Source organism: Ixodes scapularis, unplaced genomic scaffold (assembly GCF_016920785.2).
Source record: "Ixodes scapularis isolate PalLabHiFi unplaced genomic scaffold, ASM1692078v2 PGA_scaffold5__190_contigs__length_132052651, whole genome shotgun sequence".
NCBI lineage: Eukaryota > Metazoa > Arthropoda > Arachnida > Ixodida > Ixodidae > Ixodes > Ixodes scapularis.
The window spans coordinates 79714751-80003108 of record NW_024609880.1 but is presented as its reverse complement, the minus strand read 5'-3'; the positions used below and the strand labels follow the sequence as shown (position 1 = coordinate 80003108).

General features: G+C 43.1%; 1 protein-coding gene and 2 pseudogenes across 1 annotated transcript; all 3 read left to right on the top strand.

Moving 5' to 3' along the window:
• Nucleotides 1–68383: 68383 nt before the first annotated feature.
• LOC121838091 lies at nucleotides 68384–69155 on the top strand (annotated as a pseudogene).
• A 2540-nt stretch (nucleotides 69156–71695) lies between these two features.
• LOC8050819 lies at nucleotides 71696–248990 on the top strand (annotated as a pseudogene).
• Nucleotides 248991–252773: 3783 nt separating this feature from the next.
• LOC121838176 lies at nucleotides 252774–254245 on the top strand. The gene is made up of 2 exons (XM_042294263.1): nucleotides 252774–253505; nucleotides 253625–254245. The coding sequence occupies exons 1-2, from the start codon at nucleotides 252774–252776 to the stop codon at nucleotides 254243–254245; spliced, it is 1353 nt and encodes a 450-aa protein (XP_042150197.1).
• Nucleotides 254246–288358: the final 34113 nt, after the last annotated feature.

Sequence of the window (288358 nt, the reverse complement as noted above, 5' to 3'; positions counted from 1 at the left end):
CCTGTGCTACGCCATCATTTTTTTTTATTGCGAGGGCAAGCACATTATTTCTTCAATTAAGGGACTTTACGTGACAAAAATATTTTTTTGAGGATATAGAAAAAGTGTCAAACATTCTTAGCGCTAAAGAGGTCAAAATGCGGTTGCATCTTCATACTCTCAACGTCTAGGAAGTTTTACTTATCCAAAGCTTGAGTTATTGTAGGTTTACATTTTGTATATGTATACATTAAAACGTAAAAACAAAACAAAAAGAAACCTTGTATAAAATTTAAACAACTTTCTTTGAAATGAGATAAATAATGCGCATCATATTTGTCAGCATAACGGCTCTCGCCAATAAATAAAGCACTACCGTAGCTGAAAACGATTATTTCCTAATCAGTGCAAACAACGTCGTCGCATTATATTGTATCCTCTGTTGTGACGCAAACAGCGAGAAGGAAAGTCGCCCCTTATGTTACTATGACGGAAAAAAGAATCGTTTAAGATTCATTACATTTTCTATAGCATTTGACCCTGCCTTACAGCTAAGTGAGCGCTGCTAGCTTTACAACAACCTCGTCCAAAACAGCGCACAGTCGGCGCCTCTTGCGAAAACGGGCAAGCCGGGTAGTTAACTTCTATCATGATTTATAACAAAACTTCGTTCAAAGCCGTTTTCTGCCTCTGAGGACGGAGTGAAACAAGAGAGGCAGGTGCGCGTGAAAGTACAGGACCGTATACGCTCGTTAGTTTCCCGGAAATTCTGCGAGGTTCGTCAGATTAAAGGTGAGCAGTTTTAACAGTTTTACAAGGAGCCGGGATGGAAGAAAGAGCGCGTTATATTTAGTGCTGCTCTGAAATTCATAAAACGGCTTAACGTTGGCATACGTCACGCTAATCCCGCATAAACCTATAGGTACGCGCGCCGCAGGCTTTCAAGCCTGGCTGCGTAGAAATGCGGGCGAGTGCGTAGGGAGGTGCTCGGGGGAGAAGACGGGTTAGCGATGTCTTTTTGCGAAGGAGGGATTTAGACAAGGCTTAACTTTTTACGCGGGACAAGTTGTAATGTGGCGACGCTGAGCGCCCAGTGGTTAGGACGCCGGGCTGATTGGGGAGAAACGCATTCGCTCGTAGCAAGGGAGGATTACCTTGTTCCTAAATAAGTGAGAAAGACGGAGAAAAAAATAGAGAGGTCTAGAGGAAAAAAATATGCTGGATAGTTCGGTAGCGTCAAAGGCGACGTAAACCTCCCGCCAACACGTCCTTGTCTTGGTCATTTCCCAAATACGTCTGATAATGGTGAATTCTCTTTTGGGTCTATATTACGAGCCTGATGTTACTGGTGGGCGAGAGAATGTTCGCTTCCGTTTTTCTGCTGAAGAGGTTAACCTGGCCTTTTCTCTTTTTTTGAGCAAACTTACCTTTAAGCGCGATCCAAACCAACGCTTCTTTTTTGCGCCTGTAGGTCGAGCGGCTGCGGATGTGACGCATTTGGTGGCGTTTTTGCTGTTTCCGGGCGCGCTTTCTGAGTCAGAACCGTGCGCTTTGGTTTGGACGGGCGAAACTTCGGGCGAGCGCGCACGCGCGCACGCAGGCACGAGCGCACAAGCAAGGTGCAACTGCGACAGACTGGCCGGCCAGACGGCGAGAGAAGGAGAGAGAGAGAGATCGCGTTCAGTGTTGCCAGATGGTCCAAACAAAAAACCGCCAAACGGCTGGGAGGTATAGCCCAAATACAGCCAAAGCCATAAAATAAATATAGCCCAAAATAGCCAAGACTAAAAACAACGATTTTTAAGCCTCTTATTGACAATTTTTCATACGCGCAAAAAACAACACGTTAAATTCTCTTTTTCAACCCTCAGATGCGCCACTTTTTGTGTACTAGGTCCCCTGACATATATATAAAAGAAAGCTTCAGAAGGATGAAAATTTGTGAAACAATTACCCATCCTTCGTAGGTTTTCAAAAATAGAAAACATACGTGGACAGCTGTATTGTGAAGCCCGGGAGATATAATCATACAGTAACAGAACAGAATGTAGAAGCAGAACAGGCAGAACTGGGAGTTTTAAACTAGCACCCCCTATATCTAAGGTTCTTACAAATAACCCACCCGTCTATTTTTCTTTGTGTAGAATATGAGCGTCCCCCGTTCCGGTTCAAGCTATTTTTGATTGTGTTTCTTTTCTTAAAGTTGGCGATGCCTAAGAATTTTTGCAATGGGCACCAAAGCTGCGTTTGGAGAGTTCAGTCTACGTCCGGGTAGAAGACGCGCTACCGGACCTGTAAAAACAGTGCAACTTGTTTGTTTGATTTGCTTCACTGCGCTGTGGGTAGACCGCTTGAACTCTGCTAGCCCTGCTTCTCTGCGCATTGTGAAAACCCCGAAGTTTGTAGAAGTTTGAAGCCATTCTCCTTCCCCTCTCTCCTCTCGACTAGCCAAAAGAGAAACAATTTTTTTTCGAAACAGACTAGAAGTTCGAAATTAACTAGTCGAACCTCAAAGTTCGACATCGAACCTGAGATTCGACAAGAGTTCGCCGCACCCTTAGAAATAGCCCAAAAATAGCCACATAGCCAAAGGCGAAATTTTGACGCCAACTAGAAAAAAATGTAGCCCAATTTGGCTATATATAGCCCACTCTGGCAACACTGAATTCGCGTTGTCATGTTGGAAAAGAATAAAAGGGAGGGAGGAGAGGGCAGCCAGACGGCGAGAAACGCGGAGCCGGAACTAGTTTGCCCTCCACCGATTGGCCGGGACACAGGAGCGCCCTACTACGTTACCGCGCGTTTTTGTGCGCGTTGAGAAGAAGTTGAAATTATCCAACTTTCTTGTGCGCGCCCGGAAGGAGCGAAGAAGTGGCGCGACGTCACAAAAATACGTCACATCCGCAGCCGCACGACCTACAGGCGCAAAAAGAAGCGTTGGTTTGGATCGCGCTTTACAAGGTCTGCGTGCCCTTTCTTCAGAAAAAAATTACGCAGGGTGATAAGCGAGTTTTGACAGATGGAAGCTGGTATGTTCAGGTTACAGTTTCCTACTGCTCAAAACCAAACAGAAGGAATAAAGCGTCATTATGATAATATTTTTGAATGCGAGACCTTCCGAAAACCTACATTAACCACAAACTGAGAGAACATGAAAGTTTCCAGCGATGACATTAAAAGGATAAGGAATTCAGCCCAAATAAATTGGAAGACCCCACATTCTCTAAGACAGGATTAGCCTCTAGTGGATTATACGTCCACGGTTCGCAAAGAATTGAGTAAAATTATTTATTACATGATATATATATATATATATATATATATATATATAGACTGTGCATCTATTTTTTTATTATTTTGCTTGTAGAGTCAAACGCTGGGATCTGCTTCATCCATAAGATCACAGTAACTGATTCTCCGACTTTCCACATACTTACTATAGTAAAATATATATGCGGAAAAACAACAACAACAACGTTATTGCATAAAAAAATACCATTTCTGATATGGCACTATCCATAACTTGGCGTGTGAAACCGGAGACTCAATACACCATCGCGGACCTTCGTGGCACAAAAATAAATCATTGCGAGAAGTTGCTTTGTCGTATCATCACCAACAGCGTTTCCCCCGAACGCTCCTTGTTGCCAAAAACTGAAATTGTCGTTATTATTATAATTAATATTATTATTATTTTTAGTAGTTATAACATATGTTATTGTAGATGGGTCTAAGTACATGCCATAGAGTTATTACAATGAACGCTAGAGGCTCAGCTGGCGCTAGTGTCTAAGGGACTTCCGGTTGCAAATTGAAGCAGACAGCATGCAGTCTACTTTTCCAGTCTTCCTGTGTATTCCTATGGGAAAAAGCGTGAATTTTGTCTCGTCGCCGAAAAATAACATGAATAACTTTTGTTATTTCGATTGTACCGGGTAGTATATACCTTTATTAATATTGTGAAAGTGTAATTGCTTTAGTTACAGTATTTTTCCTTCATCACTGAACGGTGCTGAACTTTGCTATATTTCAGGCCCAAGCCTCTGTTCCATGGCAGGTATGTAGAAACGATCAACGAATCTAAGCAAAATAAGAGTCGAAAGGAATGTAGAGTGTGTTCAAAGTTCGCCAGCATTCCGTTGGTGCTTATATATTGTAATATGCCTGTCCTCTCACTATATGCAAATGACCCCGTCGTGCATCTTTACGAGTGGTTGAAAGAAAAATTCAAAACGTAAAGAATAAAGTACGTGGGCTACCAAAGGTGTGTTTTCTCATTATTTCCTGTTGGGCAGTTTTTATCGCGCACCTGTCCTCTGGCTTCCCCTATTTGCAAAGATTTGGAGCGTGAGGGTGATGATTCGAACAAAGAACAAGCATCTTCGCACATATGCATGAGCAGAAAGAATAAAGCAATACTTATTTATTACAAATCGGAGTATATTACGTGACTTTCAATTTATTTTGATCGTCTGCAAGCACAAGGAGTTACTTACCTAGTGTTAGTGCGTAGTTCTTGCCGTCTCTCTTGGTTTTCCACATGTCCTTCGTTCGTTTGGCACGTATATCCCCCATGCTGGATAGCGTCGACGCCGTGTTTGCGCTAACAGTGTCCGACAATGCACGTAAGTACAGGTACGAAGCGGTTTTAACCCCGTATTAAATCCGCGAATTTCAAATAAAAATGCTGTAACTGACCAATTATTTCGTCTGTGTGACTGAGAAATGTTCTAATATGCCTAGTACGTAGAAATTATTCGTGATATTTGCTCTAATAATCGAACGCAGAGAGAAAATGCACTCGCTTTTTCCCATAGAAATGCATTACCGGAAGTCAATTTCTGGCTGCTTGCTGTCTGCTTCAAAATGCAACAGCACACTAGCGCCAGCTGAGCTTCTAGCGTTTATTGTAATAACTCTATGGTACCTGCTACACTGTCGTTTTTAAGGATAATGTTTTTATTTTGCGTGCAGTGATTGCTTTTGGTGGTAAATTAAAAAGCAGGTGCGAGACTTGAGTGTTCACGTGTTCAAAACTACTGTGACTCTCGTATCATGCGTTACCAGGGGAAGTAGCGTTCTTTTTTACTTAGCCCTTATGTCGTTGCCTATCCAAAGTGCTTCCTTCTGACATTAGCTTTCATTCTCTCGTTGTGCCTTTTGTCGGCTCTTTGTTCGGTGATGATTACTTTTACCAGCCGCTTTCTCGGTTATGCTTACCAATTATAGATGCCGAGAGAGCCAAGTACTATCATGATGAGAAACAGCGCAATTAGGGCAGGACAAGGACGAAAGACACATAGAACACACTAGCGGCGACTAGCAACTGATCTTTATGAGAGGAAATGGAAAACTACATTCCTACAATATAAAAAAAAGACGAAGCACAACATGTTCACACCATGAATATGTAAAATATATATATATATACATATATATATATATATATATATATAGGTGAGGCAGAGTAGCTTGAGAACAATGGACCGGGAAAATGTAATAAGTCAGAGATCCATACTTGCGGATTTGCTATGCTAGGAGTTTATTGCATGTATTTCGACAGTTTCGCCGAGAGGCTCGGCTTCGTCAGGAGATGGCATATGTATGCCATCTCCTGACGAAGCCGAGCCTCTCGGCGAAACTGTCAAAATACATGCAATAAACTCCTAGCATAGCAATGACACTACTTTCTTAAAGACCTCTATAAATTATGTTTGCCACAGAACACAAGATAAAAAATAAAACGCGGCAATTCAGTCGCCACCAGCGTCTGAAATTGCGCCTACGCAAGCTGCCAGAGCCCATTGACGAGAAACTCCGCAGCTCAGGGCAGTCGGGCAACACTGACGTACACTCTCAGAACCAGGGACACGCGCTGGAAATCGCTTCGTTCGAGAGTGCCGCTGGAAAGGTCTATACTCAGCATGTCCTTGAAAGGAACGTGCGGAAATATGAAACGGTGCATTTTTACGCAAGCACGAGTACTTCTTTTTTTCTATACTAATGCATTCGTTGATGCAGAAACGTGAATTATTTTCCCATATAGCTCGTTAGCGAGGTGCATATAATAAAGTAAATAAAGTATCCACAATAACGGCCCGTTTCAAGTCGACGCAAGTGTCGCTCCAGCAGGGAGAAGCAACCGCCGTTGCACATTATTCCGCGCCATTTAGGGGCTCGTCCTGGAGGCTTAATTTCCCGCATGTTCTCTGCCTGTTGTGTTTTGTGCTTTCTACTCTCATACGTGATCTGTCTTAAATTGTCAACTTAAAACTTTTTGGCGAGATTTTTACTTTCTTTTTCTAGTTTACTCGTATACACAACGAGTAAAAATAAAACAAAGAACAATTGTTGATTGTAGCCGTGAAGGGTTTGAGTGTTAGAATCCACTTGACAGGCACGCCGTCGAATTTTAAGATACCAATATCCTTTCCCATTCTGATGTTAGCCTGAGACTGAGGCAGGAAAAGAGGAAGTTTCGAAGTAGAAGAATAAGGAACAGTCGAGGATTCGTCTCTAACACAGCTAAAGACAAGTTTATTCGGTCACCCTCTTATATACACTCCACAATCTTCACCACAGAACTTTCGCGACCTCCAAAGCCAAAAGATAACAAAGAACTCATCTCTTTCCACCACAATAATCAAACGACCTTGACAATCCTACAAAGCCCCCCCCCCCCCCCTCACCAACACAACCTAGCTCCTCTCTCCCGGAAGACGATCGACCTTCGCGTACATAGCACACCCTCCTCCTCTCCTCCCCGGCCCACAATCCCGAAACAACCCGGCAACAAAAGATACCAATCCACCTGCTCCAAACCGAAGACACAAAGGAGGAAACCACTTACACCCTTTCACAATCAACAACCACTTAACAAAACTCTCAAATCCGCAAGAAGGTTTTTGCACTGCTGCTAAGCTGTAACGACACTTGACTGCCTGCGCACTCAATACAATATCACCAATATCCTGTACTTTGTAATACCCTGTATGTATCTCAATGGAGACTTAGCTCACACCGAAAAAAATGGAGTCGCAATTATATAGCTATCACGCTTTCCAGATTGTTCAAATTTCACGAAAGAATTTGAACAAACCTAAAATGCCACAAAACTTCAAAATAAATGTTTTTTTTTTATTTTTTGTTTATAGTCAACCATACTGCTGAACTCAAACCAGTATTCCTATATACTCGAAAGTGAATCCCGGACAGAAGCTCACCGGACAAAAGCTCACCGGACAGAAGCTCACCGGACAAAAGCTCACCGGACAAAAGCTCACCCATTTTTTCACAGACCCGGACAAAAGCTCACCCATATTTTCACAGACCCGGACAAAAGCTCACCACGAGAAAATTTCATGTTGGTCTTAACACGAGTGCGGACAACTTAGGTGCATGCGTGCGACACAAAAAGGCAACGATAAATTAAATCTGACAGGCGCATCGTTTGTTGATTTTAGTAGAAACAAGTTTATTTATCGATTGGTTAGAGGCGAATGCAGCCCCCACTAGCTCCAGCAGTCTTGGTAGGTCTCGATGTACATGCAAGCCCTCGTAAATATTTCTAAGACGATTCTGCAGGTGCAGAGTAATTTTTCGCACCCGCTTTACGGTGGGCTCACCTCTCCGGGCTTTTGCCAATGCCGTGGCAACGAGCGCCTGATTTTGCTGTAGGCATTCAATCAGCCTCAAGACGCTTGGATGGGCGTGGCCGACGAGCTTCTGGAACCCGGTACTCTATCTTTCGCAGGTGTTGCTCATCCGGTCCTTATCTTGAAGAGTGGTGTCGTACATATTCCACGCTACCGGGGGAAACTCCGGTCGCCGTCGGCGCAGAGTCAGGCGAAGGGAAGAATTCGCTCTGGGTGCCGCCGCAGATGGAACAGAAGCATAACGGAAGCGGCCGTTGAAATACGTGCAATCAAAATAGTCCAGCAGGTAGCGATGTCACCGGTAGACTTTTCCCTGGTGGTTAGTTCTTGTGGAACAAGCTGTGGTGGAAGGAACCCGAACCTATCTAAAATCCCGCACAATTTTTTTTAAATTGGTCATCTGTCTTTTACTTTACCAAAAGGCCGAACTCCCGTTCTTTCAAAGTATTTTTAAAAAATTCGCAACTCAATGGTGGATGAGGTACAAGTTCTCCTAAAAATGGTCCAATATCCATTGCGTCCGCACTTTATTTCAGCCCGTGTTTCGCCCGGGTAGGAAAAAAAAAAGAAATCAAGGTGAGCTTTTGCCCGGGTCTGTCAAAAAACGGGTGAGCTTTTGTCCGGGTCTGTCAAAAAACGGGTGAGCTTTTGTCCGGTGAGCTTCTGTCCGGTGAGCTTTTGTCCGGTTACCCTCGAAAGTAGGCTCTAGACTTGCAATGATTTATTTCACGAAGCAAGCATGAGTTTTGTTTTATGCACCACGCACATCGATCATTCAAAAACAAATAAAAAACATTGCGATTGTTTGTTTTGCCTTAGATTACCATCTTAACTGCGGCACCGTTGAACAGGTGTCTAGTTTACAGCCTGATTAATTCATTATTAAGCGCGTTCCAAGCTCCTGGCAAGGATAAAAAAGAAAACGAAAAGCCGCGATACCGGATAACCTTTTTTAGGTTCCAAAACACTTCACACGCAGCGCACCCTGATCTCTGGTTATATAATTACATTAACGAGTACATTTTTGATTGAAGAGGCGGCGCCTGTGCTAGAGAGGAAATGACCCTTAACCGACCATTTTTAATGGAGAACATTTTAATCGTTGCATATTGTACTTTTCTTTCTTTGAGATTCAAAATAATTTATGGCTTTTAACGTAGGTCCTCGTGAAATTTTAACTCCCGTCAATTGATACCATAAAGTAGCTCGACGAGAAGTTGGTTGTTTTTTTCATTCTTTAGCCGAGATTTAACATGCTATTCTCTCGAAAAGAGGGCTTAACCTTGCCGGTGGTTCGTCATCGGGGTTTTGTCTCCATATTGAAGACGATGCAGTAGAAAGCACGATTGATTAAATACAGAAAGAAACAAAAGCGCTGGGGCATAAATATGACAAATATACAATAGAATCTTTTTTTTTCCTCGGTTGCTTGTAATAAAAACTTTGCTAAAAAAACAACAAAAAAATTGGATATTTAAACGTTTCGGTTCCTTTACGTTTCTTTTTTTTACGTTAATGAATCAGCCTTTTAAATTGGCATCGCTTCTTTAAATGTTTGAGACCACACTTTTGACCATAGTTTAGTGTGCGATATGCCTAACTTACTTTTTAACACAACGACGAGATTTAATCACATCATAAATATTGGTTTTTTTACATTTAGATACACATAAAAGAAGATATATTTTTGTAGTTACAAGTTTATTATCAGCCACATTATCGCATGCGAAGGCTCAGCGTTGACTGAGTCATGAGACCATCGTTGATTTTACCGAGGTAAAACTTCCATGTCATAATGTGTTTTACTTAAACTCACCATGAATGTCATGTCATGATACGTAGTAAAATCGTCTGGCGAACCTCCCATAGTCGGGTGTAAACAACTCAGGTCCAGTGGGACCAGTAAAACATTCGTAGAACCGGGAAATCTTCTTTGATACCTGAATGCCTATATTTCCACAGAAGGGCTTAAAATGGAAGTCTAGCTCTGTAAACGCGAAATACATCACAGTTTCGGGCAAATATCGAGCTTTATTGTTTTTCTTTCTTTGCTTCAAATTGTTTTCTTAATGCTTTTTATTTTCTTCTAATGTGTGCAGAAGAATAAAGCAGACCGCTTTTACTTCCAAGTGTTGAAATTGTGAAATTTTTCTAAGCCCAACAATTCCAATGGGGAAAGAAAAAAAAAGCTCGTAAAAACGCCAGCAGCTTTGGTCAATTCTCGTTTCAGTGGGTACCGTTGACACTGAGAGTCAGCGAAGCACCCGATTGGCGATAACGACATTTAAGACTTCAAATCCATCCAACCTTTCAAATGGGCGAAAATCACCGCTAATTGTGCAATCTGGCGAACAGCTGTCTTCCGCTGTTCCAAAATAAAGCAATTTCTCAAATGACTGCTCTGCGCTTTTACGTTTTCCGTCCGCACTGCAGTTTTCTTTTTCCCTGCAATGCTCTCGCACTAAACCCTGGAGCTTTCTTCGGTGCATTTGTCAGTCTTTCTTTTCCCTCTCTTTCACCGTCATTTTTCTTTCTCTTTCTCGCGTCCTCGCTTTTAGTTTACTCCACAAGATCTGAAGGCGTTCCGAGTGTAATTAGGAATGAAGAGAGGTTCTGCGCCAGTGCAAATCGATGGAGGGATCAATGTGAGAACGAGTTGTTTCAGTCATGGAATGGAGGAAGCTCGAACGAGATGTAGGCTGAGGAGAAATGCGTGCATGCTAGAAAGTAAAGAAAAATTTGAGCACCAAAAAGAAAAAGAAGAGGAAGAAGGGGAAAAAATGAATAAAGAAAGAGAGAGAAAAAAAGGAATTAAAATCAGAGAGGAACTACGTTGTTCGTCCATGACTTACCCTACTCTGGATGCTCTAGCGCCGAACCACAAAAATGCAGGAAACGTTCTTGGGGACTTTCTCGGGTTTCTTTGGCCGGGTGAAAAAATGAATAACGCACTTAAATTTCAGACAATATAATTTCCCGGCGCTGTAATATCGTTGGATTACATTTTGCTGAGTGTTACAGCTCTTGTTAAAATGCTATTCTTGAAAAGGAAAAAGAAAGAAAAGGTGAAAGCCGTTTACAACTCCCTGTAACACCGAATTCGAGCGCAGCTCTTGAGGAGGAGTAAGGAAGGGTACTGAGGGGGGGGGGAGGGGGGTTACGTGACCTTGGGGGGTCATGTGACCTTGTGGGGTGGGGGTGTCACCTGACCTGGGGGGTCACGTGACCCCCGGAAAAGTTCTTCCGCTACATTTAGCGGGTAAAATTTTCCGCTAGATTTAGCTGGAAACGTTTCCGCTAGATTTAGCGGGAAAAATTTTCCGCTAGATTTAGCGGGGTAATTTTTCCGATAGATTTAGCGGAAAAATTTGTCCACTAGATTTAGCGGGGAAATTTACCCATAATGCACCGCGCGGTTACGCCGACGGGCGCATAAAAGCTGCACCTTAAAAACAAAAACAAACACGTTCCGTGCAGATAATGAGCGATAGAAGTCTTCCTCTACGATTAGTCAGGTCATGAATAACAATAAAATATCGCGTCCATGATCACAGTATTCCGGTCAAAAACAAAGCTTTTTAGAGCGCAGCTCTTAGGCGCCCATTTCCGGCTTGAGCGGCGTCGACGTCGCCGTCGCCGTCGGCGCAACCGCGCGGTGCATTTTGGGACGTTTCCCGTGATGACGTCACACGTGACGTCGCATGTGACGTCATAGATGACGTCACCGCGCGTTGCTTTATAGGCAAATATCCCCGCTAAATTTAGTGCAGCAATTTCCCCGCTAAATTTAGCGGAAAATTTTCCCCACTAAAGTTAGCAGAAAAAACTCCCCGCTAAATTTAGCGCCAAATCTTACCGGCTGAAGTAAAAAATGTCGCCACTAAATTTAGCGGCAAAAAATATTTACCAAATTGAGCGGAAAATTTCCCCCTAAATGGAAGGCTAGCAGAAGAGGAGGAGAGCATAGCCCCTTTTCCGTACCCTCCGTTCGCCCTCCTCCTCAAGAGCTGCGTTCTAATTAGGTGTTAAGCGCAAGACACATGCGCGTCAAAACTGTCCGATCCAACGTGCGAACCGCCGGACCGACGTTCGGAGGCGAGGGTTTTCGTCGCACCGGAGCGTCGTATGGGGGCTCCGTCCGGCGCCGGCATGCGACAAATTGCTGGATATCGCCGCACTGCTTTCCGATTTTCGGACGGCCGCAGCCAATGGCATCACGGATGACGCGAAGGTCATGTTGTGACGTGACTTCCGGACCGATCGGGCGAGGAGGCGCTCCGTGGCTCGGGGAAGCGGATGTGGCGGTGCGCGGTGCGTCACACGACGCGAGTCGTCGTAGTGAAGGAAACGAACGCCATCGGAGTTTTCCCGCGCGCACAAAACGAGCAACTAATTTCGCGCGCCAGAGCAAGCCGGCCTTCTGGGACCGATCAAGGCCGTCGAAACCCGAATATACTCCGTTTCACCTTAAAGGGGCACTGACACATCAAAATCATATTTTTTTTTATTATCCGAAACGATTGAAAACGATGCCGGGACATTACCCTCAAAATTTGAGATTTGGGAATTCAGTATTCGTGAAGTAAAAAAACAATTTCCAAGTGCCGAAGTCGAAGTTCCCGCGCGATCGGCGCCGGTGCCTTGACGTCAAAAATTGAGGAGACCTGAGAGTCCACTTTCCTGTCACCACTCCCTGCTGTTGCCATGGCGACCCAAAGCGAGGAGGATAGGAGCGAGCGCCGGCTAGCGCCGGCGTTGCGGCGGACCGGTTTTGAGCGGTGTCGCCTGTTTTCCGTTGGAGGATACAAATCCAGGAGACGGCACCACAACGAACTCCCGATTTTTGGGATTTCAAAAAGAAGGGCCGTAGTGCGTTCGCAATTGCGTTAAAAAACATGTTTTAAGATTGCCGTAATTAAATGTTATGGAGATGTCGCCTACAAAGCTTCTAAATTTCCTGATTTTTGACGTCACCGATCAAAAGAAGCGAGGAGGCGAGAGGCGGGAAAAATCAAACGCCAAAAATAAAAAGGCGCGCGCGCGCGCGGGAAAATTTTTTTTCGCGATGCGGTTTTTTTTGCGTGTCTATGACTACAACTTGCATCGTTTTAGACAATAAAAATAAATACGACCTTTGGGGTGTCAGTGCCCCTTTAAAGGGACACTGACACCCCCCCAAAAAATTTTTTTTTATTTTTTGCCAGGCGCTTCATTATGGTGTCGGAGGACTACCCAATAAATATTTTGCAACAGAGTAGCGTATTTTTTTTAATAAAGCCAAAAGACGCAACTCCTCGAAACCGAAACCGAAACCCGACGGAGGTCGGAGAAGTGGAGAGAAGAGAGTGAGTGGCGGAAGTCACGTGGCAACACCCTACCGTGCGTTTTTTTTTTTTTTTTTTTCTTTCCGGTAGCAGACGACAGGACATGCGGCGTGTGATGGGGCGTGCGGGAACTGCTCGCCGTGCGATTTTTTTGCAGTTATGTTTGTTCCGCTCGTTGTTCTGTACTCCAAGATGAGTTGTTTTGTACATTGAGGAGTTGGAGATGAGTAGTGAGTGCCCGTGGTGAATTTGCATGATCGGCTCCGAAAAGAATACACCGAAGATGTTGCGTGAAGAGCTGGCTCACATTTCCTGAATCCGAAAAAAAGTGGCATTGTGCGACAGAGTTTCCGAAAGATCAACGGGATCGGGACCAACGGCTGGCTGCAATTCCTGTAGAACATATACGGGCACCTCGGAAAGCGGACGTTACCTGATTTATATGCTCCTTGCATTTTGTGGAAAGTGATTACATTGAGCTCGCAGGTGTCAAAACGGAAATCCCATACCATTTAAATCAGCGAAGTATCGTCCACAACATTAGTTTGTTATTTTTTTTGTTTGTTTCTTCAGTGATGATTGTAAAAAAAAAAATTATATGTAAACATCGGAAAATGTTTGAAGAAAAAAAAAATAAAGGTTCACGGGGGATCGAACCCGGTCCTACCGCGTGTGAACCGGACGTCTTCCCCACTGAGCTACTGGAGCATCGCTTTTCTCTTGGATCTCTTTCCTTAGTAACAATTCAGCCGGTAAACTGTAAGTTGGAAAGTTTGCTGTCGATTTTTCTCCAGCAAAAGCACTCCTGGGTCGAAGTCGAGAAGCACCACGCTTTGGGGACATTCGCACCTAGTAAAGAAATCGTACGCGTGCATATTGAACTCGAAGTAGATACGTCGTGCTTGACGTTTGCGCGAGCGATGTCTTCAGCCACGAGAAGGGAGCGACGGCTCGGCGACGTCTTCGTGCAAATCGGCTTGGTAGCCGGGCGTGTCGTACGGGATGAATACCAATTCTTTTGATCAGTCCCAAATTTCTCTTTTAACGGTAGACAGAATTCGCCGGTACCGCGAACGACAGTTCTGAAATAGAGGTCCCACGCCCGTCGTCCGCTGCTATCGCCGTCCCCGCGAGTCCCACGATACGCGAAACGACGAACGCACAGAATGCTTCCGGTTGTCTGTGGAACTTTTTTTTTCAATCAACGTATTTACAGCTTTTTAGAAGCCACAAAAAATGGGTTTCATATTTTTTTCTATTTTTAATAATGAGTGTGTTCCTTCAGTGACCCACGACTTTGATTAAATTTGGTGGTCGCATCGATACCTTAGAAAACGGCCCGTGACCGCGAAAAAGAGAGTGAGCGAGACTCGAACAGGCCAGTTCTTGATCGGCAGTTTTCGGGCGGAAAGAAACCGAATTTCGAGCCGCAAATTCTGTTCTGGGTAGTTGAGCTCTCATATGTCACGTACAACTAAAAACCTCAGCGAGCATAAATACCCTGTCAGTGTCCCTTTAAGGCCCGTTCACACTCTTGCAACCGAGTGCGACCGAGAGAGACCAAACCGGTTTTTAAGCCTCTTGCGATCTCTTAGGACCAGCTCCGCTCAGTGCATCCGGTCCCAAGAAGTCTTTCTCGGTCGTACTCGGTTGCAAGAGTGTGAACGCGCCTTTACGGTGGACAGCAGCAGAAGGTACGAGCCACTCCAAGGTCGTGTGAGCGTCAAATGAACATCGGAAGAGACGCAGCAATGCGCGCGGTACGTAGTCACGTGATTTGTACGCAGTGCCCGCTTCGCTGGGATGGCTACTAAGATCCGCTGCGGTCCATCGCGATTAAGGGTTGTTTAGCGGAAAAGTAACCTCACAGAAAATGTTCACACACGCATACTTTAATAGAATGTAATAAAAATACTGTGTTTGCTTTCAAGGAAGAAAAACCAAATAGAGCGAAGGGAGTGTCTTACATATCTAGGCTAGGTGGCCCGAGCTACCGTCCATTATAAATACAGCCCTTAGCACCCATCCATCCATTCGGTAAAGGGATACCCGAAACTGGGCGGAGCTGAATGGAGCGACGCCACGACACGTCGGAAGCCATGTGTCTCGAGACGTCTTGCACGGCGATTCGGAGCAGCCATCTTTCCGAAAGTTCGCACGCCGGATCGGACAGTTTTGAGGCGCACATGTTTCGCGCTTTACAAGGGATTGTAGACGTCTAATTTTTTGTAATAGTTATTTCTTTATTTATTTTTTTCCATCACGAAAGTGATATTTTTTTTTTCTTGGCGGAGTTAGTTTATTGAATAAACGGGACTCATGTACCCGCTAAGACTGGCTACATTCGGCAGGCTCTGCTAGCGTCATGGCGTGCTTTCGCACGTTCTTTTAAAAGGGACCATATACAGCAAGTGTGTTCGAATTTCGTTACACGCGTGCCTTGTAGTATGATAAAAAAAAATCTTTTGTCACTGGACACTTAAAGAAACGCAGGGTCGTGGCCTATCACGTTTGCGCTCCTTGCTTCGTCATCCCTCTTTCGGCATCGTTATCGGCTAATTTCGCAGTGTCATTGGCAGCATAAGACATTTAAAACTCGCCACTCCAAACTGCGTTTTTTTTAAATGTCAGAGTACACGGGGCGACGAGCAAAAACAAAAAGGCTTCGGCTGCCAATCTTTTTAAACAAAAAGGTGTGATTTTTGTCTCCTTCTAACCCCTGCAAGACCTCCCCCATTTTCGCTCGTTAATCGGGAAACAAGAAAATTGTTTCGTGTGCGAGCCAGCAATTAATAGTTCTGCGGTGTGTTTCGTGCGTTTGTCGTATGCAAATTCAGGCGCGTACTTCAGCCCAAGAGTTGCACATGGTTCAACGAAGATCGTGATGCACTCAAAGGTCTACACATCATTCCAATATTTACGAGTCCTCAGCCCAGCGTGTGATTTCCTCAGCCTAGCATGTTCGTCGTTTCGCAAAGCGACCAAAACACGCGCCATACGCACGAACACTGAAAATGGAACCAGCCAGGAGCCCCTTTTTGGAAAGATCTATAGTGGGACGTAGGTGATCAGAACGGCGGGGACAGATGCAGTGTACGGCGCCGAAAAGGACAGACTGGGCATTTATTCAAACTACGGTTTTGTTCTCCGGTGCCGTTTTATAAAGAACTTGGTTCGAACATCGGGTGAATGTACATCCGAACTTGGGAGCACTTTAATTAACTTTGTTTTCTTCTAATTAACGCAGCTGGAATTGCTTCTGAGTGCAGTCTTTCTCTTCGCGCTCTTTTGTTCCAATGTTATTATTCTGCGCGGGTTCTGTTGAATGCTCGTTTTACGATAGCTCGGCGAATGCCTTAAATCAAGGAGGAAGAGGGAGAAGGAGGGGAGGAATCCGACGCTTTCTTCGTCTTTCATCGAGAGGTGTCGTTAATTTAAAGCCGGCTTTGGAAAACTCCCGGGAGGCTCTCACTAATCACGGCAAGTGTGAGGGGCTACGTAATTGACGCGTTCTAAACACGAGCGCAATAAGCTGTTTTTGTTTTTATTTTCAAAAATGGAAAATCATTTCATTCGAAGTAACGAGCAGGATCGTACATAAAACGCCGGACGGCAGCTTGCTCGTCTTTGTTTCGTGCAAATGGAACAGGGAAGACACGGATTTTCTAGAATAAGCGCAGAAAGGTAGTACCTGGGAGTGTTCGCAAATTTTTCTCTTTTTTGAATTCTGACAATTATGTTTAATATCGTGTTGCAACTGCACCTTTATAGGAGACACATCACAAAGGTTTGTGCTCGTAAGAACGCCTCTGTTTTTTTTTTTCCCGCGACCGTGTCACGGCGCTCCAGTCGCGCAGCGATTCTCACTGACAGCCAACGAAAGTCGGGGCGTGTCAGATCCTGAGCATCCGATCATCACTTCGAAGACAATGCGATGGCCACCATAGCTGAGAAGAAAAGCCAAGCCGCGTCAGGTGACACTGAATGAGTAGCTGAAAGATTAAACGTGCTTAGTTTTTCATACTTCTCCAATCGTTTTTCGTTTTTGGAGCTTTTAAAATTATCTTTGCAACCCCTGTTAACTATCGTCAGTGTTCCTTGTCAAAAAAGTTAGCCCGAATAGTTGAAAGATGGTCAGACATTTGTGCTACGTGTTTGTTACCGCTATCCTCCTGAACAATTCTCGTAGAGTCCGTATTTAGTCAAGTACGATCAATAACAACCAGCCGATGCGTTCATTTGTTTATATCCTGGAAATGTCTCTTTTCTAGAATCAAGCTGCTCAATACAAAACACCACGAAAGTAGAGTAAGAAAAGCAAAGCTATTCATTCGGATCCACTGGGAAACTTCAGTGCACATCCACCACTAAAGCCAAGGTCACACTGATTATACATCATACGGAAGACAGTGCGCAAACAGATTCGAACGCATGCCATCGCGAGATTTGTGCTTCGAATGTCGCGTGGCAACGAGCTCAAAGAGAAAACTTTACATGCGGCATTCGAACCACGGAAATGCAAAAGGAAGGACGATTGGAGCTTCTGTCTACCGGTCTCACCTCGTCAGTGGCTACAACGAGAGTTACACGTGAAAACAACCCTTGCTACGCTTAAATTTGTTCATTTTTAGCAAAACGTGAATTTAACCCTAACTCGAGCGCAGCCTGCCCATAAACAAATAAGTCAGCGTTGGGCTAGTTAGCAAGGGACAACACTGTCCAACCTAATTTTTTTTTTATGTACACGTTCGTGCACGCACTTGAAGCTTCTGCGAACGTGCTTGCCTTGGCTCGCTTTAGATATACAGGGTGTTTCAGAGAACGGATTAAACACAGTATTAAAAAAAGTTAATTATACGAAAATAATTAACAACTTAATTATTCAGGACTTTAGTAATTTTCCTAAATGGGCCCCTGGCCCAGGACCAAAACGCCACAAGCCTTTTTTAGTTGCGATGACTAGTTTTCGCAGGAGCGATTTGGCCTGCGTTCTCTGAAACACCCTGTATAGCGACAGCAGGAGCGCTCACTCGCGCGAGGAAGGGGGCTAGTTCGTGTCACGTGGAAAGGACATCGCTTGGTCCTCATGGAGGGAGGAGAAAAGGGCTATTAATGTCTCCTATGCATATGGAATAAACCGTTAGCATCCCACTGCTCAATCATAGTCTTCTGATGCCTAAGGCATGGGCATTGTTTGCCTTACTTTCTCCGTGTCATGTATAAATTATGTTATTTTTTTTTTTTTTTTCTTATTCAATTTCTGCCACTACCACCCTCGCGGAAGTGCTTGCGGGGGTGGAGCTCGATAAAAGTATTGTTCGGATTTGATACGGCTCTCGGCGCTGCTTTCGCGGCGCGGCTGTTCGAACAGGTTTTCCCACCCCCGTTTTCCATCGTCTACTCAAGGGAAAGCTCCTATTTTTAATATACTGCTGCCGTTGCAGTGCCCATTTTCTATTCAGCCTCGCAGAAAAATCTAGGATGCGTGTGCTCCTGAGCGGGACGTACTCCCGGTTACAATTTGTTATTTTGCCGTATATTGTTAGCAACCGTACCATACCCCTCTCGTTTCTTTGTTGCCGGGATGTTTCGCTGGTTCACGTTTCCATCAACATTTGGTTTATATAAACCCTTGTATTTAAGGTAAAACCAGCTTGTTTGCCCTAGAGCACAATGTAACACGTTAATTGCTAATCATTTTTCAACGGCGCAGTTAGGTTAGCCAGTTAACAATCTCATCGGCGTGCTGAAGCACCCATTCTTTTTAATCTCCTTTTTTTATATTTTTTGTCATGTTAGTTATTTTTGGTTATTTGATTTTTTCCCCTGAGCACCATCCCTTGACGGCATTATAGTAGCGTGCGAAATGCTTTGAAACTATTAATTTCGTGGTAACGTTCCTGGTTTAGCTGATACTTTTTTTTTATAAGAAGAAGAAAGGATCTCATATACTTTTGAACGTGAATATTTCATGTTTTTAAATCATTCACGAAAAAAAATGACTGGAACGATTTACTTTGTGTTTTTTTTTAAATTGCGTAAGTCAAAGATGACAAAAATCAGAATCGGTGAAACGCGAATCGGAACACTTTCCTATTTTGCCCGAAGTGATATCAGCATCAGCTAGGTGGCGTAAGCTACAGCTTTTTATTAACGGTACAGCCATTAGCATTCGACCTTCCATCCATCCGTCCATTCATCCATCCAAATAAGAGACCCAGTGATATTAGAAGGGTGAACGTAAGCAAGTTTGATAGGGCTAAAAAAAGATCTCAGTCATGAGTTTCAAACGTAGCGTGCATCAAAAGTTCAACGTCTTACATTTTTTTGTCTAAGTGAATGCTCTAAAAAATAATTCCTCGCCATTTAAACTAAAAGAAAGCTTGTTTCTGAGTTCGTCAGAAACCTGACTCAAGTTACGGAGACGCGAATAGCCCAGAAGTCCCCCGTTATTATTTTTTAGCCTCAGATAGTCCATGGAATACACTGTAAAATAGCTAAGTAAGTCGCACTGCAATGTAATTTTTCAGAAGTTATATATTGATAGTGTATTTATCACTAGCACCGCAACCCCCTGGGGTTGGTTCGTAATGTTTCTAAAGATAATTAAACTCCAAGATAAAACTTTCACAGTATTTAAGGTTTTGTAACACCTCTCACATTATTTGATCTCTCGTTTATAGTTTTTGGTTATTGCTGCTGAGCTAAAATCTTGCTGAATTAAAAATGCGCAGCCATGACAACTGAGGCGAGAAGAATCAATGTCATTTTAGATTAATCATAACTTCCCGAGAAGCTCCAGTTTCTGTAGCTTCATCCAAGCTTAAGCAACGCTTTGCATTTTATTGCCATGTCGCAACACAGACTGACTACTAAGATGAAGGACGCCACATTAAATGGTCTAATAAAGTCACGTGGTTTTATATTGTTTTCGCCTAGTCATATTACATACCGCCTCTAAACATTAGACGCACTGAGTTTCAAAGTGGTCAGCGCACGATGGAAACACCCTAGTGTGCTGATTTCTAGGAGGCGTGCCCTGCCTTCTAGACATTCTTGTTGCCGAAAAGTTTGCTTCAACTCGAGAATGTCCCGCGGTTTACAGAGTACACTTTTAGTATTGCCCTTGTATTGCTCAAGTTTTCCGAAGCATTCTTTGCCATGCGCCGGGACATGTTTATGTTTACGCAACGTCAGGAATGCCCTAGCAACGAACGAAGCCACAAGAACAGAAAATATTTAGTGAGAAAACATAAAGAACAATAAATTTAAAAATGGGCTGCATACAGCAATCTTCCAAGTATCGCTGCAAATGTTACGCATTGCGAAGTCTGTCGTGAACGCTGTCCTGTGCGTCTTGGATCTTTCCGTTTAATCCGTTTTGGACTAAATATTTGCGCATATTTTGTGTCGGCAGTATTTTGTGCTGTGCTTTCAAAGGAGGAAGGCGACTTGATTTGTTTTTATTTTATTGTGTAAGTTGATCTTCGGTTCATGTGCTAATATGCGTTTTATGAAATTCACGTTTTTGCGGGGCCTGCCAAGACAGCGAGTCGGCTATACCTGCATAAAAATTAAATTGCATTTCTGCTTTCTATTTTTAGTTGATAAAGTGACGATATTAAAGGTTTTTTTTTAATATAAGAAGAGTGAAAGTAGCAAGAAATTTATTTTATATTTAAGACTGAAGGAAAGTATTCTAAACATATAAAAGGTGGTTGCGCGAGAAAAACAAAGTTAGGGAAAGACATCGCGGGTAGGTATATCCTTCAACAGAGTGGGCTTTTTGCCCGGCGTGCATGGATGCTTTTTTTTCTTCTAATTGTGTAGAATTACACAAAAATCCCCAAGTGCACTTCAACTTAACCTGACGTTAATAATCAGTCAGAAAGCGCATAACGTGTTCACTTGATTTCAATTTAAAGGAAATATGAAATCCCTTAACATGCATGTTTTCGGCTTTTATGTTCCCGGCGATTGCATGCACCATTTCTTGGTATTATATATATATATATATATATATATATATATATATATATATATATATGCGAGAATAGGTGCCAAACAATCGGCTAACAGTTAAAATAAAATCTTGGCTGAAATATATTATATTCCAATTATATTAGCTAACAAAAATGTAAACGTTTTTAAAAGCAAAAAAAAACAACATATATATATACAATGGTACTAAAGCAAGTAATTCCATAAGAATCCATAACATACCAAATCACTTTCCGCACAACGTAGCAACCTCACTCTCACCATTCGCATCTGTTCTCTTCATTTCATCCCTTCTAGGCTGAATATAATCCATCCCCACACGCACGTCAATTTATTTCGGAGAGGGTCATCAATAAAAAGGTAAAAATAAGCCGGCCTCGATTTCGGAAGACAAACAAAAAAGTGGAGAAACTAAACAAAACTTTGGGAAGCTCATTTTTGTTTAGTACCCCCACCACGTTGTACGAAACAATCGTGCGCCCAAAGCGAATCGCAACGTCCCTTCTTCCGTTTTCCATAACCCCAAAAAACAAACAAACAAGAAACGAGCAAAGTGTTTATAAGAGGAGAACGTGACACTGATCATTACAAAAGCGACACTTTCTTTTTCAGTCGCCCGTGTTCCCATTCCCATACCAGGAAGATTGAACGCTTTTCTGCCGGCTGCTCTTTTGTGCTCAAAGATTCAACTTTAAAACGGTTTTTATCTAGAATTTCCTCGGACGCGCATCACGTAGATCAGGCGCAACATGCACCACAACCCTTCAAAAAATCTGCATTCACGGCTGTTGTTTATTTTGTTTTTGTTTTCTACCGAAAAAGGTTGACTCGGTGAATCTGGCAGAAACACAAATATAATGACGCACGCCACGCAGACTTCGCAAACAACATTCTGAACAATGAGCCGTCGAAAACGAAACAGATTAGGTAGGCAAAGGCGGAGAGGCATATATATCACGTTCTGCGAAGATAAGAAGATACATGAACGTCTTTTACGTTGTCCTCAACCATAAAACGCCGAGGTTCGTCCGTGCGTGAAGGGTGCGTGTGCCGTTCCAGACTGCGACAGTACAGGCAGTCGGTTTTGGGCCTCTTCCACACCCAAGGAACACACTTCCTCTTTCTGTATCACATGTAACCACATTCGTTATATGTCTTGCTAGATTTTATGTCTGATATTATTTTAGGCTATCAGTAAGCTTGTTTGTGCATGGCTAGTCACATGTTCAATGATGATCAAGAAAAATTGCATTTAAGGTTTTGTCACGCACGTAGTTAATTACCATGCAACACACCCGCGTTGATGTTTCATTACCGGAAAATTTGAAAATAAAGTAGAAGTCTTTCGCGTTGTTTTCTTGAGCTTCGTATTGGTCACAGTAATCTAACATGCAAAACGAAAGCAGAACAGATAGCAAAGTATATGTATATCCGTATTAAATTTTTTTCTTATTTTAACAGAATGCCTAATTTACTAGGGTTTTTGCGCCTTCGCAGTTTATCTTAAAGTTCTGGGATAAAGTTTGCTGAGTGAATATTACGCTATATTGCGCCCCACATGCGCATACTTTCCCCAATGCGCGAACCTCTAAAAAAAAAAATATATAAAATAAAAGAAACTTAGAACGGAGTGAAGTATCAAACATTCTTCTCTCGACATTTTAATTGTTTCTTTCCAGGTATCAAATTTAAAAGCAAAATTTGAACGAGGTATTGGAGAGCCATTATAATGTTACCAAGCCGTATTCTGAAGAATCATTACATTCCTAAAATGTAAGTTTCCAAGCGGCTCTGGATTTATTGCATATACTCTCCATGAACATTGTTGACATTTGCTTGAAGAGATTTTAGCTTACTACAAAGCAACGCAAAACATTAGATTGCTTATGTGTAACTTTCAGTGTCAAAGATATCGAATGCCTGTAATTATTCACTGTATTATTGGAGTTCCGTTTGTTCTATAGAAGGTGATGAGTAAGTGTTTAACTCATTCTCGACTGTGTAAGTGATTTATAACAAGAGCTTGGTTGACACTTTGGTGTCATTTCAAACAACTTTAGGTAGTCAAATACAATAAATTAGCCGTTTTGATTTTTTTTTAATCACGCCATGTCTTCTAAAACCTTCGAAGTGCTGCTTTCGAACAATATTTGGACACATAGAAAGTGGTAGACATTTTATCACAATACAAAGATCGACTCTTCAATATTAGCAGGGGAATAAAATCGGTATTCTCAGAAAACTGTTGCTGCAACTTCATTCCGCTATCCACGATACTGAATAACAAAATAAGCGGAAAAAAAAGTAAAAAAAAAAACAAAAACAGAAAGATATAAAACAAGTTTTTGTGTAACTCGACCGACACGTGTCTCTATTGTGGCATTCCCTTTCAAAATTACGAATCACGGTGGAACAATGCCATATCCCGATGAGTGCTAAAGCCTATCGAGGTCTTTCCCCTTTACCTTAACCCTTTCGTCACTTCTGCTCTCTTTCTCTCGAATTTCAAACTGTTTCACTGTAGACGCCAAGCAGGCTCGAAAAAGGGAAGGTGCAGGGTGACGGTGCATGCACTGAGCGTGTGTGGTTTTCCCAGTGATAGCGAACAGAGAAAAAAGAGTTTTAGGGAACCGTTTTTGCACATCCGATTCTGTGCGATAGGCCCTCCGGTTCCAACTGCGCATGCCCTAGCACAGAAGACTCGCGCATGCGCACTTCGTACCGGAGGACACATCGTATCGTATCGGATGAGCCAAAAACAGTTCCCTAAGACTCTTTAAAGACGACCAGTGCTATGACAATACCTGCTTAGGCGCTGCCCGATTGACCCCCATCATGTCGTACCTTTGGCAGCGTTCGGACTTAATGTGAAACGGAGTATAGCCGACTAGCTGCTGGTATGATGAAAACTGCAGGATACCCTAGAAATTTCAGTCTATAGTAAAATGTGTTTTTTTCTTATTTCTTTTTGTATGTCCAATGTAGCTTCAGGTGAAAGCGATATTGATTGGGCTGTTTCTTTCAGTGGCCAGATTGCTCGGCATTTCGGGAGGGTGGCAGTGTCCCAATGGTCATCGGTTTGACGAGACACTCTCTCTCTGCCTTTCCCTCTTTTTGTCAAAATGTCTTATTTTTTTTTCTTTCTATTTATACCACCCCTCCTTTTCCTCCTTGTCCTGTCGTGCTCTTTCCGTTTTTTTTTGTTTTTTGTGTGTGTCTGGTTGCGGAGCTGTCAGCGCTGGCACCACCCGGTTTTTTGTCACTTGCCGCCTGGTGACACCGGCTAAATTGTCTTTTACGATTGCGACCAGGTGTCACCCCGGGCCGCCAGTCAGCCGCACTTTGTCTCGTGGAAACAACCCTTTGATGTTGTTTTTTGTAACAAAGAAGTTAAAGAAAGGAACTTCACAGATTAAGCTAGTCGGGTGATGGACGAAGTTATGTTTAATAAAACCACGAGGCTAGAGGCGATGAAGCAGATAGTATCACCTGCCATAAGAGGCACCTCGAATTACGTACGGAATGTTACATTTGTAGCATGCGGTGTTCCCTAGAGCGCCAATTCGTCACTCAAAATAGAGAAAAAAATGGCGCAGGCATTGACGATGTGTGGTTTTACTTTAGAACAAAACAAAACATATAGAGGGCTTTCAAATCCATTTTTGTATTTTTAAATTGGAAATAAATATGTTAGCGGATGAGGTGCCCGACAATCGGAACCTCCCGGCCCTCATCGTCGGTATGCTGGTCTCTGGATGAACGGATACGGTTGAACTCTCAAAACCAGACGTCTTTCATCACCGAACCCTATCGAGAACTAGGCATCGCTTATCACCCGGACGAAAAATGCTGAGCCACTGACCTGGACGCATGCGCAGCGTCCAATATACCGCACAGCAAAGCAAGTCCGCATGCTCAGGAGGCGTTTCACAGCTCAGGAGACGAAGATGGCGGCTTGCAGAGGGCGATTTTCGCAAAGGTCTATACTCTGTTTCACAATAAGTCAAACCAGAGCCAACACTACCAGTTGATGGAGTCCGTCAAGCGGCTCCGAAATTGCACCGTCACGGCGCTCGTCTTTTCGGTGGTCGCTGTCCCCGGCTAAATCAATCACGCACAAAATAAGATAAGCGCAGTATCACGCCTCATTTACTGTGAGTGATAGGTTTTGCCGCTGAAAGCTAAGGCACAAAGGCGAAAGCAACCTCACAAAGCGACAAAGGGAATTAGGAAAGAAAACTTTTAATAACCAGTGAGGTCATACGAGTTTGGGTATATTTCTCTTCTCGGTCATGTCACTATATCTTTCTTGAAGTCTCCTAAACTACAAATTCAAGTTTAGTTTTCTTGCTTTTTGCCTTCATGTCGGGAAAGTTTGTCTGGGCGGAGTCTCTTTGAATGGAAGGACAACCGTTTTTCAGGCCCGCTTCAGACGGGGCAACTTTTCCAGCAATTTTGAGGTTGCTGGCGGGTTGTTCCCTAGCTTTCCCTAGATCGACGCGAATTGCTGAGATCGGGTCCGGCTCGAACAAGCGAGCAACTCGTAGCAATTCGAAGACGGCTGAAGCGGCTGCAGCCAATCAAAGACGCGATATTTTCACGTGACACCCCTGTGGTGGTGATGATGACAGCTAAAGACTTAGTTCTGGTTTGAAAGGGATCGTTTTCGGAAATAAACAGTTTCAGAAAAAATAGTTAGTATTCTCAACGCCGTTCAAAGATATAAGAACGCGTTTTTAGCGCGTAGCTGGGCGTCTAAATAGTGAAAGAAAAACCAAATTTAATGATGATGATGGCAAGTCGGAGCAATTCGGTTGCTGCGTGTGAACGCGGGCGGCCCGTGTTGCTGGTGTTGCGACGTCAAGTTGCTGGGTGAAATTGCTCTGTCTGGAGCGGGCCTCAGAAATCATTTTCTTAATTTTTTTTTCGCCGCCCATTTAATTCTTAAATGTTGTTAGGACCGGATTTACTGAAACAAAAGTTCCTCGCAATCTCATCTATTCGCTTTTAAAGGCTATGCAGCGTGTACTCGGTGGCGTGATCGGGTGCGTCGTTGACAGGGCGTGGAAAGCTTCGGCGAATCGTTCGAGGCATGAAACCTCCGGCGAAGTGTCCATTACTCGGTGGGAACGTACGTCGTTCGCATCAATTAAATGGGCGAAGGACGAGTTCCAACGTACACGTTTTCTCTTTCCAATCGTCACGGAGTGTCGCTGCACCTCCATTAGACACGTACCGCCCCGCCTATGCGCGCTACGTCGAAATAATAAAAAGTAACTACTTATTTTATTTCTATCTAAGATCGAGAGCGTTTCATATCCGACAAGATCAATGGGTGGTTTGCGTAGTGTATTCCTTTTTTGACGCACAGTACATAGCAAAGGAAGAAATTGTTACTTTCATATGAACCACACGAGTGGTGTCAAAGTCCTAGTTTCGAACCAGTCTAAATGAGGTTTCGTCGTAAACCCTTGAGCCAATTTGCCCGCTTTAGGCCGAAAAAAAAATGCTGTCCGTTAGTGCACTGCTAGTGTTACTAAGGCGTGGGTAGCACGTCTTCGGCTGGTGTGTTAAGCGTCCTATGCTGCTTATACATCAGAAGTACTCCCGAAGTGACAACAAATGACGTCACTGAAGCCGAAGTGTCATGCGGTTTTGTGTCGCGATCGTTGCGGTTGGCCGCAGAAATGCCAATTAGAAGGCTGCAAGTAGCACAACCGAACGCGAGTGTCGCTGTCGACACGGCGTCCCAACTTTTCGCTGCCGAGTCTTCCGTGGACTATCAGAGTGGAGAGCGACCTGCAGGAAAACAGGCGTCTGCCACGTACACCCCACCTGTTGGGACGCCGCCAGGATTGTCACTGGCGGCAGCATGACACTTATATGATATCATCAAGGGGAAATTGATAGACCACTTTTTTGGACGGAGTAAACACGCCAGTTGGAGACGGGTTCCAAGCACCATAGTGTTACTCTACACAAAACTTTAAGATCGTCCAAGTTACAGCAAAGTTCATTTGTTTCTTCCCGTTCTCAATCAGAACAAAATTATACAATTTATTGAGCAAAAGAGCGTTACAATCGTTTACAAAAATGTTCTGTAAGCATTCAGGTAATACACACACACACACACACACACACACACACATATATATATATATATATATATATATATATATATATATATATATATATATATATATATATATAAATTGTTAGAATGGAACCTTTACTGTCCGTCCTTAATCCCCAGAACCAAACTGCACGTTCCCCCGGTCCGTCCTCGTCGTCTTTCCAATTCCGTGTCGCGGCACGTGCGCGGCACGGGCGCCTGGCATAGTCCTTCGCCAGACACTCCTCACAGGTCTCCCCCTCTTGAGACGTGAACCAGATGGGAGTAGATCTGGAACTGGTTCGTGGTACGGTGTCAGCTGGTCCGCGTTAGCCACGTGTCGGTTTCGCCCAGTAAATGGGTCCTTAAGCACAAAGTCGTTAGCACCCAGGCACTGGACCACACGGAAGGGCCCCGTGCGGCGTGAAGCAAGCTTCGCAGTAATGCCTTTGTCCGCATCGCTCAATGTGTGGGCATCAAGGAGGACAAGGTCACCTTGACGTATTGTTGCAGGCTTCTGGTGCCGGTCGTAATAAGTTCTCTGGGCCTGCCTTGCTTTCTCCTGGTGATCCCGAGCGAAATCGAGTGCGTCGTGCAGGCGCAGAGTGACTTCCGCCGCAAAAGCATGACATTCTGAAGCGGGTGGCTCGCTGTCATCCTTGAGTCCCGCCACTTCCCACGGGGTGCGAAGCTCTCGGCCGTAGCAAAGAAAGGCTGGGGTAAATCCGGTGACGACGCTTTCTGCCGTGCGCATCGCGAAAGCGATTTCAGGAATGTGCTCGTCCCAGTCTCTGTGGGTAGAACAATATGCTCTAAGGCTCTCCTTCACCGTGCCATTGTGCCTCTCTACCATTTGTCTTGATGGCCTGTATGGCACAGTGTGGCGGTCGGCGATCGCCCAGTGGCTTAGGAGACCTCGCCGCAGTTTACTGACGAACGGCTTGCCGTTGTCACTGGAGATGGAAACAGGTGTGCCGTGTCGGCAGAAAACTTGCACCATGCACTCTATAATGGTTTTGCTGGTTGCTGTTCGTAAAGGAAAAAGTTCGATAAACTTTGTGAATTTGTCGATTATCACCAAAAGGTGTTTGTTGCGTCTAGGTGTGGTGGGCAGAGGTCCAACAATGTCCACACTTAGCTCCTCCATCGGTGCAGTGGCCCACTGGCTGCTCATAAGCCCTTGTTGCTTCTGGCGGCGGGCTTTAGTGTGTTGGCACACTTGACAGCAACGAACGTGCCTGGCGACGTCAGCTCTCATTCCCAACCAGACAAAGCGGGAAGAGACGCGTTTTAGAGTTTTGAAAAAACCTGCGTGAGCGCTTGTGGGATGGTCATGTGACATCTTAAGTGCCAATTGGCGAAGATGGGTAGGGAGCCAGGGCACCTTCTTTCCCCGCGTAGTTGAACAAGGAGGCCGTTGGCTTCTACTTCGGTTGTTTCCGCCAAGTCCGCCAGTAGGCGCCGGTCGGGGTCATCATCAGGAAGCTTCATGCCTTTTTTAACACTCAGGAGCCTCGACAAAAGAGTGTCCTGCTTTTGCTTGTCAATTAATCTTGCTCTGTCGCTCAAGCAGGTGACATCGTGGATCGGGGACACTGCTACAGCTGCCTCAAAGGTGATCTGAGGCTCCGACCCTGGTGCATAGATGGGAAACAGCGTTTCAGGCAGGCTATGATCAGGTATGTCTACCTGCTGGAGAGGTGCCCTACTGAGGGCATCTGCTGGGATATTCGCAAGCCCTCTCCGGTGCCTGATTTTGCAGTTGAAGCCCTGGGGTCGAAGCACCCAACGCTTGACTCCTGGGGAGGCCTGGTCGGTGCTGAACATCCAGGATAGTGAGGAGTGGTCGCAGTGGATTTCAAACTCGGTAAACTCGAATTAAGGTCTGAACTTGTCTACTGCCCAGACCACTGCGAGACACTCCCACTCCTGGACGGTGTAACGTCGCTCAGATTCAGTAAGCACCCTGCTGATGAAGGACACCGGTTGCAGTTGGTCGGGGTCTTGCTGTAGAAGCACTGCAGCTATGCCAACTCCGCTGGCATCTGTTTCGACGACGAAGGGCCGATTCAGGTCTGGCAAACTCATCACCGCATCGTGAGCCAGTGCATCCTTGAGCAGGGTGAAGGCATGCTCCTGCTGGTGATTCCAGATCCACTTTAGGTCATTTCTCAAGAGATCGGTGACGGGGCGGGCAATAATGGAGAACTGTTTGATAACGTTCCGGTAATAGCCAACCTAACCCAGAAAGGCTTGCAGCTGCTTGACTGTGGAAGGTGGGGGGTAGTCGAGCACCGCCAACACCTTCCTTTTGTCCAGCCTACATTGTCCAGGGCTTATTACATGGCACAAAAACTTCTGCGACTGGCAGCACACCTGAACCTTGTCGGGGTTCATGGTGAGTCCTGCTGATCTGATGCGCTCCAGGACTTCCCGGACATGTGCAACATGGCTGTCCAGCGTCTCTGAATACACAAGTACATCGTTCATAAATGCCATAGCAAATTGGTGGTTGATTCCATTCAGGACTCTGTCCATCAGCGTTTGAAAGGAGGCTGGACCATCTGCAACACCAAACGGCATCCTTGTAAACTCGAAGGTGCCCTGGTGGCATATGAACGCCATCTTCGGAATGTCGTCCTCGCGCATAGGAATTTGGAAAAAACCCTGCGAAAGGTCAAAGCTTGAGAACCACTCCGCTCTCCCGAGTTGTGCCAGCAGCCAGTCGGTTCGGGGCATTGGATACACTGGCACCCTGGTGCGTGCGTTGAGCGGCCGGTAGTCTATGGCCAGGCGAAAGCCTCCGGACTTTTTGGCTACCAGAACAGGTGCACTGGTCCACTCACTGGTGCTCCGACGCACAAGTTCCTGTTCCCGCAAGTCTTGAAGGCAACTGTCAATGGATCTTTTGTTTCTTGGAATTGACGGGGCGCAACTTGCAACGAACGGGTGGACTGTCTCCTGTGTCAATTCGGTGCTCGGCAAGGGAAGTGCAGCCGGGCGTTTTGGTGAAGATTGGCAGAAAGATCTCCAACAATTTCTTTATAGGAGCATACACTCCCGGTGTCTTTGCAGAGTCTCCATCGCCTTCGGTGACACTATGGCTGGATGTGGTGGCGCAAGTTGACTCCTCTTTGAAGAGGTTCTCCAGGGAGTACGAATATTCTTCTGCCCCAAGCTCGCTGCTTGCTTGCTTTATGGCCTTCACAAATGAAACAATGCGCTGGGGCTCTGTTCCAATTGTCCATCCCCCAAGCGCCACATGCAAGGAGATATCTGTCACTGTAAGGAAATCCCTTCCTAAAACAATGTATCTGCGGAGGTCGGGCATACACAGAAAACGTTGTCTCCGGGAACCGGCCGCCCACCGGATCTTGCACCGAAGAGATGCAGTGGACTGGGACCATCCTGTTGCCAGTCGCAGCGTGCGCACTTCCCTTTTTTGACTGGCACCTATGGCTTGAGCAGCTGCGATGGCCGGCCGACCCAAGAGACTGACGCTGGAGCCTGTGTCGAACAGCGCCTTGAACGTGGATGACCCAATGGTAACGTCAAGGAGAGGCTCTTTTCCCCAGGCAGTAGTCGCCACTTGCAGCGCTCTGTCGTAGATGCTCACCGGGACAGCATCTACCAGTATCCGTTTCCCGGACACTGTGATTGAAAATGGCCAGACTGTCGGCACCTGAAGCAGAGGCCTGGACCCAAACGCCGACCCGTGGCACAGGTGCGAGCGGAGTGACCGATTCCTCCACATCTCCGGCAACGGTCGACTCCTTGTTGGCGCTGATGCCACTGAGACATCGGCCGAACTGAATCTGCAACTCCCCCTGACGTTGTGGGCCCTGAAAGCTGGTTCCTGTAGTAGGCTGGTTCGATTGCCGCAAGGTGGAGTGGCCAGTCATACATCGACGGCATAGCGACTGTTGCAGATGACACAGCCGCTGCTAGAGCCGGTGCGAAAGTAGCGGGAATTACAGTTTCCGTCCCGGGGAAGTCGCTGCTACCTTGTGCCCGGAAAGCTAGGTCAAGGGCCACCTGGTTGCTTCTTGTGGGGGGCGGCTTGTACTGAAGACGCCGCCAGGTACGCTCCATGAGGCCGTCCGCTGCCTTCGCAAGCTCGCTCAAATTCGCGTACTGCGTCCCTTCCGCCAAATCCTGGAGCTGGGGATGCATTTGGCGTAGCACGCGGTCGACCTTTTCTGAGTCGGGCACCTCTTCCCCGATTCTTTCGTAAAATTCGGCGATGGTGTAAATGAATTTCTTGAGGTTCTCCTCGGGGTGTTGAGTGCGGTGTCTCAACTCGTCCTTTAGACGTCGCTTGGCGTCGATTGAGGCAAACTCGGCACGAAACGCCGTCTTGAAATCATCCCAACTGCCGAAGTTACCGATAAAACGCCACCATAATTTGGCGCTCCCATCCAGTGCAGCCGGAACGACCTGGCTGAGACGGTTTTCAGTGGTGACTCCAGTAATCAAGCAAAAGTTTTCTAGCCTCTCGATAAATTCTTCGGGCGACTGTCGATCACTGGAGCCTGTAAACTTCGGCAACTGCGCCGCAATTCTCGGCAGAGGGCCGCCAGATGGGTGGACTGCAGACGCGTTCACCTCGGGTTGTTGGCTGGGGGCGCTGCAGCAGTCAGTAGTAGTTGGCGCACTTGAACAGAAGCTCGCTCCCGCTGCATCACGAATCCGTCGGTTTGTCTCAAAAGGCGGGCTATCAGTTCATCTGGCACATCCAGGTTGTCCATCTTCGATCCCGGACGACCCCCACTTGTTAGGATGGAACCTTTACTGTCCGTCCTTAATCCCCAGAACATAACTGCACGTTCCCCGGGTTCATCCTCGTCGTCTTTCCCATTCCGTGTCGCGGCACGTGCGCGGCACGTGCGCCTGGCATAGTCCTTCGCAGACACTCTTCACAATATATATGCAGTTATATTCTAGCACTTCGAAACTAGGATGTACTACTTCGATGTAAATAAGGTCGATTTAGCTACTAAATTTTGTCTTGTTTAGAGTCAAAACATTGTCGCATCACACTGTATCGGATACAATTGAACTATCTTTTTTTCGTGTATCCCTTTTACGCCGAGAAGTTTAATCTTTTTTTAAGAAGAAAAATGCCGTGGTGAATCAGGTTTTGCGTATCCACCCTAAACGTAGCTCCTTTCATTCAAAAACGTTTGTCGCGATGAAAACAAAAATCGTAGTGTGTGCTAAGGGGCGAGAAACGTCTTCCTTGCGCAGTCTTCGCAACCCACGGGTCTGCGCCGCAGGTGATGTCAGCAGTACGACGCAAGCGCAGTGCGGAAATATCGACCACAAGGGAGCTCTTATTTCGCTTGGTTTTTGTTTTAAAACCGTAAAATGTCTACATGGAGTATATTTGTCACCCCGTAGCGCCTATTATGACTTCTTTAATCAAAGTTTCACGTGGCGGCTTTACCATACTGAGATCGAACCCTAATTTTCTAACTTCATTAAGCCTCCAAAAGAGAAATAAAAATAAATAAAACGTTATTTGAAGCCTTTCGAAAAAAAGGTAACAAATTAACCAAATTTGACTCTTTCTAGTGTCCTTCGACACTTCCACTTCAACCCAGTACAAAAAAAGCACCAATGCAAGTTAAATTATTTTCGTGAGTTTTTGAACCACCAAAAAACACCCCGGTTAAAAAAAAATGTTTTCTATTTTACTGTTAAAATGTATGTTGTAGAAAGAACTGCGCAGCAAACGAAAAAGCAAAACAATTCAATAATACAAAGCAAGCTCAGCAAGCACTGTAAACTTGCAGGGCACATTTTCGCGGACTTGTCTGGCCCGTCGACTGAAAATTTTATCACTTGAAAGCTTGCTGTGCACGCGTAATGTGTTAAAGCATTTCTGAAGAGTGTGTTCAGCGTTTTATATCACCGAATCAACCAATCACGCACAATATGTGCGCCGTCTTCCTGCACTTCTTTTTATGCGTGTATAGTTCACAAGTAATGGCAAGCCCTCAACGACTACAAGTGCGTGACGATGTACTGTCGGCGCTACCTGAGCTCTATCGGGTCGCAGTATTGGCTGTGGTCTTAGTTAAGAATAAACGAAGTATAAAGATCCCTGAATCCTAAATCGTTCAATATCTATTTTTGTAGAAATTGTAATTGGGCCAGCTCGTGAACGTTAGGAAGCATGGTGTCAGGCATGGTGTTCGTTGTTTTTCGCACCTTAGATTAGGCTATCTAAAGTATTACTGGGTGATTTCAGATAAGATCGACCAAAGGGTGGCTGGTCGACATTTTTAAATCAACTGATGTTTTTATATGACATTGTCTAGTGTCTGGTATAAACGAATCCACACTTAGTTTTGACCAGAAAAAAAATTTGGAGACAAGAAAAATCGTAAGGCAGGGAGAGGTGGACAGTTGCAATAACGCGCCCTGATGGAGGGGGCAAGTTTGAAAGTGAATAATTAAAACAATAAAATTAGGAGAATTTTAAAACTTTTTACAAACAAACTATGGGTACAACTTCCTTGTAATATAAAGTAATAATATTTATTAAAAATTCATTTAGTTTTCTAAAAATTGCCAAACATGCCTGCTCGAACGACAAATGGCAAACTTTGGAAATCTGTATCTCATGAAATAATTTAATAATTATTACATAACTTGCAGACATTATTTTACTACTATATGGCTATTATTGAAAAAATAAATAAGGTATCTGAGTGACACAATAGTTACAATATATTTAGGCAAACATGGGAAAAAAATCAAACAAAGAAAAATTCCAATGCGAATAAAAAAAAAACACCACCTTCGATTTTTTTTAAATTTGGGTACCCTGTTATACTCTATTTCGGCATTCATTTCTATTATGAAGATGTTGCATCATTGCACTGTGAAAGAAGAAACAACTCCCCAAATTAGGGTCCTTTTTCAAAGCCTACACTTAGCAGTGTCCTATACAAGAAGTGACTCTGAGTTCCAGTTTCATGAAACTTGCACAAATCTTTTATATAGATTTATTCAGATGAGGTCATTGATAAAAAGAGCGATCGGTCACATAGTAAAAGGGAGGAGAAACTATATACAGCATTTTACATAAGCGTACAAAGTGGTGTCATATTAGAGACTAATGATTTGAGAAAAGATGATGCAGTGTGAAGTTGTACCTTCCGGTATATTTTACATCCAGAGTAAAATAAATAACTTTACTTCCACACACAAAAACAAAGATATAATAGTAAGATATTTAGGTTGGCTGTGTATTTACGATTACAAACAATTTCAGGTGACGGATGCCATAGTGCCTAACTGGAGCAGCTTCGATGCTCTCGGTGTATGAATGAATCATGGCAAGCCGATATATTTTATCCTGCTCGAGGATAACATTTGGGGATTTTTTTTTTTATAGTGATCAGATAAAAATTATTAATAACCACCAACAAAAACAGTAGGTTAAATACCCCATGAAGAAAAATGTGATAAATAAGATGTCCCTGCATTCAAAATGAGCAGTCCTTGGGAAATCAAATTCGGCACTTTACGCTAAGGTTTTCCTCGCTGTACCCATTTAATAAAGTTGCTTCCAAGCAGATCCGACTGTCCGTGCTACATATACGTCACAGGTCCCTTCTGTTGATGACTTGCTGAGCCGCCACGCGTGCCAAGACTGAATGCCAGGGAAGGCGCGCACCGTCAGCCACTCTTCTTTTTTTTGTTCACGATACCGAACAACCTCATTTTCGTCCAGATATACAAGATGCACGCCTTTCAGTTTCTTTGATAGAACGCTCACCATTGTCCTGGCCGTCTGAATTGCGCTTACTGAACGTTCTCTCAGGTTGTTCAGCGTGGCCTGGTGCTTTACGAGTCCGCCACATGCATTTTTCCCATGTCCAGATGCAGAAAATAACCACTGGGCTTGTGGGCAATCGTCCTTTGAAAATTGATGAAGCTGGTAGCAATTCTTGAAATGACTGGCGGCGCCGTCACTATCGTACGTCACGTACGAGTATACCGCAACGTTGTCTTCAACCCACTCCTTCACTTTTTCTAGAGCCAAGCAAGCGTGAGCGGCGTCGTGACACAGGTCCTCACTGATGATGGCAAAGCTGTTTGTAGATTTTCTCGTCGTCACTACACATGTAAATATCGAAACTTGTTTTTTTTTTTCCAGTGATATGCTTGCACTTCTTCTGGAAGCACGATGGTCCAGTTTTCAGCAAAGTGAAAATGAAAGACAATGCTCCCGTGTTGCATGCACTGTTTTCCATCGTAGATCGCTTTACCTTGCGTTTGCCGGATATGGTTGTGAAGTACCCAACTTCCAACCGTCACTTGGATGACTTTTAGGAAAGTCTCTGGTTCCAAAGGTTTTTTCACAAGGTCGCCGGACTCCCATTTTGCAAGCACAATCTCTTCATCCTCCGGGATATCAAGTTCCTGAAGTGTAAGAAACTGGCCTTTTTGGCAGTGATCACAGTCTCCTTGAAGGCACAGTTCTGTTGCTGGGTCGCACAGAAATGCCGAGTTCATTTCAGCAGTGTTGAATGTTGAGCCTGTAACGTTCTCTAGAGCGGCAATACAAAAATAATAATTGGCGCAGCGCAAACAAACGCACACTTCCTGGTGTGGAATACATTGGACCCATCTAGGGCGCAACGAATAAAATTTCGTTAGCCCAACGCCGGAATCGGGATGCTTGTCTTTGTATATACGGAAGGCCTCTCGTATTGAGCGTGTCATGAAGCGCTTTGGCACGAACATTTTCTCTCCGTTGAGCATGACAGAGATGACGTCCTTCTGGTTGGGACTTTGGCGCGAACATTGTAGCTCGTCTTTCGTGAAGTACTCTAGGGCAGCAGACAGGTTCTCAGGGCTCACCTAGCACCTCGTGTAAGGATCGGGCTCATACCACACGCCATGCTTTTCCTTGAGTTTTCGGGATTGACTGATGAGGTACATTGAGGCCTGTGGAATCATCTTTCGAACCTCATTCTTCGTCAGTGTTGACGGCAGGAGTGTAAGCAGTTGACAACGTTCCCGGAGAGAGGTGGCGGTTTCAAAGGCCTGCAGAAAGTTGTCCACTCACTCAGTGCATGTGGAACATGTTGGTTCGGACGACCCCGATTGTGCGTCCCTGTCGTACGCAATACGTAGCCTTGAGCGTATATTCTTGACAGCAACCTGCTCCAGTTCTGTCTGCTTTCTCTTGACATAGGCAGGCCTGTCCCGACTTCTTACGACGCTTGGTTGTCTCAAGGCGACACATCTGTAGGTAGTATGCTGCGATTTAGATCTTCAATTGCTTCTTCAGCTGGCACAAATTTGTCAGGGCACTGCTCTGAGCTTCGCATCGAGATCTCCTTAGTGATGTGCATGAAGCAATGGTAGCACAGGTAGTCCGTCGCACTTACTTTGGTGGAACAGTCAAGCGGAAGAATTTGCTTCAACGAGTTTAGGTCCAACTCGCCAACACTTCGAAAATTCCGCTGCTTTGGTATAGCCTTTTTGTGTTTGCAAAAGTAATCTGCACAAAACACTCGTTCGGAGCTCCAGGACGTCTTCATAATGTATACCTAAATAATAGGAATTAAACCCCAACTGATGGCATATAATTGCCAAGTGAAAGAACTACTGGGTGCACAAGTGACAAGTCCGAGGCTGAGGAGCTCACTCACTGCAAACGTACATTTGAAAAGAGAGGTCACAACTGAGGCTGTCGGCAAAGCTTGATCCACGTCAAAGGAAGAAAGAGGGAAAGTCTCCAGACAAAAAATTGTGGTCAGCGGCCTTCGAAAAACACTTTCCGGAATCGCACTGTCGTCCCTCCACGCGCTGATATGAAAGCACCCGAGCTTCTACCACGTGGTTCATGACACAGCCTGAGCCATGTCGGCGACCGGTTCGCGAGGGGTTGGCGGTGGGGTTACGTTGATGGTCACTCGGATTAGCCCTTGCTGTACTGAGCTACCGCCTGCAGTGCCTTATCGCCGGCTGGTGTCAACAACGAGAACACACACACCCTGTCTACACCAAAACTACAAGCGTTCACCGCACACGCGTCGCCGCCGCTTTTAAGCTTTTGTGAAATCGCTTTCTTTTGCCGCGGAGAACCGCCTTATCTTAACTACGCGCCTGAAATCCTTCCAGGCGGGCGTACACAATATCAAGCGTTTCGAGAAATGCCCGTGGAGTAGAACTATGGGAAAATTCGGAGCCCGCGATGTCGATATCGTCGCCGTTGTGTTAGTACGCCGTCGCGTACTGCAGTCCCCCGATGGGGGAGGGGGGGAGGGGGCGGTCTTACTACGATAACATGGCGACAGCGTTTACACTCTATGTATTTACGCGACGCTCGAGTATTTGGGGATAATGCTGCCGGTTGGTGTGCCCCTTTGTGCCTGATATTATCGCCCGTGACGCCAGCGAGTGAGATGGCGACAGGCATGACTGCTCAGTAAACAGGCGTCGGCGGCCATGTTTTGCTGGTTGAAGCGAACCCCCTTGTCCTTGACAGCGAGCGGGGAAATGCGAAAAAAAGATTGTATCGGCCGTTTTGCCAGGACCAGCGACGAGTGCCGTCTGCGGTTTCCGGCAACTATTTTGCCATAATCGTGAGCTTAGCGAGGAAATGATTTTTGCTAGCCACAGAACACTACCACGCAGAAAGGGAATGCTTGAACATGTTTTTGTTCTGGATATATATCAGGGATATATATGAGAGAGAGAGAGAGAGAGAGAGAGATGAAGGTAGAGCGGAAAAGGGAATAGCATATAGTGTCGCAGGAGAATAAAGTAAACAAAGTTCCTAGTGGCCAATTGCTGCATGATCTTTTCTCGGATTACAAGTCCGTAATATGATACCTCTTTGTACACAGTGGTTTCTCCTTAATTTAAGTGTGTGAACCATTTTTTTAGTTATCATTGGCCTCATCTGAATAAAAATATATAAAAGATGTGTGTTGGTTTCATGAAACTGGAACTCAGAGTCAGTTCTTGTATAAAACACTGCTAAGTGTAGGCTTTGAAAAAGGACCCTACTTTGGGGAGTTGTATCTTCTTTCTCAATAAAATGATGCAACATGTTTTTAATGGAAATGAATGCCGAAATAGAGTATAACAGGGTACCCAAATTTAAAAAATCGAGGGTGGTGTTTTTTTTTTTTTTTATTCGCATCGGAATTTTTTTTTGTTTGATTTTTTTTCCATGTTTGCCTAAATATATCCTAACTATTGTATCACACAGATACCTTAGTTATTTTTTAAATATTAGCTATATATTAGTAGAATAATATCTGCAAATCATATCATAATGATTAAATTATTTCATGAGATACAGACCTCCAAATTTTGCCATTTGTCGTTCGAGCGGGCATGTTTGTCAATTTTATATTACAAGCAAGCTATACCCATAGTTTGCGCCTAAAACGTGTTAGAGTTCTCCTAATGTTATCGCTTTAGTTATTCACTCTCAAACGGGCCCCCTCCATCAGTGCGCGTTAATGCAACTGTCCACCACCTCATGCCTTACGATTTTCCCTGTCCCCAAGTATTTTTTCTAGTCAAAACTAAGTTTGGATTCGTTCATACCAGACACTATACAATAACATATAAAAACATCAGTTGATTTGAAAATGTCGACTAGTCATCCTTTGGTCGATCTTATCTGAAATCACCCTACTGCCTTGTTGCTCACTTCATTGCTTAATTAAAGTGAGACCACAACGAAAAATAACCTTTGTCTCACAGTTAGTTTTTCGGAGAGAACAGAGGCCAGGATAAAGCGACGCCCATAAAGTGCATCAACCGAAACCAAATAACCAAACAAATAAACTCCGTGCTCCAAAAAAGAAAAAAAGAAAGAAAAGAAACCATGACTGAAAATGCCAAAAAGGTGCTGAAATAAAAAATAATCCTGTTTTAGTTTCTTTAGAACACCTGAAACAGTCAAATTTTCGCGTAAAGACGATGCGCCCTCTTAAACAGTTTCAAATAAAACTAAACGATTCTTTTCTTTTTTTGCTTCAACAAAATGTTTGTTTTGAATCCTAGATATTTCGAAAATAATAGGCCGTAAAAGGTTTCTTTGGCCCAATCGAAAGATAATCTGATGACCACATGAAAAGAAAAATGGTCGAAGCTAAGGACTCCCGAAGGAATTTTCTCTCAGCAACGAAGAAACCCGTCGTCTAGAGCAAGTTCAGCGCCCTTATAGAAACGCCGTTTTTCAGCCATCTGCCGCAGCGCAGGGGCCAGACGCGCTGGGGGGAGGGGGGGGGGGGGTAAGCCATTTTTAACTGGCAGCGAGCTTCTGAGCCCGTCGTCGTCTCAGCCGTTCCTTTCCATTTGACGCCGACGAACAAAAGAAGCAGGCTTTAAAGTCGTACTTTTCAGGGTGAAAGAAACAGCGAGTGCGGCGGGGAAGGAGGTATACAACAGATTCGACTTAGGCTGCCAACGGTCGGCGCTCGGAAAATGCTTCGCTTGCGTGTGCAAGGCAAGCTTCAGTCCCTGGCAAGGGACGCTTTCACTTTGGTCGGATCGTCGGCGTTTTAGGGCAGCACTCGTCAAAGATGGGGAAATGAAATAGAAATGCTTTCCGAACTTTGGGAGCTGGCTATGTCGATTAGGAAAGAAACGAACTGTGTAACTTGCCTTTCAGAAGCAAGAACTTAAGAACAAAAAAAAGAGCGAAGAGACATAATGTTAGAACACAATAATCGCTAAGATAAACGCGAAAAACATTAGTGATGAAAGTTCGCGCCGGTAGCCGCGTGACAATTTTGGGGTCATGTAGCGCGCTTGGCTTGTTTATTTTATTTCGAAGAAGAGAAAGAATATGCAAACAAGGAATTTGATTATGAACAAATATTTTCATGGGAAATTGTACGGTGGCGTTTGAAAGTGTCAGCAGGGGGAAAGTGTGGGTGGGTGGTGGACGGGAAGGTGGGAAGGAAACTTGAAACAAAAACTGAAATGAAAAAACAAGTTCTGGGTCTAGCACCTGTCATGAATTCGAGGATTCATTTTTGGTACCGACAACATTTAATATACCTACACGTATAGTTTATTGATCTATAGACCGACACGCTGTTTACAAACAAGCCCGCGTTTGCCCACACCAGGTGTGGGCACTGCGCGTGCGCTGAAACCAAATTCATGTGGAGTGATTCGTCTGCGCATGCGCAGTGCCGTCGACTGCGCCACCGCAGCTGCGTGACGTCAGGGCCGCGTGTTGGTCTATAATCACAAATGAGTATGTTTAAAGATGGTGCTTTCTGCATCTATCGATATCTGGAATTCCTGTGTTGGAAGCAATCGGAGGCAGGATCTTCAAACTATGTTCAAATATTCATAAGTTAAAGACGAACAATGGATTTGCATTTCCGGTAAACGTGCAACATCGTGCCGAAAACAGTTCAAGGCTACTCATTCGCACAAAATATGTTTGTGTACCAGATAATCTTGCTCTGTTCCTTAAGGTAAAATCTTAAGATTCACAGAAAAATGCTTAAAATATTTTGATTCGGGGGTTTGCAGGTTTGCGTAAGAGCAGAACCACCTCATCCATGTCTGTATTTATTCATTAGGATTTTTCGACTAATATATTAGGTACTAAGAAGCTAAGAAGTGTATTGTGCTCTTCATAGTTTTCAACCTGGTTTGTTATGAAAACAGCTGAAGCACGTTCATTTTTACTGGTATGTGAAGTATTTTAGAAACGATGAAACACACACATACACACGCACACACATTTACACACGCCTTACATACAGTCGCATGCGCTTACACACATCGACGTTTGAATACGGTCAAGCAGCGAACTTTGATTGAAACTTTTTCAGACTGTTTTATTCCAAAAAATCTTGGATCTCTATGTATGCCATATCCCTTAAGCTGCGTCGGTAACCTTTATTTAGTTTATGTTCATTGTTTCGTGGTTTCCTGCCTTATCATCTTTAATGTCTCCTCAGTTTCGATTTTGCCCATCAAGCAAAAATTCTCTTTCAGCGGGACAAGTGATGCTTTACGCGCACAAAGTGGTGGTTCTTGCGTAACTGTCGACTGAGCATGAGAAGGGGGTCTTTAGTTATGCAAGAGGCCGCGCAATACAAGACGTAACTCATGTCACCGATGGATCGTTCGGAGGCTTCTTTAAAAGATTCCGAGTGAACAACCTCCAACGACGAGCGTTCGATGGCTTCGCTTTCTTCACGGGAGAGACAAGACGCTGTTACAAGCACGTTTCTCTTATCTTGGCTACAACACCGTGTGACGCAAGCATCTCGTACAAAACTCAGTTGCCTTCCCGCCTTTTTCTTTCTTCACTGAGCCGTGAATGACGGTAAATTCTTCGAAAACAAAATAACCAGTAAAAAAAGAAAAAAAGAAGAAAAGAAGCAAGTTTTTTTCGCACAGAGGTTCTTGAAAACGAATTAATATACCCCTTATCTGAACAGGGACGTTGCACCGGGCGTCTTCTTTCGATGTTGTTTCCACTCGCTTGAACAACGACCAAGACATTCCCGATAGCGTGCTTCCCTGCTGCTGTTTTACGACATGGTTCATTTTCTAGCTCTTTGCCACAGTTTACCGGTCTCGTCTTTTGAGCTTCCCGTGATGAAGCGTGGACAAAAATCGTTCCGCAAGACGCTTCATTGTTCGTAATCTCGGCAGGCTGTAGAGAAAGCGTGGTTTGCAGGACATTCACTCGCAGAAGTAGGCTCGGTGTAACGTGAAGCTCCGATAGAAGTCTCGGAGAAGGCTGCAGTTTTTTCTTACTATGTTTCTTACAAAAGGCGGGACAACCACGGGAAAAAGCTAAAGAGCTTCACAGGCCGTTTTTTTTTTTTTTGTTCTTTTTTTTTTGCCAGACATTGCGGGTGTTTAGAGATACAGAAGTTCATCCAACACCCAACATTTGTACCGGTGCTGTACTGGAGGCGCAAGATAAGTTAGTCGTTTGAACTTAAGGTTCTTGTTCGAGGTACGTTATGATAACGGGGTCAACAGTGTAGGGGGATATAAAGCTTTCGAATGATGTCACCCCTTAAAAAATTGACAAAGCCACGGGGTTGTTTCCGGTATAATTATTACCCTACTCATTAGGGCCGATGTGCTCAGCTGCCGTCACATGCGCAGTTTTTGTTTTGGAAGGTAAACTACTTTCAAGGTTGTGGCTAATAGTGCGCGAAGTTGTCGTTCGAGAGTTATTTATATCACATATCCCATGCTTTAAGTGTGTCAACGTAAAACTTTTTAAGAACATCGTCAAAACAATTAAACTCGAAAGTAAACCGGTCAGTTTCTTAGTTTTGTCGATAGGACAAGATCAAAGTGCATCTAAACGTCTAAACTAACCTAAAAAAAAAAGAAAAAGAAACTGGCATTGGTGCACGCAGCCAAAGGCTCAATAATGTGTCAGTGAGTCTCCACTGACACAGTCAGTGGAGACACTCACTGACACGGTCAGTGAAAAACATACTCCACTCACTGACACAGTGAGTGAAAAACATACTCCACTCACTGACACAGTCAGTGAGTGGAGTATGTTTTTGTTTCGGGTTAGGGAAAAATCGAGTATGCGCAATCTACAATGAAGCTTATATGGGGAGGTGGGGGCGAATTTATTAGTCAGGCTTGTGGGAAAGGGCTGGGAAGGGGCAGGTAGAAAACTGGCTATGAGATGGAAAGGAGGGGGGGGGTACTCCGCAAAAAGATGTAACGTCGCGGAAGGATATGGCGTCACCAAGTACGAGGCTTTTTTATATAAAGCGAAAAAACAAGTACATTTATACTTTTTTTTAGCGCTTTGGTGATAATGTTAGATGTTAAAGACAATACAAAAGATGTGTTGTTTTGCCCGTCCTTCATGCTTTATTGTCTAGTAATGAAAAACACATTCACTTTTTTATTAAGAGAAATCGCCACTGGAAACCAAAAAAAAAATCAACCCTCTTTCTCCCCCTTTCCTGCTCTCCGCCCCCCGCCCTCGACAACTTAATTCTGCAAGTGTGTGAAGGTTACAATGTAGCAGTGGTAGCAGATACCAAACAATCTCGATCAGTTAATCGTGTCAGGTGGGAATTTCGCATTTGCCATGGCTTCTCCACATAAATGGTCAGTTGGCAGGAAAGCAAGCTTTACAGAACATCATGGTTTGTAAAGGGGGGTAAACCTATTAGACGCGGTAGCCTAATGACCTAATCCAGGGGTGGCCAGGCTGACCCGGGCTAAGAGCCGCAAACAAAACCACAAAACTTCCAAGATCAGCAGGGGGAAAAACATTTTTGTCCAGAACAATAAACGATAATCTATCCAAGTCAAAAGCAGTCCATCTGTACGTAAGGTACCAGTACCACGATACTACCAAACCGCAACCTCTCTTTCGATTTAAAACGCGTTCGATTTCTGTTTTCGGGGAAGTGCTCCTGTGGCCGGGAAGGAGGGTGGAGAGTGTGTCTGTGTGTATGTGGGGGGGGGGGGGTAGGGGAGGGGGGAGGGGTGGAACCACGAGCTGCACTGTAAGACGCGAAGAGCCGCATGCGGCTCGCGAGCCGCAGCTTGGGCACCCCTGACCTATTCGGTTCACCTGCCGGCGCTTCCGCAGAGAACGAGATACCTAATATTGGTAAAATCGAAAATAAGACAAAAAGCACAAAAAGAGATTGCATTTAGGATGAAATTACTAGATAATGGGAATTTGGAATCGAGCTATACTAGATGTTTCAACCACTCTACAAAAAGGTGTTGTTGAGAGTATATATATATATATATATCTTTTCAACCACACCTGATATATATATACAAATAAGGTGCTCCTCCCCATAGGGACAGGCTGGACAGTATATATAATGTCCTTATGGAGAGGCGTAGTTCCCTAGATATCTTGGAAGACGTGCCTTTTCCGACATTTGCATGCTGAGATGACGTGCCACGTCACTGCCGCATGTCGGAAATGGCGCGGGCCTTAAATCAGCAACGGTGTTCATCTACCCAGTTAAGCGAATTCGAAACTAAACAGTGCACAGAGAGCTGGTCAGAAATTGAGTCCGCCGAAACCATTGGCCGGGATGGTCTCACCGGTTAAGGCGTCGCCCCGGACAGGCGAAGGCTGCGGGTTCAATCCCCGCTCCTGGACCAATTTTTCGCCAGGTCTCTTCCCCTTTCCCTATCTTTAATGCGATAAATTCAATATTCACCTTCTCCCCTCTTCGTTCACAATATTACTACGGCTGCACTTGTCAATCTTCACTCATTCCCAATATATATATGGTGCAGCCTGTCCCTATGGGGAGGAGTGGTTCCCTAGATATCTTGGAAGACGGGCCCTTTCCGACATTTGCAAGCTGAGATGACGGGCCACGTCACTGCCTCATGTCGGAAATAGCGCGGGCCTTAAATCATCGACGGCTGTCGCCTACCCAGTTAAGTGAATTCGAAACTAAACAGTACACAAAGAGCTGGTCAGAAATTGAGTCCGCCGAAACCAGTGGCCGGGATGGTCTCACCGGTTAAGGCGTCGCCCCGGACAGGCGAAGGCTGCGGGTTCAATCCCCGCTCCTGGACCAATTTTTCGCCAGGTCTCTTCCCCTTTCCCTATCTTTAATGCAATAAATTCGATATTCACCTTCTCCCCTCTTCTTTCACAATACTACTACGGCTGCACTTGTCAATCTTCACTCATTACCATTATATATACGGTGCAGCCTGTCCCTATGGGGAGGAGTGGTTCCCTAGATATCTTGGAAGACGGGCCCTTTCCGACATTTGCATGCAGAGATGACGTGCCACGTCACTGCCGCATGTCGGAAATAGCGCGGGCCTTAAATCAGCAACGGTTTTCGTCTACCCAGTTAAGCGAATTCGAAACTAAACAGTACACAGAGAGCTGGTCAGAAATTGAGTCCGCCGAAACCAGTGGCCGGGATGGTCTCACCGGTTAAGGCGTCGCCCCGGACAGGCGAAGGCTGCGGGTTCAATCCCCGCTCCTGGACCAATTTTTCGCCAGGTCTCTTCCCCTTTCCTTATCTTTAATGCAATAAATTCAATATTCACCTTGTCCCCTCTTCGTTCACAATATTACTACGGCTGCACGTGTCAATCTTCCCTCATTCCCATTATATATACGGTGCAGCCTGTCCCTATGGGGAGGAGTGGTTCCCTAGATATCTTGGAAGACGGGCCCTTTCCGACATTTGCAAGCTGAGATGACGTGCCACGTCACTGCCTCATGTCGGAAATAGCGCGGGCCTTAAATCAGCAACGGCTGTCGCCTACCCAGTTAGGCCAATTCGAAACTAAGCAGTACACAAAGAGCTGGTAATCGGTTAAGGCGTCGCCCCGGACAGGCGAAGGCTACGGGTTCAATCCCCGCTCCTGGACCAATTATTTGCCAGGTCTCTTTCCCTTTCCTTATCTTTAATGCAATAAATTCAATATTCACCTTCTCCTCTCTCCGTTCACAATATTGCTACGGCTTCACTTGTCAATCTTCACTCATTCCCCTTATATATACGGTGCAGCCTGTCCCTATGGGGAGGAGTGGTTCCCTAGATATCTTGGAAGACGGGCCCTTTCCGACATTTGCATGCAGAGATGACGTGCCACGTCACTGCCGCATGTCCGAAATAGCGTGGGCCTTAAATCAGCAATGGTTTTCGTCTACCCAGTTAAGCGAATTCGAAACTAAACAGTACACAGGGAGCTGGTAATAGATTAAGGCGTCGCCCCGGACAGGCGAAGGTTGCGGGTTCAATCCCCGCTCCTGGCTCAATTTTTCGCCAGCTCTCTTCGCTTTACCTTTCCCTAACTTTAATGCAATAAATTCAATATTCACCTCCTCCCCTCTTCGCTATATATATTAGATCCTTATATATACATATCCTACACGAGGGCAGAATAACTGCTAACGAAGATAAATTAATGAAACCGGTATAGCGTTCCCCGTACCGCTTCTACATGCTCCCTAGGATTCACAAACCTGCTAACCACGGGCGCCCAATCATATTCGGAATAAGTACAGTAACCGAACCAATATCAGGATATGTAGACAGTTTAATTAAACATATACCTACAAGTCTCGATTCGTACATTAAAGACAGAACTCAATTTTACAGTGAAATATCAAATTTATGCATACCAATAAAATCACTTCTGGTTACACTCGATGTGCAATCGCTGTATCCAAATATCCCTCACGATGATGGAATAATCTCTTTAATTGACATGTACACACTCCACAAAGAACCGGACACCCCAGATGGACACGTAGTCGCTACTCTAGCGAGGTCTGTCTTAGAACTAAACGCGTTCGAATTTAACTATACTTTAGGCAGGTTAGCGGAACCGCGATGGGCACCAAAATGACCCTGAACTATGCCAAAGTATTCATGGGAAAATTAGAATCTCAGTTTCTTTCTGAATGTCCCACAAAGCTGCTAATATACAAAAGGTTTATAGATTATATATTTATTGTCTGGTCGCACACTGAGGAGGAGCTGGTGGACTTCATAGATCGATACAATGCTGCTCATCCGAGCATCCGATTTACACATTCGTACTCTCAAACCGAAATGAACTTCTTAGACGTCAACGTTAAAGCATACGAAGGTAAACTCGCCACGAGCCTGTACCGTGAGCCAACAGATCGACAGAAATACCTGCATTATCAAAGCGACCACCCACACCATTGCAAGAGCAGCATTCCCTATAGTCAAACTCAGCGTTTCAAATGAATTCGTTGCAAAGAGACAGATTTTGATGCGAGCGGTCAAAATTTAAAGTAAGTGCTAGAGAAACAAAACTATGTATGATTGACGATGCAATCAGAAAAACCAAGAAATTGAACCGAGCAGACATCAGCCCGCGCACCATGCAAAGCGACACACAACGCACAAACCTATATATAACCTATAGCATAAACCATCCTAATGTAAATAATATTTTAAGACGACATTACAACATTCTAGAACAAAGCAAGCGCCTTAAACGCGCGTTTCCATCCGCCCCTAGACGATCGCGTAACCTCAATGACGTGCTAGTAAACTCTCGAATAAATTCATCGCCACCACCAAACCAATGTAAGCCTTGCATGCACACAGGATGTGTGATCTGGAAACAGATGCAGCACACAAACACGGCAAGCAGCACGCACTCGCAGTTTTTGATCAAGATTAAAGGGAACTTAACATGTGCCTCGTCGAATGTTGTGTACTTATTCGACTGTACGGTATGTAAAATGCAATATATAGGGCAGACTAGAACGGCATTTAGGCTGCGCTTTAATAATCAGAAATCTCCCGCCGGAAATCTTCGCACTTCGCCTCTATCCAAGCATTTCGCTCTCCCAGGACACTCGTTTGATAAATTGTCAGTGACGCTCCTAGAATATGAATTTAAATTAAAGTGCGAACGTGAACAGCGTGAATCTTACCGATTCAACACAATTAAACGAAGAATAAATGAAAACCCCTGTACTCTGGCATCGATTAAAATGTTAACAGACGAATAAACCCCTTTCAAAACAGTGACAACTCTGTGCGCCTCGGGCAACAGTGTGCGCGCTCTCTATCGTGAGGGAATGTTTTTTTCTTCGGGCCTCTGGCTCTGCGTTAAAAAGCGGTATGGCAAATGAAGAAACGCGTCTCTGTTTCTCCCCACCGGCTGGGAAAATAACCTTGCAAGCTAGCTTGCTATGTACCATCCTGAAAACAAAGATCCCTCATCATGATCTGTCTGAAACTCCCCACTCAACTTGCATAAAAATGATGTCCTCAAGACAAACTTAATGCGGTGTTGTCCCAATACTGCATGGAATAATAACATGGTGTTAGTGGATGTCTCAGTAATATAAAAAGATTTTCAAAAAACGCGTCTGCAGGCCAATTTTTTTTACGCTTATTTTGTTAAAGCGTAGAAAACGTTCGCAGGATTGATACGGGAATTCGACTGCTCGTTTACCCACGCCAATGGTATCTGTCTACCGAACAATTCCAAAGAAACGTGCGATGAAATAACAACCTAGTGTATGAAGCAATTAACTGCATGCAAAATCGTGAGGCCGGCCGAAAGGCAACGGATGCGACGGGTAAAACCGACGCTCGTTTATCCGCATCAAACGTATACGCCTCGCAAGTGGGCTCATTTTCGTCTTCTGCGCATGAGAAAAGAAGTAGCGGTGACGTCAGAACGCCGAGCCCTGATTGGTTGATCGCGACCCCTTATCTGAGCGTCGTCTGCTCCTTTGCAACGTCGTCTGCTCGCAACATCGTCTGGTGTGTCTTACCTTTCGTGCGACTTTCGGAGCGAACTCGACTTCGCCTTTAAGAGAGGGCAGACGAAATAACTCGAGCGGTACGTTGTTTTTGTGTAACAACTAGCCGGCGCGCATCAAGTAGGGAAGTCAAGGACTCACTGGCGAGGAGTCCCGGGGCGCCGAGGTTTGTTTGCTTAGAACCGGGAGTGAGCGTGTTAGTGTCCGCAAGTTCCCCCCCAAATACTTCTTTCCCTCCATTCGTGTGCGGCGAGACCCCTCACTCTTTAAGTTCGTCGGCGGGTTGGCGCAGTTAACGTCGTCTGCTTTACGTCTGCTAGTCAAAGCGATGGCTGCTTTACCTTTCCTGCGTCTGTCGGAGATTCACCGCTTTTTCACCGGCGAGAGTCACCGTTGCCTCGGGAAGCAAGGAGATAACAATAGGAAGAAATTGACCTCTTAATCTAAACTTGAGGTTAGCGATCAAAGTATAATACGGGAAGGGTTCACAAGGGTCGCGCGGGCATATTCCATTCAGCACGCCAGCCGGTCGTGGGCAGACAGACGGTCGCCGAGTCATGGAGTGCCTGCTAGGCCTAACTGCCCAGCTCGTTTGGTCGCGTTCGGTGGAATCGTGACCGTTGGAGCTTTTCCCTGGTGTATGTGGATCCAGGGTTCTTGTTCGTCGTGGTCTGTTTTAAGTACTTCTTAATTTTTTCTTGCTTTCTGAAGTCGGGACGCGTCAGAAGCGCAGGTAGAAAAATAAACGTCCGTGGGTCGTCGCGACCGCGACGCTGTCGGCCATGCTGATTTCATCGTAAGAAGTGCGTAAGACAGCTTCGGAGCTGCCGTAGGATTTCGTCGTAACCTGCGCAAAACTTACGAAAATTTAGATTCGTGATTAAGAATTTGTTCTTAAGTTTTGTCTTACGCACACTTTTGGCGTAAGATCGTTTCGTGAATCTTGCTTCTGCGCTTCCGAAAGTCGCAGGAAAGCTAAGACAGAGGCAGACGACGTTGCGAGCAGACGACGTTGCAAAGGAGCGGACGACGCTCAGACAGGGGGTGGCGATCAGCCAATCAAGGCTCGGTGTTCTGACGTCACCGCTACCCCCTTCGCAAGAAGCAGACGAACTTGCCCTCCGCATACTGTCTAACAGCAATACTAAAGAAAATGCAAAGCGGTATAATGCAGAACCAATATTTTAGCGTCGTTAAGCAAATGCATTTGAAATCGTGAGGTCAGCCAAACGATCGTGGCAGCGGAGGGTCCTATAGGTATATATAAGTACAACCTTCCGTCCGAATTTGTCAGTGTACCCATATTACATGCAAACCGGGACACAGCACTGTGTTGGCATCTTCACTGATACTCTGGAGCGCGTAAACTGTCCTTAAAACAACAGATAAAGCGCCTAAAGCTCGGTTGGCGCACAGCGAGGTTGCGACCTGCTTTCCTTCACCATGTCACGCAGCTCCTGACCGCCTCGCGGTTGCCATGGTTACAATGCCGATACACACCGTTACCGGGTTTTCTGCAAGGGGTCTAAAGCAACGGCGATCAAGGGACATGTTTTCAGGTCCCAGACCTTATTGTTAGCAGTGGTACTCTGTTTGTGGCCGGAACTGGATCATCAACTTTTCTCTTTCATTTCCAGTTTTTGGCATTCATTTTCTTTCCCTTTATTTCTAGGTTTAACATTATCTTCTTCCAGATCTGACACATGCGGGTGGCGTAGAAAAGCTCACCAGAGAAAAGCTCACCGGAGAAAAGCTCACGGGAGATAAGCTCACCGGAGAAAAGCCCACTGCAAAACTGGCAGATGCGGAGAAAAACTCATCGATATATTTTTTAGCTTAGCTTGATTCTGCTTCAAACTTGGCAATTTAACACAATTCGCATTCGTCACTTCATTAAAAATATGTCCTCGTTTTTGTAATATTCTTGAGGTTTCATTGCGCATATTTGCTATTTCCTCAGAAATTAGTAATCACCCATTCTGTAAATTATTGAAGCCGCAAGTATAAATTTATTGACAGCTGAGGGTGCGCCGTCGGTAGCTCTGTCAGATAAAGAGGTTTGTTTTTTGCGAGATAATATGAATAGTGATGTGAGTGAATCGTTTGAGGTCCAAATATTGTGTAGTGCCTAATAGATAAGTAGATGTTTGTTGATGTCATCAGTGTCGGCTACGGTGTTTTCTTTCTGTTAATTTCACTCACAAAACTTTAGTTGCGAGAACAGCTTCGTCGTGTCGTGTTTGTTGTCTTCACTCCGTCGTCGTATTTTGAACGGTATTCATCATGTATAACGTTTACCAACTCGCCCAATTCGCTACCTAACTTACAAAAGACTAGTTCTTATATAGCTCACGAGTAACAACGGTGACAGTGCGCAGCGCTGAGGGTCATGGGTGGCTCACCGTAGAAGGCACTATCACACAAAGGCAACGTGTGGAAACACCGTGCAGCACGAACGGCTAGAAAGCGTGCATGTCCGTGGAAAAAAAGAAGCCTCGATATCCTATTGACTGCTTTATCCTGTTTTCAAATGTTAACCAAAGCTTCAAAGAGAATTTCAGGCACCGCGTTGTTGCGCATGCACTTTTGGATTTTCGGCATTTACACCTTTGATTTTTAGGTTTTAGGCAGTCATCATTACGTTTTTTTGTTTGTTTTTTTAACTTTTTTTTGTTTTTAGGTTTATAAAGATTTTAGTTAGGCTTTCGTTGCATAGAAAGCCACAAAAAACACACTCCCGCAATTATTAATTCGGGAGCAATATACCCAATAAGCTTAACAAATAATACAAAAGAGGACATTTTATTTTTTACAAAGCTGACGAGTCTTATTGATAATAAATTGATATATGTTATGTTCGACCCAACAGCCTCCAAATAAAAAGAAGAAAAAATATCGGTGAGCAAATTTTCTCCGCATACGCTCAATGGCCGGTGAGCTTTTCTCAGCATCCGCCGGGTTTGCGGTGAGCTTTTCTCCGGTGAGCTTTTCTCCGGTGAGCTTTTCTCCGCGATTCGACACATGCACGCCCCACGAAACAACCCAAATTACCGTGATGATTGAAAACCTGAGACTGTGGTTTCAAAAACAGAATATCGTGAAGTAGAAAGAAAAAAGGACAGACAACGTCTGTCCTTTTTTCTTTCTATTTCACGATTTTTTTCTTTTTCAAACCACAGTCTCAGGTTTTCAATCATTACGTATAATTTACAGCAGCTCGCTTGCACTTTCAGCGTTTTTTTTTTTTTTTTTCAAACTATCATGCCGGTTTTTTTGTTTTTTTTTTTTGGAGACAGTACTTTAGTTGGCGCGTGTAACTTTTGTCTATTGTACGCTATCGTCCAGGTCAATCCTGCCTGCCCGGACACAAAGTCACTCCGCGCCCTCTCTCAAGAAGCTACAACCGCCACCCCACCGTCCTTGAAACTTGGCCCCGACCGTGAAGCTTCTTCACCCGGATACGAACTGCCCCACGCTTCCCTCTCACGAAAGCTCCAACCGTCACCCCGCCGGAATTTGTACCCGACCGTAGCATTGTATAAACTTTTGTCCATCCAGAACTCTACCTACGGTTCTTTTGAAACTCCAAGCGTCATCCCGCTGTTTTTGAAACTTGGACTTGACCGTGGCATTGTATAAATACTACCCGCGTTCATCTGTAAAAGTTCTTCCTGACGAAGGCCGGACTCCCACCGAAACGTCAAAGAATAAACCGTCCGTTTTTGCTGTTTTCACCAAAGGTTATTTTCTACCCAGTTATATATATATATATATATATATATATATATATATATATATATATATATATATATATATATTTGTTACTATTTGCGGCTAAGAATATCATCCGAGTTTGCATTACCAGCCTTGTGCAAGCCGAACGAGTGGTAATTTTAGTGCACTCCCTAGTTCACGTGTGCATTAAGTCCTTTTAAAATTAACTTTTTAGAAAACTATGACGACGCTCAGCAAGTTCCTAATCAGAGCGATGTGTTTATATTAACCAACTAATAAGTTATTTCGTAAAATTAGTGATACTTACCTAATTAGTATGCTTTATGCCATCTCGAATATCTGCCGTCACTGGTAGTGTATTCCCAGAAATGTTTTTTTCCTTACCCAGCTCCCAATGGTAGTAATTAAAAAACAAAAATCTTCGCTGAAACACTCCGCATATGAATGGATATATAAACTTAATTATAAGAAAGTGACGAGTAGTTGTTCCCCCGAGTGGGGCGCCTCGTCCGGTGCCCCATTGTTGGCGGTACCGCCTCGGCACTGTACCCGAGACATTGCTTTCCGGTGGCCCACAAAATAAACTCAATATAAACACCGCCATCACCCCTACCAGGAGGTGGCGCTGATGTTTGGAACGGAGTTACATATTTGTTCAAGGTAAAGCGAGATACTATATTTTCCCATGCCTTATTTCTTACCAATATATTATCAATCCTTATATAATTCGTGGTTGTAGTTATATACATCTAACCGACGACATAAAATTATGCGCGTTGCTCTGGCTGAGAATTCCGGTTCAGGAGTTTTGAATAAACTTGTGGCAAAACATTTATGTTGTAAAACGTTTTACTAAAAAAATGCTTCAGATTTTTTTTATTTTTTTTAACCAGTCACTCAGTGGGTACATACGCACGGTACTTTGTCAACATAAAGTATTACTTGTGTCTCTATCCCAACCACACCATACCATTCCCCCGAACCCCACGAATCCCCCAGATGAAACCCATGACAACCGACCTTACTCAACTAAAATTAAGAAGCAAAAAAAAAAACAAAAACACACGGAGTGTCGTAACCACGCTGACCCTGCTAATCATCTTAACATTTTTCTGACCCGAGTCAGCTGTTTTGTCTCGTTACCAGCGTTCGCTTAGCGTGGCTAGCCTGTCAGCCGTCGTCCGGGGAAAAAGAGCAGAACAGTGACGCGTCCTCTCCCGAGAATAAGGTGGGGGTCCTTTTTCTTTGCCTAATCCATCTGTACGAGGCCCCCTGTCAATCTAGCGTCAACAGCCTCGAATGTTTGACTCGTATTATTTTATCCTCCCAGAACGACGATGTTAACGATCGGCGCCTGCCACCGCCGTGAAAAATGCAACCAAGAAAACCAGGAGAAAAGCAGCCGAAAAAATTAAAGTTCCTCCCCTCCTAGAATGGTACCGGTATGTGAGTTCTCCCTACAATGGCAGTCTTATGTGCATACACCGCACATTCGACCCAACTTGCTTATATAAGTGCTTTGCGTAAGGTGTCTTGCGCAAGCCCCATGACGAAGCATGCCAGCCAGAAGTGTTACGCCGCTGCTTTTAGTGCGCGGGGACGGTAAAGAACATAGACGGAAAGCCAGCTGGTAAAAGGGTCGCGTTTGCGGGTAAGCAGCGATGGCAACTTTGAAAGAGTCTTTGCTATTGGCTCCGAAAACGACGGCTATATACTATAATGCAAATAAGCAGAGCGCATAGAAATACGCCGCGCACACGGTTGCTTTGAAAGCTGACCTTTTTTTTTTTTTTTTTGATGCCGCTGCGTTTTTTGTGTTTCATCACGGTGCTTTGCTCAATCGTATGTGCTCGTCGCATTTGTTTTTGGTGGCGTATATGATTCGTGGGTATATGTAAGCGTCAGCGTAAACACTAACTGACATTCAACTTCAATCTGTAAACTCATACCGTTCTCTCGGTGTTACTATATTGTCGACATTACCCTAGAAACCTCATGTCGATATAATAATCACCAACGCTAACCGCATGTTAGGATACCTACGACGAAACTTCACAACGGCCCGAGCTAGCTTAAAACTTCTTATTTCTAACACTCCTGTACGGTCAAAATTGGAATACGCAGCCTCTATTTGGGATCCTAACCACGCCTTTCCACATAAAGCTCTCGAACTAGTTCAAAATAACGCCTTTCGTTTCATTCTGTCTAATTATGATCGAACAGCAAGCATATCATCAATAAGTCCAGTTGGTTGTTACCCTCTTTGTCATTGCGTAGAAAGATTTTTCGACTTTGACAGTTTCATAAAGCGTATCATGATCAGTCGCTGCGAGACCATTTCTTTACGTTGCCAAACTATTACTCTTCCAGTGTGGGCCATCTGAATAAAAGTGGATTTACACGTTGCCCAACAAACACTTCTTTTTATTCATTTATCCCGCATATATCAAACGACTGAAGCCACCTTCCAGCAGATATCGCAACTATTCCTGATTAGTTTCTTTTTTTGCCAATCTTTGTTTACATTTCTCTTTGATGAGCCAACATGAGTCATTTTATTTTGTTTATTTTGTTCGTAACAGATATTGCTTACAGCCTTTACCAATCGCAGTGTATTTTTGAGATTTGAATTTCTTGCCGCATGTTTTCTTTTGGTTATTGTCAGTTTGTTTTATTTTTGTTTGCTTTGCCCCTCCGCTCTAGAATGCTTCGGCGCTTGAGGGTATGTACAATAAATGTAGGCATGAGTATTTCTTATCTATTATTTTTAACGTTATCCGGACCTGGTGAGATCATTTGATTGTCCCAATGATTAAACATTCAGTTGTAGGACAGTCGAGCTTTTCTTACTTGACGACGGAGGCTGAGGTGCAGTGTCCAAGGGGTCTTGGGGCCAACACATTCATTGTGCCATTACATCCATCGAGTAATTACATCCAATGTCATGCCATTACATCATCGTGCCCATACACATATATCGACAGAACATCTATCGTGCCAATACATCCATTTCTGGTCAGTTGATCCAATGTGCCATTACATCCATTATGCCGTTACATCCATCGTGCCATTGCAATCCCCGCGCCATCACATCTATTGAGTGAATTCATCCAAAAGCGTGTCATTGCATTCATCGTGTCTTCACAATCATCGCGTCATCACATCCATCGAGCAGCATTGTCCAAAAAGGTGCCAATACATCCATCAATCACGCAAGTTTATTTCTTCGTTTAACTATGCTGTATATTATTTCACATTAATCTGATGAGTTATACACTAAATAAGTGTACAAAAGCGAATAAGAGAACCCTTTGTGCGTCATGCACTTTCTGCGTCCCTCGGCGTCTCTAAAGTCGAAAACGCATCGTCGGCTCGTTGTTTGTTGTTTCCACAGTGATCAAACTTTAGTTACTGCTTTTTTCATCATCGAAAATTACTAAATATAAACTTTATTATAGAGCTACGTCTCTTCACAAAATCACAGCTTTTATTTTGCTTTGAAAAAAAAATCTGAATGTGTGATAGGATTTAATTCTAATACACTAGCGTTCTGGGATTTACCGTTTGTTTTCTGTGGCTGCCAAACCAATGCGTAAAGCAAGTCGTCTGCTTCTTGCGCAGGGGTTGCGGTGACGTCACAAAGACGCCGAGTTTTGATTGGTTCTGAATGAAGAACAGTGGGTAGACCTCAAAGCAAGCTGCCTTGAGGTCTACCCGCCATCCTTCGTTCAGTACCAGTCAGAGCTCGGTGTTCTGACGTCACCACAATCCCCACAAAAGAAGCAGACATATTTGCTATCCCTGTAAGAATGTGCATGACGCAAAATGCCCAATGGCGCCCATCTTGGCTTCTATGGATGCGCCAGCACGATTTATGTAATGGCACACTAGGCATCGCAAGAGGAAGGATGAGAAACTACATCCATCGAACAACTACATACATCGAGGAATTACATCCAACGAGTAACTTCATCCATCGAGCAGCTAGACCATACACATGTCAACACATCCGACGAGCTAGTATATCCACCGCGCAATTACATCCATCGATGGATGTAATGGCTGGGTGGATGTACTGGCTCAATAGACGTATTAACACGTAATCTGTTCAAGGTGGGCTCGTCAGGACCCCTATTTTAGAGCAGCTCTTAGGCGCCCGTTTCCGGGTCAAGAGGCGTCACCGTCGGCTGCCGGCGTAACCCCCCGCGTTGCATTCAAAGGCGTTTCCCCACTAAATTTAGCGGGGAAACTGACGTCACGTGACGTCAACACCAATTCAGTTTCCCCGTTAAATTTTGCAAGAAAAATGATGTCGCAGCTTTGTGTTACGTCTTCCATGAACAAATTCAGCGGCAGGAGTAGAGGAGGAGAAAAAGACGAGAGGAGGGAAGCAGGAGGAGGGGAGGGTACGGAGAAGGAGGAGGGGCATACCCTCCCCTCCTTTTCTTCAAGAGCTGCGCTCTAGTTTCGCATTAGAGAAATTTGTAAACGCCTTTCTTTTTTAATGTTATCTCTCATTCGGACAGTGAGCTTGCATGCAATTTTCTATTACGGCGTCAAATTTTTTATTGTGGTGGACAGCTTGGTTAATGAATGTGACATTCTTGTGGAAGTAAGGCTTGTCAAGCCTTACTGATATATTAGTTTGGTGAATGAACGAATCTGAATTTTTAAAAAATATTCAAACTGAAATTGTTTCTACAGACAATATTAGTTATTGGTAAATCGTACCCTACATATAAATATTAAACGAAATACTTTTCATGTTCGAAATGCATATGCAACAAGACTTACGGGTTAGGTAGCTTTGTTTATTATGACTTTCGTTATTTTAATTTTATAATCAGAATCAAAATTATAACAGGCAAACTCCTAAACCAAGATAAGATAAACAATTTAAGCGTTTCGAGTTTCATTATAGTGGACAGTGAAATAGGTGTCTTAATCACGCGAAAGGAGTGCCGATAAGGTCCAAATCCAGTCTTTTCAACCCATCTTCATTCTTTTGAGCCCAAGATAACCTTTGGCGCACCATTTATTTTTCAGTTTCATCTAAACCTTCTTTGGGATCTGAGGACAACACGCTCTACCGGGAATAATTCAAAACGGCTGTTAAATTGCTCTCCAATCAAACTTGTGTTTTTCTCATCCGTCTCTTCCTGGTATTTCATTTCCCTTATTGATTCCGCTTAAAGAATGTTTTCGCAACTTTTTCGTTTAGGCAGCGAGTCATGTTCCCTAGGGGAATAAAGTTCCTATATATTTCACCTGTTTATTAAAGGCTGTGCTTTACCGGCACGGGGTCGCTACGTTAGTTCTTTGTTGTCCCTGGATCCCAGTACTTTTGCCCCGCAATAGAAACAAAGGAACACGCGGGGAGCGCTTCCGCCAGACGGCTCTCTTTTCTTCAAAACCGTCGCTCCGTTTCACCTTTTTTTGCCTGCTGGTAGTGGACAGAGTGAGTGTATGGAAACCTTTTTCGGCAATATGAGAATATATATCTGGGCGGGCGTGAAAAGGAGGTAGTAGGGAAGGAAGATTCTTTTGATCACCCATAATTCCGTGTTCTTTTTTATTTTTTGTCCAAGTCTTTTGTGCTCCTCTTTTGATGCGCCAGCCATATTCCCTTTTCGGGAGCGTGTCTCTGTGTTCCTGGATTGGGCAGAATGCGCGGGGCCGCGGTACAAGTCGGGCTTTCAAGGCTGGAGAAAGCAGCGGCATGAGAGACAATAGTGTTAAAATTTAGTAATCCGCGTTTTCTTTCTTTTTTTTTTTTTTTTGTTGATACGTTTGTTGTTGCGCGGCTATATTTTCGGGAGTGAACGTTCTTGACGATGTCTTTGTTTGACCTTGCCTTCTTTGCTTCGAAATAAATCTTCAGTTTTCTTAGCCTTGATTTTGTCGCTTCAGGAATTTTGGCTTTTACGGGTCTTTTTTAATCGTCATAGCTCCAGCGGGTTTTGTTTGAGGTGCTACCCAGACTTATTGAGCTGATGCTGAAAGGTTTCTGACGCCCGTGGACACGCTGCAAACCCTTTTCGTTTCTTTTTTTTTTTTTGATATCTTGTTCAAGATTTTGCTTTTTGTTTTGTGTTTGTGCTTTCGGGATAGCCGCGCGGTTTTATTTCCTTTATTCCGCCGGCACTCCCGAACAAAAATCTATGTTTGTTGACGAGCGGAGGTCACTTTAGGCTTGCGTTTATTGTGCTTTCCATTCCTTCGAGCATTATTCGATTCAGTCAACTGTCATGGGCTATATCGTAAACTACACTTCGTTCAGTACAAATCATATGTACATCTCGGCACCGAAGTTACGGTCAGGGTCATGGTGTCCCATGTTGGTGTGCGTGATTTTTAACGCGTGCATTTTTAAAATGACAAATGCACACTCTCGCCGCCCACCAGTATATATTGGCATGAACATTGTTTGTTTATTGTGTGAATATGTGGCCAACTGAGTGAAAGTGTTTGCTCCTATGTTTTAGCTTATGTAGGTATGTTTCCTCTTTGGTTTCTTCTCTCTCCATCTGTAAACCGTTATTCGTGTTGACGGTATGCAATATCTGCTTTTTCTTCCGCTAGTATATTACGTTAAAAGGCTCACGTTCATGGCAGCGACCGATTCACTCCTCCATGGACAAAGAAACCCCGTGTCCTGTGATACCCCGATTAGAGTAGCACCGTGACCTGGAACATTCCTGGCGGCTATAAATGCTATGTACTAGATTTGTGTTGAACCCCGACTCTATATCTCCGCTACTGCTTGCTGACACGTCATGTACCAGTTCCCAGCATCCCGTTTATTTGATTAATGAAGCCCTTTACAACCGGGAAACCGAAAACACTTCTGGCGATTTTGTTCTGGGGGAATTGATTTTCGCTTTTGCTGTGCACCAAACTTCCCGCATCAGTAATGTAGAATTGGTTCTCTCCTGGTTGGCTTTCTTTCTTTACTTCGAAGCATGTTAATGTAATCATTATTTTGTTTTTATCAACATCGGTTATTTTTTGCATCACACGTCCGGTGTGCTTGTTATTTTAGTTGTAAGCCTTCGGGTATTGATCCAAATATTTTTGTTTTCTAGACTGAATCGATCGGAGAAAGACTAGACAAAGTATTGGCTACTTTCACCACGTGTTTTTGCACCTGCTTTCGAGCATTTATCTTCAAGCCGCCAGGCGCTGCGAATATTTGATTCGTTCAAGAAGGCTGGCGAGGGAACCTGCCGCCAAAGCTTTGTGTTCTAGCCACTAGGTGCCGTTGATTTCACTGGAGTCGCCAATAGGACGCGAGTTTGAACGCCGTGAAGATAACAAGAGAGGTAATGACCTTACACGGGGATCGAATGCGACAAGCTAATACTATAGAATCTAAACCAATCAACAATGAATAATGCGTAAATAAGGTACCAACTAAACATACAAAAAAACAAATAAAACAAGTAGGGTGTTTTAAATGTGAGCCGGTTTGGAAAACACACGTTAAGAGTAAGTTAACTTTAAACAAAAGAATATGCTTGAGAGGAAGCAAAGCGTGATAACAGGGGCTGTCTCGGATTAAGAAACTCCGACACTCCGACCCGCCCTGCCTGATCTTTTAATTCTTATTTATTGCAGTACCATTTTCTGGCAGCTAAAAATGTAGTCGTTGTTTACAAATACGCGCAGTACAACTACGTCCTCACAAGACGTAGCTGTACTGGTACGAATTGGTACACGACGGCACGTACACGTAGAAAACCGGAACACGTAAAGAAAAACAAATGAAATGTGAGGGATAATAAAAGTAATTACTTTATATTTCCTAGAAAAACGGAGCAGTAAAATGTTTACAAGCATCCGTTGGGTACTTTACTCAAGCTCCACTCCGGTATAACAGCAGTTATTTTTTGTGTGTGTTTATCGCTTTAGCGCACTAATATGTTTTTGCGAGAATTTCGTGCCCGATCGATATTTGTGAAATTAGGGCAGGGCTTCGGAAAAAACAACGGACCGGGTTGTTTGAAAGGAGTCGTAGAAAACACTCAAAAACAAAAATAAAAATAGGGTTTAGCATTTTATTGCGCTGGGGTTGCCGTACAAGTTGAACGCCATGTCTGCACATTGGCCAACACCTGACTTCAAATGCGCTTCGGCGGGCAATTTTCTCTTGCTTCGAAAATTTCTTTGCTTATTTTTAAGATAGAGTATATAAAAAAAGAAAGTCCAAAACAATACCACTGAACCTGCGGGACGGTTTTATTAAACAATTAATTAATTAATTAATTAATTGAATCGGTAGATAAATAGACAGATAGATTATTTCTTATTTATATTCTGGTAATTCACTGATTCATAAATTATTTCGTATCTATTCACTTATTCAATAATAATTATTAAGCTTTTTAAGATGCATCAGATACTAATGCAGGCTGCAGAAGAAAATTTCAAAATTCTTGATTTGAGAAGGCTTCTGCAGCTTTTAGACATCAACTAGGAAGCAACATTCAAGGCATGAAAGAACAAAAACGTGCATATTACCACATATAAAACAAAAATCACCACATTAAGCAACCACATTAGTACGGACAGCAAAGGCAAAGTATTTTTAGGTACACAATAGGGAGTACAAGAATAATATATTTTCATCACAAAAACAAACAAACAAATAGGAAGTAAAACAATAAAATACCTATTAACACTTTACTCCAATAGCAAATAAATACAACAATACAGACAGAGGTGCCTAAGCGTAAAATAACCGTATCAACTGAATTAAATAAGTACTTAAGTTTAATTGTGTATTTTATGGGGATGAGGCTGCGATGCCGATACCTGGCGTCTGCAGCTTAAGCCACGTTCGTGCACCCTTCAGCGTCGGGATTAGGATCATATGACGCGACAGGTACGGCTTCGTAAATTTGATTACAAGATTTAGTGTGAATAATTTCAGTCCCGCTACCTATAATACAGCGTCTTCTCTGCGTAGAATTTGTTGCATCTCCTGACGATTCACGATCATGTGAATTGTAAACCAAAATCAAGACAGAATAATATTTTTCTTTTTATGTAAACGACAATTTAATGATTTAAAAGGATCCTAAATCAACCGCCATCTATATTTTGAAGGTTGGTCGCGATCTTGTTGAGCCGCTGCTGTATTACTTGCTTCAACGAGCACCTGTCTCTTACAACCCCCGGCTGCAACCATCTGACGAGTTCACGGCAATTCCTGTAAAGTATACTTGGAACTTTTAAGTCGTCCGAATTAACTCCAGCACACGGTTGTGAAACCCTCCCAGTGGCGTCAACAACTGCTTTCGAGTTCGGAAGACATGACCAGTGCTCTCACACGTACGGGTCAACGTCGAGTCCAGACGTTCGCGAGAGGCGGACCTACCACGCTCGAAGTTGGATCGAACCAAATATGCAGGCTGGTATTATTTCACTCCCGCGCTGATCCTCGTGTGGACAAATCGGTAACGACGCTTTACGGCCAAATGAATATATAATCCTATTTTGATTCGGTAATAAAATCGTTAGAATCACCTCGCCTCGTGCTTTAAGTGCTATAACAAGGTCTAACGACCAATCTTCTGGAAATGAAATTGTGGTTGCATCCATGAAATATACAGCGCTGAGGTGTTTACTTCTGCCTCTATTTAGATATCCCAGGTTTCTCTCACATTCTGGATAAAAGAACGTTTCCGCGACGCCATGAATCACAAAGTTACATTTTGTAAGAAAGGGGAGGGGGACCTTTCTGTAATAGTCCCGAGGTGCGATTTTAATGGGATAGGTAATGAATCCACGAACCCGTTCTCTTTTATGTACGTGTTTCGTTTTCCCGCGTACGATTTAGATACACCCGTTGAAGTTTTAATAGGAAGATACATTTTTCGGGTTTTTTACCGCTTCTTCTTCGTTATAGCCATTAGTAGCGAAGCCTAATGAGAAACCGGCGTAATGTTCCTGCCCTCAATTTATTCAGATGACGATGTCATTTTTTTCTGCCTCCTCCGTGTCTTGGTTCTGCCCGGAAGCCCTTTGGAACGCGAATCTTGCTCTGCAATTATTGCGACATGAAAGGGAACCAGAACATTCGAATATATCATACCTTTCTGCTGAATATCGTTCGCAATTTTATCTAATTACGTGTCTTTGTGTGTGTCTTTTTCTCTCTTTGAGGTGGGGGGAAGCAAGAAATGCAATCTCAAAGACGCTGTGCGACTGTAGTTGTAACTGAGCCCCGCGCGTTTTTGACGTAATGATCATAATATCTTATTTCGTGATTTATTTCAAAACGGGGAACAGAATATCCATTTACAACGCACCACCGACGAGGTAGAATTCAGGACTGCCGATAAGATATGTATGTACACATTAATCATGTTTTAATGCACTTTATATTTGATTTATCTGAAGATTAGTGGAGCGGATACTCTTAGCAACGAAGGTTTACCAATTGCAACATAAAATTAATCATCTGTAACTTAACCGGGAGCTAAAGACACGTCGAAACATCAGCTCCACGTTAAGTTATTGTGCTAAGTATTTGTTTCTTTAGGCGCTACATTTTTATTGCAATAAATTGTTTTGTAATAAACTACCTTTAATTTGAGGAAGCCCGCAATTGCAGCTAATCTTACTAAAGGGCTGCGACAGCGTGTATTCACGTTGAACAAATGTATGAATAGGCTATAAGAAAATTACAATGATAGTGCTGGTAGTATATGCTAGAATAAATTCGTTGAAAATATAATAAATTAGTTCGGTTGGCGGGTTTTTCGAAATCACTACGACAGAATCGAGGAACAAAAATTCATGAAAAAGCAGTTAGGGCGCAGGCGAGCTGGTGTAAGTTTACCATTTTTTTAGACCACCTGAGACTGGGTGGAAGAAACACGACGCTGTGCAACTGTAGTCGTAACTGAGCCCTGCGCGAGGTTCTTCCACCCAGTCTCAGGTGGTCTAAAGAAACGGTAAACAAAATTTGTTTTAAATTTCTGAATTGAGCCAGCCGTTTTCTTAAACTATTTCAATGTTACAGGGATACTCCAACGTTTTTGTTATGGTCGCTGATTGCCTGAAAATTGGATCTACACAGCGATAGACACGGCTGTTCCAGTCACCCAAGTTTGTGTATAAGAAACAAATTTCGCGAAGTTATTGAGTTTTCGAATTTAGTTCTCATCGTGTTTCTCAAACCGGGAGTCCCTGGTGGCAACATTAAAGTGTGACGACAGAAATGGTACAAAGTGGACAGTAAACCCCGTTTCCAACTGATTAAAAGGCGTTTCAAAGTGGGAAAAGAAAGCTTGGAAACCCATTCACTGAGAAGCACGAAAAAGCGAAACAACAGAGCTCAACATACTCTCTTTTAGATTTAATTCGGGATCCGAATGTCTGTGCCATTTGGGACGTCACACCACTGTAGAGTGCGCGAAAATTTGAATAAAGGCTTAAAGTCTGTGTATTCAAAAATTACAATTTGACTTGAATAGCTAAACAATAAACAAATAAACGGCAAGTGTACTTTTTCTAACATTTTAGTGGCGCGTTCAGAACAATGAGATTGTTCAGCTGTCTTGCACCCAACGATATATTGGTTTTACAAAAAAAAAAATTGTATACACAAGACTTTACGCCTGAAGGATAGCTTCTTTCTTACCCTATGCAAACGGCAGTTACTGCAATACTGAAATAAGAGAGCAAATCTTATACTCCGTTTCAGTCTGGGTCTGATGGTGTCAATCAAACGGCGGCAAAAGTGCGTTGCCGCGGCGCTCGTTGCCCTGGTGAGCTCGCAATCAAGGGCTATATCGATCAAGTAAAAAACAAAGCGTAGGATCGCGGCGTATTCACTTCGCTTGATTGGTTTTAGGTTGGTGATAGAAGACGCACAAAACGACAAAGCGTCGTAACGGGGCACTTTTGGTTCCGCTTGACTGATTCCATCCGATTGCATAGCGTAAAGTACGGTCCAACTTTAAAGTGAAGCGGAGTATATATATAAAAAGAAAACTATAGCGTACGCTAAAGACACTTAAGTCAGCTTACGAGTATGAATACGAGAGAAATCCTACACGCAGCGAATTCCTCCAAGCATGGTGGCTCGTCTTCGTTTTTCACACAGCGCTGCGGTGGTGACATCACGCCTACCCCCTGGACAGGCGCGGCGAACCCCGCCGGCTTCACGACGGCTTCCGCGACTAAGCATCTGCGTTGCTGTGCTTTTGGCCAATGTCAATTTAGCTGCCGTTTCGCTGCTACAGACGGTTACAAACAAGAACAGCTTTGCTTTATGAGAAAGTTAATGCTTTCACATAAAACGAAAAAGATAGAATACAAAGTAGTCAACCTTCAGGGACAAGTTAGGTAACTAATTAGACTTGCCTCAATTTACGTAGAATGGAACAAATAAAAAAAGTAATTAAACCCATCATTTGGCAAATCGCTACACCGAGGACCTACCGGGCGTTTGTAAGAAAAGAGAACCGTGTTTTTCGGTCCACATAAATTAACTATACGCATCGCAGAAAACTCCAACTCGGCGGGACTGTGACGCTAGGGGTTGGAAAAAGGAGGCAAAATGTTTGGGAACATGAAGTTACCTGCATCAAAAAGATCAATGTTGAAAAAGACATTGGTTCTCTATGAGTCGAAGTCCACGGAGGCCTAATATCGTAAAATGAACTGGAATTGTGGACGTATGTGGCGTTTATATTGGCGAAAAACGGTTCTCAGCTAGAAATAATATTGCTTGCTTTCTTGCAGACAAGATATTTTTTTCCTGGGATAGATGTTACAAATGCTCATATTGTCATTTCATGTTTTCACAATATTAGCGTTTGGTCATCGGCTCCTCGAGAAATCTTAACTCACCATTTTATCTTTCGTTTCGGGTAATGTCGTGCTCTCAAACTTTCACGTTCCATAACTATAAGCTAGTGTCCCATTCTCTCGAAGTTTGAGCTTTATGCAACGCGTGTAGTTCATTTATTGGGGCCAAAAAACACGGCTCCCTTTTCTCACGAACGCCCGGTGTAACCACGCATCGTATCATGAGCATGGCACCGGCTTTGGGAAACAAATGCCTCGACCGCGCGAACTCTCGGAAGTGGGCGATAGCCGGAGGCTCCTTTCCAAAGGCCGCTCTTCGACGCTGCGTCCACGGCGATGACCGTGTCTCATTAGGAAGCCCTGGGTCGCAAAAGGGTCGTAATTACAAGCTCTGCGCCTCGGGGACAAACATTCGTCATTGCTTCCTCTCGTCTCACGTACGGGTCCCCATAGTCCAGGCGGAACAGCGACGTTCCAGCGCAGAAGACGGGGAAAGGAGAAGCTCCCTCCAAACCCAGGACTACACACTTGAAGTCGGGAGAGAAGAAGGAGTACCAAGATGGCGGTAGCGAAGGGGGAGAGGAAGAGGGCGTGTCTAGTTTCAAATTGCTCACTCGGAACGGCGTGCGTTCAGTCGGATCCTAATGGTCGGGTGAACTGGAAACCTTTCCTTTTCCGTCGGATTTTTTACGGGTTCCTGTTCGCGTTCCGCGGCGCTGGAAGTCCTTGATTACAACCGGTCTGCCGGCGGTGTCTGAAAGACTGAACTCTAAAACTGTGGAGAAGAGGGTATAATTTGTGACTCTGATGTTCTTCCTGGTTTCGCGAAATAATGACCTGGGGGGATTTGAGCGTTGCCAAGCTAGGATTTTTTTTTTCTTTTAAAGCCGTACGTGTGATTGCGTGAATTCAAAATGATCCAGAAATCGCTCGCTCAATGAATCTAGAAAATTCCTCGTTCGTGGACTAAGCTTAAAGCACAAAGCTCGCGCGTACGCGGGCACGTAAGATTCCATACTCAGAATAAACAAATAAATGCACCAATCAAAAAGTAGGGGGTGCAATTCTATTTTACTGTAGCACGCAAGAAAAAAAATTGTGTTGCTTGTATGCGTATACAGCTTTCATAGTAGTACCCCTTTACGCGTGACTTGTGTCTTATCCATACATTAGAAATTTAACCAGTGCAGTACAACCCTAAACTGTATTTTTTTACGTATACCACGCAGTATGGATTACACGAACGCGTGCCGATACAAAAATCCTCCAGATTGAACCCAAGAGGTTCTGCAGCGCAAGCTTTCGCCCCACGTTCCGAGCTCAGACGCCTTAGCCCACTTGGCCAAGGATAGCCCGCACGCAAGAATTTTGATATTGGAACTTGATGTGTGGCTCATGTAGCGTTGAACACAATGCCGCAGTATTCGAATCATCGTAAAATTTGTTTTTGAACCACTTGGTAAATTTCTTTTTTGCGGGATTGAAATATTTTACAAACAGTGATCATTATATCTGCAGACCTTTAAAAGTTTCACTTTAAGTTAAACCCCCGTCAAAGAGAAATCTCCGTTTGCATAAACAAATTGAGATTATGTCTTGCAGACATAAAAAACATACATATATATATATATATATATATATATATATATATATATATATATATATATTGTTAGGAAAGACGACGACGTGGCGCGAGTGGCGCGCTCAAGTGTCGGCCGCGGAGTTCCCGCCTGATTCGATTCAGACTGACTTCGCCTGGCTGCGCTGCGGCTCTGACCGTCATCTACAATGCTCCGATCATCTGATTAAACCTGCACATCATTGCCTCACAGGTTGGTGGAGGTGCTATCGTTCTTCCGCCTCTCGTCTAACCGTTAATTATCAATTCTGGAGCTACGCAGCAGACGACCTGAGCAAGTCAATATGCCAGAAGAAGCGGGCAACGCTAACCGTCCCACGAACAGTACAGCGCCCGTGGTCAAACATCGACAGCGCGACCCCCAGATCTTCGACGGATCTCCGGACGCCGACGTCGACGATTGGTTAAAGAACTATGAACGGGTCAGCCACTACAACCGCTGAGACGACAGCTTTAAGCTCGCGAATGTTTTTTTTTTCTTCTAAAAGACACGGCACTTCGCTGGTTCGACAATCACGAAGAAACCATCAATTCCTGGGAAGGCTTCAAAACAGCATTCGCCGATGTGTTTGGCAAACCCCAGCACCGGAAGCAGCAAGCGCGCGACCAACTATTGTGCCGCTATCAAAGACCCACAGAAACATCAACAGCGTACATTGAGGACGTCCTCCGTTTGCGCCGCCGAGTTGATGCTGAAATGGCCGAAGACGAGAAAATTCGCCACCTCTTCAAGGGCATTTCGCAAGAGCTTTTCTTCGTCGTGGCTCCGAAAGCACCTGCTACAACAGAGCGCTTGATAGCGGAATGCCGACAGTACGAAGAGCTCGATAGCGCACGGATCTCCAAAGAAACATTCGAGCGACTCCCTGAAGTGTCCCAGGTAACAACTCCCGACACAAACCTTGCTTCGCTCATCCGCACCATAATATGCGAAGAACTTCGTACCTTCGTCGCACAGCTACAACCATCTAGTGACCAACACCAAACAAATGCTGACGTGCATGGCATAAAGGACGCAATTCAAAGCGAACTGCGCGCTGCTCTGGGGCACGTCACGCCAGCAGCCTCTCCTTACGCACCAGCAGCACCCGTCCCAACTTCGATCTGCGCTTATCAGTCCATCCCTGCCACGTATGCCGCACCAACCCCTCCATGGACACAACCACAACCAAGGACAAACATCTGGCGAACGCCAGATCAGCGACCTGTGTGTTATTATTGTCACACACCAGGACACATCCTCCGATATTGTCGCCGTCGACTTAGCAACACGGCTCGCACCTCGCCGACCAGCCGTGTATACTCCACAGACTATACTGACTACCATGCTACTCATCGCACTCCGCCCATCGACGAATTTTCTTCACGTTCCCACACGTCCACTCCCCCCGGTCACGAACAATTTCCAGACAGTCGCCGTCCCTCTCACAGCCCCGAACGTTCCCCACCACCACGACGTGGCCGCCCACCATCGCCGTACCCGCCACGACGCCGTTCTGTATCACCCTTCACCACCGACGCTCCCGGACCTTCCCAACAGTCAAACTAGATAAAGCGGTCTGCAGCTACGTTGGAGGTCAGGCTGCACACTCACCACTATCCGCAAATCCTCCTTATTTAGGATCAACATCAATTGTACTCAAAATTAGAAATCACAACTTCACCGCCCTAGTCGATACAGGAGCCGCGAAGTCTTGCATTTCTGAACACATCCGCCGTCGTCTGCGCGCAGTACTTACTCCGCCGTTGCAAGGACACTTGATGCGCATGGGCAATGGCGATTTGGTTCCCCCCCTCGGATACTGCACCCTTACAATCCGGATTGGTAACAACCGTTACGTTGTTATGTTCATAGTGCTTCCTACCTGCATCGCCGAGATCATCCTGGGATGGGACTTTCTGTCTTCAACAGAAGCATTCATTGACTGTGCCAGCCGTGAATTGCATCTCAACTCTCCTGATACTGCCGAGGTTGCTGCTGATGGTTCGCTCGTCACCCTGGTAGCCGACACTGACATACTGCTGCCTCCGTACTCTGCCGTTGTCGCCACACTCGTACCGACCCTACCCACCGCAGCAAATCCTGGTCTCATTGAACCCATCTCTACGCAGCTCGTGACCAAGGGCATAATCATTGCCTATTTGCTTGCTACACTCACGAGTGGAAAACTTCAGTTATGGGTAACCAACTGTTCTTCCGAACCCCAAATCGTTCCTTCCGGAAGTCGTGTCGCTACAATGCACCGAACAGTGCATCACCAATTTGCCAGTCTCCTCCCCGCCACTTCAGACGCGCCCCCTACACCACCTGATTTCAGCAAGCACCTGGAAAAAAATGATCGACCCCCGCCTACCACTGACCCAACGACATATATTAGCCCGTCTTCTTGCAGACTACGAAACCCTTTTTGACATTAACCCCGGAAAGTTGCCGCAAACTTCGCTTATAGAGCACCGAATTGATACTGGCGATTCATCACCCGTTCGAAGCCGACCGTACAGAGTTTCCCCAGCCGAAAGCCGAGTAATTCAGACACATATAGATGATATGCTCCAAAAGAAAGTAATCGAACCATCTTCTAGTCCATGGTCTTCACCCGTTGTTCTTGTTAAGAAGAAAGACAGCTCTTGGCGTTTCTGCATTGATTACCGCGAACTAAACAAAGTCACAAAAAAGGATGTTTATCCACTGCCCAGAATTGACGACACTCTTGATACGCTCCAAGGGTCGTCATATTTCTCTTCCATGGACCTCCGAAGTGGTTACTGGCAAATTCCTGTCGCCAGTCACGACAAGCCCAAAACCGCATTCACTACTTCAACTGGCCTGTATCACTTTAATGTGATGCCATTTGGACTTTGCAACGCTCCAGCCACCTCTGAGCGTATGATGGACTCTCTACTACGCGGCCTTACGAGGAACATCTGTCTGTGCTGCCTCGACGACGTCGTCGTGTTCGCCCCGACTTTCGACGAGCACCAACACCGGCTGCGTATGGTCCTGCAGTGTTTCCGAGCCGCCGGTCTACAACTTGATTCCAAGAAATGTACGTTTGCCGCTCCACAAATCAAAGTACTGGGTCATCTCGTCAGTGCTTCCGGCGTCAGCCCAGACCCCGACAAACTCCGAGCTGTGGCTGAATTTCCTGTACCACTGAAAGTGAAAGATGTCCGGGTCTTCCTAGGATTATGCACTTATTTTCAAAAAATTATTTGTGGTTTCTCTGACATCGCGGAGCCTCTCAATAATTTACTAAGGAATCGTGCACGCTTTCAGTGGACCAAGGTACAGCAGGACTCGTTCGAGTCCTTAAAAATAGCGGTGACCTCTACCCCCATCCTTGGACATTTCGTCGAAGGCGCAGATACAGAAATAAGAACAGACGCCAGCGGTAACGGTGTTGGAGCAGTTTTGGCCCAGACCATTCGAAATGAGCAGCGAGTAATAGCATATGCCAGTAGAACTTTGACTACCTCTGAACGAAATTTCTCAACGACTGAAAAAGAATGTATAGCGGCTATATGGGCAATTACAAAGTTCCGCCCCTACCTATGTGGTTCACCATTCCGCATTGTGACTGACCACCACACCCTCTGCTGGCTAGCAAGCCTCAAAGATCCAATGGGCCGTCTTGGACGGTGGTCATTAAAGCTTCAACACTATACACTTTCACGGTTGTCTACAAATCAGGTAAACGCCATGTCGACGCTGACGGTTTGTCCCGATGTCCACTTCCCACCGATCCTATGCTCCCATCACGCATCGGCACAGCAGACCCAGCAGCAGTCCTCGACAATATATATATATATATATATATATATATATATATATATATATATATATATATATATATATATAAACGAATATGTGCAGATGAATGAACCGTACTTAATCCAATTAATCAAAGAATCAAAGTTTTCAGGAACCCGCCGAAAACCAAAAAACGGCGGAGCCAGGATTTGAACTCTGGGCCTCCCAATGTCCGGTCGGGTTAGGTTATATATATATATATATATATATATATATATATATATATATATATATAATCGAAACTCGTCTTTCTATGGATTTTGAACATTATTGGGTGGCATCATGATTTTAAATTGAGCTGAGTTCAAGTGGCCCACTCCTCATATGTACTCAATCTATTTCCAGACCCCTGCAGAATTCGCGTTCGGAAGCCGCCGGCTGCGTACTCAAATTCGACGATTGTCATGTGACACAAGCTCCGCCCCCGCGCGACGCGCCGCGTTCCGGCAGGAAGACGTTACACCAGTTGTACTCTGTTACCTCCATGGCGATGCGCTACTCTCTCCATTGTCGTTGCCTAGGCAAACCACTTGATCCTGACGACGATCACACAGCACCGATCGGCTGGCATTACAGGTCGGAAACGGCTAACTCCCGAAGAGAAATATAAGCCGATGCAACACTTATTTTTACAAGGGTAGTTCAACAACTTTATTGTACTACCGACTACTATTTATTTCAATTGACGAAAAAAAAATCGTTCGAGCTGGATGCTGGAAAAATACAATGAGTCTAGAGGTTTAATTCCTAGATCACGGTTAGGTATATTACGCAGAAACAAGTAGAACACTAATTTGTGCCTTTTATTTATTCGGCCTATGTCTGTTTACCGCCAAAGAAAACATAATTAACTGGAATAACCGCCGACATGTAAATTGCATTAAAGGCCCACTCGAAGAAATCTGCCTCCCTTGTCTTGCACTAAAAGGGCTGTTCCGGCTCCTCCTTCGGTAACAACACAGCGCAAAAAGAAAAAAAGCCTTTGTACTGCGCTTTGTTTTTTTTCGTACTTTTGTATTTTTTACTGTATCTGTCCTCGCGTCTTGGTCCGCTCTCCTTAGCCCACGTACGATGTCAACGCGTGCTTTCTTTTGCCGGAAACCGAGCGCTTCACATCTTTCTCCCACCACGCTGGGAGAGACAGATAATCGATGCGAGCGCTGTCGCCTCCGTGCCCACCACGAAAACAGACCTCGAATGGCCCGGAAGAAGCAAAATCGTCGGCGCGTCTTATTATTCCCTTACTGGTCTTCAGGTGACAGCCGTCTTTCTCGTTTTCGCCTATTTTTGGAAGCCCGAAGTTTTCCCAAAATATAAAGATATCCACCATGGCGAAAGGGTAGAATATGAACGGAAACCGCTGTCTCGTCCTCACGTTCTACGTCGGAGGAGCAATGCAACGTCTGTGGAAAGAAAATCTACACGCGTATCAAAAGTCAGGCAAAGCGTGGACGTAGAAGACCCCTCCCCCCTTTCCCTCACCGCTTCCCATGTTCTCTATCCCTTCCCGGTTGCTGTCAATTTGGGAAGACGAGCTCCGCTCGATAGTCGACTGGGTTTATTATAGCCTCTTGCTATATTCGAGTTTATATCTCTCGGCAATCTACAACAATACAACTAAAGGCTTGCTTCTTTTTTTTCTACGCTTGCATGTAGTTTTAGGAGAATTTGTAATAACCGAAACTCCGAAGAGATAAAAAATAAGCTTGAAACGGAAGAAAATGAGCACTTGTGTTCATGCTTCCGTTGCGCACGAACAACTCTACATTCCAGTGAATTATGTGTCTATTAAAGCTTTCCCATAAACACAATTTTGTTCGTGTTTTTTTTTTTTTTTTTTTTGAGAGTGTACAATACCACAAATTTCAGATAAATTCCCAGTGCAGTTATGAGATGCAAGGACCCGAGACGCTTTGGAAACAAAAACGGGAGTGCAGCAAGATCTCTGTGGGTCCGCAGTTTGATTCTTACTGAGATGTAGCACAAGTACTGCTTTCTATTCAGTTTTCAGGACTTGACTGATTTAATTGAGAGACCATAAATCAGTCATTTGGGGCGTTCAAGCTTCGCGAACTGCTTATATGGCGAGAAACAAATTTGTAGAAGCATTGCAGGGATAACTGGGATGGAAAGATGGGTTGTACATTTCTATTTATTTAGAAAAAAGTCTTTGCCCATCACCAAAAGAAATGGGCCAACTGCGGGTTAAGCTCGCCTGTGACCCTCTGCTCATGCAAAATACATTGTTTTGTCTTATACAAGGCAAGGTTATCGTGTAGAACTAGCTAGACTGCAGGGGTTGCATAGACTATTGCGAATCACACTCTCAATTGAATCTATTTTCTTCTTAAAAATATTATTTTTTTATGTTTAACATTTCTAGTCAGGCCATAAAAAAAGAACCTTACCAAGCAAAGCGTTGTTATACCCCCAAATATTTGACATTGCATTTAACCTTTGTAGTGTGCTTTTATTTGGAAATGAATAATTCTCTATAGCGTTGTCTGATGAACAAGATCTGTAAGCAGTGAGAGGGTGCAGGCGAGCTGGTAATTAATCGACATCTTGTAAACCTTGAGACGGGGAACGATAAAAAAAAACGGACGAACATAACGAAATCTCATCAGATTTTGTTGTGTTCGTCCGTTTTTTTTTTTTTTTTATCGTTCCCCATCTCAGGGTTTACAAGATGTCGAACAAGATCTGGCTAAGTTTTTAAGATAACGACAATAACAATTTCCTACAAAGAAACCCTTCGACAGAAATCATATTACCCACAAAGGGTACCTACACTTTTTATTTCTACATTCAGTAAGCTACGGAAGAACACGGAATATAATTCACCGACGGAAAAAAAAAAACAACCTGAGTGTGACGATTTTTAGGAATCTTATTATAGCTCCGCACCCAATGAGGTTGCAGCATTAGTCTATAAAAATAGACTAAAGCGCGAATCACGGAGCACGAAGCATGAACATGATGTGCCAGTATACGTCCGGCGTTCCTTAGTAAGTGATTATATATGCACCAACGCGCGGCTATGACGTCACGCAATTTGCGGTGGCGCTGTTGTTGGCAAAGCACATGCCCGTACGCTTTACCTCACTCGAAAATGGTTTCTCTGCACGCCCAGTGATCACACCCAGTGTGAGCAAACGCGGACAGGTTTGTAAACAAAAGCCCTTTGGTCTAGAGCTGCCTCATCTTACTAACATTTTAATTTTTTGTTTTTTTGTTTTTCTTTAAATTACACAGGGACGTCAAAGCGGCTCATCGTTCGCAAGGGTCACCAGACGGAACCGCCCTGCGACCTCCGCAGCGCCTCTTCCAAAGACTTCCTGGCGGTGTCCACTGGTACCACCAGCCGGAAAAAGACTACCACGCAGCCACCGGGAGCGGCGTCCCACACCCTCAGGCCTCCGCCCTAGAGCCCATCTACACGATGGACTTCGGTCCGGACCTGAGCCTGAGCAAGGAAGCAGCGGGTGGTTCCGGAGTGGTACGCGGCAACAACCTGCTCCAGGTGAACCGGTAGGTGGGCACGGGCTGGGTCGGCCGAGCCTACTTCTTCATCATCGGGCACCCGGCGTCGCTGAAGATGAACAGCGCCCGCTTCGGAGACGCCGGGGTCTACACCTACACGGCCGTGTTCAGAGACGGAGCGAGGAGGAACTCCACGATTCGACTCCACGTCGTCGGTTAGTACCAGCAATAGCGCCTAAAAGCCTGCTGCTTGAACGGAGTCAGTGCTATATGGTATGCTATATGCACTACGTAGTGCACTTCGGACGGAAATTGCTATATGCACTACGCTGAGAGCTCATGCCGCTCGGGCCACCCTTTTTCGAACTGCGCGTGTATCACTGGGGAGCTTGTTAACCCAGCCACCCGCCTGCGTTCACGCCGCTTCGCGGCGACAGTATGCGGCTGCTAATTAGAAAAGTTAACCAGTACACGCCGCTTCGCGGCGTCCAGCCGGCAACCCAAGCCCCGCTGTCCCCGATCTGCGAAGTCTGCGAAGTTTCGTCGACAACATTCGGTGTTTTTGTTCAACAATGTTCAAGAAAAAAAAAAAAAAAAAGTAAGATCACCGCGATTCGAACCTGCGTCCACTTGCGCACGAAGCGGCCACCCTAACCCCAACGCTATGCCACTTTTTTTATTTTTTTTATTACCAGGTTTGCATAAAACAATACAGAATAAATGCGAAGAACTGTATGTTGGGGACGGCCCCTACGCAATGCCACCGCTTGGAAAACTCGTTGTGATAATTCATTTTATACGAGACATACGTAGTGCATATAGCAATTTCCGGCCGAGCTGCACTCCGGAGTGCATATAGCATTACTCCTACGGTATTTGTGCCCGTTACTGACAAAATAAGTATAATGTGAAAGCTTTGTCTAAAAAGTTCGTCAAAAATTAACGCGCGCTACGGCAATTTTTCGCCGTCCACCAAATGTAAGAAAATACCTGCACCGTTACTAAAAAATACACAAAAAAATTAAGAGTTGTGTTTTGCGTTACTTTGCATTTTAGTATTTGACAGCGATAAGTCGCGCGGGTATGAACTTCCAGAGCAAACGAAACGTTTACACAGATATTCCATGATATTTCTTTTATTCTTTGTTTATTCAATTTGCAGAAAATTGCAAAGTCCCGATGGCGTGTAGTGTTCTCAACAAATACCGATAATAGAATTAACTTTTATCAAACGTAAGGAGTAAAGATTAAAGTCATCTGAAAAAATAGGGTAAAATAGAAAGAAAACCTTACTCGATATTCATTATCGATTTTATCCAGTACGTTGGTACGCTACTGAAAACCATAAAGGGTTACTATAAACGTCGTTTAATGCAAACTTTTACTTCCAAAATTGTTGCTAATATAAAATTTTAAGTGCTAATTTGGGGAAAAATTTCTAGCATGGTTCCTACGTCACAAGGAAACAATACTCCACGCCCGTTTTCCTGCGATTCCATTGGCTTCCAGTATATACAGTTCTTTTTCGGACATAAAACAAGGCAACTGTTGGCAGGATGTTCGGTTTTATCCTCTTTTGCGTAGAATGTTAGAGTAGACATGTATACTGACTGCTCCAGTTGGTTATTTTGATAAACACAAACAAACAATTGAACAAACAAATAAAGAAACAAACAAACAAACAAATACATTTCGCACAGCTACATTTAGCCAAAACTTCTTAACAACATTTGACAAGTGGAGTCGGTTTGAAATGTCATATTGCGTGGGCACGAAACCGTGTAATGCATGACCAAGTTTACACGTTGCGAGTCAAAGGTAACACTTAATTTAAGACGCCCTATCAAAAATCGACCAGACCGGGTTTTGGTGTTTTTCAACGTTGACGTCAGAGCGTAAATTCAGACACGGGCTCTGATTTGTTATAATGTTCTGACGTGACCCGTGTCTGACGTGTCCCAGTTTGGTGTGACTTGCTGTGTTCACAGTAAAGTGTTTCCTAGTTGAATCCCGGCCTACTCGTGCAGGAAATATAGGGTGTTGTCTCTCATTAATATACGCATCCGTTCCCCACAACACTCGTTCATGACAGAGCTGCCTACAATAAATGGACAAAAATGCCATGTATTTACCCATCTCGTCCCTCAAAACGTCGTCCATATCGCGAGGTATCTGTATTAATGGGGTCCATATTAAGGAGTCCTCACTCTATAATTTAGACATCAAATGAATTCTTTTGAATTCAACAGTTAGCACATTCTGCAACGACAAAGCTTCAATTTTGGATAGGCTTAGCTGTTTTATCAGCCAGTCGTCCTGGTGTCCGGGCCCAAAGTTGCACCATGGTTGGCATGGTTTCTGAATCAGCCGAAGTCCTATCTCTGATGGCGTGGCTTCCTCCAGTTCCGAATGGCCAAAGCCTATTCATAATGACTGCAAAAGTTTATTAAAGCAATTCAGTTATAAGGTGAAGGCAAAACAAAACTGGTTTTAATCTCAATTATTAATTTTTTCATGTCACTCATTTCAGATAACATATTTCTCTTTAACTACTGATGCACAAAAAAAAAGAAAAAGAAAGTGCTGCTTCAAAAATACTTTCAATTGGCTGCAAGAAAACGGAACTATGTGCTCGTGACCCTGGAATGTGCTTACAAAAGTGAGTTACAGTGAAATGGAGTGTTGTTTTACCAAACTTATGCGGCGTTTTAAAAGCATAGAAAATTTTAAGCCCATGGCCCATGCACACATTTTACGTACACAAAACCACTGCAACTTATGTTGGCTGCAGCCATCGAATAATGTTTAATCTTAGGTAAAAACGCATTAAGCAATATCTCCAGCCCTCTTGGCACTAAGCTTCTATATCTTGAATGCAGACAACAGTTTTCAGATAAGACGCACTTCACTCTTACACAGGAAGCTGCTAAAAGAAAGGAAAAAAAAAAGAAGAAACATGCTTGCAGTGGTTTGAGTAAAATTTGCTTCACCCCAGTCACTACTGCTTCCTAACAAGCCGTTTTTGGCTGAAGTCTCATTGAACAAAAATAACAACGAATCTGTGGCAATGTAAGTTTCTCCGCCAGACTATTGTGCGCTTATTAATGTTGTAGTTCAAGAAAACAATGACGACAAAGAGAAAATTATTTTTTTTAATGTGCCGGGTGTGGAAGCCTTGAGCCACATGGCTTTGAAGAGAAACACGTGATACCTCTTGTTACAACAGTGCCAACAATTAAAATGTCAAGGGGCTTTAGTTTCATCTAAACAAAAGAGGAAACAATCACTTTGTTTTGTAAATTTTATTTACTTTAACTTTCAAAATTTGGCATTGCCATGAAGTTTCACCTGAGAAGAGATTGGGCCATTTTGTGCCTTTCACGTAGCTCAAAGTGTGAGGAGTTTCGAAAAACAATGTGCTCGAAAACAATACAAAGATAATGATTTTGTAGTAAAACTTATTAATGCTTCTACTCATTCCAGAACAGTACTAATAACAGCACTGTTTTTCTAAACTCTCTTCAATTGTTGTGCAATCTTATTTTATTCAACGGTGTACTAGGAACCGGTGAGTGAAAAAATGTCATTGAATCTGCGGGTTCGTAGTTTGTGCCGTTCTTTTGGTTTCACGAGAGAACTAAATAGCTGCCGCAAAGTTAGGTCAATCAATAAATTTTGATCCGCAATATGTTTTCAGTTTTTTTTTTGTTTGTTTGAAACGTGCACGAACAGACTTACACTCAAGTACACTAGTAAAAAACGGGGAATATGTAAACTGCAACGTTTTAATAATGAAGAATCATATTGGTTATTTTAAAGGACTTTTTTTTTAAATTTTGACCAATGGCCGTTCTATCAAAAACTGTGGTCAGTGAATTAATCGCAAAACTGGAACGAATGAGACATTTTGAAGAAAAACATTTCTCCTTCGAAGTTTTTGGCGTAGATTTTTCTTTATCAACGGATGTTTTTATATGTCACCTGAAAAAAAATGCCAAAATACTTAGCATAGTCTTCAAGTTTAAAAACGTTCAACTCTCCTTTACACAAATTCTGTTCCAGTTCGCTTGCACTTATGCACGACTACAAAACGGAGAGAAAAAAAGAAAGGTTCAATGGATCTGGGGCCAGATTCACGAAGCGATCTTACGCCAAAAATGTGCCTACGGCAAAACGTAAGAACAAATTCGTATTCGCGAAACGAAATAATCGTAAGTTTTGCGCAGGTTACGACGGAAACCTACGACAGCTCCAAAGCTGTCTTACGCACTTTTTACGATCAAAGCGACATGACCGTAAGCGTCGCTTAATTACTTGGTCGCGACGATCAACGGACATTTATCTTTCTACGTGCTTGTCTCGCGCGTCCCGACATCAAGCAGCAAGAAAAAAGTAAGTTCTTGAAACCGAAGATGACGAACATGAACGCTGGATCCACAAACATCCGGGAAAAGCCACGACGGCAACCATCCCACCGACCAATTGAGATCGGCAGAATGTAGGCCTAGCAGGCACTCGGACCTGCTCCGGCGCAGTGTTGCTCCGACGGTCCTTCTCCAAGATTGCCTGCCAAGGACCGGCTGGCTTGCTGAATGGAATGGGCCCGCGCGACCCTTGTGAATCCTTCCCATATTAATAGTTCGATCGATGAACACTATTTTAGATTAAGAGGTGAATCTTTTCCCCTTGTCTTCTTGTTTTCCGAGGCAGCGGTAACGAACGCTGTCTACTCTCATTAATTCTTTCTCCTTGTGTTGTGTGATACCGAGCTCAAATGAACGGCATATGGATTACCTTCGCAACACGGTATGTACACTTTGTTAATACTATGCCTTTTTATTGTGACACGACGGTACGTCACTGTAGAGATAACAGTTCGTGGGAGCTACGCGATGACGGTTCAACGTGCCTTTCTGCACCGAGTGTCCCGTCAGTGTCGAGCTGCAGTCGTAGAAGATCGGTCCCAAAGCGCTTACCAAGACGCGGTCCAACAGCGTAAACCTGGCACTTCGATCAAAAGCGCGCCTCCGCTCCGACCGTGAACAGGTATTTGCTTGGCTCTTGCTGACTCTCTCGTAGTTCAAACGTATCTTTTTTAACGTCGGCTCGCTCCCGCATCACCGAGGCCGCGAAATACGCCACGGCGATTTGTTTCGATCTACGTCGCTTTACAAACAAATGGCACGGCCCGTCTTTTACTAACGATGACAGCCGTGTTGACTTCGTAGTGATCGAGTTCGTAGCAGTCACCGAAGGCGGTTATCCAGGCCTTGGCGTTCGGGCGCGTTTAAATTGTGTTAGCGTCGACATATCACTGCACGGACACGAAGCCCAAACAAATGGTGGCGCAAAGGCCGGCTGCGTTTGTTATGACAAACCCACATGCTCCGAACTGCTCCGAACCATGCCGAGCTCTCCGATTGTTTGTTCGTGTTGCCGAAGACGCTGCCGCCATAGCAAGAGCACCGGAAGCTGTTGTTTTTCCGTATAACAACGTTGCTTTCCTCCTCTCACTTAAAAACGCGTTCGTGAATACCGATTTCTCCTCCTCTTACAATGTTCTAAATTTACGAGCATCATAGCTAAGTTGTCGTAAACTAGGAAGCTCTTCGTGAATCTGGCCTCTGTATTTCGAAAATATTTGTTCAGCTCAAATGTTATGTAGATAACACCAGAGCTAAAGAGCGAGAAAGCAAAAAAATAAAGACAGAATATATGAAACCACAGGACAAGGATGGAGCTATTGACAACAACTAATGACAATTTATGTAACGGCAGGTTACTCCAGAAGTAGTGAACCATATTTCTTGTGGCGTAAATATTTGCTTTTAGTTATTATAAAAAAAAAATTATGTTTATTTGTGCAATGTTTTTTTTCTTAATAAAACGATGCCTTTTAGAAAGCGAGTTGTTTTACTTTTGGATGTCACCTATATAGAATGTTTATTAATTTTTCTAGGTCAGGCGACATCAGTGGAGGTGTAATTAATTTCATGAAATATCAAGATCTGAACGTGAAATACAAAATGCAAACAGAAAATAAAAATTAGAGCAATGTTAGATTTGATGTTGCACCTTAGCATATTTTGATTATATCGAAATATATACTGTAGCGCATGCTACAGGTTGGTTAGCATCCCCTCATATAAACGTATATAAATAATTATCGGGGTATGGTTCTCACTTAGTTTCTCTATCGTGGCTAAGGGATGTTCGGAAGGCAGTTGAAACTCCGAAAATTGCGTTTTCGAAACTACAATGTCAAGCATCATCAGTTCATTAGCCACGGGCAAGTTTGTGTCAGTTTGTCATATGATTACTGCCCAAATATACGTTTTAATGGGAGGAGCAGAGTAAAACCTTTAATTCGCCGAAAGGAAGAGTCTGACAGTAATGTTTGCTGACCAACGAAAATTCAAGATAAGTGCAGTCATCTTATCGTTTTGTAAGGGAAGCGTGCGACAAGACAGTGGCGTCGCGGTGCGGCTCCCAACTGAGTCGTTTGGCGGGAACATCAGTTGTATCTCCGTGCTCCCTAAGGTGTCGCACGCTCTGTATTATCACTTTGCAGCCTATCAGATTGCGTCATTACTAATAATGAAGTCTGAAGAAGGAATCAGGCAGAGAATAAACATAGTATGCCCTGCCGTTCTCACGGACAAGTAACTGCGGGGCTGATTATGTTCATACGCTGCCTGATTCCTTCTTCGGCGTTCATAATGAGTAACGCCGAAATCTGACTAGCTGCGAACTAATAATGAGAAGCGTGTGACAAGACAGTGGCGCCGCGGTGCGGCTCCCAACACAGTCGTTTGGCGGGATCATCAGTTGGATCGGCGCGCCCCCTTTAGGTGTTGCACGCTCCCTATTGCTTCTCACAATAAGTGACGGCACGTAGGTGCGTATTTTTATTGAATTGGACGCCTGGATTGAGGGGTGACAAAATATAAATAAACCAGACACTTAGCATGTCGCAGTCTGCAATTGTCATATTGTAAATAACAGGCACATATATTACAACGATAATAATTTCTGGAGATGGGGAACAAAAGAAACAAAGGGCAAACGCAAACTTCTGAACACAGCTAGGTGACTGAACAAGGCGGATTGTTTTAGTCGCGTGCAAGTCACCTAGCTCTGTTTGAACCTTTTGCGTTTGTCCTCCGTGCCCCTTTCTTCTCCCTCTCCACGGATTATTATCGTTATTCTCGTCAAGCTCGCATGGAGCTTTGCATTAATTGCTTTATCAACATTTATTACTCCTTGAAACAGTGCAGTCTAATTCATGCGTGCGACATTCCTGGACGCAAATAAAAATGTAAGACTGCGGTCGATGTTTTATTTTGACACACGCAGGGGCACAACACTGCATCCGGAATGGAACGCTCACGCATATTCCTGCTCCAGGTACTACTGCGGACCCTCTTCGGCGAAGGCGTGGACGCTGGACCGCTACGCACGGACATCACCGGTCTAAGGCCCGCCTGGCGCGGGAAAACTACGGCGGAAAAACATCGTATGCCACCAGACCTGGAGGATTTTCATCACTTCAGCTGGCAACATCGATCATCGACCACCGACGCCACCGCCACTACAGCTGGACTACAAAAGCGCGCCCACTTCGAGCTACCTTTGGGGCACGACACTGCATCCGGAATGGAACGCTCACGCATATTCCTGCTCCAGGTTAGTTATTTGGAGTTCGCTGCTTGCTATCGTTCGAGTGACTACTGTCTGTTAGCAGTGTCGTGCCCCGACCACTGGCTTGGACCTTCCCGGCGCGTTCGTCTTTGGTGTGAAGGCTTGTTGCCCGCTGGACTGAGGGGTATTATGTTGCTTATGTGCGGCGACGTGGAGGCCAATCCGGGGCCGGATGACCTGCCCGTAGTCTCCACTCTGAGCACTGACGTCATCTTGACAACGGTACTTGCCACAGTTCAAAGAATAGAACAAGGTCGAATTAGTATGCTCTCAGAAATGAAAGAACTCAAAGAGAAGCAAAAGACGACGGACGAAAGAATGCAGGAGCTGTATTCAAGGGTAGTGGCGCTGGAAACAAAAACTGGTAACGCATCTGACGTTCAAAACGAAGGGGCTTCAAGTGAGTCCCTTTCTTTAGTTCATGAAAAGCTCAGTGATATTGTGACCCGATGTGACGACGCAGAAAACAGACTAAGGCAATGCAATTTATTGTTCTTTGGTTTTTCTGACGACTCCAATGAAACATGGAGTACATGTGAACAAAAAATCGTGAGCTTTTGCGCGGAGAACCTCGGGATTACCATCGCAGCCGATAATCCGATAATATTGAACGAGCTCACCGCCTAGGAAAGTTTGCTGCTGGAAAAAACCGACCCATAATTGTCAAGTTTCTTCGTTTTAAAGATAAAGAGCAAATACTATCTTCTGGGTTTAAACTAAAAAACACCCCCTTTGCAGTAAGAGAAGACTTTTCCCTCGCTGTACGAATAGCAAGAGCTAGGCTACTCGCATTTGCAAAAGAAAAAAAATGTTCCTTTTAAGCTACGTTTCGAGAAGCTTAAACTCGACAACAGAACGTACGAGTACAATCATGACACTAACTGCATCACGGAAGTAAGATAGCAACACGGGAGATTGCGCAGTCACGCCCGCGTCGTTTTTCCGCCCTCCGTGAACACGTGCAAAAATATAAACCACCCGTTTCCTTATCGTTTACCAACATTCGTAGCATTCTTTCTAAGCGCGATGAATTGAGTGCATTTCTCGAAGATAGCGACTCGGACATAGTTGTGCTGACAGAAATGTGGCTAAAGCCTGATAACCTGAATTGCGAAATTTTCCCGGAGAGAAATGGCTTTCAAATATATCGTCAGGATCGCCTAAGCAAACGAGGCGGTGGTGTCATGATAGCGATAAAAAACCATGTGCCCTCGTGTGTTATTAACCTAAGTAGCAATCTAGAGATACTTTGGATCTGCATATCTTTGTCTACCGGCAAATATGTTGTTGGTGTATGTTACAGGCCCCCAGATTATGATAAAAGTTTCTGTACTGAGTTAGGAAGTGTTCTTTCCGTTATCAAAAACAGGTTTCGAGATTCTATTGTGCTGCTATTCGGTGACTTTAATTTTCCAAATATTGACTGGACGACGCTTTCATCATCATGTCAGGAGGAACAGGCATTTGTTGATTTGTCTCTCGACTTTAACTTTGAGCAAGTAATTGACCAACCGACACGCTTGAACAATATTCTTGATCTCTTTCTTGTGACTCATCCAAGCGTGATAAACTCAATCAAGTACATAAATGGCCTAAGTGACCATAAACTAATACACATAACACTAGATATATGTTCACCGCAATACTCAACAACTTCAAAGATTATACTTGATTACAATAAAGCTGATTATTTTCAAATGAATGACGAACTTGATGTGTTTTTAAACAGATTTTCGGTTGATTTCTGGAGCCGCACAGTAAATGAAAATTGGTTGCTATATAAAAACAAAATGATTGAATGTGTTGACCGTTATGTGCCACGCTTTAATATACTTTCCGATAGCAACAAACCTTGGTTTAACAAAATATTGAAATCCTTGCGGAACAAGAAGAAACGGGTATTTCGAGCTGCCAGGTATGTCAACACAGAACGTGCTTGGTCCAATTACGACACATATGCTAAACTTTATGTTAATCGCCTACGAGAATTCAAAGGAAAATTTTATAACTGTGACCTACCATCCGTCCTCAAACACAACCCTAAAAAATTCTGGAAGCTTATCGCACCAAATGAAACCACAAATAAAATATCCTTGGCTAACCGTGAAGGTGACACCATTTCTGATGCTGAAGGTCCTGTTGTTATGAATAACCATTTTGCATCGATATTTACGCAGGAGGATACGTCAACAGTGCCCGTTATTAATGACGTTAGCTATCAATTCATGAGTCCTATTTCCGTATCACCTTCGGGAATTGAAAATATTATAGATAACCTAAAATTTACTACGTCGGCTGGCACAGATAACATTAACTCTAAGCTTCTTAAAAATACAAAACGCGTGTCCAGTGAAATTTGCGGTCTACTATTTCAACAATCATTGTCCACCGGTATACTTCCAGACGACTGGAAGATAGGGAAGGTCGTTCCTGTTTTCAAAAACGGAGATCGCCACCTCGCAGAGAACTACCGCCCCATTAGTGTTGTGTGCAAAGTACTTGAACATATAATTTTTTCACATGTTGCATCGCATCTTGAGTCTAACAATTTTTTTTATAAGCATCAGTATGGTTTTCGCAAAGGCCTTTCCTGCGAAGCACAACTGCTCGAATTCACCCATGACCTACATCTTAACATGAACTCTAACTCTCAAACCGATGCAATATTTCTGGACTTTTCTAAAGCATTCGACCGCGTTCCCCACTGTCGCCTTTTGTCGAAGCTTTCGTCACTAAATCTTGATTCTTTAACCCTCTCATGGATTCGCAACTTTCTGTCGTTTCGCTCTCAGTATACCGTCTGTGGTGATTTTCAGTCTGACATTACTAATGTAACCTCTGGCGTTCCGCAAGGCAGCGTCTTGGGTCCTTTGTTATTTCTTATCTACGTAAACGATCTCCCAAATGCATTGTTTTCTAATGTGCGTTTGTTTGCGGATGACTGTGTCTTGTACAGAAAAATAAACACTCCAGATGACCACGTACTACTCCAGCATGATCTTGATCGCGTTAACAACTGGTGCGAAGAATGGCTAATGACACTAAATAAATCCAAATGCCAAGTAATGAACTTTACTCGCAAACGATCTCTTTCACAGTTTCCATACACATTAGGCACTTCGTCCCTTAGCGTATGCTCATCCTACAAGTATCTTGGTGTCCATTTTACATCTAACCTTTCATGGGTCACCCATATTAACTCTGTGACCGCTGACGCATCTAGAACGCTCGGTTATATTAAACGTAACTTAAAATCGGCTCCTAACCATCTCCGCAAACTCGCTTACAAAACATATGTCCGTCCTAAACTCGAATATGCTGCCACGCTTTGGAGCCCTCATCAGAAATACCTAACCACGCACATTGAAAAAGTCCAGACTCGAGCAGCACGCTTTATAACATCTTCCTATTCATATAGCCTGAGTGTCTCTCTCCTAAAAGATCAATGTGCCCTGCCATTACTCGAAGTGCGTCGAACCATTTTCACTCTGTGCCTAATTCACAAGTTCTATTATAGCAATCGTTTTTCAAGCGTTACTTTCCTTAAACCTCCTAATAGATCATCTCATCGAACCACTAACAGTAAGAGTTTTCAACACCTCACTGGGTCAACCAACGCGTTTATTAACTCAGTTGTACCACGTGGCATCCGCGCATGGAACGACCTTCCCGAATCCATAGTCACCATTGCCGAGACTACACTGTTCCGTGCCAAACTTGAATCTTACTTTCTAACCAATGCGCTTCCGATAAATTCTGTTTCTGTGTAACTTGACAACTTTTTATATTAGTCCAGTGTTTTTTGTTATTGTTTTTATTTTTCTAAATTTGTACTTAGCTGGGTTTTTATTGTATCCTGTGCCTACATGACAACTTTGTGTGAGACTGTATGTGCGTTTGTTCGATTTTCTCTTCTGAATTTATGTGTATAATACCCCCCTTACTCAATGCTCTGAAAAAAAGCCTGTAAGGTATTGCGAATAAAAAAAAAATGTCTACGTCCTCCCTCTTTCGACACCGCGCAGCCACGGTCGATGTCGGCTGAGCTGAAAACTCCTTGTTTTCACGCCCAGATAATAGGACCTGCAATTGTACTTAACTTCACTCGCTACTATTTGGGACTCTTTCAATTTATCATCCCGTCCGGGATCTGTATGACGATCAATCGCAGAAAGACCTGAGAAACCAAGTGTCAGACGTTTGTAGGAGTGTTTGGTCACGACGGCCTGATCGTTAGTTGTGATTTATGTGTTTCGACGTCCATAACCTTTTTCTCAGGGTGGATTAAAATTATCCGAGCATCCTGATATTTTTATCCAATCTTTTTTGTCGTATTGTTTGTACGTATGAGCTTCAAGAATTGTGCACGATTCAACAAACACGCAACTTTTATTTTTTGTAGTCTTCTTCATTATTTTACTTCTCAGTGTCTTAGGCTTTTTGTTTCATAACCAGCACATTTGCATCCGTTTGCTTCTTTAAATATCGTGTTCCTTCTTTTTTAAGGTTATTAACATTATCGCTGGGAAAGATAGCACGTTAATAATCTCAATCATAAGGATGTCGAATAGACACAGTAAAGGATGCAAGCGGCGTGTATTATCCATTTTACACCTGCAGAAGGGTTAACCACCGATACAAGTGTTAAACGACGATAGTGTGCTCACAAAATGCTCTGTTTGCCAAGAATGTGACCACTTTGTAGGGCATTGCCTTTTAGCGCCATTTCTGTTTGTTACATGTCGCATAGAGGTGGGAGTGTGTGTGTGAGGGGGGGGGGGGCTTAGTTTTTTAACACGTTCGACGCATTTACTGCTAATAAGAAGGACTATTGTGGCTATTGTAGGGTTGTAAAGTTTTGAAACGACCAAGTTTAGAAACAAGCCGTCGTTGCATGCTCAACTCTCTACGCGGGGTAGGGGTTCAAATTGTCCGAGATTTATACCCAGCCTTCAGTAAAGCAACGTTGAGCTGACGTACAGGGCTAATTACACTTGTCCATAACACTGGAGCGCGTGGCTTTCTCAAACGAGCGCTGGACCGGTGGCGTTCGCGGACACTGATTTAGTCATGTATTTCAACGTGCAGCTCTTCGCTGGAGGGGTGTCATGCCTGCGGTGTCACGCTGGAAACTGCTATCATACCTTTTGCGAACGTCAAAAATCCCAATCAATAGAAAAGAAAAATAAAACCCGTGGGTTCAACAACAAAGTCACCACCAAGAAAAGAAACAAGATTGCAACAGTCTGCCTTCAAAGGTATTCACCGTGAATTTTACCAAGGCGGCGCAGTGTGAGCCGGCGGCTCCCGATGAAGCGGCAAGGACACCCCTCGAGCGCGCTGTTCTATATGTTGCCCGACGTGACTAGATTAGTTGCTGCGAATGCCACCAGCTGAGAGCTCGCGAGAGAAAGCAGCACGCTCCCGCGTTTTCAACAAGGGTGATTACCACCGTTCAGTGTTGTATGCGTTACCAAAAACAAAACAGAAATGATATAATTTGCTCAATAATTGCAAGTAAAAGGAACGCATTACCGATCTACGTCATGGACAAAAAAAGTTACCGTTACGGAAAAAAAAGTAAGGCTAATTTTTATTTATAAATTGATGGTAAGTGTTGCTTTTTTTGTGTTTTTCGTCGACAGCGTTTTTCGAGACTTCGACAAATGGCGTGGGCGTTGGATATTTTCGTAAGTGAAACCTTACGTAAGTGTAACCAAGTGCATAGGAAAGGCAGGCATGATTTGATGGTATCTGGAATGAGTGCAATCACCAATGACTTGGCGCATATACTTCGTTTCATCGTAAGTCCAGACGAAGCCGACGCTACGAGCTAAGTGGTACCAATCAGGTACTATCAAAAGCGCAAGTCACTCGGCTCTTTTTTTATGATTAGTGTAGCGAAGATAGAAGAGGTACAGAAACACGGCAACAACCATGATGGCGCCCTTCTCGCTCTCCCTGATTGGTAAATTTGCCCGTAGCGTCCGCTGCGTCCACACGTCAAGATAAAACGAAGTATAGAAATACGAAAAGAAATGTAAATGTACTCTATTTTCAGAGTTTGGGAACATGTAATGAGCAACGTAACTACTTTACGCCCATTACTTGAAATAAATAACGTAAGTAACCCGTTACTGTAAAAAAAAAAAATAAAAAAGTAAGGAGCACGTTACCACGTTACCGAAAAAAGTCACGCGTTACCGGTAACGACGTTACTTTTAACGCGTCACCGCCGAAACTGTAGCTGTACGTATTTCGAGAACGCAAATTGCAAAATACTTTGATATGATGTCCTAATCCGTCAAGACCGGCGATGATTGGATTTGAAAACGAAACAATACAGATATCGAACTTCGCACGCCAACTTCCTTCAAATAACAGAGACCACTCAAGCAGGTTGACTTTACCTGGGGGCCCGTTACAGTTTGGAACTGCATCCAAGTGAACCTTTCGGTAATAATTTTTAGTAACCAAATCCAGGGGGGACACGGAAGGAAAGTAGACAGTGTTAGCAGGCTGATCATTTACGGCCCCATCCACCCCGGTCTTAAAATGGGCATTTTCGATTGGCTCCATCGGCTTCCGGAGCAAATATCCGATCGGACAGCAGTTGGGCGCATCCTGCGGCTCGAAACATGTCCGATTGATTATGTTCGGAAAAAAGTAAAAGAAACACATTCAACCGCGAATTCGGCAGCTTACTGGTGCCGTTCGAGCACTGCGCCTCGATCGCTCCAGGGCGCTTGGAACTTCGGTCGCATTCGGAATTGCCCTTGGACGCCGAAGTCGATTGGATGTGAGGTCGACAATGGCGGGGATGGTAAGTGTCGGATGAAAAGGGAACCGCCCTTTGCGTGTTTCTGGGACGGATGGACGACGTTCTATTGTGGAATCATATCAGAGCGATTATTATTGTTTTTTTATCATCACGATGTACATTTGTTCCGCTATTGTTGAGATGATTTTGTTCCTGGTATCCGGATTACAGCTCTTCTTCAGTATTTATGAAAGCAGAAAACTTTTTTTCAATGAATTTAGTGACTTCAAGTGTATTTTTAAGGATTAACGAAAAATCGATATAACTTATTCGGAGTTTTTAATGGATGACGCCTCAGAAACAAGTTTCAGCGAACGAAGGTTATTACGAAATTTCTTATAAAATTTAATCCCGCCAAGTGGTTTAGAGTAATTATGAACTTTTCTTTTTAGGAACGCCAGGGAACACTAAGTGATTTACCCAATCCCCGAAAATTCTAATTCTTTTTTTAATCCGCGTTTTCGAGTACGCGTCTCAATGTAATAAACCCCGCGGCCGCTGAAGGTGCAGCGAAGCTTGCCTGAATAGTTACGCCACCCTTAGTATCTTTATAAAAACAACTCAAAAGTTGCTCTCGCATATTTGTGTTTCCTCGTCTATGTAGTTGATAAAGCCATATTTCGCATATAAATTTTGATTTTGCAAATTTCAAGATAACCTCTGCTTTATCAGCTGCACTTATTTTAATTTTCGTGATTGCGTAGATTTTTGTCTTTAAAAGAAACCTGCTGCGAAGTGGGGATGGAAATAATAAATATTTGCTTCAACCTTATTTTAAGCGGAGTTGTTTTTTTGTTTTTTTTTTGCTTTTTTAGTCCTTTTTTTTACCGGCAAATGGCGCAATCTCGTTGGCAACAAAGCGATAGCAGATGTCCAGCCCTAGCCACGCCTAGCGCTTCTCAAAATCCCTGCCAAACGCGTTAAAAGACTTCAGAAAGGACTCCTTTAAGGAATCGGCGAATCTGCGCGCGATCTCGCGCTTACAGCGTCCGCTGGTTCTCCGATCATTTAAAAATGTTCGTTCCGAACGTCCTTATCTGACAGGGGTCTGAAGTTGCCAGTTTCTTTAGTTTTATTCCACCGGTCACTGGTCGCATGGTTGGCATCTCGTTGTTATTTTGAGGTATCTACAGACAATAATCTAACTATAAAACGGTATTGTTGAAACAACCAGATGGATGTCGACCAAAGTTCAGTAGCAGTCTTTCCCGTCTAGCTTTTCTTTATCGGGGATAGGTATACAAAATTGGCCCGAGCGCAATGGATAGCAATTAAACATCAAGAAAAAAGTGTCCAGAGGTGAAATAATTATCATACGCGAGCTCGAGAAAAAAAGAGGGACTGAAAAATAAAAAAAAAAAGTACAGCAAATGTGCCAGGAAAGTGACGCGGTGTGCGTGTTCCTCCATTTTTTTTAGGCGATGTGTGTGTGTGCGCTTATTATTTAATTTTATCCTCTCCGAGTCTCTGGTTTTTCATTTATAAAATAAATGAGAACAAGTTATTACTATCCGTAATAAAAAGAAAAACAGAAAAATACGCCTGGCTGACGTTGGTACTCACAAGTGGAACCAGATGCAACAAAAACATTGTGGGTTCGAATCCCGCCTCATATTCGTCAAAGTGCATTAAAGAAAATAATTGCTTTACGAAGTAAAATCCTTTGAGACATTCGGCGACCTTTAATTCGGATTATATGTCATGTTTTTTAATCACTCTCATTCCACGCATGACGTCATGCTTCACGTAAGCGTTGTGAGTTGTTCGAAATTCCTGCACGAGGTCATGTGGCTCTAACGTCATGACCTCGTGACGTCAGAATCAGAATTTCCGCGTCACGCCATTAACGCCGGCGTTTTTTGCGACAGGAGCTTCTTAACGCTATGGTGTCAAAAATTGAAAGGTTTTTTTGAGGAAACAGCAATAAGCATATCCTGCAGATATGAACCTGTGGTCAATAATTTATTTATGCGCGTTTTCTTTTTTGACTGGATAGGGTTTAGGAATGTTTTGTAGATGGCTGTATAGGTAACGGGTCTTTATGCGAAGATATTCAAGAATTCTTAAAATAAGATGTTTGAGACAAGAATCTTATTCCTCGAACTAACTGCCAGCCGCGGCAGACATTAGGGATTAAAAAAGATAATATTAATAATTGAAAACAATTTGCTAAAACTTGCTAAAGAACGTTTTAATAAGTGAAGATAAACAAATGGTTCCGATTATAAACCTGCTGAGCATAGTCAAAAACCACTAAATAAACTCATATCAGAAAGATATAAGACGAACATTTCTAAAACCCAAGACGGAGGCTAGGAAGAGAGGATAAACGCAAGACGTCTCAAACACAGCTACTAAGTTTTATTCAGGACACTCATTTCATACCCGTCATCTCCACACCGCCCTCCAATCGCACACGCCTCCATGGTTCGCCACAGTTCACACGCGTCTACAAAAGATGGTCATAGGGTTTCCAGGAAAGGAAAAGACCACACCCTTAGTACACAGACGCCCATTTTTTCAATAGTTCAAAACTACCCAATGGCGAAGGTCCAGTTCCAACCCCCTACAAAACCTCCCACACGCTTAAAAAAAGCAAAAAGAAAAAAGAACTGCAGATTACAATTGTAAACACTTTTTTTTTTGTTTCACCGTCGATCGCCACTGATGGCTAGCTTATACACTTAATTTCCAACGGAAGCTATTCTAACTGTCTCCTGGTATAATCTTTTCATACAAGTGTTCTTTTTGAATAAAACGGCTGTACTATCCCACTCAGCCACACAATTTCCACACTCTTCAAGATGTTTAGCGACTTCAGAGTTCCGCGAATTATTTTTAACAGCTTTCTTGTGCTCACTCCACCTATCATTTACGCACCTCTTGGGTTGTGGTATTTTTAAATGCCTTTCTCGCCACTGTTATGTACATGACCGGGCTGCGGAGCAGTCAAGCTGCTTGGACATCTCTTTTCCTCAGCTCCCACCATGCCTTTACATGGTAAATAAAGGTATTATTTTTCACCTGGATATCATAAACAGCGCCTTCGGGGCAGTCGACTGAAGCATCTCTGCTTTCTTTTTTTTTTCTAATAACTTATTAGTCTTCCCAAAAAGGCATCAGCTTCTTCAACCTAAACGCAGTCGTGAAAAGCACTTTAACATCGAACCTTCCCGCGATAGACATCAGGTTGTGGGACACACCATGAAAAATCGGAAGACACACTGCCCTGTCACTCTGAGTGTTTTGCCTCTTTGTTATCCCACTGGTTTTCAGCACCAATCTTCTCGCTACCCCTTTCACCATGCTGTCACTGTTACCCGCTTCCTTAAAAGCCCCTAAAACGAAAAAAAGAGAAAAAAGACTGTTTCTTCTTAAAGAGTCTGATTGGGACACGCGTTTCAAGAAATAAATTTTACGCAAGAAGAGTTTTTTTTAGCAATATTGATGGCGAGAGATTTATTTGAAATTCTGCGCGCAAATTCCATGACGTCACAAAATTGTCATTCACTCAACGAGATGGTAATTCGCTCTTTCCACCTCAGTGTGAAGGCGAAGCCGATCCATCTCTCCTCCACCTGCCCGAAATGCCGAGAGAGAGACAAGTGGAAAGGAGGTGACTACCGACTAAATTGCGTTTCACGCCGTTGATATTGCCCTAAATTATTATTTTTATGTAAACTTAATTTTTTGACAAGCGTGTCCCAGCCAAACAATTTGCCTAGCTGTGTTTGGAGATTTATGTTTGTCCTTTGTCCCTCTAGTTCCCCTTCTCCAGGGATTACTTTCGTCGTTAAAAACAGATTTTTCTTTTCTTTTCAGGGGCCCTTTAAGCCGAGGCACTTGGTTACCTGCTGAACCTCGTCCCGTATGAGAACAAGATTTTCTGACGCCGCTATTCAACAGAAACATGACCATTCCTCTTTTGCTTAATCTAGAACGGCAACCCTTAAATCGCAACAAGAGTTTTGCCGCCATATTTTCCGTAATCCCAACATTGTTCTTCACGCACATACATCCTGATATCCAAGTACTGTATCCAACTCATACGCGGTTCTGCACACGTAATCCCCAATTTCGATGCTGTAGAAGTGATCATGTCTTTTATACATTACGGGTAGAACCAGCTGTACGATGAGGAAAGGAGAAACAGAAAAAGCAAGCGACCGCTGGCTGTTTTCCTTTCCTCATTGTTCAGCTGGTTCCACCCATAATGTATAATAACATATTAGCTCAACTCATCTCTCTAGCAGGTCTATTATCCTCGGTAGCAGACCCTTCTCTCTTGAAAATACCAAAATATCGTCCACGAATTTTTTACTTAACACTGAACCTCCTGCATGGATTGTAATATTCGACTTCTCTTCAAATTCAACTGGTTCAGATACAACTCTCACAGCTCTGGCGTTATTGATGTACCGATATAGACACCTTCGTTTTGGGTATAATCACAAGGCGAGTAGCATTTTACACTGAAAAAAAAGAAGTTAAATTTTGACACGTTTTTAGATTTCAATTTTCTAATGAAGGTCATCTCTGTGTTTCCTATCATCATACCACGGAGGTGAGCTGATAGGTTCGCGTCTCGCCCACTGGGCACCAGTACCATTAGCGCAAAGATGCGTCCCAATAAAAAATTGAAAAAATACGTGTCCAAATTGAGCGTTTTTAATGCTGTAAATTGGTGTACCTGACTTATATATTTCTAAATTAGGTTGATATAGTTGTTTTCGATCATGCTCAGCAGGGTTCGAGTAGAAATCTCATGTTTACCTTCACTTACAAAAACGTTGTTAGGAAATTTTATCTAATGATTTAACTGATTGGTATGTTTCTCGCAATCTCCGATGTCCACCGTGCTTAGCCGTTTGTTCCAAAAAGGAGCTTCTGTTTTTTTCTCTGAAACTTGCGAAAGTTTCAGCGAAACCTGCGAAACGACGAATAATTTCGCTACGTGACGAGAGAGCAATCAACCCCAACAAAAAACAGTTGGTAGTGGTCGGTAAACATTATCTAAATAAAAGTTATATACTGATTATTTTATAATTTTTTTTTACAAACATACACTTCTTAATTTAAAAACAAAAAATTACTATATAGAGCTGTAGAGAGCGGGAAATTAGGTGACGACAAAATATTCTCGGTGTCTCTGCTGCAGGTGAGCAATTTGGACAACCTGGCTCACTGCTTCTTTTTTCACTCGTTCCTCACGCGCCATCTTTCGTAAAAGAAACGAATATCTGTAGGCGAAGTCAACAATTATCATCCTTCACAATGTTCTGTGAACACAACATATACGGCTCCGAGGCAACGGAGCTCCCAAACTACTCAGCACTGCGCGACGCGGCTCTTTAACTTAGTGCATGCAGAAGTGCGCGCCGACTATTTGGTAACACAGTCTCGTGTACAGCTGAGGGCTAAGCCTCCTTGTACCGGCATCCATTAAGGAGTGTTGCCCGGTCCTAATCTCCTTGAGCCTCAACACTCGATTTGAAAGGGCTGCGGTTGCTAAGATGGGAAGTGCGTGGAATGCATACACCTTGCGAGCTGTTTCGCCGAATTTGCCCGAGAGAAGAACTTTGTGAAATTCCCCGAGGGCTTCCGTAGTCGGTGCTGCCAGCTGTTAGTGATTAGAGTAATTATATTTCTCCATGTACAATTATCTTAGTACCTCCATGGTTACGTATTAATCCACGCTTGCTTGGGTTTGCTTCAACGTTTCGTGGAGGATTGCTTCAATGGTTTTATGGAGATACGGTATTACAAGCGGTCTCTTATTTTGTCTTTCCCTCCAGGTCCCAACTTCGGTTTTATTGAGCGTTGCGGAGGGTTTGTTAAAGAAACTCAACGGAGAACCTTGTCCCCGGAGGGAAAGGCCAAATAAGAGATCGCTTTTAGTACCGTATCTCCATAAAATTTCACACGACTTGAAGAAAGTTGCCTTGAGGTACGATGTGCCATTGGCGTTTTTCGCTCCGTGTAAGCTGGCGCAACTATGCGCGAGAGTTGCCGATAAGAAGGACAAAGGCCCCGCTTGCTCGGCGAAGCATGAGAATCAATATGTTGTTTGCAAGGTTTGAGTTGTTTACACGATTCCATTAACGTGTGGGAAAGCCTACGTCGGTCAGACGGGCAGATTTGTTAATCACAGACTGCGGGAGCATGACTTGTCGTTGCGATCAGTGGTGGGAGCTGTAGGGGGGCATTTGCCATTGCATTTTCATGGATGTGGGTGCGAACCTATCTTCAGTAAGACTGGTATCATTGGCAAAGGAAGGGACAGAGTGAATAAAGAAATTTTAGAGGCGCATACAATTATCAAAGCAGGCGCAAACTGTGTAAGCCAAACGTCACTGAGCCTGAGTAGCAAGGAGATTATTTTTTGGACACGTGGTGAATGTATCATGTGACGTGGGCGGAGTTGCTGTTTTCTTTGTTTTGTTTTGATGTGATAAAATTTGGTTGAGATTCAGCGCTTGCCCTGTTTGCACTTCCTTTAGTCCCCGTTTACTGTGCGCTGTTTGCCTTTTCGTCAAAGTATCCACTTTTTGTGTTAACAATAAGCTGGTTTTGTTTTATAACTGTTAATTTGCTTCAAATATAATCTTGCCCTTTTTCTAGTTTTGGCAAGATCACAATAATTTTGAGCAGCTGTTCCACTTGGCGCTCTGTGAATGGCCCAGGATTGGACTCGACATATCCGGACATCATTAGTAGCCGCGTAACTACATACGCTTCAACAGCACATTGAAATAGCAAGGTTTCACAGATGGCATGAATAGACACATACAAGATGGTGCTGGGGCACGGCAGAGACAAGTAACTTTGTTTTGAACGGTAGTTAACGTCATAATAAGAGAAACCCACCTGAGGTAAAAGGAAGCGTAAGCGATCGAAGCACTTCATGTTGACACAGCCCTGTCCAGGCAGTGACTGAAGGATCTTTTTGCAGGTTCATCTTTTCTTCTGCATTGTAGTCAAAGGCCGTGCCCGCTTTTGGTCCCCTGGTGTCAAAGTTCATGCCAATCAGCGGAAGCTGATAGGCATCAGATGTAGGCAGTCGTTGGAGGTCGAGTGGTGGGGGAAGGCCGATATCATCCAGGTTGCCGATAATGCCGATGTCATTCAGGTCTGTTGTAGGCAGAAGGATTGCTATGCCGTCTTGTATGTTCCAGGCAGCGAAGAAAACCTGAAGTACAAGGAAGCGTAAGAGATCAAAGCACTTCATGTCAGCACCAAGCCCGTGCATTCGCCGGAAATCCAAAAGCCAGGCATCCGAAATGTGGGCATCTGAAATTCGGGGACTGCAAAGCACACGCCCCGCTCTTGTCACTATATCAGTCGCTATAAATGTGATCAGAGTGTGAATTGTGACCCGAGGCTTCCTAGCTTGATTCGAATTTCCCTTTATCTGCGAGCAACTCTGTGCACCTTGAGTCGCTTATTCAGGCCGGTTCATTTGCCTTAGAGATAAGGTGGTTGGTTTGTGCCTTACTTCAGGCAGCCAGATAATGAGAATGGAACACGAAACACAGAGCTGAATAAGGAAGGTAACTTTAGTTTTATCCGGGGATTGTTTCCCGAAAATTTTGATTATTTATCGACCCAACTACCTCAGAGTCGTTAGAAATTCCAACGGACTCGATGCTCGTGAAGGGGCAATCATCCACGAAGGTTCTTTTATCCGTGTATACTCCATTACTCCGCCACAGATTGTGGCATCTTTAATGACTTCCCCCGTATCCTTCCGGCAGCAATACCCTATTTAATAGAGTGCCGTTTTGAAATCCTGATGATGTGTGTTGTTACCACAATGCCGCATCGCAAACACTGCAAAGGAGCGCGGGGTGTGCTTATGCGGTAATGGTGTTTGTGCATAAAGCAGAAATAAACACGAATTTCTTTTCGCATTGACGTGCTACGACGGCGAGAAAAGATGGTTGTTTTTTGTTTTTTTTTTTCAAGAGAGAAAGGGGGGGGGGGGGGGTACTACCGAAATTGCGCTAGTTAAATGTACAGGATCAGATAGTAGTATGGGTTCTCTTTTTTTCTTTTTTTTTTCATGTCTTGAACAATGTCTGCGGTTAAGGCTTGCCGCAGCTGATGTTCAGACCACTGAGAGAGTTACTTTAAGTATTTATAATTTTGTGCTCGATATTAATCAGCTAAAGATGACATAGTGGAATCGTACAGAGTTTAAAAAAAGTGTCATTCCCTTGGACATGTTAGCTATTTTTGATTTAGAACCACGGCGTTTTTATCCTGCTGGAAGTGCTATCTTGTAGAAAGAATACAAAAGCGGAGCCATGCAAATGTCCAATATTGTCGTTCTCGATTTGTTTGGTACAGACGGTTGATTGTTCTGCGAGGGAGTAATTTTAATGGGTCCTGCAACGTTGTCTCGAACTGCGTCACCAGTGCATCGCCCACCAAAAAATGTGCCGTCTTAATTATTTTTTATGTTGCACAAAATGCTTCGTTAAGAAAGTACAGTCAGGGATCGTCAGTATGGACCCCGTAAATATAGATACCCCGTTATGTTGACAGCATTGTCGGGGCGGACTGCTCAAATACATTAAATGTTTTTTTTTTTTTTTATCATTACGGAACACGTAATATGTAAGCTTCTTTTGCGGTACGGAGATATTCATAAAAACAAAACATCATCGTATTGGAATATGCATTTTATAGTTAGATATTAAAAATGATATGAATTTATTATATAAATCTTGAGTCGGTTGGAATTTACACTGCATCGTTAGTAAGGGACAACAGTAGCTTGATTGCAGTAAGTGCAAAAATATTCTTAATGAAAGGTAAGAATAAACAAAACGCATATCCACAATTAGAAAAAAAAATATGTGGACACAAGACGCTTTTAGTGTATTCGGTGTTTTTGGTTTGGTAATATCCGTTCAGATGAAAAAGTATATTGTAACACACCCTTTGTTCTTGCGGATGACGTTTCGGATATTGTTCTTCTTTCGACAACGTTGTTTTCTTTGCGCGCACGCAGACATAACTACAAACGAGACGTGATCCGATACACGCAGTCATACGTATATTGCTTTCGATGCAGTTTTATCGCAGTATGTAAACATGGCTCAGAGGAGACGACAAGAATTACCTCGCAAGGGCAACAGTTTCAATAGTTCGCGGTACGTAAGAACCCGCATTATGATTGCCCCGTGGGTTTTCTTAGCTAGATTAGAATAAATTTTGCTCTTCGCTTTCATGCGCCCCCGAAAAACCGAGGATTCTGCGGAAATTTCGAAAATTACATTCTTCTTGAGTATGCAAGGTGCTTAAAGCAAAAACAGAAGTTTTTTTTTTTTTTTTTGCGTTATTTGGCGTCGTTTTGAAGGATGGAATAACTGAGCGCTCGTTGATCTCGGTTCTCGGTGTCTCAAGTCGTTGTCACTTTTTCTATTTCTTTCTTTCTTACAGCACCTCCAGAGCCTCCGGTGATTCGGGATGGCGCGGGCAATGAACTTCGAAGCACCACCGGTCCCTACAACGAAGGGAGAAGTCTGGCACTGCTCTGTGTAGTATAGGGGGGTAAGTAGCCGCAAACAATGTTTTGCGATCAATTTTTTTTTTTTTCTTACGTAAATTTTGTTTTTGAACTAGAAAAAAAGATATGCATCTTTTCTCTTTTTAGGGGAGGGGGCGGGGTGGTTGAGGAAGGAGTTGTAGATTACACTTGTTTTTTCGCTGATGGTGAAGAATAGAGGTTGGGTGAAAGGGAAAGAAGCGCAACCACGGCTGAGATTTTTTTTTGTTCCATGATCTTTTGGTGAGCAAAGTGGCGAAGGTGCGTCTCTGGCATTCTATTTCTATAGTGCTGTTAATATACGGGGCGTTCACGAGAAAATAAAACCGTGTTTTTTGGCACGGGCAAATAAAAATATGCGTCGCAAAAGGCTCAAACTCCGTGAGATTGAAATATAGAACGCAAAAATTTGAGAACAGGCGTTATCTGGATCAAAATTTTAATGAGAAAGATGAAATTTCTTAATGAGCCGTCATCAGCCTAGGCTTCATAGCGCCAAAGTAAAGAATGACAATGTGGGTGCCTGTAGCATCTATTTCGGTGGGGAAAAAATAGATATAAAAAAAATTGTCAGTAAGCAATGAAGCAATATTCTCTTTTTTGTTAACGAGTATTTTCATTCATATAAATTCCACATGCGTTCACAATGTCAGTTCTGGTTTTGACGATATTAGGCTTAAGTGGACATTGTATAAACGATAATTTTTTTTTTCTTTGCCAATTATTTTTAAATTTAAATCCCGTTATGGCCTCAAACTTTTGCATTTTATTCCAAACACTAGTCTCACATTGTCAGAGTTTGAGCTTTTTGTGAAGCATAGTTAATGATGATGGCAACAATACCATAGCCGGTGATGATGACAACAAAAGACTTGGTTCTGGTGTGAAATTGATCGGTTTCTGAAATCAACTGTTTTAGAAAGATGCATTAGTATTCACAACGAGATTTAAATGCATAAATACATGTTTATCGCGCGTAATTGTGTGTCTAAATAGTGCAAGAAAAATAAAATTTTATGATGATGATGGCAAATTGCAGCAATCGGTTGCTGGATGTGAACGCGGGCGGCCCGTGTTGCTGGCGTTGCGACGTCGTTTCTGGGCGAAGTCGTCCCATATAAAGCGGGCCTAAGTGGCGTGAGGGCCATGAGTGCGTGAGGGCCGTGAGGGCGGTGAGTGCGTGAGGGGCGTGAGGGCCATGAGTGAATGAGGGGCGTGAGGGCGGTGATTGGCGCGAGGGCCATGAGTGCGTGAGGGGCGTGAGGGGCATGAGTACGTGATGCCCGTGAGGGCGGTGAGGGGCGTGAGGGCCATGAGTGCGACAGGGCCATGAGGGCGGTGAGTGCGTGAGGGCTGTGAGGTTCAGTGAGGTTGAGTGAAGGGCTGAAGGTGAGTGTGACTGTGAGGTTGACGGTGAGTGAGGGGTTTAGGTGAGTGTGGCTGTGAGGGTGAGGGTGAGTGAGGGCGACCTAAAATGCGAACCTTTGCTCAGCAAGTTCAATACATCTCCTCGAGACTCGGCTTGTTTGACATTTCGAAACACTGGCAAACAAGGGCAGTAATTTAGTCATCCAGTTCAGAAAGGTCGGGATGTCAAAGTATATGAAAAAAAAAGTTGGGCAAATAGGGCAATACATGTTCGCATACATGATTATGGCTATATGACTTTACTTACCCAAATCTTGCTATGGTAATATCTGGAATTTCTGTGGGGAACTCCCGAGAAGATCATCATACGTAGGGCAAAGCTTCGGTCGGAAACTCCCGCGGTAATCCTGTACGTACCGATACCCAAACTACGATTTCGGACGACAACGTCACTAGTTGTTGTTATGGTTCTGTAATCGCTTATGCCAGCCAATGGGAGTGAGGTACGACGTGCGATGATCTCTGCTCCGTCTGTGGTGATACTGCAAAGGCCATCAAAGTTTTATATGCAAGAAGTCAACAAAATTTAATAAATTTACTGGCTACACAAGGCACGCCAAATTTGGCTTATGATGGTCACGTCACCACGTCAATTGATGCAGCCGCATAGACCATTGCGTAGCCTACGTTTTTGGAGGCACCACTGTCACGCTGACGATATCAGCTAAAGTTGGCAGGTGATGCCCTTACCCGCCTAATTTGAAGGACGTGGGCTGATTTTTCCTCAGCGCGGCCACGTGCTTAATCATCCCCTATAACATATTTATACGCCAAAATGTTTATATTGTAAGAAAGTTATAATTGGATGGTACCTTTCTTGTGTTGGTGACATAACTATTCCTCTGTGGGGCTGTTAATATTTAGAAGTAGGTTAATTGTGAACAGAAATTCAGGGCGCAAATAGCTGATGATGGTTGAGCATTATATAATGAAATCCACAGAATAAGAAGAATGAGGAACGACAGAGGCAGAGCTGTTTTTGAGACTTCTGTATCATGCCATCTCTCATTCTGGTTTTTCTGGGGTTTAGTGCATTATTCTACTTCTCCATTTTTGTATACCCTGCGCCAGTATGGTCGTAATATTTCTTGACCACCCAGCATTCAAAGTCGACCGATATTTCTTTATTGACATTGCTTTCTGTTTTTTTTTTTTCCGCAGACGAGTTCAAGATTTCGCTTCAGCTTGGAACCAAGTTGAACCTGGAGAACATCCAGGAGAACAACGACGTATACCTGGACTGCCGAGTGGACGCCTACCCAGCCGTGGACGAAGTCAGCTGGCAGTTCAAAGGCCAGGACTTGCAGGCCTATGAGAACCTCCTCGTCAGCAAGAACTTTCTGGTGATCCAGCGGGTGCAGACGCACCACTCTGGCTTCTACTCCTGCAGTGCCGAAAACGCCCAGCGCCGCACACAGGGAGACAGGCTGCAGCTACGCGTGCAACGTGAGTTGGATTCCCTTTCAGCTAATGTCTTTCACTTGCAAGAGCTTGTTGCCATGCAAGCTTAGGAAATAAGAGGTATTTAAAACTCTCAAACGGATTCTGATGCCCTGCGCGTTCAGTGAACTTCCTTAAGATATCCGAATATGATGAGGTGTAAAACCAACGGTTAGAAAAGGACAAAAAGTGAGTCATTTCCTCTAGAGGTAGCAAGTGGAAACAGTGGAGATAAGCGAAATTTGGTCTCACCTTACAAACAAGCCTTGTGAATGGGCGCGAGTTTTCTTTTAGCAATATACTTTTTTTTCAGCCGAAAATCAGTGCCTTACCTTAAAGTCATTAAGAATAACGCGGATACCCATGACGTTACAAACTGAAGCAGTGTCTGAAATATGCTGGACACGTCTTGCTCGACTAGTCCAGCTGAAACAATAGCAATGTTCAGTAAGAAAATAGGTATAATAGGTTCGGTAGCTCATGAAATTTTAAACGTGCTACATCGGATGGATTTTGCTCTTGCAAAGTGCCTGCGATAAAACGTTTTGAGCTTATTTTGACTTAATGATGGGGAAAATTGAAAGAGCTTATATTCGCCGTCTACTACTAAGTTTACGACAGGTTTTCTTAGTTTTATTTCTGTCCACTTTAGGTGTCGGCGAAGTCCTGATATCGCGTGCCTGCGTCGACTGCATGATTTTTTTTTTCTCATAGCCTATACGTTTTTCGACTGACAATAATTTTGGATTACTCGTTCGTTTTTTTTTTTGTATTAAAGATATTTTCGGCATGGCTAGGTAATTAATTTTATTTCTGTTAAATTATTCAGACATGCATAAAAAATACAGGAAGTTTTTGGAGAGCTAGATTAATCCTCTCTAGTGGGTTACGCATACCTCAGCAACTTCATTTTAGTTTTAAACCTTAATATCACGCGGATGAGATTGATTTGATTTGTATCGGCGTGGTTAAATGCGGACCCTATGTGATTGCTGTCACTATAGACAGCTGAGTCACTTGTTCCACCATAGTTTAAATGTGAACAATTGAGGCACTTGTAGAAACAACTTGCTATTCAGTTTGTTCAGGAAGAAAATTACGTTTATTTTTTTTCATTCAATTAAACTGTAATGTTATAATTCGATTATATTTTACAAACATAAGTGTAGTAATTCTTGCAGGATATTTATAATGTAACAGATACTTTAAAACTAGGAAGCTGATTGTTTCAGGTAAAGTGTTATTGTGGTTGTGTATCTTACTCGTCAGACTCTTAAGCCTTAAATATAGCTTCTCGTAATTAAAAAAAAAAAAAAAATCGACGGAAGTTGCAAGATTGCAATTTCAGAGAAATATAAAAATGATTTCTGTGCCGACCCATCGGTCTAGCCCTATGTATCGCGTCAGAGAAATTCAATTTTGTGTACGTGAACATGGCTTCAAAACCGGCCATATTTCCTTGATCTGTGGAATATGTTTGCGCGTTTTCGCAGACGCCCCCTTGTTCAAGGAAAACCAGAACGTGGTGTACGCGACCTCTCGGCGCCAGGAAGTTGAGGTGCACTGCGAAGTGGAGGCAGACCCGACCAACGTGACGTTCGAGTGGCACTTTAACAGCTCCGTTCCGAACAGACCAATCAAGAGCTTCACTAGCCACGGCACACACAGCGTTTCACGCTACATTCCGCACAGCCACAACGAGTACGGCACGCTCCTTTGCACGGCCTCCAAACACATCGAAAAACAGAAGATGCCATGCCTTTTCTACGTCGTTTAAGCAGGTGGGTTTGTTTACCGATTGCGTTGTTTATGTCATTCCTTTGTGCTAAATGCCCTACGTAGTTTTAAGATGTCCGTTTCGGACAATGCAAACGTTCTGGATTTTGGCAGGGGCTGCACCTGAGGAGTAGTAATTTGGAATTTCACTGATAAGAACTTTGTTCACACCATTCATATATGGAAATCATATAAATCAAGCCTTTATAATGTACGTGCCACGTGCTCTTTGAAGCAATAATGTCCAATAAATTGGTCGTCGGAAAAAGCTAACGAGATTCATGGCTATCTACCTCAAACGTACAACCGCTACGGGCTAGCAGAGCATATAGGAATTGACAAACTAGGAGTGTTATTTTTTGGAAAATTTGTCAAATAACGCTCTGGACAAACACTGTGGTTTATGCAACCAGATACACATATGCAAGATGTCTGAAAAAAAAATAGAGCATCTCTCATGGAAACGTATACGTAAACTGCACAACACGTAGCTGAAAAGACGACATTTGCGCTTTTTGAATCTTACATAGAAATTATATTGGCGAGTACCAAGATCTACCGCTAGTGTTAACGTCCCAAATGAACTCTTTGCCCCGCAGAAGTAGCGCCAATAACACCCCTTAGGATTGAAGAAAAAAACAAAACAAAAAAACGAGAACTGTTTTTTTTTTAGCGTGTTTACATGGTCGCGAGATGTATGTATGTACAAAGATACTCACACATATATTTCGGGCCTACTCCGAGATGTTAACGCATGACCCTCGAAGCACGGTGCTGACATTCCATCGGCTCGATGACTGCCTTTTCCTTCCCGGCAAAGCAGGGCCTCCGGGTCCCGTGGAGAACTGCTCCATCACGAACCAGACGGAAGGGTCCCTTCACGTCGAGAGCCAGGCCGGCTCGGACGGACACTTGTCGGCCCAATTTGAGCTGTTTGTGCACGACGCCATGACAGCCGCGCTTTTGGCCAACTTCACGGCCGATCGGCCGGACTTCTGGGTGCACGAGCTCCTGCCAGGCGTCGAGTACTTCCTTGTCGTGTGGGCTGTCAACGAGCGGGGACGAAAAGCTCGGCGAACATTCGAGGGGCAAACGACCGTCACTGTCTAGTGATTAAATAACTAAAATTCGTTAGTTAACTTTTTATTTTGTGAAAATAAACACATGGTTCCAAGTACAAGTTTACTGAGCGTAATCCAAAACCACTAAAGCAACCTTATTTAGAACGGCTTGAAGCTTGTGGGAAACTTGGGGGCACGCCAAAGTCACCACTCGTGAAGCAGGCGCAAAGCTAGCAGGTGGGGGACGCTATAACGATCTAATCATCCGCGTTCCGCCAATGCTGGTTTTGCACCTGCTTCACGAGTGGTAACTTTGGCGCGCCCCCGAGTTTCCCACGAGCTACAAGTCGTTCTAAAAACAGTTTATTTAGTGGTGTTCGATGACACTCAGCAAGTTTCTAGTTGAAACCATGTGTCGATTTCCACTAATTAAAAAGTTAATTAACAAATTCTAGTTAAATACTCACCAGGCAGTGACGGTTGTTTACCCTTCGAAAGTTCGCCGAGCTCGAAAAACGTATAGTGAAGACGGCGTTCAAGCAGTAAATACGCCTTCTTTCACTCTGTTTCGAAAAAAAAAACGTCACCCGATATATGTCTGGTTCTTAACGGTGTGGCGTAGCTCTGTGGCAACGGTTCCAGGTTCGAATCCTGAGGGCGGCGGCTGATCTTTTTTTCGAGGATGTGGCAAAATCGACGTCAGACACACTGCAGCCTTATACTACGCCAACTGAAACGTAATCAACGACTACAACATTGACAATGGCCGTTATTTCGAGTGGTGGGAAGAAGAGCCCATGAAAGCAATCGCTGCAAAAAAACAAGGGGGGGCGGGGGAGTGGAGGTTCCAAAGGTGGTGAAAACTGCGTCGACGCCCACTTCCAAATTATCGAGTGTGTAGCCTGCAGCGGCGCCGGCAAGCCCAAGTGCGGAGCGAGGCAAAATAAGTTCGGCAAACAATCGTCCATTAGCGTCGAGTGTTACTACCTGCTGCGACATAACTGAGTGGCCGAAGTAGCGACTCGTCAACAACCCTCCTTCCCCCTCGCCCCCGGGCGGCCGAGCGCATCACGCTCCAACAAACTGCATACGGGCCTACGGAAATGAAAAGGTGGGACGACGAAACGACACGTGTTCGTGCTGTCGCTTTTTATGAGCTCTTCACGTTTTGCTTAGGGCTTCTATCGATTGTGATATCGACGGGAAATATCGAAAAATAAAAACAAACAAACTACACGCAGTTAGGCATGACGTTCGGTAAGAGCCATGGAGCTCACGCCCAACCTATATTCAGGTACACCAACACAGTGTTTTAAAACAAGCCCGCTTTGCCCACACCAGGTGTGGGCACTGCGCGTGCGCAGAAATCAAATTCAGGAGGAATGAAGCGTCTGCGCATGCGATGTACCGACAGCAGCGCCACCGCAATGGCGTGACGTCAATGAGTTGAGTTGGTCTCGGTTTTACATCCAAGTCCGACCGAAAAAAAAAAGCGCTACGATTTGGTGGATTTAATCGAGAGGCGCCAAAACTGCATCGTCACGGGGGTCGTGGCTCTGCCATATTCACTGTGCGTGGTTAGTTTAGCCGGAGATTGAAAACGCTAGAAGACGACGAGCGCCATTACGATGCACTTTTCACGTTGATTGATTGGCACCATCGGATCGTGACCTTGGCTGCAGTCAGATTCAATGTGACACAGAGTAAGCGGCGGGAGGGTGTTTCCATGGAGGGTGTGGTGCTTTCCAAGTGAGTTTAAACGCGGTGCGTTCCCGTACGAAATATCTACCTTAGTTGCGCGCCTTCGTTTAATATATTAATGAATATATTATTTAACGATTTTTGATTGATATTTGTATACACATAAAAGGGAATCCTGACCGATAGAAAGGCTACTGATATGTTACACTTTGAAAGTGTTTTGTTGACACGGCGCCGCGCCCTGTGTATGTGACAGGTCTGCCTCGTTATTTAAGTACCGCGTGGCACGGAGCGAAATCGAAACGCGGAGTTCGAGTTTATGGAGACTTTGCCTGTTGCCGTAGCAGCGTGTGTAGCATTGGTGAATACTGCAGATTCAACAAGCGCATAAATGTACAAAAATCACGTCAATACTTTTTTTTGTTTGCGAGGGGGTGGAGGAGGGGGGATCACAGCAGTGCCTTGTGGTAGTAGACTTTTCATTTAGGTGGAAGTCTGCATCTGTTTGGCTACCGTACTTTTTTTTCGTTGAAATCTTGTCTCTTAAGAATCTTCGTTTCTGCACCTGATTAACGAGGCCTTGCTTCAGATAAAAGTAACGGTCAACTGAAGCAAATATACCGTAGAGCTTAGTTTTGAACGGCAGCCTTGCGTAGAAATCAACAATTGGAAGATTAAAGGTTTTCCACTGCCTACTCCCGTGCCAGTATGTGTTAGAAGCTAGACTTTCTAACCACACCTCTGGTTTCGTGCCTCTCTTGGTATTCTAAGGTATTGCAAATTATGTTTACTTAGCGTATTAGTAGGTCACCCTCATTTTCGGCGATGCAATTATCTTCGCGCAGCTATGATGGTGCAACGAAAATTGACGTCTTCTCGTAAATTTATGAACCTCCCCTTAAGCCGACATCAAGTTTTATCCGCAATCAACCGGTGCACGCAATTTAAATGGTTCGCCGAGTATTTATTTTTATCCGCAGCAGAGCAAGAACATATTAAGAAGCGCTAAGTGAACACCACTGAGGGATTAAGCCGCATCCCTCATCATCATCTGATATATTAAAACCTCACTCGACCGGAACATCCATTTAGAAATGCGAACCTCTCTTACTCCAGTGGCAAGCCAATCCTTCCCTCATCTCTGAAAACATCCTCCGCATTTACCGAAGAAACCTTAAGTTTCTTCTTTGCGGCGTCTAGCCTCCACAAACGATCCTGTATATAATTTGCAGTGCTAGCATTTGCAGTGGCTTCTCTCTTACTCTTTTTTCTACTTTTTCTTTTTTCTCACTTCTGCTAACCTCATTCCCGAAGCCAGGGAGTCTCCGGAAACTCGCTGTCTCTCGCGTCACCCGGCGTCCCTCCTAATTTTCCAATGTGCCTCTGACTCTCTCGCCCACTGGCGCTCTAAGTGTCAGCGCCCCCGGATCGAGCCTTTTCTCACTCTCCCTTTCTTACCCCCGTCTCTTTCTCCCCCTCTCTTCACAGACTGTTTCCCTTTCTTCTTAATTTCCCTATTTACTTCGGGGAAAGCTGTAGCGCTGATTGCATTGCATTACGTTTGTACGTTTTCGTTCTGGCTTGTGCCCACATGCTCGGCGTAGTGTTCCCGTGTGCCGAGTGAAGAAAGGCTCTGTCTAGGCAAAGAGAGGCAACTCCATTTATTTTAATTACCAACCATTTGTCTAGGGGAGGTCTGTGCGCGGCTGCAAAAAAGTTCTGGCTTGGATAGGAAGGCAAGGGGAGATAATTGCGGGGGAAAAGTGGAGTGCGATATCAGGTCCCTGATCAACGGTTGTTCACACGTCGTCCCACTCGGCAATTTAGTTTAGGCGCGAGTAGAACCCAATCCTAAAGAAGTTGTTGCCCAACTTGTATGCGCCCTGCGGTGGCGAGTCGTTCTGTAAGAGAGTGTTAAAACTTACGCCGTAAGTTCAGGAGCGAAGTTATTTTTTTCAAAGCTAATGATGTAGGTTACGACCAGTTGTCTCGTCTTGTCGCAATAACCTTTTACAGGATTGAGATAATACTTATAAATACCCTTGAAATTAGAACAATTTGTATAAATGTTAGAGTGTGTATGAGTGTAGTTCTGGCTGGTGCTTGAATCGTAGAAAGGCGGAAAGTGCGTGTCAACCCGACAAAGAAAAGAAAGTAAGTATATTTGCCTTTTCCAAAGGCGCATCGAATTTCTTTAATTATGGATTGGACATTTTAGCGAGTCCAACCCAAGAGTTTAGAGCATTGCTTCTAAACTCTTGTTGTAACTTCTTTATGTGTCTAGCTTCTTTGTGTGTAGGATTTTTTGTATACAATCTTTTCTACACCCCCCCCCTCCCCCTTCCTGTAAGAAGTTCTCTGGGAACGTGTCTGAAGCTATGAACTTGAAACTTCACCACGAAAATGACCTTTCGCAGAATTTGTACCCCTTTCGTTAGTGCATTTGGGAAGAAACCCTTATTATCCTGTGGGATAATGGAGGGATCGATAAGCGAAGTTTATTTCCTTCCGATAAAATTTCCAGGTCCGAGAAGTTCCCCTTGCTTTCCCCTTTTTTACGAGGAAGCCCCGACACCTTAAAGGCAAACATTTATTTGCGAACAAAGCGGATACAAATATAACCCGAATGAGGTTCACAGGAGCCGTAAGTTAGGATTAAGTAAAACTGCCTTCGTGCTGTCGTCGTGGAGTCGACAGAGAGGTCTAATAAACATATCGTTTTTGTTCGAGCATCGACCATGGAATACCTTTACCTGCTTAAAGTTGCACAACCCCAGACGTACTATCAGGTACGAATGAAACGCGAACAGCGGGGCGCATGGCCTTCATTACATGCTGCAGTATACCGAGAGGCAGCTCGGAACTGATAAATCCGCGAATTGGAGAGAGGAGCTACAGGGGTGTGAACAGATCAGAATCGGCGCTCACCCTAGAAACGCCCTTTCCATCCCGTAACTTAGTCAGTTGCCTTAGTCGTTAGCGCTGCATGTATAATAGGCCACTCGCTCCGCTGTTCGCATTTCATTTGTACTCGATACCATACGTTAAATGAACTATATTGTGATTATGATGCATTAGTGACTGAGACGGGCGTCGTATCACGTAATAAAATAGTCTAGTCACTCTCACCTTCATTTGACAAAAAGTAGAGGAGTTCCTTCAACAGGTTAAATTTAACGTCCATTTTCATTTGGAAAGTGATTAACTCGCCGACGGCGAAGCAAAAAATAATCCGTCTCTTTGGCATACTAGCGCGTCAAAGGCAGTTGCAACACAGAATTCGGTGCGGTTGTCCAGAAAAACTTCGTCACGCGACGCCTAAAGTGGATGCCTGTGGCGCCTCGATATTGCGGCGGATCTTGGAGAGCCTCGTCCGCGTGGCTAAGAAATAGGGAGCACCCCGCGATTGCTTCCTTGCCACAGCTGATCTCTCCGCCTCGTGTCGTAAACGAGATGCGCGCGACCGTTCCATGAATGCTTTGCTTGTGGGCGCCATGTTTTGCGGTGGGTCTGTAGGCGCACTCTTCGAACTGGTTTGAACAGTGTGTACTTTCTGTGGGAGAGCTTACTCGTTTAGCGTGAGCTAAGGTGTATTACGCTTCGCTGACGCGTGTTTGCTCACATGATGCGACATGCGGAAGTGACCCGCCTTGACAGGGACAAAACGTGCGGCTGCAACTTTTGTGCAGCAGCACAGTGAGGAGCCGAGCACTGCGTCGCCGCTAAGCGTGCAATTACCGTTTTCTAAGTCAGCTTCTGGAGTGAGAACTGGAAACTATTACGGGCCAAATATATAACAGATTTTTTTCAATAAAAACGATGGACTGCTCTGCTTTTCTCTTGATTCAGGAGAAAACTATTGCGGCATGCGCGCCTCCCTCCTGTTAGCAACATTTCTTGATGGGATTATCGTCACGCGTAACATTATGAAACAAAAAAGGGCCTAAGATTTAAAGGAACAAATGTTTAAGGATCCCTGGCGACCTGATGTGGTTACATTAGAGTCTACGTAATTTGTTTTTCTGAGTACGGAGGGGTTCCGGTAGCAGCTGATCATTCCAATCAAAAGCAAGCTTTAGAAACTTTCTTGTGCTCATTTATGACGCCTGTAAGTAAATGCCGGTCCTACGTTCTTGGCGGCAAAAATGTCAACGATGATGAAATACAAACTTTATAAAGCATAGAATCTTGCGCTTTTTTATGTAATTACGAAATTTGCACGATTGTAAAAAAAAATATATTTAATTGAGTAAAGTTATGCTAACAAATATTCGTGCGGCCGTTTCTCTAGGAATGTTCATTGAAGGAACGACTTTGTTGTTCCTTTGCTTCAGCCTAATTGTGGGCCTCTCGCACCACCGACGTGCGATTGAACGGTTCCGCCAAAAAATATTTCCGGAAGAAGCTGGCACTCTTCGCTTTTGCCTGAAACGTTCGAGTCTTTTTTTCGTCAGTACCCCGCTGTCTCGGCCAAACGAGGGCAATTAGGGAGAGGCTTCCTGATCGGTCGCGACTAATTCAAGTGCGATTTTCAGACATGTTCTTTTAACGGCTGGAAGAAGAAGGAGCGCAGGCAATTAGAAGAAAGTACCGCATTCCTGATTTTTAACGTGCACGAGTTGTGTGATCTGAGAACAAAATTCTGTAATAAAACGAGCTTGCGCCATTTTTTGCCAGCGTTAAAATATTACGAGATTTCTACCTAAAATTATGGGCTTTATATTTGTCTCGTTTTTAGACCGTTCCTGAATACTAGTTTAAATAAATAATAAAAAAATAAGGGATTTGCATTCTTCGTTCTTAATAGTATAATGATAACGTCCATGAGGGTGTCAGCTATTGGGAGCGTTCGACACCTATAGGGGGCGCGCCGTTCCGCCTTGGCAGCTGGTTGACAGCGCCACCAGTGACAGGATTCAAGTTACGTCGCATAGTTAGGGACTGCCACTCCGACCTCCTCTAATGCGCCGACAGCGCCTTGGCCGTTCACGCGTCTTCCCGCGGCCATATTTCTCGATCTCGCTAAGAAGTAAAAAGAGGTTCGGCACTAGAAACATTTTGAAACCTACCCATGTCCGGCGTCACTCGGGACGTGTTTTTTTTCGTCTGTCGACCCACAGGTGTTGCTGGGAGCTCGGGTTCAACCGTTTGTCCTGCTTCGAGCTTGGGTTCAACCGTCTGTAAGTGAAAACAGCGGCAACGTACCGTCATGTTACTTTTTTACAGCAAACCTGTCTATGGCTAGGTTCTAGCGGATCGCCTCCGGGGACATACCGAGCGCAGACCAACAATTTCCAAACGCAACGATGTATTCCCACTTCACACTGCTCTTCACAACCGCCACCTCTTTCCCGAGCCGTGTGTACTCCTCGCCACGCGTGGCGTCTCTCTCCCCATGACAATGCGCAGTGCCGCGCGCTCTTCGGCGGTCACCTGTGCGGCGCACTAGAGTCTCCGCTGTGATTGGCGTAGCCGCGCGATAATAAAACGTCATTGTCTCTACCTACCAATCCTGTTTGTCCCTTGTCTATGAGGTGGAGATCGCGTCACTGTCCTTATTAGTGGGACTTCAGACTTCACATGTGTCGCATCGTTGTTGTACGTTCCGAAAAGGAGCAGTGGGAGTAAGAGGAGCGTCGGCGCGCCCAGAAGTGAGAATGGGCACGCCGCCAACGTAAAACCTCCGTTGTCGCTGCTCCCAGCCCGGCAAGAACTTCGAGTGCCAACCATGCTCCCCCGACGAAGACCTCACCCGCGTCGAGCGCCGACGCTAGTAACAGCATCAATACAACCGGCGCCGTCGAACCAATGCCACCAACGATGATCCAGCAAGAAAAACCAAACGCAAGCGCGACACATATCACCGCGGCGCCAAGGCATAACTTTAGAAAATCCCCAATACAGCTAAACCCCAACATAGCAAATCCTACCAGAGCTCCAGCTTTGCAGGACTTCCCTCTTCACGGGGTGAAAGGGCTCTTAATTTTAGCTGTTTGTGTTGTATTTATCTGCGCTCGAATATCCAAAGTCACAAGGATTTCGACGCAGGCATGCTAACTTATATTCCGCAGAAGCTCTCTGATATACCGCAGAGCATGCTCTATTGCGCACGCTCTAAACACGATTATCTCTGCTTCATAGCCAATCAGACTGCGGCATACTTGGCCAATCAGTACGCTGAAGAACGAAGCCAGAAGCGAGAAAACAATAAGCCACACCCTGCGAGTTAAGGGACTATTGTCGTCCATTCAGCTAAAGGTAAGGAACCCCCGTACGGAAATATTTGGCACTAATTTTACAACCGGAAAGATTCCGGCCGTACTACAAGGCTGCAGGCGTGACAATCCCTAGTCTTGATATGGATGTCGCCGCTACTTGGCAGTAGCGGCGGCACGGCACGGTCCTAATCGCACGCAAACCCTTACAGGTGATCCGCGCTGAACAGACACCCAGTTCTGCATTGTCACCACAGCCAGCGAAGTTCAGCAGGCAAGGAAGGCACGTCACGCGACGAGGACACGCCGGGCGGGAAACAGCGGCTGACGCCTTCGCGACGTCCAGCACGACACTACAGGACATCGGCACAGATTGGCCAGCGCCTCATACGTCACAACAGCTGCTCACTTATAAAAAGGACAACGAAGCGACGGCCGGGCACTTGGCAGTAGCGGAGGCACGGCACGGTCCTAATCGCACGCCAACCCTTACAGGTGATCCGCGCTGAACAGACACCCAGTTCTGCATTGTCACCACAGCCAGCGAAGTTCAGCAGGCAAGGAAGGCACGTCACGCGACGAGGACACGCCGGGCGGGAAACAGCGGCTGACGCCTTCGCGACGTCCAGCACGACACTACAGGACATCGGCACAGATTGGCCAGCGCCTCATACGTCACAACAGCTGCTCACTTATAAAAAGGACAACGAAGCGACGGCCGGGCACTTGGCAGTAGCGGCGGCACGGCACGGTCCTAATCGCACGCCAACCCTTACAGGTGATCCGCGCTGAACAGACACCCAGTTCTGCATTGTCACCACAGCCAGCGAAGTTCAGCAGGCAGGGACGGCACGTCACGCGACGAGGACACGCCGGGCGGGAAACAGCGGCTGATGCCTTCGCGACATCCAGCACGACACTACAGGACATCGGCACAGATTGGCCAGCGCCTCATATGTCAGAACCGCTGCTCACTTATAAAAAGGACAACGAAGCGACGGCCGGGCACTTGGCAGTAGCGGCGGCACGACACGGTCCTAATCGCACGCAAACCCTTACAGGTTAGACAAAAACATTTACAAAATTATTCAGTGGACTTTCTGTCGCTGCTGCCAAGCGTCTTTCTGGTTGTGAGCATGGCTAAGTACATTGCTAAAGTGTGCAATGAATTGAAGGAGGACTTAAAACATGAATTTAAGACGTCCAAGGAATCGCTCGAAAGGAGCTTAGATCAGAGATTCGCGAACTAAGAACTGATGTGAGGGAAGTAAAAAAAGGAATGGATTTCATAAACAAGGCATTTGAAGATATAAAGAAAGAGTTTGAGGTGCTCTCAAAAGAAAACTTAGAGCTTAAGCGGGTAAATGCGAGTCTGCAACAATCGCATGAAACACTGCTGCAGGCGATCAAAGAAACAGAAATGCGTCCCGTTCACTGTGAACAGTACTCGAGGAACGCAAACCTAGAGATAAAAGGAATTCCGAAACAAGAAAATGAAAATGTGACAGATACTGTACAGAAGATCGGCGACCTTATCGGGTCGCCGATAGCAGTTAATGAGATAGAAGTGTGTCACCGCGTGCCGACACAAAATAAGGAAAGCAACATCATCATTCAATTCCGAAGCCGGGCGCGACGAGACGCTGTTCTGGAAGCTGCAAAAAAGAAGCGCATAATAAACAAAGATCTGGGGTCCACTAGTACCGCCTCGATCTACATAAACGAACACCTATGCCCCGTCTTGAAACGACTGCTTGGGATGTCAGTGGCAAAAAAACATGAACATAAATGGAAGTTTGTGTGGGTCCGGAATGGCAGGATCTTTGCCAGGAAATCTGACAACGCCCCTGTACTGGAAGTCACGCACGCGGACGACCTCGAGAAGATTAAATAAGTGTTGAATCGTGTCTCGCTATTGAGTTTGTCTTAAATTGACTGAAGAAAATTACTTACTGCCAGAACAAGTTAAGAAAATATTCAACACAACTAAACATAGGATATATAGTGTATTTCATCTTAACCTACAATCTGCACGTAATAAAGAGGATGAACTTAGTATTTTACTAAACAACTTTGGGTTTAGTTTTGACATTCAAATGTTCACGGAAACATGGTATTATGAAGAAGGTGACGTTATACAGTTGGAGAACTACAAAACATTTTATTTAAATCGATCTGCTAGACGTAGTGGCGGTGTGTGTATCCAAGCAAAAAATAGTATCAAGTGCGAACTCATAGAACAGTTTTCTGTGATTAATGAGGACTATGAGATATTGACTTTGAAAAATAACGACTTTTTGTTTTCAGTTCTTTACCGCCCACCAGGCGGTAATATTGCTCAGTTTACTACATTTATTGAGTCCCTATTTTGTTTCGTAGGAGACAACGGCCTAAGAATAATTTTGGGGGGAGATTTCAACATTGATATGTTAAGTGATTCAAAACAAAAAAGAGATTTTATAATGTTGATTGAGTGCTTTGGATTTGCTAATACTATCAATTTCGCTACTCGTGTGACTTCAAACTCTAGCACACTTATAGATCTCTTTCTTACAAACGTTGATGCCTCACTGTTACAAAGTGGTGTTGTATGCTGTTCGATCAGTTATCATCTACCCATATACATTTTTGTGCATCGTAATTTGCCCAAGGTAAGCATAAATGATGCTCTTTCATTTACATTTCAAGACATGTCATTTACCGCTTTAGAAAGATTTAAGTATGAAATTGAACATGCGAACTGGGATGCGGTATTCTCTGCGGACTCTATTGATGACGCATATGACTGCTTTATAATGATATTCACTACAATTTACAAGAACAATTTTAAATATAAGACAAATCAGCCCCCAAAAGGCTCTCGCAAACCCTGGGTGACGGGCGAAATTCTAAAAAAAAAAAAAAATAAACAAGAGAAATAGACTTTTTAAGCAATTTGTTCGTACAAAAAATCCTAAAATACTACATCTTTTTTAAGAAATGTCGTAATGAGGTAACGAACTTAATTAGACGAGCAAAATCTACCTATTACTTTAACATGTTTAGCAACTTAAGTACCAGTGCCAGTATGTGGAAGAAACTCAACTCAATTTTAGGAAAAACGTCAGCCTCTTCTAGAACTAAAACATTAAAAATAAACGGACAAGAACTCGGATGAGCTGAACTAGCCAACAAATTTAATGATTATTTTATTAACTTAGTCAGAAATAATCGCAGTAGAGTGAATGAAGCATTGCTATATGTATCGAGATTTATAAATGAAAGTATCTTCTTTTATCCTACGGATGTTCATGAGGTCAGCTCTGTGTTTTGTAACCTTAACAATAGTAAAAGTTGCGATATTGATGGCATCCAAATAAAGCCCGTTAAATATGTGATTGCGCAAATTTCACCTATTTTAACTCATTTGTTTAATCTATCGTTATCACAGGGTATTTTTCCCAAAAAGATGAAAATAGGAAAAGTGTCGATACTTTATAAATCTGGAGATAAAAATGATTTATCAAATTATAGACCGGTTTCTGTACTTCCGATATTTTCAAAGGGTTAGAAAAACTGATACATTTTCGATTAAACCAGTTTTGTGAAAAATTTTCAGTTGTTAGAGATTCTCAATTTGGGTTCAGAAAAGGGCAATCGACTGAACTTGCTCTGTTGAATATGAAAGAAACAATTCTGAAAAATTTTGAAAATAAACTTCTAACGGTAGGAATTTTTATAGACTTTTCTAAAGCCTTTGATCGGTTAAATGATTACACATTAATGCGTAAACTTTACAATTATGGCATTCGTGGAAATGCGGCGGCGTTAATAAGAAGTTATTTGAGCTTCCGTTTTCAGTGCATTCACCTCAATGGCCACTTCTCTGATCTAAAACAACTACAGGCAGGTGTACCACAAGGAAGTGTTTTTGGACCTATTTTATTCAACCTATACATTAACGACATCATAAATATTTCACATAATGCACAGATAATAACGTATGCGGACGATACGAGCATATTTTTTCAAGGAACGGACATAAATATTATTTCATCTGAAGTGAATAGTTTTCTCAATGTGCTTAGTTCGTGGGCAACGGCAAATTCGTTAAAAATCAAAAGCAATAAAACAAAGGCCGTTCTATTTTGTCCTAAAAGTTCTGTCTGGCAAATAGATATACCACTTAAGCTAGATAGATCAACCATACAAGTTGTTCCAACGGTAAAAATACTGGGGGTGTTCTTTAACCAATACATGAGTTGGAACGAACACGTAGAACATGTTATGTCTAAAGTATCAAAAATAACGGGTATTATTTATAAACATCGTTTTTGTTTACCAGAAAGGGTCAAGATTATATTATATAACACATTGTTTCCTTCACATTTAAAGTACTGCCAACTTGTATGGGGCAATACGACAAAATTAAACCTAGACAGATTACATATCGCACAAAAATAGATCTTACGTTTAGTAGCCAATGTACCATATGGTAGTCATGCCGATATTTTGTTCTCAAAATTTAAGGTAACAAGTATTTTTGACTTATATACACAGACATTAATAAAGAAATATAAAGATAGTATTTATTATAATAACAAATCATTCCTTTCCTTAGCTTCGCTGGAAGAAAACTCATCGTTTTATCATACGCGTAGTCCAGAGCACTGGAGAGTGCCGCATCCCAGAACCAATTACGGATTTCAAATGCTCCAGTATACTGTACCGTCTACCATTAATGAACTCATAAAAAACAATATTCACATAGAAAATATGTCAAATAACCAAATTAGACAATTGTATTTTAATAACAAATAATATTTTAAAAGTTCTGTGCTGTTCAGCATATCAAAAGCTGTATAATGTTCTGTATGTATATATATATTTTTTTTGCAAGTGCCGACTAATCTGCCGAAGTCTGTATGGGAGGCAGGGACTTGTCAAGCTACGCAATGTAGCTTTTTTCCCTGTCTCCTTCTCCAAACTGGAGTCAATAAAGTTGAATTTAATTGAATGTGCAGACGAAGAAGTGCGCTTTACGAGTAACACCGTTAATCCACATCTTTTTTAAATATAAGACTGGCATTGCACTCTAAGAAATGCCTGCGCGTCTACTTACCAGCAAAACACTCAAAGAGCCAATAACTGCCATCTACGAAATCAGCTTAGCGAATGATGAGGCGGAACATCTCTTTAGACCTTAAAATTAAGTCTGCGCTGCGGCATTGCGCAACGCAAGCATGACGCTCTGCATTCCGTAATGCTACAACGCAGATTTCATTCTTGGGTCTAAAAAGATATTTCGCCTCATCATTCGCTGAGCTGATTTCCTAGATCGCAATGATTGGCTCTTTGAGTGTTTTGCAGGTAAGTAGACGCGCAGGAATTTCTTAGAGAGTGGGCTTTGTGTACTCCGCTATACTGAGGCCAACCTGTTAGATTGCCTCGATGTCCTGACAATCAATGGATGTGCGATAGAAATAAGCGAGGCGTCGTTTACATGTTCGCGCCAATAAATAAAAAAGTATACTCTTTGAATCTGCGTTCTCTGGTGACTAACCGAATAGTGGCACAGTTCTGCTGACTTTACCGGTTTATAAAATGTATGTTTTAGTAAAAGACCTCAATGCAACCCTCTCTACATGAAAATTAACGAACTGGCACCGGTGTAGTGACTTGTACACTTATACAGCTCTGAAAGCACTGTCTTTGGTAAACAAATTCTTGCGGCCTATAGTAGGTGGTAGGCGAAGGTGTCTGGGGAGGCTCCACCCACCTTTTGAGACTTTAGCAGAGCGAGCGCCGGAAGGGAGTAGACTTCCTTTCTCGCTTTTGCTTTGCTAAGGTGGAGAGAGGTGGGAGGAGCATGCCCTAAATTCTGCCCTTGTCACCGACTACAGACACCACTCAATGACCTTACGGCTCAATAGTTTGCCATCTTAAGGCTCCTTCACACACTTGCGACTCTTTAGGACCGTGCTTCTCGAAAGCATCTGAAGTTATTTCCGACGAGAGAACACACTGGCACTCTGGCTCCATCTGTACGGTGATCCTGGAACTACATCTTACTAGAGTTATGGTTTTTCGGCATTTGCGTGATTAAATGTACGTGCTGTCTTTGATAAATCGTCGTTTATAAGATCAACTAAAACTTTTTTTCAAGCAAAAAAAAAAGTGGCGCGAAAAAGATGGAAATACACGGGGCGATCAAGTGTTCTGTGACTACCCAATAGGTGGCGACAGTGTGCCCTTTAGTCGTAAGAGATTTTATAAGATTTCAACGCAAAGAAGTGGCAAGTGTGTGAGGCTGCCTTTAGCAAACTTTAGTTTGCCTAAAGGCTGTTCACACAGCTGCTCACCCAGCTGAAGTTTGTTTTAGGCAAATTTCAGTTACCAATTGCGTAAAGAACACTACATTTCTACGTTAGCATTGCGTAATTTTTTATATTAAAACCTTGTGTTGGTTATTGTCATGAAACAGGAGATTTACTTGGTAGATTTACTTTTCTTTTGGCACAATATTTCAAGCGCAGGTGAGCGCACGTTTCAATGCCAAGTTCCTTAGCAGCAGTATGCCTTTTTTGCGCTAATAAATAAAAACTTCGGACAATCACCTAGGTCTAAACCTAAATGAAACAACATAACAACTAATAAAAACCACGAACACTAGTAAGACGGCGGTATAAAAAAAACGAGAGGGAAGTTAAAAACAAATACGAGTAAAAGCATCAGCATTCCAAACAAGGATCTTTCTTCTACAAACCCTAACGCCTCTAAATGTATTTTGCTGCAAGCATTTTGACATCAGTGTTGAAAGTCGTGTAAACAAACCACACAACACAATGAGGAGTAAGAATGCAGTCACTCACTTTTTAAATATGTTATACTATTCAATTAAACTTTTCTACGCGTTAAATGCATGCACTTATATATCGAGAAACCACAGCAGTTAAAACATTATTTTCTTAATAAAGAATAAAAACAAAACATGAAGTCGTTCAAAATCGGGTGCTGTCGCTGAAGTTTTAAAAAATGAGCAAGCACTGAAATATTTTAATTATAGCCGTAAGCTCTCCATGTTGCGCAGTATACTCAGTACAACCAATCCTTACAATGCTGGATATTCGTCCAATAGTTTAAGGAAAAAAATGGTATAATATTCCATGATGTAGAATACCCGAGACTGTGGTAAAAGCTGGGAAATTGGTCTAAGAAAAAAGACATGAAAAAGAACGTCTCAAGACGTCTTTTCCCCTCTCTTTCTTCTTCGACAAAGTTTCTCAGCTTTTAATACAGTCTCGGGTATTCTAGGTCAGGATAAACTTCCACCAGCTCACCTGCGCACTCACTGTTTTTTCTTAATATTCCAGTCGCCAGGTTGAAATTTTAGTCGTGTATAACATACGGGCGAAGGCTTACTGCGAACTATGCACGAGATAGTTGATTTAAATATTGTTTGTTTGTTTTTTATTTTGTCCCAAACAAACAAGATTGCTTCTGCATTTCTTTTTACATAGCCCGAAAGCGATATCGTTTCAGAATATCCGATAAATTTAGTGCAGCTCAGAAGACACGAAGTGAAGACTGCAGTTGGAAACTTAGGTTGTGGATTGTTTGTTTCGGGCTCATTGATTCTTCCGCTGGTGTCAGATATTTTACCAAAACAAAAATGAATATACACATTTCATTTACCGGAATTCACACAGATGCCATTCTGGGTTGCTTTCGGCAAAGCTCATGTTTTTTGTTTGACTTGAAGAAGTGCGTTTCAATTAAGAGATGCGTCATATATACCTAACGTGAAGTAAAAAGCCAACTCACGGTAAAATATAATAAAATGTTCGGTTTATAGAGCTCGAACCCCCCTTCTTTGTCAGGCGGTTCGGCCACCACACCCGTGGAAGCCACCAAAGACATCAGCTCGTAACACGATATCCTGTTTTTGAAGCTGCAAAAATAAAACGAATAATATTAAGTAAACGCAAGCAACATAATCGTCGAAACTGTCTCCTCAATGCTCGCGTCACTAGAAACTTAGAGTTCTGTTGCAGCGTTTACAGCACAGCGTGCTGAAAACGTAGATCGTAACATTTTTTTTTCTTCGTTCATTTGTTTCTTTTACTCTGCTTTCATGTCACTTTGATTTCTTGAACGAAAGGAAGAAAATATATCGGGGCATCTGCCACTGGCGGGGAGGTCGTGTTGTGTTTCGGGGCTTGTCGCGTTTTTGTTATCTATGAACCTTTTCTCGGCGTTAGGAAAGGTTTGAACGCCGCTGATATGGATTCGTCTTTTTGTGAGGCATGAACAAAGAGGTTTCGGGTGCTGGAGTTGAGCAGTTCTTACCTGATGCAGCAAGCAGCTTTAGGCTTTATTAAATTGGAAAGCTGAGCATTGCAAACTTTAATAGGAAACATACAGCTGCGGGGTTTGTTTGGTAACTCTACGAGCGAGTCGGGATTGGAGGCTCTACACCGGAGACGTAATTTGCACACAACTAAAAATGCGCGTTTTGTTAGGTTACATTTCACGAGATTGTGCCCGTTACTTGAAAAATATATTGGCAAGTAAGGAATTTTTTACTCGTTACAAATCAAATTACTTTCACATCACTTTTCTCATACACTTATCAAGAAAACAACAAAAACAATTTTGATGTTTTCACAAACGTTCTCTAAGACTACTTTCAATTTCTCATATGCCTGCATTATGGAATTGTTTGCAAAACCAAAATTTAGTATTTAAATGAAATAATGTAGGAACACTCCCTTCACATATAAGCTGGCAATAAAGCGAGAGCTGCAACTACACCTACTATCCCGCTAGCTTACCAAAACCGGCAATGATTCCTGGAATTTTGCAGACAGAGCTAGCGGTGAGAATGCTCAGTCGCAGCTTCTACCGCAGCTAGGAGATCGAGAAAACAACGCCAATTCGACGTTGTCTTCTTGATCTTTTTTTAAATACATATTTATATGCACATTGCACGTTTTTATAAGTGGTTAAAGTGACCGGTCATACAAATAATAGTGTTTTCTTTTTGCTTATTATCTTCTTCACTACGCTTTCTATATTCTGGAATTTGCTATTTTTATGCTGCTGAAATTCCTGCTCATATTGCTCCAGTGCCTGTATTATGTTCATATGTTTAAAAAGTGACCAGTAATTGGAGTAATTCATTACCGTTATTAGTGACGCAATAACTTTAGAAATTACTGCCGGAAAAAAATAATGTGGCAATTACCAGATTACTTTAAATAGTAACAGACAACAATTCCCATTCTGTACTGCACTTGGAAATTTAACGTGTTAAGGTACCTACAATCTAAAAAATGCTTGCTCGTCTATATAACTGCAAAACAGTCGAAGAGTCAATCTTTGCGATTTACAAAATCAGGGGCGGAACATCCGTTTAGGCCTCAAATTTAGTCATCGCTGTGGCATTATGCATTGCAAGCATGATCCTTTGCACTGCGTAATGCCACAGCGTAGACTTCATTTTTAGGTCTAAGCGGATGTTCCGCCTAATCATGCGCTGTGCTGGTCTTGTATATAGCAGAAATCAACTCTTTGATTGTTTTGCGGGTAAGTTGACGGGCAGGTACTTTTGAGAGTGTAACGTAAAAGCTAATCCTTTGCGGCGAATTTTTTTTTTTTTTTTTTGGCATCTAAGTTTTGTGCAAATCATTTCATTTTTACTTTTGCTGTGTGGAAGTTTGTAGATGCTAGCAATTATTGCATGTCTAACATGTATATGTAGATCACTAAGCTTCCGAAGGTATAAATATTGAGTTGACGTTAACAATATGACCCAAAACTGAGGCAGCTTGTACTCCCGCCGGCGATATGAAGGAGAACGCCGGACCGTCGACCGCTCCGTGCTATCAGCGCCACGACGCGGCTGCTGTGGCGACTTGCTTTCTTATCGCGCGCTTCGCTGAGATTAAGCGCTTGCATCCAGCGCTGTGCTCAGCTTTGCTGCCACTCCACACAGAAAGCGCGAGGATTGGGGAAGGGGCCTTTCGGACGCTATTGGTAGACAATGTGATTTAATAGTTTTTTGATGTGATATGTGCTAAACCAGAAGGCTGCAAAACAAATAAAAAAGTAACTTATACTTTCCACTTCTTAAAAAGAACAAGATACTGTCGCAGTTATTAGCGTTCGCTCATAAATGAAGAAAACGTTCGAGGCACTGGTAAACCTTGCCGAACAACGTCTGCTCTATACTACGTTTCAGCTTCGGTCCGAGCGCGGCCGATATTATTAGCCGAAAGGCCAATCAAACACCGCAAAAAGCGCAGCGTCATGGTGTGCTCTTTGCGCTTTATAAGACTAGCCGGCGGAGGAGAACGCACAGAAAGACGGCGAATATCGGTTGGTCCTATCAACTGCAGAGAGCACGCCATGACGTTGTGCCTCTTTCGCTCTTCGATTGGTCCTTTGGCTCATAACATCGGGCGCGCTCGGAACGAAGCTTAAACGAAGTATCCTTCACGTGCACTGTGCAAATCATTTGCCGGCAATGACATGGGCAGGAAGCCCACAAAAAGCGATACCAAAATCGAGACCCACTTTCACGCTTTCTGCAGGGAGTAGCAGCAAAGCTGAGAATAGCGCTGAATCCAAGCGCTTAATCTCGGCAAAGCGCGTGATGAGAAAGCGAGCCGCCACGGCAGCCGGGTCATGGCGCTGATAGCACGAACCGGTCGGCGGTGTGGCGTTCACCTTCATATCGCCGACGGGTGTAGACTTACGTGAGTTTGAAAAGAGAACATTGGAAACTTTTTCGATTCGCAGCAAGAAGACAATATGTGAACTATCATAGGCATACACTTGCCACATGAGCATTTTATACTTTTTCTGGGAGAATTTGATAGGACATACTGCTTCGTAAAATGCCATTCATCATGCCAAAACCTTTTAGTAGCACACATGTCAGGTCGCGATATTACCATGGTCTTACAATAAAAAAAATCGAAAGGTATTTCTGTCATGTTCTGTAATTTATTAAAATAAACATATAACCAAAAGCACACTTACACTGGCTAGAAATTGTTTACCTGTAGTGTGTTGCTGCAAAAATTTAGTTTCTATCATCCGCCAAGCGAATCTCTATCCACAAAGACTCCTAAAACACGAAAAAAAGAAAATTTCTCTCAAAAGTGTTTATGTGCATGCGTACCTACAGAATGGTTTTCCGATATGAAGACTCGTTCTGCTATTTGGCTCCTTAACATGCATATTCAAAGCAAATTCGAATACAGATAATCACGGATCTTTCAACAGCGACGTTCTTCGCGAGTATTTACGGTTCAGCAGTTGCGAACAATATGAAATCCGAAGGCTTTTTTTTTTTTTTTTTGAGGTGAAACTGTTTTTTAGAGGGAGCGTACATAACCATGAGGCACGAAGCGTAAACTGGAGCTTGCATCGGCGCATCAGAGCATCATCATTATCTACCCTCTGAAAAATGAAGATGAGGTGCCGCGCCCGCATGGTTGGCCCACAAAGAGAAAGTCCCTTAAATGGGATTGGCCTGTTGCACGAAAATTGAAAGCATAAAAAACAATCATTGAAATTATTTATTTTTGGTGGTAAATGCGGCCGTGTAGCCGTTGAGCGTAATAAAGTGTTCACCTCTCCTTGTGTTTTATGTATCTCAAGAAAATGTGCTGTACCTACTGGAAGCCGTATGTAGAGCATTAATGTGTGTCGAGTGCGTAATGAGTGCAGCATGAGGTAATCTAATGAGGATGTTCTCTCGCGTTAAAATGTTTTCTAGTGAGAAAATAATAGCAGTAGTCACTTCATCTACGACAAGTTAATATAGTTGAATGTGATATTTAATATCTATTATTGCGTTAGCAGGTAAGCAGGGTATCTTGTTCCTGTACTGCGAGGATACCTAAAACAACTATAGGATTTGTTTTTTTCTCGCAAGCGACTGAGTCCAGTCCACATATGTTACACGAACGTAACATATGTGCGACAGTTAAGGCCGAAGAAAACACAAATCTATTGTTTATTATTTTCCTATGCATTGTTAATGTCATAAATTTCTTATCCAGATCTTCGTGTTTAGACTGATATTAATTTTCAATAAAGACTTTGGTGAACATTAAAATTTGTAAGTCCCTATTTGCTTGTTTTCTTCAATATAGAACTTTTAGTATGACATACAAAAAATGTTCGTAATACTTGGAGGGAATCAACGCGAGAATCTGTCCAAAAATGAACGTAAACGTTTTCTATCTCCATCGGGAAGGTTACCTATTCTATGGTGCACCTGCTACTTGAACTAGCCTTTGTAGTCAGTGTAGCGGTGACTCCCGCAGTAAACAGAAAATTGAACTTCGCTACAACTTGGCAACGAATAACAAAAGGCTCTGCAACTCTGGCTTCGCTGCACACGCACGTATATAGAGGGGAAGCACGCCTTTAGTCACCCGCAAATTCTTCCTGATTTTTTTATCACTGTTTGTGTAACAACAACACTAAAAACGGCCGCCAAAAAAGTTCGTATAAAAAAAAAGAGAGTAATTTGCGCAGAGAACACATGGACACGAGAGCGGCACCAGTGCTCGAAGGGCTAAGCAATCTCACTGCCTGGTGCTATGGCTTGAAACCAACAATTAAATTTGAAGAGTCGTACAGTGTAATCGAGTTTCATAAAAAAAGAGAGCAGAACGCCCGACAGCTTTGATTGTAGTACGTCTAAGAACGTGCGTAAAAATAAGTTGACGAATTGGGTAATTTGTGAAGGTCTACCTGACGAAACAAATAGCTTTGTGTACTGTCACGAAACGTGACTCTCGGATCACGGCGATCGGAACAAATTCCCCGTTATAGACAGGCCTACTCAAAATATCATGTAAAATCATGTAATTCCCATTGGCAAAATTTACTGCAGTTCATTTAGTATGGTCACACAACAGACAACTCATAAAACTTAATTTTTTCTTGTCTTCTTGAACTTAGTCATTCGAAATAGTTACCTGTTGTAAGAAAGCTGCATTTATCAGAACCCCATATAAATATGTAAAAGTTCAGGACCGCTTTATTTAAAGGACAAATTTATGAAGAAGGCACAACTCAGTTTTTTTTTTTTTAATTATAGTGAAATGATTAGCGTCGCTTCTAAGCCTACAGGGCCTCAATCGGCGAACCTTTTTATGTAGATGTGATGCCACATGAACAAGTTTGTCTTTTGGAGTCATGGATATTTCCGCCAGAAACAATTGCGCATAAAATTTTTGACCTTTATTGAAAATCTTCATAACCTGAGGTGAATGCCCGTATTACGTAAGCCTATACCGGCTCACATCAAGCGCCCATTACAGTAGGGCTTTGGCGATATTCCTCCACTTACACTCTGCCGTGAAATATATGTGATTTCCGCAAGGTTCCTTTGCGGCTCTGACAAAGTGATGAAACAAAACTGAGTGACAGCAAGTGTATAAAAAAAGTGTATACCGGGTGATTCAAGGAGACGGCAAGCTCTTTAAATCGACCGGAAAATTCGGTTTCTTAACCTATCACGCTACGACTTTGTGCAGCGTTGCCCACAGATGGTGCATTTTTTTTTTTTTTTTTGTAAAATTTGCAAAGAGCGAACTTACTTGAAGAAAGAGTAAAGAAAGAAAAAGGCTTAGCTCCTATAGTAACGCAGCGACGCCACCGGTCTGCAAACAACACGGCGCCGTTCTGCAAGGGAGACAAGAGATGGCGCAAGCGGTCGCAACGCCAACTGCCGCCAACGAACGAGCAGACGACACCGAGAGCCGGCCTATTTAGCAGACAAGAAACTGCAGTTCCTTGTTTACCGCGCCTGTTCTTATTTTTGTGACTGTCGCCGCCCGCGGCACGTGCTCCGCTTTTGAGTCGAAAAGATTGTCTGCTAAAGACGCTGGCTCTCGGCGCCGTATGCTCGTTTGTTGTCGGCGTTCGTTGCGCCATCTCTTGTGTCCCATGCGAAACGGCGCCGTGCTGTTTGCAGACCGGTGGCGTCGCTGCGTTTCCATAAGAGCTAAGCCTTTTTCTTTTTTTACTTTTTCCTCAGGTAAGTCCGCTCTTTGCAAATTTTACAAAAAAAAAATGCACCATCTGTGGGTAACGCTCCACAAAGTCGTAGCGCGATAGGTTAGGAAACCAAATTTTCCGGTCGATTTAAAGAGCCTGCCTTCTCCTTGAATCACTCGGTATATATATATTTTATATTAGTCGGTTCAACAATCTTATCTATTAAATAGTGAGTTGCGCAAGAAGGTTTCCCTCCTTCTGTCTGTTCCAGAAAAGGGATTGGCTGCTCTGGCTAAGCTTACGAGAGCCTTCTAGCATTGGAGACAGCCGCGTTTCTAACTGCGTGCCGTGGTTCGATAGCTAGGGTCACGTTTAAGGTTCCTGGTGGCCGACATTTCTTACGGCACAGGGCGTAAATCACACGCTTTTTTTTCAAAGTACTCGACGTTCGTGCAGACGAAAAGCAATTTCAATTTTTATTTAGGCCATATCCTGTCACTAAACACACATATAGATAGGATATGTTCAATTTGGCTACGTATACTTTAATAAATTTAGCAACGACATGGTTGGCGCAGACTTGTTTTAAAGGCAATAATTTCGTCCAACTAATCTAACTCTTAACGTATCTACATTAAATGCAGATATATGTTTAAATAGAGCTGGGTCATGTTGCCATACTCTGCTACTTCAGTTGTCCGATCAGAGCCGACGCCAAACTCCGGTGCAGCTCATCAGGCAGCTACAAAAGTGTGTCATCATGGCGCCAGGCGTCTTTGTCTCATCGGACCGTAGCGTTGACGGCAATAGGAGTTTCAGTGAAAGAGAGCATAGGGCGAAGCCTCCCATTTAAGTCCTTGTGTCTCAGTCAAATTCACACCGGGAATTGGTTGACGTTGATTAAAGATCTATGAATTGTTAATTTCTGCGTGGGGCAGCAAAATCTTTACGCTATTGAATCTTCGTGAAGTGGGCCACTTGATGTCTAACTGTTTCCAAAAAAACAAATGACTGAGTCTTTCGAATACAGTAAACTGGCGCGAGGCAATTTAAGAAATTCAATTATTATTGCCATCAGTTTAAACAGAAGCACACAGCATCCTTCCAGAATGAACCCTTTGAATCTGCTTAAATCACGCTGCGGTCAAGATCAGGTATAAATCTGGTCAACAATACACTACCAAATAAGTGAAATAGCGGAAGATATCTGTAAATAAAACAACACAAACGTAGACTACTCTTATTTGTTTTAATTGCACCAAGACTCCTTCAATCTTACCTTTTTAAAATTAGAATCTCTTTGTGAATACACATGAGAAGTTTCGCGTAGGCGCTTTGTCTATCTTCTGGCCGCTCGGTGAGGCGTTGCTTCAGAAATATAAAGGGTTGCTGGACTCTTTCTAACAAAGTAAACTAACGCGTCGAAACACAAATATTCAAAGAATAATCCCCTCAGTTCAAACGCAAGCACATCGCTTCATTGCATAATAAACTTTTTGGACTTACTTACGCTATGCCTCGGAGCATTTGAAAGATAACTCAGCTCTACGAAGTGAAAAAAAAACAAAAAAACGGCACATATTGTTTTAAAAACAGACAGCACAAAGGTGGACCACTTTTAGCTGTGTTACTTGCTCCGATTCTCTCTCATTCTTAGTTTTTACAAATGATTATACCTCTTTCATGCATACCCATTGGACTGTTCTTTTAGGCGCTTTATCTATCTTCAACGTACATCCTCTTGGGTTAAAAGAAAAAAACACTTTTTGTTCTGTTTGCCGTATGTTTAGTAGTGAGTGTCTCGCGTGGTTTCTGACTGATAATTGACAAGGAGATCAAACCATATGGAGGGCGTTAAGTCCAGCTTGTTTTCCCCAGGGTTTTCTGTTTACCAGCACGAGGAACGTACACTGAATTCTTTACTTTACATCTTTCTTAAATAAGCGTGGGACAAAGATTGGGTACGACTCGTGCCCAATGTTTTGCTGCGTCCGCGTTTGGCATCACCGACTGGACAGGAGCCCCAGCCGATAGCTAACGCAAAGTTCGGTTTCGTCGGTCGAGCGCTGCGTCAAAACATATACAAATAATCGACGCTGTTGTTGTTCACATTGGCGTAGTTTGCAATTTAGCCACTAGCGGCAAGACGGTTCTATATTTTTTTTTTCAATAGACGCACCAGAAGATATCGGGAGTGTAAATGCCTATCAATTACCAGTAACAATACTTCGAGTTTTTTTGTATTTTGATGAATGAGTATTACATATACGGCAGCCAGATGTGCGAGTGTTCCTGATGTTTGCCGAAGAACTAACCTCTTTCTGGTTATCGAAAAATGCGTAGATCCCAAAGGGTGACCTTAAAAACGAGTTAAATAATGTATTGTGTCCCAGTAAAAACCAAGCAATCCATTTGGTGAAAACCTTAGAGCTGAATAACGAAACATAAAATTATGAATTATTTAATAGATAATATCCTCTACTTAAACTCGAAAGGTGTTATGTAATTGCCTGAGGAAAGCTGTGCCTACACAGCGTAAATGACGCTGAAAACTACTTCATTTCTCTCGAAGTTTTGTACCAAAATCCGTAAGTCGTTTTCTGGTACCTCACAAAATCAGTATCGCCTATGTTCAGAGAGCTGAAACAGCACAATGTCATGCCTCTAAGAGCATGTGAGTAATGAAGTCACTGTAGTAGAAAGCAAATTATACAGTTCTAGCTCACTAGTTGTACTCTTTAGCTTTTGCACTCCTTGAGTTTTGTACATCAAGGTGCGTAAATATCATTTAGTTGCAAAGCGCGAATTTTTAAGAAAATTGAGCATATGTTGTAATGAATGAAACCGAGAATATTTCAACTTCTGCCGTAAAATAAAGTGTAAATGCAAGACTGAGCATATACAACACTTACAAACATGAGTAATTCCTATTTCCCACCGGTTTAATATAACAACCATTTTTCTAAAACCATATCAGTGAAAAAAAAAACATATTTTGCCCTTTTGATGCTAGAGGCTGTAACAACACTGGCATATATATATATATATATATATATATATATATATATATATATATATATATATATATATATATATATATATATATATAACTGAGAAGAAAGAATGAGCCCCAAAACCGATAAAATAAGAATGTGGCATCAATTACACGAATAAATATAAAACGCGCGAGAACTAAAACAAAACATGAAGTGGCAGCTATAAGTGACGAGAGGGGCAAATGACGGGCCTTGAATTTAAATGCACGGGCATAACGACCTTTTGCCGCCAGCCACACGCTATCGACAACCCTGTTTTACTTTAGGGCAGAGATAGATCTAAAATGACCTTTTCCGATATTCGAACACCAATTTAGAGCCTTTCGAAACGGCCAAAACTAATTCGCTTAGTCGATTGGAGTGTAGCAGTTTCTCTCGAGGTGTCGACTCGTGATTTCCCTTGGGCGCTGATCTGCCCACGAAGGTTTGCTTGTTTTTTGCCACTGGCCTCTTTTTTTTATTTGTCCCAAGTGTTAGCGTTTCGAGTCGCCACTTTGTAAAATGACAAATTTAGTCGAGATGAATCAAACTAATTTCTTAGAAATCATCGTCAATTGCGCGAGAATATAACATTCGAATTGTATTTTCTTCGTTTTTTGTTAGTTTCCTTAGTTTTATAGTGACTGCTATGAACTTGACCGTTCGTAGTCATTTAAAAGTGCAGCTCAAAAGACACTTCAACTTAAAAGGGTATATAAAAACGACAAAACAAACACTTAAAGGGCCATCAAATAAATTTTGGACGGAAAAAGTTAATATAATATGCAACCTTCGAATATAAAATGTTTTAGCGGGCCAAAAAAAGAAGAGAGTGGAAACTGAAAAGCCTGTTTGTTGGTACGAACATTTGAGAACATAGCAGACGATTTCGTGACTTTTTTTCCTTCGAAAGCTCTCCGTTTTCTCACGGTGACACATCCGCGATACTTAAAGCACGTCACCCGGCCCCGGCTCTGTGTCACTATACTCTCTCGCCTTACTCCATTCACCCCTAAAGCCGGGGACTAGCCGGCGGAGGTGCACGCACAGAGAGACGGCAAATACCGGCTAGTCCTATCAACTGCAGAGAGCACGCCATTACGTTGTGCCTCTTACGCTGTTTGATTGGCCCTTCGGTTCATAACATCGGCCGCGCTCGGACCGAAGCTGAAACGAAGTACAGAGTAAACGCTCCTGGCAAAAAAGAAAAAAATGAAGAAGAAAGAAAAAAGATAACTATTTTAGGCGCCATTTAGCATGATGTTTTAAAATTGTCACCTCGCGGCTCGTGTCACGTTGCCAACCTCATTGTTTATAAGATGAACCGTTATTGCGACTTTAGAGTTATACCTGTGACACACGGGCAACTCGAATGCCATTTACAACGAACGACATTTGTGTGATCGGCGAATCAGCTCGGAATCTGTCGCGCGTGGAATGCGCCACGCCCCGTGTGTCGAGCGATGATTGGCCGTCCACTCAAATGTCATCCGTTGTAAATGGCATTCGAGGTGCCCGTGGGGCACGGGTATTAGTTGGCCAATGTTGATTGCGCTGGGTTGCTCGAGGGAGGCTCTTCTGGAAACGTAAAGCGTGACAAGTCAGACATGCGAAAGGAAAAAGGAAGGATATAACCAACAGTTCAGGCGCACGCCCTTCGTCAGGGAATTTTTAGCGTAAAAATGTGGAAACATTGAGTAACTTTAAAATCTGCTGGTACTTTGATTCACGTCTTTTATGGTAGCGGAATGTTAAGATGAGATAATAAAGTTTCAGTAATGTACATATCACAATGAATAAGCAAAGTGGCCAATTTATTATATCTGAACTCAAAATCAGTTGATTTAATTATTAAAATTCAGTTGTGAAACTCTCCAACTGGAGTCCTTGCCCGGGCTGCGTTAATTAAAGACACAAACGAAAAAAAAGCATACTTACATATACCAAACAACTTACCATAAAATGGAGTCGTTGATTATACTCGTTCGCAATCAATCACGCTTCAAATCTTGTCTGGCCACTAAATGCGAAAATACCTTTTTTAGGGCACCAGTTTGCCAACCTTTAGGAAGCCTTAGACGATCTACACAGAGCAGAAATAAGACTGCGGCGCGCACAGGTTTTACTCCAAATCTTTTACACTGTAGTTACTCTAAGAAAAGGAGTTTATGGTGAATAGTCCGAATTTCCATAAAAGTAGTGAGCGTCTGAAGGACTGAGGAAAGATTTCCATATTTCAGGCAATATTCTTGTTCCGAGTGCTTCCTGACTTACTGGATGAGGGAAAATCGTTGTTAGAGGCACAAACAAAGCAGCGACACGGAAAAAGTAAGATAAGACTAAGAGACGTGATTGTTGGCACTCTTCCTATACACGGCAGCTTTAGTTCCATAATTGTATTCCTTTTTAGTAAACTAATAGCTCTTTTTAGCTAACACACACAAAAAAAGAAAAATGAAAGACGCTTACAACTCCCTGTAACGCCGAATTAGAGCGCAGCTCTTGAGGAGGAGGACGGGAGGGGACGGAGGGGATGGTATGCACCTACTCCACATCCGTACCCTCTCCTCTTCCCTTCTCTTCGGCTCCTCCCGTGCTCGTCTCCTCCCCTCGTCACTTCCCTCCTCCGCCTCCTCCATTCTCCTTCCACCTCCTTCTCCCTCCTCCTCTATCCTTCCCCTCCCCCTCCTCTCTCCCTCTTCCCTCCTCCCTGCCGCGCGGTGCATTACTTGATGTTTCCCATAATGCACCGCGCGGTTATGCCGACGGCGACGGCGACACGTCACGCCGATACGTTACGGCGACACGTTTCGGTTACGGCGATGCCGACGCGTCTAGTCGATGCGTTATGCCGACGTGTTACGGTTACAGTGACGCCGACGCGTCACGCCGATGCGTTACGCCGTCACGTTACGGTTACGCTAACGCTTCACGCTGATGCGTTACGCCGACGCGTTATGGTTACGGCGACGCCCACGCGTCACGCCGATGCGTTACTTCGACGGCTTACGGTTACGCCGACGCCGACGGCAACGGCGACGGCGAGGCCGCTGAAGCCGGAAACGGGCGCCTAAGATGCGCCCTAAAACTTGCAGCCTTGTGGTATACCCTACGGTGACAGCGCGGAGAAACAAACGCGCACCAGATTCTCAGGAGCATCCATCCTATCATGTGGTATACCAGGTTTGAGAGACAATGCCATGACCCGTAGTCCTCGATAGAAACGTCTTTGCTTTGTAGGGAGTAGGGAACGCGGGATCAGTTATTTCTACCGGAAACGGGCTTCAATCGACGGATACGTGTTGCCGCTTGGACTTCTCTTTCCGCCTTGTTTGGAATGATTATCCCATTTATATGCACCCAAAACAAACACGGTGGGAAAAGGTGAGTGCAACCACAATCTGTCGAGAGAGGATGGAGGTACTTCTTTATGTAAAGCAGGAGATTCCAGAAGTTACGCCTTGCCGGTCACCGTAGTCTGGAGATACCAGCACGAGACTTTCTACATGGAAAGCTTTTATACCGCAAGTGAGGCTGCCATTACGCGCAGTGTTTACAGACAAATATCACCTGCGAAATTAAAGCACACCTTTTGTTTTTAAGCGCTAGCAGTATTAGCGTTGTTTAAAATATGACTTGGGTACGTTTACTAACAATTTGAATATAATATAGTGCACCCTGACATTCTTTAAAGCATATATTTGCGCGCACTGGAGTACGCTGCCTAACGTAAATGAAAGGATGATATTTTTTAATCCCTTGATTACTTTATGAATATTAGTACAAATTGCGCAGCAGTTCAAACGGTTGTATTAGCTGCCCGATGAGGTCTTTGGATTCGCTCATAAAATTAAACTGTTTTATGTAAGACAGATGAATTAATCTAGCGCAAATGAGGGCACTGATGTGTGCCAAGAGTAGAATTTTGACCAAAGAATCCGTAAGAAAATTTCGGACAGCAAAACGTGCTTCGATTTATGTAAACGTCTTGCATCACCCATCTCATCAGCTTCCAACATTATCCTCGGCACCCTATAACGGAGGCCGTCTTACACTTCTATCTAAATCTACTAAAAAACTCAACAGCGTTTGATGTCCGCTCCCTTAAGTGCAGGTGTTAGCACTGTGTGCTCTTAGGCTTAGACCTTAATGACATTTGGAATGAGTTAATCATTCATCTTTTGCATTGCTACTTTAAAAAGTAAGGCGTCTGACATTATCCAGTTTTCTGCCCGTCAAACTGCAGTTGCGAACGCCGCGGAGAACGAGGTAACATTTTCCTGCGTCTGCTGGACTTTCTGTCGAACATCCCTTTCGTTTTTTCTATCAGGCGGCCGTATGAGAACCTTCTCGCGGTGAGAGCTCGTAGCTCAAATATTAACGACATGCCGGAACAGAGCATAACGAGGGTGTTGTTAGCGAACTGGTTTGTTTTATGTTCGTCCCTGGTTTCGGCGTTGCTCCAATGGAAGGGATCTCGGGTTCCGCCGGTAGTATTTGGATGACATCTATATCTCATGAGTGCGTTCTGGTGTTTCCCCTGAAGGCCGGCTTTGGCGTTGCGGTCACGTGTTTCGAAGTGGGAGTCCTGGTGGGCAGATACAATGTATATGGCACGATTATGAATGATTCCATTACCGTCACAGAAGAAGTTTCTGCGTAAACTCAGAGATCTATAGAAATTACAAGGGCCATTTTACAGGGTCTTTCTTGAAATGTGTGCCAAATAGTTCCCGAGAAAAATAAGAATAGTTCAAGAAAGAAAGATTGATGCCATAGTAGTGTCTGCCAAGGGTCCCAATAAGGAAAATGACTGGTGTTGAGTAAAAAAGAGGAATTAATATTTTGCATTAACTAATTTATTAACACATTTAAAAGGGTGGTTCCAAAATATAATCTTGATTCGAATCACCACAACCTACTAAATTTACTCACATTACAAGTATAGAACGCACAAACACCATTTTACGGCATTCAAAAAAAAAATGTCTATTTGGACCTGTTTCTAGGTTTCAGTTTCTTATCAGAGCGAATCTCCGCGCCTGCAATAGCGCTCTTCGTGGCAGAAAATGAGAAACTTGTGAGTGTTGCCACGAATCTCCTACAGGAAAGGCTAAATAAGAGAGCCTCTTGAGATAAGTTTTGCCTCTTTGATGTCGGCTGCAGTGTGAAGACGCACCTTTACGTGCGATGCGTGGCGGCACACGTATGTTCGCAGTTTGACCATAAGGAGAAGCGGGATTGCTGCACGGGCGTGCAGATACGCTCTAATTAAAAACCAAAACCTAAAGACGAGCCCAAATAAATTTTTTGGAACGCCGTAAATTACTGCTTCTTTCTCATGTCATTGTAATGTGGGTGGGATTTGTAGTTTTTGATGATGGGCATCAACGTTTTACTTGAAACCATACTTTTAAGTAATAATTGAAAATTTACTTAACGCAAAGTAATAATAATTTAATAATACTGAACGCTAATAATTTTTCTTAATAGGTCCTTTGGCTGAGTCCACTACAGCATAAGCCGTTTTATTGCAATGCGCACTTTCCGCACGAACGATTTGGTTCACATTTTGAGAAAGACGCTGTGTAGGAAGACAGAATTACATAATTCAGTTCAGATCATATCTGAGATACAACTACAGTAAGTTTCCGTGAGTGACAAGATCGACATTTAGTGGACTCAGGGGCTAAAAACTTCAGAGGAGGCAGCGAACTTCTTGGAGGACGTGATCTGCGCTCGAACATTTTCGCTAGGCGATATTGGAATTGCTGTGTTTTCACCGTCTTTTTTAAAATTAAGAAAACTTCATGCCAATAAAAAGAAATAGAAAGCACGTCTCGTGGTTACTTTTCTATGTCCCTGGTAGGTAGGACATTAGATAATAAACATATTTAATTGTGCAAGTGACTAGGAGTAGCAGTTGCATGCCCATAAGGAACATCACAAACACTCAAAAATACAACAAAATGACAGATGTTATTGAACGTTTAACTACCCGCGCCTTGGTGGCATGAATAAATTAAGAAGCAGGCCTGTTTGACCCCACTTTTGATGTTGTAGAGACATTCGCTTTTCTGCAGAACGAGGGCAACTTAGCCAGAGGCCTGAACCACACTTTCCTTGCCGCCCCGGCGTGAACCCGGAGCATGTGCGCCGATTACGAATGTACAGATGTTAAGAAAAAGTAATCAATCGCTAGTGTCTAGTGTAGGAGGAAGTGCATAGAGATAAATTCAAACCATACCAAAGTCGCCAATTCGCGTTCGAGTAAAAGGATTTCCTAAAGCTTCTTTATGCGGAAAAGTAGCGACATCCTTTGAACAATGCCGCCTGCTATCTTGGGCTAATCCAGGTGGCGCTACAGTCGACGAGCGAGTGTAAGAATGCCAAACATAAAGATAAAAGGAGTGCGCGTCAGAAGAAGACGGCGAAGGAATGCCCATGCTCTCGGAGTGCGGTGCATGGCATGGGCTCATGTCACCAATCTAATAACGCCAACTGTACAGCGTCACGGCTGTCATCTTCTTTATTTGAGCACATCCTTCGAGGCTGATAGACCGTGACAGTGTGCTTTTAGCCTGCGTGTAAGTATTTGCGTGTCTTTCAGCCTTTGACTCAACTATAGGAAGGCCGTCTGCTATCTTGGGACGATCCAGGCGGCGCTACAGTCGAAGCTTTTATCATTTGCCTTTCCAGTCCGCCATTGTGCGTCTGTCTAGGTCTTCGTACGAGGCTTTGCGCTCAGGCGGTTTTCGTTTGTTTTCTCTGATGTCTCTTTCCCAGCATTTCACCGTGCAAACCATTTTTTTTCTGTTTTTAAAGCTTGCAAACGAACTTTCTAATTTGGCACAAAAGTACTTTTAAGTAATGAGTACTTTATGTCGAAATTACTGCCTGAAAGCAATTAATTACCTTACTAAATTACCAGCCGAGAGAAGTAATTCGTTACATTACTCATTACCATGAGCAATAATTTATTACTTAGTTTCATTGCAGTAATGTTATTACTGCCGTCTCTGATTTAGGCCGACCATTCTAGTGAAGTACGGAAAGCATTGCTTCCTACTTTTTGCAAGAGGTGGAAGTATCGCATTTCTATATTCATATTAATTTTGGCGAGCATTAGCAGTTTTTTTACACACCTTACTTAATTTATTTTTAGCTGAATCCTAACATAAATAATTAAAATTACTAGCAGTCGCTTTCCCCAATCTTTACGTATTAATAATGAACGTGCGTACCAGATAAAAATTATTGACTAAGTGAATCAGAATATTTTTTTATTGAGTAATGAAAAGTGTCCCTCAGAAGAGGGATACTTTCCCGTCTCTGTTTACGTGGTTCAAGTATAGCGCTGGCTTTACATTTTGTATTATCAACCTTTTATGTTTCAGGGTTATTATCTGGAGAGGCCGTTAACCTTTAGAAAATTAGCAATTGCTAGTTATTATGACTGATGCAGAAAACGTGCTTTTCTGTTTTTCCTTGTGCGTACTTGACCTATTTAGCTCGATTTAAAAATATTGTGAGGTAACCACGGTGAAGATTACAAAATAGGGCGATTTAATGGTTAAAGCTGCATGTTACGGCAACAATAAGAAACGGTAAAGATGCCGTTTTAATACAAATTTAAAGAAAACATCTGAAGAAAAAATATTTTAAATAGTGCTTTCGAGTAAAAAAAACATTTACTGACGTCACTAGCGTTTAATTTAGCACCCACCGACTATTAGAAATACTACATTAATTACTTACTTTGACGTCTTTGGATACCGCCCTCGAAGAGTGTCAGCAGAGAAAATTAAGAACATCACAGGATTTGTTCACGCGCTGTAAGCGAAAAAGAAAGCCATTAGTAAACGACAGGTAAGCCGTGACAAACACAATGGTAAGGGGTCCTAAACGAATGTAAAGGGGTGAAAAGGGCGTGAGAAAGAACCAGTGCTAACATATTTCTATCGAATAAGTCCCATTGATCGTCAAACAACTTTTCTTCTAGCTTTTTTGTTCTTGCTTTCTTTCTCAAAATTCTTATTCACCAATGAAATTCTGCCAGCTTAGTGGCCACCAGCAACGTAAAAAAGCACAATGGCACGCCACTGAAACGCTACCAAGAAATATTCTATTTCGCCTGGCAGAGCCGCTGTCCAAACTTGAGAGCTACAGCCCTATAAAGTTAAAGGTACGGGCGCACGTGCCATTACCCATTTTAAGTGCTCATTAAAGCTGGGCGGACACTCCACTCCTCTTCTCGGAAACACCGAGGAAAAGTTGTCCCAAAGTATAGAGCTGTAATCGGGAGAAGTCTTGCTGCTAAGTAGGTCTTCCGGCGTGTGTAGAGCGCACAAGAAGCTCGTGGAAGATGGCCGGGTCCGGTGATCTCCCAGTTTATTCGTAAGCAAGAGAGGTGACATCGTCACGTATTAGTTGAGGCGCCCGAGGGCTCGTCAGCGGTCATAGAGCTTCATATAGCTCGTTGCATGGCGTGATGGGCCGTCCCCATGGCATCTGCGGCGTGGAGACATGTCAACCTGATCTAAGTTTTTTTTACAAGGGCGGAGTTTATTTCTTGTGCATTCACTCAGTGTATTCGGTCCAGCTTGCTGGAAGCAAACTCTTAACTTTTTTTTTCTTTAATGCTTCCACTTGCAGCGCATTTTAAGGATATCAGAGCCCTGGCACACACTGACTATGAATGCGGAGATGGCACCGCCAGACTATGATCAGGGCACAAGTCAGCTGCATTGAAGTTTAAGGCATCTCATTTGAGTGCGATATGCCGAAAACTACGCATAGAGTAAATATCATTTACTTGGATTGGGAGGGGGACGCCTCAAGCTCATTCTTTCCCTGAAGCTTTATTTTTTTAATGCTGAACTCTTAAATGCGCGAAAGACCAAATGGATTCGAATGTCACCGGTCAATGTAACTCTGATTCTTTGAAAATATAGAAGTCAGATATCCTCTTACAAATAAAAAAGTGCAAGGTATGACATTGCGTTCGCAGGTGCAGACTGTCATGCGTGTGTCTGTTCCTTTCTATCCACTGTGTGGTATTTTGCGTAAGTTGGATCTGAATTGTATACGCGCTGGGGTCGAACTGAAGCAGGATAATTCGGTAAAAAAATTGTCTTTATATTACTGGAATAAGGCGCAATTCATTTCAATGAGTCCTCTTGGTGACACAAATACCTTTATGACAGGACACCGAAGAACGCGAAACAAAAAGGCATATGCTATTTTTTAAAAATGAAAACCAAGACGCGCCCTCTGGTTTGAAACTGGTTTCTGTAATCAATATACTCGGGGAACATGGTTATGAATTATGATCTCCACCCACACTTTGAGAAATAAATGATGTTTGAAGTGCTCAAGGTCTAAAGGTAATTTTCTTATAATAAAGTGGTAGCTGACGGCAATGCTGGAAGGCTGTTCCAACACAGTATCTGATGCCTTGTCAAAGCATAGCGAAGGTTTACCGAGCTTGTACTTCCCACCACTCGATAATTGTCTCGTTTTAGCGTCACGCATTTTGTCAAACAAAAATAACGCGGCTGTTTGTCAACAAAAAAAAAGTTTACATTTTGACACTGTACTTTGGGTATCTAACGAAAACAATATATTAAAGTACGAAATGGTTTCATAATGGGTTGGTATTTAATCTTCGCAAAAACGTTTTGCTCGGATATTCGGGGTAATCCTAATCCGCAATAAAACCCATTTGGCAATGAAAAAAAAAGGATTACCGTGTTTATATAACTTGGTTGTGTTGCAGTATTACAGATTGTCTTAGCTATTCAATTTCGTTCAGTGATGCGTCATGTGAATTGGGAACAGTCACAAAAAGGCTAGGCAGTTATCATAAACTTTGTGATTGGATCTTATGGCTTTTCCAAGACGGTTCGTACTCAAGACCTTCAACTAGACCTTCGCAAAGTGCATGAAAAAGCTTTATTTTATAATTTAACAGCTTGTGCAGAGGAATGCACAAGGGAATCAAATGGCAATAGAGCCACCGTCTGTCGAACATAGACCTTGGGTAAGACAATATTTAAGATATTGTCACCGACATTATTACCCATAAAAAGCACCAGCGAGTCAGATATTACGTTATATTACAAATTTATATAAAGTTAGAACAATCTCGGAAACATGGTACAAACGTGGATGTGCCCATACACACAGGCCCACATATGCTGTGTCAGCGCGACTGAGGGTTGTCCACTGCATACGCTAAACGGTTGGACGTGGGGAAGAAACAAAAATTGTGACTAAGTTTTACAGAAAGCGGAGATTTTAGAGGAGGAATCTATACACGAAGTAAGCAAACCAAATTCACTATTTTCCTTTATCGCGCGCCTTTAAGATTTGAGCGCAGGTCTTGGAGATTTTTTGCAGGATAAGCGAAAAAGTGAGTACAAACGCAGCGGAAGAACCTTTTTTAGAAAACAATCATATTAGGTGAGGTGCGGACAAATTTGAAATATTTCGTTTCGTGCTATTATAAAAACTGTTGTGTCTTTGAGAGGCTTCTCGCAGCAGGTAGAAGACGACAAGTGAAGACAGCAAACGACGGACCGACCACAAAGATGGAAGTCGTTGGTTTTCCGCTGAGTCTTGCATGGGCTTCCGTATTATAATGAAACACTTTGTCGCGGCATAAGTCTGTAAACACAGCCGAGGATTGCCATGAAATCCGCGGAAATATTGTCAGCCACAAGGAACGAATAAAATCTGTTCGCGGGGGGGAAAGACGAATGTATGGACGCTGCAGTTCATCCCATCGTCTATCCAACGCACCGTAATTAGCTTAGTTGCTGGCTTTCGCCTTGTTCCCAAATAATATCGTCTTTCCCAAGCACAAGAACATCGTGGGGACAAATCGCCACACATTATGAATTAAACGCGTTAGTAAGGCAATAAAACTTGCAAAGTGAAAGATAAAACCCTATATTTTGTGGTGAAGTCGAAATGTAGAAAAATTCCTTTTTCCTCAAGAATTTTTTAGAGTGCCTCAAATTCTCAAATTATAAGAAACATATTAATAATTTCTGAGAGGCTAAATCACTACGACCAATTAAAAAGATTGTTCGAGGCATGCAAAGATGACACGGTTTGTATCCTAATGCAATTTTAAGCCGATTTTTTAATCTTTAATTGAAGCCGCGACGTATGAATAGTTGTTCAATAACTTGTTTTTTCATTGTATCAACAGTTGCCACAATATTGTCTGAAAATGTGCCCCCTACTCCAGATGAGTATAAAGGAAACGAATATAAGACCCTGCATAAGTGGTTAGAATGCTTTCTTCACTTGATTCACTTGATCGTACTCTCTGGTTGGCTACTGTCATTGAGAGATGGCAATATGCTCTATAACTCCAGCTACGACCTAGGGAAGGAATATTAAAACAAAGTTTGTTTTGAAGAACTCGTATATTAAACTAGACATGTCTGTGAAGCAGGATTCGAATTGAAAAGTGTTCATTCGTAGTAATTCCGGCACCAGGCATTGCCGAGGTGTCGTGGATTTTCCCTTGCAAATGTCACGAACCATAGGCGCCAATTAATCCGAGCCAAAAAAAAAATGTAGAACACAAATCTTGTTTAAGTAATTACGTTTAATGTTAATCATTTTAAGTGTCTTATACTTTATAAAACTTTCATCATCAAGTCAACGGTGATAATGTAAACATAATGAGTAAAGAGATTGCTTATCTATATTTTTAAGCGACATGTTTCACCTTGAACGGTATTCGAGCGTAAGGGCACCCTTAATCCGAGAGCTTAACCTTTTATAGACCCAATGATTCTTTATTAGGAGTGGCAGGAACTGATCCGCACAACGACATTTCCTGACTAAGCTCACTGTTCTAGCAGTAGGGCTTTGAGAGCCTTTCAACCCCGTTAAAGGAAACCGCCAAGAAATTGCTCTCAGTTGTGTCACCACTGCACAAGATTCCGATCTTGCGCGTGAAGTGTTCATATTAAAATATGCCCGCGGAAGCCTATTATCCGTATTATCCGAAAACCAGACGCCGTCTTCTTTTGTCCAAGGTACAAATAGGAGCAAGGCTCAGGTTCCGGGGCTTTCAAGCATCCACGGTCATTCATCAGCCAGCTTAAACTGTCAGCATCGGCGAGTGGGCCTTTCGGTCAAGATTACAAACCTCCTCTGTCGATTTTTTTTCATATTATTGTTTCATGTTTCACCTTTGTCCGGAATAAAAAAAGTTGACTATTGTTTCTTTTCATGCGGTTCAAATTTTAAACACAACTAAATTTGCTTCTACTTCTCCATTAGCCTTTTATTTCTGAAAAAAAAATGCAATGAAAGAAGTATGTTAACTCATGTCTAGTATGTTGGTGCTTGAAATCTAAAATTCTAGTTTGGCTGGACAAGACACTAGACAGAAGTCTCAGGAATATTGAGACTGGTTACTGACCCGCAGGTGTCTGGAGGTTTCTGTGACTCAGGTGCCTCGAAACTCAACCCTGCCAAGTGACTGATTCGAGATCATACTTTTTCAGCCACCCAGAAGTATAGCGTGACACGTAGTTTTCATTATAACTTTGTCTCCTGTACCATGCCAGTGTAGACAATTTAATAATTTATTAGTTGTTATTTTATAAACCAAATTCAGGCTTCAGGATATGTCGATATTGTTATGTGATTTCACAGGTTCCTGTTAATTCAGGCCTGAATTACTTTCGTGTTTGTCTAAACAAGCTTTCTTTACATAAATTATCTAACTAGAGCCCTAATTAATGTTGTTTTTATGTTTAAATTTTCTAAACATCTTATAAATAATTTTTATTAACATAGTCATTTAGATGTACGTCAATCAGAGTACTTCTTTTATATAGGAAGCCCAGATAAGGATACTCCTAAAACTAATGAGCCCTTTTAGATTGTATTACGATTATGATTGTGCAACGCATTCACTACCATAAATATTACAGTCAAGATTGCCTCGCTCTTAAAATATTACTCCTTTTGAAAATGGTTTTGCTCGTTTTTACATAGTTACAATTTTATGGTGGAGCCATAAATCGCTTCCAATTTTTAATCAAGTGCGAATAAGTATACCCTTATCTTAGCCTGATGACCAAAGCAGAAAAATTGGGTCGCCTTAATATGCTCCATTGGGTTTTTGTATAACGGCGATGTGGGACCACCCCATCTAGCTGGTCATTTGTATTTTAATGATTGGTAAATTTATGACGAGTCCGAGCTTATTCATGTGCACTCCGTTGCATACAGCAATCAAGCATATTTTCAGAATCAAATTTGTTTTATAGGGCTCTGCTAATAATTAAGGAAGTGAAGTCTATTCTATGATAACTTTGTGTGCTTACTCAAAAGTTGGTTGTTTTCCCCCAAACATATGGGTGAATGCAGGGATGGGCAAAATACATGCAAATATGATCGAAATACAAATACAAAATACTTCACAAAAATGTATTTAATTACAAATCTCATTACATTTCCAAAAAAGCATTTAGGTACAAGATACAAATACAACCAAATGTATTTGCTCTCCTCCAAATACTTTTCCAAATACATTCCTCAAAATTTGCGTCAGCGACTTTAGGGCACCTGCAACGGGATTCTGGTATTTCATTTTCTTTTTGCATCGCACACTCGGGAGTTAGTGTGCGAGGCTCTAGTAATGTAATAGAAATATAATCACACAAAAAATGCAATCAGCTTGGACGTAATAGGGGGAAAAAGTACAGAGCTCCAAGCAGCTTTTTTTCCTTTTTTTTCGATTACATTTTGGTATAGAGTAGACCAACAAGGAACCGAGACGACCAAGACGCGCAGCACTAGCTAGAGATTTTTTATTGTTGCAACTCGGATGAGGATGGAAATTAGGCTGGAAAGCATCACAAGTTGTCACAGGCCCTTATTTAGCCTGTGAACGTCGATTTCGTCACTAATCTTGCCCTGGACTAGGACCGTAATGACAAAGTCACTAAACGCTTGTGCTTGATTGAGAGACACTGCATTCGCTGCAGAACGCAGTTTTCTTCCTGCTCTGGACAGTGACAATAAATTTGAGGGATGTATTTTCGCCCACAAAATTGTGTGTAATTACAATTTTATTTGAAATACCCACGTTGTAGTATTTAAATACTTAAATGTAAACATTTCGGCGGAACTCCGCCTGGTTAGGTAAGTAATAAGAAAAAGTACAACGTAGACTCTAACCAATTTCTTCAATGTGCCCGACGTTTCGAAGCCAGCACGGCTCCTTGTTCACGGGTGACTGTATATGGGCCCAAAGGTAGCAACCTGTCGTCGTTTTCTTCTCTTCTCTCTTAGCTTTGTTTTCTTCTTCTGTTTCTGTGTGTGGCGCATTTTAGTCCGTGTATGTAGCTGCTTGGAAGCGTTCCGGTGGATCGTCTCAGGTTGTTGCTTGTATTTTGTATGTGCCAAGATTCTATTAACCGATCCACCGGAACGCTTCCAAGCAGCTACATACACGGACTAAAATGCGCCACACACAGAAACAGAAGAAGAAAACAAAGCTAAGAGAGAAGAGAAGAAAACGACGACAGGTTGCTACCTTTGGGCCCATATACAGTCACCCGTGAACAAGGAGCCGAGCTGGCTTCGAAACGTCGGGCACATTGAAGAAATTGGTTAGAGTCTACGTCACTTTTTCTTATTACTTACCTAACCAGGCGGAGTTCCGCCGAAATGTTTACATTTAAGTCATTATGCGCTGACTACGGCCCTAATGTAGTCCAACTTGCAAAACGATATGTACACTTGACAAGCTCCGTTTCCGTTTTCAAGACTCACCTCACATTCAACAAGACTTGTAAGGATCTTCGTCTGATACCGAAGAGCCTACGCCTGAAGAGGTTAGTTCATTCGGCTGAGGGTCATCGTATCATCGACCAAGCCGAGCGTCGTCTACTAGACGCCAGAACACAAGAATGCCGCGAAACACTTCGAAGGATACACCTTGATCTTTTCTTTTTACGGAGGCAACTTGAACACCGTGTGCCCGAGGTTTTTCCGGCCATCAATGATTTTGCTAAGTCTGCTGCTTCCTCGGCCACCTTGAGGAAAGGGCTGGAACACGAGAAGAAGCTTGTCTCTCTTCAAGGTCGGCCCAACACCCCCCAAACTTTGAACAAGGATTTCGTCAAAAACGTCTCTTCGAAGGTACTCTCCCCAACCGAGACACTAGTTTTGGCGAAAGGAAAGAAGTTTAACTTCACTACTGTTCATCCTCCTCTCGCACTTATGGCAGCTTCCGTTGAGGAGTGTTTACACAAACTAGACCCTTGCATCCGCGAAGAAGCTCGCTTGAAAGCCATCGGCGTACTTTCAAAGGTAAACCAGAAAAGGCATTTGAACTATAGCAGAGAAGAAAAGTCCGCCCTCAGGAAGCTAAAGGAAGACAACAGCATCGTAATTCTTCCTGCTGACAAAGGGAATGTCACAGTGGTGATGGACCGCACAGACTATGAGGAGAAGGTGCACGCACTTCTTAACACCAAAGCGTACATTATGCTACCGAAAGACCCGACATCAAAAATTCAAGGAATCTTAAACAAAGCGCTTTACGCCGTCTTCAACAAACATCCGGAGTTTCGGGCTCTCTACCTTAGTCTTATCTGCCGAAACGGATCGACTCCTGCGCTCTACGGCTTACCAAAAATACACAAGTGTGGCATTCCGCTTCGTCCCATAGTTGACTTTACAACGTCGCCATTACGAGCGCTGTCAAACTATCTCCATCGTCTGTTTCTTCCACTCATGGGGAAGACCAACACACATGTCGAGAACACTGCCCACTTCATCGAACTCGCTTCGGACCTGCAATTGAACGACGACGAGTGCCTTGTTTCATTCGACGTGGTATCTCTCTTCACGAGTATTCCCATTCTACTCGCGGTGTCTGTTGTCAGAACGGCACTCAAGGCCGACGCGACTCTACCTGAAAGAACACACCTCTCGGTGAATGAGATATGTCGGCTACTAGAGCTGTGCCTGACAAACACCTACTTTTCTTTCGCTGGTCGCTACTACAAGCAAAGTAGTGGCACAGCCATGGGTGCCGCGGTGTCCGTCACTGTAGCCAACCTCACAATGGAAGCCATCGAGCAAAAAGCCTTAAGCACATTTTCTCCCACACCGACTCTGTTTCTGCGTTATGTGGATGATTGCTTCTGTGTTGCGAAGTCCAGCGAAGTCGACCGCCTTCACAAACATTTCAATTCCATCCATCCAGACATTCAATTCACGGTTGAACATGCGTCTAACGGGTGCCTTAAATTTCTGGATGTGGCAGTGGAAAAAACAGGTAACCATTTATCCTTCCAAATATATAGGAAAGCAACGCACACCGGTCGCTACCTAAACTTCTCGTCAGACCACCCTACAACTCACAAATCCTCTGTAGTGTCGGCGCTCTTTCGACGCGCCCTCACGGTCTGCTCAACAAAGAAGTCACTTAAGATGGAAGTCGATATTATAAAGCGAGACCTTCGGAAAAACAACTACCCCACGAGATTTGTCAACAAAATATACAAACAACTTTGTCACCCTCCTACATCCAAGAACAAAAACACCTCCAGCCGCATGTGCGTCCCGTACCTCCATGGCACGAGCGAGGTCCTAGCCCGCGTTTTGAGACCGTACGGCATTGCAGTTACGCATAAACCTGTCTCAACTCTGGGCCATTTTCTTCCTCTTCCAAAGGATCGTCCACCAAAAGAAAAAGCTCAAAGCCTGATTTACCAAATTCCTTGTGGCGAATGCGACGCCTCTTATGTGAGGGAAACAAAAAACTTTCCCGAACGTCTGCGTAGATATAAGTATGACGTAAAGAAGAATGACATCCAAGGCAGCGCGCTGGCGGAACATGCTCAGAAGACCGGCCACGCCATTGGCTTTGACAGCAGCTCCATCCTCGACACTGGAGGAAGCGGCTCTTAATAGAATCTTGGCACATACAAAATACAAGCAACAACCTGAACCGATCCACCGGAACGCTTCCAAGCAGCTACATACACGGACTAAAATGCGCCACACATAGAAACAGAAGAAGAAAACAAAGCTAAGAGAGAAGAAAAGAAAACGACGACAGGTTGCTACCTTTGGGCCCATATACAGTCACCCGTGAACAAGGAGCCGAGCTGGCTTCGAAACGTCGGGCACATTGAAAAAATTGGTTAGAGTCTACGTTGTACTTTTTCTTAGTATTTAAATACACACGTCAAATGCATTACCCAATTTGTAATTAAATACAAATGCAAAATACACAAAGAATGTGAAATACGTATTTCAAATACTTGTATTTGAAATACTGCTTATCCCTGGGTGAATGCATTAGCCAAATCATAACAAATCGCAGCCATAAAAAAATTAGTAGCAATAAAATTAATAGAAAATATTTTACGGTTTTCAAATAGGGTCAAAATGAAAGAATTCAATATCAACAAATCGATTTTTGAAAAACTTATAGAAGCTTCCTGACTGTAACAACCCTTTTCAACCCTTGCAGCTCAGATGTAGTTTAAAAATAGTTTTCTCAAAATATTTGCATATAACGATTTGCTGAAGGCTGTTTTTTCATGGTTTTTAAGAACAGTTATTAGTCTTTGTTGCTGTTAATATGTTTATTTTTTTTCTTATTTGTCGTTCTTGTTTTTGGTTTGCTGCCATAAAAAAAAATCTCGCTTTTGTTTTTATATTTAACGGGCGGGCTTGGGATAACAAGATGGTACCTATAATATATAAATTTCGTCAATATTAAATCTCTTTCAAGGTACTATTTCATCAGATATGAACAATGCATGCCGCCTGTTTTGCGTGGTGTGGTACTGCACGTGCAGCCACTGTAGTAGAAATCTCAGAGTTTGAATCTTGTTAGAGAAAGAGAAAAAAAAAAGCTTTATCCCTGCGTTCATTTGAAAAGTAATTCGTGTTGTTGCTCAGATCTGAGAGCTCAATTTCTTACACATATGCCCGCCACTGTTGAGAAAACAACTACCATAATATTTCTATTCACGTACATTTAGCGAAACAGCTAAAAACACGATATCGGTGCTTTTTGAGGGACATACAAAAAAAATAGCGCAAAAAGGACGGGACACAAAGTAGAAGAAGGATACGGGACATACGGTGCCCTTCTTCTACTTTGTGTCTTGTCCTTTTTGCGCTGTTCTTTTTTTATGTCGTTTAATCAACGAGAAGAGCAAGGAATGCTTTTTGAGGCACTGTTTTTAAGAGGCAATGAGTAAGACAGTGTTTTACTTCTTGCGTTATTATCACCATGGACGCATTCATTCCGTTTTTTTTTTTTTATAACGTTCTAAATCTAAAGGAAAAAAAAAATTCTTTCGATGTTATTCGTGCTAAAAGTGTTACCTTTTTAGCGTGCGTTTCATGATAATCATGACGAATTTGACCCTACAAAGAATTTGACCCTACAAACAAAACTAGCTGCCAAATCAAGCGTGATGCATATTCATTTACTAGTTGAGGTTATACCACAGTACCATATTTCAGACCTTGCGTTAGCATTACGATGAGCATATTCAACCGTCGTAATAGTCTCTCTGATAACATCATAAAAAAAAAACACAAACTGGCGATGGTGTTCGTATTAACAGTGTCACCTTTCGAGCGTGTTTCATTATAATTATAATGAAATTAACTTAACAAACAAAACTAACTGCCAAAATAAACGTGATGCATATGCATTTACTAAATGAGCCCACGTTACTGTCCTTTTCAGAAAGGTGTCCCTCTTCTCTCTAGCACATTATCTGGAAAGGCGAATAAAGTGCCCAACAGATGGACGCCAGAAACTGGCTAATACCACAAAAATGAGTTTGAGTTCTGTTGCCGATTTTGAAGACTGCGTACACATTACCTAACGCCTGCGACCCATGGAAAACTACCGTTGCAGAGGGTGCCGGCATAGGCCCGTCGGGTGTCTTGAAAGCCGCGAGACACGGCCATATCGGTGATATTAAAGATACAGGGGAAAACAAAAACGAAATGAGATACGCAGAGTATGAAACAGAATACTGATGGTAGATTAAAAACATGGCCGTAACCATTTGCCGCACTACAGCCAATGGAAAGGAGGCGGACCGTTCCAAGCATTACAGAACCACAAAAAAGTTGTGTGTAAAAACTTAATGTCCGGAAAGAGGCTTTCTTAAATTTTTGCTTCTCAATTTTAAGAAAATAATATCTCGGCTAGATATTTATTTAGATTTTAGTGTTAAATATGTGCTTTTCAATTTCCTTTAGTTTCTGAGAAACCCACCGGACGCCGACTCCAGCCTTTCAGGCACACAAATTCGTGTCTTTTTGTACAGTTCCTTTCTTTCGTGTTTCCTTGTTATTGGTTTGGGAGCTTTTGCAGCGAAAAATGTTTTTCGAAGCGTCCCGTAGTCCTTTCTCTTGCATCTTTATCGTTCACAATTGCGTTGTGCGCAATTGTGAACGATAAAGTGCGCATTGTGTGCGCATCGTGGCGCATGTGTTTTGCAGCCGGCCAACGCTCTTCAACCGTGGAACGCTTTGCTTTTCACGCCTAAATCAAACTTAGCTTCAGTAAGATTTCAATTCTGAAATAGTAAAGCGTCACCATATTTGAACTTATCAGTGAATGATAAAATTCTTTATGAAAGGCAGCCATTAACTCATTAGACGACATTTCAAATGGGAAGGTGCCCTCACATGTTCTCTCAAAAAGTAGGAGGGCACCTAATCACTTCTTATGAGTTGCGAAGGCGAAAGCATGAATGTCGTTTTTAAGCTCCATTAGTTCGTCTGCAGCCCAGTAGCGTGGGCAGCCACGTTTCGCCGGCCGACGGCGGAGCGCGCGCTTTCGTGAAGTAGTCTCGTCGCGCTGAGCTCGGCCGTGCATCATCGCTGAAATTTGCCCCAACGGGCTCTGCGGCCAGGCCCGCACAGCCGCACCTCTTACCGGCGACCTGGCCGCTGCGTGCGCTGCGTCCTCTATGGAGAGGGCTTCTCTGGTGGCGTTTTTTGGAACTAAGCCGCACGAGAGCCAATGGGAGCCTCTTTCCTCGAAGACGCGCGCCAGCCAATGAGAGCCTATGTATCAAATTTCTCTTACAGACGACATTGGGACAAAGGAAGGGGCTGTTTGGCGCGGCTTCAAAGCTAATGACGTCGGTTCGCTCCAGGGGACAGTTAAAGGGAAGATGGGGCAATTCTACATTTGAGAAAAAACGCTTGAATTGCGTTCATTTGGCCTTTAGAACAGCAGATATCACAATTATATTTCAATGCGACGCGCCGGAGAGCCATAAGAGCAATTTGAAAATAGGGCTGAAGCCCCGCCTCCGTAGCCTTGGCAAGCCAAAAGATCCGTCGATGACGTCACGTACAGCGACTATCTTTCGCGTTTTTCTCGCGTTTAAAAATACTTGCGCGGCAAATGGTTTTGGTATTCGGGTTCACGAGGTAAAAATACACTAGAATTCAATTCTAACTCATTTTTTCCAAGAAGCTCCGTAGCTTCCCTTTAATGCACTCGCATTAAAAGTAAATCGTCGTACGATTCAGTAGGTATATGAGAGTTCGTGCCCAGTGTCATGAGCGAATATATGTATAAAATTTAAAGTGCTAACAAACACACGGACAAAAAGGAAGGAGAACAGGAGGGGCGCTTTCCTTTTGTCATTGTTTTTGTTGCCGCTTTAGTTTTATCAGTCACGAACCAACTCGCTCCCTTCGCCTCTTTAGTAATAGTTGTAATTCGCACAATAATGTTACCTCATCATCGTGAATAGTTTGTTTCGTTACACAAATCGCACTGATTGGTTATACACAAATGACATGAGAGAACACTCAAAGGGACGTTATAAATACAGAAATAAAGAGGGAACATCAAGTGATGAAGGACTGCATAGTAGTAAAAGCAATTAAAAAGGGTGCACAGAACACAGGAGAAAGGAAAGAAGCCAGCAAGCCTATATGTGATTCTCCAAGAAAAAAAAAAAAGCCAGAGTCCAAGGGCCTACTTCCTTAGAAGCGCTTTCCCTCGAGAAACGCGGTGCTAGTTTCATTCTGGCAGGTAGCGCACGCGAGCATAAATTAGCTCCCTTAATTCGAATGCTTCTTGGCTGTGGAACTGTCCCCTCTTGCTCATTAAGGAGCGTTTGCCAAGTAAATTATGCATGCGCCTAATGCGCTGCGAAGAAAGGAAGGTTATGGTGTCCGTGTGCTGCATCCGACTCCAAGCCAGTGACCTTATCTCATTATCGCTGAGAGGAGCTCAGTTTTTGCTTTGGATTTATGTAAAATGTTGGTTAATAGATATGGCACTGTTGCGTGCGCTTGGAGTGCCCTTAAAGATTTCTTAGGTGGCTCTAACTTTTTGTAATTATGGTCACCGACGAGGTGAAAATGACAGGAACAAGCTTTAGTTGTCCCGCCGCCAGCGTGAGCTTCCCACCTTTGACAAGGCTTCAGCGTCTCGCGCACCTCGAGAGCGGGTGCAGCCAAAGCACGGTGGAAGGCATGAAGCACGTGCTGGAAGCTGGGCGTTTGACAGACACACCCTGCCGCTCGCATTCAGTCGGCACATCTTTAGAAATTTGTGCCACCATATACTTGCGCCATATCTTGGTGGGTTACGGCGGCGCTCCCAAAGAAGTCCATGTATTTCATTTACAAATATGGCCACAACGCCTAAACGTTACGCTTTTAACAATTTGCTATGAAGCTACTTTATTCTATCAAATACCGCTTTTCTTGTGCCAAAATTCCAAGATGATGAGGTGTAAACTGTAGGTTCCACAGTCGAATAAACGTTTATCAAAACGTTTATTCGACTGTGAAACTCCTACGAATAGTATCAAAGTTAATTGAAGTCTACAGTGTAGTCTTGGGTACAAACAACTAGTTATGATTGTATAAATAAACTAGAATCCCTCCCTAATATTACAAGAAAATCTGTAGTGTCTAACATGTGTATTACATCTGTAGAAAAAGATATTTCGGAGGCAGCTCACGCCAAATTTAGACAAAAAAAATCAGAATTAAAAAAAAACTACAAGATTTGACATTTGATTACAATAAACCACAAGAATTGTTTTTTCTCAGAATTATTTTCTTGGGTTCCAGAGACCAATTTTCCAGTATTCTGCTAGTGACACGAATAAATTGAAAACAAAAACTGGTCGTATATTACGTTAACACAAAATTCAAAAAAAAAGTTTCCAAAATATTTTTACTTTTTATTGTTGTTATGTGATTATAACAGTACTTTGTAACAGTTACTTTTCTATTGTAAGAAACGGAAGCACTGCGGTGAATAAACTATTTGTGAGCCGATGATCATTATTTTGGTCTTAGCAATCCGATCTCAAAAGTAATGTTTAGGCACGTATTAAATATTTTTGGTAAATTAATTTTATAAATCACCCTAAACACTAACAACACAAAAAAAGCGTAAAAAAAGAGCGTATTAGAATATCCGACTTGATATCACATTCTTCGAATAGGGTTGAAGCCCAAGATTTTGCAATAGCAGGGGCTTGTGATAGCCGACCTTAAAGCATGTGTTTCGTCACCAGTTAAAATTCGGCCGATCTAAAAAAGTTCCTGGATGAGGCGCGGATGCGCGTAATTTGAAATAATGAACGAATGCCTGAAAACAGTCGACCTATGTACTCTTCGAGACAAGCTTTCTCAAATATGGCTTAATGGAGAGGATTTGACACAGCAGCAGCTTGTAGTCAAGAGCTTTAAATTTTGTGTTTTGTCATCAGTTAAGGACTCGGACGTTCTAAAAAAGTTCCTGGATGAGACGCAAGTGCCTGAATTTTAGATTATGAACGAATTTCTAAAATCAGTCGAAATATGTTTACTTCCAGACATGCTTTCTCAAAGATGGTTCATTTGAGAGGACGTGACATAGCAGCAGCTTTTTGTCATGTACTATACATTGTGTATTTCGTCAACAAATAATGACTGGGCCGATCTGAAAAAGCTCCTGGATGAGGCGCGTGCGTCCGAATTTGAAATGATACACGAATGCCTGAAAAAAGTCGAACCATGTCGACTTCGAGACAAGTGTGCGAAAATATGGCTCATTTTAGAGGATTTTCCATATTAGCAACTTATTGTGGAAGGCCGTTATGTTTTTATTTCATCGCAGTTTAAGTTCTCAGCTGACCTCAAAATGTTAGTGAATCTGGTGCGCGCGGGTCCAAAGTTAAAAATAAATTAACGAAGGAGTAAAAACTGACAAACCTACGCCACTATGAGAGCGGCTATCTAAATAAGGATTCATTTTCGAGTACTTGCCATAGTATAGGATGGGCTCGAGGGCACTAAATTCTATGATCTGTCTTTTGTACGGAACTTGGTTGTGCTCAAAAAGGTTTGTGGCGAGGCGCGCGTGCCAACGTTTCTAACAACGAACGAGTGCGCAAAAACTGCCAACCATCCCCGACCTTTACACCATTTTTCTCAAAAGTAGAATTGTTTTAACCATATTCCATAGCACTAGATTAGGCTAGAGGGTTCTACATTTTATATCCTGCCTTCTGCTGGGAACTGGGTTGTCCTAAAAAAAATTCCCAGCGTCGCCCGGGTGGCCGAATTTCAAATATTGAGCTATTAGTCCCGAAAAGTTCGCGTGGCGCACCCTTACAGCAAACCGGGGTGACGTCACGGCGAGGAGAGAATTTTTCCCCGACTCGCCCCGCTCGCCCTGTGGAGGCTGTGACGACGTTAGCTGTCGGCGCGCTTGTTTTTATTTTTTTTTTTTTGGCGTGTTTTTCGTAGGAAGTGTAAATTTTTATATGTGCCTTTATTGAGGTATGGCCTGTAGCTACAGGCGAAACTTCAACCAACATCTTAAGCATGGTTGACAGGGCAGGTAACGCATGAATCGCAGCTGGTATATGAAAATATAGAAATATGGCCACAATTGCAGGAGCATCACAATAAATGCTGCTGATGGTCTGAATGAATTGGCAGGTTATGTATAATATTTTTTTTCGTATCTGTTTTTAAACGAGATCGCCGAAGCAGAAAAGCTGCATGCTGCTCGAGCAACATGCTAAATACAGTCTGGGCCATGGGGAGAGAATCACAAGACAGCCCAATTGCAGGGGCAAAGTAAAAAAAAAACAAGGAACATTTATTATATACATTGCTCGGATGTGACCTTTGCTGGATTCGGATAGTATTTCAATACACTACACAAGCGGTATCCGTGGACTTGTTTATATCAACCCTCAAGTAATGTATAACAAACGTAAGCGAAGCTTTCTAGCTTGTTATTAGTCCCTTAAGCCCTAAAATTGAGATTTTACTTAAATCGAATTGTCCTGAAGCTAAAACACCAGAAGCTTTTCTCACGCAGACTGTCGCCCTTCACAGGTTCCATATTTTCTGCTGCTAGTGCTGCATCTACCACTCGACAGACGTTCGAATGCTTGGTTTTACTTCTGTCTTCCTCTGTTGTCAGAGAGTCCAGCTGTAGGGAGTTTGGAGGCTGAGGAAGCTTTTGGGAACCTGCTTCCGTGTCTTTTTTAATTGGAAATGACAATGTGTTTTCCAAATTCCCAAGACTAGAATAAAAATGTCAGGAAAAAGTATAAACATTCCAAATTACGGCACTTTTCTGGTGCATATTTTGGGCAGTTCAATACATATCATACAGACAACTGGGGACAATTCGGCCGTTTTTGCTGCTACCATACAAACTAATTTCCAGTAATTGTGCATCGTCTAAGAAATATGCCTGCATACGCGTATAACCTATATAATTAATTTACGAAGAAGCTACATTTATGTAAAACAACATTGTTCCACGAGCACTTCAAAGATAATCAGACACAGGGCCTTGTAAACATCTGCGAACCAGCGCACGCAGAGTCGCTGCGCAAAGTCGGGGTCGCGAGATAATTTGCCGACCACCCAAAGGCCCGTGATATAAATGCCACTTTAAATGCCTTGAAAGCGGGATGTAATATCGTCCTAAATCCTGAACATGGAAAGAACAGAATTCCAGCGTCTGAAACACTTGCGCCACCGCTTCACCGATCTCTCGCAAAATTGCCTTGTGTCGTGTGGACGGGCGGGGAGGTTCATCGGCGGAATTGCCTCCGCCGATTGCTTGCGGGATTTATAACCCAACTTTTATGGTAAAGGGGACAAGCAGGCTTATAAAATGTACGGAAGCACGTATCGGCCTAACTCAACGTCTTGTACACATGGTAAACCAAGTCCAGCTCCTGGAAGAGCTTGCGGCACAGAACGCCAAACCAGGAAACCGGTGCTGGGAACCGAGCCGATGCGAGATCGCGGAGCGGAGTACTCCCCCTGACGTCACAGTACACCTCACCCAATCAGGGCGCGGCGACCGCAGCGACGCTTGTGTTCGCTCTCGGGGCTAATAGCCAAAAAAACAACCGAAAAATTCCCATTTCGAGTTTGGTTTTCCCAAAAAAAGTTTGTATTGAAGTATTTTCCATAGTAACAGGATAGTCTCCAAGGCTCTAAGTTTTATATCCTGTTTTCAACTCGGAAGTGAGTTGTCCTGAAAAGTTCCCTGGAGAAGCGCGGGCGCCCAGATTTAAAAAAAAGAACGAATCCGCGAAAACGGCCGATACATTCCCCCTTTCAGACTATGCTACCTTCTATGCGTTAACTTTGATGATTTTGAATGATGGATGCGGATGATAAAATTCTCATCCGTGTTTCAGCATCCCCAACGTTGCACCCTCGTACGAGTGAAAACTTTAGTGCAATTAACATCGCTTTTACCATGTGCTGCGATTCTTTCTAAAATTTACTGATGTAGTGGTTTTCGTTGACGTGAATTTGAACGATGTGTTTATTTTTACTAATTAAAGTTATTCAAAAAAGTTTTAGCTTGTGACAGTTAGGCTTGCATATAATGTCCCCATGGTCGTATAACTCACCTGATTATACTGCAATAATGAAGAGTCTGTAAGTGCGCAGGCGAGCTGGTGGTAGCTAATGATGTCGTGTAACACCTGAGTAGATGGTTGGGAGTGGCTGCGTGGGTAGTTATAGACCTTTTCAAAAATGTCCTTCTGCGCGCTGGCATCTTTGTCTGAGGGGCTGCGGAACGCCATCTGAGTATGCGCTGTCGTTCTTTTGTACGGCATATCAGACGCTGCGCGTGCGCCCACGGCTCAGCGACTCAGCATTTTTGGCCCAAGTGATAATGCAAAGGTTTATAGGATGCTTGAGAAATAAACCTGTTAGCCAAATTTGAGACGTTTCCTTTTGTGTCTGTTCCTTCGAATAAAATATTTTTCCTCTTCTGCACCACCTCTCAGCTGTTAAACGACATATGGCTGCATTATTGTAGCCTTAACGGATAAGAAAAAAAAAAGAAATGTGAGACGAAGAGCCCAAAATAGGCACTCTTACATATGATACAAATGTAATAAATTATATTTATTATTGCTGTACATCCGGAAAGCTCCGCTGTGTTTTTTTTTAATTGTCTGAAACGCGAAAAGCGGAAATCTGGAGATACGTGCGCCTCTGCGACGGTAGGGTGCTTGCTCACTCGATAGTCAATATTTTTAACACCAAAATGTAAACGCAAGAAGACCCAGTTTTCTCACTCAACCACATGTGCGATGAACTTCAAAAAGCCCGATTTTTGTTTAGTAATTATGACTTATACCCTCTTAAATATTAGACAGTCCTTGTTCTTTTTAAATTATCTGAAACACGAATAGCGAAAACCTTGAGATATTTTCGCCTCTTCGGCTGTTGCTTGCAAAGTCGGTAATCAGTATTCGTAACATGAAAAGATAAAAGCACGAAGAACCTGTTTTTATTCTCAACCACATGTGCGATCAACTTCAAGCCGCCCGATTTTTTTCTGTGATTGTGCTTTGCATGTTATGAAACTAATAAAGTAAAAAAAAAAGTGTACGTTTAGCTTATCATGCCTCTACACCTGATAAAAAAATTTAAACCAAGCCGTACATTAACGAGCAATAGTGAATCGAACAAACTGTTTCCGCGAAGTTTGGTTTATATACCCGAAATAGGGGTCTGACCTTTTTATGAAACTTTTGGCGCAGGACAGCAATCACGTAAAACAAAACTCACTCTGGTCATGGGGTCGGAAAGGACAACACGCTTCGTCCGCGCATGTTGCGGTCGCGCACTGGCAATGAAGCCTAACGGTGTAGAGGCCCACGGACGCGCCATGTACCAGCGAATGTCCATCAGTGTGGCCAAGGACACGAAGCACTCTGCATCGCAGACTTGCTTGTCAATGCAACAGAGTTTCTAAAAAAAGTGTCTGCTAAAATTGTAATTATTTTCTTTGTATATGTAGTATTACGAAGGCCTATTATTTTAGTCATGAGTTCGTAAAGTAGTTACGATTAATTTATAAAATTTCTGCGCCTAATTTTATAAACCTTACGAGTGCATTTTTGCATGATCTTATCGTTACCTCTCTGGAAGTATATACTGATGCTGGGAAAATATATTTAAGGTCACCAAGCCCCATTAGCATCGCCAGCAGGTAGACATATGTTTTATGAATGAACCCGCAGTCCTTTTATTTACAACTAAATATTTATCTTGTTCGTGATGTCCTTCCACACAGAATAACGACCCCTTGATTACTAAGAGGCCTGTATATGGACGGACGACAGACTGTAAGCGGGAAAGCCATGTTTCTCTGGGCGAATCATTATTTTGAATACATATCGCTAGTGACACGGTTTACTCACTATCGGTGCACTTCAGGGGTTTTCGCAGCCTTATTTGCATTATTGTCGGTTTGGCAAAATGTATCTAAATGTTTAGCATATGCTCCTTAATCGTCATTGCAAGCGGCCGGCAGGTTTTCCATGAAGAAAATTACAACTCCTTCCTTGAATTTTGTTGAGCCAATCGCAACATAACAAGCAAAAAAGTAATATCCTGACACACAGCAGGTTTAAAATAATGTTTACAATTAAGGTGAGCAAAAAGAGCACCAAGTTAGAAAAACTTAATCCTGGGAAGGATTAAGTTTACTTGAACGCCAACCGCGAGTGTACCTGTCACATCCCACTTATACAAGAACTTGTTAATTTTGTTTATATGCTTTTCGAAATATTTTTACACCTATTTTTTTAAGCACAGTGTGTTTTTTCTGAACAAAATCTTTGCACTGTCGTGCCTCAAGCCTGTGAAGTATAGTTACTTTGGTACAACCACAAACATAGTACTAAATCCGAATGACTTAAGATAAAAGTCCTCCGAGGTTCATCATAGTTTATGCCTACATTTTTTAGCGATTGATCGTTTCAATGTGCATCTTGCGGTGCCTTACTTCAGTCCGAAGACCATAAAATAAACAAAAAATTTACACGACCTTTTTCTCTTCTTTTTTTTTGGTACTTACTACGCCTTTTTTGCCCTTTGTTTTGTAAAACAAATGAGAGGTGGCAAAGTTTCACTGAGAGAAATAAACCATGCAACTCTCTCTTTAGTTTGCTTGTATACACTATGCAATTGAATCGATATTTATGGAGTTCCAATTTCTCAAGAGCTTTGACTATGCTGCTTTGTATGCAAATTTGCATCCGAAGTTGTGAAAAAAAGAACAAAAAAGAAGAACAAAAAACAAAAAAAAAAAACATTATGTGCAGTGAGTGTGAAGCTATTTTGAGTAATTCGTTAGAATAAATACACTTTCTGAACGAAATCTTTTGCAAAAACAGTTCTAAAATCCGGGTGAATTTATGATTAAGAAGGTTCACTCCGACTTTATACAACAAACGATTAACAAAACGGTACAGACGTTTCGACACTTAAGAAGGTGGAATCTTCAGTATATACTGACACAAATGAGGCGACGTCGACCAATCTACTTATCATTTGCGTCAGTGTATACTGAACGTGCCAACTCTGTTCCCTCGTGCGGCCTCCTAACACTGCGACGAGCTCCTGTTGCATCGATCCCTTCCCGCTGTCTCCCTTATAAGCGGCCGCGCGGGAAGCTTGTCTTTCGCAATCCCCTGGTTGCGTCTCCTCTTTCCAACCACTATCATGGGGCGCCCGAGAAAGTGCGTCTGCAACCTTGTTGGTGGAGCCCTTTCGGTACTCGACAGTATAGGAGTATCGCTGCAAAGTGAGTGCCCACCGAGCTAACCTCCCCGCCGGCTCTTTCAACCTTTGAATCAAGGTGATAGCGGCGTGGTCTGTCTGAATGACGAAGGTGGTCCCGTCTAAATACAGGAAATATTTCTTTAAAGCAAACATGACGGCCAGCCCCCTCCTTCTCCGTCACGCTGTAATTGCGTTCTGGCGGTGTAAAGGTTCGGCTGGCGAATGCCACCGGGCGCAGCTGTCCGTCATGTTCTTGCAATAACACCGCACCGACGCCGTAGTCGCTCGCGTCTGTCTGTACCACGAACGGACGGTTAAGGTCTGGCAGGCACAGGCTGGCCGTGGCTGCTATCGCCTTCGTGAGGGAAGAGAAAGCTACCTCTTGTTCTCGGCCCCAGGCCCATCTCGAGCCTTTGTGGAGCAGCAGGTTCAGTGGCCGTGTGAGTGCAGCGCACCCTGGAATGGACTGCCGATAAAAACCGACCATTCCAAGGAACCTTTGACGGCTTTTCGCGTCGCGCGGTGGTGGGTAATCAAGAATGGCCCTCAACTTATATTCGTTCGGCCTCAAGGTACCATCATCGACGACGAAACCCAAGAGGTTGACCCTTGAGGCTGCGAGCTGGACCTTCTTTGGATTAATCGTTAACCCCGCTTTGCTCATTCTGCTTTAGATAATCTCAAGGTGTGCTAGGTGCTCCTCGAATGACTTTGAAAATACGACGACATCATCCATGTATGCCATGGCAAAGTTGAACTTCGCGTCCCCCAGCACGATGTCCATAAGCCGTTGGAAACTCGATGGCGAGTTAGACGATCCGAACGGAAGGCGGATAAACTCAAACAGACCCCTGTGACAGGTGAACGCCGTCTTCTGGACATCGTGTGGTGCTACGTGGATCTGCAAAAAACCTCTGCTACAATCCAAGGTAGTGAAAACCCTCGCGCTACCCAACGAGTACATGATGGACTCAATAGATGGGAAGGAATATGAATCCCTTCGTGTCATCTCGTTAAGTCGGCGGTAGTCAACGCAGAGGCGAGCGGTACCGTCTTTTTTTGGCGCTAAGACTACCGGAAAAGCCCAGGGGCTCTGTGACGGCCTCACGGCCCCTGTGTCTATCATCTCATCGAGAGCCTTATCTAGGAGAGCTCGCTTGTGCGCACTCAGCGGTTTTGGGATTACAACCCCATATTCTAGCATCTCCTGTGTCGATTCTGTGTTGTAAGATGTTTGTAAGTCCCGGCCTCTCGGTAAACATAGCTGCGTGTCGATGCAAGGCGTCTGCTAACCTACGCCGTTGTTCTACCGGCCCGTTGTAAGAAGCGACAATCGCTTCAACGTTTCCCGATACGACTCGCGCAGCTAATGTTTGCTCCTCTTGTGGTCCGACGAGTGAGCTTTCTGTGTCCTGAGCGCAACTCGGTGGAACGGCAAAGGGGATAAGGGAAGTCAACGGATTATAGTGGTACCCGTTATTCTTCAAGTCTATGATAATCCCCTCCCGGCAGACGAAGTCCTGTCTTCAGACCACAGGGATTTGCATGCCTGGCATATAGAGAAAACGCTGCCTCCTTCGACTGCCGTTGAGGCTAAGGTGAAGGCGTATAGCGCTTTGTGCCCTAGTCGATCCTGCTGCTAAACGCAGCGCGGTGGAAACTTCCCGCATGTGAAGTGCTCGTCGGCAACAGTCTTCGTAGATTCTGTCGCCGATTAGGGAAAGAGTCGAACCGGTGTCAATTAGTGCGTAGTAAATGTTACCACCGATCTCGACGCGCACGTACGGCCCCTTCTCAGATGTCAAATTCTGAGTTCGACATACCGACGGGGCAAACACCGACCTGTCGCTGACCGCAACTCCAGCCCCGTTGGCAGACTGATGAGGGGCCTCGGCTGCGGCCGGCAACCGCGAGTCGGAAAGTTCAATTAGTGGCGCCGGCCTCTCCCGTTTCCCTGAGACCCATGGGGGGGAGCTGCCGTCCATGTGCACTGACGCTTGATATTCCCAAGCTCATTGCATTTATAGCACCTGACCTGTCTCCTGCCATTGTGTGCTGAGCGTCCGCCGCTACCACCACGCGAAGCAGTGTCGCGCCGGGGGTTATTGTAGTTCCCGCGACCCTCGTAATGATTCGCGACTCCGCGGTGGTCGGCTGCCCCGCCTCCCCTATGGGGATGCGCCCTGGAAGAGCCCGCGTTAGCTGCTCTGTGCCTCTGTTCAAAAGCGAAAGGATCTAAGGCGCGGGGCACAGCAGTTGCGCCATTCCTATGTCCTGTAACGGCCACGTACGGCGTACGTGAGTCGTCGCAAGCTCCCGCGCCTCGTTCTGTCCAGGCGCAACCCGGCTCCAGAGATTCCTCTGCGCGCGCGTGGAGGGGGGCGATACGTCAACTCGGCGAGCAAGCTCGCCTGAACAACGCGCGCCTCTCTGGCAAGTGCTTCCAGATCAGCGAAATCACGTCCGCGCAAGTAGGGTTTAAATCTAGGGTGACACTGGCGGATCGCCCTAGCTACCTTCTCCGCGTCTGACGCTGTAGGGTCGGCTCTGGAGTAGAGCTCCTGGAGACCGCGGATGTATTCTACGAGGCTCTCGTCCGGATGCTGAGTACGGCCGGCTAGCTAACGGGAGGCAGAAATTCCTCTCTGAATCGTGTCCGAAAATCTGCCATCGAAAGGAACGGCCTCTACATTCGTCTTCAACGCTCTGCGTCATCCGTCAACGCGATTGGGACGATCTGTATCAGGGCCGTTTCATCCGACGCGCCCAACGCGGCAATGTACGCGTCTAGGTCCTGCAAGAAATCGTGAACCGATGCTGCGTCGGAGTAGCCCGAATAGGTCGGCGTCGGCACGCTCAACCGCGGGCGAGGCACGGGCGTAGGCGCGGGATTCACCACCCCTGGGGCCAAACCCATCTGTCCAGAAAACGTCGCGAACATCGCCGTCATGGCGTGCATTAGTTCGCTGACGTCTCCCGTGTGCACCGCCGGAATGGGGGGTTCTACCGCTGCCGCAACGCTCGCTTGCCCACTCGTGCCTTCTCCCACGTCCGAGTCAATATCCGCCACTGAATGGGTTGAGGCCTCGAGATGGGCGGCCTTATTCCGTAACCTGGGCATGGCGGCAGAACGTTAAACACTGATGTCCAGCGGAGTAACAAAAAAATTCAAATGGGGAAACAAAACAAACCTAAATTTAGAAATCGCGATTCGTGGGACTCCCTGGGAGCGAAAAGAAACAACGGCAGACTCATCGGCCCTTAGCGAAAAGTCGTTCAAAATCAGTACACTCGAAGTGTACTGAAATATACTAAAAGTATACTTTCAGTGCGGTCTTTGTACTGATTGTATATTTTAAGTGCACTTAAAGTATGTTTCCAGTAAAAATGGCGGTGGACTGAAACTATACTCGTCCGTACAAAACTAGTACATGTAGTAGAATCGTAGTGCCCGCGATAAAAAGTAGTTCAAGATCAGTATACAGAAAGTGCACTTATGTATACTAAAGGTCTGTTTTCACTGCTTGACAGTCGGTGTACTCAAATCATAATAACGTGTATGTATATATTTATGTATGTATATATATATGTATGTATATATATATATATATATAGTGCGATTTTTAACATCGACACTAAAAACGCGATAGATAGGCCGATGCCATTTTCACAGAATATTTGTGGGGCTCGGCGGACATTACTTGAGTAAATAAACGTCAAAGTACGTTGTCTACTTAGCTTTTCTAATTGGCAGTGTAATTGACCATGTTGAATTTTCAATTTTAAAGGGGCTATGAATAAACTCTAGCCCAACTGAAACAATTCGCGAAAAGGTGACGAGTCTTGGGTTATTCATAGCTAAAACTCCGCCTTTCGTCGCCTGATTAAAAACAGCGCGCTGGACAGAGCGCAGGATGCTGTTCTTACGCATTCCCTTCCGTCGAACCGTTGGAAGTATGATGCTGGAGCATCCACCAAAGGCACGCTTTCAAAAGTATGCAACTTCGTTCATGCTGAATGCGACAGCACTTTATAAGGGTTGTAACTTCACTAGAAAATTAAATAATGCATCGAACTCCAGTATGAGAAGTTCTCGGTAACACAAACAAACATGCCATCACCGATATGCCATGTCAAAACCGCTAAGCCACTCTCCACTTTGCCCGCCTCTGCCGCGCGTGGTTCTTGAATTGAGGGAAAAAAGTGCGAAATTTGATAAATAAATATCTGAAAGCCCCTCGCTGTTTCGTGAATAGTTTTGATTGTGGTAGGCTCTAATAACGACTGCCTCTAAAACAGCAATAATAAAAAAGTAAATTTACGGATTTTAATTACTTAAAAAAATGTTGCCACGGTTATTCACCCATGTAATGTCCGCGGAGTCCCACGACACACGTGAAGAGTGCATCAACATGACAGTGAGCTCCTAATTTTCCTGAAAAAAGTTGATTAAAAAATATCACCGGGTATACCTGACATAATGTGACAAAGGGATGCATCATTTTTCATTTCACTGCAAACCACGTGGTCCAAAGGTTCCCCGGGGAAACGACCGGCACTGTCATAGCATACTTACGTCGCAAATGCAACATGGACTTACGCCTAAAAAAAAGCACAAATATAAAAAATTAGCTACATTGTACGCCACGGAAAGTAGCGTTATCTAACTTGTCAATAATTATTTTAGCTAGTCATTTTTATAAATTTAGCAATTGAAAAGTCTACTTTTATTGCAAAGATAGCTTTCATTTTCCCTGGGCTGTATTTGTTACCTTTATTGAAGAATAAAAGTTTACTGTAAAAACTGTTAGCACTATTCGGAAGCTAGGCGATCGAGGGCAATCGCACCAAGCGTTTAATGCTGCTGCCGAAAAAGCCTTGGCGACAAGGGAGAAATTGACCCCGTAAGTGATGACGTCACAACTTGGCGTCTGGGTACAAACAAACCGTTGCTAGGGGCGTTGCTATGGACTAATGCATGGAGACTCCACACGAGGCTAGAGTTTCGCTTATAAGTAAGTAAATAATTTTTTGTAAGCAACCTAACTTCTTGATGTCTAATTATGAAGATGTTCTTGTCATCTCAGCGTCGTATTGCAACGATGAAAGCCATTTCTGAAGTGTTCCACTCCACTTTGCTTTGGTAGCAGACGACACGCTAGATTTGCTGGCCTCTGTTGCAGCGGGCGTCTTCATTGAATTGCGTCGGTAAACGAGCAACACAAGCAAGTGCATCGCCCTGACCGCAGAGGTTTCCGCAATGTGCGTTTTTTTCTGTGAAGAACCCAGCTTAGTTCGGAGGGGCGAAAATTCCGTAAAATGAAACCACGTCATGCAGATCAGTTACGACGACGACCTGAAGTGCATTACCGGCGCAGTGCAGGCCAGCATAAGAAACAAATCGTACGCCATCGAAATAAGTCATTTGTTATTATTATTATTGAGGTTGTCAGGTTATTAAAATATTGCATGTCTGTCGCAATTTCGCAATTTTTTTTTTTTTTTGTATAGATTGAATTTAGTGGATGTGCCCTTTCGGTGAAGATATCCATCGAACCCGCGATGAGAGTACAATCTGTAATAAACTCACCTTATGTTTTTTATTCAGTTCTTTAGCGTTTTGGGGTTTTGCGGACATCTGAAGAAACTGCAAGAATCTTTCTCCACGCGATGGTTAGAATCAGATACGACGCACCCTCCCATAGCGCGAGTCCGCAAACAAAATTTGGGATCTCTATCGATCGCCTGAAGTGCTTTTCTCACGGGTGCATTGCGATCTTTTAGCAGCCGATCATCTCGATCGACGCCCGGACTTTCGATAAACCATATTTTGCATCGCACCCCACTATGAACTCTTATAAGTGTCTGAAACTCATTATATTTCAAACAAATGCAATATCAGAATATCGTCTTTATTCACCCGATTCAGACGCCGGCGCCGGCTTGGCCGGCGGGTGTGTGGCAGACGGCATTCTTCTTGCATTCGTCGTCTGCTGCTGGCATAGTGAGGACCGGAAGTTGCAGTCGTAAATATTTCAGAAACAAGCGATTACCGGCACACATCTGTCGCAACATATATGACATTCAAGCTTTCTATATCTGTAATTTTTAGAAGTTTAAATCCTACTCCCGATTTTTGAGCGGTCGGGTTTTCGTAGCGAAACCTAGCCACATGTATTTGTCCATAACAACGACCCTAGCAACGGTTTGTTTGGACCCATGACGTCACACTTACGGACTCAATTGCTTGAGATAGTTTCGGTTTTACACTGAAAAAGAAAATCCAAAGTTTAGATAAAACCTAAGATAGACTAAACGTTTTGTTAATTTTTTACGAATATAATAAAGTGACATTAATATTATTAATATATTAATTTGCTTAGTTTTGTCTTCAAAAAAAAAAAAAGGACAAAAATAAGAGACTTTTGAAAACTGCGAAAGACCATCGCTATTGCAATCAGCCTCCGTTCGGCCGCCGTTGGAGTTCCGGAGGGTTCGAGCACCGCTTCCTTTTTACGTTTCAGCCGTTTTAGCGGATATTTTAGATAGCTTACTTACGAATACCGTGTTCAATAATAGCAAGCGATTACTGAGAGCTGTGAGACGCAGCGTCGCAAGTGGCAGACCGTCATGGCCGACTGGTGCAAGCGAAGGTGAGGAAGTTTCTTTTGTTTCTGCGAAATGCGCCGCTGTTTCAAACTTTGTCTTGTACCGTGTCTAAGCTATGCTTGACTCTCACTATGCTCTACCCGGTTTTATTTCGTTATTTGAGAAGCGCTTGTTTTCAATATTTATGGCTCTCTCCGCAGAGTGAGAAAGATTCGCGTGCGGCGGAACCGAGGGCCAACCGAGGGCCTGTCCTGGGCGCCGTCCCTAGGACGGTCGCCCGACGACGCTTTTGCGGAGCGTTCAAGTACAGTCTGACGGCAGTTCAAGCAATTACAGGTCATGCTAGTTCTGACGTGTGGTCCCAAAAGTCTCTCGCCAACGATTTGTTTCATAAAGCGGGAGCGAGAAAGACGTTACAAGAGCGAGCAGCATGGTTTCTTGCCCGTGCTGATGCCTGTGCCGTAGAGACGGACGATCTCTTTGCGTATGACGAATCGGCACGCTTTCCAAGTTTGCGGTTGTGTGTTGTGAATAAGGTGAGTTTAGATGTCACGTTTTTTTAGTGGCGGCGAAAGCCGCTACAAAAGGCAGAGCAGTTAGAAAAAGCAAAAGCATAAAAAAATGTTAAAAGGGCCTGAATATTCCATGGAGTTGAAAGACTACCAACGTACCAACTCGCCCAGCTATTCTTTGTCAAGGAATAATAGCCAATACTAATAAATTTAATAAATGCCAACTTTTAATTGAATAGAAATTTATAATTGATTCAGTACACCCCTACCTTGCTCTAGTGCTTTTATGATATGATATAATGTGTAAATATATAGGATAGTTCATAGCAACCATGTATGTCCGGCTCATTATATTGAATTTTTTCTCTAAAAACTCGAAGTTATATAAAAAAAGTGCTTATCATAAATTAAGCCGCATCACTGAATGTGTAATAGCGTATGACTTGTATGGGTGTTTTCAGCAAAAGGAAAGCTGGCATTAAAAAACGGCCAATCATTTTGTTTGCTCTGTGTTAGAGCTTCTTTCAGGTACACGTAAAATGTGGGTGTCTACATCTAAAAAAGTGTAATTGACATTCCCCGCAGGGCTGCAGGTCTTACCCAGTAGGGCTAGCAGGTTACAACCTATGGGAACCTGCAGGGACCTGCATCACAAGAGTAAAAGTGACGTCCGCCCACTGATCTATATTATGGGTGGCTGGATGGTGCATCGAGCAGACAGGTATGAAGCCACCGTAAGTAAGTGGCCTGTCCCAATAGCCAGCGCTTGACAGGCTTTTCAACTATCCCGAGTGCTGGTTGGAACAGCGTTCAGGGCGCTGGGATTTTTCTTGTCATTTCAAGAGAGCCTGCTTTGTTGCGGTGTAACAGTACATCCGGACCCGAGAAGTCCACTGGGAAGCCATTCGACGTGAACATTTTTAGATTCTATTTGATCAAAAAATGTTTATGTTCCCCCTATTTTTGGGACTTCATCCAGAACTAATTTCTGCAGCGCACTGGCACATGCGGAGAAGCACACTGAACAAAGCAAATCTATCGCAATGGTGACTGTGCGAGCGCTTTGAAAGGTTTGAATAGCATAAACGACTTTGTTTGCGCGAGCTCAATATTTAATTCATTTTATGAAGTGTTAGTGTTGAGAATACTTTCCAGGTACAAAATTTTGCAATCAGGAGTAATGTTCAATGCATTTGTATCCATGGGGTTACTTTTTTGCATGACCAATTTTGAGCAATTTCGATAAACTCGCAAAAACTAAGCCTTCGCGAAAATTAGGTCATTTACAGTGGTACAATTAATCTTGAAACCAATATCGAATACCGTATTATACTAAACTTCTAAAATACAATTTTATTATTAGCAGACACAGCCCTGAAATTGGCCATTCTCAGATGTTTTCGTTGTGGCCTTCATCAATCCATGTGCTTAAAATGTAGAAGCTGCAACCTTGAATATTTCTTTTTTTTTTTTCTTTATGGTGCCTAAGATTTGAGGTAATAAATGTTGTGCCCTGCAATGAACACTATTACCTGTTGCATAGCCCTGGGCATGCAAAGAAGGTACACCACCAATGTCTGATATATCAGGCTTTCAGAAACGATTTTGTCCAATTTTCCTCACCCTTTTGTTAGGATGAAGTTGTTACTATCTTGCCTTCCTCATATAGTGGTCCTTTGAGCGAATTATGTGATGTTATATCATAGAGTGGCATAGGGTAATTTTCTCTTCTCTTTTTACACAGGATGTAATGGCATACCATCATCACAAAGGAGAGTGTACAGTGAGGCAGGCTCGGAAATTTGAATAAAGTGATAAGTAGGATTTCAATTTCTGTCTTATCAATTACGTGAAGAACACTGATCATAATGCTTGTATGCTACACATACATACTTTCAGTTGAAAACTGCAATGCACCTCTTCTTTATGGCTTTTCTCACACAGTTTCAGAAGACGGCGCTACGTCATTCTCACGAGGAATACAGCTGCCAAAGATTTCCTCGTTAATTTCCTGACTCATTTTTAAGAGTGCATCTCCCTATGGTGGCGCCTCTGCATTATCGTCATCAATTGAGTTGTCAACGGCGTTTCTTAACATTTCACGAGAATGGAGCTATATGACATGAAATTTCACAGGTTGGAATACAGCCGCTCAAAGAAACATCTTTGAAAAGTTAGCTTTTTAAATGCAGACGCCTATTTTTCTGGCCGATTTGAGACCGTTCTTTCCATCCAGAACGCCCAACATACACGGCGTCCCAAATAACCTGCACCATACTTAAAAAAAAAAAAAAAAATTGGAGGGTTTTGCAGGAATAAACTGTCGTTAGCAAGCGTCTTGAGAAAGTGCACAGCTTTTTTTAGGCGCCTGGTTATGTAAATAACTAAGATTAATGAGCTAACCTTTAAAATATTCTTCTAAGGGCCAAGATGTCAGCTGTAAAGTTGCAGGGCGCATTGAGAAACACCCAATTAAAGTTTTTGAAACATAATACGTTCTTGTGTTTTTTTCCGGCCTTCAAACAACGCACATTCACGGCGCGCTTGCACGCCGTGATTGGGGAAGCGAGTTGTCACGCTGTAATTTTTTATATTTCGCGGGCGCATTTTTGAAGGCTAGGAAAAAGCAGCATGCAAAGTGCACCTTGTTGAAAATGGTTTATTTGGGTGTTTCTTAATGCGCTCTAGAACTTTCCATTTCAGACATCGGATTTTAAACGAAGATTTCAAACGTTAGCTTGTTATTCTTATTTATATAAATAGGCGCACTAAAACAATTTCGTGCACTTCCGCAAGAGACTTCCTACCAGCGTACAGTTGGTTTCACTCCCGTAGAACGCTCCGTTTTTTTTTGTGTTATTTTTAAGTTTGGTGCAAGTTATCTGGGACAGTCCGCATAAATGTACTGGTAGTGTACATTTAGTTCACTAAAAGCGTACATGTAGTGTACTAAGCCGGCACTTATAGTATGCTAAAAGTACACTCGAGGTGCACTTATGGTATAATACATATGCACTTTGGGTGTACTAAAGGCATACTATTTTGTTTCATAAAAGGGTGAAACTAGTACGATTTCAGTACATACCCCAAGTTCACTATTAGTATACTTTCAGAATACTGATATTGAACGACTTTTCGCTAAGGGGGGCCCCCCGTTGGAAGTGCCAGTTATGTGGGTCGCCTGTCAATTCCAGATCAGGCCGAGTTCTACTCGCTCGGAGGAAGTCACACAAGGAGCGCTTTGATAGACAAACACTTTATCGATACTTAAGTTGTGCTGCGGGGGCCAAGGCTGCCTTGTGATCCGGGTCTTCCCTGGGCTCGTTGAGTACCGCCTCTTTCGTTCGTCACGGCTCTTCGGACTCTGTCCACGCGCACCTTCCACGAGCGTCCCTCTTCCTTCTTCCTCGCCGCTCACGGGGCCGTCCATCCACGTTCAGCGTGGCTCGTTGTCTCCCACAACGTATAGAGTTCTAATGTAAACTGCCTAAGTTACATAAGGTCCATTTTTTAGAGGTTTGTTGACCAGACGCAAAAGACGTGAAATATCTACGGCGGAATATTTATAAACCCTTCAGTTTTTAAACGCTAATAAAATCGAGAAAAATAGTACACGTTCTAGCACTACACTCTAAAAAACGTCTGTGCTTTGACTTTCACGCACAACACTCGGAGAGCAAATCACCGCAACTTACGGAGGCAGCTCAGCGAATGACGATGCCGAAACATATGTTTAGACCAAAAAACGCAGTCTGAGTTGTGACATTAAGCAAATCAAGTGGGACATTTTGCATTGCTTAATGTCACAACTCAGACTGCGTTTTTTGGTCTAAATATGTTCCGCCATCGTCATTCGCTGAGGTGCCTCCGTAAGTTGCGGTGATTGACTCTCCGAGTGTTGTGCGTGGAAGTCGACGCACAGACTCTTTTTAGAGTGTAGTCGTCATTTGACACAGTCAAAATTGTTGTTCGCCATTGCTGCAGTCGTTGTTTTTTCATACATTTTAATAAAATTGTTTAATCATCAACTCCGGACAGCGGAAGCCATGGTATCCAACTCGGGCTACTCTCGGCGTTTCAATCACTTGTACGATTCGGACACGACTTTGGACAGACTGCAATTTGTGTATGGTATCACGGAGTTTTTTGAACAATTGTTAAAGGGTAACTGCAAAGAAAAAAAAGTTTTTTTTTAAACAGCCTAATTGGGACAAGCATGTCACAAAACAAATGTTCCGCGAAAAAAAATATTTTTTTTATCAATATTTACGCCACAGGACGTAATTTAGTAGAGTCAGAACCTCTCCACATTTGAAACTCCCGCTCTTTCGACCCCCGCGGAAGAGGAGTACGCCCCGCCCCTCACTCTCCTTGCGTTGCGGAGTTGAACGGCGCAGCGTCTCGACTTCCGGCAAGATCTGGCAACTACGCCAGGCCGCGGTATTGCTGGTATTAGTTTGGTTTGACGCGGTTTGCGAGCACATGTAGCGAAGACGTGACCGGAGAAGTGCCCCTGTGATGTTCCCGGATGACGGAAAGTATCGTTCGTAATCGTCGTGCGCGCTTTGAAAGCGAAGGGAGTCGCAGAATCCACGACTGCGCAACCACAAGCCAAGGTTCACGACAGCGCTGCGTTGGTTTCGGCGATCTCGTTCTGTTTGGTGCAACACGGCGATGCGACAGAGCTGGAACGTTCGTGGTGTGTGTAATGCGGTGCTAACACGGAGCGCAAATTGGTTGTTGTGGGGTTGACGTTCAACGAGATAAGTCCCGTCGTCGTCAGCTGATCCAGTCAAACTGGTCCGGGAGGACGCTGGGAACGTTTTTAAAAGTAAATCTGCCTTGTTCTGTTTCAAAATGTGGAAGTTTCCCGACGCATACCGTGAGTATAAAGCTGCGGGCGTTTTCAACAAAATTACGTCGTTTTAATTGAACACTGGACTCCGAATTGTTGTCCTAAATCTGCCGTTTTTATGCTTCGTGTTGGACTGCGTTTGCGCAGCGATGTGTTGCATCGTGCGGTGTGAATAAATTTGGGCACGATTTCGTACCTGCCTACAGACGCATGAACCGAGACCATTTTTACGTAGTGGACATAGTGCTTATTTATTTTCTGTCTAGTCGCGGACGTTAGGTGCACACGGGGCGAATCTCGACGGCCTCCAGAGCGACATGACGAGAACGTAACTAGACACGTTGGTCGCTACGCGAACGCCCGATTGCCTCCAGCCAAATAGCATTCCTTTCGGGGCGACATGGCTGCTGGAAGGCTCACTGTCGTGATCACGCATCTGACATCTCCGAAAAGTCAGCATTTGCACGCGCAAACAAGCAAAACAAACAAAAATATAAAAGCACGCTAAGCAAGCAAAGAGGAAATCGAAAGAACGTTTCGCGCTATGAAAGCCAAAACCCCGCGTCGCTTCTTATCACTAACACCTGCGACAGCTGCTAAACACACACTACTTCACTTCAAGAAGTACCTGGGTCAGTACGAAATGACGAAACACTGATCACTTAGGCGAAAGGATTAGTCGAGGTAGGCGAGACAGGCGGGAGCAGAGACTTCGGCGGCCATGAAAGAATGGCGAAGCTTCTGTCTGTATGAATCCAAACGGAAGTGCCCGTCTTGTAAACCTTTTGCAAAGAATAATAACTCTCATCACATGGGTTATTCTTTAAACGTAAAAATATGCCGCTCAAAAGGAAATTGCAACATATAACAAAGGTTTAACAACCAAGATCTAAGCTGTCACTCAAACTCTTAGCCAATGAGAACCTTTTGGGATTGACGTCACATAATCACAACTTCGTGGCGCGCGATTTAAAACGGACCAAATAGCCGCAAACTAAAATGAGTCTCACGCAATAAATATTGCTGTGAAAAATGTTTTTTCTCTCGGAAAAATTGTTTTTTGACATGCTTGTCCCAATTAGGCTATTTTAAAAAAAACGTTTTTTTCTTTGCAGTTACCCTTTAAGCTGCGTTAATATATGATAAACCGTTTTCCTGTACGTTAGTAAAATGGTTCGTGTGCAACTTTTTCTAGCAAACGAGGTGGCAAAGACGTCTTTATTTTCTTTTATTGGAGATGAGTGTTAAATAGGGTTGAAAATGTTTAAAACCACGAAAATGTAAACGCTCTTGAGGAAAGGCGTGCAAATTTATCGCTGATGGAGACTGTGCAAAGCCATAATAATTTTAAAACGTTCGATATAGAATTGCCCCCTTTCTCCATGTTCCCTCGTAGATGAGTGTTCGAAAACGTTGCAGTCTACTCCTTGAGTAAATAAACAAAGAAACAAAAAACAAAACATATGGGTATTCCTTTTGGTAACTTTTTGCTGCCTTTGATGCATTTTTTTTTTAAATTTGATAGTGGAATTCAGTATTTTACGCATATAGTATTTTCTTTGAAGGTAAATTTTATACACCAGATATTGCGCCTTGATGGTGTTTTGCTTCGTGGTTGTGGAGCTCTCATAATTTTTTTATCTTGGCGAGATCTTCATGGAGAGTAACCTGCCACCTGGCCTACGCAAATGCTGTTTTTTCCATGTTACACACAACTTCAATGTTTACTAGAATCACAGCTCACACGTGTTAGATCACATCCCAGCATGCCATGTCCGTCGCTTCGGAAAGCGAGAAAAGTACGCGCTACACGCACGAACGCGGAAAATGAAACCGCCCAGAAGCGATTTTCAGAATGGTCCATAGACGTTTTGATTGACACTCTCTGAAACCTAGGTTGCAGACGCTTTCTGGAACCCAGGTTTCAGAGAGCAGATGCTACAAGAGCACTTACACCTGCTGGCGTCTGTAACAGTCAGTTTCACAAAGAAAATATAAAACAATTGGCACGTTCATTCGGGTAAAAAGAGTGTGTGCGGCACTTGTACACATGTTGCGAGCATTCTTCGTGGTGTATGGGTAATTTGTAAAAATATGTATTGCGTGACTTTTCGACCTATTTTTGCCAGCGTAGATGCTGCTTGTGATAGAAGAACGACTTTATGATAGCTATTTCACGAAACTAGCGAGCCGCAGCATAAGCGTACCGAGTTGCAAAAACGTTTTTCTCCAAATCACAATTGCTTTCGGTTTTTTTTTTCCTTTCCTTTCATAGCTTATCACGTAAGCCAGGGTCATACTTTGTGCAAATATTGATTTATATAAGCTTCATATTGCACGAACAACCCCCTTTGCTCGCTTTTAGACGTGAGAAAGGCGTGCACGAGCATACAAAAATGCCGGCAGCGCGCCTCGCTTTCCGTCGGTGACGTCACGCTCAGATGGCGAGGAAAAGTGGGAAAAACTAGAGAGAACAAAGTTTCGAATTCAGTAGCAAAGAAAATATCACTTATTTTATTAAGAATAGTCAAACTTCAGGAACGAAGTAGCATTCCGGGATCAGAAAGTCATCCATGTTCAAATGATGCTTTTGGATTAGGTAACAAAAACTCGACTCCACCTTTAAGGATACCCTAGGTTACACATCCATTCAAAACATTAAGAAGGCATGACAAGAGAAACGCGTAACAAATGATACTCTAGTGGAAGTAAACATTTCGGCTGAGACTGCTGATGTTTCGACTCATGATGTTAATACCTTGTCCTTGTAATTATATACATATTCGTGAGTAAAGCCTCCAGATACAGTGCATCATAACACAAATGGCAAAGGCTAAATCCGGAAATTTGACCAAGGATACTTCAGCGACCAATGCATAGAACGATTTGCAATGCTGTGCCGATTACTCAGTGACTATAAGTGAAATAGCTGGGCGAGTGCAACAGGCACCAGGTCCCACGCTAAACACCGATAGAATTACTTTCATGAAGTCGATCCGTTCCAGGAGGCAGGAATCGAGAGAACGGCCCTCTGGCTACAAAGAGACTGGGAAGGTTATTCGATTTGTAATTCCTGGCCCTCAGATAGAAATGTTCCTTCACTGTTTCCGAAGTGCTCTGGGACACGTTTGTAAGTGGAATATCATTTTCTACCCAAGTAAACTTCGTGAAGTTGATGTCGTAGTTCGTGGGCACGAAACCCGTGTCTATTAAGTTTGCCAGTTCCGCGCGTAAAATAGTTTTGGTTGGTTGATTTAGATTAGAACAAGTGTCGCGCTCTGAGGCGCAGAAGTGGGGCATCCAGACTAAAATTGGTGCTTCTATGAATAGGCTACGCATTTTATTTTTATCTTGATCTTTGATAATATTCGAAGTTTATGTCACATAAGAAAAGAAAGATGACCAAAAACAAATTGAATTGTTTGCCACTCTCATTTGTGTTAAAAGCTATTATCGGCCCCCGAGTTAATCCAGGTTCTTCCTTGTTACAGCAGTCGGCAAATCTGAATGCTGACCAGTAAGTCACCTGTCCCATTTTGAATTACACTCATTTTGTTTTGCAGCAGCTTAAAGGGACACTCCAATAAAAACATATCTTTTTCTATGGGGACATGTATATAAAAAAGAATTACGAGTAAAACTGCATTTTTTTTAGAAATATTTACGCCGCTAGACGGAATGGCGTGCAAAAAAAGGGTGTTCGCAGCTCGCTAAGACCCGCCCCGTGTTTACAAGGTGCTTATACATCTCTACTTGGGTGGATAGGTGATTGATGTGTGAAAGGTTGGTTCTAAATTCGTACCTCCATGCCGCAATAGCATTTTGATCGACTATTTTTTATTGTTCGAGACGCAAGTAATTAAGATAGCGTCATTATTGTTTTAAAATGTATTCTGAGATTGTTTCTCCCGGTTTTGTTTGAAACGTTAAGAAATATGACTGCTGGCGTCTGCGGAACGCTGAACCATAGGATCGTTATAATGCATAGTAGAGGCTCAGCTGACGTCAGTGTCTATGCGAATTCCGGGAGGCAAATTGAAGCAGACAGCAACAAGTTTACTTTTGCGGTGCTACTCTGCATTCATATCGGAAAACGCGGGTGCATCTAGTCACTTTGATAAAAAAATAACATAGATAACTTTTGTTATTTTGGTCGTACCGAGTAGTATGTACCTTTATTAACGCTGTAAAAGCGTATTTGTTTTAGTTTTAGCATTATTGTTTACCACTGAACAATGTTAATCCTCTCTATATTTCAGGGAGCGACGATTGTAAGCAAAATAACAGTCGAAAGGAATGTGGGGTGTGTTCAAGGTTTGCCAGCATTCCAGTGGTGCTTATATATTGCTAATATGTCAGTCCTGGCACTACATAAAAATGACTCCGTCTTGCATCTTTACGAGCGGTTAAAAAAAAACATTAGAAACATAAATAATAAAGTTTCTGGGGTATGAAAGGTGTGTCTTTAATTATTCCTTATGTCGGGCTGCTTTTATGGGGTATACCTTTGCTCAGGCTTCTCCCCATTATTAAAGATTTCGAGCGTGCAGGTGATGTTTTCAACGCAGAACACACGTCTACGCACATATTCATAGGCAGAAAGATGAAAGCAGTACCAAATACCGTTGAGAATAATACAGGAAACTCCGGGCTAAAATGGGAGACGGAAGTAGAAAGCGATCCTGGCGGTGTGGAGTGGACAACTCGCCACTTTCCCCGGAAATGAATCAAGTGGGTCTGACTCACTAGAGATATTGATAGTCTAGGAAATATTCCCATTTTTCGATCGAGCATAGGCAGCATAAGCTCGTGATATTGGACCTCTTGGTATTTTGATGTCAAAATGAAGTGTGTTGTATAGACCAGTCAGAATTTGTATAGCGATTTTGTACAATCTAAATTATTATTAACCTTTTCTGAGCTTGTTGATTTATTTGTTTTATTCCTACCGAAACATGTCTTATTATAGTTGGTTGCAGGCTAAGAAAAAACCGGAAATGCCTCTCAGAGGAAAATGTAATCCTACGCCGAGAAACGCCAGCCAATCGTTTTCATGACGTCACGATGCCGTGTACCAATCGCGATCCTTTTGAAAAAAAAAAAAAAAAAAAGCTCAGCATGGCTGTTGGCCTTAGCAACGCGACGCTAGTTTCTCGTGACAATTATTCTGCTTTTTTTCACCATGTTTTACGTGCCCGAGGTTACGCCACGAAATCTTAATGGTATCGGCTTGCGTTTGCAGCAGTTTTTGCGCAAAAACGTGTGAATCCAGCGACGCTACCGCCAACAAAAATTTCGAAGCGGGCGCGAGGCTCAGCACTGCTGAGAGGTATGTTGACGGTATGTCAGACAGTATCTTGGACAGAAAATGAATTGGCAAGACGGTACATTGGACATGACTTTCTTTCTTTACTAAACAGCTATTTCGTTGACAAAAACGTATTCTAACTTATTTAAATGTCCTGAATAAATTAAATAAATATTGTAGTAGTTTAAGACACGTTTCCTGGAGGAAGAAAAAGCAACGTTGCTAGCGAACTACTTTCTCGACGGCGGAGGCACTTCACATGGGTGCAATGCGCTTGTGGGTGGAGCTAAAAGATTGTTCTTAGGTTGCATCCGACTATAGATGTCCTTGGCTCCAAGTGAAAATAATTGGCAATATGCATAATATTTTTTTGAGACCGACTTAAAATGATTCCAAGCGACTAGAATTCATAATTATGTGATTTTTCTGTGTGCTTACTCTTATGAACGGCTTCAAGTAGCTTTTGTTGGCCATTAGCATCTTCTTTGACCAGATTAACCTTAAATGGCTGCCAATAGCTATTGATGAGATAATTGACAATTACCCATTTCGGCGCTGGTGAATGCACATGGTTTCAACTGGCTGTTATTGGCTATCAGCCTCCACTTTTATATATTTGATAGATATGGCTACAAATATAAGTGAGTAGTGAAAACTGAGCTATTTCTGTTTATAAACTGGAATGACTTCAGGTGGCTATTGTTGACGATTAGAATATATTTCTGACCAGATTGGCTCGATGGCTACTAGTGCCTGTTAGTCAGTATAATAGCAATTATCTGCTGCCTGAGTGTTTACGAATGAGAATGGCTTCAAGCGGCTATTATTGGCTATAAGCACCTATTTTCGAATAGATTGGCTGCAAATGGCTACAAACCGCTATTAGTGGATAACTATTGCTTGAGCTATTTTGATATTTACGAAATGGAATGGGGCTTGAAGTGGATAATGTTGGCTATTTGTAATTATTTTTGACCAGATTGAATGAAATGGCTGCTGATGGATATTGATGAGACCATTAAACAATTACGTGCTATTTCGGTATTTAAAAATGAGTATGGCTTCAACCGGCTATTATTGGCTTATGCATCAAATTTTAGATAAATTTGATTGAAATGGCTACAAATGGCTATTAGTGACTAGTGTTGATATTTATGGGTGTTTTAGTGTTTAATAACTAAAATGACTCTAAGCGGCTATTGTTGGCTATTATAATATATTTCTGACCAGATTGGCTTGAAATGGCTAGCGATGGCTATTTGTAAGTGTATTTGACAATTATGGGCTATTTCAGTGTTTATGGATGAAAATGACCACAAGTGGCTATTACTGGCTATAAACATTTATTTTTATTGCAATGGCCTAATGTGGCTACAAATGGCTATTAATGACTACTGTTGATAGTTATGAGTGATTTTTGTGCTCACCAACTGGACTGGCTTTAAGTGGCTACTGTTGGCTTTTATCATCTATTTCTGACCAGATTGGCTTCAAATGGCTAGCATTGGCTATTAGTGAGTAGAATTGACAATTATTTGCTATTTCAGTATTTTATGATGAAACTGGCTACAAGTGGCTATTACTGGCTATAAGCATTTAGATTGGCTTAAAATTGCTGCAAATGGCTAGTAGTGACTACTATTGATATTTATCAGCAGGTTTTATTTTTACTAACTGGGCTATTGTTGGCTATTAGCATCTATTTATGGCCAGATTTGCCTCAAATTGCTTGCAATGGCCATTATTAAGTATAATGGACAATTCTGTGGTATTTCACTCTTTATGAATAAAACTGGCTTCAAGTGGCTATTATTGACTATAAGCATTTATTCTTTATCGAATTGGCTTGAAATAGCTAGAAATGGCTATTAGTGGCTACTCTCGATTGTTATGAGCAATTTTAGTGTTTACTAACCGAACTTGCTTTTAATAGCTGTTGTTGTCTATTATCATTCATTTTAACCAGATTGGCTTCAATGGGCTAGCAATGGCTATAACAAGTATAACTGCGGAAATTCATGAATAGCCATTCATAGCCATTAATGGATATTCATGAATAGCCATGCATAGCCATTCAATAGATATTCACGAATAGCCATTCATAGCCATTTGAAGTCATTTTGGTAAAAATAGATGGTAGTAGCCAAAACTAGCCACATGAAGCCATTTCAGTTTGTAGACAAAGAAATAGCTGCTAATTATAAATACTAGTCACTTTAAGCCATTTGTAGCCAATTCAAGCCGCCCAGGTTAAGAACAGATGATTATAGCCAATAATAGCCAATCCAAGCCAACCAAGTCAAGAATAGATGCCTATAGCCAATAACATCCAGTTGAAGTCATTCGAATCTATAAAGACTCCAATTGCATAAATTGTAAATAATAGTTGCTGATAGTCACGTATAGCCATTATAAGCCAATCTAACAAAAATACAAGCTAATAGCCAATAATAGCCATTTGAAGTCATTTTCAGTCATAATCACTGAAATAGCATAGAACTATATCCACGAATAGTCATTCATAGCCATTTGAAGCCAGTCTGGTAAAAATATATGGCAATAGCGAAAACTAGCCACATGAAGCCGTTTCAGTTTGTAGACAAAGAAATAGCTGCTACTTATAAATACTAGTCACTTTAAGCCATTTGTAGCCGATTCAAGCCACCCAAGTCTGGAACAGATGATTATAGCCAATAATAGCCAATCCAAGCCAACCAAGTCAAGAACAGATGCCTATAGCCAATACTATCCAGTTGAAGTCATTCAAATCTATACACACTCCAATTGCATAAATTGCCAATAATAGTCGCTGATAGACATGTATAGCCATTTCAAACCTATTTGGCCAAGAACTCCCATAGCCAATATTAGTAGACATTTGAATCCATTCATATTCAAAACATCATGAGTACCATGTCACTAAATGTCACTAATGTTCATTCTTAAGCGATTTAAGGTGATATTGCTAAGATGATATGCAATTGCTAACAATAGCCACTTGAAGCCATTCATTCATAAGTATAGAGTAGCAAAATATTGCAACCAATAAGCACTAATAGCCATTTTTTGGCAATTTGAGCCAACCAGGTCAATAACAGATGCATATAGCCAATAATAGCCATTGGAAGCCAACTCAGCCTGCAAAAAATCAAATAAGTCAAAATAGTGACTGATCATCATTTATAGTCACTAGAAGTCATTTGGACCCCAAATCCGCCATATAATTTATAAACATGATCATATAGCGAATGATAGCCATATAAAGCCAAATCAGTCTGCACACAATCAGGTAAGTCGAAATAGGGACTGAAAGCCATTGAAAGTCTCTAGAAGTCATTAGGACCTCGAATCTGCTATATAAGTAAAAAAAATTGATTGTATAGCCAATAGTTGCCATTGGAAGCCAACTGAGCCTGCATAAAATCAAATAAGTCGAATTAGGGACTGATAGTGATTGATAGTCACAACAAGTCATTTGGACCCCAAGCCAACCTTATAATTTATAAACATACTCATATAGCCAATAATAGCCATATTAGGCCAACTCAGTCTGCACACAATCAGGTAAGTCGAAATAGTGACTAATAGCCAATGATAGTCACCAGAAGTTATTTGAACCACAAATCTGTCATATAAATAAAAATATATATTATTGTTTAGCCAATAATAGCCATTGGAAGCCAACTCAGCCCGCACACAATTAAATAACTCAAAATTGTGAGCAATAGTCATTAATAGTCAGTATAAGTCATTTGAACTCCGAATCTGCCATATAATTTATAAATATAATCATATAGTCAATAATAGCCATATGAAGCCAATCAGTCTTCACACAATCAAATAACTCGAAATAGGGACTGATAATCATGGACAATCACTAGAAGTCGTTTGGACCCTAAATCTGCCATATAATTATAAATATGATTGTATAGCCCATAGTAGCCGTTGGAAGCCAACTCAGTCTGCACACAACAAATAAGTTGAAAAAGTGACCGATAGTGATTGATAGTCACGGAAGTAATTTGGACCCCAAATCTGCCATATAATTTATAAACATGATCACATAGCCAATAATAGCCATGTGAAGCCAGCTCAGTCTGCACACAATCAAATAACTCAATATGGGGCAGGAGATCGAACTATAGGGGGCGCTTTATCGAGGTTTTTGTCCCCACAGCCCGATGTTTACTAACACAGCTTAACAAAGAAATTGAACCTCGTCATGCACGGCCTGGACACGAGCGCTTCGCTCTGCCCAATGCTGGCCTTCGAATCGTCATCTTTGATATCGCTGATCAAAAACAAACAAGAAAATTCGGTTTGTTGCCCCCACAGCTGAAGCGTGCCGCTAGAGGCGTGACTGTTCGATCTCCTCCCCAATAGTGGCCAAAAGTCATTAGAAGTAACTGGAAGTCATTTGAACTACATATCTATCATTTCAAATTTTGATCCAAAAAGCCAAAATTAGCCATTGAAAGCTAACTCAGGCCGCGCGCAATCAAATAACTTAAAATAGTTACAAATAGTCATTGATTGTCATTAAAAGTCATTTGCAATCGAAATCCGCCATATAATTAGGAAATGAAATCAGATATCAAATAATAGTTATTCAAATCCAATCTGAGACATAACATTACAAATATCATGAAATGGTCACTAATGGTCATTAAAGTCTATCACAAATGGAACCACCTAATAAACAGCTGCTTGGTCTATATGGCCCGAAAATAGCTTAGGATTTCGGCCCAGAGCCATTAATAGCCCTTGGAAGGCAATCTAGTTTATACTCGTTCAAATAACTCAGAAATATAATCCAATAGTAATTGCAGTCATTAGAGGCTAACCAAGCCCCCAAAACGACAGGTAAAACTGGACCGGACACTATTTCTACTTCCCTATAAATACTGACTCTTCGTTAACCAGCCAGTGTAGCATTTACTGGCTGTAATTACTACGTCATGTAACATTTCCAGACTCATTGGAAGTGAATCTCATGCAATTTAAAATACTGACCCATGGAGCAATTACATATTTGAATTGCTGTGCTTTATTTCTAACTGCAAATAGCCATTCACTACAGCTAGTAACAGCCATAGCCTTTAGAATGGTCCATAAAGTGTCAATTTACTAGAATGTCACTAATTGTCAGTAGGTCATTTGTACCAGGTGTAATACATAGGTCTATATAATCTAAATACTTAGTGCTAATATGAAGCGCACCTCATTATCAGAAATACCGTGTATCAGCTCTTGCTCAATTGAAATCGGCACACCGATTTGCCATATATTCACAATTCCTGATAGTGTGAAGAGGAGAAATAGTGTAGTGAATGACTGTTTTCCTTTTAATTTCGAGCGCATAGTTTACCATCCGACACCGAGAGATGGCAGCACTTCTGTGTCTCCCGACAGCCCCATGTATTTTGGCTCGAGTTTCCAGTATTGGTAGTCAATGGTATTTGGCAGTACTTTTGTTTATCGTCTGCATGCACAAGGATTTACGTATCCAGTGTTCCTCCGTACACACTAAACATCGTAACACAAGCTTGTCCTATAACTAACACCCATTTGGGTCTAGCAAAACGCCCTAAACAAAGGGCATTATTCCTAATGACCCTAAAATAGGGTGCTTTTCCCTAACACCCTTAAAGGACTACGTTATTCCGAACACCTTTCAATTAGGGTGTGATTCCACTGTACACCTTTTTATTAGGGTGTTATGTCTGCGCAGTACGTCCTCTAAATTGTGTGTATCACCGCCAGAAAGAGAAATAAAAAAAGGCGCGATTACCAACACCGATAAAGTAGGGCGTAAAAACCCAAAAGAGTGCACGAAAAAATGACTGCAAAGGCCTGGTTCACTTTTTTTATTTTTCAATCAAGGTTCTAACAGGTTCTACAAAATTCTCTATAGACGATTGCGAGCAGGTCATCCGGCCGCAGCCATGTCTCTGCTTATGCGGGCAAGTGCGTGCAATTACAAGCGTGCCAAAGGGCAAAGCTTCGTTCACGCGCACGTCATCAAACTTGGCGAAGGAAAGACTGAAAGAAATAGTTACCTTTTGTCATCGCAATTCCACCACGACCAAGACGCTTCTAAACCAGTGGCGGTTCGTGCGTGTAAGGTCATGAATATTTCAACCGGATATTGCTTCATAACCCCTTCAAATTGTACAACCGAAGGCCCTATTCGAATCTCCAACTGTACTTTTCTTGTGACTTTTATGCCTTCTTGCACTGGTGACGTGGACAAAACTGTCAGGCTTGCAAAGACGGTACGACCGGGAGTTGCTTGGGACGTAAGCGGCAGTTCATGTTTATAAACCGTAAAATGGTCTATTGAAACGGAAGCAGGGAGGTTATGTTCGACAAATGTTTCGTTACTCCTAAAAATAAACGGAAGTGACGATATCGCGTTTGATTGGTTAGAGGTTCAAATGACGAAAAAGTTAACTATTTTCGCCATTTGACCTTCTAACCAATCAAACGCGATATCGTCGCTTCCGTCACTTCCGTTTCTTTGTAGGAGAAACGAAACATTGGTCAAACATAGCCCCTTGGACTACTATTAGAAGCATGACTGCAGAGTACTTACAAATAAAACAGCGATGTCATGTAATCCGTGATAGATGCATAATCCGATTCGGGCAGCAAAGAACTATCCAAAAGCACAATGTCGAGAATGAAGGCGGTCGCTCACAGTCAGCGGAAATTTCACGGTCGCCGATGAGCTCCTCTCTGTCGAGATAGATGCGTAATCCGATTCGGGCAGCACAAACAACGCAAACACAATGCCGAGGTTGAAGGCGGTCGGTCACATTCAACGGAAGTCTCGCGGCCGCCCATGAGCAGCTCTTTGTCGAAACGCGCCCAACAAATACAGCCCAATAATTCCGTGGACTCCGACGAAATAAACGACCATTTCTGAAAAGTTGGCATGGATGTATTCCGGCCGTTCAAGACGAAAAATCACGGCCGCGACTGGCACGCACGAAAAACAGGAATAAACTGACGGGCGCGGGCGCCCCCATTTTTGTAAATCGGTTCGGACCTACGTGGCCCCTACAACTCACCATAACTTTGCATACGGCAAAGACTACGGCCCCAGTAGCCCATCAGCGCGTCAGAGCGAGTCACGTGACAAATTTCCGCCCAAACGCCCTTGTCTTACGAAAGGCGGTCACGTGTTTCGCGCCATCTCTCTGATTTGCTAGAAGCGGCCTTCGCACTCGCTCACAGCAACACGAAGACACAAAAGAAGGTTTGGAGGCTTATCAGAAGACGAGGTCAAAGGGGGTTGGACAAAGCCGCTAATCTCCCTCTGCTGTTTTGTATTGCCACCGGCCCTGCCCAGGGAAGGTCGCGAAATCGGACTCGTCAGGACTTGCTTTGCGTAGTACAACCTTGAGCGTCTCAAACTGCCACTCATGTAGACGCGCGTGCTCTGGTGCGGACCGCGAGATCACAAAATAAATACGAAAAACAATTTTGAACGTTGTCGAAGATGCGGTTTCACGTGTAGCAAAGAAAAATTGGAAAAAAAAAGCGCCGGGAAGCTATATATTTTGGTGTCATTACGCAGAGATAAGAATCGCGTCCCTGGGGATGTCATTAATCCGGCACTTTTGATTGTTTTCCGGCACGGTTTCTTAGAGCTACAATCCAAAATAAAGTCTCAGTGAAGGTGCTATAAGTAGTGCGAAACCCAGTCAGGTGAGTTTGTAATATTCGAAATGAGGGCGCCGCAGTTTGTTCAAGTCTTCAGTTTAAAAGACCTTTCTCAGGTTAAAGGTACGCAGATTATATTTCGCTTAATCTTGCTTTGTTTTGTTTTTTAACGTCGGATTTTAGGCAGTCACGGAATAGAAATACCTCGCCGGCATTGCCGATCCACGCAAGACACTCTTGACAGTCAACCAAAAACGGCGCCACGTACGGTATGTCAGGATATATCGTCGGCGCAACCCATCCCATTTTTCACGGATATTGGCTGGACTAAAATAATATCGGCAAAATCTTTCCGATTTAATGCCATAACAGCGCAATACTGTGTGCTGCCTAGGTTGTATATTTACACGTCTTCGATAATTCTTTTTTTGTTGCGAGCGGAGATGATTTTTTTTTTTAAATCAAGGTTGAACCGATAAAACTGATGCACGCGCGATACGTAATTTTAGGCTCGTGTCGGACGAAGAGTTCAATAGGAGTTGCAAAAACTATTCTCTAGCGCTTCCTAATCATATGCGACTCCGTGTGGCGATTATTTATACTCGATGTTTGTACCGCCGTACATTAACAACAGTTTCACCAAAGCAATAAATATGAACGGCTATGAAATCATGGCTGTATTTGACAGCATCACCATTACGCCCCTTTCACACCGTGTGGATGAAGGGCGTAAATTAGCCCATACACCCTTTTTACACGATTTCAGACACCGTCGCTGCAAGTGGGGCGTAAAGAGGGCGTGTAAAGGGTGTAAAACGTCAGCACACCCTTTTTACACCCACCGATATTCAAAAATCGTGTAAAAAGCGTGTAAAAAGTGTGTTTTTCCTAACCTACACCCTTCTTACACCTTGTTTACACGATTATGGGTGTTAAAAAGTTTAGTGTGTAGTTATTGCAGTCTCTCTTGGTTGTCCATATCTTTTCGTTCGTTTGGCTCGTATATACACCATGCTGGAAAGCGCCGACGCCGTGTTCGTGATAACAGTGTCTGACAATGCACATAAATACATGTAAAAAGTGGTTTTAGCACCGTTTTTTATGACACAAATATAAAATAAAAACGCCGTAACTTACCAATTATTTCGCCTGCGTGAGAGAGAAATTTGCCAATTTACCTGGTGCGTATGAATTGTTTGTGATATTTGCTTTTATAATCAAGCGCAGGGAGAAAACGCTCTCGCTTTTTCTTGACGAAATGAATTACCGGAAGTTAATTTCTGACTGGTTGCTGTCTGTTTTAACTTGCCGCAGCACATTAGAGCCGATTGAAGCTCTAGCGAACATTATAATAACTTTATGTGCTGAACGAGCACAGCTCGTCGAGCTCGTCACTTTTTATGAGTGCGGGTCGTTTTGAGTTCACAGAGATGTTTAGAGGAAGATCGTGTCAACCGACACAGTTTTGAGCAAACACCAGTATCAAAGAAATAAATGTGAGGGCGCAAACGAGGTAGTGTTCATGATGAATGATTGAAAAAAACCGAGACTGCAGGTAACGAAACATAGAGTAAAAAGTCTCAAACACAGCTCAAGCTCACAGAGGTGTTCCAGACATTTGAGTGTGTGTGTTGTTACCTGCAGTCGCAGATTTCTTTTAATCATGTATGAGTATCAAGTACGCGCGTCCCGAAGCTCTCTGCGAGTTATTTTCGTAGCGGGACAAGCGTCTCGCATAAGTCATTTTTATCGATCTGGCTTGAATTATGTTTTGCGTGAGTTGATGCTGAATTAAGATTTTGGTTCCCGTGAAAGCGGCCCCGCTGCAACGTGAATTCTACAATCGTCGTAATTGCGATTATGGTTTCAATACCCAAGAACATACCTTCACAAGTAACAATTTCCGAGCCATTTGGCTGAAGGCGATCTGGCGTTCATCTCGTATCAAGTTAATCCAGGTATGTTCCCGCCATTTCGCTTCGAAAGGCAAGTAGCTCTGAAGTTTTGCAGTACACCTGGCCTGCCAAAGCGAATAATTTCAGGTCACGTTTTAATTCTGCGTCATGACCCTCTTTTCGCCTCGCTCAGAAATGCAATGCAAAATAAAGAATAGGACCACAAAAGCTGAAATGACTGCATATTTATTTTGCTGCTTTATTTAGTCCTCTTCGTTGCGTTTTGCGGCGCATCGACAGACGCAGTAGATGAATGTATTGGACCGTCGCGCGCGCATAACGGAACTCTAGAACGCCGCTTTCATGGTAGAGTCTCGCGAGCGTCTTTAGATGGGGGGCGGTAAAGCCGACGGACAAAGGCCAAAACGGGCGCCGACGGGCAGCGTTCATGTCCGCGTCCTACGGGCATGGCAGACGACGATAGACGGTGTTGAAATAGCATGGGCGTAGAACAAGTCGTGACCTCCACCTAAATTGCGTCTAAAGGCGAAAATGTTGCTTGAATCTTTTTTATTCTTGTGGAAAAAAGAAGAACAAAATGCATGGCCCATCCGTGCACCTTAAGAGAAACATTTTTTCCCCATTGCAGTGTTCTTTTAAGTGTAACCTATTGCACGCGGTGAATAATCAGCGAACGCGGTAACTAAAACGAGAACAACTTTACAGTAGCCTGCGTGAAGAAATGACTCCAGGCTTTTTCTTCTGTTAGAAATACATTACGCTTCAAAAAAAAAAAAAAATGTTACGCTTAATGGTGAAAAAAATATTTTTTGAGTATTTATAAAATTCTGTTTTTTTTTTTTTTTTTTTTTTTTTTTTTTTTTAGGGGGGGGGGGGGAAGCTGATGCAAGCATCAACAGACTTCGCAAGTGCGATAAAAAGACTCGTACGCTGTCTCGAGCGCTGAGTTACGGAGCTCCCAGATATGAAAAGTCACACTGCTCTCGGAGTCTGCGAGGAGCCTTCGCCTCCATAAATAGCGCACGAAACTATAGCGCATAAATGTACGGCGAAACGGGGCCGTGCGCGTTTGTTCCGGGAGTAAAAAGCCCTGGGGAATGTTTGGAAGTTCTCCTTGCGACTGAGATTTACGCACCTGTCACGCGTTTCTTTGGCAGTGAACACAAGACACTCGTCCTCATAACTCACGTGGAAAGTCAAAAGCATTCTCTAAAGGCGACATGTTGTCGCTTCGAATGGGGTCTCCCTTGCCAGATGTTCTGCACATTAAGTCCGTGCAAATTACACTTATTCCCAGCACGCTAACGTTCCCTGTTGCTTAATGTGAACTTCACTGGTCCTCAAAAACAGTGACGGTATTTTACAACGTCACACCATTCCCTCTTTTACGAGAGCCAAAAAGTTATTAAGAGAGATTTAATCGCGGCGCTAGACGCGGTGCCGTTGAGTAGTATATAAAAAATAAAAACACAAAATGAAAGCACTACCACAATAAGGTTGATATCGCGCTCAAGTGTGATTCTTTGTTGTAACAAATTACGTGATCACCTGCAAAAAAAAATCGAAAAAATAAAGTATACTTTTGGAAGTGGGATTGCAACCTTAATTATTAAGTCGACATTCTGTTTTTTTTTTGTTTTTTTTTGTTTCTTTTAGGTATTTAATATACTTTGACCTTTATTTGGCTTTCGTGGGCACCGGGTGCCAAATTGAGCTTCCACCCTCACTTAGAGTTAGAATTCAAGCGTGACCTGGATGAGGAAATAATAAAATTAGAAAGTCAGCCGAATTGTGCGCAGGATTTTATCTTCGCTTTGGTTTGTGTGAACTTACTATTTTTTTGCCTTCTGCGGGGAGACTTTGGAAAAGGAAGGAGGGAGGGAAACGCAGCTTCGTTGCCTTACCCTGGGGAGGCAATTAGGCAAGAGCGGTAACTTGGGAAACCCAGGCTCTAGCGCGCAGGTCGGGGGGACAGTTTGCTTCATGTGCCTCCGAGTTCGCTTGCGTGGCCAATTAGGCTATTTGCAGGGTGGTCGTGCCCTCATTTATATTCTCCCTTCTCCTGTCTGCGTCTTTCACAAAGTCACGTGTTCTGCGTTTGCCTTAAAGGCCGCTGTAAAAACGGGACGTTCTGCAGGGAAGAACCTTCTCTCCCGAAGCTGGAGACGGGAGGGAAAGGGCCAGCGTCGGGTGGAAAGGGCGTCTAGAGAATGGGATTATCCTCGGGGCGAGCCATCCTCTCGAGAAGGAGTGGGGACGGAACAAAGCTGCCGTGGGGGTTCCGGCTACCAGGTGGAAGATAAGCTTGTCAAACGGCGACCTCGGATGCGAGGACGGGCACGTCACAGAATTTGAAAATAGCTGCTTGATTCGCCGGAGGACCCAGTGCGGTCTACTGGCTCTAGAAGATGACTCGGATGAAGAAAACTCGTTTTGCTCCAAAACTCTAAAACATTCTGGAGCGTGAACTCTTGCCACAAATAAAAATAACACATACATGAAAAACTACGAAGATACCTAAGCTTTCTCCTATGATGTGAGAATGCGTGAGCATTACAGGCAGAGTTATGTTGGCGCAAATTGCAATAAGGAAGGAAAAAAAATGTTGGCGCAACTAAGCGCAACGAATAGCGCGCTAGTTTCACGATCAAGAGGCCCTAGCTTCGAAACCGGGCAGGGGATGGTTTTTTTCTCGTGTTCTTTTTCTATTTCGTTTATTTTTTTGTTCGGTCACGTGACAATAAAAATCACATGAACTTAATTTTTTTTTGGCCACGTCACCAGAGATTTTTTTTTCTTATTTCTCATTTTCTTCAGTCTTTCTTTTGTTTTGTTTATTTATTTTTTTTTTTCGGTTTACGCTTCCTTTCGCAAAACTCTTTGCACCTATTTCGCGTTACTTTGGCGTCAGCCAAGTCATTTTATTTATGGCAGGGAATTCTGCCGTACGTATGTTATGTTTGGGAATGACGAGGCCAAATTTGTGTTATAATTTTTTTGAGGTATAAGCATAATTTCGGCCTCGTTATCCGGCGGTCTCTAAGATTGGCTCTTCAAGTATCTTTTGGGAAAGAGTAGAAGACAGGCATTTTTAAAGAGCACGTGTGTCGACCAGAGTGAACATTGCTGAAGCGCCTCTAGTATGATTTTGGCCGTAAATAACTGGAGGCCCCGGGCAAACCCACCCAATGTAGAAAAGTACCTACCTTTCTGGTTTCATAGAGAGCTATGAAAGGGACGAATCCCAGCCGAGTCAAACTACCGGCTTGCAAACGCAATCGTGTTGACAATAGCTCCAAGGAGTTTGTATGACTCTCTCTGGCGGTGTGCAGAGGGTAAAGGCACGGAGGTAACATATGTTTTCGCCTAGTCACCTCGCAAACGGTTGGGTATTGGCTGCAGAGATCCATTTCGCTTTGTTTTATCACCGGGATTATAGCTTTATTTCTGTGTTCCTAATTTCACAGACAGAACGAAATCGCTTTGCTCGTGTGGCGTCACGGCGGTGAGACAGAAATCAATCAGTGTACCGGAATTCGACGCTTGTGCTCATTCTATAGCGCTTCTAAAAACCGTGGGATCACGGCTGTGCAACGTCAGCAATGCATAAACTGCAGTTACTTGTACTCGCATTGCATCGTGAGGGAACGACTATGACTGGGTAAACAGGAATAGGGAGAATGGGTGCGTGTAATTTGTTGAAGTTCGAATCAACAAATCAAGCTTCAACGAACGCGATAGTACATTCACTCAACCAGCTATATGAGTTTTCAGACGGTATATACTGCCGCGCGCAAGGCTGAGAAAGCAACGCTCGGTCACGGTCCTCCAGAAAGTTCCCGTTTATTCATGTGCCGCACGTAACTTCTATCATTTATCCCTGCTTTTGTTTTCTAGAAAGTGCGTGTTCATTCTCGCCCCGATCACGCGACGCTCGAACCGCTTTCGCCGAATCTTCGAGATAGCGGCGCACTTTAGATAAGAGGCCGCCCGCGACCTTGTCGAGTCAGTCTCGCCCTAGCGCTCGATTCTGCTGACACGCCGACTTCGACGCCCGCGACGCTCTGCTTTCTTCTGTTTCCTTCTTTATTTTCGGCACAAGTTCGCCACATTAAACGTTTATTTATTTCTGTTTATTTCTTGTTTATTCGTCACCACCCGTGACATTTTGGTGGAGGTGCGGGGTACACCCGGAATACGGACTTCTGCCACCCAGGACCAGACAGCCTACGAGGCCGACGATGGACGACCAGCAATCGCAGTCCCCGAAGGAAGCCTCGAGGGAAGCCTCCAATTGCTCCTGGGAAGAGGCATAGGCGTCGCAAGGGGAGTAGCTGAACTTCAGGACGGGCGGACTGTGGCCCTCGTGACGAACTTCCGAAACGAAACGCAACACCTCACAAAAGGTGCAGCCGTGGGCCACATCGAGAAACTCCGAAACCCCGCCGAAATCACCGCGATTACTGACGAATCCTCGCCGCCCCAGCAAGACAGTACGTCGCCAGCGCAGCTCGACATTGACCCTAAGCTTCCGGACCCTAAACGGCGTCAGCTGGCTAACCTCCTCGCCGAATACCGCGACTGCTTTGCGACGTCGTCGAAGATGCGCCAGACCGCGGTTGCCAAGCACCGCATCGTTACCGAGGACGACGCGCGCCCTGTGCATCGATCGCCGTACAGAGTCTCCGCTAAGGAAAGGGAGGTGATCCATCAGCAAGTTCAAGAGATGCTGAATGACGACATAATCCAACCTTCAAGCAGTCCATGGGCCTCTCCAGTCGTGCTGGTTAAGAAGAAGGACGGAACTCTTCGGTTCTGCGTGGACTACCGGCAGCTCAACACGGTTACGAAGAAAGACGTCTACCCACTCCCCCGCATCGACGACACTCTAGACCGGCTGCGCCACTCTCGATACTTTTCATCGATGGATCTGAAGAGCGGCTACTGGCAAATCGAGGTCGACGAACGGGACCGAGAGAAGACAGCCTTCGTCACGCCGGATGGACTCTACGAGTTCAAGGTGATGCCCTTCGGACTATGCACGGCGCCAGCAACTTTCCAGCGTGTCATGGACACCGTGCTGGCAGGGCTGAAGTGGCAGAGTTGTCTCGTCTACCTTGACGACGTCGTAGTATTTTCAGCTGACTTCGACGAGCACTTGAGACGACTCCGAGCTGTTCTTCAAGCCATTCAGACCGCCGGACTCACACTCAAGCCGTCAAAGTGCCGGTTCGCCTATGACGAACTGAAGTTCCTTGGCCACGTGGTTAGTAACGAAGGCGTCCGCCCAGACCCCGAGAAGACTCGCGCCGTCGCGGCATTTCCAGCGCCGACAGACAAGAAGGCCGTGCGAAGATTCCTTGGACTTTGTGCCTATTATCGACGCTTCGTTCGGGATTTCGCAAGGATTTCCGCACCACTTACGAATCTCACGAAGGACGCCGAGAAGTTCGAATGGGCCGAGGAGCAACAGCAGGCATTCGACGAACTGAAACAACGACTCCAGACTCCTCCTGTGCTTGGACATTTCGACCAGGATGCGGAAACAGAAATTCACACGGACGCAAGTAACGCGGGACTGGGCGCAGTACTAGTCCAAGTGCAAGAAGGCATCGAGCGAGTCATCGCCTACGCAAGTCGGACATTGTCCAAGGCGGAGAAAAATTACTCCACGACTGAGAAAGAATGCCTTGCGGTCGTCTGGGCAATAAGGAAGTTTCGTCCCTACTTGTACGGGAGCCCGTTTCGTGTAGTCACGGACCACCACTCGCTCTGCTGGCTTGCGAACCTGAAGGACCCGTCAGGACGCCTCGCTCGATGGAGTCTTCGACTACAAGAGTTCAACATGACAGTGGTTTATAAGTCAGGCCGCAAGCACAGCGACGCCGACTGCCTGTCCAGAGCCCCCGTCGAAACCCCTTCCGGCTGCCGCGACGACAATGACGACGAGTGCTTCCTAGGAGCAGTGAACACCGACGATATGGCACGACGTCAACGGGACGATCCTGAGCTGCGCGCATTAATCGAGCACCTGGAAGGGGGCAGGAGTACCGTGCCACGTGTCTTCTCACGAGTACTGCCGACCTTCGCCATCCGACAAGGTGTACTCTACAAAGAGAACTTCGGGAACAACAACTCGCCGTGGCTGCTGGTAATCCCGACCGACCTTCGAGGGAAGATCTTTCAAGCATGTCACGACGACCCGACGTCCGGACACCTTGGATACAGCCGGACACTGGCCCGTATTCGTGAAAAGTATTACTGGCCCAAGCTCCCCAAGACCGTCCACCTGTACACACGATCATGCCACGAGTGCCAGCGACGCAAGAAACCTCCGACGAGGCCGGCCGGACTCCTGCAGCCTATTTCTCCTCCAACTGCACCCTTCCAGCAGATCGGAATTGGATCTACTTGGTCCTTTTCCGCCTTCGACGTCGGGGAACCGCTGGATCATCGTCGCCACAGATTATCTCACGCGGTACGCCGAAACGAAAGCTCTTCCTTCGGGGACTGCTGTGGAAGTTGCCAAGTTTTTCATTGAGTCCATCGTCCTCCGGCACGGCGCTCCAGAAGTTCTGATTACAGATCGCGGATCATCGTTCATGGCACAACTGACCCAAGAAATCTTCCGACTCAGTCACACCAGCCATCGTCGTACAACTGCGTACCACCCGCAGACCAACGGGCTGACGGAGCGACTCAACAAGACAATCGCCGATATGATCTCTATGTACGTCGACGTAGAGCACAAGACGTGGGACGAGGTGCTGCCCTACGTCACGTTCGCCTACAATACGGCGGTTCAAGAGACCACTGGATTCACCCCTTTCCAGCTGGTACATGGTCGGAAGGTAACGACCATGCTGGACGCCATGCTGCCCCACGAGCCATCTGACAACGAGAGCGACGACGCCCAGGCGGTTGCTCAACGCGCCGAAGAAGTTCGCCAGCTCGCCCGACTCCTGATTCAAGACCAGCAACGCGTCGACGCCGGCCGCTACAACCTTCGTCGCAGGGACGTCCACTTCCAGCCCGGAGATAGGGTGTGGGTATGGACGCCCATCCGTCGCCGCGGCCTCAGTGAGAAACTGCTGAAACGGTACTTTGGACCATACAAAGTACTTCGTCGCCTCGGCGAGCTGAACTACGAGGTGATGCCCGACGGAACACGAACATCGTCACGCCGCCCACCACGACCTGAGGTCGTCCACGTCGTGCGCCTGAAGCCGTACTACGCTCGATAGGACTGTGGACCTTTTGTGCTCCAAAAGACTCTTTAGTTTATCGTTCTTTTTTTTTTATTTTGATTTGTTTTACACTGCATCGGGGCGATGCACTTTTAAAGGGGGGAGTAATGCCGCGCGCAAGGCTGAGAAAGCAACGCTCGGTCACGGTCCTCCAGAAAGTTCCCGTTTATTCATGTGCCGCACGTAACTTCTATCATTTATCCCTGCTTTTGTTTTCTAGAAAGTGCGTGTTCATTCTCGCCCCGATCACGCGACGCTCGAACCGCTTTCGCCGAATCTTCGAGATAGCGGCGCACTTTAGATAAGAAGCCGCCCGCGACCTTGTCGAGTCAGTCTCGCCCTAGCGCTCGATTCTGCTGACACGCCGACTTCGACGCCCGCGACGCTCTGCTTTCTTCTGTTTCCTTCTTTATTTTCGGCACAAGTTCGCCACATTAAACGTTTATTTATTTCTGTTTATTTCTTGTTTATTCGTCACCACCCGTGACAATACCTTCCAAGTATGCAATTCGTGTTCCGTCAGTGGTACCTCAGCTAAATTAAAAAGCAAAATCCACGTTGAAAAAAAAAAAGAAAAGTTTACGGTGACTTTAGCCGCTCCCGCGCCGAATTATGTTTCACGTAAGCGTAATCTTGGGGTCGATGAACGACGAGGGGTCTTCTATCATAAAAATAGTTTGATTACGATTATTGGCAACCCTAAAAATTTGAAAGCCAAGCAGTGAAGACAACGGTGTTCTTATAATTATATACATTTTATTTTACACTGTTTGAATACGCTGCCGTCGTTATGTTCTTGAATTATTGGCTAGCTTGTGGCGGACAGGGAAGTCTTGCAGGACCATATGATAGGACCTACACTAAACCTTCCGCGCTTCGAAAAATGTTAGTCCAATGCATACAAGCTTCTTCAAGGCGGACGGAGCGTTGAGCATCCGGCAAAGCGCATTCGGTCGCTGTCCGTGGCGTTTTTTTTTTTTTTTTTTTTAAGCAGCGAAATAATTTTTGGTCAAGCAGCAGGCCCCCTCTTCGGCGGGTTAGGCCGGATTAACGGAGGCGCCTCCTAATCCATTCTCCGTGTTGTCCCCTCGGGGAGGGCGGTAAACAGGTGGGGGAGGGCGGTGTAGGAAGGAAAGGAGGGCAGGAGAGGAGGAAAAGCAGAAAAAGTGGAAAGCGCGAACTGTACGGCGGCCTCTAAGCAGTAAGTCGTTCATTATCCTCACAGGGTTATTTAACTTATCCAACCTAGCTTCATTAAAACTACGAGTTGGGCTAGTTGGTACTTATGCCTGGTGGTAAATACGCCAAAAAACACGGGCAATGAAAGAAGCACAGAGGACGAGGCGTATAGCTTCGTTTCTCGTTGCTTGGATTATGCGGAAACGGTTTTAGACGCACGGCGGAGGATAATATTTTCTAAGGCAGGATGGCGCGGATGTTATAAGAAGGGAGTGAATTGAATTGCAGTTTACTTAGACTTCACGAGGTTGTCGACTAGGCTGCAACCAAGATACTCGCCGAAATATGTCTCTTCGTGAATGCACTGCTTTCAGTTGTTTGTTCATCAGTTAACGCTGAGTCCTAAATTGATTGTCCGGAAGAAATTCCGCTCTAAAATAATTACATACGATTTTTATGCACAGTGGTATTAACTTATTAGTTACTCTGCCTTTTTTTAGCATTTTCATATTGGAAAAAAATGTTTTGTAAAACTTTCTGCAATTGCGTTATATCGGTCATTTATTTTAAAATTTACGTGTTTTTCTACAAATATTATAGCTTGTTTAAAACAAAAATCCAATTACGTATTGTGGCGGGTCGTAGATGCTATAATCAGTGTAGAATGAGGCTCGTTAGTGCAGGCACTGGGCAAACTTTTGTTATGTAGCAGAGACGCTGGATACAATCTTAAGGCAGTCTAACCTCCTGCTATATAAGCTCCAATACAACACACTTTAGTTGTTTTAACATCGAAATAACTTGTATAAGGCTAACAACACATCTGAAATATGTATGAATCAATAAGCCCGCAAATGAAGTGCTACCCCGATATGATGCCGAATTCCAGGCTTACAGTTTCATGAATCATTATGAATACAGAGTTCTGAGGTCACTTGATGATGGCTTAATTAAAAAAAAGCTGTATATGTTTCCGTCATATATATGAGAGTGAGAAGACGTTTTGACGTTGAGAATAGCTTAACCGTCTATAAAAATATAAACTGGATCTTTGTTCACAAATATACTAAAGTATTGTCAAACATAAAAAAAAATAATGCAATTTTGCAGGTTGTTACGCATCTTTCCGAGATACAAATTTTATGATATTCAAGGTTCGATTACACCGTTATTTTCTGAACGTTGACAAATGTCTAGTGCGACGTTTCTTTGCACCTTATATGTTAATTAGTCATTCGAGAAATTGTGCGTTTTCTAAATGTCATTAAAATAAAACTCCTAAACCGTAACAAAAAAGAAAATGTGTGCTTTGATACTTACCGGCACTTATGCACTTACTTCCTCAATCGCAGAATTAGGACAGAACTAAACAGGTCTTCTCAAAAGAGAGAACTAGAGCTGACTTTTCTTTTGCAAACAATCTCCAGAATTTCCGGGCATTCAGCTTCTGGGAAACTCAGTTTGGTACCCAATTATAGCCTGCCCCCGCAGAAGCTTTAATGTTGAAAGTGGTCAGGACCTCACGGAACCAGGAATGAATAATCGTTCGTTCAGCTCGCATCGCCCACTAGTCCTCGCGAACTAGCATCGCGGGAGCTGATCCGGTGAACTTGGGAAAGGTTGGTTTTTTTGTGCTTTTGTGCTCGGGACCCCACTCTTATCTCTCCCGGGAGGGAGCAGTTCTGGAGACCCAGATCGAAAAGAAGAAAAAAGGGTCACGATGGGCGCTATGTTCAGGCTGCAGACTGGGACTGGAGCCAATCAGGCAATTACGGGTTGTGTGATAAACGATGCCGACGAACCCATCATAGCTTCGTCGCAGATAACGTGATTACGTGGTGGGGTCCCTCATCAGCTCCGGTTCATTCTCTTCCCATTGACGGAACCTCGTCATTCCAGTGGACAAAATGAATAGCCGATAGGAGATAAAGGTATGAAACTGTGTTCTTTCGATTCGAAGTGTTATCGATAAGACTCAAAGGGATAGCGCAAAAACTGTACTATTGGGTTTTTTGGAATCACGCTGATTGCGAGACCGAATATTATTTTTTATCATATTCGAGACAAAGTTATATTAGGTAAGCTCTAGGCTAATTAGTTTGTCGGGAGGTCGTATTCGCTAATGAACGTGACGCACGTCGCTAATATTTTCGTTGTAGTTTCTCTTAGGTATACGATTTTTTATATCTAATATTATGGTTAGTAAAAGGTAAAAAAAAGCATTCTTAGGGAGGTTATTTGTTATAGTTAAGTGTAAAGCCGTAGAAGCATACTCTTCAACGATTTCTTTCCAGTTATGAAAATGCCTATGTGATGATATGCACTGCCGGCGGTACTGGGAGGAATGAAATGGAAATGAAATTGGATACTTTTTGCCCGGAATGGAGTGAGAATGGTATGGGCTCGGTGCTTATGTGAGCTGTGTCGATTATCATCTGGGGACTGTGGGTTGATTGAGGAATTGGCTAGCGCATAGTAAGAGGCTCTTGAAACAGCATCACTGCGCTCGAGGTGACTGACGACTTGATTGTCTCACTTGCTTATGCTCCTTCGAGGACGAAACTGGCGCGCCCTCTGTGAAGCAACGAGTTACTGGCGGCGCGAGACGCGACAAACGGTTGTTGTAATCATGCGGGATTAGCATGCAGTATTTAACCGGGGTGTCGAACCGAACCCGAACCGAACACCGGGGCAAAACTATTATTTTAACTCACCCTGAACGAAACTGTAGTCCAAATCAAATATTTGAAATTGAACCCAAACCGGAATAAAACCGTAATTTAAAGGGATACTACAACGAAATTTCGGAGCTCATTTTTGATCTATATGTCTTCAAAGGAACAGTATCACATCGAACATACCAATATCTTGTTAAAAAAGTCACGAAAAGGAATTTTAAAACTAATTAAACGATTAGCAAAGAGCCCCTGGTGGATGTCGCTAACGCCTCGCTTGTAATGCCCGTCTAGGAACCTTGACAGCTAGTGACGGAGATTGTGTCGCCTCCGGCCACGACGAGAGAAGAGGCGAAGGAGGAACTCCCCTCTTTCCGAGAATGCCTTTTGTGTGTCGCAGAAGTCGCTATTGTCCCCCTACAAGATTATAGAAGATTAACCCGTCACTCAAAATTTGTACAAAAGCAGACGCTTCGGTGGGTGGAACGGCCATCCTCCCGACGTAAGCCTCGCCGTCGCTTTGCTCGTCCCGAGACGACCTACTTCACGATTGCGTTGGATGTCACGTGGTCTCCGCTGGGCCTTCTCCGAGCGCTTGCCAGAGTGGGCCGTTTATAACGAAATATACAGCCACCAGGCTCCAAATACAAGCGTGCGATGGTCATTTACGGATATTGTGGATCATATTTAACCTATTTCTGAACACAACGGGAATATTTCAAATTTCGTTGAAGTATCCCTTTAATGTGGCAGTTACCGGTTCATTGGAAACGGTATGGCGCAATAATATGTGAGCCGTGCCTCCTTGCGGGTGGCGGCGCAAAGCCAATTACATGTTCGCGACAGTGGCGTCAGTGGCTCAGGTTTGATTGAACAAACGGCAGCGACGAACAAGGAGACACCTGAAAACTAACGATACAAAGAGGTGTATTTGACGTCTATGTGCCGCACGAATCGGCAACGGGGAGGAGGCGTACACTTCAGTACTTTGTTTTTTCTCGCCTCAACATGGCTTGCAAAGAACGCTACGAGCCACCGGAGTCAATTAATAGCTTGGAGTGTGTCACGTCTCCTTCAGTTTGGGCGGAGCGACGCGGGGAGCGCGAAGTCGCGAGACAAGCTACGATCTATGCATCGGCTCGTGTAGATAGTGGCGTCGATCGCTGTGAAACGAAATATATCTGTGTATTCCGAAAGACTAAACAGCTATTTGTTGAGTGCGGGTATGTATTTTATTTTCTTGCTGGTAAGCAGCATTCTTCAAGAAAGAAGAAAGCAAACATAAGCATCAAAAAAAAAAAAAGAAAAAGCTGACGGCTATTGGCACTTTTGTTTCGTTGTGACAAGAACTGGAGGCGCCAAGAGGCGAAGCCGCGACGTGCGCGACACTGCGGCGCCGGTCGCCAGTCGCCCAGCGCCCTGGATGCTGCTTGAAGCATTTTGTTTTTGTGTGTGTGCGTTTTCTAGGAACAGCGAGTCACCCGTGTTATTTTTAACCTTTATTTATTTTGTTTTAACCGTCTTTCGATTGGCTTTAGCTGTCTTTCTTCTCTTCAACTCAGTCCTTCGAGCAAGTCCTTCGGGCGTGCTGCGTAGATAGTTTGCTGTTTTGATTTGGAAGAGCATCGTACGGGTGTGTGGTCGTGTATCAGTACTGCCGGAGCCCGTAAAGAGCTCAGGCTAGCAGTCCTACTCCAACGGCTAAATTTCGCATCTACCCTGAGTAACAATTGTCAGTGTGCGTGCTGGCTGCTTGACTTAACATGTGAATATGTAGTTTCGTAGTTTCCAGGCACTGTTATAGCCACGTAATTTTCATGAAACGATGTTTGCATTTAAAAAGCTCACAAGATAAAATTCTCTCCGCAGCACGACTTCTCGTAAGCTATTTTTGTATTAAATGCAGATGACGCAGTATTGAACTCGACTTTCTTGTTAACGACTGAGAGGTGTGGATTTTTTTTTTCTAAGAACCGATTTGAACTGGTTCGCGCTTGATGGAACCAGTAACAGAACAGTTATTTGAAAAGTATAACTGAACATGCAGAACCGAACCTGAACCAAATGCAAAAGTAATGAGCCAGAACCCGACCCGATCAGAACATTGACCGGGTCGACTCCCTGCTTTTAAGATCTAACCCAGCATTTCTCGTGTTTGCGTGGAACGCAAATAAAAAAGTTGAATGAATATGTTACAAAATCGCCCAAAATCATACAGCAAACACAAACGTGTACGTTATAAGACATGTCTCACAATACGGTGATATAGTCGCTTGTGCTGGCGCCGTGTACCAATTGCACTTTGTCAACGCTTTTCTGTTCTTGCCGAAGTCATTTGGGGCAGGTATACGCGGCGTCGCTTCTAGCAGTACCCGAAACGGCAAGAAAGACAGCTTCTCGAGCCACTCACGAGCTAGACACTTTTAAGACCCTATCAAGCAGACAACAAGTTAACCATTTATCTCCGGAGAGTATCAGGTCTATTTGCGAAGAAATTCGGTCCTTCTATGTTTAGCGTTTTTTGCGACTCGACGGCTGTTTACGCTTGATTGCGCGATCGATGTCTGTAGTGACACAAGGGGCCGTAACGCGCTTTGTGCGACCACCCATCGACGTAGTAGAATGAGCTCTTTGAAGAAGCATTTTTATTCTTCTTTAGTCGTCTTCGCGTTTGATGTCAGCAGCTTTATGCTGCTTTTTGCTAGTAACACAATGCGGCCGTCAATTGTAATTTTTTTCATGTTTAGGAATCAGAGAAATGGAATGGTGGAGTTCAGCCATTCCAAAAGTGAGAATGGGCTCAGTGTCTCCATTCTGAGGAGTTCAAAGGAATGGAATTATCGGAAATGATAATTCCCCGGAATCCAATTGGAATGGAATGGTAGTGCCCATTCCGCAACACTGGTCTACTGTGCCCAGCCACGGTTAGCGCCGACACTACTTCGGCGCTTTTTTTTTCCAATTTACTTCGAGAGGGCATGGCCGAGCATTAAAACATTAGCAATGAGATTAATGCCCCAACTGAATACTTTCCACCACTATAGCAGTTTTGATAAGAGTCCTTCAACACGGAGAGAAACACAGAGAAATCCGGCGATTGCTTTTTCGTGCTAAAAGTGTCGCGGAGCAGACTCAGACGAATAACTTAGTGGCATTTTATAGTATATTATGAAGACAATTCAATATATAACTTAAGAAAAAAAAATAAGTAGGAAAGAAGAAAATAGTCACTTTTAACTAATATTGTACACACGCCACATTATCATGATTTAGCCTAGCATTAGATAATGAAAGCTAGACTATTTTCTTAAGGATTCTCATCTCAAGTTGTGCGAATACATTTGTTTTCACTTCAGTATCACGTTCAGTCTTCTGTAGAAATAAATGTGGCGTTCTTAATATCAATGCGAGCTTATATACGGCACCAAAATTTGTGGTGTTTTATTTTTTTAATTAAGAGAGATCTCCGAGAACAGGCATGAATTGGCAGCTCTATTTTGATAAAAATTCCAAAGGAAGAAAAGACACCCAATGCACTGTTTAGGTAGAATAAGAACTGCAGTGTATCGTCCCACTTTTCTGCCCATTCTGTGTGAATTGAATGGGTAAAGAAAAGAGGGAATAAAAATACAGCAATATTGCTTACATTTCAGCCTATACCTCTGGATTATGACTTTCAAATTAAAAGCGCGTCTGCCCATCTCCAGAAGCCACAATAATTACCGTATTTATTCGAGTAATAGGTACACTGTTCATGTAGAAAACATAAGGGTTCGCTTTTCCGCGGAGCTCGCAGATTGCCAAACACCGCGATCGACAGCATGATTACAGCGGTTTACAGGACAGAGATAACGTCTTCGTGACAAGATACCATCTGTGAGGATTGCATTATTATTGACAATCGTGTTCTCGATCCGGTTATTCGCTTTGTTATTTATCCGCAACGCAATGATTGGCTGTATATGCGTTCTCCGGGAAAGTAGACGCAAGGGCCTTGTTCATAAATAGTGCGGCTATTACTCGAGTGAATACGGTAATGAGCAGACCGGTGTATCTTGCCTCAACCCAATATATCGACACAATTTATACGCATCGATGCGACACTATAGTGATCTCGAGTAATTTATTTAAATGATGGCACAAATATTAAAATGAAGATCGTTTGTAATGTGTGAGTAATGCCACTCATCGACTCATATACGCAGACCATATTCTGAAACTTAGGATTACTTACAAAGATTTACTGGTCGAGATGGACTACGCTAAGCAAGCGCCAGAAGTTAGCAGCCTATTGAAACTTCTTGTTACAAGAGGGTATTAAGAAGAAAAAAAAGAAGGTGATAGCGATTTTGAGAGAAAGAAGTGAATGCGGAAATGAAGTTCAAGGCCTGGCCATAAGGGAATGATGCCGGACAGTTGCAGTAAAAATCTTTGCACATTAACGTTGTCGCCTAATTTTTTTTTTTTTAATAATACGAGCAGTCAGCCGGTCTTACTACAGAACCTTATTGAGGAGTAATCATGGGGCGAGAAACATGGGAAAGATTAAGCCTGGAAAATATCATGGCGCAGTCACAACGGCTTAATTCTTCAGTCTAACATCGAGCTCGAAATAAAAGAGTGCCCATCATGACACGGACGTTAAAGTATATTGCAAACTATACGTTGTTTCAACTTGAAACATGCCTCGTGCAAAAATGCAGTCTTTTTTAAAAATAAACTTTGTAGATTTTTAATTTACGAAACTTAAAATTAACGTGTGTCTTAGGTGGCAGAGGCTCTTATCCACTGCTGTCTAACAATAATTTTGCTTTAATTCTAAATGTACAGCGACATAAAAAGAGTGCTCTTGTTGCACCACAAAGCATAAATTGTGAAGAAATAAAAAAAGTTAATTAAAACGAAATCAAATTTTATTGGAACAGAGGTTCAATGTAGGGGACGCTTCTGTCAAAAAGAGGTGGAACGTTAACAAATAAAACGAATAAAAGTTTATTAAAGAAGATTACAATTTTGACAATTCTGAGTTCCAGTGATCGCGGCTAATTTGGCCTATCCATCCTGGATCTATCCTGGAAGGATTTCCGGGTCTCCATTTTCTCGAAATGATTTAACGAATGAACGGGTCCTTGAAGAGGGCAGAAGCTAATCAGAGCAGCCTTTTCTATGTTTGTTTTGAACTTAAGTATTCCTTCGACGTCAGGTATTCCTTCTTCACCCTGGAATTTTTTCGCAGTGTGTTGATCTTACGCAAGATCAGTTCTTTTCTTTTTTATCTCACTTCCGATGTTTTCCGAATGAAAGTCAAATCTTTGTTTGGTGTTTAATAATGTTTTTTTCTTTGACTGTTTTCTAGTAGATTGCATATCTCTGTCTCCGTTTGTAGCTGATTGAATTTAATATAGTTGAAAAGGTATAATCAACACGTAAACCAACACCCGAGGAACCTAGCCGCGAGAGGACAATACTTAAAAAAAACCATAAAACATTCTAAGAATTTTTAAGTTTATTTAAATTTTTACGAGGTTTAGCGCTTCAACAGAGAAGGTAAATGAGATACTGCGGAGGTCGTTTGCTTTCTCGAACGCAACGTCGGTTCGCGCCACTGTAGTTTTCACATTGTTAACTTTTGACGATTTGTCGTCTGCTTGGGGCCGTCTTCCTGGTTGACTTTGTCCTTCGTCTGCTTTTGCCGCCGTCGTGCCAAGTATGGTGTTTGTTCCAGCAGAAAAGTCTACAACGTAGTCAAGCCGAAGTCGAGCTTCTCACAGTACGAATAAGATACTGCGCGGCATTTTCTCAGCTTGGCTGGATGGCTGGATCGGCTTGGCTCGGCAGTCTAGTCGGCCGACGACTTTCCATTTGGCCGGCAGCCAACTAAACGGCTCGGTAGTTTTGGGTCATGAAGAACCGAGAAAGGAAGGGGCCGCGAGTCACACTTTGATCATCATTAGACGCCGCGCCAGACCAAACACTGAAGCTGAAAAGGGCACGGAAAGAGAGAGAGGAAGAAAAATAGAAAGAGAGAGAAAGTGTGAGAAGAGATGGAGAGAGGGTTTTTTCACAGGCTTTTGTTTTATTTTTATCTTGCCCTGCGGTAACGGACCTTGGAGTCCTTTGAACAACCCGCGTGTTGGCGTGAACGCAGGGGGTCAATAGTGAACGATCTCGTGCGTACTAGCGTCAAAGGGCTTGTATTTACATAAACGCTTGACTTGAACTTGTGTTTACTTTTGAAGTGTGGAAGTTCAACTTCGAAGTGGAGGAGGATGATAAAACAACCCAAGTTTTGTGTGTCTTTGAGATGGTTCTGATTCAGACGCGCAAAGTGTGAACTGTTGTTGTCGTTTATTCTTCCATCTGATTAGGCAGCTTTTGATCTGTGTGGAGGTGTGGAACACCGTGCTTCCTTAGTCGCCTTTTTTAATATGCTTTAATATAATGCGCACTCGTTGCGAAGGAAGCGTAAGTCCTACTTCTGTTTTGACTTGTACATTGGAATATTTTTATGGATAACTTCATTACTATTCTCATTTCAAATGATGAATTGCTGACGATGTCTGCACACTGGTTATAATCGAAATAGACGCTGGAATATCCACCATGACACTTTATTTCAATCGAAGTTTATTCTAGTCGATGTTTTGTTCATCAATCAAAGTATATCTTGTACACAGTGTGCTCAACTATTAAATAAAGTGTGCGTACATCGGCTCAAGAGTCTGCCCCGACCGATAAAATGTAAATAAAAAAGTTTAATTGCCACCCATAAAATAAAAAAAACCAAAAAACTTCAGCGTGATAAATAATTCGAGCCCAAATAAATAACAGTACATGCGACGCAATAGACAATATTAATTAATTGGTATGCATTCAAAGAGGTGCATGGCCGTGATAATTGATCTAATACAATAGTAGACGGATATAGTGTATAGGCCCGTAGCTCTCAAGTTTTGAGCAGCGCTCCAGGCGAGCAAAATAGAATATTTGGCTCGAGTTTCGAACCATTCGTCAATACGCTTCCCCACTACAGTCTTTGATACTCGGTCCCTTTATAAGTGCCAGCGTAGCAGAGGCTACAAGAGCGAGCTCCGAGCTTTCAGTTTTCCTGCCAAGCACGCGCGCTCGTGCAGTGCGAGCATCGTTCAGGGGAACATGCTTTAGCATGTATAGCTTCGGCTTCGCTGTCAAGTAAAGTGAAACATACGGACTCGCGGAAGCTATGAAAGAGAGCAAAAAAAAAAAAATAAAACTGAAAGGAATGTTTAATGGGACGCGGAGGCCGCGTGCTGTGACATTTTTTATTTTTTTTTTATTTTAGTTCTTTTTTAGACGTTTTGTTATCGCGCGTCTACAGATGCTGACAGATGCTTGCATTCGAACGTGGCACGTGCAAAATCGAACGTTACAGCGCCGCCTAAATGGTGCTGCCAGCATAACATGGTCGCGTCTTGCGGACGCGCTCGCGCCCCCTGCCCGAGAGCAACGGGCCGATAGCGTGGAATAATTAATAACAAGACACTGGAAAGGGGTTCAAGGTCTACCCGTGATAGAAATAATGCGTAGTTTTATTCAAGCATAACATCTATAAAATGAAGCAACTGAGGTGTTTACGCCTTAACTATACCTGTTTTTGGCTTGCTCTAGCTTCAAGAATGACCAATATCCACAGAAGCGTCTGAGGACATAGAACGTTTTTCTAAACATACGTTGAGTTAATACGTATTGAATGATTTAAAAACCCTTTCATAAATGTGGATATATCTAGCTCAGAATTAACCCAGGTTGTAATTCCCACACACTGCCAATAAAAAAAAAAAAAAAAAACTTGATAAGAAACGTAAAAGAGTAGCTTAAGATAGTATAACACATAAAACAAAACTAAGCAAAGAAGCAAATAAGGAAGAAAGTAATATATCATCGCAAAATCCAAACCAGGAAAAGCAATTTACGTGTTGTGCCCGAATATCTTTTGGCGGTTGCGTCAATTTGACAATACTCACTATCGCGCAAAGCCTATAAGAACGTTTACTATATCTGAACAGAATTATGTGCCGTAAAATCAATTGACAAAACAATTTAAAAAATATGCGTAAAAAAATGAGTTACCAAGAAAGAACCATTTCGCGACAAAACTCGTGGAATGAGAGAGCAACGTCCACTCGACCACGCTTTATCATAATTACACACGCCAACTTGGGCCACACGGGACCTGTCAATTAAGCGTTTCCCCTCGGGTGAATCTCATTAACGAGCTTGGTCTTCTCAAGCATCGCTCCCCGCCTTCAATATTTTGCCTCATATAGTTGTGACGAAGTCGCGCCGCTCCCCTTGTACGTTGGGTTTTTATTAGCGGTACTTGGTAAAGTGACTTTGGCACAGATAGCGCTGGGTGTGTTAGGCTTGTGGAAGCGTTGGTTGTGCTTTATCGAGGAACGAGCCGTTCATTTTTACCATATACTCAGGCTGCCGATCATCAGCAAATAGAGGTGCGGTGAGAGATATTGACTTTTTCCCTTTAGGAGGCCAATAAGGATGGTCATTGAACGTTGAAGAGGAGTAAGAATCATACATCACGATTTGTGTTGGCTTATTACTAAAACAAAGACGTAAATAATTTCTCCCTTTTTTCAACTCAATTCAATTTATTCTACTACAGCCACCATAGAGAATGGGGAGGGAAAGAAGCTGGAATATGCAGTTAATAGGTCCCATTCCCCTACATTTGGCACCTTGGCAGAAAGAAAAGTAACATAATATTTCAACAGGAAATAATATATTGTAGCCGAAACGAAATGGTACAAAAAAATGCTACAACACCTTTCTGTTCGCAAGCTCAGTGTGACCACATCTATTATCTTAAGTTTTCCAATAGTGTGTCAAGTGTGTAAGTATTTTATTAAAATTTTTTTTTTCGAGGTGCCTGAAATCTTTTAAATGCCAAAAAACGAAGTCTTGCTTGTTTTTAAAATATTAGTGAACTTAGCATGCATTGTGGCAGGTAAATTTATAAAAAATCATGGGTTCACGGCATAGAGTTATTATAATGTACGCTAGAGGTTCAAGTGGCGCTAGTGTGCTGACGCAAATTGAAGCAGACAGCAACCAGTCTAAAATTGACTTCCGGTAATGCATTTCTATGGGAAAAAGCGAGTGCATTTTCTCTTTGCGCTCGATCATAAGAGCAAATATCCCGAATAATTCGTACGTACTAGGTAGCTTGGAACATTTCTCAGTCAGGCCGACGAAATAATTGGTCAGTTACGGTGTTTTTCTTTCAAATTCATCGCATTAAAAACGGTGCTAAAACAGCTTCGTACGTGTATTTATGTGCACTGTCGGACACTGTTAGTGCGAACACGACGTCGGCGCTTTTGAACGAAGAACATCTGGAAATTAAGAAAGACGGCAAGAACTACGCAGTAACACCGGATCAGTAACTACACGTGCATATATGATCAAAATTAATTGAAGGCCACGTAATCTATTCCTATTTTAAATAAGTAAGTACCGTTTTATTCTTTCTGCTCTGAGCGAAGCTGCTTGTTCTACGTTCAAAATATCACTCGCACGCTCGAAATCTTTGAGAACAATTGCCCGATAAAAGCTGCCCGGTAGAGAAAACAATACGAAGAGACAACTTTTATAGTCCACGAACTTTATTCTCTACGTTTTGAACGTTTTTATCCGCTCATGCACGACGGGGTCATTTTTATATAGTGACAGGACTGGCATACTATCAATATATAAGCGTCACCGGATTGCTGGCGAGCCTTGAACACACTCTACATTCCTTTCGATTGTAATTTTGCTTCGAATCGTCGCTTGTTTTTACACACCTGCTGCGGAACACACGTTTGGGACTGAAATGTAGCGAAGTTAAACATTGGTCACTGATGAAGAAAAATGCGGTAACTAAAGCAATTACACTTTTACAGTGTTAATCAAGGTACATACGATTCGGTACGACCCAAATGACCAAAGTGTTCCGTGTTAGTTTCCGGCGAAGAGACAAAATGCACGCGCGCTTTCCCATAGGAATACACGGGAAGACTGGAAAAGTAGACTGGTTGCTGTCTGCTTCAATTTGCGTCACGGAAGTCGCATAGACACTAGCGCCAGTTGAACCTCTAGCGTACATTATAATAACTCTATGGTTCACGGTGCTCGTTTTAGTCGGAGAACTCTTGACTCAAAAGCTGCAGATAGCTGATATCTGAAGCGCACACTCAGCCTTATGTTTTAGCTTATGCATGCATATGAATTATATTTATAATAAATATAATTTCGTCATAAGTAATTAGTTCAAGAAAGAGAAGGGCAGAATGCTTTGTTGTGTATATTAAAAAAAAACAAAAAAACATGCAGATCGTGGGCGTGAAGTAATAATGCTTGAAGCAGGCATATTGCAAAAATACATGATGCGTTAGTTTAATTCTGACATATTTATACAACAAAATCCGTAAAAGGTATACCAGACAATTTGATTGGTTGAGTCATATGGCCAGGGGGACATTATCTAGGCGGCTAATTTTCACAATAGGTACTTTTGTGAAAATACAGTAGTATTTTCACAATTATCTCGTCTCTTATTAACACTTTAATTAGCGAAAATACTTATCTAATTGGAATCAAAAACCTGCTGAGCGTCACCGGAAAGCACAGATTCAGTTAATTCTAGAAACACTTGAAGCACGTCGGAAACGCTGGCGTGCACCAAGGTTTTCTCGTGCAACAGGAACAAAGCTAGCGGTGAGAAAACGGGGATGATAATCTCGTTATACGCATTTCCCACCGCTAGCTTTGCACCTGCTCACGTGCTTCAAGTCGTTTTAGAACACTAATTATTGGTTTTCAATGACGCTCGTCAACTGTTTCATTGAAACCAGATGTCTATTCCCATTAATTAAAAAAAATTAATAAATACATTTTAGTTAATCATTCCACTTATTGTGAAGATGAGCAGCCTATATGATGTCCCCTGGCAGTATAACTCACATAAACAAACCACATTAACGTACCTTTTAGGCCTTTTTTTAACGCACCAGTACCCTGTATATGCCCTGGGACTAAAAGCGAGATTCTTAATACCTGTACAAATTCATAAAATGCACTATGTATCTTAGGTCATATTTATTCAATGAGGCAGTTTCCTGTAATGTTCTCTCTCTCTGTATATAGAGCCAAACTAGCCCCTCATATGACGCAAACTAAAGTTTAAAACTCTAACTAGTTCACGGACGAACACATGTAAGAGATTATTAAAATCTTGATCCGGCCGAGCTATTTGATCATGTCGTATACGATGAGTCTAACAGAGGCTCACTTTTGGAAGTAGCATTTATTACGCGAGTAAAAGGAATAGACGTGCGTGCCCATGCGCCCGCTCGCATCAGTGCGTGAAAGTGAATTTACGGATGCTATATGAAGAGTTACCCAATCCCGACGTCAGCTAGGACATGCCCCTGTCGTGTTGGATTTGACTGAAGTGTTCTGGCTCTGAGTTTATTCTTTTGGCGTACTCGCCTAATGCCCTGAGAATTAATACATTGAGAGTATATCGGTGTAAACCAAATATTTTTATTTCAAGCTAACAGTATTTTGCCTAAAAACAAGAGTGATTTTTGTATGACAGGTTATTCTTGAGCAAAGCATCGTTTTAAATACATTGTTTTCGCAATATAGACGCAGAAAGGCTGGCAGACAATACATTCCAGGGGCGTGATCACGGCAGGCTTGTACAGGCAGCTTCGCTTCACTCAACGTGGCAAGAAAAGTATGGCGCCTAAAATTTTAAAAAGAGATTGACGCAAAAGACGTTTTAGTCCGTCATGACGTCTTGTCCATACAGCACTACCTATATATACTGAATCCATTTCGCACACCGTCACGTATTCATTGTGTTGTTTTCACCCTTTCCACGTCTCACAGAAAACTAAACGCGCCTTTTTTTGTGTGTGTGTTTTTATTGCAAGGCAGGGGCGAGGAAAAAGGCCTTTATGAGCTTGCTTTGAACGACAACATTCTGCTTCGGCGCCTCCCAAGACTCAACTCCGAAGCGCTTCCTCTTACCTCCTGTTTTTATTTTGTTTTTCTTCATTCTTGCGCGTCAAAAATGAGCAAGAAGATTCCAAGAATGAAGCCCCCGAGAAGATTGCTTTCAGAGCAAGAGTCATAAAGTCGCGTGCCGCCGATATTGGTTCCCCGAGATTCCCTGGCGCGCGTTTAAAAGGAATGTTCAATGCAGGCGCCTCCGAGATTAGCACTTTTTTACGGTACCTAATATTTGATTTCCAGTGCTCCAGCAAATATTGCGACAATGACGGTTTAATAATGGTATAGACGTTAATTAATAAATAGAATTAGTATTTAGTTGACGAATTTGAGATGTGGGCACTAACTCAAAAGTTTGATACCTGTAGCAAAAGCGATTTGCATATCGTCTAGGAACAAGAAGGCTCATCTATGGCCCCAGAGGAGCGCGTCAAAACAACAGTCGACTAAATAACGGATGAATACAAACAGGACGGCTAAAACAAGACGCACCAACAAAGCTACGAGTACAGAGTAGCAGTCCTGAAAAACATCTGGCCAACCAAGGAGACGCACGTTACAAAAACAGCAAACGAAAAAAAACAACAAAGACAGCTGGATTGAACGATTTTTCTTATTAACAGCTTGGCTTTAGAATGAAGCTCCATGCGTAAACCAACATGATCTCTTCTTTTCATCCAGGAATAAATTTACAGAACTGGTGGCTAGCCGCTACCCGAATGATATCAACAAAGACATGGGAACCGTGGAGCGAGGGTCACCATGTCTATCCTTAAACAACTGGTCTGCCTGCTTACTTCAACTTTGACATAAACATAGATTCACCGTGAATAAAGGATTGTTCTAAATTTTGTTTATATTTACTCCTCTCTTCTGAAACCCATATCCGTAGATTAAAGTGAAGAACACTTAACTCAAACTAAATAAAATTGGCAAATTTGCTAGAAAAATACAAGAATAGAGGTTCATGATAACAGTAAACAGCTTTGTTCGTCCTATACTAATAATGAACGGCCACGCTCTCCGATCAAGATCGTTCGCACTTTCCCGCGCCCTCTTAGTAGCCACCATGCTCTTTCTGCAGGAACCACGGCGTTACACTATTGACTTACACTCTCACATCCAGCGTGTCAATTGAATATATTTACTGGAATCGTTCAAAGCAACCTGCTTAAAAATGGTGCTTAGGACTGACACAACCAAACATTTATTTTGAGATTTTTGCCAAGTGATCTATTATTCAGTAAAAAAAAAAAAAAAAAAAAAAACTACCCAATCACTATTTTGCCGCAGAGTTTTGTATACGTTTAATTAATAAAACCAAATTCTCAACTGATGGATTCCGAAACCGAAACCGAAACACGAGCACGGAGGCTCGCGGCCGGAAGTCACGTGGCTACTCCCGAGCACGTTTTCTTTTTCTCTCCGCTTCTCCGGCGTGTGAAGCAGACGACGATGAAGTTGCATGCACCGCTTGTCGTGATATTGTTTCACACTTATCTTTTACGCTCGATGTTTTGCGCTTGAATATCGATTGGCCGGTACCACGAGCGAGTGTTGCGAAGCAGCGGCCCCACGTCCGTCGCCACGATGGCCCATCATACGCCGCCTTCGCGTCGTTCAGCCCGTGGTACGTCGCCATATTGACAATGGCGTGCACATGTAGCTACCGTGGTCTGGGCAACATGTTTTTTTCGGTCATCGTTTTTGTAGCTTTTTGTAGGCCACCAAATTTGCGTTTATATTCTTTTGTATTTTCAATATTGAATATCGGTCTTAGATGATCCACGACTTTCAATATATTTAGTACATTTAGTTTGAATACCACGTGACCGTAAAAGAGAGAGTGAGCGCGACTGAAACCGGCCAATTCTCTACCGGCTGTTTACGGGCGAAATAAAAGCGAATTTTGAGCCACAAATTATGTTCTTGGTAGCTTCTCTAATATAAGTCATGTTGAAGTAAAAACCTCGACGAGTATAAATACCATGTCACTGACATGGTATTTATACTCGTCGAGGTCCCTTTAAAGGGAAGCTGAAACACTTCTTGAAAAAAGCGAGTTAGAGGTGAATTCTGGCATATTTTTATCCCGTGAATCTGAATATCACTTTTGTTTTCCCCGAAGATGCAACTAAAAGCGAGAAAAAGCGAAAAAACATTCGACCAGTCGTGACGTCATACTAGGATCTTCGGGCCTCCAAGCGCGTGTCGCTCGTGTGTTCAGCGCGTGCAACGGCAAGCTTGCCAGGTATATTTCCCCGCACTGACACCAGTCGTGACGTCTCTTTCTGAGCTTTCTGAAAATAGCAGGAGTGCGCGTGCATAGCTTTGACAGGCGCTGAAGATGCGCGAGAGCAGATATTCCGAACGCTCCTAGTGTGACTTCACGCCCCGGGAAGGAGGGGCTTCGGCGGTACTTTAAAAATTAATTTCTGAAGCCTCCGTGCACCAAATTGAAAAATAATCTTGATATTCCTGATCCTGGAAATAGAATGAAGGCCATTGAAATGTTTTTTCTCAAATAGAGAACCGCTTCAGTTTCCCTTTAAGTAAAAATGAAATCTGATTTTTGGGTGAGGCTTGGGGCATTTGGCTGGGGGACGAAAGGGAAGGGGGGGGGGGGGAGGGAAATTTGCGGAAAGATCTGACTTCAGAAATGGATGTGACGCACGGGTGATGACCTGTACGGATCTATTTTGCTGGAATCAAACCAACTCGTCGAACGCCCATTAGTTGACGGACAGCTGGTAAAGGGACAATTTGTCTTAACAGGCAATTCGCTCGAGGCAATTTGGAGAACGGATAGCTCGGCGAAAGTGCGAATTGTTCAAACAAGGTCAAACATGGTGTAACAAGGTAATTGTGAGAGCTATCTCTGGGTGGGGTGGATAGGGTTGTTAAAGGGTAACTGCAAAGAAAAAAAAGTTTTTTTTTAATTAGCCTAATTGGGACAAGCATGTCAAAAAACAATTTTTCCGCGAGAAAAAACATTTTTTACAGCAATATTTATTGCGCGAGACTCATTTTAGTTTGCGGCTATTTCGTCCGTTTTAAATCGCGCGCCACAAAGTTGTGATTATGTGACGTCAATCCCAAAAAGTTCTCATTGGCAAAGAGTTTGATTGACAGCTTAGATCTTGGTTGTTAAACCTTTGTTATATGTTGAAATTTCCTTTTGAGCGGCATATTTTTACGTTTAAAGAATGACCCATGTGATGAGAGTTATTATTCTTTACAAAAGATTTACAAGACGGGCACTTCCGTTTGGATTCATACAAACAAAAGCTTCGCCATTCTTTCATGGCCGCCGAAGTCTCTGCTCCCGCCTGTCTCGCCTACCTCGACTAATCGTTTCGCCGAAGTGATCAGTGTTTCGTGCTGACCCAGGTGCTTGAGTGAGACTTCTTGAAGTGAAGTAGTGTGTGTTTAGCAGCTGTCGGAGGTGTCAGTGATAGGAAGCGACGCGGGGTTTTGGCTTCCATAGCGCGGTTCTTTCGTTTTCCTCTTTGCTTGCTTAGCGTGCTTTTTTTTTTTTTTTTTTTTTTGGTTTGCTTGTTTGCGCGTGCAAATGCTGACTTTTCGGAGATGTCAGATGCGTGATCCCGACAGTGAGCCTTCCATCAGCCATGTCGCCTCGAAAGGAATGCTATTTGGCTGGAGGCAATCGGGCGCTCGCGTAGCGACCAACGTGTCTAGTTACGTTCTCGTCATATCGCTCTGGAGGCCGTCGAGATTCGCCCCGTGTGCACCTAACGTCCGCGACTGGACAGAAAATAAAAAAGCACTATGTCTACTACGTAAAAAGTAGTCTCAGTTCATGCATCTGTAGGCAGGTACGAAATCGTGCCCAAATTTATTCACACCGCACGATGCAACACGTCGCTGTGCAAACGCAGTTCAACACGAAGCATAAAAACGGCAGATTTAGGACAACAATTCGGAGTCCATTGTTCAATTAAAACAACGTAATTTTGTTGAAAACGCCCGCAGCTTTTTACTCACGGTATGCGTCGGGAAACTTCCACATTTTGAAACAGAACGAGGCAGATTTACTTTTAAAAACGCTCCCAGCGTCCTCCCGGACCAGTTTGACTGGATCAGCTGACGACGACGGGACTTAACTGGTTGAACGTCAACCCCACAACCAATTTGCGCTCCGTGTTAGCAGTAGCACCGCATTACACACCACGAACGTTTCAGCTCTGTCGCATCGCCGTGTTGCACCAAACAGAACGAGATCGCCGAAACCAACGCAGCGCTGTCGTGAACCTTGGCTTGTGGTTGCGCACTCGTGGATTCTGTGACTCCCTTCGCTTTCAAAGCGCGCACGACGATTACGAACGATACTTTCCGTCTTCCGGGAACATCACAGGTGCACTTCTCCGGTCACGTCTTCGCTACATGTGCTCGCAAACCGCGTCTGCCGCGTCAAACCAAAATAATACCGCGGCCTGGCGTAGTTGCCAGATCTTGCCGGAAGTCGAGACGCTGCCAACCCCCGGTCACAGTCCCAGTTTCGCGGCGCTGACATTAGCGTCGCCACCATCAGCGGCGCTGTGCATAGCGTCGCCACCGGCAGCAGCGCTTAGGTGGTGGGGGGCTCTCATTAATACAAAAATACAAATATAAAACTTTTTCCGCTAACAGTAATTTCAACAAAACGTCTTCAACGCACCGTGAAAATAAAATGCAATTTATTTTATATATTTCTTTCTGTTCGTTCTGTTTTCGGTCTAAAACCAAAACTCTAAACCGACCCGCTGGCCTCGCCGGTGCCCTGGAAGGCGCCGCTGCCCCCCCCCCCCCCCCCCCCCCCTTCGCTCTACCCTCGCCCAAATTTGAAACTTCGTAACGGCGGACGGCGGCGTCGCGTGGTTTTGTTTACCCAAGGGTCGTGCGAGCGTAGTCAGCCGAGTGCAGCTGTAGCCTCCACCATGGTAAGGAAAAACTAGCGCCACGAGGCGCTAGTGGCAGAAAGGCGAACATACGTATGGTCGGAGATTAAAATTGGTCTCGAAAGGCTGCCAGATGGCGCCACCACTGCCGTTGGCGTGCGCCCTCCGTCCTCCTCCTCCTTCTCCCCCCCCCCCCCCCCCCCCACACCCCCGGGTTCTTTTTTTTTTTTTTTTTTTTCTGGTTTGTTTGCTAAGCTGGTGCCGCGCCGGCCGCTGTGAGCGGCCAGCACGGCACCGCTCTAGCAGACGAGCCGCGCGCGATATACTTCACAACAACTGCGCTTCACGTGATATTACCAGTGCAATCAAACAGAAACAGCACGTTCATTGAAATGTATTTTTTTATTGAACCCCATTCAAATGAGTTGCGGTACTTCAAACACGCATCTACAAACTCCGTTGGCAGTCCACCGCCCTCAAAGGGGAACCAAGAACTGTAGTAGGCAGTAAACACAGTAAAGTTGTCAAATATGTAAAACAAAATTAATTACTTTAATGTACAAACTAAGAGAAAAGCACTTATCATCGAATTATCTAAATGCTCTATAAACAACTCCCACAAACTAAACTTCTGAATACCCAAACAAACAAATCAACACCGAAATAAAGGAAAAGGCTTGCAGGTGAGCTGCATAAGAATAAACGATAAATAAACCATAATCAAACTCGCCAATAGGCAATGCAATTAAGAAAGAAAGAAACTACTGTTTTGGAGTGTCTACATCTCTGACTGTAGGTGCTTTATCGGTACTCTATCCTAACATATAAACACGAAGCTGTCAAATTAACTGAAGATTGCTCTGACAGCAACTCACCCAGAGGAGCAAGTCCTTGCAGCAACGGATTCGTAACAAGAACGGTGGGGCACGCGTTTTTCCACAAACGAATCTTCCCACAACTTGCAAACACGGTAGCACCGAAGTGCTCGCTGCACAAACGACGCTGGCGCAGCTTGCTCGTCGGCAAGCCGGGCAGGCTTCCAAAGTCCTGGCGATTCGCAAACGCAATCCATTTCGATGCTCTGATGGAAAAGTCGAATTTCGAACGCTGACAAAAAAAAAAAAAAAATTGATATAGAAGTCCACCTGTTGTCTGTTGGAAAGCGGAAGAATGAGCACTCCGAGGTTACTTCGCCGCGCTGTAGACTCCGTAATACGCCGTCATGAGGCACGCAAAACACTCGGCTGAATCTCTGTCAAATTAGAGACGTACATCTCTAATTATTATAAGCGCGCAGCAGCGTCGCACCGTACTGCATACTGCCGTATAATCCGCACTTTCGATTTTAGCACGCGCGGAACGGTTTGAAAGCTTGGAGTGACGAGCGAGCGCTAACAAAACAAAAAAGACAAAAACGGTCGTTTCCCTTCGCTCTTACTGATTGGTCGGAAGAGCCCAGAGTGCTCCGCTTTCGGTAGCGAAGATCATATACACGTCGCCTGCGCTGAAAATCATAGCGGCGAATATGAGCATAACAGTTTGGTCGGAGTCGGCTGGGTAGACCTACGAATCTGCTCTTTGGCTGGACGTACAAGAGAGAAGCCAGCGACGCGTCGCCCCTATCGGCCCAACCGGGAACTCTGGAGCTGCATTCGGATGGCGTAGTTTCACGCTCCGGCGTTCCGCGCGCCTGTCGAACTCGATGGATATTTTGGTGCGAACTTTCAGAGACTGTTGAGAGGTGCATTTTACGTGGCCATATCCCGATGGTGCACGAACAGCGCAAATGCCAAGACCACAAGTTTTTGTATGTTCATTTTTTTTTTCAAGATAAGGCAGGTGAGTATGTATCTCCCGTACTCAGTTTTATTTGCTCAGCGAACTTACCATTAAACTTCTGCTGCCCATAGCTGTTAGTTTGCAGGCTCGTTCTCGCAGTAAAAACATATGCTTTCCCCCGAACAAGTACGGTTTTAATGAAGTTAATGGTATACACCTAGCTCCCCTTCGATTTGTGCACAACTGCTTATTTAAAGTGTAACAATTGGGTTTAATCTTGAAAATGGTCTTTGGCGGTCCTCGAACAGACGGAGGATAATAAAACAAAAGAATGAGGCTTCCTATATATTAATTTGAAGTTTCATTTATTTCTGCATGGTTCCGGGTGCGACAATGGCATTATGTCATTAGTTTGTTCGCTGTAGATGGATATTTGTTTTGTTTTAAATCAGTTTAAAATTTTAAACATCATGACCACATTGTCATTACAGATGCTGGGACATATAGAACGAGCATTTGAACGTCGTCTCAAGGAGGAAGAAAGCTTCGGACACTTCGTGGTTCCCAACAAGTTATCCAGCCTGTTGAGTGCCAACATTTTTCGAAGCTTTATTTCACATTTTCATCTTGCTTGCGTGAGAAGCTTTGAATATGTAAAAATGAAGGTAATGATTGCTGGGGGCCACCTAAGTAGCTTATATTTCTTAAATCGGTGAACAACTTTACTTTCAGTGAACAGCTGATCCAACTTGGCATGTTTAATGCGTAATTATGTGGGTCAATGTGTACACTTGTAAAGATATATGTTAGTGACCACTCCCAAGAAGTGATAGTGATAAAGTTAGTGATAAAGCCCATTCCCAAGAAGGTGTGCGGCCAAGCATGTAATAATGAAGTGATGAGATCGTGCACAGATGACAGAGAGGTGCTGGCGATGTGCAACTGCAGCTGTGGGCGAGGTTGACGAAATGATTTTGCCAATGTTTTATTTTTGCGCGTATGCAGGTGCAGTGCTGTACTTAATTCCGTTTTAGCATCTGTGCAATAAATGTGCCTCGAAATATTTCGGTCGCAGCTGTGGATTCCTTACTGGACGGCGGGACGCCTCGAAACAGAAGAACAACGAACACACATGACTACGCACCTTACACAGCTGAAAGCGAAATCGCACATCGTATATTACGTTAGGGACTTTTAGCGAACTGTTACCGTGTTCCGCGTACTGCACTATCGGAGCCTTTGAAACATGCTTTATAGGCGCGCACCCGGAGTGATACCGTGACAGCGGGGCGCGCACTTAAAAGCATGCTTCAAAGGCTCCGATAGTGCGATACGCGGAACACGGTTTGTTAAAAGACCCTATTATTACACTACCGGGACCGGGCGTGATGCTCAGGAGCCTGGATCCAGGCTCCAGCACGACCCCGAAGCGATCCATACGACAACCACCCTACAAAAATAAAAAGACGCCATGTTGGATTCTTTACGGCTTGGCTTAGAAACGGCTTCAAAGTAGGCTACTACGTCCCAAACGTGTATATAGAAGTCGTTTTGAAAAGTAAGCCAGATATTTTATTAATAGCATGGTTAGCTCTTAATATAATTTTACAATTTACCGAATATAAAATAATAAGTTAACTCGTTCAAGTAATAAGAGCCCCCCACCACGGACGAGGAATTCGGCGCTACTGTACAAAACTCGACTCCATTGGCCCTATGGAATCCGTCCGGGGGTTGACGCTGCGTCGTTCAACTCCGCAACGCAAGGCGAGTGAGGGGCGGGGCGTACTCCTCTTCCGCGGGGGTCGAAAGAGCGGGAGTTTCAAATGTGGAGAAGTTCTGACTCTACTAAATTACGTCCTGTGGCGTAAATATTGATAAAAAAAATCATTTTTTTCGCGGAACATTTGTTTTGTGACATGCTTGTCCCAATTAGGCTGTTTAAAAAAAACTTTTTTTTCTTTGCAGTTACCCTTTAAGAAAGGGGTCTCCCCATTGTGTCAACCACGGAAATTTGTAGGACATATTGTAAGAATTATTTCTGGGGCGTTCAAGGTAATTGACAAAGCCTCCCCACTATGTCTATCATTAAACCTTGCTGATCTTGACCAAAGTACTATGAATTTGTACTTTGGTGAACATAAAACAAACATAAAAATTACAAAATTTGTACCCGTGTGCATCCGTTAGGGCATCGCAAAAAACCGAGTCGTTCTTGGACATAAAAACAGGGCTATGGGTGAAGACGTCAGTCAATGGCACCATTGAACTCAGATAAACTGAAAGCGGCTAATCTTCTGACGTGAGGTTGTAGGGTGTATGCGATAGCTCCCACGGTAATAAGATATCTGCTTATTCGTGCCTGTTTTCTGACTTTAAATCAATTATCGTAAAAACAAAAATTATTGTTGGAATGTTTTTCATGTAGATGTTTTAGCTAAGAAGTCTCAAGCAGGCTATCGTGAACATGCGTATTATTTTTTTTTCATCTTCAACTTGTCAGGCATTTTAATTACGTTTTGATAATCTCCAGAACTTAATCCGGCACAATGTACTCAGTTTTCAGCCTACGTATAAAACAGGCAATCACACTACACAACATTATTTTTAGTCTGTTTACAAATTATCCGTCCTACAAATTGGCCTAGTTCGAACTGCCCTATTCGACGAACTGTTGTTCTGTCAGTTCTCCATCGGCGAATCGGATTTCGACGAATTGTCCAAGACTTAATATTTGCCATGTCAGAAAATACAATTTTTTTTTTAGAAAAGCTCGTTATGTTGTTCTTTTATACAGAAAAATTTATCTTAGAATTCTTAGTTTTAGTGGTTCTCACTCAAACTAAAAGTTCTATGAGTTGGAGTGGTTCGCACTTCTCTCCATGGGGAGGAGTGGAAAGGAAAAGTGAGCGGAGAGCCGGAAAGAGAATGTGAGCTGTGAGTTCCAAGTTATTTAGGGAACCCATCTTCACCATGGGTAAGAGTGGGAAAGAAAAAGTGAAACTAAGAGTTCGAGTGGTTCCCATTCCTCTCCATGGGGATGAGTGGTTCCCTAAATAGCTTGGAAGACGCGCCCCTTTCCGACATTGCAAGCGGAATTGACGTGCTACGTTTCTGCCGGAAATCGGAACTAGCAAGGGCCCTATACCAGCAACGGCTGTCTTTTACTCAGTTAAGCGAATCCGAAGCTAACAATGCAAAGAAAGCTAGTAAAAAATTGTTGCGATTTCGCCACGGTTCTCCTCTTTCTAGAGCTTAGCTCAGTGTGCGTTCTTTTGTGCTCTGCTCGACCACTATTTGTGTCATTTTTTGCTTTTGAGGCAAAATGTAGACAAATTTGCATATATATATATATATATATATATATATATATATATATATATATATATATATATACAACACGGGCACTTCACATCATCGTACGTGGTCTCCGAGGAGGTTAAACGAAGACATGCAGATAAATGAACCGTACTTAGTCCAATGAGTCAAAGAATTAAAGTTTTCAAGAACCCGCCGGAAACCACAATAACGGCGGAGCCAGGATTTGAACTCTGGGCCCCCCAATGTCCGGTCGGGTGTGCTAACCTCTACACTACTCCTCCTTGACTTTCTGGCGTTTCCCTATCTGTCTATTAATGCACAAGAAAAGAAATGTATCCAATTGGAGGTGTTCTGGAAACACACGCCGCCGCGTGGAACGTGGTACGATGCTTGGTGTTACGTGGTACGTGCTCGTTTGTGATTGGCTAGAAGGGGAGGGGACGTCCGCTCATTGCCAAATTACGGTAAGACGAAATAAAAATGAGGGTTTTCGGTGAATAAATTATTCGCCGGACTAGTAAAGCAATTCTATAAAGCTTAAGATTGGGCTAGTTGTTTGTTTTTATTATTTTTGTCCTGCGCGGCTAAAGTTTACAATGTATGACGAACAAGGGCGACACTCACACGAAAGGCGCATATGGGCCTTTCGTGTGTGAGTGTCGTTTTTGTTCGTCCTTTATTGTTAACTTTAGCAGCGCAGAACAAAATTAGTAGTAAAGCATATTTTTATGAGACAGTCAAAACACGAAATGACTAAATTGTGAAATATTATAGATACTCTTGAAATAACAAAAGTGACTAAGGTGATTTTAGCGTCACCCTCGTTTAGAAATGTTGTTTACCATTACTTCTCTAAACCATCCTCAGCCTTCTCTCGACGGGACGACGTCCTGTTCTTTTCGGTTCCTTCGACTAATATATATATTCATTTCTGCCCCAGACTCAGGTTTATTCAACATGGTTAGCGTTCACCAGCTCCCCTGCACCCTTACTGTATTATCTCATCTCGAAGTTTCTTCTAACCAGCGCTGGACATGGGTCCCCATCCGTTGCTATGCGTGATGGCAGTGATATATCTTTGCGTCACAGTTTTCGTAGTTCTCCCTGCGCCAAAAAGGAAATGAGAGCTCTGTTCAGATGTTGATGAGTATGACGCAATGCTCTAGCGCGCACAACTAATGACGCAATCGCAAGAGAGCCCGTAATGAGGGGTGTGCGACGAAGCCCCCGTTCTCAGCTAATGAGCGCCTAAAATTGCCGCAAGACTTGACCATCAACGCTGTCATACTGCTGGGCCCTATAAAGGCTATAGAGGGTTACGGACAGCAGTTTCTCTTCTTGCGTCAGTACGGGCCTCCGTTCTAAACTCGCTATTTGCCCATTCTGCCCTATAGACAAAGGCTATGGCGATATGGCGGCTGACAAGAATGTACTTTAAGTAAAAAGCAGCGATGTTATAAGCCCCGTTTCTTTGAAAGTACATTTTCTCGCTGAGAGTGTAGCTGAGATGTGACGTGTGTTTGTTGCCCGACACTACGTTTGTCGGGCAACTCGCACTGCAAGTTTAGTCCGGAAGATGAAAAACAGCGCATCGGGAAAAAATCGAACTCACCAAATTAACGCGCTCCCCGGTCACTGGCAACTTAAAAAAAACATGGGTGGACGTTGCAGGTCCTCAGCATCTTGTTATGGCAAAGTAAAGAAGCCTCCAGATGACAAGTCACGCCCTACATTTCTGAAGTTGTCCCTCCCTATCGAGTGACTCAACTCACTGACATCACGCCACTGCACTGGCGCTGCTGCCGGTACTGCGCATGCGCAAACGCTTCACTCCTCCCGAATCTGTTTTCTCTGCGCGCGCAGTACCCACACCTGGTGTGGGTGAAGTGGGCTTGTTTGGAAACACTGTGTTGGTGCATAGTTTATGAGAGCTTAAGGAACACGGGGCATGCGGTCAGGAGAATGTAATTATTGCTCGGTAGTCAATATGACAGTGGCGTTAGCCAGTAAGAACATCGTAGAACAAATCACGAAGCAGACGGCGCGAAACATAATAAAAGGCGGCCTGCGTTTCTAAAGTTGTCGGGTGACTTCAGCATTTGGAATTAAAACGCTATAGTCCATTCTGAGCAATATAGTGAGTTCACTTCGACACGGAGAACTGGGGGAGACCCAATCGTTGCAATATGCGAAAGCATTCGCGAATGTTTTGCGAAAAGTAGACGATTCAGATCTTTTTGTTTTGTTTTTGTAATGTGCTTGAGAGCTGCATTTAGCGGGGTCCAGGTTTTCGAAACTATGGTTTCTTGCAGAAAAGTTCTGCCCGTTTTTTGTTTCTATCACACCGGTTGTATTTATATATTTCTGGATTTTTGCGGGTCGATGTTTTCGAAATAAAAATTGTGGAAAAACTAATACAACTTCAAGATACAATAACCCTGTGTTCTCGAATTAAATAATAATCACGACCGGGAGGAATAATTAATCTTTGAGCTTACGCTAGATTGCGCAACCCTGGACGACATGGGGTTTATTGTGATAACCTATCGAAGTACCTATGAATAAATATGCTTACGTTCAGCATACAGATTATATAGGTTGCACAAATGGTAATGAGAGATTCGGGGGAAATAATACATATCAATCCATAATTTATGGTAAAAATATATTTCTCTATTTTTTAACACTAAAAGAAAACACGGTAAAAACGTTGAAATTTTCAAATTCCACACAAGGTGAAGTGACATCCGCAACGCATCCTTATTTGAAAAAAGTAGAATGTCCTCAGGTACCTCGCGAGTTTCTTTACTATATAAAAACACATAAATCTTAACCGTTGTTTTGATATCCGGAAACTGTCATTCATACAGAGCTCGAGGTTAGTGAATAAATCAAAGACGGGTGTCTGAGATATCATGGCAAATCATGAACTGCGTCTAGACAGGAAGCAATGCAACTTTATGAAATTCTGTACCTCAATGGCTCGAATGGACATTTACTTCAAGTTTCCGTCTCGATAAATTGCCAGGATGGGAAAAGACGATGCTAGCAGCTTGTCATCCATAGATATTCCACTTTTGTGGAAACAATACAAGCCACATTTCAAGGTACACACTTTTTTTGCCTTCAAGTTGTGTTGTGTTGACATTTAATAAATGTACTTGTGCTCGGGTGTACGCTTTTCCTAAACCAGAAATATAGTAAATTGACACTTCATTTCATTTGCGTCTTTACGTGCTTCAGGTACGTTAGTCTTGTCATCACTCTCGCCTTTATGTAATTAACTACGTCTGCAATATCAAGCTTTAATACGCCATATCTTTATTCATTCCTCAGGTGCAGGAGTAAGAGTAACCAAAATTTACTTAAAGAAAATGATGAAAACATCTTATCAAGAAGGTCTTTGCATTATTATTTTGTTAGGTCCTACTACACGTCCTTACTCAAAGTAATAAGGCAGGTATAATTTTTAGTTCACAAAAGCGATTTCCTTTTTCTTTTGTTTATCATTATATGTTCGTTACTTGTCAGGAATAGCTGCCATTAGTCACTAAAACATCTCAAGCGGCGATGGGAGACCAAACGTAACAGCAAGCGGAAGCGAGGGGCCTGGCTTTCGCAGCGCAGCTTCTGCACCCGATAGATATTCTCTTCCCTTCAGCGACTTCTAAGATAATCAAGTGTCCGTTTGATATGCGCTCTACGTAGCTTCGCAGTTATTGACGACATTGACCCGGCGTATCCCGCGTGAGTACAGACCGGAAATATTTGCTCCAACATTAAACGTACCTATAAGTATAACGTCTGACGCATACTAAAAATGGCTGAAGAAAACACATTTAATGAAGCGTGGCACGTAGAGATAAAATGTCCCCCAGCCACCAACTTAGGAGGAATAGGGAGCTATAGCAACGGGCAGATTGCGTCTGTCACACCGTCTCCATATATGTAATCTCCGGCGCTGGTCCGAAAAGCAGGCGCTCAATGGCCCAGTTTCTGGGCAGCGGCCGTTAGTTGAGTCCGGATCATTGAATGGCAGACGCAGAGGGGCAACGTCTTTAACGAGGATACTTGGACGCCAATGAGATTCCCAAATCCTGGGTTCCCCTAGGACTGAGGCCAAGGAAGAGGGAAACCGTAGTTGATGAAGGGTTGCGGGTTGGTAATGGGATGGTGTTTCGGCCATGGTGAGACCCATACTGCCTATAGGCTGAAAGCTGGCGTCAAAGTCATTTGTCTCAATTGTTGAGAACCAAGGGCGTTATGTGTGCAGTGTTATGTTATGGATGCGGTGTGTAGTTTTCTGGGCCTGCGGTTGAACGTTTGTTGGCTATCTCAAATGGGATCATAGGGAATATTTGTAAACAGGAACCTCTGTTTGTCTGAAGTTTTGCGGTAGATCGTTCAAACAAGATCGGGTCTTCTAGTGTTTTTGAGTAAAATGTATGATACTGAATAACTTTATTAATAAACTTAGACTAGTTTCAATGATTAAAGGAAAATCGCAAGTCTTTCTATATTTTATTAAAAGGAGCAATTTCACCATGCTTTGGCAAACCAACATTTTATTGACCGAATTATCAGAACACATAAACCGCAGTCGTTCGCCTTGTTTTCCAAGAATTTACCAATTGAAGTATATAAAAAAGTATATTAAAAAAAAAACTGCAGCTTTTTAAAGATCTGTGACTCCGGCATCTGTATTTTCTGATGCAAAAAAATTATTTGGTCTGATTTGATTAAATGGTGAAAGGAATCATAAAACATCTTCACTGGCATGTTTTATGATTCACGATTGCAATTGAGCATTCCACAGAAGAGCTACGGTCACAGCATATGCATATTTATTAACAATGCAGAAAGAGGAACAGAACAAAAAAGAGAAGACTAACCGAGATGATCGTCGCACCCTAATTGCATAAAAAGAAAAAAAAATTCAGGAGGCTTTTATTGACAGATGGGACAAAGGCTAAGAAAATAAAAAAAGTGAAAATATGGACCGCCGCATAGAGAAACCGAAAATGTATGGTTAGTATAAGGAAGCGTTGAGCTAATTTATTTAGTAATTTAAATAAAATATAATTGTTTTTTTAAGAAGTATAAAATGAAGAAAAGCTTATCTGAATGAAAGACAAAATTAATCGTTCCATGTGTTTCAGAGTTGCGGCATTTAAACCCTTATCCTTTTGCATTAAGTACCTAAAACATAGGTACTCTGCTTTAAAAAAAGCAAAACGTTTACTTTATTGTTGAAGCTCAGAGCACTTCCTTAGCAATTTCTTAATTAATGAAATCACTTCTTGTGGAAGAAAAAAAGACCACGCATGCGTGCGTCTTCTTCACGCCCTGAAGAGTTTTCTTATTGTGGTACATTAAACATAATTTTTAACAGGTAAATGTAGTCGGTATGAAGGTAAAATCTACATGCCGCCATAGAAGAACAATACTTGTGTGCCAGATCTGGTGTGGCCAAAGTCGTGGTTTCGCCCTGCCGTCGAACGCTCAAGTATTTTTCTACAATGAGAAGCTCTTTCAATCAGCCTCGAGAAGAGTTATGATCCCAGTGGGTTTTCAATATTTACAATAGGCATTTGTTTAACGTGAATTACAAAAAGGGAGGTGCTTCGGTGGCGAATTTAGCGCTAGACGTGTACGCCCCTCTTTCATGTCATCAGAAAGCAAAAAATGGGCGCGTTAAGTTAACGCGCTCGAGCGCATTCCAGCAATCAAGGTGCACTCCAGCTAAACTGAACGACATTGTCTCATTTCCTGAGCACGGTGGGGGAGCGCGGTCCGCGAGCTCCGTCGTCGGAGATGGTGCGCGAGAGCTCGAGCAGGTCTGTTTCCGGTAAGATGACGGCATTTCCGCTCTCGCGGCCACTCTCGCAGTGGTCTCACGCGTCTCGCGTTTCATTCTCGCGCCCGCTTGGCTACGTGTATACTTCGACGGCGATCACTTGACAGCTCTTGCGGTCCTTCCTTCATCGTGGGAAATAAAAGAAAAAAAAAAGAAGATACCGGTGTAAGCAGGCTTGCATACATTTTTCCAATGTCTGTCAAAGTTGTTCATTTGCCTTACCTTAATTTCGGGATCAGGTGAGCCGAGGAATGCGGCCATTCAGCCGTCATTTTTTAAGGCTTTTGGGAATTCAGAAGACTTTTGGCGTACCTATAATTTCCGCACCAACAGCGTGCAGCACAAATGCAATGTCTTGTGATTGCCGCCATCTCCGCGCACTTATTTCGTCGAAGTCATCGTCGAACAAGCACTTAACGAGTTGCGACGTGACGGGACCCATGTCTAAGCGCGCACCGGAAAGCCGGAACAGGAAACATTAAAAATTGGCATCAGATAGCGCCTTGGTACGAAAACAAAAGTGCGGTCGTCAAGCTACTCAAGCTACTCTCCGAACCCGCGATGTCGGAGTCTGAACGCAGATGTCGGAGTCTGAAGCTGATTATAACTTAACGCGCCCAAAATGGTCCCTGCGGTGCAACAAAATAGCTTAATTTACTATTTTTTCTTAAATTCGTGCCACTGCGTGCCCAGAAAGTGTGGTGGAACGTTGCTATTGCTTTAATGATGTAGTTAAATCCATTAACGTCGGTGTGCCAATATACACCAGCACGTCAACGTCTGCGATTTTTCAGTTCTCTTTGAATGCATTGTTGGGGATAAGGTTCGCTCCTACCTTTCAAAACACACTTACAGAAGTACAAAATGATCCCAGATGTCTCTGACCTGATTAACGTGCCTTAACGTATTCGCACAGAAAAGCGAGACTATGTAGGTTTTAATATATACCAAATTTACTCGAGCAATTCCGCACTGTTTATAAAGAAAACCTGAGGGTTCGCTTTTCCGCGGAGCAGGCATATTGCCAATCACCGCGACCAGCAGCATGACTCCAGCTGTTTACAAGAGAGCGATAAACTTTTCGTGCGAAGATACCGTTTGTGAAGATTGCCGTTATATAGACAATCGTGTTCTCCATCTCGTTATTCGCCATGTTATTTATGCGCAACGCAATGATTGGTGGATATGTGTTATGTGGGAAAGTAGTCGCAAAGGACGCATTCATAAATAGTGTGGCTATTACTCGAGTAAGTACGGTATGAAAATACTCAAAAATCAATATGTTGAGTCAGCCGGTTACTATAGGAACATATACTCCAGAACACTTTCGAGCGAAAGATAGATACCATCCTCGCTGCGTTTTTTTTTAATTTTTTTATTATTGTTTAGTCTTTGAATTTTTGGAGAATGAATGGTTAGAAGGTTTAAAAGAAATGGGCCGAAGTCCATTTCTAGGAGAATGAAGGCAGAAGTGCCCATAAAGGCAGTGACCATTTATCTTTGAGACCGGTACAATCAAACTCAAAGTGCTCCCCCGAGTGAGAGCTTGGTGTTTAAATGCAGAAAACGGTTTTTAAAGACTGCTCATGTCCACATCCGTGAACACTAAAAGATGTGGAAGAATGCTATTTTCTTTTCTTAGCATTGGGATGGCGTAGTCTTTCTTTTTCTTTAGTTTCTCCTTCTGCTTTGAGGGAAAAAGAAAACTTACCTTAATGTCCCAAAATTCTTTGGAATATACCTGCGTTCATCCGTCACGTAGCAATGTTCTTACCTCCGAAATAACATGTGATTAATTTAATTTTTATTATTTTTATTTGCATATTCCTTTGTTAGAGCACGCACAAAATGGGGGCATTTTCTGCGGATATTGCAATGTCCTTAACTGATAGCAAGGCAATTTGTGCAAAAACTACGTTGCAGCAAATTACCTTTCAGTTCATAGAAGTTAAAGTATTTGCTCGAGCAATAGACACATTGGTTATAAAGAAACTTTATTCGCCCAGTGCACGCGTGTACACAATCACTGCGATCGACAGAAAACTAGCGATTTACAGAAATAACGTGATCGCGAGTACATTTTTAATGTGAATATTGAATTTTTGCGTAGAATCATATTATCGTCCGCACTATTTGGTACATATTTATGTACGGCATGACTATTGGTTGTATGTGCGTTCTGATGAAGAATAGACGTGCGGGCAAAGTACGTAAGGAGTTCGCTTTATATTTGAGTAAGTACGTACCTAGTTTCGATAGTGGTTACGACAACAAGGTCTGCGTAAGATAACGACCTAATTTTAAGGCCAAAAGAAGCGATTATTTTGTTGGGTTTGTGGTGTGCGGTGTCATGACGAATATTATTACGAGCGATTCAAGAAGTTGTTTAGTATGAAATAAAAATAAGCTGAACGGGAGTTGTTGAGCTTGTCACGCCAGCATTACGTTTAACTTTGTTGTACAGTTTAATGGCAGAATTTTTATTGTTAGGAACAAATCGTAAAGCGACGTGCAAATGCTTAATAAAAAAAAAAAGAAGTAAATATGTAAGTATTTAATGTGTATATGTGATGAGAAATGAAGAGGTAAAAAAAGGAAGAAACAGCGTGAGGGAGGGTCGGGTCTAGTGGATTGAGGCCAAAAACCCATTGTACACATGCAAACCTTTCGTCTTCCCTCCCAGGGCTGCAGGTTCGCAAAGCAACATCATTGTATGAGTCGCCCGGGGACCAAGCCAGGATCAAGGAACGCGCAAGTCGGGGGGACATTTAGATTTGGGTACCGCGTACGGGAAGTGGTGCGCAGAACTGATATATCACATCATTGTGACTTAAGGCAGACTGGCTATTTATCGCAAACGCAAACTGTGAGTACTTGTCTTTCATTATCCGTTTTTTTTTCGTACTTTGCAATAACGATTTTTTTACGAGTAGCTGTCGTGTGTTCATTTCCTATATCAGATCAAGAGCCTGGCGGTGTAGACCTCATAACTCATCATGAAACATGCTGCCGAGTCTTCACCTTGTGGATCTCGTGGTTTTCCTCGAATAACAACATATGCAGCTTTGCATTTTTACTATATATTGGCTAAAATATACTACTTATTTCAAATGAAAAGGTTAATAGTCGCGAAAGCCGTTTCTACAGAATAGGTTAGTATGATTGCTTAAATGACTTATTTTCCACTGGTTGAGCGTAGAAGTTTTTAACACTAACACAACTCATTATAATGCCAGTAAACACCACCGAGGTACAATACTGAACAAATATTTGTACAACAATTTAGCTGCTCCAATATTTACATATAAAATAAGAAAATAAATGCGCCCATTCAATCAGTTTGTTATTTTAGAAATATAAATATTCAAATTGCTGCCTGTTATTTTTATGCAATGTGCAAAAGCAGCAATATTAGAAGAAACAAAATATGTCTCCTGGTCTAGCCCCGCAAATCCAAAATATACAAGAGCAATCAGATGTTAGGACGTCTCATAGGACTGTCGCTAAAACTTGCATGATGTAATATTTACTCCTCCGCAATGAATGAACGAAATTGTTTTTAAAGTAACTGTCAGGTGTATTTGGCAGAACCTGGGAAATCGTTTAAGAGGTGTTTCTTGGCCATGAAACATGCGCTACAAAAGTGGACTTACGTTGCTAATAAATAATCAGAATATGCGAAATCACCGAACATTCGAAGCACGAAATAGAAACGATAGCTAAGAAAATGAGCGTCGTATATCGCATATATCTCGTACGTCAGACGTATTACAGCGACGTCCAATGCAGCAAAGCGAAACTTTGCACTCCCTATGATAAAACCAAATACTACGTTGCTCATCGATTTTCTGGACAGAAACTTTTTTAGTTGAAAAAAAAGTCAGAAATGAAACAACCCAAACACCTCACTTTGCCTATGCAGATGTAGACCCAGTGAGGTTTGAAGCTAGTCTTATACCTCACTGTTTTGTACTTTTATTTTTTCTGTCATCTTCTCAATTCTATGCGTTACTGTAGCGTGCAGGAGACCGCATGCACTATATTGCTACAGGTCTCTGGCGGTGATAAATTTCTAAAATGCAACTTAAAAAAAAACACAAAAAACCACGGGTTTATAAGAGGCGAAAGGCAGAAATTAGGAGGCGACGACTCCCGCAAAATGACCAGCTAGGCTGGATTTTGTGTGAGATTTCCCGGGGAGGGAGACAGTCTTCCTCCGTTGGAGTTCTGGCAGACAATTATTGTGATTTTTAAGAACCTTTTTCAGGGCTAATATTTTTTACAGCTTTCACGTAGAAGATTTACAACAGAGGTTACTTTATTTCGCAATATTTTCAAAATATATAACGTGGTACATTGAAACAAAGAATACTTCTCGAGCGTTATCGAATTTATTGCAGTAGCCTGTGGATTGTAGAAGTTCGGCGGTGTTCATCTGTGATAAATATTGTCACGGGTGGTGACAAAAAAAATAGATAAACAGGAAGAAATAAACGTTAATGTGGCGAACTTGTGCCAAAAATAAAAGAGTACAAAAGATAATAACAGAGCGTCGCGGGTGCCGAAGTCGGCGAAACCGCAGGATCGAGCGCTGGGGCGAGACTGACTCCGGCTTGCCCCGCGGAGCCGCTTTTGTACACGCGTGGGCTTCTGGAGCATTCGGCGTAGAAGGTTCGGCGCGTAGAACATTCTAACCTCGAATCAGCAAGGCGGTTCTCGAATTCACCAGAAAATCATATTACAGTGTCAACAAAAATGCCGCAGCCAGGAATCGAACCCTGGCCCTTCGCGTGGAAGGCAAGCGCGAAAACCGTTAGGCCACGGCCGCGTTGCCTACTTGGCGCGCGGCATTACTCCCCCCTTAAAAGTGCATCGCCCCGATGCAACACAAGACTAAACAAAGCACATGAACAGGATGGCAAACTAAAGAGTCATGTGAAACACATAAGGTCCACAGTCCTATCAAGCGTAGTACGGCTTCAGGCGCACGACGTGGACGACTTCAGGTCGTGGTGGGCGGCGTGATGATGTTCTTGTTCCGTCGGGCATCACCTCATAGTTCAGCTCCCCGATGCGACGAAGCACCTTGTACGGCCCAGAGTACCGTTTAAGAAGTTTCTCACTGAGGCCGCGGCGACGGATGGGCGTCCACACCCACATCCTGTATCCGGGCTGGAAGTGGACATCCCTGCGACGGAGGTTGTAGCGGCCCGCATCGACGCGTTGCTGGTCTTGAATCAGGAGTCGGGCGAGCTGACGGACTTCTTCGGCCCGTTGAGCAACCACCTGGGCGTCGTCGCTCTCATTGTCAGCTGGCTTATGGGGCAGCATCGCGTCCAGCATGGTCGTTACCTTCCGACCGTGTACCAGCTGGAAAGGTGTGAGCCCAGTGGTCTCTTGAACCGCCGTATTGTAGGCTAACGTGACGTAGAGCAACACCTCGTCCCACGTCTTGTGCTCCACGTCGACGTACATAGAGATCATGTCTGCGATTGTGTTGTTGAGACGCTCCGTCAGCCCGTTGGTCTGCGGGTGGTACGCAGTGGTACGACGATGGCTGGTTGACTGAGCCGGGGGATTTCTTGGGTCAGCTGTGCCAGGAACGATGATCCGCGATCTGTAATCAGAACTTCGGGAGCGCCGTGCCGAAGTACGATGGACTCGATGGAAAACTTGGCGACTTCAACAGCTGTCTCCGAAGGAAGGGCTTTTGTTTCTGCGTACCGCGTGAGATGATCGGTGGCAAGGATTATCGAACAGTTCCCCAGGTTCGACGGCGGAAAAGGACCAAGTAGATCCATTCCGATCTGCTGGAATGGTGCAGTTGGCGGGGCGATTGGCTGCAGGATACCTGCCGGCTTTGTCGGTGGTTTCTTGCGTCGCTGGCACTCGTGGCACGATTGGGTGTAGAGGTGAACAGTTTTGGGAAGCTTGGGCCAGTAATACTTTTCACGAATACGGTCCAGCGTCCGGCTGTAACCAAGGTGTCTGTACGTCGGGTCGTCGTGACATGCTTGAAAGATCTCCTCCCGAAGGTGGGTCGGGATTACCAGCAGCCACGGCGAGTTGTTGTCGCCGAAGTTCTCTTTGTAGAGTACACCTCGTCGAATTGCAAAGGTCGGCAGGGCTCGTGAGAAAATGCGTGGTACGGTACCCCCGCACCCTTCCAGGTGCTCGATTAAGGCGCGCAGCTCTGGATCGCCTCGTTGACGTCGAGCCATGTCGTCGGTGTTCACTGCCCCTAGGAAACACTCGTCGTCATCGTCGTCACTGCTGCCGAAAGGTGTTTCTACAGGGGCTCTGGAAAGGCAGTCAGCGTCGCTGTGCTTGCGTCCTGACTTGTAAACCACAGTCATGTTGAACTCTTGTAGTCGGAGGCTCCATCGAGCGAGGCGTCCTGACGGGTCCCTGAGGCTCGCAAGCCAGCAGAGCGAGTGGTGGTCCGTGACTACGCGAAACGGACTCCCGTGCAGGCACGGGCGGAACTTCGTGATTGCCCATACGACTGCAAGACATTCCTTTTCAGTCGTGGAGTTATTTCTCTCCGATTTGGACAGCGTCCGACTTGCGTAGGCGATGACTCGCTCGGTGCCCTCTTGCACTTGAACTAGTACCGCTCCAAGTCCTGCATTACTAGCGTCCATGTGAATCTCGGTTTCAGCATCCTGATCAAAGTGTCCAAGGACAGGAGGAGTGTGTAGCCGCGCGGCAAGTAGGCAGCGCGGCCGTGGCCTAACGGTTATCGCCCTTGCCTTCCACGCGAAGGGCCAGGGTTCGATTCCTGGTCCTTCACATGGAAGGCAAGCGCGATAACCGTTAGGCCACGGCCGCGCTGCCTGCTTGGCGCGCGGCAATATAATAGACCTTGTTTTTTTCCTGCACAAAGTAAACCAAGAAATATTATATTTCGAATTGAAAAAAAGTACAGTTTACCCCTTCGTCAATTTTGAAAAAAGAAAGACACATATGAGAGAGTAAAAGACAGCTCTAACACAATATTATCATTTTTACACCATTTTGAAATATTACTTACTAAAGCTACTCTGCTCCTCAAATTACTAATCTCTCACATGCTGAATAGAAGCTAGCACTACTCAGCCTGTGATACGTGGCACGCGTGTCCCGTGGATATCGACTGCCGTCTCTTCTTGAATAACATCATCAGTCTGAAAACAGGGTCTGCCTTTTTGGCTTGTGAAGTGCTACAGGTTTAACACAATCGTACTGATACGTTTGCGCTCTGCTCATCGAACATATTGGGTAATATCATATTTCGTGCAAAAATACAACTCTTGGGTACCTCAAAAATCTCAGCAATACCGGCGTGAAATTGCGTGGTTAAGTTAAAACCTACAAACAATGCATGGTTTTAGCATAAACCATTTCAATCTAGCGTCCACGAGAGACATATTAAAAGGCCCTGAAAAACTTCCAACACATAAACAAACAATCCAACCACCCGACCCCAGAAAAAACAAACCACGAACGTCAGCTACAATCCTCCCGTCCGCACACTGCCGCCGTTATTGCTTGGGCCATTAGCGTTACTTGCAGTCAGCGCTCCTCCTGCTGAAGCAATACGAGAATACTTCAAATTTATGCGCCTATAAAGCAGCGATTTCCCCTAGGTTCCTCTCGTATAGCATGGACTCCATTCATCTTTCAAGGGGCTGGAACCCGGAATCGCGCTGATGGCATTGATCCAATTCCAGCTAGTTGAGCCAACCGCTGTAAGAAAAATGCTATGTTTAACAAACGAGATATCACCCGGAGAGTTTAACCAGGTATTTTGATTGTTTCAATAATATCATTCGTTCATGCACTTGCTTTTTTACGGGCCGTATCATGAGCATAGTTTGATGAAGTGTAAACAATCCTGCCATTTTTGTGAAAATCGTATCTTGCTTGTTTAGCCAAACCTATTGATACACGGCTTACTAACTTAAAATAGAATATAATTTTGATAAACATAAAAATTAACATCGGGTTGCATACAATTAGTGACAAAAAGATTAACCCAGTCCTTATGATATACTACGCTGCCGGTGGTTATTGGTCCTTGTAATAAGGGAGCCATTTTTCGTCGTTTTATTTTTCTAACTGACCTGTATAAAGGTTCCAAAAACAAAGTCAATAATAGGGTAAGTTTTGTTGTGGCCCTTTTTATTTTCATCGTTGTTGGAATTTAGTTTCTTCACGTCCAGTGTAATTTTTTTTTTTTAATCTGATATATGTGCCATTATATAGTTATAAGTTGATGGGCGCACTGGAGCAGCTTAGTTAATACAACTTATTTGCTTTTCCAAGCGTCAGAAGTGATTGTGATCATAAAAAACTAAATACTAATCCTCGACCAAAAAAGAAACAAAAACGATCAGTTTGAAAAAAAAGGAAATTCCACGAAAGAAAAGAATCTTTAAGTTGCATTTCAGTAGCAATAACCGTCCTCTGAACCAATCATCAAAAGGTGCATGTTCCTCATGTTTTCCAAACCATAATTGGTATTGGCGCACTACCAGCGTAAAAAAGATCTTAATTTTACACTAACAAGGAGTGTGCAGCAAGAGTTTTTAGAGTCCAAAAGTGCACACTTGAAACTGAGGATATATTTGCACTTGGCAAGTCAGTCGTGATATGTTTATTGGAACGCACATGGTGCCTGAAGTCAGCACGAATCGTACAACAAAAATGACTTGGAAACTCGGAAACATCAGCTACGTATTCATATCAACAACGGAGATTCAGAACAAGAAAACCAAACACGAAGAAGCTCGACAAATATAAACAATAACAAAAGCAAAAATATAATATTCAATAAAGCGATTCATGGTGAAATACGATAACGTTACCTAAGGTGCAGTATGAGCAGCTTTATAATATGGAAAGCGCCGTGCCTGATTGGAGAACAAACCCAGGAGAGGATTAGGAGGCAGAAAAAGTGGAGCATGCAAATGAAAGGACGCACAAAGAGGAATATCGAGCTGAAAGAGAATATGTTGTTGCGCCAAGGACAAGTGGTAGATGACGCAGTAGTTTCTTCAAAGCAGCAACTTGGAATTACGTTCACCATGTAGTTTTTTAATGCTTTCTATGAGTAAGTTTGAGACGACAAAAGGTAGGAGACTATGAGTAACAACGCTCTTGCTTCGCTAAGCGCGAAATTATTTCTCGACTTTACGTTGTTATTTTTTTGTATTAGTTTTGTTTACCGGAGGTGTCCAATACCCTCGAACTATAACCAAAACATTGCAAAGGCTGAAAGGAAACAGGGAATAGAACGAAAATAGATTTGTTTGAGGTGAAAGAAAAATTGAGAGCGTAATACAAAACGAAGTAAAATGTAGATTGGAGTGCTTAACCTTGTTGTGCGGTTGTGAAGAAGGTATTAAAGTCAGTTTAGGATCACAATCTCCTTTGCATTGTTCATTCCAACATGGACAAAGAAAAGGGAATTACGAACCCCAAGCATTTTGTAATACCCTCGTCACTTTATTTAATTTTTATGTCAACGTCATTTCGTAATTTAGTCACTCACCATTCGCTAAACAGGACCCCGAGTCAAGGTAATAGATAAAAACGAAATATTAAAAACGTTTCCCTTCTCTTTTTTTTTCTCTCCTTCTCTTTTATTTCAACATCGAAGTTGAATCGGAGCCATGCTGTTTCTTTTTTGTTGTTGTTGGCATTGCTTAGTTTGTGAAGGATCTCTGGATCTTTGTTAGTGTTGGCTAACTAGCGGATTTCACAGGAGGGGTGCGTTAGCTGGAAACAAACCTTGACTTGTGCGTCCACCAGATCACTTTTTAACCAATCACGAGTCAAACATGGCTTAGGTTTGCGTTTCGACGTACTTTGTCTTTAGCTTTACTTCAGGGGTCAGTGTTATACTTGGAACAGCGTGATTTTGCGTTTTAGTAGCAGTGGCAATGTTACGGTTTGTTTGCAACCAGTAACTATTATTGCATTATATCTCTACATTATTTATTGCTTAATTGATGCTAAAAGTATGTATTTTTATTTATATCCCTGAAAATAAACAACGCTTCTTTGCTTATCACGAAAGGCAGAAGTTGAAACTAACAAAGCATATAAAGCATATGGGAACTTAGATAGTGTTACGTTACAGCAGTGACAAAGGCCACACAGTACCCAAAAAAGTAGTCGGACGCATGGTGTCCTTTCCGAACAAGAAACAAACATTTTACGTAAAACGGATAATATTTTTTGCTCTTGGAGATTTTCTTGTATTACCTGGATTTGCCCAAAAAAATTTAGGGCCCTAGGTGTCAAAACTTATTAAAATTACTTATTTAATTGTAAAAACATGCATAACATTATTTTCTACGCGAGCAAACGAAAACTGGTTCAAAGTTGGTTCAAAACCTTTATTTTTTTTTTTTAGATAAACAGTTTTGATAATAAAGTCGCAAATCAAAACTGCGTTTTTTTTTTTTTTTTTTGCTTTACGGCTTTTGCAACGATTAGGCAGAACCAGTATATTTCTGTTTTGTTTTAGAGTTAAAAATAAAATAAATAAATAACCTTCCCCGCGGTTTTAATATTTCCCCGCACCATATCAATTTGATTAAACATTTCAGCGAGTACACGGGGAAATTTTTGAATGACGCATTACCGCTTTGACAACAGCCATGGTTGTTGTTTGTCACCGAAATGTTAATTATAATATTGAAGCGAAATATTGCTGTTAACCATTCATGTGTTTACGTGTCAGGTGTGGGCTGTCAGCTTTGAACATATAAGGCAATATACAGTTATGTGTAACTTAACGTCGTCACACAAGCTGGCCTCCATAGAGCGCTTAACTCTTTTGTAGTGGCTCTTGTGTAATCTGCCAAGTCAATTTCAAACGCATTTTTGAACCAAACAAAGAAGATTTTAAAATGGAAAATCAACGCTTTGACAGTATCACTGGGTTGCTGTCTGCCAGTGAACTTTTATATTAAAACAGAATAAAGCTGTTCAGCTCTGTAGTGTTTATATGCATGTGTAGGCCGACAACTCTGAACATATAAGGCGATTTAGTGCACTGTGTGTGTTTGGCACTTTCGTAGTGACTGTCTTTTAATCTGCTTCCTCACTATTGAACACACTGGTCACTTCGCAGCCACCAGTGCTAACCAGTCCATATCTCTGGCGATTGGGGAAATATTTGTGTTCAATGTGTCTACTCTTGTGAGGACGTAGCTTTTTGAGTGCGAAGAACACTAGGTTCACAGTCAATAAAAGTTAGAATAACTACGACGAGGAAATATATAATAACAAAAATTCACAGTTGAAGTATTCTGACTTAGGCAATTCTACAATTAATTTTGGTTTTACGGTGAGGTGCAAAGAGAGCCGTAATTGTCTGCTCTATTGTTTTTATTTCCTTCCGCGTATGAATTAAGAAAATAAACTTATTGGCTGAGGCGCTAGAATACTACGATGAGATCCGTTTCTATGTAAATACAAATCACACTTCACTTGCACGTTCATCGTAATTGACAATATAGCAGGCGATTTTGGCAATTTATTTATCGCGGCAGAATCCAGTCTCAGCATATCCGCATGCTTTAGAAAAAGAAAATACTTCCAAAGCTGATGATTTTGACGGATGACAGTTTCCAATTTGCCCCTGTCTATCCCACTGGCACTAAAATGTGACGCGAGGAGGACACAAGAAAAGCAAGCTTTGTCTTTTATGATGGTCCAAAAATAAAGCAAAAAAAAAAACTGAAAATAAAACGAGGCGGATTTGTGCGCAAAACCCTTTGAGAGCACAATATAGGGGCAAGTTCTCAAGAGCAGTGACTATAATCCGATCTGCGGGATTAAGTAAAAAAATGGATGGCCTAAATGATAACATTCCTGGAGAGACCTGTGACATATTCACTGTCTTAATAGATAGGGGTTGTCTCGGCGGCAACAAAGACGCCCGGTAGTCTGCGAACCTAGCTCGAACACTGGTGGTAAACAGACGACTTGCTATCTAAGAGGAAACGAGAGGAAGCGAAGGTGTTCTTTAATACCCCCCCCCCCCCCCCCCACCCCCGCCCGCCCCTTATCGCCTCCGCCCCCAGGAGCGACCAGCCAGTCTAACACTACCAACTACAATAGCGTCGAACGCAGGCGAGTGCTCAATCACGGAGTGGGGTGGAGGGCTATAGATACAAAATTGAGTTTGGTCGGAGCTCTAGATCCAACATGGACGCTTGGTTGGAGTGACCGCCAAAGGCTGTAGCTGGAGGGAAAAAACGCCGGCGGCTTCCGAGGAACCTAGGAATCGAATTAGTTTCTCAACACTGGGCTATCTCAGATACCCGCCTTCCGCATAGGAGGTGGTTCGGGGAGGTGGGTAGGGCTGAAAGGTGGGGAAACCGTGTTGGCCCCAACCTCTGGTCTTCTTGGAGGAAGAAGTTTGTTTCGGAACGCCGCGTACCGAAACTCGTGGAAGTCTTCTGTTCCCAAGGCTGTTCAAAACTTGTGGCGTTATTCGTGACTAAAACAAAATTAAAAAAAAAAAAAAATGTTCGCGAAGGTTTGGCCGTGATTTGTTTTGGGCTAATGAACGTAGGTATTGCGTTAGAGGTGAACGGGAAAGGTATTATTATCGCTGTTGTATTACGTCTGGGGCATTAGGTAACACGGAAGAGGTGTGTTTTTTCTACTTTTCGGATGGCCTCGGGAGCAAGTTTATCGCTAATTTGTGAAGCAGACGGCCCACCAACAGCCATTGTTTATTGCTTGAAGCTTTTGAAGAAAAAAGCTAATATACATATTTGGGTGATCTGCAAAGTTTTTGAAGGAGATGTGGAAGCGAGATTAATTATTAGCAGATTGACAGCTTTGTTCTAAATTGAATTTCGAAATCCTGTAGGCACGAACCGATGGCCTCAAAGTTCTTGGGCTACTACAACCTACTGAAACGTCCTCTTGAACAAAATGTTTTTTTTTTTGTTGGTGTTGGTTTTGAAAGTGAGAATAAATAAGCTGACTAGTAAACACGATGGTACACATTTTTAGCCGGTTCAAAACTGGTGGGGTAGAAATTAAAAATTGATGCGGAGTTTAGTGAAACCGCCGAGTTAGGTATCATCTGATCTCAAGAACTGTTTTACGATCGCACTTCATCTAAACTGTTAAATGTTTTTGATTATTTTCTTAAATATTTGTCATTTTATATTTGTTGCTCTATTTTTATTTTATATTTGTTGTCATTTTATATTTGTTGTTCTATTTTTATATTTTGTTTTGTATTCATGCATAACAACTAACTCTTTTTTTTTGTTAAACTTTCTGCCCATATAAATTGCTGCAAGACCCCATCTTTTTATCTTGCATACCTTTGCAGTGTAAGACTGAAAAAAATAAAGCTTTGAAGTTGAATTTGAATATCCTTTCTATGGTTTGTTCCAACTTACATAAACTCGCAGAGAATGTTACCAACAAATTCAACACATCAAGCCGCGATAAAAACGCAATGTCATGACGTTCGTTTTCTTTGGATGTTTTTTTTTCGCCGGCAAATTAAAAGAGTTTTCTGAATACACATTGACTTTGCACTTTCAGTTGTAGTGTTTGTGTGTGTGCGTGTGCGTGAGTGTGGGCGTGTGTGTATGTGTGTGTGTGTGCGCACACATCTGCTAGCCTCATCTGAGCTCTGACTTATATTGAATTGAAGTATGGCTTGAAGCTTAGTAGAAAGCACAGCATGTTCTTTTCAAAGAAAAAAAAAACTTTTGACAAACAAACGGTGAGCAAGTTGCGGAACGTACCTGCCAGAAATGCCTACGATATGTTTTTGGTTGCTGCCTCCCAAAGTGACCATTTAAAACAAAAAAAAAACCTGGAAGACGAGGTTGATACACATTAAATACGCAAATGGATGTAACACTTTTCGTGTAACAAGTTTTTGTTTGTGTGTGTGTGAGTGTATTCTTCTTCTCAATAACAAATTGGCATGACCGGCCAACTGAATAATTTTTGGTTATACCTGCCTGCTGTTCGCGGGTTACGCCAACGATAGCCTGCTGGCATTTATGCCTGGTGATTGCCCAGTGGTTCAGTAAAAGCTGAAAAGCAGTGACTTATTTGAAATTTAAAGATTACAAATGCAATTCGCCTTGTCAGGAACGGTAAAAGGTGATAAAAGCGCAGTTTTTTTTTATATAGATAAAACATTTGAGTCAGTAATAAAAATATTTTCGTCATTTATGGCTTTTTGTCAATAATACAAGTGAGACATATTCCTTCTTTCTGTGCCCCAAAAACAACACTGTAATTTTTGTATAGGCTAAAGCAACGCTAACGTTACGGAATGTAGATATAAAAAGTGTTTAGCTCGATTTGAAAAAAGGAGTTTAGCTACAAGTGTAATATTCCCTTAGACAACTCGGACGGTTTTTATCCTAGTCTTTTTTGAGTAAAAAAAACTTTTCATACCTTGTTTTAATGTATTGGTAACAAAACTGTCCTGTATGCGTTATGCACGAACCGAAATCCCACTTTCTATACCGCAAAAAAAAAAAAAAGAAGTACTTAAACGTTGTTTTTCTTATAATAGCTCCAGAAACGGCAACTTGGATTAAACTACGCAAACATCGTACAAAAAAAAAAATTAAGTTAGCCTAGATGTAGTTTATCTTGAAAATTAATATGCAGAAAAGTACCTGAGAGAAAATTTGAGTACAAACTCTTAAAAAGTAAGGGGAGCACAGGGGTACACCCCTTTTCCCATATGTAGCATCCCAGAACTGCATTTGGACGTTCAGTCCAATGACATCGAGCAGGCGATACCAACTTTTACGAGCGGCTTGATAGCTTTGGATATGACGTACTAAAAAGGTAATGTGCCCCGTTTCAAAGACTACAAAACAAAAACCCTAAAGATCTAACGAAAAGCCCCCCCCCCCCCCCCCCCCCCGAAAAAAAAAAACGGCATTGTCTTACTGCAGTTTTTAATGCGGTCATTAGCTATTTTAATAAATTGCATCGGCCGACTATCAAGTCTTTCTTGAAAGTTGGTATCGTCGGTTCCACGTCTGTGGACTGAACGTCGAATTGTTGTTTCGGGGTGTTACATATGGGACAAGGGGTGTACTCCTATACACCCCCTATTTCTTAAAGTGTAATATTGTAAAAAAATAGTGTAAACATAATTTGATATCCGAAACCAAGACCAAAGGATCGTAAGCACGGAAAGATATGGGAGATCTTTCGCATATCCATAAAGACTCTCTACGGATAGAAGCTAAGGAAGAGGAGGATATGAGAGCGCACGCATGGACGTCACCAAACCGAGCTCTGATGGGAACGATTATTGGCTAGACGCGAAGTTAGTTGCCTTTTCTGTCCCTACTCGCTGTTCGCGAACGCGTTTGAACGTGAATGCTAAACACAAGACGCCACCGATCGGCGTTGGAATTCGTTCGAGGATTGAGTAGACAAAACCCCTACCTTGGCGTCTTCTCATCAATCATACCTACCAGCGCTCGGTGTTCCAACGCCCCAGCCCATTCTCGTTTCCTCCTCTCCATCAGTTTTGACTTCAATAGTGACTACAAATCTGAGCGAGGCGGCTCTTTTTGAACGCTGGATCTCGAATGGACGTCTGTTGCATTGCGCCATGCATTCGACTGCGCGTACGCGTGCTGCATTTGCACGAGAGGCCGATGCGTTGTCGAACCGAGGAAGCTCGTATTGAAAGCAGCTGATTGACTTGGCGCCAGTCGAGAAACTTATTGCAGATTGGTCATTAGATTCACACAAAGGCTGCATCGCAGCAACCCGGTCCATTCTGTTCATAGCAGGAGGAGGACTTCTGAGAAGTTAGCACGGGCCAGCAATTTTTTTTTGTTTTGTTTTCTAATTGGCATAATCTGTTATATTTCCAGCAACTTATAGAAATGTGCGCGAGAGTTCGTTTTTCATATTGACAAGCTCGAGATCAAATTTCACCAAAGTAAAAAGAGGTAATATTAACACACAAAAATGTTTCCCTGTCTAAGTGAAAGATATCTGGAACCCCGCAAAATAACATATAAAATTATAAAAAAGGCCTTTTTCCCCGCGGTCGACTGATAAACCAGACGTCTATATTTATATTTATGAGGTCCAGTGCTGAGGTCTCGCGTAGGAACGAGCGTTGTTCCCAATTCGTCTATTTCCCCATTCCTTCCTTTGTTCTCTTCATCCATCCTATTGTTCCTGGATGCTATACGTTCGAATTAGCCGCGAGGGGACATGGTGAATGTGCGCTACGAGTCGACCATTGTCCCTGACCGCCCAGGGAACACGACAAGCATCCCGCGAGAATTCGCCGATTGATGACCACGCACGCGGATAAGGGGAAGGCGAGGGACCGCGGCAAGCATTCTGCCTCCCTACCCTGTTTTTTTAGACTTATTTTGTTTAGTTTTTTGTATGGCTTGAGGAATTCGATTTGCGAGGGAGCTATACCTAACACGAACACAAACAATCAACGGCGCTGTGGTCCTCGCTTTTGCTTTTGAACGTAGTTTTTGTTGTCACTATGTTTACTGGCTGGCAGAGTTCAGGGGTTTGCATTCCTGCAAGAGTTTCGTAGGAAGACAACACCGTGTGGGCTGCTCGGCTCCAGCAGAAATGTTTTGGCCGCGCACATTTTTTTAGGTTCAGACGGGTTTCTGACAAAAAAAAAGAAGCTTGACCCGTCTCATTGAAATCGACTAGAAGTGGTTTGTTGAGTTGTTTTTAATGCCTGAACAATTGTGTGGGCGTAATATTGATTGATAAATTGTATATGTGCGTTTTTAGCACGTTCGTCCAAGGATCGAATGTTGTTACCCAGAAAAGAGGGGTAGTTATAACTCTGATCGCCTTTCACTTGACTATACTAATTAATTTTATACATATATTTATAGTTAACTACTCAGTACCGGCATAAGCTTTTAATATGACTAAAACAGGGCATATATTTCCGTGCCTACGTAATTAAAAACCTTGTGGGTGGTTGTTTTTGTTTAATTCAAATGCAATCGCTTCCCATACATGAGTGCCACGCCTTGAAGTCGCTCTCGCTAAATGACGCATCAAGCTAAATTCTAAAAAAAAGGTTTGTTCTATAGTTGTTGAGGCACCGCCTAAAAGAATAGTGAGCGACGCACAGGCTGTCAACTTTGAAAAGCTCACGACAATGCCAAGAGGCCCAACATAAAATCAAAGAAGGCAATGTAAGAAAAGAAAATATCGAAAGCCAAGCATGCAAGAATAAAACTTACGCATATGGTTGTAAACACACGTCTAAGAAAAATAGTGAGAAGCATAACAAAACCCTGTTATCATTTAGAGCCCTTTCCGCAAAGTCTTTTTGATGTTTGAACCTTTACAAGTTTTGAATTTACAAACTGACACTTTAATAATTGTTACTCTCTAAGGCGGAATTACAATGAACAATTACTTTTCGGCTTTTCCTACTTCTTATTCCTCAAGTAAACAAAAGTTTTGATAGGCAATATAGTGTTGTGGAGAATTATAAAAACACAAAACAGAAAATTATTTATTTTTTACTTCATTTGAGTCGTGCGTTCAAGTTTATTTTGCTCGCTACGAGTGATGCAGAATATATTTAAATATAGTACGTACAACTAGAAAGGAAAAAAAAACATTCGTTTAAATAAATAAAAGTATGTTTTTTTTAGTAATTAAAATAACGATATTGGTGAACGACTTTACATCACCTATATTACTAACGTTCCTAGAGATATTAAGCATCTTTTAGTGGAATGTGTGTTCTTACTATAGTGCATTTTTCGTTTTCTAAATACATTCTATTAGCATAATTCCAAATCGGTGCATCACCGGCGTAGAAATCGAATGACAAAACATTCAACCAGAGTAGCACTTATATATACAACATAAATGTATACACGGTAACGTTTAGTCTTTCTGTGGCGGAAATCACATAAGCCGCAGAGAAGTGTGTCGTAGGAAAACTGTCACTTCATCAGGCTAGCTTCTCCCTTGGGCACAGGGCTTTCCTTGGAACGTTTCCTCGCTCCTACTTTGTGAAAACACTGAGGCTTACTGCGACAGTGTTTCCGAATTAGAAACAGAATCGCAAGACGTTTCGTGCCAGCAGCTGAGTATGATGAGAAGAGGTGGGAAAACAGCTTGAACAAAAAACCCAACAAAAACTTTTCCCACCTTCTGTGAACATGTAACAACCGGTTGACTCATGCCAACGTTTGGGTATGATGTTCTTTCCTGGGTAGAGAATGCTAAAGAATCATGAGCAAATAACAAAAATCTACCTTAGATCAGTGACGAACTATGTTCCACGTAAACTTAAAACGCAGAGGAGTTCGGCTAACACCGATTTTTGCCAGAAAAAGGTTAGCCTTTTGATAAATGCCAGTGCATTGCAATTATTTGTGCATTTTAGACGAAAATAGCTGGAACAATAACCAACACTCACTCCCGAAGATGTCTAGGTTGGTCGTTCTTAAAAGTTTAGAGACGAACACCTTTAATAAAATTTATTCTCACAACTATTTAAATCTTATAAGGTAATATTCGGGTATATATTATATTTCGCTCAGTTTACTCACTTTTATGATTAATATTGAGTTTTCAGCCTGGTGCTTCCCCGTGAGATAGTACAAAGGTGGTGAGAGAGTTGGTCAAATACGTGTTTAGGTTCCTACTAGTCTTCAATTTGCTAATGTCTCCCAGTACCTTTGTCAGACTATTTGAAATTGATATGGCCTTTTAACGAAAATACTGATGTATTTATATGTACGTAAAATTGAAGAAGTACAAAATAAACGTGCATATTAATTAAAACTGAATGCCTCGGGCACATATAATTAGCGCATTCAAATTTATTTCATTGTTGGGTTTTCTTAGTAGGTTGCAAAATAAACGGTGCTTTGAAGCTATAGACCAACACGCGGCCCTGACGTCAAGCAGCTGCGGTGGCGCTGTCGATGGCACTGCGCATGCGCAGACGCTTCACTTCTCCCGAACTCGGTTTCTGCGCGAGCGCAGTGCCCACCTGGTGTGGGCAAACGCGGGCTTGTTTGTAAACAGTGTGTCGGTCTATAGGCTCAATCAACATCAAAATGTATTGGGTACTACCAAGCGTCTTTTTTTGCGACCGATGCCTTACCATATATATATATATCAGTGTGTCGAACCGAAAAAAATACGGGTTCGGTTACGGTTCAGGTTCAGGTAAAGTTATTTCGTTCCGGTTCAGTTCCGGTTTGATTAATTCGCTCCGCGAACCGGTTCGCGAACCGGTTCGGAAATTATAAATGACAAATTGCAACATCAAAACAAATTACAAATAAAACATCTGAAATCAGCACATACGAAACGGGATACATCGTAGTGTAAGGCTCAGGGATTTCTACCAGGAATGGTTTCTTTATCTGCACTCAAAGGTTACCTCACCGACGTTTACGCATTCGGACTTCATCTAATTGGGTCCGACGCAGTAGCTGTAAAATCCGCGACCTCCTTACAAACCCACTTGCAAGTAGAACTCGCTAACTATCCCGCCACCTCGGCGTGTAAGCAATTGAAGGAACAGTGGGGAGAAAATACAGCTTTTTTTATTTGAACTATCCTTCGGTAACTCAAATTAGACCCTTAAGGAAGTTTTCATTAAACAAGATACGAAATATAGAAACACTTCACCGAACGCAACGCCAGAAGGACGTAATGGGATAAATATTAAAACAGAAGAGTTCGCTGTCTCACAAATATGTTAGCTTCTAAGTGCCTCTACGAAACCGGATGCATTATTATCAAACTCCACAGCCTTTTCTTTTCTCATTCCGATGGAAGCAAGCTTCAAGAACTCGCGCGTTCTAGAAACGTGTTATGAAATGAGCACGCAGCAGCATTTAGGATTTACGAGATTATAGGAAAATAAAATTCCGTGACGCGATTTTTTTTGTTTTTTGCACAGCTTTCCAATTCTTTTTCTTCCGTGCAAGCCGCGACTAGCGCAATACTGGTTCCTATGTCAAGATTAATGGATGCAGCGTTTGTCAAGATTCATGAATGCAGCGTTTATATTCCTAACACTGAGTGGAGAAGAAAAATATGTAAGCGAGGTGTGTCAGTTGACGGCACTTAAAAAACAAATGGTATTGATAGCACATTCATTATCAACAGCGCGTGGCCGAACCGTTTTGACATGAGCCGGTGACCGTTATTTTTTTTCCGGTTCAGTTCCGGTTCGGGTTCATCGCGATAACAATATAACGGTTCGGGTTCGGGTTCAGTTCCGGAAAAAATACCGGTTCGGTTCCGGTTCGACACCCTGATATATATATATAGAGATATATATATATATATATATATAATGGGAATGGAGTGAAGATTGGCAAGTGCAGCCGTAGTAATATTGTGAACGAAAAAAGGAGAAGGTGATTATTGAATTTATTACATTAAAGTTAGGGAAAGGGAAATGGAAAGAGAGCTGGCGAAAACTTGGGCCAGGAGCGGGGATTGAACCCGCAACCTTCGCCTGTCCGGGGTTAAGGCGTCGCCCCGGACAGGCGAAGGTTGCGGGTTCAATCCCCGCTCCTGGCCCAATTTTTTGCCAGCTCTCTTTCAATTTCTCTTTCCCTAACTTTAATGTAATAAATTCAATAATCACCTTCTCCCCTTTTTGTTCACAATATTACTAGGGCTGCACTTGTCAATCTTCACTCATTCCCATTATATATACGGGGCAGCCCGTCCCTACGGGGAGGAGCGGTTCCCTAGATATCTTAGAATACGGGCCCTTTCCGAGATTTGCAAATCTGAGATGACGTGCCACGTCACTGCCGCTATTCAGAACTAGCGCGGGCCTTAAATCACCAACGGTTGTCGTCTACCCAGTTAAGCGAATTCGAAACTAATAGTACACAGAGAGCTGTTCAGAAATTGAGTCCGCCGAAACCAGTGGCCGGGATGGTCTCGCCCCGGACAGGTGAAGGTTGCGGCTTCAATCCCCGCTCCTGGCCCAATTTCTAGCCAGCTCTCTTTCCCTTACCCTTTCCCTAAATTTAATGTAATAAATTCAATAACCACTTTCTCCCCTTTTCGTTTACAGTGATACTATTGATAAAATATAATGCTAGATAAAATTGAGTTTTTACGATTAGGCTCCTCCCTTAGTCACACAGCCTGGAATTTTCGTAACAAATGTAAATTATTTCTAATAAACTCGTAGATTGCTAAATTTGTGTACACAAGGCAGGAATGACAATTTCGAAAGGGCGGGAAAAATAAAAAGGTCCCTTTCTCATTATTCCTCACTAACCGACGAAGTAGTGGACAACAAAAGTTTTCATTGAACAGGCCATTCCGTGCTAGTAGAAACCATTCCGCGCTAGAAGAAACTACTGCGAAACGAAGGCTGACAGCTGGGCACGCGGCGGTCATAGTCGCGGCATAGTCGCGGCAGACGCCAGTGCGTCTGCCGCGACTGTGATGTCACTCCTCTGGAATGTGCGGACCGATGAGTCGCGCGCGACGACGGCGGCTCCGGTGCGCCAGCTGTGCGCCGCGTGACAGCACTGCTCCTCGCGCATGCGCAGACCGGCGAGGCACGCGCGGCGGCGGCGGAGCGCGCGGCGGTGGCGTCTCCGGCTTGCCAGCTGTGCGCCGTGTGACGTGACTGCTCCTCGCGCTTGCGCAGCACGGAGAATTGCTCATTATGCGAGCCACGCGAGACTGCTCAACCTCGGCCAGTGTAGCTCCCGCTACAAAATTACGCTTGCCGTGATTCCTAAATTTTAATTAACTCTTTGGTGCAGCATAGGTGTAGAGGATTGGTCAACTGTGTGTTAAGGTAACTACTACCAGTCTTCAATTTGTTGAAGTTTTTCGGATACGTTTGTCACACCAGTTTTGCCTCTCGGACGTAAATTACATTGGTGAACATTTTGTAACGCTCCCGCAAAGGCTGTCGTCTGAAACGTACATAACCATACAAAAAGCTCCCGAAGTAAAGGGCAGTGTCCAAATTATTGTTCCATGGGCCAGTTTATACACGCGAGAACAAGCATTGGTTGGTGCTCTCTTTTATGTCGTGTGTGTCTTCTTTCGCTCCCGTTTTTTATGAGCTTTGTTTTTACGATTAATGACTATCAACTAGCCCGTTTTCAACACTTCTGGAAAATATAACATGAAATAGTAAAGAATTGATCGGTCCCTATACGATTACTCAAATAACGTCCCACAAGGAAATGTCGCACACTTTAGGGACGCATTTCTAGTTTCACTTATGACATTTCTTTTAATCACTAGAGCGCTCGTTTTGACCAAAACCCAGTGGTGTGTTTCGTTTGTCAGCTATGGGGAGAGAGGAATAAGGAGGGGATAAAGTATCGCTTACGACGCTCCCATTGGCTCGAAACGCCGACGTTAGCACGCGTCAACCCCTCCCCTTTTTCTTACTCTTTCTTCGTAGCTGACAAAGTGAACGGCACCGCTGGGTTCTCGTCCAACGAGCCCTTTTGTTTTCGTCAAAGTCACGCGCACTGCTAAAGCGGAGCATGAGAGGAGGAGGCGCCGAACAAAACCTCCTAGGGAACAATGCCTCAGTGCTGAATGAGATGGCTTAATCCAGAGAAGGCCAACGATGGACACAGATTGGAAACAAGTGCTGCGTCAGCACTCGGCTTCGAGTCAAGTGTAAACTTTGAGCCGAACGCTGACGTAATCGTCGTGTCCAACATGGGCCCAACGTCGGCTTTCTCTGATCACGCTATCTCATTCAGCACTACGGCTTTGTTATCTGGGTGGCGGATCGCCGCGGCGCGGTGGAATGGGGGCGCAGTGGCGTCACTAGGGGCGTGGGCTGTGATGTGTGTGTGTAGTTAAAAAGATGACTGTTGTTTTTTTCACTAACAATATGGATGCAGTTTCTTCTACGAGTGGTAAGGATGTGGTTCCTTTTACGAGTGATATGGATGACCGTATCCAAGAGCGTCGACGTCTTCTGGCAGGCAGAGAGTTCAAAAAAGGGGTGAAAAAATTACTGGAAGATCCATTGATGGATTTTTAGGGAACCCGTTAGCATGACCCTTGGGAACGCCACACAGGTCCCTCCTTCTGAAAAGCTAACACTGACCGCATAATGAGGCCAAAAAGGGGCAGCAAAAATTCAGCGAGCAAAACTGAAAGACATAAGAAAACTGTGAAGGGGTCAGCGTTAGCGTTTCCCAACCGGGGACGTCTGTGAAGTTTCTCAGGGGTCGTGCTAACGCCTTCCCTAAGAATCCACCGATAATTCTTCGCTATTTTTTTTTTTTTTTTTAGATGACACTGCAGGGGTTTGTAAAGCAGCTGAGGGCGACTATTGAAAGAATGTCATAATCAAAAAATGAAGTTTTTCTATTTTAGCGTGTCCGAGGTTATTGAAGAACGGTTTTCTGGGCGAGAAAGTTGCATTCCTTTTTCGCTAGCTTTAGAGCAAGAATCCCACAGAACAAGTTCAATCTGAAAATATTCCCTCCACCAAAATAATTTATTTTGTCTTCGTAGACGCAAGCATCAGAATCTAGCTGGCATCAGTAGGCAAAGAAAAAGGCGTGGCAAACGTCAGCTGAATACTGTCATGGCATCTAGATTTTCCACGAACTTTAAAAAGCAGAAGCTTGAACGTTGGGATGCAGCCAATACAACATAATTTGTGTTTTCTCAGAATAAGCGCGCGTGTTGGCAAGAAACATTCAGGTATTATTATAGTTCTGCCCCAAAGAAAACCAACCCTTACAAGATAATCACAGTACAGTTCAGATTTAGTTCAGGCATGAGTAGTTCGAGAAAATTTATCCAGTTTTGAAAAAATAGTGATAAGGGGCATGGGTGCTTCCACATTTAAAAAAGCGCATCTCTAACGATATTTTCCGTTTTAATCACGGAAAGCTTGAAAAACCCATGACATAGCTAGTCCTGAACATCGCATAGCCAATGCGATTGCGTTATTAGCTGTAAAACATATCAGAGTATGAATGAAGAAGCGAGAAGATAATTAGGTATGCCCCACGTTCCTAATATGTCCGTGTCTATAGTTGGCAACTTAAATATTTTGCCAGACCTCGGGTTTCATTCTGCGATTACATAATAGGTATACAGCATTCAGTAATAAGTCACAGGCCGTCGAAAGCAATCTGCCTGTTTCACCAGTCAGCTCTCTGTCTAGCATCCCGCTATCACGGATAGAGAGAAAGCCAGAAGATAAGATGCAGGCCTTGGACTGGTCCGCGAGCACGTATGTTTCATCGCCCTGTTGCCTAAGGGGTGAGCGTATCATTGCGCATTGCATTTATAGCTGCGCGAGCCCGGTGGTCAGCGTGAATAGAGCTAAGAGATATTTTCAATAATAGAAAACAAGCGTTTTGGTAAATGAATACGAATACTTGAAAGAATAAAACATAAAGGACAGGGATGAAACCATATTCGTAAAAAATGAGTGAGAGTCGCAAGAGCGAGCAATATTCAACGTGACAAAAAGTACGTAGAGTGCGATGAAAGGAATGTTTATTCAATTTCACTAAGCTGCGAGAGTCAGCACATCGAACAAACGGGGAGATACGTTAACCATCGACTCAGGGAATAGAATTTGAAAGCCTCAAAGGCCTCAAGTGAGTCTTCTCACGCAATCGTCATTCACAACCGCACGTGCGATAACTGCACTCTTTATTTGTCTGATACTATAATACTGAAGGGGGGGGGGGGCACACCAAATCAACAGATTTGGGGAGTAGACATTGAATGATTTGTCATGGGACTGCCAACAACAATAAATGAAAACCTTATATATTACCGACAAAGAAAATGGACAAATTTGTAAAACCAGAGGTGATTAGATTACTGACATTTCGTCCAGATGTTAGTGGTGTTTAAAATATACACTTATAGTAAATTTCCTTTTACTTCACCAATTCTCTGCTTTTGCCCTTCGAGAACGTTGAAAGTTTTCAGGGAGGCTCAAAATGTTGAGTAATTACTTTGTGTACTTGTATATGTTGTTGCTAACTTAAAGAATTTTCGTTTCCGTTACCGTCCTCTATATCTTATATCTTTATGTAATTGTAGATAGTTTAAGCTTCCGCCACTTTCGACGCCGAAACACATACAAGTATGATACATGAAACTATTCGTTCATCCTATAAGCTTCACTTCTGGACAGATCAATTACACCTCATGTATAAACGAAAACAAAACATTTTCATCATACCCTGTGGACAGCGGACTAAGCAGGCGTGGGTTGCTTGAAGTTCAGCTAACAAGTTCATCGTAGTGAAATAGAACCATGCAGAAAAACCGTGTTTGCATCAGAGTTTTCGCGCTAATGTTTGAGACGTGAACCACTGAGTCTCCTGATCCGTATAAATTGCTACGCAGGTGAAAGGACCGGCTTCGTAGGACAACGATGTGGACATTCGATTACGAATGGGATTTAGGAAGGGTTTCATAGAGGCCTGTCTGCCTCTAAACTTTCGGAGGGCTGTTTGCCCTATTCGATATAATCAGCGTTCGAGACTTCTCATGGGTTAGTCGCGTTAATAAAGCGGTTATAATTTCATGTGGGCACGTAGAGTGCTACCATGATCCAATGTTGTGATTAGGATAAACATTCTTTTTTTAAAGAAAGGTGATGTCATGAAAAGTGCGCACGAGAATTTAAAAGCAGGGGCAGGTTGCCGTTCAAGTTAGTATCTGATCATCGATCCATTAATGAAATGAAGGTGACGTCGCCCACTTATCGCGAACAAATGCGGGATTGTCTGGACGCGAATATTTATTAGGACTTTGCTAATCCCCAATATCCTCGGCGTAATAAAAAAAAAATGTGTTGCCCGCGTAGCATATATTCCTCATGTTGATTCAAGTGATGCTCATAAAAAGTCAAGTATTGTAGTTAACATTATTTTGCGGGTACAAATTAGCATACAAAATGTACTTTCGCCAGTTTCGTAAAGCTTTGATTCATTGGATCATGTACATTTCATTCACAGGCATATTTTCGATTATTTCCTTCTCGGAGACCATGCACGATAATAAAAAAAAAGTGCTCGTTATGTCCTCAAATGTGGCTTTTGATTCTCGCAGGAGATAATGATACTGTGTTTCTCAAGCTCATAAACAATTATAATACATGTACACGTGACGAGACAAATAGTGAATGGATTTCTTGAGCACTACGAGCAAATACCTCGTACCAGCACGCGTCGTATCGCGTTCCAAGCGACGGCGTGTGCTTCCAAAACACCTCTTATTGAATACATTTTGTTTCTTGTGCAATTATACGACATATATAAAACGCCTTAAAGTCAATGTGGAGGTGTGTAGTGGTTACCATACCCCTTCCAGGACAGTGGAAGGCCCAGAGCTAAAATCATGACTTAGCCGTTTATTTCGACTTTCGGCGGTTTCGTAAAACTTCGATTCTCTCCATTGCGATGCGTCTCTTTTGGTCGCCATGGATGAGATCCGAGCTTCCACAGTTCGGCTTGTCTCGAACTGCGAGGCGTCGTTGGAACGAGGGCGGTTTCCAACGGCTATCAATTCGATTGTAGTAGCGAATGGGGTTTCGCGCTGTTTCGTGGAAAACACTTTCCCCATTGCGTCGTGGAAAATAAGCCTTTATTCATTCTTTCCGCTTAAAAATAGCCCCACCCACACTCCGCAATAAACAGCGGCGCAGCAGGCGTCCGTGCCTCGCTGCTCATCCCCTTGAAGATGCATCCGCTCTGTGCACAGTCTCCAGATTGGCTGTTTTGTTGCTGCAGTTCCGGATATGCAAGCAGTATAGTTATACTTGGTGGTTGTTTTTGTTGTCGATTTGTTTGCGTTAGTTTGAGGTTCTAAAGGACATTGTTTTGAGTTGTTCCATTGTTTTTTGTTTTGGATCGAGAACAAAATGAAGTACGGAAATGCGCAATAGAGATCGTATGAAGAAGACGTGGCAATTCCTTTTTTCCCCGAATGATTGTGTGGGAGGTGGCGCTGGAAAGAAGCCAGGACGAGTTCATTAGTCATTAACGCGTTACTTTGAGTAGTTAGTTAGTTTGGCAATCTCCCGAAGTCGCAGTTCGTTTATTATTGTGTTGCTTATTGATGGTGCTCTTCGAGAATAAATGACGTACACTGCAGCCGGGAGCAACTCGAACGAATTGTATCTTTCACAACAAAGAGACAGAGGGTCTGAAATTCATAAAGAGTCCTCATATATAATGACAACTTTATTCAAATCCACTTCAATTGCCGGTCAATCGTTTTTAACGTGAATGTACTGAGGTTCAACATCAATCCTGTATTTTGGTTTGCCCGTGGTGTAGTTTGCTATTCTCAAAGTGGTCGGCTTACTCGAATGCGTGCAAAAATTTGTTGTAAGGGTATCCTTTAAGTAAGAACGCAATGTGAAACACGAAGCGCATTTTCGAGGAACTCGAAGCCGTTGAATGTGAAGTTTGATTCACTTGACCGGAATGCTAGATGTGGCTGGCTTTCTAGTTCTTTTTCTCTCTAGGGTGAATCAGAAAAAAGGTCTGTCCGTATCCTTGAATCTACGCCGTCAACAAAAATCAAAACGTTTGGAAATCTTGCCAAACCTTTTATATAGGCCGTTCATGTTCCGAAGTCGATGAAAAGAAATGGATGATGTTTTCTGGTATGTATTTTGCAAATACCTGTGGGTTTTGGTGGTTTGTTTTTAACACGATGCTAACGACTTGATTATCGATAAAAACCTTTCATGAAAAACTAGAAGCTTATGTCTACGAGTAAGGGGCTTTGTCTAACAAAATCATATTTGTAAAAGGATTTTTTTTATAATTTTTTTTCATTTCTGTTTTATCCAATTTTGTCTTTTTGACAGGAACAGGTGTTTACCTTAATTTATCGAACCGATCTTGTATTGTTGACACCGATGGATGTTTATCGTTGTTTTTCAAACACAATCCAAGGTGTACGGCCTACTCATAAGTTGCTGCCTATGATTACCATTTTCAATTGCTCGGTGACTTAATATGGTGTGTCATCAGTTGCTCAGCGCTTCACTAATTGATTCAGATTGTATAAAAAAACTCTGCAGTACAATTTATTGTAACAATATTTTGTGCCTTGGTGAAATAAATGCATTTTTTTAAGACTACGAGGAACGTAAACACGATATATATCAAAATAATTTTGCTAATCTTTCAAAGTGTAATATGCAGAGATATCGCGCACGGTTCAACAGTAAAACCATGCAAAGTATGCCATGCCAATTATGAAAATATGTTGTATAACCGCGATACTTTTTTTTTAAATTACGGTAAACAATTTAAATGTGCTTATAGTTCTCTCACTGTCTCTGAGATCTGCATCGGAAAGTTGCTAGAACCGGTGCCGTGTCGATCTTTCTAACTATAGGGGAGAGTCGGGAGGTTTGGGACGGTTGGAGGAATGGGACAGCTCGTTTATCTCTCCAGGAGTTAGTTCAAACACGTTCATCGGCTGCTCACGAGATGGCGCTAGCATATCGATAGCCTGGCTGTAATGGTGGCCGTCTTCACCGGACGTAGCTTTCTCTGACTACAACTCTCGTTTTTCACGTGTCAAAAGTAAGTATCCGCTTACTCAATTACACCTCTCTCAGTTTTAAACCGCCCTGCCTATGCTGATACCAATTTTTCTTCGAAAACACGCGTTAGGGTCGTGCTTCGTGCAGTAACAAGTTTAGCCCTAACAAGAGAATTTTCGCCATTGAATGTATTTTTCGTTGGGCGAACCACCTGGGGAGGAATGGGACATTTGAGTCGCGGGTGGAATGGGACAGTGTCCCATTCCTCCCCACCATACGGCTGGTGCTGTGTCTAGCGAATAAGCTTCAAAGCTGCGCCGCTTTAGTTCCGAAAGCAGTCATTTTTTTATTTGTTACTTAAAGTGTACAAATGCTTGGTGCCGTGAGGTTAAATAACAGACTGGCTGTTTCTGCGACACTTTACGTTAAGACGCGCTAAACCAACGGGGCATCATAAAATGCAATGTTTCTCCACTAAAAAGGTGTGATTACTGTACACATTTGCGAGAAACCCGGAATAAGCACGTGAATAATAGGCAGCAATATGAGTGCTGCTACGTGCATGCAAGGACGTTAAGCGTGCTTGGTGTGCGTAAATATTTAAATTTGCCAATTTTTGATCCATTTCCATTTTCAGGAAGATGCCGCGGGTTTACCAGAGGAAGCATCCCGACAGAGCTCAAACATCGAACAATCTGATCCTGGATGGTGTGAGATTGGTCTGCGATGAAAAGAAAAGTATAAGAGACGTAGCAGAAGCTTTTGAAATATCAAAATCATCGCTTGGCCGAGCAGTGAAGAAGTACAGAGAATGTGGTGACACAGGTGGCATCATGTTCAAGTCCAATTTGGTCTACGGAATTGTCTTCACAACAGAAGATGAAGTACTCTTGAAAGAATATTTGCTGAAAGCAAGCAAAATGCATTATGGGCTTACGAGAATGCAAGTTCGTTCACTGGCGTACGAGTTTGCAACAGCCTTAAAGAGGAAGTGCCCGGCGTCATGGGAACAGAAGAAGGTAGCTGAAAGAGACTGGTTTATGGGCTTTATGGACCGCCATCCCGAGCTATCGCTTCGATCGCCAGAAGCGACCAGTCTGGGTCGGGCAACAAGCTTCAATAAGAACAACGCCGATGCTTTCCTTTCAAACCTGAAAAGTGTCTACGACCGATACAAGGTAACTCCGGACCGCATCTACAATTGTGATGAAACGGGCTTCACAACTGCACACAACCCACCAAAGGTAGTAGCAGCACGTGGAGAAAAGCAAATCGGTCAGGTTACATCCGCAGAACGCGGCGAACTGGTGACTGTTTTGTGCACTGTCAATGCCATCGGAAACGCCCTGCCACCAGTGTTCATTTTCCCACGCGTGAGGTTTAAAGATTTAAAGTTTAAAGCCTCGGTTTGGCAAGCAAGTCGGGCTGGATGTCGAGCGAACTGTTTTTGCTGGCGTTAGAGCACACTGTGAGACATGCGAAATGCTCGAAGGAGGAGCCAATTCTCTTGATACTCGACAATCATGAAAGCCTTGTGAGCATCAACACCATCAACAAGGCCAAAGAGAGCGGAGTCATCCTGCTGACCTTTCCCCCACACTGTAGCCACCGCCTGCAGCCACTTGATGTGTCCGTGTACGGACCATTTAAATCTCGGTACAACGCTGCTTGCAATGATTGGCTCATAAATAACCCCGGGAAGACCATCTCCATCCACAATGTTGCACAACTAGTTGGATCCGCCTACGTATTAACGGTGACACAAAAGAACATAATCTCGGGCTTTCAGAAAACTGGAGTTTGGCCTTTCAATAGCGAGCCCTTCACTTCGGATGACTACATGATGTCATCAGTCACTGACAGACCCTTAACGTCCGTAAACGGAGAGGTGTCACGACAGACGGCCACCATCACCGAGAAAACGGACAGCGCAAGCCGACTGGAAAGTGATTTGAACTTTGAGACAAACGGCCATGGAGCTAGCAACGTCCCTACGGATATCTTCCCACCTACTGTCGCCAACGCAGCCTCGACGTCAACTGCATCTCCCAGCCGGATTGTTCCGAGCGACCTAAGGCCCTACCCTAAGGCTGCACCGCGTAAGACAGGGTAAAATGGAAGGAAGAAAGGTACGACAAAAGTCCTTACGGATACACCCGAGAAGGATGCGATTGAACAAGAAGCTGCAGAGAGGCTGGCACGACAGAGTCTGAAAAAAAGAGCGCTTATCACAGCTAAGACTGTCGCCACTACCCGCCCAAAAAAGAAACGGCGACTTCAGAAGGAGTTCAGTTCTTCAAGGGAAGACAACACTGTTGCCGTTGCATTTGATGATTCAGACAGCGACATGTCGGGTTCCGATAATGAGAGGCGGGACATTTCTGAGGCCGATTGCCCAAACAAAACTTTTCAAGTGACAAAAGGCGATTTTGTCCTTGTCAGATTTGGTAAGAAAAAATCTGACGTTTATTACACGGGTAGAGTCGAAGTAGTGACAACATTGACATCAGTGTCCAGTTCCTTCGAAAGAAAGAAGAGAGCTCAAAGTTTTACTTTCCTCCGCAGAAAGATATAGGGACTGTGCCAATAACGGATATTGTGAAGAAGCTGCCAGCGCCAAAAAGTATTGGGGGAACGAAGCGCCTGCAAGCTTGCTTCAAGTTTGATGTGGAACTATCGGCTTTTAATGTCCGCTGAAGACGTTGGGGCCGATATTTTACTGGCGTCCCATTCCTCCCAAAGGATGTCCCACTCCACCCGAAGGGACGGGTGGAATGGGACAGATTTTAGCTGTTAGAATCTATTTTTTTGCAGTTGCTCTAGAAGTGGCAGTAACCTGTGTTTCGCAGAATTTGCGCAGCTTGTTTCGACTTGTACTATAATCCATCAACCATCTTTTTACGTTCAAAATAAACAAAACTAAAAATGCATTTGTGAAAAGCGTCCCATTCCTCCCGACTCTCCCCTACAAGTTTTTTCTTTACATAATATTGAGAGAACATATTCCTCAATTATTCAAAGACCTTCACGGTGACTTATCACAGCTGTGAAGTATTTTTCTTGCAGTGTGAGTCGCTTGCAACCAGATAAAGATGTGCACACAGCACCTGATGTAGTAAGAGCTGTAGAGTACTTCATCAGCACATGATGATGACCATTACCAGTCGCATTATAATAATCGGAAAAACCAAAAGATTACGCAGTCATATTATTTCTGGGGGATGGCTCTTCATTTGATTTTCGCTAACTGTATTGTGATTATTATAATTTACCTGTCTAACAGAGCCCGACCAAGAATCAAACACGTTGTATGTGTACTCGGTTCTAAGCCTGAAAAAATAAGGCGGACTTCTTTCATGCTGCGTTCAATGTAGAGTTCTTTGAGCCCTTGCTAAAGGGTTCAAGGGCTCGAAAGAGCACGCAGGTAGGCAGCGTCAGAGCAGCAGCGACTCATACAAAGGAAAGTTAAAGCAGGTTGCGTACAATAGACACTGCTGAGTATGGCGCACGTGACGAGCTCTTGCTCTAATCCTATGGAATTTGAAGCGGAAAGGACGGGGTAATCCCTCGGTGCCCAGCGATCGTTAGTGCGCCTGAGAGCTCAGACTCCTAAATCCCCCCTCAAGAAACATAGGGAGTGAAGGAGAGAGACGTACGAGGAGAAGGGGATAAAGTAAATACAGATCTTAGAAGTGTAAGCGTCTTGTCTCTGCAGAAGGATGGCCCTGCAAAGAGCGTGGGCATAGTAAGCACGAAGAAGCCACTGGTACTTTTATTTTAAAAGTTTTAATCATAAGAAAAAAAAAAACTACTGTCCAAGACAGCTTAAGAAACGAGGGGCTTGCATTGTTTTCCTAGTGCTTCCTGCTTTGTGATTTTTTCTCCGGCGCTCTTATCGGATAATGACGCAACCTCATAGGCTGCGGAGTGACCGCAGGCTCTTCGGGACTTGCCATCCCTTGCGTATTCTGAGCAGTCAGCAACTTTACATTAAAAATACATTTTAGCTTCCTGTCTTAGAGAACAATCAGGTTTGCAGTCTCTACAAATTAAAAAAGGATTTTAACGCAATGTCCGCAACCAACATGCCCCCCCCCCCCCCCCCAAAAAAAAAAAGAAAGAAAAAAGAAACAGTTTTTTTTATTGCAAAAACAAATTACGCCTTACCAAACGCTTATTCTTCTTTCCGATGTAGCGATATCGGTCCTATTTAGATGCCAAAGTTTCAGGACTTACCATTGTCTCATTCCAAACTTATATTAACTTATTAACTGACTCCCTTAAATTTTAAATGCGCTAAATGAGACCCGTTTTTGCCCGCTTGAACTGGCGCCGTTCAGCTTCATGTGTTGGAGAGCTCCGTCGACCGCCATTTTGAAATTGAAAATATTGAAAAATCGCTCAGAACATCTGATTGAGACAAAGCTTAGTTCTGAAACTTTGGCGTATATGGACGGAACCGCTAGCGCTATATTGGGCGGAGATCGAACGTTCGGCTATTTGTAGTTTATTTTTGTGGTGAATAAGATTTTCGTTAATTACTACGTAAAAGCAAAAAAAAAAAAAGGAAAGTGAGCGTCTTGCCTTTTTTGCTTGTTTTTTGGCGCTTTTACGAAGTAATTACGTATGACCCAGCTCACTTGCAGATTTTGTTACACACTGTTCCTTAACTTTGAGGAAACTTCAAACAAGCGCTCGTGTCATGTTCGCACTAAAACTATGCTGGAGAGTACCTCGTCAAGTTTGTGGGAAACCTTGTGGCACAAAGATTTAGACCAGATTGACGCCTTATTAATTAATCCCTGGCAGCCCCCACAGCAAGTTCGAAATGCGCAATCGTCCACTCGAGCGGCGCTCCGCCACTGAACAAAGACCGGCAACGGGGCTTTCCAAGCGAGGCGCACGGTGAGGACGATCACATAACTTACAACATGTTGTTGAACCAGTGCGTTGTGTCATATTTCAAGGCGGAGAGAAGCATAAGAAATCAAACAACCTTCAGGTAAAACTCCAACACGCGGGTATTTCTCAAGAAAGAATGCACCACAAGTGCGGCTTCAGTAAACTTTTTTTTCTCGAGGAAGATGATTTTCTATGATGCGCTTAATATTGAGCTTCGAGATGTCTTCTATTCCTTTAACTTTATTATATGTTAACGGCCAATAACTTGACAACATATACAAAAAAGCACCACCACATAAATATAAACTTTGATTGGTCTTGATGCATCAGCACAAATCCCGCCTAGACGGAGCTATCCAAAATAGTTTTCCAACTTATCAAAAAAATGTCACAATTGCAGTCAAGGTCAAACACTAGCGTTAAAGCTTTAAACACCCCCAGAAAAAATATCTATACAAAACAGTCAAAGTTAATTATTGTTGTTCAGAAAGCCATATATACGGTAACCGTGATCAACAAGCGAGGAACTGAGTAGAAAGCATGCAATAAAATGTGATTGTAGAAAACAGCTTTAGTCGTTCTACAAGATATATAATGACTTCCGCTTCCTGAGCCCATGTCTGTCTACTTTTACATTTCTAGGTTTCACTAGCCCACACTCGAAATTCGCTCAAACGCGCCACATCCGCTACCCAAGAAACTTGGAGATTGTCTGCTGGTCGTTTCTAGTAAGAATGCGGTCTGAGGGCGGCCGCGCTCCGTGTTGGATTCATCCAAAGAATCCCCTGTTCTGTCCAAAGCATTTTCTTTCTTCTTCGCCAAAGTCTGGGAACACAAAAGGCAGATAAATGTTTTGGCCAAAGAACCGTCTTTTTGTTTTAGTCTTTGAGGAAAGCAGGAATGTGATGTCCTTGGATGTCACCAGAACACTGCGAAAACATACGGTGACTTTGGGTGTGGTTTAGAAAGCCTCAGGTTTAACGTTTGCCACATAGGCTAGAGCAGTTATTTAAGCGACTGAGTGTTCTTAAGTCAGGAGTAAAGCTGACGCTTGATATCAGTTTGCTTCAACGTGTTCGACGCGAGTAGGGTCAAACATTTATCTTTTTAAAGCATAGCATCCGTTTTAACGGATCCCATGCTCCCAGACATTTGTTCGTCCGTCTGTCTCTCCGTGCATCTCCTCGTCAAATATAACCGAAAAATTGACGGCAGGCGACATTGTGGTATGACGGGACACCGCGACTTGTCATTGTTCTCTTTGCGTCACCCAATGTCGCGTCACGTAACAGCGTGAAGTCAAACTTGTTCCATGACTTGACGTCATGTTACAATAAATGACCTGCTAAATATTTCGGGAAAGTTAATAAACAGTACCATTCTTCACTCCCTGAAGGAATCGCTCAATGCCTTAAGACAAATTGAAACACTTACTTTCTAAATTCTGCCTTCCACTTGTTGATTAATGATAAAAGGCGCTAATAATTTTTTCGTTAAGATTTTGTGGGTAGCTTGATTTTTTAGCTCAATCCTTTATTTCAAAATGTGTCTAACGTTATTTTGCGAACTTCAAATAGGTGCAAGCAACCTAGATGAAAACTACTGCGAATCTGCCCGACTAATAATCAAGTGAGCCCGTAATATGCTTTTTTTATTTAGTGACTGCATTTCATGTGCAATGATGTCGAACTCTCGTTTATAGCTTGGCACTCTGGTCTGAATATAATATATCCGTTTTATCCAGCTTAAAGTTGCTGTTCTGAACTAAAAAAAAATAAGCATTTCTCCCCTGTCATTGGCCGCACCATCAATGCCGACTCCGGGATATTTATACATTTGAAGACGGAAGACAAATATATAAGGGGAACTTCAAGAAGAACCAATAAAGGCACGGCCAGCAGGATCAATTTAGTGGTGATTGTATTCTTCCACCTTCGCCCCCTTGTTAAAATCCAGGATAGAGTTTTGTGGAAACGAGCGCCAGTGGCCTACCCTTGGACACTACAAGAGCTACAGAAGGCACTAATAAGGCTCAATATAAACAACAAAAGAAAACCCGATAAACAGAAAGTCAGGACGCAAACGAGAGGGTGAAGATTAAACAACATAGAACCCAAGACTACAGGTAAGGAACCGACGACACACAGGTGAAGAGTCTCCAAAATTCACTTAAGACTTTTATGAGTTATTCGTGCTTTGCTTACCCGTAGTCTCGGGGTTTTATGGCTAAAACGAAATAGGTGCGGGTTCCTGGACGGAGCTTTTGACGACGGCCTGTCGACGATACCTTCAGTCTCCGGTTGGTGAAGGCGAAGGGTCCTTGCCGCTACTAAGCGTCGCTGAAAACGGAGGACTCGCAATATGGATTTCACGAGTTAAGTACACGGCGGGTGACAAAGCGGTTAAGTTCGAAGGCGTGAAATGGAAAACTGCATCGCTAAGGACACTGCTATTTGGCACAAATGTTCTTGATCTTTGTGGTCCACGGCTGCCACCTTTTTAAGTTGCCAAGGCTTGTTATAACTAGGGTTCGGAGTTTTCGGTTTAAACCGATAAAAACCGAAAAAAGTACGCCGAATCCATTTTCGGAAATTCGGCTTTAACCGAAAAGGTCAGTTTGTAGGTTCGGCGTTTTTGGTTTAAACCGATAAAAGTACGGTGGGGGAGGGGGGAGAGAGAGAGAGGGAGGGCTTTGCAAGTTTCGACATTGTGTGACGCCTTCGTGATTGCCCTCTTCCAAGGTTCCACATGCAACAAACGAAGTCTTGGGTTGGCTTTCGCTGGACATCTGTGTCCTTTCCTTATGTCAAGTGTGTAAAGTTCCCGATACTAAAAAAGAAAAAAAATTTCGGATGTGGGCTAGAATAAAGTTTTTCTCTTCATGCACTTCAGAGGTATTCGAGGAAAGCCGTTAGTACCTTTCTTAACACCCTCTCTCAAACTTCCCTGTGGTTAAAAACATAAATACAATAGATTTTTTTTTGCCATTCCGCTGCTTATTTTACGGTCATCACCGCAGACGGTCACGTCGTTTGAATGGAAAGGAAAAAGAAGCGCGCTGAAGATTATGGCCGCGAATTCCGCGATTTCGAGGTGTGTCCTGACGAAAGTTGTAGCGAAGACGACGCATGTATAGGTGTTGTTATTCTTTGAGTGATCACAAATATCACAGCTACAAGGATCATCTGCTCCGGTGTCCGATTGTCTTTCTTTCATATTCACCGAAAAAAAAACGGTAAACTTTTTTTTGGGAATAAATATACGCCGGAAAAAAAACCGAGAATAAAATTTTAAAATAAACACCGAAAAAAGTACGCCGAATTTAAAAAAAAATAAAAACCGAAAACACGGAACCCTAGTTATAACCAAAGCCAAATGTGCAGCTTTCAACTCTATACAGAATAGTACTTGGTTTATCTAGGCAATGTAAATTAAAATTGTGAAGTACATTTTTTGTGTGGGGTAGAGAAAATTAGCTCAGCTCGCGTTACGACTAAAGGCAAACACGGGTTCTAACAGTGCATCTCACAGTACTGATAGTCAAATATTGTATTTTTTCCCGGGTTGTATTGGTTTATTGAGATTATATATAACAAAGGACGTCTGCGTATAAATTGACAGCACAATTACTTTAGTTTATAAAAACGAAGGCTCCGTACATTTTAACACCCACATGATAATTGCAGGACTTTCAAATACAAGGACAACCAAAACACGTGGTGTATAAAATAGTGCTAGAAAGAAAGAGATGCAATTACATTAAAGACTTTCTAGATTTGCGGGCGAGGTACACGTAATTTGACAGTGGCTTATTGTGGAGGAGGCGCACTGAAGTTAAGATCACGGTTGCACGTGGAAAATTCCGAGGGGACCGATCACTGCTTCGCGAATGTGTTACAGACATACTCGGATGGTTTGGCCTTAAAACCTATATTATATTAATTCTAAGAATCTAAAAACAAACCTAATAAATAACAGTAATATTAAGTCCCTAACATATATTTACTTTTTTTTTTTTTTTCCGAAACGCGAGGTAATATTAAGCAGAGTAGAAACTATGTTAGAGAAAGAAGGAGCACGAAAGGGTGAGGTGGTGAAATAGCGATCAATCAAGTCCTGAAAAAGCAAGTAAAAGGGTAGCTGCGATTGAAGCCTGCAGTAGAGGTTGTTCCAGATGTCAAGGCGAAGAACCGATCTTTGAAAGAAAGAAGACATTAAGGACGGTTTCTCTTCCTACAGACAGGTCACGTACGTATACTTGAGAGTTTTCACGCAACGATAGTGCATCAAGACATGTGTGCGAGACATAAACATTGAAACACATGTCGTAAGGTTCGGTATTCTTTCAGATCATAAGACGGTTTAGATAAGGAGTTGTTTTTGCGAATCCGTTTGGCTTGCGCAAAGTCTGCGCCGCAGATTCTCCTAAAGCCGCTAAAGTCTTCGTCTCCACCGTTTGTCAATATTGACTTTATCGCACACATTCCCAGGCGACCAAAAAGGTCAAACCTGTCATTGTGAACAGTCCGATGGCCCCATGCCTCTTTTATTTTTATTGTCCACTGTTTTTGATGGTGCTGCGTGTTTTAACCGCAGGCATTATATCAAAAAGTAATATTACATATGCTGTGGTGAGGCGTAATTTAAATCAATCATTAGGAAGTGCCTGTGTCTCTCGCGCCACGGGGCAACGTAGCAACGAACAGGGAAACCAAATTTGGCATTCCAATCGTCCTGCTCGCAATAGGAGCATGTTAACGACTATTAATAATATTGCAATGAGGACAGTCATTTTGGAGTTCTTAAAAATGAGCCTTCTTTTTGCACCTCATGGAAAATAGGTTATATAAAGCTAGGCCTCTTATTTTATTAACTGAATTATGATTTCAGTCAAGCGAGTTACGCCGTAGTTATGTAATATATTATGAATTTGCTCAAGCGTATTTGTACAAATCGACTTTATCAAGATTGATTATAATTAATTACTTCACCCTCTTTGGCCAAAGTTTAGGTAGGCATCGACCCTAGTTCACCGAACAAGTGCGAAACGTGGGCTGCACTGCTGCTATAGCTGTGACTGTCCTATGGCTTCTTTGGATCTAAATCTCGGAACACGCGCCAGAGTTGGGTTTCACTTGTGGTTGTTTCTTTTTATTTGAGAACGTTGGTCTTGAATTGCCGAAGAAGTGCCAGATATTTAGGCTTCACTGACGGTCACCTTGTTCATGTACGTGACATCTTTGTCTGGAGTCTGACACTTTGGCAATCATGTGGCGAGCCAGAGTAAAGCTAAAAAAAGCTAAATAAAAGTAATTTGGAAGGAAATATAAGGCTTTTTGAACGAAACTGTATTAGACCCCAAGTAAGGCTCTTATGATTGAAAGCTGGCGCCAGGTTAGGAGTTTTTATGGCATGGAGCCTGGACTGCTTATAGCTTGAATCATAACAAGTTCATCTCCCAAATATTTCATAAAGAAAACATGCAAAAACGTAAAATTTAGTGAACATAGAAAAAGAACTTCTTGGTTACATTGTTGCCAGAACATTTTTTTTAATGTAAAATGCATCGAGGAAATACAATGATTCAAAGCTAGTTTTAGTGGTCGACAAACAGCTTGATTCTTCCTTAGATGTACACTTACCAATGTCAGAGAAAAGCACATAATTGTTCGGACAAGATAAAAAAATGAAAATTTAGGACAAAACACATGGTAGCGCAAAACAGTTTCCAAAGCTAAGCTCTTCATAAAAAAATATCGGAGCTAACATCATCACGTATCTGTTCTAAATGATTACACGTCAATCGAAGGGTCGTCATGTGTGCTGCGTGATATAAATGAAAAGAATACAACAAAAATATAAAGTATACTTGACTTACGAAGAACGCGTAGTTTAGTATAGATCCGTATGTCATCTGTCCGACACGCGTGCGGTGTCGGTCAAATGGCGCACGTGTTGCGCTGGTGTAGTACATGATCGGTTTAAGAACATGAAAAGTATATTACCCACCTTCCCACACGTTTCCTGGGCTTCGCTCACATGTGGACAGCAGGTTCAAAATTTAACTTCCGGCGCGTCACAACTTTCATGTCGTGGTAAAATAGCTCCTCCAAACACTATCACCAAAGATGCTGCCACCTGAATGCATTTTTGCAACACCTTGAGTCGAAAAAGGCGTCGATTGTAACAACAAATCCATTTCTTCATCCGCCTTCTATCTTCAGACACCATAGGAGGGCCCTCAAATGGCCTCAGTAGCCTGCGGGTCCTTTTCGCTGGATCGAAAGGGCACAGGACAACTCTGCTCTTTAACGAGTTGCTTCATGGTCTCAATCCAGACCGTCTAATATCATGAGGATCAATTAACAGATTGGTATCGTCGGAAAAGTTCCGTCAAAACTACTTGCTTTGCCTAATCGGCATTTGCAATGTTTGAATAGGAACTTTCTGTTGTAACTTGAAGAGGAATTTTTTGAGCAAGCTCAAATGGTATTTGTTCTTTAGCGGCTCTAGCGTCTGGAATGTGTCTTGATTTTAGGCCTTCTTATACACACCCGATTGAAATGGCTTTATCTTTTTTCTCTGTTATCCTTTTTTTCTAATTTGTTCTCTACTGCCTGCAGTTCTCTCCGATCAGACAGTATTTCAACGTTTTTATCTTCTACGTGCCCCTCTCTTGCCGGTATGTAAAGTTTGCAACCTGTAGGGACAAAGCGGAGGGGAAAAGAAAAAAGACATTGAAAAAAAAATTAATTTATATATATATAGATATATATATAGATATATATATATATATATCGGATATTTGTAATAATTACCTTGTGACAGGCGACAAGGTAAGGCTGGTACACAGAATCACTTCTGTTTTAAGGTTGTCTTAATGTAATAGAGAAAGTTAAGGTGTTTTGTACATATCAGGCGCCGGGAAACGAGCCTACTATAAAACGTATATTTTAGGATGTTCATTCAGTTGGAGCGGTGTTAAATGATTAGGACACATAAATTGCTTGTTCAAAATGAAATCTTTCTGAAATGTCATTCCGTTTTGCACAAAAAATAAGATTTGTTAAAAAATACATATTTGCCATAAAAAATATTTGGCAATATACAATTTATATTGTTTAGTTCTTCGTATAGGCCTAGTAACAGCTAAGCGCTACGAATATTACCCTCTAAAGAGCTTGCAACGCGGCTAACAGTTAATTTTTGTTCAAAGATGCAGTCGTAAGGTAGCAAACTTTCTTATCAGGGAGCAAGATGAAAATTATACAAGATCAAAATTAAGTAGCATAAAAAAGCTACATAGAACAGCCGCTGAAAATTTCCTTGACCCTAATTTCACTGCACGCTGTTCGTAGGTATCATTTTTTTAAATGATCGTATTTACGCGCATTAGTTTTCAGGAAAGCGTGCATGATTTATTTGTATACTTTTCAACACAAATGTTTTATGATCGTTTCATCATAACGTTGCACCCACACACAAAAAGTGGTCTAATAAACTTCTCAAGAAGAAACAAAGGGTGTGGTTTATGTTTCTTTCGCGTGAACTGAACTGAAAACAAATTCGGAAGCCGACGAAGAAAATAAGATCCCAAACACCCAAAGTAGTAGCTAATGAAACGTCTTTATCTCCCCGCGTGAGTTCAGTACACTACAAGTTTTTAAAGTGAAGGTCAATACAAAAGAATACTTTATTTATGGTGCAAGGCTTTGCAGCGGGTTTCCAACACATTACTTCCTGCAAGTGCGGCTGAAGAGCCAAGCAATGCGTTGCCTCCGAGAAACTAGTAAACTAAACACAATCGTGGGCTTCAGCTTGGTGTTTGTTGTTTGCGTTACTCGCGAGGCAATAAAACTCACCTCTTATGACTATTGAACATTCTTAGAGCCTAGAGAAAAAACGAGAAAGTGCTTCAAGTAACAACACTATGCACCTGCAGAAAAAATGTGACGAAGTTTGATTGGTTTCAATGTATTTTTTTGTTGTTGTTTTCGTTTTTAGAACGTGGTGGATACAGTTCTTTAAAAACAGCACTAACTTGCGTTTCTCACTTTGCTAAATTGCTCTTTGTAGAGTTGCCCCAATATTTCAAGCTACGCCGAAGCCAGAAAATTCCGCGAAGAAAGTTGGCAAAACCTTTACACCGAACACAAAGCATAAAGCTCCAAACACCATACCCATGCTCCTGCTCTGCCGCGAACACATTTTTGCAAGAGCGGGTAGTTTTGGTGTTGAAAATATACATCTATCTAACTACAGAAACATGCTACTTTTTTTGCTTTGAATTTCAGCCGCACAGAAGACCTACCACAAAAATAAAAAGAGTAAGTGAATTCAGGATAAATCTGGAAGAAGAGATGTCCCAGACTCCCGGTTATCCTTTTTTGCGGAAACATAAACATCATCACGCGCCAGAATACCAACTGTGGATGTCCTCACCACTCCGCCTGATTCGATGTGAAGCCGGCTGCTCAAGTCGCCTTTACAAAAATCTTTTTAGGGCGCATGGTATTTAAATGTTTCCTTCTTTAAGTTTCAACTTGCTAAACATCCTTCAAAGTTCTGACTCAAAGAAGTGCAAATTTTATTTATAGCTAAAGTTAGCTATAAAAAACGTGGAATTTTCACCAAAGATGCTTCCGTCTGTAGAGGCTTACTTATGAATGATATCAGATATTATGTCTAGTTGAGTTGCTTGGTAAAACCATTCATATTGGACGCACAGGCGCCAGAGCTGTGGTTTCACATTTGCTTACTTGTGAGCACTCGCCTCGAATGTATTGTTTTATGCTTTCAATTAAGTACTATTTATAATGTGTTCTAATAATGTGTTCTAATAATGTGAGATAATTCAAAAACTTTCATTTGACTGGTTACGTGAAGAAAGCGGCTTGCATTTTAAACTATCCGACTTGATGACAGTAAGCATGTTTTCTTGTATAGCAAAAACATGCCTGTTTTACTCATAATTTTTCAGAATAAGTAAAAAAAACTCTTTAATAAGTTTTACCACTGTAGCAACTCAACCAAAGCGAGACGTTGATCAATTTTCTGGTAACCATGGTATCGGGTTTGTTCAAGGCTGAAAATCCAACACCCGTTTGATTGCCCTCGGTATCCCTCACTTACTTTTGCCTCCGGCAAACTTTCACTTTGTGTCTGTTGAAAGTTTGTAGGATACGAACTTATAAGCTTCTAAACTTTCGCGACCAATTTCTCTTCTCACCCCAGATTGTTCGACCACTCAATCAGATCCCACAAAACACGGCTCCCCTCTGCTTCTCTATTTTTCGCCCGGCGCCTCCGGAAAGCACAGGATGGCAGACGGCAGTGAATTGCATTGCAAGATGAACATCCAACACGTCAGTGTCGTCCGCGGTTGTATTGACACAAACTTAGCTCCCTCTCCTGGCGGCCGTAGAACGTTCCTTGTATTCAGCTGAAAGCAATTCTCACCCAACTTTTGCCTATCCTGCTGGGAGAGCTGCACTTCCGCTTTGCGCCCAAAACGCTCCCGCTGAACCGATACGTCTGCCGCTGACAGTTCCTTCATTCGCTTTGTACCTTTTGCGTCCCCCGGCATCTTTTTCGTCAAAGCATTGCCAGGCAGAACTCATCGATATTTATTATTCTGAATATGTGATGTCCAGCGTTGGGGGTACATATAGACTTAGAAGGCGTACTCTTTCAATGGTCGTGCTCTTGTTTAGGTCACTACAAATAATTGAATTGATTATTGTAGCATTTTTGTTAACACTAAAGGGATAATGTTCAGCTGAATGCTTGCATAGCGCTTATAAGCCGGACAGGTTTCACTATTTATTCTACAGTGTACATGCCTTCTCTGGTGTAACAGAACAAGAAATCGCATGGAAACAATTATAAATAATAGGTTTAAGCAAGGACAAAAGGAAATAATTTGTGTTAAAATTTACGGGTTTCCCTGAAAGGCATGTAAGCTTACCACATCTGTAAAATTAAGATAGCAGTGAGTTTGAGAAAACAAGTAAGTATTCATGAAGAGTAATAAAGCTTGGACTTTGGTTTGGGTTATTTGGTAGTAGTACATAGCTGTTGAACTTCGCAGCGCAGCACATACAGCTAAGTATTCATGATATAAAATATATGGCACTTATGACGGAGGAAAAATAATTCAAGCAACAACCGTATGGTTGGCGCCAGGATTACGCACTGGATCAGGCAATGTCCTTTTTGGGGAAAATTCGAAAAGGAATGGTTTGTTCGTAAGTCATATTTTATACCACGAGTAAATTAATTTAAGTCAAATTTTAAGATTTTCTGAAATTAGTTTTATTTCCATTTGAAATATATTGCCAGGGTTGTGTTTTAAAGCAACAACGAAGTTAATGTGATGTGACTTCACGCTGGGAATTGTTAAGATGTCTAAAATGTTCGTCAAATTAAGGTTATTTCGGCAATATGCAAATTCGTTTTTAACAGTGGTAGTTCTAGGTGCGATAATTGCATGAGATCTATAATGGGCATCAAATTGTAAAGCTACATCAAGCTTGTGAAAGCTATACACTTACCAAATACTGCTACGTACAGGACACCGCTTCGCTAGGCAGAAGACTCACATCGCGTTTCACTACAACGAAATAAGCACTTGAGAGATTAGGGAAAGAATGTGAGTGACTTAATTATCGTAACACGTACGACCTAATGTAATCAAACATCATCCGGCGAACATTCCACAGCATGGTAACGTTTCTAGTGCATGCCCATCCCAGTTGCAAAATGTTGTGCCCTCGAAACAATTCCGAAAGACAGGCTTCGCAACATTCGAAAAAAAAAAAAACGAAAAAAAAAACTGAATTCTATTTATATGATACTGTTCAACACAAGCCTCGTAATATCGCACGCATGCTGCACCTTACTTGACCAAGCGGTGTTTTTCGTTTTTCATCGCATGTTGCAGATATGATGCACCATGTCACGTAGGATGTTGTATACTCGGTTACCCAAGTGTACGTAAAAGATATTTTTGTTTAACAATCTCTTTACTTAGCTTTTAGTTTCAAACTTCATTAATATCAAGAAGTATATCACCCGTCTAAACGACCTTTAAGATTATCTGAAGCTTCAACGGGCAGATAAATCAAGTGTTCGAATGAAATTGAGATACGACGACACTAAAAGGGGAAACAAGCGGCTATAATAAAAAGACTAGATTTGCCTAAAAAAGTATTACCAACATGGTGCTTATTTTGGTGTTATGATGACAGTTTTAAGTGTGCTTTAAACAAATTAACGGTCTCATCTGTTTGTTATTTTAATCTTTCGACTTTTGAATACTTGACCAAATAGCTGCCATTAAAGCAATATAAACATCGTAAAAAGCTAAAAGCTTACAATTAATAATCTGAAGACAATTATTCAAGTAAAAGTCCTTTCAAGACCGATAAAAACACACTTTTTGCTACATTAGTTATGAAGGTAGTAAGAAAATCAAATTGGCAAAATGAATTTTGTTAGGAAATGGTCTTGAGGACAAATTCAATCCTGAATGACACTATTGAAGACGTCAAAACAAAGCATAAATTAAACGAAGAAACACTTTGCTCTAGGAGCCCAGGCACTACTCCCATACTTCCGTTTCCTGCGATTTTTTTTTCTAGTGACCGTCAGCTGGCGCCATCTCTCGGAAAGAACGATAACTTTAAACGTGGAGCTGACTACGAGCGGTCTCAGTGTTCGTTTTAGTAATCGCAACTTGGAAGCAAATGAAACATATTGATCCTGCGTACAGTCTTTTTTTTTCGGGAGCCTCGAAAGGTTGCATCTGATTCTATTTTGTTTTGTTAAACCTAGACAAATGTGAAGATATTACGTTCTATATAGGTCGACGAGAAGAACTTGCAGAAAAATACTCCCCAAATATAAATATGACGCTTAGTAAATGTTAAATATGCTCCTTTATTTAATGATCCTCAAACTGGGCTAGAAAAAAAAGGTTAATCTCTGCTCGATTCAAAGGAAGAAACGTTCTGCACGTCCGTACTTAAAGCGACTGAGAGAGTCCAAGCCATTGCTCTGGTCCTTTCAGCGTGTGCTTCCGCATCGCGCAAACAATCAATTAGTAAGAACCCCATCTCCGTCCCTCTAAGCCTTCTTTAGAATGCCGGAAACTCACTCTTTCGAAATCGCGTTGGCTTTCGAAACGCCGCGATTAATTGAGGCGTCCGTCAACTGACACTAGTCAATGAAGCGAACGCAGTTGATGAGATTTCCCGTTCATACCAGGGCGTTGAGCGAGCTCTGTGGATGGTTGTTCACTGCTATTATCTCTAACAGGTTCATAATGACAAGGCGTAATCGGTACCGATTACACCATCTAAAACTTGCAATCCGCTGCGGTCGCAGCGTCACTTGATATGAACAATCGAAAACTGACCGCAAAGCTAAGAATGCCCCTAGGATTGCCCATTTCGCGTCGTTAGCAAATCCTTACCAACTGCGGTTTCGTTTTCCACTGAGTTTCAAACACGGCCACTTGATTTGTCACTGCTCCGCGCCTAACTAATGTTGAGATATTTAATTCGGCATAAAATAGGGTAAGACTTCAGGAGTAAAATGTCTCTGCAAATGGTTAATATACTGAAGCTCAACAAATTAAGTTCTGACCTACGGAACAACAATAAACAGAAACTCAGCGCAGCCTTAAATTATATAAGAAAAATTTTCCAAATTTTATTTCTAGATTTTACAATGAAAAACAACACAAAAAAAAAAACGGAATACCCGCTAGCACCAGAGCAATATTGAATTGTAGCCAATCTCTTATTCCGTCCTATTCTTTCCCCCTTTTTTACCTTCCTCTTCCAAACCATTTTTTCTTTTTACCCTATTACTCGTGTCTATGTTACTTGTTTTCCCTCATAGCAAGCTAGACTAACCATGTAATTTTTGCACTACGTTTTAGATTAAGTCCATCCGCAGCCAAAGCGACGATACAATGGAGCCAATGAATCAGCGCCAAAAAGTGCACCGTGACCGCGCTCGCTCGTCTTTGTGAGTTTGCCGTTGTCCGCTAAAGGAATCACGCATAAAAAAAGATGGTCAATCGCAGCCAACGCCGCATGCCAATCGCGGCGTTAGGCAATCTCGCCGGCGTTCGGCAATCTCGCTGCCTTGCTCACCGAATGTCCAACTTAGAGCGTGCCTGTCTCGAGTTTCAACCACACCTCCACGATTACGAAGGCGTACTGGTGGAATTATCTGCTCAACTAAAGAGGACTCTAGCGGAGCACAAGTTGACGACGAGCGCTGCGTGAGCGTTCGCCGAACGCATCACGCAGTATTCGTGTTTAAACTGCGCTCTACGCGAGTCCTTTTTAGCGACGCAGAAAACTGCCCACCACGAATTTCTTATCTGGGAGGTGTTATATTCTAGGCTAGCAGGATAGTGAACGATTGCTTTTACAGCGAAGCTGTATACCTCTACCAGCAAAGGCATTTTCGTGTCGTTGGTGTTGTAAGCAAAAAAAAAAAAAAAAAACTAACGGCGAACAATTGAAGGCAAAACAGCACATCTCCTTTGAAATCAGGCATAGCTAATACAGCTCAGTATCCGTTTCAATTAAGAAAACCACAAAACAAGGATCAGCGAAACAAGCATAAAAACAACATGATGGATTAAAGGCGCGTGTAAACAATAGGAACAGTCTCCCACGCGTTCCGGTAAATATTAGGTTTGCAGCATGTCGAAAGCGGTTGACGTCATTAAGTTCCGCAGCGACGGCAGCTTCAAACGTGGGGAGTGACGTCACAAGCCCTTTCATATATAAAAGAAGAACCCGCCCATACCCCGTTTCAACTTACGTCCGGACGCAGCGGATGCTACAAGCTATCTTAGCCCATCCCGTTCGGTGGACTTGGCCCGTGATACGCTTTCAGCGCGTCGCTGTGCCCCCTCTTTAAGGTCACGTGACACTCACAAGGCCTCCGATTGGCTCCGATGGCTAGTAACATCCGCTGCGGTTAAACGTAAGATGAAACGGAGTATAGCAACTGATTACATTGTTGCTGCAGCACCGCGATGAATAGGCCACGCATAGTTAGTTCTCCCGAGGAGCAGCGTGAACACTAGAAGCAGCAAAGGAAAAAGAAACGGCAACACGACCAGCGGCGGCGTGCTGCGACAGGCGGCGGCATTTTGGATAGTGCAGTAGGCAATGGATGCAGGTCATACTACAGCTTCACTGGCCGACCACCTTCACAGCGTGGATTCTCTGTTCGTTTTTTAAATGTTAATTTTTTTTGTTAGAATAGCTCTAGTGCTCTCAAGAAAGAGATGAAAGCTAAATGAATGATGATGATGATGATTACCCCCCGCGTTAGCTGTTTTTAAGCACGTGGCTAAATATCAGTTTTGAATTATATGCCTTTCTTTATGAAGGGACGAGATAAGAATAAGGGTGACTAAGCCGTCGCGTTATAGTTTATGGCTCGCAATAATATTAGCGGGCTTTATTTTTTTCAGTTGTTCCTTTCAGTCCATCAAAAGTAACTACTTCCTACGTGGTACTTCTGACACATTGTGGCGTCTGTTGAAATGCAACTCATCGCAAGTATGCATTTGACTTGAATATCTAGAGAAACGAAGATCAATTTAAACTGACCGATGGCGAAATCAGAGTGGTTGCCGAACTTATTCTTTTTTTAAGCATCCTACATTTAATATTTTGTTAAGTAACATTCGTTAACTCGAGTAATACTAGATAAATACCTACTCTAATCAGACTCGATGACGACGGGCATTACGCCAACATGCATGTTTGTAATCCCTGATAACTAAAACCGACATAGCTTAGCACCCCAATCCGAGCCAAGCAGTTCATCTCTGCCTGTCAAATTTTCACTCTACACTGTTTACAGAGAACATAATGTTAATGCACACTAAACGACCGCCATGAAAGTATTCGACATCTAACCCAATTTGTTTTATATTTTAAAACATAGCATGCATTTCTCCAGAACCCTCTAATCACAGATGTTTATCCGTCCGTTTGTGCTTCCGTCGTCCTTATCGCTAAAAGTCGGGGACATTTTTCCACCACATCCAGCAGAGAAATGAATGCCACACCACGTGATGTTATCACGTGAGTCAGGGCGGTGCATCTGAAATGTGTTGATCACAGTTCAACATTATTAGATTAGCTCAGTTACGGAACTACTCATAGACGCCTAATGCACGAGCAGTATCCCCCATCACTCACCGCGACTCGCCTCCCGTCGTTCGACGCGCCGGACGGCTGCTAGGATAACTGCAGCGTATTCTATGGGATACGCGTGTTTCGAAGCGCCGCGTCTAGACGGCGTTCTACCGTACTCTATGGAATGCACAGTTCGTAAACGAAACTCTAGTTGGCGCTTCGAACGACGGGAGGCGGACTGAAGTGAGTGAGCGGGTACCCCCTTCCGCGGGAGTTCCACAAGTGAGCTAATCTAGTAACGTTCTCACTAGTGTACACACCGTGACGTCATGGTACCACGTGACGTCTTTTGTAGTCCGGTCACGTCGCGTTACTTTTTACAGCAAGTTTAGTGGATAAATTTTAAATCATACGTTCTTCAATCTCAAAAAACAACTTTTAAATGTCTCCTCAACAAATTGAAATCAGAAATTTTACCTTTAATTTAATAATAGACTTTGAAGATAAAAGTACATGGAAATGCCTTATTCTGGTCACCTGCCACATGAATTTGTGAGCGTTTGAAGGCAAATAGTTGGAGCAATTGATTGGTAAGAATGCGTACGTCTAAAATTATAAATACTTCGACGGCAAAAAGAAATATTTTTTGTTTAATTTTAAACGTCGTCTGAAGGCCGAATAACGCCTACAGTATTGAATCATGCGCTCTTATGACCGAACACAATTTCATCTTTTGATTCAAAACTTAAGAACGTAATAATAAAGCGGGAAATAAAAGATGTGTCGATATGTTAAATGTTGCTGTTCATACTTCACGAGTCCGCCTTTCTGGCTAGGCATCGATCAAAGGCATAACCACCTTTTTTATTCATTTTTTAAAGAATTCTGATCGAATCATCCTTGATTAAAAAGTTGTACGTGTGTGGGATTTTGCCTGAAACAAAACCTAAATCAAGGATAAAACAACTACAAATTAACACATATAATGGCAGGGGAAAAAACAGATGATAATTTAAACATAGGAGGTACCCCGTAAATCAATTTATATTCTCAAAGCTGCTTTGACCTTTTTATGATTGTTTTGTGCACGGTCTAGCATGCCATCGCGTGCTTTTTGCTTGGAGCTCGTACAAAAAATATGCAAAAAACCCTTCTGCACTTTCACCAATATTGCTTAAGCCTGTCCGGCTTTGCATCAATAAAGATATTTAGATACGTAATGTGCGTTTTAGAATATTTAAGACGTGCTTGAAATATATCATGCAAGGCGACTCTTTAAAGTTGTATTTTTAAACATAAGGTTGAGATTGCTGAATTTCGTATTGTTTGGCTAGGTTCGCCATTTAAGACTGTATTGGAGTTGTGTTGAAGCAATATCATTAGGAAGGGAAACACATTTCGTCTGATGTTAATAAATTTCCTTGACACATATTGTGCGACTGAAGTTCCTTAAAACTCCCGGAGGAGACTAAAACTGTGGAATGTGAAACTAGCAGAAATGCCGATTTATCAAATCTTTCCTCAATGCACCACTCTTTTTAAATCTGAGACGCTTCCTTGAAGTCCGTAGTTTTGAGTCTCCTTTGTTGCGCGTGTACAAACATCCCACCATTCATTTTCTAATTTTTGTTTTCTACAATTTTGTTGTTCGAATCTATACTACAAAGCGCAATATATCTAAAGGCGTCCACTAGAAACACGCAAAAAAGAACACGGAATATAAAGTAGTAATTAATGCAAATAAGTTGGAGCTTACATAACTTTCTCAAGTATTTTCACGATATGATACAGATATATATTTATTTCGCTCATTGTTTAATCTGACAAAGTTTACTCATAACCATTTTGTTCTAGACCTCTTCAGACTCCCCAAGGACGCAAGCCCCACCTACTTATTTTGAAAAAAATATTTGTATCCTTTGTATTTTTCATTTTACCTATCGCGATAACATTGTGACGCGCTGTTTTGAACCTTATTTATTTGAACTATTCCACAAGGAACCCCGTAGCAATTTAATGAAACGAATTTTTTTAATCTGCACTAGGGGGTTGTGTATCTGAAGTTGTAATTAGACAAGTCTTATGCAAGACTGTGAACGTGACTGTGAACAAAATATTCGACGTAACGTTCAGTCTGCCTTGTGCTTGTTATATTATTCATGCAAAAGGCACGTCTATTCTGTCAAGCTTAAATATTAGCAAAAATTGAAACACTAAATGCGTGTTGACTATACAGGGCGCGTGCTTTATTGAGCGCGGAGAATTTTGAGGGAACAGGCGGTGAATGTCCCGTTGTGATACGCACTAGCCCGATTTCTGCGAGGTTGCCGTTGGATTAATTTATTAGAGCTGGTGCACAAACGATAGCCTCATTCTTGTGTTTTTCGTACGATATTCACCTACAGCTTCAGCCGCCTGGCAGTGTTAAGAACACATCCGTATTTAACTACACTCTAGCTGCGAAGCACTTTCCGAATTACTGCGTTTGTTTCCTTGTTAGTGTGATTGATTTGCTTCAACTCAAAGCAGTCGCGTAACTCTGCACACGTTCCCTACCCCTTGGTGGCGATACAAAATCAATGAAAAAACATCAAACCAAAAAAAAGTGTTAAAATATCTTTTGAAGCTTAACAAAGCACCCAAAATATCGATTAGGACACTTCGCAATTATATGTGTAAAAAGCTCGTTTTATTAAAAAGTAATGCATAGTAGAACCGGAAAACAGTCCACTGATACATATTTAAACAAGTTTTGAAACTAAATGACTCAGATTGCGAAGCTTGCACCTTCATTACTAAATGCTGTCACTCTCAGAGTCATGACATGACAAGCATGCGTTATCGCCATTCGGAGAGGGCCTTTAGAGTGCGCGACACTAGAGGGCGCTGCGACAGTAGCACGCTTACACTAGAGCGCACGTCACAAGAGCGCATGACCAGTCGGGCGCGCGATACGAGAGCGCGCCCTATTTAAGCGAAGACCGCAAAATGGGTGATGTCGGCTGTTCGGTTTTTATGTGGCAACTTTGGCACTACAGTGTCAAACAAATGTCAAATTAAGGCTTTTCTGCTCACTGTACATGGCATCTTTGGCTAAAGCTTGGCACTTCGGCAGTTATGTGGCTAGTCAAAGAAAATCTATAGAGACGCCCAATAGAAGTGCTCTGGCACTAAGTATCGCCTTAGTGTGCAACCGTGTTCGAGCCAAGTTAGGACCCTTAGAGTGCAAAAAATTGGGCATAGATTAACGCTTCTCCTGCGTGTTAATCCAAAAACGATTCCTGCAGTAGAAGAAAATAAAAAATAATGAATGCATGCCCATATAAAAGTCAAAAGAGGACTTGTGCTAATGTGCCATGTCAACATTTTGAAACCTTTTGGGATCTACTCCCTGGCCGCGCATACATGCGTATTTACGAAGCCAGCGGCCTGAAATTTGCCTTTTTCTTTTGCCAGAATAATCTTAACCCGCATCCTTATTCTTAATTGACTAATCAAATAAAGAGGCTTATCACGTTAATTACGAAAAATTGCACCTGAGCTTTGAACAGTATAATTAAGAGCATCTTAGATACCTAAGATGACCACGACCGAGGCATATCGCTTGTAAATTACACACAAATCATCAACAGTGCTCAGAAGTGCTTCTACGCGCAATTAGAAATTAAAAAAAAAAATCTGCAGCGGGGCGAAAAAATAAATTATGTTCATGCATCGCGTATTTTCTTAGTAACATCAACATAGCTTTTTACGAACGATTGTACTACATTACGCGTAAATTAATTTTTGCAATTATTAAATGCGTGCATTTAATTTACTCTTGGAGGTGAACGCGCATAGACCCCAAACGTATAAGCTACAGAAAAGTTGGCTATGAAAATTTAGATAATGAAATACTCCACCGGGAACGTATCATAAAAAAAAAAAAAAACTCTTCTGATATATTCCGTCTGAATTTTTATTATAACGTAGCACGTTTTATTTTCTTTACAACCTCCTTTCTTCCTGGAAAACTGGAGTCTTTATGCACTAAGTTTTTGTTTATTCAGCTTAAGGCAGTCTTTTCGCATTTTGTGAAGTATGGGACAAACTCGATTAGAGCGAAACATGTTTGCAACAGAAACAAAAGCAGACAAATCAAATGCTTAAGAATAAAAAATAGTTTTAACATAACTATTATTAAAGCCTGAGGCCATTATTTAGGACTCTTGGGGATACGTTATTCTAATCTAAGACTAAAACAAATTCGGAAGTTCGGCACACACATTTTTAGGAAAAATTTAGGGAAGGCAGCAGTAATCGTTGCCTTCATATTTTACGCTTTAGATGCCATAGATCTTGAAGGCACATGACTGGGGTTAAAGTGAAAAAGTATTTCCCTCATAAAAAAGTCTATTATAAAGTAAGAAACCTCCGTTAAACCACTTGGAATACACACCTTTTGTTACAGGATTCGTTGAAATAGCTCTTTAGCACGGCTGTATAAAACATATACCTATCTATGAAATATATTTTTAAGTGCTTGGATAGGATACATAAAATGACCGAGCCCCGAAAATCAGACTAATTACATGTGTTGCAGGACAAATACAGATTTTGCAGCAATTTTTGCATTTCGACGCGACGGCCCGAAATTGAGGCATGTTTCAGAGTTTATCTTTTAGGCACTAAACCAACGAAACAGTATATTTAGGTACTTACGGTGCAGACGTATGATATTAGAAGTTCATATTCTAAAAACAATACTTTAGGGCTAAATTATGCGTTGTGAGAGTCATTTAAATAAAGGAACAATTTTAATCGTGTTTTTGTTTTGGCACCTCGTCCAGTCTAGAAGCGCGAGGTAGACGCACGTGAATATAATTAAAACAAGCCTTGCTTTTTTTGTTTGGTAAAACTTTATTTCTTGTGACAAAGTTTTTCTATCTAGGCAATTACATTTTTTTTAGTTTAGTGTTTTCTTATTTCACTCTGTTCATTTTACCTGGAATATCTCATATAAGAAAGCACCTTCTCAAAGTAGGTAGATTTTAAATTTTTAATAATTATTCGTAGTTGTTTTGTTCCAAAGTTTTATTTGGGTCTCAGCCATTACAGTGGAAATTTATAAATTATCCACGAGTAAATTCGAGTTCTTCATCTTACTTAAATGTGTGCCTTTGCAGCGCTTTCCTGCACACTGTTACATCGCTCTCCCACTACCGGTATGATATCTTTATATGCCACACTGTAAAGTTGTAACTAAACTATGACTAAACTGTCGACTTTATTGCAAAAACGGCACAGCTAAAACCACATTGATATGACTCATGACCTAATTTAGGTTTAGAATAAATCAGTTTAAATAAGGAAGGCCAAGACCCCTTACCGGACTGGCTTATCACAGTCAGTGAGCTCCGGTACCTTAAACCAAAAGTTTAGTATATAGCGAGGGATCACTTAAAATCCACGATGCCAAGATTATAGAGCTGAGTATTAATATTCACCCAATGGGAACAGCTTAGTTGACTGCTCCCCATTGACCGAACGAGTCTGATGGTTTTACGATGAACTCTGGCCGTAAAGCTTTTGTTTTATTCAACAAGGCATCCTGCTTCAGCCGCCTCTAGGAGCCTCATATTCTGTTCTTATAATTTTACTTTTTCACCCATGGTTTAATTATGCATTACCCGGGTTTTCTCCTTAGAGCTTTCAACTACCATATTTTCGGCATATAAGTTGCGGTCTTTTTTGTTTTTAATATTTCCCTCTGCGTTTTAAATAAGGGTCTTGCTTGAAAGCATTTGTGTTTACTTACGTATGCACCTTAACTGCGGAAATGAAAATACGCCTCGGTGTGAATTGGTTTGTTCTATTTGTTGATGAGAGTGTAGACAATCAAGGAAAAAGACGATGCGAGTGATGAACACGAAGTAGAAAGGTTAGGGCAGTTCAAGCAAGACTAATTAATGGTATGTGAATCATTGCCTGGCCTCTTGACGGCCTATTTCTCAAACGAGAAAGATCCCCGACAGACTATTTAAACTTGTTCTGGCAGGGTTTAAATGAATACATTCAAGATCTAATGTAGCTTTGAAACATACTCGTTCCTTTCTTCTTGGAAAATCAATTCCATAAATTTAAGACTTACCCTTGACTACAGGTACGTTGTTGGCGCGATAAATGACTCACTATGGGTCGCAGACTTTAAACATGATGCGAAACATCGAGACGGAATAAGCTGCTTTGTTTTCTAGTTACCGCGAAGTAAATAAATAATTTACGCAATTAGGAAACTTGAATTTTTGCTGTTTAAGTAAAACATAATTATTTTTCTAGTGACTTTCGCTTTCGTTGTACTTATAGGTCACACACACGCCTCTAAAGCAAAAACTTAAAAAAAAAACACGGAGAGAAATTACAATGATGGCTTTGCTACCCATTGTAGAAATCAAGAGAAACACCTCATTGGGCTCAAGCTTGACAATTCTAAAGGCCTGACTAGGGCCTAATACGGTTTTGCTCTAATGCGTTAGTTAGTGCCAGAGTGCTTTGACATTTCAATTTTTTTTTGTTTGTTTGCTTGCTCGTCCCATAATTGCCACTTTGCCAAACTTGAGCCAATGATGCAATCTAAAAAAGAATCAGCGGTCAGGCCTAAATCTGGCATTTGTATGGCCTTTAAGGCCCGGAGTTGCAACATGATAAACAGACAACCCCAAAACCCTAACTCGGGCACTTGTTTGGCGATTTAGGACCAAGGATTTCAGATGACAGCTATTAAGCTACCAGGAGTGAAGCCTAACATCGGCACTTGTGTTGCAAATTATGGTCAAGATACCTAGGCTGGCCATAGCTGGTCAAGTTTGGCTCTACCTTGGCTTTTTCGCTCTTTTAGCGTGAAATGTCCTTTCGCTAGTTGCTCCGGATTTCGCGAAGCTGCATTTCGTGAAGGCGTGGCCTGTGACGTCACATGACTTCAGTTTCCCTACTAGGATTAGCGGAAAAAGTTACATCACGTGATGTCAACACCAATTCAGTTTCGCCACTAAATTTAGCGGAAAATATCGTGTCACAAGACTTTTTGTCATGTGACTTATGCGCAAAATCTGTTTGCCGGCTAAATTTAGCGAAAACGCCGACGTCACGTGACATTCACACAAATTCACTGGTAGAAGGACTGAAGGACGGGGACAAAGTGAAAAAAAAAATGGCGACTCGAGACTGAAATATTATTAGAAAACACACTGAATTGAATACCTTACTAAAACCACTCCATTTTCAGCCGCCCCCCTTTCCCTCTCAAAATAACATTTGTCTTTCTAAGAGGGCCACAGACGGCTCGCTGATACACTTCTCGGCGCCCGTTGTTTTGATGACAAACGCTTCGTGAATTTTAGTAGTTGATTTTTCGCTGTGCCATCCCAGCATGGTTGTTTGACAATAAGGGGGTTTACCGGCATCGATCACAGTGCACTGCCGAATGCCCCGACGGCGTTTGTCTGATAGCTGATGCGTGTTCTCTCGCACTATTATTTACGCACCAGCCTGTTTGCCCTATGTAGGTGCGCCAGTGCGTGCGAGAAAACACGCAGCAGAAATGAAACAGACGCCATCTGGGCAGCTGGCAGTGCATTTCAATCGATTCCTGTGCACTTTCTTGTTGTCGAGCACAACCATCATGGAACGGCACAGCGAAAAAAACACTATGGAAATTCGCGAAGCGTTTGCCGTTCAAACGAGGGGCGCCGATAAGTTTATCAGTGAGCCGTATGTGGTCCTGTTAGATAAATAATGTGTTATTTTTGGAGAGATAGTGGGGTTGCTGGAAATTACATTGTTTTAATAAGGTATAGAAGTCACTGTTTTCTAATAAGCTTTCAGTTGCTAAAGTCTCTAGATGTGAGCTTCCTACCAGTAGCGACATTCCTTGAAGCGCCGACTGCGTGACGGTGCAGGTTTAAGGAAGCGATTGGAGGCGCACTGCAGAGGTTTGAACCATATGCTGCCATTTTGTTCTAGCGGATTGTGCTTTGTCATATGCACTGGTTGTCGTTACTTGTAAAAGAAGTGTCAAGGGACTTTATCAGTTGCGAGTTCGCCCCGACTTGTCGTCACCTTCTTCACTTCGTGCCTGTCCTTCGGCGCAGCTAACCAGTCATGAACCAACTAGACCCACTGAACATTATTTATATAAATTTAGTTTACCCGCAAAATAGAGTGGCACAATTTACACGTGACTAGCCGCAGCTCGTCATTCCTCATAATCTGCGGACATAAGCCAGCCCGAAGGTAAAAGTGTATAGGGTGGGAAGGGATGAAGACACCTGGAGGCGCAGCTCGAGAAGTAATGCCTGGAGTTTACTAGAGCTAAACCAACAACGCTTCACGTAGCAACAGAAATGCAGACCAATTGGCTCTGCAATTTTTAAGGTCCTAACTTCCGAGAGAAAAACCAATTTGGGCAAAAAGAACTGGGCTTCCTCGTGCATATCATAATTGCACCTTCGAAGTGATGATTTTCATTTTTCTTTGTTTATCCAAATGTTAAATTTAATGTTTGAAAAAATGTTACGTTAGATTATGACGGTGAACGACCCGGTTCGCCATGCAACTTCACTTTTAATTACCTCTTGTGCTTTGACCAAGACCTACACCGAACTTCGTGTTCCCCGTTACCGTGATTTTTTTGCTCATCGTGATTTAAATGTTTGATAGTTATGACATATATAAGAGCAGTGAACTTAGTAAATACTAGATAGTCCCCGGTCTTCTCTGAGGGGGGTAGCTTTTTTGGAGATGGTACGGTGGACTATGGTCAGCGAACAGAAATTATGCCGGATGGTTGACACCCAAAAGCTCTGTTGACTTCCAAATTTTAATATAATGAGAAGCCGTGTTCCTAATAAGCTAGGTGCCAAACCTCTGGAATCTACTGCTCAATTACGGTTCTGCGAAACAGATTTGTGCTCGTTACTTGGTGAAATATGAATCACCGCAGAATAGTGGGAAGCCTACGTTTTAGCATGATTTTTAGTGCATTAATACAACACTAAACGCAATTTAAAGCCTATCTGTTTATGGTTTTAGGTATATGCCGAATTGCATTAGCAATTGAAGAGATCACCACCGCTTGAGGTAAGTTTTTTATCTAGGGTTTCAAATATATATTTTTTTAACTTAGAGCCACCCTGGAAGCAGAAATAATAAAACTAGTAAACAGCAACAACAAAAAAACAATATTTATGGAGTATTTACTTCGCCCGTTGTGTGCAAACAGCAATTTATTTCTGAGAGTTTGCCATAAGCCAGCTGCCTCTCAAAATACAAAATGCATAATTAATGAGTCTAAAAGTAAAAAAAAAATCATTGTGCCTCTGTTATCTTTGTGGCTAAGTTAGGGACCATTAAACAACTCTGGACTAGTTGACTAACTAGCAAATAAACTAATATATTTAAATTCACTTTTTATGGAGGTACAATCAGCTATCAAAATTGTCTAGCTGAGATGCAAAATTTTGATTGAAAAAATCTTAGTCTGCTCTTCTAGATGAAAACTGTAATCATTGCACAAGGATCTAAATCTAAACGAAGCGGAAAGAGGAGCGCGACGGCGACGTCGATTCCTCTGCTCTGCACTCGCGCCGGACCGCTCACGTCGTTCGCGGCGCGCACACAGAGGTTGCGGAGGTGGCATTTTATTTCGGAGACGCAGCTCAGGCACTACTGTCCGGCTCACCATACACGGCCGCTACGGCTTGTCTGTTCATACAATCGTGTGCATACAAACTACCAGGCCGGCATCCCGCTTGTTGTAATCGAATTACCAGAGCTGCCGGGGATACATTCACCGTCTAACGAGAAAGTCTTTCCTCGGAGGCAACAAAGGCGTATAGAAACATCGCAGAAAGGCGAGCACTGTTGGTAAATGCATGGACTTCCAACTTGGAGGAGGGGTGCATCTCTTCTACTTTCTTTCGACTCCTAGGTGGAAGCAATTGCAACAATAAACCACGGAACACATAAGGCAAGCATAGAATCACGTTGGAGTGAAAATGTATTGGCCGACTGTTGCGTATAGTGAATGCTTTGGGTATTATGGCGAAGCTTTCTTCCGCCCTTTCTGCATCGTCTACTGGATGAAGACGAAGACAGAGGAGTCGGCAAGGCGTCCAGAAATCAAATTAGGTTCTCAACACAATGGTCTTTCGAGATACCTTTGTTTTGCGGAGCAGAGGGAACGAGAGCTGTACAGCAGGGCGAAGAACGCCAAAACTAAATCGCGCTGAGCTTGGGCGCCTCATCTAGCCATCTGCAACCTATTCACCTAACAGTGCTCAAAGTCTAGAGTATTAAACATTGGCAGTTAGTCGAATCTGAAGGAGGAACTAGTTTAGAAACTTCCTGGAATGTCTTAGTTTTGGTGCCGAAGATATGTGAGAATCTCGCCCCCCTGTCGAAGCTGTCAATCTAGCGAAGTACACAGGAAGACTTGTTCCCATTTTGAACAGAAATTATTCATGTATGATTTGCCTAGAAAACATACAAAAACTCATATACAAAAACTCATTATATGGGACATCATATATATGATGTCCCATATAATCCTATTCAGTCTCATGTGCTTATTGGGCAAAATCATATAATTTGTTTGTACTAGGGATTATGCATTTTAAGAGAAATAAAATAAAATTACGCGAACACGACAAGGAGAACCAAGTCAAAACTTTGGCTAGTACTTTTAGTTATGTTAAGTAAAACTCCCCTTATAGATATTATCTCTCTGATTCATCAGTCGCACTTAGGCGTCTGGTCTTCTATACACATAAGATAAGGTCCAGCAGACAAGAAAAGCAAAAGGCCAGGTTAAGTACTTTGTCACTAGGTGAGAAGGAGCTCACCCTCGAACTTAATAGATGCAAGTTTTGCTGATGAACATCCCGAGAGTCGAGAACAAAGCACGAAACGAAAACTAGAAAGTCTAATGTAGAGAGCGGATAAGGATACTTTTAAAAGCCTTATCAATAACTCGTTATAGTGAACGCGTCGAGAGAAAACAAACACAGACCATCGCGTAAGATAAAATCCTTCAAAACGGCGATTATGAAACGACTGAAGAAATGGCAAGAGCTTGCAATAGTAAACTCGAAGAATGAGATCGCTTCAGGCGATAGTCGACCACATCTTTCAAGAAGGTGATGGGGGCTCGTTAAACGTGGTATTGTGATTTGCCAGGCTGGGAAGGAAATATAGGTTCGGTTATTCTGCTCTTGCAGTTATGTGACGAGAAGCCCTGATGATGAAAAGGCCTTTGACTGGGTTGTCTCATTTTGTCTGTTGTTCTCGTAATATTGTCGTTTTCCCTTGTAGCAGTTTTTCGCTAAAGTAGAAGAAAAAAACATACGTATGCAAATTAGTTTTGCGCGCGGTGGTTACTTTTGTCAAGCAGATTTTGCACAGATTTGTGAGATAATCTGTCTTTTTCTTTGAGTTCGAACTACTGAAATTATCATAACGATTGTTTCGACCCCAGAATTAATTTATTGGTTTACTTCGCTGTGTAGCCTGGTAAAAAATGATCATGGCTTGCATTTTATTCCTTGAGGCGAATAGTGAAGTGTGCATTGATTGTTATTTTTTTAGCTTTCATTTCATTTTTAAGGCGACATTGAATCCACAAAAACAGTGTGTCCAGAAAATTATCTAAAATACTTTTAAAATAGTGAAGTAATACGTCAAATCAATAGAGCATCATGATGTTGAGTGTACGTCTAAACGTACACGGCTAGTTGGATAGCTAATGACTGGAAACAATTTAATAGAAGTTTATATTAAAACTGAGTGAATTGCGGCAACATGAGTAGACGCGATTTCAACGCAGTAATATTGAATATCAATTTTTATAACAACTTGTAAAACAAATATTAAAGCTTGACTCTTACGAAATCGCTCATAATAATTTAATGTTTCTGAAACAAATCCCAGAACAATTTAGTCTGGATGCAAAACCGTAATAAAAAAATGTTCCTCTTTCTAGACAGCCCTCTTTTGAGTAAATCCCCTTGAATCACAATTCCAAATGAATATTATTAGTTACATTATACTTCACGATAATGAAAATACAAAAGACGAAGCAAAATCAGCCATGGGAGAATGATGAGAGTTCGCGGGGGCTCTGAGCTACATAATATTTTTATGTACCCCACCGTAGTGCTCGAAACCTCAGAGCAAAAGTATTAATTTTCGCGTTTGCGGCACATACTTCTTGAAATTATTTCTCCCCAACAATATAACACTGATTCGTTTAAAACTAGGTTGAATAGGCTCACTTGACTAACCCTTTATTGATGTTCTGCAAGGTTATGTTAAGGCAGCAAGAGAGAAACACGCTACAATTACACCCACTCGCAAAACTTGTTTCTTTCCGGAGGACGATGGTTGGGAGGATGAAGTTACAGAAAGAGGGATGGGGGGAGGGGGAGACGTGGTTTTAAAAGCCTGCATTTACTTCGGTGAATTCAAGCATGAGTACGACGCCATGTAATTTTATTAGTCCTATCCTAAGGTTTGATATAATTAATGACGGCGGAGCTGGTCTTAATTATACACGCGATCTAAAACGCATCTGTTTTGTTATTGTTAAAATAACTTTTTTATTTGTCATATTCCATGTACATCTCGCTTTGTTCGTCATATTGCATTTACATCTCGCTTCGTTCGTTTACATGTAATCATTTCACTCGATCGAAAGTGTACTGTGTAATTGCATGAATTCATTGATTTCTAGGTTTTTGATGTGCTTATTTTTTTGCGACTGCAGCTTCAGTTGACGGTATTGCAAACTCCAACCAAGAATTAAATTTCGAATTTTTACTTCTGCTTATTAAAGTCATTAAAATACTAGATCAGAAAGAAAATAACGGTGTGGCTAAACATACACTCTTAGAAAAAAGGGTATGGATAGTCCTCCCTTAGGGGAGGAACGGTCTTGTAACCTATGTTCCTTTAGAAAGGGAGAAACTTTCGTCCCTGAAGCAGGGGGGCAACAGGTTCCTCCGTCGCCTGCATCTCATTATGGCGGCCCTGAATCGAGCAAATTGAGCTCAATAAGGCTTAACGAGGAAGCTACGTCTCATGTACGGGACGAGAGAAGCAGCAAATAAAAGCGTAAAACCAGCTTTCCGTGAACTGTGTTCCCAGGTAGCACGCCAGAGGAATGCCCAACTTGGGCAAAGGTCTGGCAAACATAAGGGCCCAACTTTGGCGCAGTTAGGTTTTTGCACCATGGCATTCATCAGTGCCAAAGTACGGTGCCTAACTATAGCCTTAGTTGAGCGATCCTATGGCATGCCAAAGTTTGGCTCTTCTCCGGTACGCCAGAGGAGTGCCAAAGTTCGAGCCATACTCGAGCCATAACTGCCATAGTAAATCCTAATCTGGGAATTCGGGGCGTGCCAAGGTTTGGCATTTCTCTGGTCTGCCAGAGGAGCGCCAAAGTTGGTGCCATACTTCAGCCATAACTGCCAGAGCAACGCCTAATTTCGGTATTTGGGACGTGCCAAAGTTTGGCTTTTCTCGGGTCCGCCACAGGATTGCCGAAGTAGTGCAATACTAGAGCTATAACTGCCAGAGCGATGCCCAATTTGGGTATTTTGGACATGCCAAAGTGTGGCGTTGCACTGGTCCGCCAGAGGAGCGCTAAAGTTGGTGCCAGATTTGAGCCATAACTGCCATAGTAAAACCTAAACTGGGAATTCGGGGCATGCCAAGGTTTGGCGTTTCTCTGGTCCGCCAGAGGAGCGCCAAAGTTGGTGCCATACTTCAGCCATAACTGCCAGAGCAACGCCTAATTTCGGTATTTGGGACGTGCCAAGGTTTGGCGTTTCTCTGGTCCGCCAGAGAAGCGCCAAAGTTGGTGCCATACTTCAGCCATAGCTGCCAGAGCAACGCCTCATTTCGGTATTTGGGACGTGCTAAGGTTTGGCGTTTCTCTGGTCCGCCAGAGGAGCGCCAAAGTTGATGCAATAATTCAGCCATAACTGCCAGAGCAACGCCTAATTTGGGTATTTCGGACACGCCAAAATTTGGCGTTTCTCTGATACGCCACAGGAGTGGCGAAGTGTGCCATACTTGAGCCATAACTACCAAAGCAACGCCTAATTTCGGTATTTCAGCCTCGCCGAGTTTGGCTTTTCTCTGGTCCGCCAGAGTTGTGCCAAAGTAAGTGCCAGACTTGAGCCGTAACTGCCGCAGTAAATCTTAATTTGTCGATTCGGGGCATGCCGAAGTTTGGCTCTTTCCTGGCTACCCACTGAAGTGCCAAGTAAGTGCCAAAAGTGGCAAAGAAAGCCGAGAGGCCAGCCCAAGTTTCGAATATCTCTGGTGTGTCACAGAAGTGCTCTTTTACGCGTCCCAGAAGATAAATAAAATAAATAAGCGTTGGAAGCACGATAGTAAGATGTCATCACCTCCGTTCCCAAGCAGCACGGCAATACTTTGCAGTATCGTGCCAGTGCCGGCCGAAAGTCGGTTCCAATATCGCTCAACTGTCCAGTTTTGCACCACCGTTTGATACCCGGGAGGTATTGCCGTACAGCTGTTTCGCCCCGGCCTAGCGTTCACGTAATATTGTGCGAAAACTCTACGATGCGTCTGCTTCGTATTGGCCGAACGTCGTGCAAGTATGTGTACGTTGCATGTCATTTGTTGCATATCCAATCACTTATACGGACAAACAAATTTTTTCGATCGCTCCCAGAAGTTTATTAAACAACTATCATTACACACAGTGTATTCTCAACATATTTACAAGGTCACACTTCTCTGTAAAACGAAAAGCAAATTATAAATTACAATTAACACTGTTCTCATGCCAAGCAAAACTCATCACACGTAAAACCGCGGAGAATGAAAGGAAAGCAGGACGACTATCAGAATCATGCTTGCAGTGCACTTACTAATAAAAGAGCGATATCATGTAATCCTTGATAGATGCATAATCCAACTCAGGCACCCCACAAACACATTCGAGGAAGAAGGTTGCGCACATTCAACTGACGTCTCGTCGTCGGCGAAGAGCAGTTTTTGTAGAAGCGTGTCCAACAAACACATCACAAGTATTCCACGAACTCCGGTGCAAAAAATGACTGTTACCGAAAAATTGGCATGGACGTATTCCGACCGTTTACGACGAAAAAACACGGCGGCGACTGCAACGCACGAAAGCAACAGAACACTGAAGAGCCCAGTTCGAAAACCGGACCTACGTGGCCTGCTTATTTCTATAACTAGGCAAACGGCGAAAACGACAGCCCCCGAGATCCCATCAGCGTGACAGAGAAAGTCACGTGACAAATTTTCGTCCAAACGTTTTTGTCCTACGCGTCCTATGTAGAGAGGTCACGCTGAGTCACGCGTTTCGCTTCATCCTTTTGATTTGCTTAAAGCGGCTGTCGAGCTCGCTGACAGCCACACGAAGACGCAAAACCAGGTGGGGAGGATTTGCAAAAGGCGAGGTCGAAGGGGCATCAACAACGCATAAAAGGAAAGGCCGCTTCTGCCGGTGACCTTGTCGCCTTGCCTAGCCTGTCAGCGTTCGGCTTCAAGTCCGAACTCGTCGACCCGCATGGACGTCAGGACACCAATTTGACATTGACAAGGCATCGACCTTGGAGGGGGATAAAAGGTGGGGATCGAGGAAGCTGCTGGAATCTTGGTTCATCCAGAACGACAAACGCGGAAGTGATTCATCGCTGGTAAACAAGAACCGTGGCCCCCTGCCGGACGTGTACACAAACTTTATGCCTAAATAGCCGAACTTTTTTGTGCGACTCTCACTCGCTCTGCGCTCTACTGAAGATGCCTACCGCATAGGAGGCGAAACGTTTAATTAAATTGTTATTTTTGTTATGTCAAGCCGTTTTTGTTATTACATAAATTAGGAGCGCAACCGGGACATCTTCTCCCGTGAATGACGATCGGGTGCTTGGACTCCGAAGCAGCTCTTTCGGCGTCCATTTGATGTTCTCGGAGTCGGTCGTTGAGGCATCGCCCCGTTTTCCCGATGTACCTGGTCCCGCAGGAGGCTCCCGTGAATGACGATCGGGTGCTTGGACTCCGAAGCAGCTCTTTCGGCGTCCATTTGATGTTCTCGGAGTCGGTCGTTG

Bases quoted from the DNA above. Each gene is read 5' to 3' on its own strand.
- LOC121838176 (XM_042294263.1), top strand. From the start codon at position 252,774: ATGCCGCGGGTTTACCAGAGGAAGCATCCCGACAGAGCTCAAACATCG. The intron at 253,506-253,624 runs GTGAGGTTTAAA...AAATGCTCGAAG, and splicing joins CAGTGTTCATTTTCCCACGC to GAGGAGCCAATTCTCTTGAT.